This window comes from Coturnix japonica, chromosome 3, assembly GCF_054131305.1.
Source record: "Coturnix japonica strain WE chromosome 3, WE-NBRP24, whole genome shotgun sequence".
Classification (NCBI taxonomy): Eukaryota; Metazoa; Chordata; class Aves; order Galliformes; family Phasianidae; genus Coturnix; species Coturnix japonica.
This window is the reverse complement of record NC_140665.1, coordinates 63,182,775-63,413,349: the sequence shown is the minus strand read 5'-3', so window position 1 is coordinate 63,413,349 and position 230,575 is coordinate 63,182,775. Positions and strand designations below refer to the sequence as shown.

Sequence of the window (230,575 nt, the reverse complement as noted above, 5' to 3'; positions counted from 1 at the left end):
AGGACTCCTGGCTAATGAGCTCCAATGGTGTCCTCCTCTTTGCCTCCCCATTTCATATTATGCCAGAAATGGGTCTGCTACAAATGTTGGTCATGCATCTCTAACTTGGGGAAATGATGTGGCAGTGTCTTGCCACTTAATACCAATTACAGTTGCGGGGGTTTGTGGATAAGTGGACTATTGCCATCATTGCTGGAGTTCTGCCTTGGAAACCTGATTCTGGCCTCGTGCCACCTTCCTCATGGACTTCTTTCATATGTGAGAGGATGGAATGTCCCACGTGTCCTGGTGCAGCTTGCCAGTAGGTGGGAAGGCGGTCTCTCTCAAGGCAGATGGTTGCGGCATCTGTCTCACACAGAGCCTAAAGCCCCCAGGAAGACAGGGCTGCACATTCCTCGCCCTCATTGCAAGAAGCAAACATCTGAATTACTGCGCATCCAGAGGACTCCAAGATCGCCTTGGAAAAAAACAATTTTTAGCTAGAGGTAGATGTTCACCATTTAACAGCACGTCTTCAAAGGCTCGTTTAAACAGGAAAGCCTTGCAAACCTGACAGCACAGTTACACTGTGTACTCCCTGCAGAGTTGAAAGCTCTTACAAACAAGTTTAGATGATGCTCACCCAAGTGTGGACATGAGGTACCCTGGCACTCCAACCTCAGAGCCTCTTGTTACCTGGTTACGCCACAGAACATGTTGAAAACGTTCTAAATGTAGAAGCATTGGGCCTTTGTTAACTCACAGTGCTTTGCATCACTGGGGGCTGCTAAAATCAGGTGTTACTGCAGATGTATTGGGTTTGTCTCCTGGGCCTGGCTCAGTCCTTGGGCTAATCCGAGAGGCGTCAACACTGAGCTGAGTGCCCTCTGGTTTGCAAAGGAAGAAAACAACCCACAAATCCTCTGGGGAGCAATTTCAGCCCTATGAACCCTGCTGGGCTCCCCAACAGCCACACAGACACATCTCTGGGAGCTGCAGAGCTCCCCCCAGCACCACCACTCCATCACCCCACAACCACCATTGCTGTAATTCACCACCCCAACGCTTCCCCTGTGGTGTAAGTGAGGTTTGGTGGAGTTCAAACTCTTAGGAAGCAACACTAGGAGAAAAAAACAGAACAACCAACTTGCACTATAGGTGTGCTGTGAGCACAGAGCTTACCTTCAACTGCAGCAAAGTATGAGCATACAGTGGAAATCCAAGGCAAAGAGTAAGGATGTTCACAGTCTGAATATTCTTTGGTTGCTGCAGAGAGAGAAGTGTAGATGTGGGTCAGCTCTGACCTTCCACCACCACTGAAACGTGTTTCTACTGACTGCAATTAAATGTCACATTGTGTTAACAGGTGGCAAGAAATCAGAAGTGACTTCTTACCAAGTAACCCTGAGGGTGCCTTTAAGGGCAAGAGAGCAGCTAATGGAGCTCCCAGAGCCTGGGCTCTGAACGAACCAGATGGTCTCAGCTGTGAATTACTCACCAGAGAGAATGAGTGCATTTTCTTCAGGTGTGTGACCAGGTGATGTACACTGCCAGCTTCCACTGCCAGGGGCTCCTCTCTGGGGCCATTGCAGACCTCACTGTGTGACAACTGCAGTCAGACAGCCTTTGCCCCACAGCAGCGTAGCTCAGAAGCAACCACATTCCTTTTACATAAAGCCCAGTCATAAAGAAATAGATGGATTCATTAAGCTTTGCTCCTTTAGGTCAAAGAAGCCAATAAAAGCCAATGCATGGATGCACAAGAGCTCAGAAAGGACGACTGTGCTAACTCTGCTTTAAGAGGCGCTAAGTAGAAAGGCACAGAGCATAAAATGAGAGCTGTTCCCTTTCCCCATAATATCACATAACTGCCTTAGGAATAAGTGGTTTTTATCTATCCTGCATTTTCCATAAGGTTTCTTTAATTGCCACAGTTATTAAGTTTTGCTTTCAGAAGACGTATTTGCTAATGCCTAATACATTCCCTTGGATTGTTCTGTGTCACTGCAGAAAAAGGACCAAGCACACTGATGCCAGAAAACAAAGCAGTACCAGACATGTCCTGCTCTGGGTGTCCCTACTTGAGCAGGGCTTGGACCAGATGGACCAAGAGGCCCTGCCAACCTCAGCCATCCTGTGGCTCTATGTTCCTAGCCCTGGGAGCTTCCAACGCAAGGTGGCTGGGTTCAAGCTGTCCTTGACTTGGGCTGTCTCTGTGCCTAGGAATGGTCTGGGAAGGTCCCAGATGGACTGAGCCAATATGGTGCAAGAGAGCTCTTTAATGTGATCAGGCAGCCATGCCCAGAGCCTGTGCACGCCTGCACTGCTCCATGTAGCACACAGGCACAGCTGGGAGCACCAGCAGGCCCAGTCTGTCCCTGTTACTGAAGAGATTCAAACCCTCTCCAGTCCCACAAGTCCTGCACCATGCAGGCCCTCATCGTCATGGCAGGGGGCTTTGAAGCCTCTTCCAAAGAAGCCCAAGGTCTGCAGCCTCCATGGCCAACACAGATGCACAAGATCTGACTCATTCAGGCATTTCAAGCCCTGCAAAGAACAAGGAAGACATGAAAGTGGTGTGATCTTGTATTTCAATGCAAAGTTTAATGTCAAAATTATCCATAACAAAACAATAAACCACCTGCTACATACTTTTTAGCTCCCTCTCATTGCTTAGCTTCCCAGGAATGGCTGAGCTGGGTTATTGGGAGCACCCTTCACCCAGCTTGCATGCCAGCACTCAGAGCCCACATATAGGGCAGGACACGTTTCCACATCCCCAAGACCAGAGCCACCACCTCTGCAAGTGTTTGTGTGCCCCTCGCAGGGAGAGAAGCAGGGCCAGGGACCTCCATGAGAAGGAGCCAGCGGGCAGTGCTAGAAAAGGTGCTACAGAACCTCACCCGATCAGGTTCCACTTTCAGCTCTTTTGACAGTGTTTAAAAACAAAAGCCAGCCCGTTTCATCAGCAACCGCTATTTGGCAACTTCAGCCAGTGACTCTAGGGTTCTCATCAGTAATGCTACAGGACACATGGCTCACAGTCACACATTGTAGATTCCTTTCTGCTATTTCCATCTCGTATTCACCCAGCTCAGTGTGTAACAGCTACTGGCATTGAAGGCTTCCTTTTTCAGAAGCATCTGTGGTTTTGATAAGTCTTTGTAGGTATGGAAAAGCCTGAAGTCCTTCAGCTCCAGTTCTCGGAGCAGACTGTACCAGTACCTCACCACAGTGCTGTCATTGCCGCTGACCTCAAAACCAGGCCAGTGGATGTGCACCTCAAAGACCAGCTGCCCGATCTGCTCAACAACATCCTCCAGGATCAGGTTTTCCAAGATCTTCCACTCCGCGCTCTCCACGTCTGCCTTGAGGACATCAATCTGCAACAGAAACATCATTGCTGTGTGAAAATGACTGGCTTTGCCATTATAGAATCATTAAGGTTAGAAATACTAAGATCACCTAGTCCAACCAACCAGCCCATTCTCACCATGGCCACTAACCATGTCCTTCAGTGCCATCCACACAAGCCATGAACACCTCCAGGGGCAGTGACTCCCCCATCTCCCTGTGCAGCCTGTGCCAGTGCCTCACTGCTCTATCTGAGAACAATTTTATCAGCAAGATCCAGAGCCAGGCTTTCCTAGTTTACAATACACATCACTGCTTTCATGTATTTAAAGGCAATACTTTGTATTTAAAGCTGATCATCTCAGAACACATGGGCTAAGACAGACAGGGCTGTACATGAAGCTCCATGCTTGCCTGCTCGCCGCCCTTCTCTTCCTGCCTCTGACACCTGGTCTGAGAAGCTCTGTACTTGATGCTGATGCTACAGCCATTTCTGCAGTTACATTCAGAAAACCAACTTCTCACAGCTCAGCATAAGCACAGGTTGATTTTGTTTAGAGATGAGTTGGGGGAGGGGCTGTACCTTCAACTAATAAAAAGAGCTTTTCATCAAAATATCACACCTGGTTTGAAGGAACGTGCTGCAGAGGTGCACACAAACCGAAGGGCACTTCTCCCTAGGGCAGAGCAGGTGCAGCACCCTGGGGAGCGTGGTTTGCTTGCACCAGTTCCACCTGAGCTGCTCACACTCAGAGCATGTCTGAAATGAAAACTGCAGACTTTACTTAGAGTCAAAAAGAGCATAAAAAGAGGAAGAAAAAAAAAGAAAAATGGGCAGAAATGTTCCAAGTCAGCAGGCAGGCCCCATTACAGCTGATGAAGTGCCATTAGTGAGCTGAGGCAGACTCTGAAGAGCCTGGATTTAAGGGCACAATAACACAGCTGTACACAGAAACACCACTGTTATGAGAGGCTGCACTTACTGCGCTTCTTTGGGGGGCTACCAGGGGACAAGAAGACAGAACTCAGGCCAAACAACTGCTGCTGGTTCCTCCCTAAAGGCACATCAATATCCTTCAAGATCACCTAGTTCATCCATCAACCAATTCCCACCTTAAAACAACGGGCTGATTTTGTCACTAGTGGGGACAACAAAGCAAGGCAAATCTACTTTACAGTGAGTCCCAGTCTGCATCAGAACCAACCCAGTGAGCAACAGGCTGGCGTTAGGGCTGGACACAAAACCTAACTTAACCCTAATCTTACAAAGCAAAAGTTAATGACAGTAACTGTGTGGGCTTCATGCACAGCAGGTCATGCTTTATGATAGAAGTCCTGCAACCCACGTGGGCCTACAGTACATTCAGTGGCCACACCTGGATGCCCAGAACTCTGCAGTCTGTGCTCCCCAATGGCTCAAAGGACAGGCCAGGTCAGGCAGAGAAAACCAATGGAAGGAGAAGAGCTCGGTGCCTCCCAGCTGCAAGCTCACAATCCAGCAAAGGGAAACAAGAGGAGCCATGGCATCCCAAACCCAGACTGCTACATCTGGTTGCTTCAACCTTCCCTTGTTCTCCAGGTAGACAACTGGAGGCCCCAGCTCTGATCTACTGAAGCACAGAGTGCTCACAGCCATGCCTTAGCTCTGGTACTTCCTTGCCTAACTGCAACTAAGAGCCCATCAGCATGCCCACATGTGGGGCAGTGAAATGGCTTCCCGTAGTGCTCCTCTGGGTTCACCAGCAGGCTGAATGCAAATGATCCTGCTCGGGAAAGTCAGCTGAGACCTACTTCATGGTTGAGCTCACTTGTTTCCCTTTATACATTTAAATCAGTTACTTATTTTTCAGATAGCAACACACGGCTCTACCAGCAATGTAATTTTGAAGGTACTTTTGATCCTATGTGGGTGCAATTGCAACACTTCAGAAGCCGCACATTTCTATCTCTGATACTCTGGCAACTTCGACTAACAAAGTATTCAGAGCTCCTCTTGTGGGGCAGTAGCAGGGGGGGAGCTGTGAATAGATTTTTATAATCGTTTGCTGTTGTTTTCCCATGATCTGGCTTTATGGTATGACATCTTTTTTCTCACGGCAGTTTCCACTCATCATCCCCCAGGTTTGTTTGCTTTCTCTCTCAAGCTTCTGGGGCGGATCAGCAGGCACCCTGCGTGCACTGCGCTGCATTCACAAAACTGACCCGAAAAGCAGCTGCTAACCAATGTGTCTGTAGGACAGAGAGAGCTGCCTTGTTCTGAAGTGGTCAGAGATCAATATAGACTGTATACCACAACCTCCTGTGACTGCCTTCAGGACACAGTGCCCACCTCATTATCCCACAGTCTCCATTTTCTGCTGTGGACGGGGTAAAATGAGCCTTGAAATAGCTTGTGTCAGAGCATCTGAGCACCTAACAAACACATCCTGCTAACACCAAACATTAGTTCTATGAAGAGGTATTTATTTCCTCCCAGCAATAAGAAACGCACTCCTAGTAAGAGAAGCACTGCCACCTCCAAGGCATGTTGATGCACAGTGCTAGTGAGAGGATTACCACACAAATCCCTCAGTGCAGAGCTCCAGCTCACCCAGGAGCACAGTTAGATTCACCTCTGGGGAGAAACCCAGGGGTACATGCCAGAAAGAGAACTAAGACCTGTGGTGCCTTATGGTATGGGGATGCCTTCAGCAGCCTGCAGGCTTTGTGCACTACGGCTGGATCCTTTTATTTGCCACAGATGCTCTGTCAAAGACAAAGAGGTTTGCTTGTCATCTTCCAACTGAAATGGGTCCTGGGTCACTGTCAGAAAGAGACTGAGTTAGGCTAGCAGCCTTTGGGGTCATACTTCCCCCACCTACATTTCTTTCCTTTAAGAAAAGGCCAATATCAGATCTCACAGGAGTGAGCTGTGTACCTCTCTCCTGCTCAGAGAATGAAATAGCCGGCTCCACTTTTGGTGCAGGGGTCTCCTATAACTCACCACCATTAGGTTAGCTGGGGGACAGAAACAAATTGCAAGAGTGACTACAAGACATTTGTTCTCTTTCTCTGTTTCATATAAGCCAGTCTGCCAAAACATGAGCAATTAAGTAGCTTATCACTGAGAAGCAGAAAAACGTGTCTTTTTAATCATGTTTTCTCAATACTTAGCTCCCCTGTAAATATACCGCAGCGTTGCACCAGTCACACTTAGGGAAAATAAAGGCCTTTCCTCATGCACAGTCAAGCATATAAAACAGCTGAAAAAGAATGTGTTTTAATTAGTGGAAGTTACCACATACAGTATGAGCACTCATTTCTTCTTTTCAGGGTAATGATTTGTTACGACTGTGCATCATTTCCCAAAGTGGAAACCAGAGCTCTGTCGACCTACATCATTTCTGGAACACCAGGGTTAGCAGGATCTCAGCTCTGTGGTGCCCCACGGGCACATTTGAAGCTCCCTGTGGAGCAGAGTCAATCAAGAGCAGCAGTCAAGGAAGAAATTTAGCCACATTACTGCTAGCAGCAGCTCAGCAGAGAGCAGAGCAGGGGAGTGCAAAACTGCTCCATCCTTCTATATCACAGCTCTCAACTAAAGACCATACCAGCAAAGAAACAGGGTCCCCTTCCACTAAGCACAAGTGTGTATCTTCAGCAGGTAAAACACCAGAGGAACGCGATGCTATTCAGAGGGACCTAGACAGGCTTGAGCAGTGGGCCCAGGTGAACCTCATCAGGGTCAACAAATCCAAATGCAAGGTCTCGCATCTGTGTCAAGGCGACACTCAGTACCAATACAAGCTAGGGGATGAAGGGACCGAGCACAGCCCTGCTGGAAAAGACCTGGAAGTACCCACGGATGAGAAGCTGGATATGAGCCACTAATATGTCCTCACAGCTCAGAAAGCCAACTATATCCTGGGCTACACCAAAAGAAGTGTGACCAGCAGGCTGATGGAGGTGATAGGCTCTTCAGCAGGATCTGTGGTGACAGAACAAAGGGAAATGGCCTCAAGCTCAAAGAGGGCAGATTTAGGATGGATAAAAGGAAAAAATATTTTATGTTGAGGGTGGTGAGGCACTGGAAGAGACTGCCTAGAGATGTGGTTGATGCTATGTCCCTGGAGACTTTCAAGGCAAGGCTGGTTCAGGCTCTGACCTGACCTAGCTATGGTGTCTTTGTTCACTGCAGGGGAGTTGGACTAGATGACCTTCAAAGGTCCCTTCCAACTCTAAAGGTTCTGTTATTCTATGAACACCTGCAGGGAGTGAAGGTGAGCTTTGTGGCTCTGCCCTTGCTGCTCCTCTGCAGCCTTGGCAGTTCAAGAGAAACATTTTCTCCCCAGTTTCACTGATGTGCCTTCATGAAACTGCTGCAAAGCAGGGGCAGCACATTAACAGAGGCCTTATATTTACAGCATTAAACTGAAATCCACCTGGAAGATACATTTCAAAATTGTATCACAAAAAACTTAATTATATGTATCTGTTGGCCAGTTGTCAATACAGCAAAGCTTGCTCAAGCAGTGCTGGTCCCAGGCAAGCAGATGTACCCAGGGGGCCGAGCAAAAGCCATCACTCACAGCACTGAGTGCTCAGAGCCCCAGCAGCTCTTCAGGACACAGTCCCATGTCATGGTGACATGCTCCCACAGCCTGTGGATGACCCGGCACTTTTGTTTTCCACATCCTCCGACAGTTTCTAATGGCTGGACGTTTCCCACACACTCGCTCCACCTAGAAGCAATTTTTCTCTGGAGACTCACCACAGAAGATGAGACAACCCATCTGCCCAGCTCAGCCCAGCCAATCCATGTCACTGACTTCAGTGACCAGGCGGAGAAGGGGCCTTTTAGCTGACAGGAATTTTTCAATCATCACTTCACCAGAGGACAACCAACTGCCACATGATTTAGGGCATCAGGATGGCCTGAAATCTTCTCTCCCTGGCTGCATTTGGTCAAGAGGCTGCCACATTTCATTTGTGGCCTTTCAGTCATTGCAAACACCTTTTTTACCATGGAATTCATTCTCGGCAGACTCCCACCCTCACTCACACCAAGCACCATAACAGCCAGAGACGTCAGCTTACTTGGCAGCCACTTTCTGGACTTGACATATACACATCCCAAAACCTGAGCTGATTTTCAATCAAGTCTGCTGGATTTAGACAGCATTAAGCCATAACAACCTTAAAGCTAGAGCTACTGTGCTTATCTTGTCCAGCTTGCTACCTAGCAAGACCAAGGCTTCTAGGCAGTGACCCAAAGACCAGGATTACAAACCCCAGCACAGAGCAGGCCAGCACCACAAGTAGGCAATCCTGTCACAAACACCTGCAGCTCCTTGCTCCTCTATCTCTTTTTTGGAAGAGGCTCAGGGGAGATCTTATTGCTCTCCATAATTCCCTGAAAGGATGCTGTGTTGAGATGGGGGTCGGCCTCTTCTCCCAGGAACAGAAGTAGGATGAAAGGAAATGGATACAAGTTGTGCCAGGGAAGACTAAGGTTGGATATTAGGAAACACTTCTCAGAAGGAGTGGTGAGGCATTGGCATAGGCTGCCCATGAGGTGGTGGAGTCACTGTCCTTGGAGATGTTCAAAACCTGTAAATGTGGCACTGAAGGATATGGCTAGTGGACATATCAGGGGGGGGGTTGGTGGTTGGACTAGAAGAACTAGAGGCCTTTTCCATCTTTAACGATTCTGGGATTCTATGAAATGGACAACAGCTTTCAGATTAGGCAACAGGCAGCTCTCCACTTGCTCTAAGTGATGCTTCTCCAGAGCAAACGGGTCACTATGAAGACATGGATGCTTTGTAACACCCAACAGCAGGGAGCTCCTTGCCTGCACAGAGCAGCAGCAGTTACCAAGTGTAGATCCCTGTACTCCACTACATTCTCTGATTTGCATAACTCTTCCACCACCCTGAAAAGATCAAAACGCTATCTCATCAAGTCCCTCAATCCCACAGCTCAATTGCTGAAGTGGAGAATTCACACCAGGCAGCTCCAGAAGCCCAAATCTTAAATTATTTACCAGTCTGATCATCAGCAAGAGTTCTGCCCACCAAAGCTTACAGGCAAGCATTCTGAATATTGCAAGGATTCCCCCAGCAGCCAGAAGCCCAGGCTGGAGGCATGTCTGCTCCACACACAGCCACAGCTGAGTACACAGCTCCCTTTGCAAGGAGCACATCTGTCCATCCCACCCCACAGGGAGCATCCCCTGTTCATTCCCAAGCCTTTGAAGTGCTGTGCCAGACATTGTTGGAGGCCTGTGGGAACGGATGTGTGCTCAGGGGAATAAATACTGTAACGCCAGATCCTCCAATCTCACAATCCTCAACCTCAGCCATCTTGGAAAGTAACTGCCAGGAGGAGAAAGAGCTCCACAGTGCCAGTGTACCTCTCTTCTCCTACATTATCATAGAATGGTTTGGGTTGGAAGGGACCCTTAAGATCATGTAGTTCCAACCCCCTGCTATAGGCAGGGACACCTCCCTCTAGACCAGGTTGCTCACAGCCCCACCCAGCCTGGCCTTGAATGCTTCCAGGGAGGGTGCATCCCCAACCTCACCAACAACCTGTTCCAGTGTCTCACCACTCTCACAGTAAAAAATTTCTTCCTGATACCTAGTCAAAATCTACCCTCTTCCAGTTTAAAATCATTTCCTCTTGTCCTATCACTCACTACCTGCCTTTATAAAAAGTCCTCTGTCTTAAGGAGGACAGTTAAGTTTGCCTGGCTGTCCACTCCTGCTGTTTGCTTGCAACAGCAGCAAAAAGATAGCAGCACATTCCTAAAAACACAAGGGGCAGAAAAAGGAATGTGCTGAATGTCCTACTGTTACACCAAGGGCATCAGCCTTCATCCGGGTAGTGGGGAGGGATGAAAGTTGCTGAGGCTTTCAACTTTGCATTTCAGATGTTGAGAACTGGCAGAATGCCTTACACTGATGTTAGGTCAAAACTGAGACCAGAAAGGGTCCAGGCACTAAGGTGAAGAGATGTCCAGTCCCAAAGAAGCTGTAAGCAGTGACAGAGCAGGGAGAACAGGCCACTAGGAGGAATCTGGGACAAATGTGGGGGGAAAAATAATTACATATTTTAGAGGACGTTTATCTACTATGGATAGGATGCTTGTCTAAACAATCTGCTAATGTTAATCAGCAAATCATGAGAAAGATGGGTAGTGGAGAAAGACCTGGCTGCTTACGGTAAGGAGGCTGCTCTCAATTCTCATAAAGTCAGCATCATGTTGCAGACTGTCACTCTGAGCAGACGCTCTCCACTTTGCCTGTATTAAATCTGTGCCAGTTGATGTTACTGTACCTAAATGAACATAGCGAGTCTGCTGGGAGCACAAACATGGGGCTGAGCTCTGCCAGTGTCTCACAGCTGGCACCCCTTGTGATGCTGGGGCAGGGCAACCTGTCTGCTGAGCAAAGCAGTGGGAGAAAGGAGCTGGCAGTGCCAGGCTTTTACCGGAGCAACAATAATATGCTTTGAGAGTTGCAGGTTCTTGTTTGGTTTGTTGTTGTTCTTGCTGTTCTTAAAAGAAGACCTGAATAATTTGTTCAGCACTGAACTACTTTTCATTACAATTCAGACACTGCACTAGCCTTTTTCCTAGGGGAAGAAAAGGCTATGGGTTGCATCTCATCCAGGCAACGCTAGCATTTAAAAGATCATCTCTCCATGCCTGATAATTGCATACTAAACAGCACCTGCTCCCTAGAAACACCACTGCTCCTATCAGTATCTTGAGGTCTGGTGGAGAGAATTTAAAAGAGGTGAAAAGAAATGCAAGAGGTCTGTACAGGAATGCAGATGATGTATTTCTAGCACATGATGCAGATGGTGGGAGAGGTGGTGAGCAGTAAATCACCGAGCAAAGACTTTTGCTTGCAGAAATATGAGGTTGTCAGGGGCATTTCTACTTGCAGCCAAACTCTTCAATCTAGTTACAATGAAAATACCATGCGCAGCAGCAGACACATCTGACTAGGCAAACAGAGAGCAATTACTACCTTGATTTCATTATCACTGAAATTAAAAAATACATGCATCCAGGATACAGTGTGCCAGGAGCTCATAGATTGCTCAGGGACAAGCCTGATAAGATTGTGGAAGGCAGAATCTCCTCATGCAGCTGGAAACAGCTGTACCGATTCAATTGCCGCTTATTTTTCAGCAACAGGAGTATATCCCCTAATTCACTGATGTGTCTGCAGACAGAAAGTTCACGTGTACAGACAGGGCTCAAACTGCAGTTCTGGTGTAACTCCAAAGAAATCAGTCACGTTACACTGACAGTGAGCTGGGTCAAGCATATACAAACACAACCTCAGTGAGACCGAATGTGTGTGTTACGAACAATAAGTCTCACCTGAACTCGTGAATCAGATTACAGAGCTGTAGACAGATGCTTATTGTTGGATGACATGCTTACCAGCACGCTGAGCTTTTGCTTTAATGGCATGGCTTTAAAAAGGTGCTACTTTACATTTTCTAGCTAGCTTGCCTGATGTTATCGCCTCTGGGGCTCTTCCTTTCAGCACAGTGAGAACAGAGATCAGGGTGTAAGCCATCTGCAGAACTCTTAAGGCTGGATCTCAAGACTTCTCAGACAGATGCTGAGCACACAGCTGGGTTAGAAATCACCACCACAGCTTTTCACACTCTACAGCTTTTCCTGTTGCCATATGCCCAGCCTAAACTCTCTAGCATTCATTCATGTCTTTCAGGTCCCACAAAGAAATACCAGACTGGCACTGGAACAAACAAGAAACAATAGATTAAGATAGAGAATTCTCAAGGACACACTCACTCTCTGTGCCCTACTGAAGTCCCCTTTGCAGCCCCACCACATCTGCTTGCACTGCACTGCTTGCCCATCACACTGCTCCCACTTCACAGTAGCAAGCCTCCCCTCCTTTTCCCTTCTGCTTCTCCTGGATCACTTTACACATGCACACATTATCAGCATGGCTCAGGTCACATCTGCTAGTATTTTCTTACTGCCTTCTACAAACAAAACAAGCCCAGATACACACAGGCTGTGTATGTCACTACACCAGAACAATGCTGTTCACAGCCTTGGTAAACCAGCTTTCAGCAGTCACCATCCTATAGCAAATACAAAAGTGCAAATTGCTTTCTTAACTAAAAACAATTCCAGCTATCACAGCTGAGAGCTGCTGGAATAATTCTCTGCTAGACAGAAAAGTGGGAACTACGTTCTGTCCTCTGGGTGCTCCAGCAATTTAATCTGGCTCAGATGAGAGAGAAAGTGATTCTTGCAGGTCTGAAGAATTTCTTACAGTGTTTGACTCTAATGGAATTTTCTTACAGTTCAGCACTTACACTCTTTTTTTAAATGACATTCTGAAATGTTGTTATTTAAGAAAAAGAGAAGAATGGGAAAAGGGAACTGTCTGACTCAGGTGCACTGTGTCTCTGTGATACTGGGGCAAACCACTCGAGGTAGGATACACCTCACCCAGATTTAGATAAGCAAACCCAAAGCAGCTGTCTGAGCTGCATCTAGAGACCACAGAGAGAAGGCGGCCTTCTGATGGGCAATTCAGGATGTGCAGTTCACACCATTCAGCCTGTCCCATGCAGCTGCTCTTGCATGAGATGATCTGCACCCTAAGGATTTGTCTTGAGTTTCATGAGGAGCTCAACAGTTGTCCAGAGCAGCCATCTCCACTAATTTAGTGGAGATAAACTCCACACCTCTTCACCCCTCAGCAGGTCATTCACTTAGATTATAAGCTCTTACACATACGATATTTAGTCTGCTAGGTGCAAAAGGGTACTGCACTAATGTGTGCCTTTCCTCTTCTGCAAGGGAGGCAGCCATACACTAACAAAATGGCATGAAAAACACTGGCTCTTTCCTGTCAGAGGAGACTTAGAGGCCGGTGTGATAACCCTAACTAAACAAAGACTGTTCTTCAAATACATCCAGGGAGTAAAATGGAGCTGCAGAAAAAGGGCCACTTAAACCTAAATATCTGAAAATAGCACAGCTAAAAATCAGATTAAGGATGTTTTCCTTCATTCTAGAACTGAGATTCTGGAAAAACTGTACAGCAAAGAAAACAAATGAAGCCCTTTCAAAATAGAATTCCAAACATTTACTTAGGGATCTGCATGATGCAGTGATTCAAGAGATCCAATCCAATTTGGCCTCCTCTGACGCTACACTAAATGGAGCAGAGTTGATGTGAATTTGTGCCCCCAGCCCAGCAGGGCCATCTTCAACTGCAGTAGCAGAGGCCAAGAGAACTCAGCTCTGAGCTCCTGGCTCCTCATCCTGAGCCCAGGGCAGAATCAAAAACTCAGAAGACTGCTCTGGTCCCTGCAGTCCCAAGGAGCACAAAGTAATGAGCAGTTGCATGGATTGGGTTGCTCCAAAACTTGAAGGTGGGTTTTTCCCAATCTGGGGAGTTAATTTTCAATTAACTTGTTATAAATCTTTTTTTCCCAAGCTTTTATTTTGTATTTATTGATGTAGTACCAGAAGGGGTGACTTAAAATTAAAATGGTAAATCAATTTTCTTTAATCTTTGCTCTTCCATGCCAATTTTGAAAGAGCTGGAAGTGCAGCATGAAGTAGACTCTGCAGTACCTGCTTAAGGAGATGAAGCAAGGGATAAATCACTTGCCTAGGAAGAGATGAGGTCATTAATCAGTAAGGCTGCAATGTGTAAAATTTTCAGGTTGCGTTGAGTATTAAATAACAGGTAAAAGGGAGAAGGATTTTGAAACCTTTAAACTAAGCCCATTCTAAAACATGAAACATACACCTGTCAGCCAGGTTGTCACACAATCCTTCATGCAGAAGCCAGTTTAACTTAAAGCCTCCAAATCAAAACTGGGACTCAAAGGTCTCTCTGCATTTCTTTTAATAATCTGCAATGGCACAATACGGTCTTTTTTAGACAATTTGTTCAAGAGGACTTGAATGGAAGGAGTTAAACACAACCTTACTGGTAGCAGCACAAAATCTAACCAGCAGAGATCAAGAAAAAGGCACGGCAAACTACTACTGATTTAAGAGCTTGTACAAACGAACATGTACGACTGAAACAAAAGAGAATGAACTCCCTTTGCTTCTACAAGATAAATAAGAAACTGGTCGGATGGTTGGGCTCAGAGGATTTATCTGAAAGTCAGTTACAAGCACAGGGCCTATACTGAAATTTGTCTTGTTGACACTTTTATCAGTGATCTGGAGGAGTTGAACTTCATTCTTGCCAAGTCTGTGGCTAACACCAAATTGGCTGGATCAGTCAGTACACACAGCCAAGGGTAGAGCTGCTATCCAGAGGAACCCAGGCAGGCTGAAGGGATGGGTTGGAAACCTAATGAAATTCAGCAAGAACAAACCAAGTCCTACAGCCAGCGAGGAAAGAGGCCCTTTGATAATATGGGCTGGAAATCTGCCTGGCTGGCTAGTGAGCAGCTCTGCAGAAAGGCCCTGCAGAAGGCCAACAGCATGGGATGCATCTATACAGACACTGATAAACTGAGGTAAGCTCAACAGAGAGCCAAGCATGGTTGTATACTGGAGCAATTACCCTGAGAGGAGAGGCTGGGGGAATGGGGTTTGTTCAACCTTGGCAGGAGACGGCTTTGAGCAAGGGGAATGGTCACCAGCCTTGAGAGTCCACGAGGAAGTGCCCAAGTAGAAAGCAACAGGCTCTTCAGCAGTGCAGGGAAGGACAAGAGACAGCAGACAAATTGAAATTGGGGGATTTCAGACTGTATATAAAGAGAAACTTATTCCACAACTAGGATAACGAAGCAGGACAATAGTTTGTCCAGGGATCCTTCATGAAGGGAGCCCCCCCCATTCATCTATCAGCTATCCAAAGGGAACAGCAGTACCTTACCACCCCTACCCTAAGGGTCTGTGCGAGAATATGAAAGAGCCAGTTGTAGCTGTACTCTACATAAATAAGAAACAAAATTGTATGCATTCAGTGGCTTTTCTTCACTATTTATCAGCAGTGTACTATAGAGATTCCATACATCCATATGCAGCAAAAGAAAGATCAATTTTTTACTTTAATCTTTACCCTCACATCACTCCCAGAGCCAATAAAATACTGATCTCAAATCCTATACCATTAAATTTTCAGCCTAGATTTACATCCAGGAAACAGAACTCTCTACAGCCTTTAGAGATTATTCCAGCACTTAAAAGACTTCTCTCTTTCACATAGGTTCCCCAAACACTCTGACTGCATGTTTCCTTTTTCAATCTCATCTTATTATAGTATTAGATGATTCCTCCACCTCCAGGCTATTTACATTCCACTCAGGACTAAGACTGCTATGTCACACAGTGTTTTAGAAAGATCAAGTTCTTTTAATGCTTTCTCAAATCCACTCTAACAGCAAAAGACCTGCTTGTGTTTCTTGTCATGATAACAGTTTCCACTTCTGTTGAAGGGGTCCCAGCATCAACTAAACAACAGCAGTTGTGCTCTCATCCAAGCCACAGTGGGGAAATAACCCTGTGAAGCTCTTTGATGTCCTTGCAGACAAGCCCCTCAAACTGCCCAAAATGCACGGTTTCTTTTCAAGACTATAGTGTCAAGAACTACAGGAGGTCTTGTCTGCCCCCATTTCAACAGCTCAATCCAAAGTCCCTGATGTCAGTGGAAATGTTCTCATTCACTTGGAGGGTCTTGGATCAAATCCCAGATCTTAAAGAATAAAAGCAAGGAGAAAAGTAGGCATTAACTTCAAATGACGTTGCATGGAATTCCCGCCTTGATGTGGTAACAGAGCAGCTTTGAGGGTAGGCATAAGGATTTTTAAAATTACAAAGAATGGAATGAAGAACGTGTTTTAAATTTCTAACTAAGTAAAAAAAAAAAAAAAAGTACTTTGGAAAATATTCTAGAAACTGTTTTGAATTAGCTTACTTATTTAATCATGGGAACATTCCAGTTATATTCACTAGAAGAATGAAAATGTGAATGACACAGTTTTTACTTTGATGTCCTTGTCATAAATTGGAGCTTACTGGTGTCTTAATGCAAACAGCCTCTCAGGCTGCCCTCCAAGCAGAGACAAACCAAATGGGATGATGTAAGTAGAAAAGATTTCTTTGTGTATTTCCCAAATGTGAAGTAGGTACAGGTATCCTGGGAGGAGTATAGGGATGCTGCTAGGCTGTGTACGGACAGGGTTAGACAGCCACAGCCTAACACTAAATGGGCTTGGCAGGGGGCACAAAGAACAAGACTTCTACAGGTACATCAACCAGAAAAGGAAAACCCAAGAATGCCTACTCCCACTACAGTGAACAATAAAGGCAGACTGCTTAACAATGGACAAGGAGAAGGCTGAGGTACTCAACATTTTTGCCTCAGCCTTTACTGGCAATTGCTTTTCACACGCCCCTCAAGCAGATGGGTCAAAAGGTGAGAACTGGGGGAGCAATGACTCTCCCACTGTAAGCAAAGATCAGGATCACAACCACCTAAGGAATCTGAACATCTGTAAGTCTATGGGTCCCAATAAATGCATCCAAGACTCCTGAGAGAATTAGCTAATGTAGCTGCCAAGCCACTCTCAGTTTTATATGAAAATACACTGTGGTCAAGTCAACTCCCTGGTAACTGGCAAAAAGGCATCATCAGATTTTTTTTTGAGAAAAGCAGAAAGAATATCCCAGAGAACTCCTGACGTAGCTTCACCTCTATGCTGGGAAAGATCCTCCTGGAAGCTAGCTGAGGCACATGGAAGACAGGGAGGTGATGTAAAACAACCAGCATGGCTTCACCAAGAGCAGGTCCTGTCTGACCAACCTAGTGGCCTCCTATGATGGCATACCTGCACTACTGGACAAAGGAAGAGCTAGTGATAGAATCTATCTGGACTTCGGTAAGGTGCCTTAGTTCTCCACAATATCCCTCTCTCTAAATCGGAAAGATATGAGTTTGATGGGTAGACTCTTCAGTGAACGAGGAGCTGATTGCAAGATTGTACCCAGAGAATAGTGATCTATGGCTCGGTGTCTGGATGGAGATCAGTGATGAGTGGTGTCCCACAGGGGTCAGTGCTGAAATCGATGCTCTTTAGTACCTTCACCAGTGACATCAACAGTAGGATCAAATACACTCTCAGCAAGTTTGCAAATGATGCCAAGCTGTGTGGTGTGGCTGACATGCCTGAGGGACGGGATGCCATCCAGACAGATCTAGGAAAGCTCAAGCAGTGGATCTAGGAGAACCTCATGTGGTTCATCAAAGCAAACTGCAAATTCTTGCACCTGGGTCATGGCAACCCTCACTACCAATACAAGGTGAGGGATGAAAAGATTGAGCGCAGCCTTGCCAAAAAGAAATTTGGGAAACTGGAAGATGGTAAGTCGCATGTGAACCAGCAATGTGCCCTCACAGCCCAGAAAGCCAACTATATCCTTGGCTGAATCAAAAGAAGCGTGGCCAGCAGGTCAAGGAAGGTGACCCTGCCTCTCTACTCTGTGCTGGTGAGGCCTCACCTGGAGAACTGTGTGCACATGCAGAATCCTCAGAACAGGAGATATGTGGACCTGTTAGAGCACATCTAGAGGAGGGCCACAGAAATGATCCAAAGGACAGAACACCTCCACTATGAGGTCAGGCTGTTCAGCTTGAAGAAGAGAATGTTCTGGGGAGACTTTAAAGAGGCCTTTCAGTATCTAAAGTGGGACTATAAGAGAAAAAGAGGAAAGACTTTAGGAAGGTCTGTTGTGATAGGACAAGGGGAAATGGTTTCAAACTAAAGAAGGGGAGATTTAGGTTGGATACAAGATTATTTTTTTTTTCCATTAAGGGCAGTAAAGTACTGGAACAGGTTGCCCAGAGGGGTGGCTGAAGTCCTGTCCTCAATGGAGATATTCAAGGCCAGGTTGGACAGGGCTCTGAGCAACCTCATCTAGCTGTAGATGCCCCTGTTTATTACAGGAGAGTGGGACTACGTGGCCTTTAAGGGTCCCTTCCAACTCAAACAATCCTATGACTCTGTCAGAGGACTGTGAGGTATGTAATGGTTGTACACTTGCTGGGGAAAGTCAGTTCCTGACCTCACTAATGCCACAACTTTGCACAGGGGAGCAGCTTGAATGATCACAGACTAAGAGGCATGTATGGTACTCACAACATGCCAACACACTAAAATAAACGCTGCTGTGCAGAAAACCTCGATCGCACATGTTGTGTGCACTGGTTCTGGAATGCCCTCCAGCTGGGTGCTTTCATGTCAGGCAGTTTTCACTCTAAAAGCTATAGGCTCAGAATTCATAACTACACTCCTGTAATTCACAGTAGGTCTCACAAACACTCTGTACCAGTCCATGATAAACAATCAGCTGTTCCCAGCAAGGTCTGCTATATCACAACATTCACATGCTTTTTCTGGATCAGGTCATTAATCATTTCCTTTGTGACTGATTCTTCTACAATCAAAACAATCAATGTAAGGCATACGTCAAAGGAAAGCCATCTCTCTCTCCCCAGATGTTTCACTAATGCACAACCTAGTACAATTACAGAATGACTAAGAAGCAGAAAAAAAAAAGCTGCTTTTTCTGTTCTTCTCTTCAAAATGGTTCAATCAGAAGAGCTGAACCAAAAGAAAATGCTAAAGAAAAGCAAGAAATGAACTGAAAAGTACAGCTTGAATTTTATAGTAACAAACCAAACAAATGTTGCACTGCTTGCCTGCTTTGGAAATCCTACAGAAAAGCTCTCTCTAGCTTAGGCTGCCTATTTAGAAGCAAAAAAAGCAAAACAAAAAAACTCCACCAAAAAAAACCACAAAGACATGAAGAAGTAGCTGCAGGCAACGAAGTATATTAGCATTTCAATTCATACTAGTATATCCTCTGAGGGAAAATCTCTCTTGAAAGCAACCTAATCCTGCATGTCAGGAACTTCCTCAAATGTCTTTTGGCAATAGTTATTTGAGAACCCAACATTTCTGGTATATTTACAGTTCCTTTAAAAAATAAAAAATGTTAAAAAAACAGAGTGCTGCCAATTTCAAAACAGGATGTTTTTGTTGATGACTGTAATTAGGATCAGTGACCCTGCAAATGTAAACAGCCCATCCATTACTATTTCTAATTGTTGTTACACATATTTCTTCTCTTTGTAAACTACGCAGCAGGAGTAGTTTAGAAATCTTACTCAGGCAATAACCAGAACTTCCACAGGACTGGAAAAATGAACACTCAGTGTCACCAGCCCTCTTAAGTAAAAAGCAAGGGAGGAGAAGGAAAGTATTAAACATATGGCTTGCAATTTAAAAACAAAGTGGCTGTTACCAGAGTTAGGAAAAAAGCAAGACAGAAAATACACTCCAGAAAGGAATGCACTGCATGTATTTCTGAAGAAAACCTATTGTCAGGAGATCACCTGGGAAAGCACCTGAGCTCCTGAGAGAATAGGAATCACAGGAAGGTTGAAGTTGGAAGAGACCTCTGCAGGCCATCTGGCCTGACCCCCTGCTCTAGAATGAAGCTCTGCAACTTTCACAACAGTCAAAACCAAACCACCTGAGTCCTTACCTTCTGATGTCCAAATTCATTCAATATCGTGCCCAGCTTCTTTGTGTTGCTGTGAAGTTTGTGTGCAGCAATGGCTGGGTTGGGATCCCTCCAGTCAACGGACAGGCGATGATACCAGAGGTGCTGACCCTCCTGGATGTGTGCTGACTTAATGCTGGGGTCGAAGCGATGCACCTCACATCCACTGTTAGCCATGCTGATCTCAAACTGGTTGTCATCATTGCCCAGTCTACAAAACAAAAAAGATGCAATCATTAATGCTGCAAAAAGACCCACCAGTTAGTAGAACATCCTGAGGACTTGTGGGCATGCAAGAAGAAAAAAATCCAGCTTGTTCGTTTCTGAAGCAAAGTGGAGAAGCTGTTATGCTGCTTCTTTGGATTTATCCATGATCCTGTGCACAGTCTAACCCTAATTCTGATGAGATTATCAGAAAATAAAGCTGATGGACTGCAATGATGTGTGCTGAAGATTTGGAATAAGTACTTAGATAAAAGAAATTTAAAGGAACAGAAATGGAAGAGCAAATATAATTAAAATATATACAACACCATTTTGTAAAATATCAGATTTATTTTCTGCCATGCCTATACAGTTACGTGCCACAATGGCCAACAGCTGGGACAGGACACAAGAAACAAACTTCTCTCTTTCTTCATGTACAAGAAAATTAAAACATGAATTTAAAACTACTTCCTTCCCAACAGCAGAAGTGTTTTTACACTCAAAGAAAGATTAATGCTAATTTCACAAAGATCCCCAAAGAAGAAGAAAGACAAACAGCCCCACTGTATAGAAAAAACCTGTCACTGCATTCCTTTGTCTCTGCAAGGAAAATACAGGCTTTATGAGACTATTCCATATTCCCTCTTCCTACTGCAAAATGATTCACATGGGATTCAAGAAATCACTGCTATCGTAATCAGATATCTGGCCTGCAGGCACTCCCCACTGTGTAAAATATGATGCCCTCTTCACTGCTACCCATACAAGCTTGTACCAAGCATGGTGGAAATAATGTGCTAAACCTTAAACTTAATCAAAATCATGCTGCTGGAAACACACACAGGTAGTGAGGGAGAGGTAATCAAGTTTTTTAATCAGTGCTTCAACCAGTCGTACTAATTGAGAATTTCCAATCCATACTAATAGCATGGCCTTCTCCACTGAACCATTTCCCCTCGAGGAGTTCTGGGCAAGCAGAAGGATATGAAGACTGCAAGAACAGCATAACATGCTTTTAAGAACAATCATATTTCACATGATTCCAGCCTATACAGATGTGTAGGAGGGAGAAGAACAGATTTTTTTCCTAATACATTCAAAATACATTAGGAAAAATGTTCCAAAGTTAACTGAGTGAATTGGCACATTTGTTTGCATACAACATTCTACAGAAGGGACACAGATGAATGAAGACCAGTGTAATCCCTTTGGAATGAAAAGCTGGCTGAAAAATGAACAAAATACAAATTGTTTGGGTCAAATACAGCATTAGAGCAATGAGCCTATTACCAACCCATGGACACATGCATCTGTGACACACTTCTAACAGTTGCAGCTTGTGCAATCCAGAGGGCCAGATGCTTCTGATGCAGGCAGACCTCAGGCTGCCTTTGAGCAGATTGTTATTCACATGTGGACTGCAAAGTGGTGTAAAACAGAACAAATAATACTTTAGGGTAAAGAAAGTGCTGGTATATCATCTGACACGGTGACAACAGATCAAGCTTATGCCTGAAGAGATATCTAATCAATCACAAACGTTTATAAGACAAAATAAGGTCATCTCCAGAAGATCTGAAAAATGCAAGGCTCATATGTGATCTCAGCAAGTGAGAACACAGCACGAGAGAAGTAAAGAAATGAGGCTTCCTAAGGAAGACTTTGTGTTACTTTAAAAAGATAAGTAAAAGACGACGACCTTAAGAAACATGACAGAAGAACAGAGGCCATCAGGAGGGACCAGCTGCTCTCTCCAGTAACATAAATCAAAAATGGTAGGGACACGAACCTGGTTTTCCTGAAGAACAGAAGACAAAACTCATCTCCAGAGACAAGGGTTGATGACTGACCTTGCAGCAGGGGCGAAGGTGAGCCTTAAAAGCAGCAGAAAATGCATCCCACGCAGGAGGAGCAGGAAAGCTTGTGTCCCCACAGGCAGTTCCCATGGGGTGCTCCAGGTCCCAAAGGGACCACAGGACAGAGCATGTATATTAGGGTCCGGCTTTCCCTTTCTGATCTTATTGTTTTCTCTCTTTTTTAATTTTATTCAAAGCCAGACAGATAACTAAGTTCTCATAACAAAAAGAAGCATCCCCAGCCTGGATCCTAGAGCCCCTACACATTAAGAGCCTCTTAAAATAGGTTTCAAGTGGCACCGCAGTAAGACTCTCTAAACCTCAACGGTTACGTTTCTGATATCCTATTCATTTATATCACCCCAGCTCGAGTGCCTGCCTGTTGTGTTTGTAACAGTCTTAGCTTAATCTAAGCAGATTTAGCACTAATAACTACAGCTCACTAATGCACGCTGCAATTACATATCACACCAGGAAATTGTGCCCCCAAGCACAAACACCGCTGCCTTCCAGTACTGGAAGCCACTAATGCTCATCTGAAAAAACCTCTAGAAATTACAGATGCTGCTCACTCCCATTCACAAGCAGCCTCCTCTACAGCATACATGAAGGCAATGTCTAAACAGCAAGTTTTCTTCAATTTCTAATGATTTATGGATTTAATTCAGGATTCCCAACCATACTCATGCTGAACTTTCACATTTGTCCTCCATCCCTTCTGCTAAGGAAGTTCTTTGTTGAGAGCAGCTGCTCCCCATTTGCTCTTTATGAAGTGTATGAGATAACAAAAACATTTAAAGGGGATTTTTGTCTTGCTCAGAACAGAATTATTTTTCTGCCTGTCATAAAGCTAAAGGAAGCGAATCTGACAGAAGACTTATGCAGTAACAAGCTCTAAAGACTGCGGAAAGAATTTGAAGGCTGAAAAACTGCTCCTCCTTAAGCCCAAATATTTCTTCTTTACTTTTGAGCTGCTTCACAAGAGATATCACAGCTGGTTATTTACTGCACATGTGTACCTGATGATTTATGGGACAGACAGCATCGGTTTCAATCTCTGCTAAGCCTAATGAACTACTGCTACAGAAAGTCTGGCATCGGTACTGTATCAAGAGCAGCTCTACACAAAGTACTGGAATATACTCACTAGCTCAGGTTTGTTTACAACCATCAGCAAGTTATCTTAGTGCTGGTCAGTTTTCTGTCAAACCTGCATTTTCCAGAATAAATTAAATCAACTGTGCCTTCTATCTGGCTGACAACGAAAATGTCCTTCAAAATATCAGAAATATCAATAAAAGCACGTTAGCACCAGAGCTCAGGTCCAATATTAATGAGCATGTAATGTAGATGTTACCCTTCAAGTTAATTCCACTGAACAATGGGTACTTCGCCAAGACATCTAAAGTCAGCAGTCACATTAGACTTCCTCTATACTCAAAGGAAAGCTACAGCTGCCTCCAGAAGGTTGCTCAGCTTACCTGATTTTCCAACCAAATGCACCCACCCCTCCCTGCACAATACCAGAGGGAGCCTGTGGCAATGTGCCAGCACTGCAGCTGAGAAGGTAAAATATGATCCTATGTATGGGATAACACAGTATCTCTCTAAACTTTCACAGCAATGGGAAAAACTGAGAGAAAAAAAAACAAAAAAAACAAAAAAACACACCTGTATTTTGCATTAAAACCAAGGAAGCATCATTAGAAATGGATTATAAAAAACACTCAGAAAGTAATTCCTCAAGAGGAGTGCCCTCTCCTCAGACAGGATTCAAACTAAGGGGTGTGGCACTGTTATCTGCTCCAGCAATATTCAACAGGTATAGCTGAATAAGAGCTGAGAGCTCCTCACTCTCTAAGGAGTCTGACCCTCATAGCTCAGCATCAACTCAGCCTGTGCTGGCTCAAGGGAGATGAAGTCTTCCAGCATTCTCCAAACTAGAGCTGGCTCACAAGACAGCAAAGCTGTGTGGGGCAGCATAACTGTGGCCACAGGTCCTGCTGATGGCCCTACTGGTGCATGGAGGCACAGTGCAAAGCACCAGAGGCCTGACCCACTCCCTCATCCTTCCAGGAGGGAGAGGTATTAACGGCAGGGAAACAGGCTGCAGTTCTGTCAAGAGCAATGACTTCAATCTCAGGTGCTGTAAGCAACATCCACACTGTAAACATTTTAAAATCAAGCCAACGACTGCTTTCATTATTATCACTTCGGCACACATCACCCCTGAAGCTCTCAGCAAACACTCTCTCATATGGAAATGTACAGTTTCATCCCAGGGGTAGTTAATGAAGTTTTGTAAGTAATGCTGCTGAAGTACCTGGCAATTATGCAAGTCACTTCTGCTCAGGAAAGATGCTGTACGCTTCTCAGTTTATCTCACTAATTTCCATCTTCTTCTGCTGGAACTACCACTTGCTACTCGCCATTAGGCAATTTGGTTTCATACTGACAGAAAAGTGAAGGAAAATGAAGCCCCTCCTTGCAGAAAGGTTTCTCCCTAAAAAGAGTTTACAGAAGCACATCAGCACACAATAAACACACCCGAACAAAGCCAGTATTTTAACAGACAGCTTTGCTGCAACCTGTGCTGCATTTATTTTTGAGGCTTTTTGATGTTAGAATGCATCGCCGAAAGATCTGCTGTCTGTTAAATGGAGCACTTACCCCAGGGAATAGAGACGGCACTGCTTGTTTCTGAGCCGGTGGATGAGGCTAAACCTCTCATCAAGACAGACTGACCAGGGCCTCTTCATGGCTTCAGAGCTGCCCCTCAGGCTGCTCAGGTTCATGTGCTCACATGAAATCTGTTGAAATCAAAGAACGTTTCATCTTAAGGCTTACCTTTTAATTTCTAAATTTGCCTTCTGGGTAAAGAGTGGAGAGAAGTTTTGTTTAAATCTGCTTGTCAATCTGATGCACAGCTATGGAAACTCGAATGCTTTTTCCCTTGTTTGTCTGTTCCGCTTGGTGAAATTCAAGGATTACATAATCCCCCAAAGAGCAACGCAGTTTAAAAAGCAAATAATTAAACATTAACATTATGCCCTGAAATCAGTTTTCATGACAAGATGTTATTACAGCATTAAAATGTCTATTTTTTTCCCTTTTCAAACCATTCTGTAGGTTCTGTATTCTGAATCATGTTGAAATCCTGTCACAGCTCCACACTGTAATAACAGATTGCAGCATCACTGCAATGTATGCTGTACACCACACCTGCAGGGTCCTGGATCTCCCAATAAGATTTAACCATGACCTTGCAACAGCCCCTATCCAATAACAAAGGGATTTTAGCAAGTGCTTAACTTAACAGATGAATCGTAACATATGTTTCTGTACTCTGCTGGCTTATGCTAGAAGAGTCAGAATGAAAGTACTGCAGAAGGAGAAGCGATACAGATCCTGCAAGGAGCCCAGCCAGGCCATCACGACTCAGAAATTGTTCTCTGAACCCAGCACTAACTGTGCCTGCAGTGATGGGAGGTAGCACTGTCAGCCAGCCAAACAAAAACAACAAAAAGTGGAAATTATGACAGCAGAGACAAGAGCAGGGGTGAAAATGACAGCTGAAATCCAACCTTTGCTACGGTAGGCAGTCTCCACCATGTGCTTCATAATAAGTAAATAAAGGTCTGACTTTTTAAAGATGCTTAATTATGTGGAGCACTACATTCACAGAACTGCATGCTGCATCACCACCTCCCCACTCCAGCTTAGCTCCAAACTCTCATGGAAAATTCATAAAAGCTAATAAAGCATCTATTCATGCTGCTCTCAGGATTTACTAAGTTTTAAGTGATGATTTGCACTGCACCCCACTACTCCTTTCCCTTCAGTCACTTAACAACCAAGGAATAAACAGCACTGTGACAACAAGCACTAATTTCAAGACACGGAAGAAAAATGTGCTCTCTATGGAAAAATAAAACGATCCTTCAATGCTGCCACTTAATTGACTCATGTTATTATGAGCAATTTCAACAGTCAGAACTTGGAGCAATTTTAACAGCTCTTGATATTAAAATGAAACCCAAAATCAAAAGACCTGAACCCTATCTTTAGTACCATCACCCATCTGTTGAGTGACTTACAAATGCTGCAGCATGGAGCTGTGTCTTGTTCTGGGCTCCCACTCACAGCTATCACACAAATAACAGCATACATAAGGTGGTTTATCTGGTCACCAGATACTGGCAAGAAAAAGCTTTCTGTGGTCACACCTTGACTTGCTGACATGGCATCTCCTGATGTCATCTGCTCTGTGCTTCGGCAAGAACCTGAACTTCAGCAGAGTAATTAGCTGACACTTGATAAGCAAACAAAGATAACAAGTGCCTCCGCTCATCTATGCAAGTGGGATCCCATTTCCAGAAATGTTCCTATCAGCCCTTCAGCTGTTAATTCTTCAACATCTGCCAGGTCAGAAACAAGAGTTTCTCTTTTTTTTTATTTTTTGTTTTCACTTACACTTGTCCCCAGGGTCAGTTACTCTGGGAATGAAAGTTCTTGATTACTGTGTCAGAATCAATCAATTCTCTGCTAACTGAAGTCCTTGTAGGTTTTGCCCCAACTAGTGGAATTTAGCAGCATCTGCCACTGTTCATTAAGTCAATGAGATGAGGGCTGTTTTCAGCTTAATATGCCTCATCAGCCTGAACTTCTGTACTGTAAACCAAGCAGCTCTACACAGGTCTCTTGCTGTGTTTTCTTGTCCCTGCTCCACTCAGTGCAAGGAAGAGACGTTCTCTTTATGTTTCTGACCATTTTGCCAGGGGTATCAGAAGCTGGAGGGTAAGATATTGTCCTGCTGCCCTCGCAGGTACCAATTGTGGGTGGAGCAGAATATTTTCAGCCATGTTTCAGGTGAGTCTACTGTCTCGGCTTTGAAAGCATTGCTCTGACAAAGAAATTCTTTCATGAATGACATTTTGGTGACCTGAGGGTTTTGCTGCTCTTCAGCCTAACTGACGGTGTGATTACATCTGCATTCAAGGGCTAATTACTGAATATCTAAAGCAACCACTCTGTGAGAACTGTGGCCTTCCAGTACTTTTACTGCTTTTACTGTAGGAAATAAATTCATGTATCACATATGTTGCTATGCAGAAGTGATGTTTCTACAAAGAACTCACATGGACACTTTCTACCCTAAGTTTTGACCTTCACATTCATGTTGATCAAAGTTGAGCAACTTTAGAAATCAAGTTTTATATCCAAAAGCAATTGCAAAAAGAGTTTGGTGTAAGCTTCCTTAACTGTAAAGGAACAGACTGTATCAGACAGAACTGAAATAAAAACCTACTTGAGAAGTGCTAATGTACTTCAGGAACCTCAAGGCTTCATAGTTCAAGGAAGGAGTTGGACTTGCCCATGGCTGCAGTTCAATGTGCCACCTTACAGTCTGCAAAGCAAAAATAAATATAGAAATGAAATGAAACAAATACCTTAAAGGAACAGTATTAATTCCTCAGTACAAGCATAAAATGCAAGAGACAACAAATTAAGGAGATTTCATTTCAAATAAAAAGTTTCCTAGGGACTTGTCTGCGATTGAAAGTTATTCCAGAATAAAGTAGCGTTTGAACTACTGTGATAAAGCACCCCACACCTGACTGATGAGGTACACCAGAATTCTTTGTTTTCCCAGAAAAATGGCAGTGTGGCTCTCTTTAGCCCTTCAACTCCTCATTTTAATAACAAGGAACTAGCTGTAGTGGATGCTCTCTGTACACCCCGTGAGGCCCATCAGATCTGAACCTTAGGGATCTTGTCACTTTATGAAACAACAGTTCCTTCTCAAAGTGGAACAGAAAAGGTCTTCTAGGCATGCACTCTCATAGCAATAGGACTCTCACTCCCATCTGCAGTACCTTCTCCAAATTCTGCCTGCTTTTGTCCTGTTAGGAAGTATAGATGTGTTACCTTTTACCCTCATGTAGATAGAAATACAAACACAGTGTTAAGTTGTACTGCATTAAGACTGATTTCTCACAGTTCTTCATCCTTGAGTGTGATAGCTCACTGCTATGGCTAGGCAGGTAACGTCAAGCTTTCCTTTAATCAGTTGTGATTAACTGAGCTTCCTTAATGAACAGGAAGCTCTGGAAAAAGAAAGGAAGTAACAAATCACTAGCCTGAATGAAGTCAAATGGCAGAGATAAGAAGCTCAGCCCAAGACCTGGGCTGGTGGGTAGTGCTGGATGGAAGGCAGCAGTTGGCCCTACTGGGAACCGTGAGCCTGGGTGGTGACAAAAAGCACCTTCAGACACCAGGGTGGGACACAGAAAAGAAAAAGAGAAGGCAAAACCAGAAAACAGAAATGATAAAAGAGAACCTTGGACACGATGGGGTTTGCCTTGAGCTGATACTATGAACTAGTAATTTTTTAGCCTAAGTAAACAGGCTGGAATGAACGGCAGCCAGAAGGTCCGTATGAGGGTTATTGTTCCTTCAGGGTGAGCTCTTTATTTTTTGTATTGTTATGTTTTGCTGTAAAAAGATGTTGAAAAGGATATTTAATAATTATTTTTTTTTCCAGAAATAGACAGAAGTAGCATCTCCCACCCTGAAGCCTGCTGCCTGCAATAGCCAGGGGCTCCTACATCCTGCACAGCACCATGCCAAATGCCAGGCAGCTGAAAAGCTTTGCAGCAGCATGTACCCTGCCTGAGACACTGCTTTCAGACAGCAGCCTGCAAGCAACTAGCACAGCAGGAGGATAGGTGCACACTCGGGAGGCAGAAGTGTGTAATCTTTCAGAATGAGTCACAGTTCACACGGCTGAATAACGCTTGCAATGACAGGAATGCCGCTGTTTCAACAGGCTCAAAAGCTGAAAAGAAAATGAAGGCTGACAATCGTTTTCAAGCAAAAGAAACCCCCGACACCTAAACATCTGAGCCCCGTTATTCCACAATCTATTTGTATGAGAAGTACCTCATTAGGTAGCAGAATTACAGGGTAGCCAGTGTGAGAACAGAGAAGAAAAAGGAAAAAAAACAAAACAGAACCCTTTTAATTAATCATACAAGTATGGTTCTTTTACCAGAGAAGCACTATGGCTTATTCTCAGCTGCTTAAAATTTTCAAGATGACAAATTGCCTTCCCAATGGTAGGTCTCTAAAACTTACCAACAAACACACAAAAAAGAAGATAAAAAAGCCCAGTGGCTTACTAAGTCAGTTTCATACACACACACGCAAAATAAATAATAAAATAAATCAATCTCTTTACATTTATGAGCACCGCACAAATGCTACTTCTGTGACTGATTAGAACAGAGCTCCCAATTCATGCCAATGGTTTTGAATAGCTTCAAAACACCCCCCTTGATCCCTGGCTCCTTGCAATGAAGAAGCCCATTTCCATTCGTTAATGAATACATCTGAGAGATCTGCTCTGACACCTGCTGAACACCCACACCAAGCAGTTCGATCATTACACTACAATAAGATTTGGGATGGTGGATGGGGCTGAAAACAGAGCGCACCACTTGAAACAGGTCTCCTGCAGGGGGGTAACCTGCTGATATTGACAGTGCAGTACAGCCATGCTCAGGGCTGACCAAATGCCTTCCTGAAGCTGCTGTTCCCTGTTCCATCAGTAACCCTTGCTGATGGATTTTCAGCTGATTTTCAGCCTCTTCTACAGCATTTGTTCCCATGAGCTCCGCAAACAAAAGGTACGAGGCTCCTCTGAACCAGCTGCTTTGGGAAAAAAAGGCTTATTCCTGGAAAGTTACAATACCACTTAAAAATATCCTCCTAAATATCCTGAAGCATCTCTATATATATGTTGTTTCATTTACAAGCACACGACCTGAGGTTAGCACTGTAAGAAAAAACACCAGTCTTCAGAAAGACTTTATCACAAGCAATATCAGACACCATCTTCCTCATTCCCTTACGTATAGTGGAAACCAAAAAGATGTTACCCAGAGTGATGCTTACATTTTCATTGAGAAGAGATAACCACATTAAGTCGATGCCATTGCTTTACTAAGAAAGCTGAAGATCCACTTGAAGGTCTGATTTTTTTTTCTACTTATTTCACACGTACAGACTGACATTTCTTTTTGACCTACCTGCTCAAAATCAGTGGTTACTTTTCCCTGCAGAACACAGGTTAACCAGCACTCGAACACAGCGGTATAAATAATGAAATTCTTCCCTGATCAACTGTACAATTTCAGTCCAGTAACTCAAACAGTCCAGTCCTTTCCCTCCCTTCTGCTTGAACTGAGAACTGAAACGGAATTAGTCAGGAATTTTTCCCTGGTTTTATCATCAGTAGTAACTAATTTTTCCCTTCTTTAAGTCTCCTTCCTATTTAACAGAAAATACCAGCCATAAACAAAAAGTTTGTAATCCCAGTGCCCTGCCTAGAAGTCTGTTGCTTCCAGCGAAGAAAGAAAAGAGTTGGCAGTACATGCACCAGTTCTTAAATGAGGGAAAAATATAAAAACCTCTGACTAGACAGCAACAACTAAGACCGATCCAAATATGAATGAAAAGCACTCATGGCAATAAACTCTATCAATAACCGTAAGTATTTGCTAGCCATAGAAACAAATGACATACACTTCTCCATACATCTCTAGCTGTTCCGGCTTTACCTTGCAAGCCACTGTTTGCCCCTTTTGGAAGGGTACAGCTGAACAATTTTTGCTCTTGGGTGAAATTTTGCAGTATTTTTTCTGTTGTTGTTCTCAAGGATTCAAATTACAAAGTGTCAGATAATGACAAAGCAGACATGTATTTACAGGATCACATTCCTGAAAGCTAGAGATGACTGCCCCTAGACATGACTGACAGGATTGGGGCATCTTCTTTGGGCTACCTCTGAAGCCCCTGAGCATACAGTTTTGTGGGTTTTGGTGCTTTCAATTCAAGTGTTCCTTGAGCAATGTCAGCATTTGAAGGAGATATGTACCCAGCAAAGCAAAGGCTGCTGAGATGTGTGGGAGAGCAGCTGAAGGTGAGGGCAGCCAAACTGGGTACATTGCTTGCCATGCTAACGGCAGCATAGCTCTTGCAGCAGCAAATGTTCCCTGATGAACTCCCACATTCTTGGAGGCAATTAGCTGGTTGACTCCAAGGAAGAGCCAGGAGTGAAAGAACACTCACACTGCGAGGACAGCCTGGGACCACACTCCCACAGTCAGCTGGAAAGCTGTTATTTGACAGGACAGATGAGGCAGACAGGCTCTTTAGGGGTGTGATTCATCTCACTACAGAGTAGATGCCTAAAATAAGAAAGATGAATCACACACTGGAAACCTCCATTTCTTTCCATTAACTGCAAAGGCAGTGCAGAGGACTGGCTGAAATGAATCCACCCCATAGACATTTAACATCAGAGATGAGGAAACCCAGATCAGACCCTCAGACACAAAAAAAATATCCTACAGTGAAATTTTCAAGAACTGCAAGAGCCCCACAATGAACTGCAAAGAATTCATAAAGAAAATCTTTTGAATTCCCTATTTCTATCTTCATTTCTTTTACACTTTTTGGAGTTTGTCTAAAGCAGAAGCATCTGACAGCACTACAGGCAGGCACACAGCTGTCTCACTAGCCAGTCACAGAGGAATTGCTCTGTTCCCTGTAGGTACCGGCTGCATGCTGTGCAACAAGTTGACCACATACAGAGTCCATCCCACAGATGGGCCCCAGTGCCATCAAACTGATGTGCTCTATCCTGAGATTTGACCGTGGAACATCATGCTGAGCAATAGAAGCCTTGCGCCATGATGAGCAAGCAATTTAATTAATAGAGGCAGGTTCTCCCCTGCAGCAAGGCCACTTAGAAAATTAAATCCTGCTGATGGAAAATGGCAATGTGACAGAAGCACTTTCTGCATTAATAAGGAGATGTCTTAAATTTAAATGAGGTTTTGACACAACTTGCGCGTGAAGAATTTTAATACCCAGAGGTGTTTGTGTGTCAGGTTGGGTGTGTTTTATTATACCGAACAGGGATCCCCTAGGATGCACCTGGCTTTCCCTCACCTTCTGGGCACTATCCCCTCCTACGGGGTGCTGCTAACTCTGCTTGCTGGCGGCAGAGTCCACAGGCAGCTTGCTCTGAGTGTCACCCCATAGCTTGACTTGACAGCCCACCACCAGTGCTCACTTCCCAGGCCTGAAGCTTGCACCTAGAGCACAACTTCTGTGTCCTGTGAATGCCCCAGGCATGGCAAGGCCTACATCTCCTACAGTGCACCAAGGCCAGCACGTGCCCCAGAGTACAGCCCACTTCCACACTCTTTCACATTCTGCTTTTAACTTTGGGCCTTTCCCACCAAAACAAGTACCTCATATAAAAAGCACGTATCAGGAAAAGAAAGAAAACAAAGAAATAAAGATGCTTGGCACCGCCATTAAGTAACAGAATTTATACTGCTCAAAGAATTAAAACACGGCTTTGGGAAAGTTCAGAGGCCTTTCCAAAACTAACAAGGCAGGGCTGGATGCATTGAAGGCTGAGTGACTAACACTCTGCTGAATCCAACTTGAATCCCTGGCTTCAGCAGGACATAGGTGTTGGGAAACAGCTTGCCAGCCCTCTGTAAACCCAATGGCAGACCCAGGCTCCAGCAACACACGGGCAGCAGGCAGGGAGCAGGCCCATGGCTAACAGAAAGCATCCAGAGCACTAGATGAAATGTCATTCTATAGGCACTTATAAAAGTGCCTCTTCTAATGTATTCCTGCACTATCCAGTGGCTGACAGAGTGGTAACTCATCTGATGAAGATGAGAGCAGGAGCTAGGATGATCTGAAATTTATGGAGGCAAATTCTCAACACTGCTGAAGCAGTTCTAACAGTCTAATAGTTAATCAACTGAATTATCTGCAGTGCCTATGTGCCAGCACTTAAGGATAAGGACAGCCAGGAACAGACACAGCAATCACTGGCCACTGTTTGTCACATTCAGACTTATACTAAGCAGAGTCAGAACTGGGGGTTTCAATCAACATGCTTAACAGCTTTAAAGGAAGTTCTTTGGTTTAGAAAATGAGAGGTGCCATAAACCATACTACAGAGGTAGGGAAAAAATAGCTATTTTCCCCTAGGCTGCCTTCATCTCAATATTCAAAACACCGCCCACAACAAAGAGACTTTATCAGTAAACATTCAGCTAGCCAGATAAGCTGAGTTTATTCTGTGCAAATTCCAGCACTCTAATCATGATGTAAAGATTGGGACGTCTTGAGCAGCCTATGCACTGGCTTCAGCAGGCTTTGCCTGAGGCTAAGGACTGGCCAAAAAAGAAAAGTGATTTTAAGGAAAAACACTTCCACAGGAATAAGGGCATTTCATACTTGCACAGTTTCCTCCCTCTTCCAAGTAATGTACCTATGTCTTTAAGGAACCGATCCACTCACTTCCCAGCCTAAAGAGCAATTCGGAGCATCAGAAAATTCCTTCACCATCAGCCTGTGGTGGTAATGCATCCACACCAGTGGAAGATCAGTAGATCTATACAGCCCTGAATTTCAGTCAAAAAATACATTAATTCTTACAAGCAGGTAAACTGAAAGGCTGTGGGACTTCTGCAGGCATTTAGATTTCACAGCATAAAACCTTAAAAGAGACAGACAAAGAGATATGACAGGGTCCTAAAGGCTTCTGTCCCTCAACAGACAACCCATCCACTTGATCATACTGGGTTTTGCTGGGCAGCCAGGGAAGACTAACAGCCTAACCTCACTTATGCCTTCAACAGCTTCCTATTTTATGCATGTGTTAGTTAATAAAACAAGATGATAGAGCATCCTAGAATGAAATACACACTAGCTTAAAATGTCTACATATTCTTTTGCTTGTTTTTAATATGATTCTAGCTCTAGACTATGGAGAGTAGTCTAAGTAAAAGTCTTTCAAAGGAAGCACAGCCACACATTGGGCAATCAATTCCCTCTACCAAGAAAAGGAATGAGAACTGGCTTACAGGTTGCTAGGGGTTTAAATGTAAGATTTCACATTTATTTCTCAATTTATAAGAAGGAAATCAAGCTTCTTTCAAAGCAGATGATTTTCATGTATTTTTTGTTCAAGATAAGTAGGTTTAGACCCACACATCATAAGCTCACAGAAGACACATGGGCAAATTTACACCATTCTATTCAGCAAAGGACATTTGCCAATGTCTTATCACCAATTCTAAACGCTACACAGAACATAGCACTAATCAGCTACACAGTTTGAGCATGAACTCCCGATGTACCCAGAATTCCCACAGATTTCATAATGAATAACAATTACAAGATCAAACCATTAATCAAGACATCTAACTAAAGAGAAACGTATCAACTCAGCAGCAGCCAATTGACACATAATTGCTTCTTGTTTAATTTTCTCAAAAAAAGTGAGGGAAAATGAACAAGAGACGACTACTTTGCCCTATTCAAGATGAAACAAAGTTCACAGTCTTTGGAATTTCCAGTGCTGCAGAACAGAAATGAGCGAAGTCCAAACTGAGACACATCAGAACTAACAAAGTTAAAGACCTCTACCCACCACAAGTGCTGCTAACTCTACAGGAATGCTCTCAACCAGTTTGTATCATTTTAGGCCTTTAAGTGGCAAATAATAGTTAAAATTATATGCTGTATCGGTCGGTAGACATTGCCACCTCTTCCCCCTGGAATTTCAAATACTGTCTTTGTAAAACATGAAAGAGGATGGTAAATAAAGGTCATCAGCTTTCAAGCTCCCAGTTAATTATTTGGCTTAGCAAGCCACAACAAGAATGAGGAAGAGGGCTGGGAATGGACAGGAAGAGGTTAAAGCAGAAAGGGATCTGATGCTAGGACATCTGTGCTCACCGGCTCTAACATTGTTTCAACTGCACCCATTCCCCAGCCACTTCTATGCCCACTACATCACCAGCACATTCTTCTTTGCTTTCATTTCTGTCTAGGCTAATTTTTCCCAGTCTGTCACAAAGCAAACAAACAAACAGCACATGACCTCTTATTTCATCAAAATAAACCCTAAAAACACTAAGCATCCCTTATTTGAGGGATATCCCTAAGAGATATGTTGCCTAACTGGCTCATCAAAGGCCCTTTAAGAAGCTTTGCAGGCTTTGTTATTCACACCCCAAGATGAGCAAAGCGTCCCATTCCTCTAGTCAGCAAGAACCACAAGATCAGTACTGGAAACCATTCAGGATTTTGTCATTTCCAGAAAGATAAACAGTAATGCATCTAAAGTCGCACCTCATATCCAGGGCCTGTGAGAACCTAATGACGAGAGATTTTGCACCTAAATCTAAGGCAGATGGATTCTCCTAAGGGTCTCTCAGATTCAGGTTTCATAAAAACAATACAGCTCTCAGCTACCGAATTTCAAAGAGCACTGCAAAGCCACTTTCTTCCCATCTGCAGAGCATATGGGGAAGACATCAGTAATAAAAGAGACTTCTGTACACACGGTAACAGTTGCTGGAACTACTACGTTTATCTTTACACAAAGACGAGAAAATTTACAAATGTGTCATGGAGGACATAAACTATAGGAAAAGAAAATCATCAAGATGTTCCTGCAGAGCCAGATTGCTTTAAGGTCCAGGACTTGTCACCTGCACTCTGTGAGGTCAGTAGTCACCAAAGCCACCCCATCATTTAGCATCTGCTAACAGGGTCTGAGCAAGGATCAGCTGGAGCCTGAGCCAGCAGCAGGTCTGGTAGAAAAGGTGACAGAGACAGGACAGAAAAAGATCAGGTGAGGGGGACACACATGGCTATTTCATAGGAGCCAATATCTTTCATTCACGGCTGCATAAGCAGCTGGAAATGTTGCAGCCATCTCCTGCTGTGGTATTAGCACAAGAGTGAACTCAAAATTGCAGCATCTGTTTGTGTCACCCAGGGCTTCTGTTGATTTGCACACAGTTTCCATTACACTCCAAAGTCTGTTTACTCAAAACAGGACAGCCTGTCACTTCTGGATAGAGGAACATAAACACCAACAACATCAGAGGGAGTAAAGCAACGTAACAGGTTCCAGCATATATATATATACTTTACAATAGTAAAAAACAGAAGAAAAAAATATACAAATCTTTATTATGGTCATCCTGGTCAGCTAATACGGACTGAGTTGACAACACACTAGGATGAAACCCTCACAAGCTCCAGACTGAAGGCTCTTCACATAAAAAGGAAAAAACAAGAAAACACAAGCTAAAGGTCAGCAATGCATAGGAACAATCTTGAGGCTTCTACTTATCCCGGCTACCACGTTCCTGCCTCCTAGACAGCAACCCCATATCAATAGATTGAGCTAAGAACTGCAAGTGGGATTGAGGCAGTATGGTTTCCTTCCTACACTCACTACCACAGTTGTGACGGTCTCACTTTCTACATCAGGCCTATACGTTATGCTTGGCTGAAGGAAAAGCTGGAGCAACTGTTAAAACAGCCAGTTCTGTAACAACAAAAAAAAACATCAGCAGGAGAAATTTCTGCCTCTATCTCTGGGTTATGTTCTTAAACAGTGAAATTAATTTCATTATAAAAAGAAGAAAAACAACACCAAAAAACCCACACCTTTTCTGTGAAATAGCTCTCTAGGAAACATTGTTCTCTTTACAGTAGAGAGAAAATATTGAGTAAGTATTTGAAAGAAATCTGTATCACTGGATATAATTAAATCTCATCAAGCTCTAATGACTTTCTGAAAGATAACATTCCCCAGCTGCTTCTTAAAAATCCACGGAGGGCAAATCTTCTAGGCAATGAAAAGCATGTAGGAATCAAGGTTATTCTTGTGATCCTTTACGTCACAAGTGACATCACTGTGATAAATAAGATGACCATCTCCTTGTTATGATCTACTATAAACACACTTCATTTGCAGCTGAAAAAGCCACAAGCATTGCTTTTTTTTGATGACTTCAGGAAGGATCTCCATGCTTAGGTACCTTCGGGGCCCTCAGCTGCCCCCATGCAGCAGCAGCTGGCTCCCAACATGCGATTGTCTGATGTTGAAAACTGCTATCAAGGAAAGTTCGCTGTTTTCTTCCAAACGCGATAACCTGTCTTAGTCCATGCCATTAGCTTGAACAGCTGAACCAAAACCAAGGCTCTTGTAGCTGTTCCCCGGGTACTAATAGCCCGAAGCCATAAACTGCTACTTCGTGCTAATCACTCAATCTAAGCAACTTCAGGTCAGTTTATCTTTGGCAAGAGACCTCCAAGCACTGGAGGAAAGAAGTTGTTGAGTAATGTTCCTTCCTCTGGGGCTACTCAATCAGTACAGGATAATTATGGTGGAGTCTGGTCTCTCTAGTGAGGGATTAAGCCAAAGCAATGACCACTTACGGTCTTAAAAGACCCCATTACCTCTTTTTATTATATTGACATTAGATGGTCGTTCAGGCTAAATTCCAGTTTGGATAATCACATTCTGCCTGCCAGACTGCTTCTCTAACTGCAGAGCAGGTAAAGGACCACAGGAGACAGACTCAGCTCTACTTCTGTGCCTTGCAGCATAAATAAGACCTTTGCTGTTACTCACCAAACTTCATGCTTTATCTGCGAGCCTTTCCTTTGCTTACCCAGCTGGAAAGTTAAAATATTATCCTAACATCTTGCCTGAAAATTAAACCAGCTATTTCTTGTCCCACTTGCAGTGGACCTATAGAATAATTGGTCATTATGCACTTCCAAAATACTAAATTCTTTTTCAGTTGGACAAGTTTAAGCACACGCCTCTTATAACCTACTTTTTTTCCTGCTTAAAGCAACTTCTGGCTCTCTCAGGCTTTCCTTAGAGGTTCTTCCTGTACCTCTTCACATTCTATCCTTCCCTTTGAGGTCATCAGCTCGGAAGAGTCCAGAACTAACAATGATGCAAAGAATAAATAATATCCAGCTCTTCAGCATTGCACCACTGTTCTGCAACCAAATCACAGCTGTGATTCAAATTGTAAAAGCTAAGACATTAGCCACTCTGTGACAGACATTATTTGACTTTGGAATGAGTTTTCTCATTCTGAATCTTCTCAAGTTTTCCTTAAGAATTCTGGCTCTTGCTCATCAAGATGCAGTGTAATTCCCTATTCAAGCAGCTTCCAAAGTTGTATAGATCTTTAACAAAGTCAGCATGAAGACAATATACATACAAGTAGACCATGAAAACACCTAATACATTTGCTTTGTAGATGCGTAGAATTCAAAATGACTCTTTGCAGAAGCCCTACAAACCACCTAAAGTAGCATTACCACTTTCAAAGTAAAAATTAAATGTAGTTTTAAAGGAAAGTTTTAGCATGAACATAATGCTAAATCACATGAAGTCATTTCGAACCTGCCATATTAGTTACAGCATACAAACCACTTATTCCCCCACCACTCTGCAGATATTACTGCATTAAAGACAAGCCCATAGCAGTCATTACTGCAGAGAAGCAGTAGGCACTATTACTCTATCCCTATTTGGAGAGGGAAACAAAAGCAAAACAACAAACAAAAATGAATTAGCCTACATTTAAGAAGAACAAAACCACAAATGCACACAAGTAATACCTATAGAACTATAAGCTCATGCAACTGTTCTGTTCTAGGCAATGATGCTTCATGTTTCAAAACACATTATGATCCCAAATAAAACATGATCCAAGGCAGCAAAACCTAACTCTCAGGTTTCAGTCACTTAAAGCAAATATTCTTATATCCATAGATGTGAAAGAGCATCCAAAACAACATCAGGTTCACTTGGGTATATAGGTAGACATGCAGTGCACTCCCCCACCTTTCAATAGCTTTAAGAGGCAAAGATTTACTGCTGATACTACAGCTTTAAAACTAAATTTAGTACTTTGCTTCTATTCTCACAGCAGGCACCCTTTCAGAAAATACACCTACGGCTACAGCCCAGGGTTAGTAGCATTAAACCAAGAGCACATTCAAGGAACTCTGGAATACAAAATCTAGCTAAAGCTGGTCAGAGTGCAAGAAATCAGACCTCAGTTTTTATCAGAGAGACAGCATCTGAGACTGCAAGTAGAGACTTCAGCAAGTAGAGCTACAGGAACCTAAAACATCTGCCCAGACTAATAGCTGATGGTTTTTGTTGTTTGCTTTTTGTGCATAACTGCACTGCACCATGTAAAAGCATTTTTTTTCCTCCTCCTACACAGAAATAAATCTGTCCAAAAGTAAATCCAACTGCTCCAAACCAGACTCATTGAAAAGTTCTCCTCCCCTCCCATTTAAAAACACAAGAGCCTACCATAACTTCTCACCACAACCACTGTGATAAGAATTTGCTGTTATTTCAAATTCCAAATATAACATTTTATTATTTTTTAATCATAAGAATAATAAACTGAGGCAGGGGAGGTTTATGTTAGATATTAGGAGGAAGTTTTCCACACAGAGTGTGGTGATGCACTGGAACAGGTTGCCCAAGGAGGTTGTGGATGCCCCATCCCTGGAGGCATTCAAGGCCAGGCTGGATGGTTGGTGACCCGGCACATACCCTGGGTATGGCTTTCCTCCCTTTTGGTGCTGTTTGCTTAGCTACAGCTCTGCTTCGGAAAGCTTTAACACGATTCCAAGTAGTCAACAATCATTTCCCCACACGTCACTGCAATTTCTTTTATATGGCAAGAAAATAACATATTCAACTAGACCTATGGAAATATTCCATTCATCGGTCTTTTGTTTTATACCAGTGATGTAAGTGGAAGCAGAGCTGTAATGAAATGGCACTGAGGAAACAGAGCAAAGCTGGCCCTTGCTGACTTTTTATTACTGCCATCCTGCTGGCTTACACATCACAATATATTCCAGCAACAGCAACAAAACCACCAGTGGGGGAAAACACTTCTGGAAGCCTCTGTAGACTTCAGAAATGAACTGACGGTGCTTTGCAAACAGACAGAAAAACATCTAAAAACTGTGGTGAAATGCAATGTCACCCTGGCACAGCTGAGTTGGCTGGCCCTTGCTCTTGGGGTTCCGCCCCTCTTCCCCAGCCCAAATCTCTGTGTCCTAGCCAGGTGTCTTTCTGCATGGCTGGAAGGATGCTGATGCAAACAGCCACATGGTGAGCACTCTCATATTGCTGGTTCCCAACTTAGGATTTCCTCAAGAAAACAGTAATGTTGGTTTAGTGTATGCTTTACTTAGGTCTCCTGTGTTCAATGCTATGCTTAGTGCATGCTTTCAAAAAACGACCTGAATTCACATGGTCACAATTGGTTTTCATACAAATGCTGAAATTATTCCATCATTAGAATCACAGAACGGCTCAGGTTAGAAGGGACCTCAAAGCCCACCCAGTCCCAGCCTCAGCTGCCCAGGGCCCATCTAACTTGGCCTTAAGTGCATCCAGGGAGGGGGCACCACAGCTTCCCTGGAGTTACAATCACTCAAAATCTGGATGTTGGGGAAACACCAAGTAACTCAGCCTCAAAAATCAGAAGAATTGATACTGCAAGACCCAGGTGCCAACATCAAAGCACACTGCAAGGCCAGTAGTCCTTATAGAAGCAACAACATTTAAGGGTGGAAAAGACCACAAAGACCATCTAACCCAAGGGATAAGCAGTGCGATTCCCACAGGGCAGTACCAGCTTCCCACAAAGCACCAGCCCTGAAGCAGCAAGGCTGCCAAGAACACCCCACAAAGATCCCAACCCTCTCGTTCCTGCCAGAAACCAAGCGGGGCACCTGCGAGCTGGGGCTGCCCGTGGTCCCCCCGCCCGTTCCAGCCCTACCCTACCTTCCTGCCCGGAGGACAGCAGCCGGGCCGGCCGCCCCGCCGCCCGCTCCTCACGTAGGTCACCCGCCGCCGCCCCGGCACCACCGCCGCGTCGCGGGGCTGAGGGACCGCCCGGCCCGACGCCGGCACGGCGGGCAGCCGGGGCCTCTCCTCCGGGCACCAGGAGCGCCGCACGGCCAGCTGCAGGCACAGCAGCAGCGCGGCCGACAGCACGCAAAGACGGAAGGCCGCCCCCCGCCACAGCGGCCGCTCCTTGGGCATCGCTGCCCCGCCGCAGGGCTCATACCGCCGGCGGGTCGGGCCCGCGGCCGGCCTGAAAAGTAGGGAAACCCCGCCCCGAGCGGGGCTGGCCGGGGAGGGGCCGCGCTGCCCCCCGCGCACCGAAGCTCGTCGGGGGAAGGGGCGGCGGTGGGGCCGGGAGAGGGGGTGGAGGGCGGAAAGGCTGTGGGGCAGGTCTTAAGGGCAGAAGCGTGAAGAGCAAGGCTCGAAGAGTGGGAAGAGCCCGGACTCACTTTAAAACTCTGTCAAAGTTTAAACCTTGAGAAACTGGGGAAAGCTTGAAGAGGGTGTGTTCTAATAAATAAATCTGAGCAGAAGACAAGAGGCTTTTCTGTATCTAGCAACAAAGGTTTGGATGCTGTTCTGCTGTGGGCAGAAAGCTCCATCCCTACATCTAGCCCCTCGTCACCACCGAGCTCGGACTGCAGTGCTGGCCTTGCACAAGTCTCAAGGGAGTTTCAGGTTGGATATCAGGAGAAAAAGAGTGGTCAGGCACTGGAATGGGCTGCCCTGGGGGTGTTCAACACACCTGTAGATGTACTAACAGGCCATGATTTAGTGGAGAAATATTGGTGGGATGTGGATGGTTGGACTAAATGGTCCTGGAGTTCTTTTCCAACCTTGGTGATTCTACAGTTCTATGATCCCCCTCCCACAATGCTGGTTTATGTGCTCTGGGAGGATGCTGCTGAAAGCCACCCTGATAAAGAACATTCTGTGAACGTTACTTGATGTTTTATTCTTGTTTTTATATTTTAACCAGCCATTGAATTTCTTCTTGCTCTCCCCCATCTCTTTTAAATGCAAGTCAGTCAAGAACAAAATGGGGATTCTGGAGACAGTGTAAAAGGGAGCAATGATAGAGAAGGATCTGAGGAAATATTGGGAACAACAAGAAGCCTTATCTGGGCTAGCACAAGTATCAGTGGGAATTAAGGTGGTACCTTCATCACTTGCACCTCTCTGCATCCTCTCAGTTTTGACAAGTGAGTTATGAACTAATTTCTTCCCCCAGGAATCAGCTGCAAAGGCACCTGACTGTGAGCAATTCCTGTTAAGAAGAGAAGGAAATTAAAATTCCAGCATAATGTTCTCAGCTCCAGTCTGACTGGGGGAATGATCTCAACCCTTCTGTGATGGTTGTCGGGAAACAGAGCCAAGCAAAGTTCCAGTGCTTCTGCAAAATGCACACTTCTGGGGACAGGCAGCAAAAGGCCTCTCCTCCCTGTTGTCCCCCAACAAGATGGATAGTCTTAAGGGAAAATACATTGTGCTGGATCCAACAGAGAATATATTGCAAGGAGTAAGAGAAATGTTAGCTTTGAGCGTGAAATACCTACTGAAAGCAGGGAGCGTTATGCCTTTATTTACATGAATAGTGATAGGACAAGGGGAAATGGTTTTAAAGAGGGGAGATTTTGATTGGATGTTAGGAGGTAAATTTTCATTGAGAGAGTGGCAGAAGTCTGCCCAGAGAGGTTGTTCAAGGCCAGGTTGGAGGGCACTGGGCGATCTAATCTAGTCCCTAATTTAGTAGTTAGTGACCCTGCCCATAAGTTAAAACTAGATGATCTTTGAGGTCCCTTCCAACCTAAAGTATTCTATGATTCTATGATCTATAACTGGAATCTAACACAAGCCCTGCTCTGTTTACTTTCTGTCTACGTAGTACAAATTTCTACAGCTCAATTCGTTTAATCAGAAGTCTTTAAATATATAACATTCCTCTGGAACTTACAAATTGTCCTAGCAACAGAGCAGTAAACTTCTGGAAGGGAGAAGTTTAGCAGTAGTGGGAGTTAATTGCTGCAATCCTGTCTTTTGCTCAGAACTTAGATCTTGTCTGGGATATTGTTGTGTAGCAGAACCTCTGCTGACGCTGGTGAGTTCTCCATTACATACACAACAAACAGATCACATAATAGTCCAAAGAGTCTTAAAGGTCCTTGTGAAGCAAGTACTCGTTGGGCTGACTACCACTGTCAGCATCAGCATCTTTTTGATTGGGCTCATCCAAACGAGTCCAGGTGAGGCTCTTCTGGTTCCAAAGGGTTTATTTTGTGCTGGGGATGAGAAAACCTGAAAAGCAAAGAGGCCCCAGGGCTGTGGACTTGTGAACAACACCAGAAAGGCAAGATGAAAACAAATTCCTTCAGCTTTCCCTTGCCAGCTCCCCTGCAGCAGTCCTTAAATGCTGATCTCCCTTATGGCCGTTCTCAGCTTAAACCTTGTGCTTTCTGCCATCCACCTTCTGCCCCCACCCAGCCTCATAGCCTGCATCTCCGCTTTCTGGCTTGGCATGATGTCTGTGTTCCCAAATCTCCAGGCAGAGCTAAACTTCAGGCAGGAAAAACACCACTGGGAATTCACTGGGTTCTCCAAGGGCTGCTAATGGAAATAAAACGTTCCTCCTATCAAGTGAGTGAATGTATAAAAATGCTGTTTTCTGCTTGGCTTAACAACATCATTTGGTATGAGCCATTGCCAAAATCTGCAGGACGGAATGAAGGATGCCCTTTTTTCTTCTTCTCCCTCCTACGCTCCTGGATTGTGCTGGAAATGCTGGTTGTAGTCATCCATGCACAAGATGACAGACCTTTGCAGGAGCTCTACTTAGAGCCCTGTGCTCTGAATCCCACTTACAGCTCAGCAAAAGCATTTCTGTGCCAGGGACACAGGCAGAAGCACTTCCTCCTCCTTCACAACAGAGAGCCAAACAACATGGCCATGAATTTCAAACATGATGAAAGGGATATTTGATAACTAATGGTTCAAAAAGGGGATTTGAGATCAAGGCTTACCTCTGAGTAACGCTCTGGGGCATCCCTGCCTGCAGGTATCAGTACCTGTGTGTGTGCCCATGTTCATGCTGAAGGCAACCGAGAGGCTCTTCAGAGATCTCCTGCAGCTCTGCTGTCCCCAGCCTTTACCTTTGTTTACTCAAGTCTCCACCTTGTACTATCCATAATGAGGCCATTGCCTCCAGCAATCGGTATTTCACTCCCAGAAAGGAACAACAGGGATTTTACCTTCTGCCCGTTACTAAATCATGTAATCATTCGGAGAGAGCAAAACTGCTTTGCAGCAGCAGCAGCAAAGTCTGACAGTCTCATCAAACAGACGCCAGTCTACACACTGAAAGCAGGTATTGCTGTTTTCTTTTAAAGACATTTCAGCTCAGCGGAATCACATTGGCATATCTCATATGCAGTTCACATGCTATTGCAGAAATATTTCTGTGGTATTAGCTTGTCTGCATTCCCCCTGTATCCATACTGCAATGCCAATCAGATGTCCGGCTTTGCTTAAAAATTACCCCAAATTCCTATTACAAACATTATATTACAGTATGCTGTAAGGATTACTGTGGTGATACTCTGGGTGCAGCTTTCTCTCTCCTTTTATTTGTTCACTTATTTATTTCAATACAATCCATTTTACAGGCGTTTTTGCACTTCTGAGCTTGAGGATGAATATCTCTCATTAAAAAAAAAATGTAATTTGGAATACGGATTAATCCATAATGGTCAGAATTCTGCAACACAACAGAGCCAGAGTAGAAATTATGGCTTTGAGAAGCTATATAAGAATTTATGGCATGTTTTTAATGGGCTTACACTATGTGCAAATGCCAGAGTGTTTATACTGGGTGACAGTATATGTTATACACTGGTGACAGTGCTGGACATCACAGCCTGATGGTGAAGGGACTCCCATATGCACACCCAGGGAAAGTAGGACTGCAGCCCTGGGGCTGCTCAGCAGCAGAGAGCCAGGCAGCAGTTCCACAAACAAATTAAGAGCCATGACTGATGCGCTGTGTGCTTTTTCTGTCTGGCGATGTTGTTTGATACGCTGGCATGTGTTGCTACCATTCATGCCTCATTAAAGGCAATAGGATAAAATAGAAGCTGGGAGAGGCTGGCAGCATCTCTGATGGATATGTTGGGTAAAAAGCAGTGAGGTTCTGCAGAGAGGAGGCATGCAAAAATGTCCATGAGCAGCAGCAGGCCAGCTTAAAAATATGCATCCATGGACATGGAAAGCAGAGGTCAGCCAGGTGCTTTGAAGGGATGCCGGGAAGGATGAGGTAAGTTTATGAAGATTTAGTACCTCTGAAGGGTGATCCAGCTGGCACTGCACAGGGAGAAACATTTAACAGGGCACCTACCTGCCCCACAAGGCTGAGGAAGACTAGCTACCCCAAGCCACACTGGGTTAATAGGTAGAAACCTCCTGGCTGCAGCCCAGGGCATCGCAGCAAGCAGGAACAAAACCAGCACTGAAACCTGCAGTACAGCAGCTGGAGAGACAAATTTTCCTACAGCATCAGAGTACGGCTGAGGTGGAAAGAAACCTCTGGGTCCATCAGATCCCATATCTGCCTAAGCAGGGACACTCACTGCAAGGTGCCCAGGCCCACATCCAGGCAGCTCCTGAAGATCCCCAAGGAGAAGACCCCACAGCCTCTGGGCAGCCTGTACCAGTGCTGTCACCTGCACAGCACAGCAGTGCTGCCTGGTGCTCATAGAGAGCTTCCCGTGTTTCACTTTTTGCCTGTTGCCTCCCGTGAAACCAAGGGCTTCTTGCTCAGTCCTTGCACTGGACTGCCCAGCCTTATAGCACTATGACGAACTGCAGTAAGATTGCTCTCAGGAAGCCAGACAAGAACATTTTAGTGCATAATTATGTATGAGTTGCAAGGGAACGAAAAAAAGAGGGAAAACATCTGTTCACATAGAGTTTATTGCCATTCACTTAAGAGGCCCATTAAATGCCAGAAAAAAATGGTATTTATCCTTCTGTTTGAGGCAATTACCCCACTGCAAATCTCAATAGCAGGGTTTTTTTCTGTGATTATTGCTGGAATTCTGATGTTTTGCAGGCACACTCACAGCCAAGAGATATAAAGGGCCTTAGGGGGATTCTCAGAAACAATCATCAGTGCATCTCCCCAGCACCTCACCTCTGTGAAGAAATGGATTGCTCCTGGGAGCCTGAGGCTTCCAGCATGTTCCCAAAGCTTGGCCCATTGCAGCACTGATGAGAAAGAGGAGGTAGAGTGACTGAGAGCTCTGTGCTGCAAGGTATCCCAGCTCTCTGTCACTTCCTAGACCTCAGATGCTTAAGACCCTTTCCTTCAAAAGTCAAGAGGGGCTTTTTCATTCACATCACACCTCAAAGTCGGAATTACTTTTTTTTTTTTCTTATCCAGATTATTCATTTCAGAGGTACAGCTCTTTTTCTTGTGCACAAGAAACCCAAACACCACTCTTTGCATGCTCAAGGAGACTAGTTGTCCCACTGCTCCACTCGTCAGGCTGCAGGCCACACAGGGAGGAGAGGCCCAGTCCCCTTGGAGCCAGTCCTGCACTGCGTGGTGAGGAAAGCATTTTAAGCTCTTCTGTAAGATACAGAATTGATTATTATGCTCCACAGTAAACAGGTTCTTCAGGCCATCACTACTTCCACTATCTGAGTTCAACACTATTCAGTCATTGTGAAGCAAGTGGTTTCGTCTCACGAACTGCTCGATCCAACATCACCCTCTGGTGGAAAAGAGGGAATAGAGCAGGACGGAATAAACCACTGTGCAGCATTCGCTATTTACAACGGCTGTGAAAACAATATGAATCTCGCTCAAGGCCAGGATTTTCCTTTTAATTACTACATTTAGTCCAAATAATATTGAATGTGTCACATCGAAGTGTATTTCCAGCTGTATTCGACTTAAGAAAGAATTAGAATGAATGATGCACACCAATGGCAAATTTGTTTCCAATGTAGGCAGAAGCCTTTATCAAGACACCACGTCTTTATGGCTTTGTTTTTGCAAAGAAAACCAACAGAACTCCCTCTTGCAGAAAACTATTATTTCATGCTCAGTTTCTGAAATCCATCACACAGCCCATCTGCTGTCTGCCATCATAAGGATTGATTTAAAAAAATGTCTCAAAATAGAATTATTCCTTCCCTATGCCATAATTACATCTTTGAAGTTCATCATGAGCATGGCAGATTGGTTGCCATCTGCCAGAAGTGATACTCAATGTCAATTAGAAAGTGTGGGTAGGAAGGCAATACTCAAGTATGGTCCATTTAGCTTATGTGTGGACAACTGGGGGCTTGGGAGCAGCACAAGGATGGCTCCTGGAGCCAGGCTGAAACCTAATTATCACTCCCAGGAATTTCAGGTAGATGAAGAAAGAATCTTTCCCTCGGAGGGGAAGATGTTATGAGGAAAAGGCCGGAGACATTATACCACACATTGAGTGAGCCCTGGGGCTGATGTGAGTAAGGAAAGATATTCATGCTTTTCCACAGGTGACAGCTAAGTTTCACATCTCTTCATCACCATGGAAAGTCCAGGAGGCTTAATGACCTTCTTCTATTACCACATATTCTCAGGTGTGGGTGTTTCTTTAACATGGCATTTCCAGATGAATATGATAGAGCTGATTCAACAGCACAGACTTAGCATCAAAATGGAGTTTTGCAAATCACTGGGATGACAGCTCATCCTCAGCTGGAGCTGAAGGGTTCACACAGGCCACATCTTTGCTTCTGCTTCTGGCAAGGACCTTGGCTGAGGAGCAGATGCTCAGGGGTGACTGATGAGATGTCACCAGAGACTGACCCCAAGGACTAAACAAGCAGAGAAGAACTCATCCCAATGAACTTCAGATGGTCAGCCTTGTATGTGGTAAGACCTTAGCAGGGAAGAAAGCCTCTGTGAGAAAGAGTAAGACAAAAAGGGTTTCAAACTACAGAGTGGAAGAAAGTGAGTGAACAGACAGGAGCAGAGGTTGATGGCACCTTGCAGGTGCCATTTTAACATCTTTATAACCACAATTAAGCAGGAAATGGCAAGGTACAACCCAACCCAAATAAAGCTTCTTTTAAAAAGGCACAGAAATTGAAGCAATTGGGCTGGATGCATGTGTGATTCTGTTTGCCTCAAGACTAAAAAATAAGATATGAGACTAAAATGCTTGGTTTTTATATGAATATTGACCCAACAGAAACACTGGAAACTTTCCAGAAGAAATACAACTAACTACTGGCTTATTGTAATACCCTGTTAAAAATTAAGTGGGAAAAACCAAAATAAAAACTGTTTAGATGAGGAAATGGAAAAGAACATGAAATCTGTCAGGTTAAAAACAGAAACAGACAGGGAGACTAAAAAGTGTTTTGAAGAAATAGTTTGCTAATGGACCAAAAGCTTTCTCTCACTTATTAGTGGCAGGGGCTGCACCAGAGGGGCTGCTGGTGACCAGGTATGCAGCTAGCATGTGGTCAGAGTATTAAAGGGGTCTGGGGAAACGCAAACCCTAAGAGAACAGCTAAATAGATTACTGTATCTGCACTCAGCACAAAAAAGCTTAGTGAAACCGCAGAACCATTTGTTAAGGGGATAATGCAGAGCATCTGCCTTAGATTGAAGAGACATTAGATGAGGTCTTAGACTAAACAGCTGAAACAGATAGTAACAAATTCATGGGAAGCAGATGTTATTTGCTGAGGGTAGGGGGGGAGGGAACACTAATGAGAGATCACTGTGCTGTTAAGGGATGGTGTATAACCTTTTACTTAAAACAGCCAAAGAAAAGACAATGGCATGTGACACTGGTTGCCTTTAAGTGCTGTGAGGGACTTGGAGAAATGCAGTAAGTTTGATACTCATAGAAAGCAAGTGATAAAAACCACAGTAATAGAACAGTTCTGAGGCCTGTGTGGATGAAAGGAAGAATCAGAAGAACATTGCAGTGAGGAGCAACAAAGCTTCACCATCACTTTACAGCCTTGAACAGATCAGTGAGGCTGCAGACAAGGACATTCCTAGTCAAGACAATCTGCTTGTGTTCTGGGAAATCTTCATAAACTGCCACCAAGGACTTGCTAGAGGCTGATCTAGCATGAGCTAGGAGGGAAGATCCTCTTGTGAGTTAGCTCCTGGACACAGGACAGAGAGCCATTTTCACACAGGGGGAAAGTCACCAATAGCATCCTACAGGGAAAGCAGGGCCTGTAGTAATCGGCATACTGATAAGTGATGGAGTGGCTCAGATTGCTGACAAGACCGTCTTATACAAGGTAGTAAAGTGCAAGGAGCTGCAAAACCACCTAATGAGCCAGGCAGTGCAATGGCACGTGAACTGGGTGAAATAACTCCCTTTACAAAACCCATGTCATCACATGACGCTAGGAATTACAGAAGTTCAAAATGTGGTGCTATGTATTCATGGTATGAGTATTATTAGTTTTTGTAGCTCAAGCTTAAGCCGAACTTTGTTATTTTTTTAAGATTAAAATCAAGAATAGGAAAAAATAACCCATTCTCACGGGTTTCAGCCCTGCATTTCTTTGTTCTGTGTTATCTGAGGACAAAGCTGTGCTTTGACAAGCACAGTATCAACACTGCTGCCAAAAGCAGCAGCTCTGCCCTTTCAAAAAGACAAATTATTGGGGGAGGAAGCATAAAATTGGCAGCCAGAGCTGAGAAGAAGGCAGCAAAATGGCTGAAGGCAGGGCTGCCTTAGGTTGGTCCCAAGCACTAACTGACCTGCAGTTTAATTTAGATGATTCCCTTTTCGACAGCTGTCCCTTGCGAAGGATAACTGTCCTCATTCTCTGTGCCAGTAGCAGAAGTTGGCAGGCGCTTATGAATGTGGTGGTTACACAAGGGCCCTTCTTGGCTCCACCAGGCCTCTTTGAATGAGAGAAAACCCCTTGTCTATGAAAGAAAACACCACATAGATGACCTTTGCTCTATTATTAGAACTTTATTTATCAAATTTAAACATGTTATTTCTTGAAGAATTTTGGTTAGGTTTGTAATCTCGAGGACAAAGAACAAGTCAAAAGTGGATGCTAACACTTAAATAAGCCATTTCCAGTCTAATGAGCAGTTTAATCACTAACAGTCAGATATTAATCTTGTACTTTGACAGCAAGCTCAAATGTCTCTTTCCAGTGTTTATCTAGACTTACATGGCTTGTTTCTCCCTTACGCAACTACAGTTGGTGCTAAGATATTTCTTGGTTTGTGGCTGGTTTGTTTACATCACTTGTTGCAAGAAAAGCTGTGAGTGCTGAAGTTACAAACTTTGTGCTTTGAAGAACAAACTGTAAAGTTTGTTAGCAAGGTGGCAGAGTAAGGACAGTACTAGAGTAGATCTAATACAACAGCAGAGAATTAGTTTTTACTGAATCTAGTACATCAAATATGCTTTAGATGTAGATGAATAAATGCTTAATTTATATTATTTGTATTATAATGAAGCAGTGATTTTTGCTATGTGAAGGATAGTTATGTATCTTGTATCCTCCCAGGCACAAAGCTAGAAGAAATCACCAGGGCAGAAATGATACCAGATGGAAGAGAAGGAGAGCTGAGCTAATGATGGGATGGACCCACTGTACCTTTCCAAGGTGGCTGCGGGAAGCCAGGTGAGATACCACCAAGTGCCTGCAATGGCACAAATTGTTTTAACTTCCTTCTCTCCAGCAATGAAATAAAAGTCCAAAGGTTCTACAAGGAAATGTTGTATTAGTCTGTCATAAAAATTAAAAAGGAGGATCAGGGATTCAAAGCTTGGCCCTGGATGAGGAACCCTGCAGAGCAGCAATGCATTCTCCCACCAGGTGAGCGGCCGCCTCGGCTGTGCCTCTGTGCACTGAAAAGCCGCCTGCCCCATGCCCATAATTGTGGACCACCAGCAGCTTTGCTCCTCCTTGGCTCAGAACCTCTTTCTGCAGTCTCACAGCTGATCTGGATGGCCTCAGGCCCACCTTCACCCTGATATCCTGAGCTCGTTGCAGCGAGGGCTCAAGGGAGCAACATCTGTCAAAGATGTCTTTGGTAGTGCCAGGGTCAGAGGAGAGACACCAGTTCTCCTTTTCCCTGGTTCCCCCAAGAGTTACACTGTCTATCCCCGGGTAGATGTAAGTTAAGCCATCCCCATCCCGGATGAAGTTTTTCACCCAAGGAGCATGAACCTTGAGCACTTGTCCCCTGACGGGGAACAGCTGCTCATCCCCCACAAGCTGGCGGGCTCCGATGCCCGTGCAGTTGACAACAATGTCATACTTGTTGTGCAGCTCCCATAAGTCTGTGACTTTTCTGGTGTGTATCTGGACACCATTTGCTTTCAACCTGTAAACAAGCAAACAAACAAAAAAACTCAGAATTGAGACAGAAAGGAACCCACTTAGACCCACATGTAATTATTAGGCACTTTAAGTATATGAGATTGTCTTTAACATACAGATCAAAACCAAAGTGGGACAGCAGAAGGGACAAAAAGTAAAGAAAGCACCATGGGGCATCTGTTTGTGATCTGGCTGATTCAGCTTGATCAAAGATACTTTTTAACTTGGCTGGGCTGGAAAAGGTACAGTGTTACATGGAATGGTCTGGCATATGACCATAGGTAGACAGATCCTCGTGGCCTCAGAAACTCACACCTGTAGGAATCCCAAGCTTTAACACCTCAGTCAAGCTGAAAACATCAGGTTTATCACCAACCACTTATGCTAGTGTCATCATTATTACATTTTCAATATTCCACGTCTATTCCCTGACACTAGGGGGCATGGGTGCAAGGGGGATGCTGTGGGATCTGAGGAGGTCTGGTGCAGCTGCCCTGTCTCAGCAAAGTGCTAGGAAAACTCATAAGAATCATAGAATTGCTCAGGTTGGAAAAGATCTTAAAGATCATCAAGTCCAACTGCAACCTAACCATACTACCCTAACTTCAGCTTTGTCACTGGGATGCTGCCATCGCACTATAAGAAATATACCAATAAAAAGCTGCTGAAACTCCTGAATTAGGGAAAATGGGCAGGGATAAAATCATGAAGTCCAATGCTGGACCAGCAAGGTAAGCGCAAATCCTTCCTTGTAGCTTGCCAAGAAAAGAGTCTATAAACACTGTTCACATCACCAGGGTTTTGAGAATTAGTTACATGTTTATTATGTCCTTGTTTCTCATCACCAGGGAGAAGAGAAAGAAAAAAAGCTTAATCATCTCATTAGACTACATTCTTTGTTGAATCTGTGCTAGGGATTAAGGTAAGACCAGATACCATGTGGCAGATACTAAATGAGTTTAACAACTTGCTTGCACTTCAGCAGCAACCTCCAACTTGGTTAGCAATGGAACATGACAGTGTATGCACAGAGCAGGCAGCACAGAGCTCCCACAGCTCTGCAGCACTCCCTCCCAGGCTGGCTGATGGAATGTGAAGTATTGTCCCATGTTGCAGTGAGATGAAAGGCATGCAAGACATCAGCTCAGCTGGCAATTTGTACCACAGCATGGGTACATGTCTCTTCACTTAACCTGAGATCAGCCTGCAGCCTATCACTTTCTCTCAAGAGGATACTATCATTTGCTCATTTTAGGAGTACTTACATGGGCTAAATGTACACACCAGCTTGCTGCATTTTCCCTTCTCCAATTTCATCCATGCATACTGAGCTCCCGCCAGCCTCCCCACCTGGGTTTTTTTTCTGCACACCCATCCTACCCCAAACCAACCTTTTCTCCAGCCACAGCAGGTAGCAGGGGCAGTCACACTTCAGTGTTGTAAAGGCCTGGCCATGGCTGTGCTGTGGGAACTTCTGCATTTCTGCTGTGGACATTGGTCGGAACCCCAGGACAACGTCAGACCAGAAGGGCACCTCAGCTTCAGAAGGGTTTTTAAAGATCTGCCAGCTGAAAGAACACAAGCAAAATAAGCTGCAAAACATAGCTGCTAGTGCTATGCCCCATTGCTGCAAACTTAGCACAAACCCAAGGATTCAGTAGCCTGTTCCTATTTGAACTACACAGCTCTGCAAAGGGCAGTCACTTCTGCTTGCTACTACAGCACATGCCCTGGCACACAGGTAGATGATCTGAGTGTTATACCCTGGGGCAGATCAACCAGAGAGAGGCTCAGTGTCCAGATTAAAAATTGTCAGATGCCAAGAACTGAAGAAAATACTATGATTACACCCATTGCACTCCTACACCAACTTGCTGAAGCCAGAGCATCCTGCAGTCCCACCCCTCCTGTGATCACCTCTGCTGCAAGCAACCAGCTAGTGATAGCACATAAAATATCCATTATAAAAAATAGTTTGTGGCAGGCTAGTATCACATGGTTTCTCTATGCATACCAATGCATGAACTCTGCTTGAAAATATATCCTATTGGAGCAGCTGCAGTGAAGCTTCTTGGGAATATGGTCATGACAGCTACCCTATGAGAGGCATGAACCTGAGCTTCAGAAAGAAAAACCTCTACCTGCTGCAGCACACAGTAGATGTCTGCCAAATGCTGCCCTTTGGCTGCTCTTACCCAGAGACCAGGTGAATGCCAGCTTCTGACGCCTCGGCTGAGTTGCAGATAGCAAAAAGGTAGGTGAAGGTCTCTTTGAACCACTGCTTCTGCACGTGGATTGGTGTGTCTGCACTCAAATACAATCAAACACACGAGGGTGAAAACACAAATAGGAGAAGTATAAAGGCGGCAGCAAGAAGACAGGACAGGTGGGAGTGAAAGAAAAGGTACTTTTCTCAAAATGCTGGCACACCAGCTCACACGCACCTGGGTAGGTGTGAGGGATGAGCATGCCAGCTGCCACGTCGCTCGTCGTGTTGGGGCTGAATTGCTCTGAAAGGAGGGTGATGGAGCAGCAGTTCGGGTTCACCTCAGCAATACGTAACGCTGTGGACAGTCCAATGAGCCCTGCGCCCACCACTGCCACCCTGGGAGCTGCCATCTGTGGGGTGGGGACTGGTGGAGACAGGCACCTATGGGCATTTGAGATGGTATATAGGTAACGTCCCAGCTGCAGCGTGCACAGCATCCTGCCGGACAGCATCCTCACCTCTTAAACACCTGCACAGGACACAACATAACCTCTGGCAGCTAAATGAAGACTTGCCACTGCACAAAGGTGAGGGTGAGCATCACAATACCCCAGCACGACAACCCATGTTTGAGAAATGTCCCAACTCAGACAGTTCCTGCCTCATCCACAGCACAGAGCAAGAGAGAAGTTGGTGCATAGGGCACTGGTGTAATAATCTGTGGTAAGGCTTTTTCAGTGACTCCCAGGGAGTGAGGTATCCATCAATCTTCCTGTGGGGTCAGGAGTACATTAGTGCCCCTTGGAGTTCTGGGAAAACTGGCCCCTCAGCCACCAAAAAGGAACAGTATTGTTTGGACATCGGCATCTGCAAACTCCCTAAAGCCAGGGAATAAATAAGCCCAGAGCATACTGGACAGAGGTAGACATGATAAATCCTTCAGATTTATCTTTAATGAATGCAGTACATTATTACTAAGCTTTTATTCCTTGGCCTTTGACATATTTGATAATAGTCTGGATAAGACCAACTGTGTGAGTTTACATATATTTACAAGGTCCTTTCTCACAACACTTCATAGCTGCTCACTTTCCCAGCAGAACTACATGAAGTTTGATGTCATAGAATTGTAGAATCATGAAGGTTGGAAAAGACCACTAAAATCATCTAGTCCAACTGCCAACTTATCACCATTCACCATCATGCCCATTAAGCCACGTCCCTGCTGTGTGATAAGGGAGGGGGGGATAAGCACTGCTGCTTATCATTGCATTCTTTCTGCACCACAGCCCAGGGTTGTTGCAACCTCCCCTCCTGTTCTGGGATGATGCTTAACTCTTTTCCTGTCAATTATTACAACTTCTTTCACAAGGCAACCACAAAAATGCCCACACAGCAAGGAAAGAGAACACAGCTCAGGAGTAAAGGTGAACCCTGAACCTGCACTAACAACCCACTTTGTTGTCACCATAAACCCAGTCTGAAGAAATTCTGCTCTAAACACAAGCCACACCCCTCAGCCCTTCCAGCACCCTAAGGCCAGGACTAAGATGGGGATTGAATTTCCCAACTGACCTCTCTGCAGCTGGGGAAGAAAAGGGAACTGCAGCTCAGTAGCGGTTTGGATTTCACTGCAAACCTCCCTGGTTCAGATGGGATTTCCTCAGGCGAGCTGGTTTGATGTCGGCTGATCCCAGCACTGCAAAATCTGTCAGGAGTGTGAGCAGGAAGGAGCTGCCGGTGCTGCTGGAGCCCACAGGAGCCCAGCCACGATGGACAGTTGTCACGCTGTTGTTCCAGCACTGACTGCTGTGAGACAGGAGCACATCAGGCCTTAATGTGCTAATGTGCCAAAAAACAACTGAGTGCAAAGCAGAGGCTAAAGGCCACTCTAGTCCCAGCAGCAAGCACAGCCTGGCCCCAGCAAAGCTGCTGATGCAATGAGCAGACGGATTACTCGCACTCCTGCCTTCATGCACCTGGGAGGGCTCATGAGGACAGGCTATTTTTACCCAGCATGGCCAGCCAGCAGACACAGTGCCCCTGCCACCCTCCTACTCCTCTGTGGCCAGAACAAATGGCCAGACCAGAGGAAAGCCGTCGGTTTTGTTTCCCTGCAGCACAGGCAGATTCTGTTTCACCCATCTCCTGACATACCCAAGTGCAGTCCCACCTCTGAGAGCCCCTGAGGCCTGCAGTGCAGCCCTGTGGCCCTGCTGCTGCCTGAGCAGGCTGCTGCCTCCCTCCCCTCCCCACTGAGCACCATTTCAGCTAACAAAAAACAAACCAAAACAGCAAGAGAGGGAGAGGGAGAGGAAGTACCTGGAGAAGAGAGGCTGAGTGGGCCCTGAGAGCTGCCCCAGCCCCACTGCTGCCGCAGGCTGTGTGTCCGGCCCAGCACTGGCTCTGAGCCCAGGCACAGCTGAGCCCCACTCTCCGGCTGCCAGAACTTGGCTTGCTGCACAGATAGGAGGCTCCCAGGCTCCTCGATGCCACTTTACCTCCCTTACTAGCAATTAGCTGCACACTGGATGTTTCTGAAGTTGCCCCGAGCTCACTGTAAGATTCCAGCAGGCAGTCAGAGTGGTGATAACACACATGGCACCTCAGTCAGCATGGTCAATAAGAACAAGCCAGCCAGCCAAGCCTGCAAGCATTTGCACTGTCATCAGGAAAACACAACTTAGCCAGAAGCACACCTGCCTGCAGGATCCCCAGGGTCCTGATAACATTGTACAGCAGGGTGTCGTACTGCAGGGCACATGGTGTTGCTGTGGCATTTCAGCTGACAACTATCAGCCTGAACTCAGAGGGTCAGCAGTGCAGTTCCCCTCCATCCTCCTAGAGCAGCATTTGCCATGAATCCTCCTGGCAGCAGCCTTTTCCCTACAGCTTCAGCACAGAGCAGGAAGCCCCCAAGGGGCCTGGGAGCACAGCAGGAGAGCAAACATAGCACAGACTATGCACAGCACCTGCCTCACCTCCCTGTGGAGCTGCTCTGAAACCATGCAAGTAAAGACATGATCTAGTGCACACACACGATCACTGACCTTTTTCCTTCAGTGATAAAAAGAACAAGGAATAATTTTGCCAGAACGATAGCACAGCTTGATTTTCTCTCAAAGTTCTGAGAAGAACAGAGAATTGTATAAGACAGGGAAGAAATCTCTTAATATCAGAAAGGTACTGGCAATACTGATTTCCGTATCTAAAAGCCTTGTTGAAAATACTCATCAGAGAATGTTTATTTATCTTCAGTTCTTTTGCTACATTCACAACTACCTCAGTGAAAACTGCTTTTCTTTCTCATCACTGGCAATGAAACCACGGAGAGAACCTTTGTAAGAACTGCCCTGTGGTGCTCTTTTTTTCCATCCAGAGCAAGTCATCTTTCTCCCAAGTGAAACATTAGAAGGCAATATGAGTAACTAGAGGGCCATCATCCAGGCTCATGGCTGGGTCCTTTCTTCCCCGCAACAAGCACTTGAGAGCTATCCAAGCCTATGTCAGACAGGAATGCAGGAGGAGAGGAGTTTATCTGTCACTAAATGGGGAAGCAATTCGCCATTACTTCTGATTGTTCATAAACCTAGGCTAGTCATTTCTTTGGAAGAGCTGTTTTTGTGTCCAGATCTCTTTGCAGTCATATTAATTTGTCAGACAGCTTAAGAAAGCAATACTTTCCCATTCGAGGTGTCAGCTTTCTAGGTTTGATTTTTCTCAGCTTCACTGAACTTGGTGCTCTCAATAACAGTATCAGAGATGATTCAGATTTCTTGCCATTAGCAAAAATATAGCATTTTAACAGGCTTTCATTGAATTCTTTGTTTTTCATCATCTCCTGCCTAACATTTCTCTTAACAAAACTACTCTCTCCAGTTACCTTCAGGGAAGAACCTAAACTACCTATCAAGGACATATAAAGCCATTAAAGACATGAATGATGAAGCCAAGCATAGGGTGTAACTTGATCAGAATAAACAAGATTAACAAAGTATGCATGGCACAGCTTGCACTAATTTGAGAGTTAAGAGAAGTGGAAAATAAGTAGGTTCCTGAGAAGGACTAAAGGATAAATAAAAAAGAATAGGGCTATAGACAGCTGCAATTCTCATTTTCCTTATGCTGTCTGTGCACTTCAATTCCTGCAAGAATTTACACTTAGTTCTCACGTTCACACAACACCAAATGGATATGAGTTGTATTTTGTCATCCCCATACTCATCTACTCTCCTTTTTGATCAATTCCTACCCAATTTTCAATATCCACAGCTATTTTTGTCACTACTAAGTTTGTCCTAGAGACTAATGCTCCAGGCAACTTATACAAATATTGGCAGAAAAGAATCATATCCTTCCTGCAACCGAAATGCAAAACAGGTAACCACATAATGAGTTGTTATACAAATACCAGTTTACATCTGCATATGAAAACAGGAAAGAGATATCATGCATTTTGCTGCAGGAGGGATCTACAGGAAATGCCAGAGCAGCAGCCCAGCTCCTGCAAGAAGTGTGCACCAAACGCAGCTGCTGAGTGTTAGAAGTTCATTACATTACATGAAGGTGTAGGGATTAAATAATGTGATTAGCTTTATTCTTGTATTTATTATCTGCAGCTACATGCATGTTAAAAAATCATTATTCACATATATTTATTACAGCCAAATATTCTGGCTAAATAAACTCTTTCCCAAGAACACGTACTTCCTCCATGTTTCCAAAATGCACCTGGCTCATAATCACATACAAAATGGTTAGGTTGCCAATACACAGCTGTGCTCTAACTTTTCTTCCTGAGAGATGAGAGCAGTGCAGAAATGGTTTGACTGAAGTCACTGAGTCAGTGGGGTTTGTTTTGTTGTGGTTTTTATTTTGACTGGATAAACTTGTTCTTTTGTCTTTACTCACCATTTTAATCTTGGAGTTTCATTTGTTCCCTGAAATTCTGTTGTGGGATTCAGACGAGCATCTTTCAGATACCTAGACAAGGGTACAAGATGGATCCACACTCTCCTTTTAGCAGTCACAAATGCCTTTCTGGCACCATGCCCCCACAGTTCAAATGACCTTTGCATTTTGCGAGCTCTTGTGAAAGGCACACACAAAGAACTTGCATGTTCCTGAGCTCCATGCTACAGAGGCTTCCTAAGTGACTGCACGTAAGGAGCTGGTAAAAATAAACTGTGAAAGACACAGGAGAATGCCAGTGAGCCCACCACCCCCCTTTTCACCCAGAGCTGAGGTGTCACAACATCTTCTGTTTCCACAAAGCTGCCCATACGGAACTCCTCTGCCGGAATCCTGAAGGTGGGATTCTCTCCCTCACTCACTCAGGGCACAACCCAAAGCATTTGACACAGAGATATTTTTGTCTACAATGTCTTCCAAGTGACAGAAACTTTCATAAACTGAAGTGAGCTATGAAAGTAGAAAATGCATCTCTTCACATCTGTTTGAAAATACAGATTGAAAATATCAAACACATTTACTTACTGATCTTCTTTAGTTATCTTTGAACTACTGAAAATTTCTTCAGTGAACCAAGAAGGCACGTCCCTAACCAACTGTGTGACTGTTCAATAAAATACTGCATCAATTGTAGGACAGAAGAAATTATCATTGTGAAAAGCACACAATTAAGACATAAGAATTCTAATCCAATACCTCACAAAGCCATCACGTATCTCCAGAGCCATTGCTCAGCACGAGAAATTTACATTAAGATGGATATGACAAATATAAACTTAAAAGAACTGAAGGGCTCAGTTAAGAACTATGAAAAGGAATTGTCTTTATTAGCAATGAGAGGAAAATGTGCCCCAGAGGAACTTAGAAGCTCTTGTTCTCGAACTCAGTCCTCTCTTTCAAGAAGATTTAGATAATCTATGAATATTGAAGAGAAAGAAATCGACTCATCCCATCTGCGCTACATTTATAATGTAGAATTATTGCTAAACGTATTTTTCTCCACATGAGAAAGCAAACAAACAGAAATTCTACAAACAGAAATTCAGAAATGCTATTTCCTTTTCTTTTACAGTAATTTACTTCCTCAGCTAAAAGGAAGTGTGTTACTATACAAAAGGAAACCCCAGAGCATCCTCAGAGCTACTTATGCACAAAATCCCCAAAGGTGTGCCTGCTGATCAATTAACATTGTGTTTCAGAATACAGGTTAAAACTGTAGCCTGCAAGGGTTGCTCACTATCATCGTGCATTTAAGTCTTTTCTTTCTTTCTTATTTCCCCTACCTTACATATATCAATTAGATGACCTGGTCCTGAATCCCTCAAGTCTATGGAAAACATAACATGCATTTACTGTTTAAAGTGGAGTAATGTCCACGTCAGTTATTCTGCAGATAAGAAAGCAAAAAATTTAATTTAAAATTGTTCTTCAGTACCTCGCTAAAACATACTGTACTGTCCCATGTAAAGAAAGCGTAAGTATTTAAGACAGGAATATATATGAAAAAAGAGAGAGTATCATGTGAAAGAACCCCAAAAAAACCCAATTATTCAGACCTCTGTGAAGGGGAGAGTGGCTGTAAAGTCAGACTGAATCAGTTTAACTGCCCAATAGAACTGTTGCGTGCTGTTTTCTTCCTTAGTATGGTTAAGGTGGGGCACTCGGCATTTGGCAACAGATCCTGCAGATAAGGGCAGCTGTTCTGCTCTGGAAACTGGGACAGGGGGATCTGAAAGCAGTGGAAGAATACTGGGTCTGTTCCTGAGCAAAACAGAAAGCCACAGCATATGAGTAATCCTATCTTTAGTCATCAAAATATGTATTCAAGTGCTCCTCTGAATGATGATGGGATTACTCACATGGGTAAGGTTGAAAGCACATACTTTTGCTGAACAAATTATATCTTGATAGAAGCTATAGTAAGCCATGCAGTTTTCTTCAGAAATTTTCTCTGCAAATACTGGGACACCCACATAACTGAAGGGAGAACAAAGACCTCTTTAATTACTGCACAGAAGCACCCTAAACTTAAACTTACTGATTTTTGCTTGCCTTCAAAGCACATTAGTTGTCACATAAGACATGACTAAATCCTATGTCTAGAACCAAAGTGCTACTTGGCACTCTAGGATAGTGCAGTGAGGAAGAAAGAATATTTCATAGAGGGATATAAACAATTACTCTGTTTTCAGAATTCACTAAAACATGCAGATATAACAGAAAAAAATATGACAAATAAACTATACAGTGTATTGAATATTTATCTACAATAATTTAGATGTCTGGTTTTGGGATACATATCAAAGAAGTGAACATGGAAAGACTTGTTTTGATGAGGTTGTGTCAGCCTGCGAGTAGGTGCCTCAGGTGAAAAGAACTGTGATTTCACACTATGGGTGGCAGGGTTCACACAACCCAGGCAAAAGATGTGCAGAAGCTTCCCATGCCAGCCTACTCAAAAAAGGGTGGCTAAAAGGATACAGACTCACAGGCAAGGAAGAAACCTCTGGGACTGGAGGTAGAATGCAACAAAAGAGAGCTGGGACAGAAGGCCACAAACGAGCAGCTAGAATTATGTTTTCCTATCTATGAGTTTTCTATGGTCTACAGTCATAAGGCACACTCACTGCACCAATAAATGAGTATTGATGGTGCTCACGCAAGATCTAAAAGACACTGATAAAGACTTTGACTAAAAATACCAGAATAGCTGGTAACTCACTGTCCTCTAGATATCACATGTAAGGAAAAAATGGAGCTACAGAGCCCACATGAGTCTATGGAGTCTGATACAATTGGTGTGTAGATACCATGCCTACAAATCTTTCTTTAATAACTAAGACCACCGCTGCAGAGAGCCTGAATAAGGCCCATGTACCACTTGTTTTGTTCCTCTGAGGACAAGAAAGGGCTCAGCCTCCATGGAAGTGTTTGGCAAAGCTGCTGGTGTTGCTCTGAAGCATTAGGCAAATCTGAGACTTAATCTGAGCTGAACCAAGTGAGAAGGGGTGCACTGAAATAATGGTCTGGAATGAAAAAGACTTTCAAAGACATAAGGCAGTTTTCTCTAAAAAAGTGCTTACTAAGACAGCAGCAGATCCAGTGAGCTTTTTTTTTTTTTCCCCTAAGCTACTAATAAAAATACATTTACTGTTCAACAGAATGAATAGTACACAAACTATTTGCACATTTTGCAAAATTAATATTATTTGTTCAGTCAGAAGCCATTCCACACAATCCTTTTGTTAGAAATGACAGCTTTTCTGGAAGCAGTTTTGAAAAAAAAAAAATAAAAAAATAGTAGTTTAAGTAATTATTAGTATGACCTGATGAAACGTTAAGGCTTCTCTCTTGAATTATAATGGTGAGTTTGACTTTAATACATATTGAATTCTCATGTCTGTAACTGACAGCTGCAAAAGACAAGGCACATTGTGGTGGGTTTACAAGTCTAACCACAGAAAACCCTCAGTAAGAATTGGCACTTTTTTATACATATGTAATCAGGTAGGTTACAAAATTAAAGTAATCACTCCAACTCGTCACAGCGAGTCAGACAGGTTTTCTAAAGGCAAAATAAGCTTGAGAAGGGATCTAGAAATCTCATCCAATTTTCTGCAGTACCCCAGTCAAGTTGAAAAGGTTACATACAATTGCTCTGTCAAAAAGGCAAGTTGTGTTACAAATTAAAAGGCACAGATATTATAGAACAGTCTTCTCGTGAATAAAATGACCTATAAATTATATAATTGCTAAAACTGGGAGCAGCCATTTTGCTCTTGCTTTATTTCTCAGTGCGGACTGCTTCTTGACCAAACATCTCTATCTTTTCTAATGCTGCACCACTGTTTGCCGGAGGAGTCTTTCCTGAGCAGTTTTCCTTCTTTCTTCCCATTTCCGTAGCTTCCTCCAAAGTATTAGTCAAAGGTTTTCCAAGTGTCTCCGGAAGCATTAATGTTAATATTCCACTCAGAAGAGCCATGATTCCAACAAGCAACTAGAAGAAATAAAAAGCAGCTGTAAGGGTAAAAATGATTTTCAAGGTATGCAAAGAGAGTATGCTGCCTTCATAGTACACTTGAAATAAAATTCAAGGATCAAGATCATGCTGGATAGATGCAGAGGACCACACAAGCTCCATGAGCATCTCTTCTTTCCCTTTATTTCTGTGCTTTGCTCAGTGTGAACAGTTTCCACTTTCCTCCTTTGAAGTACAGAACAGGCATTAAAACCTTGACATTCTTCCAATGTTAGGTTATAAATAATCCAAATCTCTCTTGATTTAAATGCTTCTGCACAGTACATCATGCCTGGCCTCAGTGTTTTTCCATTTCACGACTGTGTTCTTTGATACTGTATTATCTTTATCTGGCCCTGTGCTGATTCTCAGGTTTGTCCTGTTTGTTTAATACTTGCCCTACAAGAGTGAGAAGGGACGCTTAGAACTACAACACCTTTGTTCCTCACACAGAGCTGGAGACAAGAATTGGCCCACTACCATCTGCATCTAAGTGAGACTTTCTCCTCAAGTCAGAAAGAAGCTTTAAAACTGGAGTTCTCCACTGTGACCTTGAACAGAGCTGTTTTCATGCAAATGCACTCTGCTGCTTTTCCTTCCCCTAGTCTCAAGCAGCTACTTGAGAAGCAAAGTTCATATGGTTGCACACACTCTTCTTTCTTCAAAATACTGTTTAATAGGACAAGCAACAGTGAAAATGAAATACTCAATCCCTCACCATGAGAAATTACACAAAAATAAATAAATAAATCCTAGCAGTAGTAGGACCAGAGGAAATGGTACTGCATGACAAGAATACAAAGCATCTGAAAAGTCAACTGAAGCAGAGAACACACTCACTTCTGAGCACAAAACTCTGCTATTAGAAGTTATTTTCTGTCACGGCAAGACAGGATGAATTGCAAAATGGCAGCTATTCCATACTGACCTTTCTTCTGTGTTTTCTTAGGCTATCATACATATATAATAGAGGATACTGAGGACACTGAAGCTTAAAGACTACTAGTTTCTTTGGATATCCATACATTCAGAGTTCATGAGAACAGGGTCACTAATGATGTCTGACAGCAAGGTTAAAGAGACACTGTGCTTTGAAGATGTATGGCTTCTCTGTTTCATATGGTCTTTCAGACACTTCCAGTTTTTCCCTTCCTTGTGAACCTACCTCTTATGCCCTGTGAGCTCCCACTATCCTGAATAACTGCACAACACCACCTTTCCTGCCTTTAATCTCAGCTTTCTACTCTATTCCATCACTGTATCTCTTTTTTTTCAGTGTGAAAGCAGCTGCACCCCAGGCTAAGTCCCCGTGTTTCCCTTCTACCTCACTCTACAAGGCACTTTCCAGTGCTTCCTATGAAAGACAGAATATGAAACAATTAAATCACAGCATATTTATGAAGTGACTTTTCAAACATCTTCTTCTCCTCCCCCAGGGACAGTATCCAAACTTATCAGTGAAGTTGCATTCATTCAAAACAAGTCTTTAACAAACTTGACATCCTTCCTCATGTGGATGTGGATCTGACAGGATCAAACCCTTTGTGCGATCCAAACACTCACAGTATGTGTATATTATGCCTGTGTGTAACACTGTCCATATGTAATTCAGCATCAGAAAATGTTTTCCTGACACAGCCAATGAGTTCAGTGTTTATGTATTGAAGTGTACTGCTGTACAAAATATTTAAGTATGTTTAAGCTCCACCAAAATTAATATGGCAGCTGTGTATGTTTAAGTCACGGCTCCTCATTTGATATCTGACTTCCAGCTTAGTCAAACTCTCAAACTATTCCCAGCACTTCATTGCATCCAGCAGTGTCTAACTGCTACCATGAATAGCTTCAAAAAAGATGTGCCACCATTTGATTTGTTTTTAAGTTTTCCTCACTACTTGAAGCAACAAATTTAATTTCACACTGGTATAAGGCTGGGAGATAGTAGACTTGTACTAGAAAAAGTATTTGCATTAAGTATCCCTACAAAATAACACCTTTACTTTTGAGAATCATTCTTCTAGTCTGCCGATCAAATATGTTTATATCTGATTGCTTGGAACCAGTCTAAAAATGTAATCTTAGTTGCAAAATCCCTAACTCAACTACAATGAAAAACGTTTAAAACACAGGATTTTCATTCATTTCACTTCACTGACCTCAGTGGAGTTATTTGTGTTTGTACTCTGTGATACATTTGACAGAAAAATCAAGGTCCTGTTAAAGGGCTAATGGAACGTAAATCTGAACCACTGAGAAACACAAATAGGATATACATGGAGCAGCACCTTTATTATTACTCTTATTGAAAGCTGTCACATACAAACCACATTTAGCAAGTTACTCAGAATTTATAGGCGTTCAAATGAGCTGTTTGCATTGCTCACAGGTGGTATAACTGTACGTGAGGCAGACTGTCAAACAAATAGCAGTATTAACTGCTTGACAGTGTGTGGTGTATTGTATACAATAGGTCAACGTGATATACATCAGTTTACTCAGAAATGTAATCCATTTAATTTCACTTTCATTCCAAAACACTTACTTTACCTAAGTCTTGGCAAGCTATGCTCCGCACTAAGACAAGCCTATTTAATAAACTGACAGTTGCTTTATAGCAGGAGCTAATAATGAAAACACATTCACAGTTAAATACTACACAGCTCCACAAATACTACAGGGAATTCTGCACACTGAGAGTTGCTCAAAGCTTAAATAATTCCTCTGTTTACATTGCTATTTGCAGTTCTCCAGAGTACCTGAGTTGTACTATCATCTGTGGTTTGACTGCAGCACTTCTGCACTGATAAAGCTTATCTCAGCTAGTAAAAGCAAAACACTGACCAGAGAAAGAGAATGTTCCCTCGTGGCCGCTCTGTTGCGCAAATGTTGTTTTCAGTGTCTTTTCTGAGATGATCTATTGGTTAATATGGGGTCATTATTAAGAAAGAAAACAGCTTTTAGGAGCATGGGGGAATAATTTATTTTGAGGTCTGCTTCCTCCATTTGCTTTCATCCAAAACAATTGAATGTAAATAATTTAGATCATGAAAAAATTCCCAAGAACTCTCTCAGACCCATCTCTAGTGTCTAGAATTTAAGGGTTTTTTGTTGTTGTTGCAGAATCAAAAGGACACAACGGCATTTTTGCAAGGAATTCCAGTGTCGTAGAGAAAATTAGAGTAAGAATCTAGCTCAAAGGCACATCCCATTATATTTTTACCTTCTGACATATATAGTTAACATATAACATTGCTGTGCTAGAAACAAGAAATTCTAAGGGGTTTTGAAACTCTTTTTAAATTGCTAATAAACAGTTGTCCACTTATATGCTTAATTTCTAAGCAGCAAATACTTAAGAGGAACATAATCAAGAAATACACTTGATCATGTGTATCATGTAGAAATGTGAGCAATTCTATGATTCAATAATCATTAAAAAAATAGAAGAATAGTATAAATAATAGAAAAATAAAATAATATTATAAATATTATTCTAGTCTTAAAATTTAGAACAAGAATGGTTCATTCAATTCTTTTCAAAAGGAAAGTTCAACTTGCAGTTCCTGAAAAGACAAGTGAAACGCACACACACATCTTTTCAGAACCTGAAACATTTACCATTGAAGTAAATACTTACAAGTGGCAAGAAAATCCAAACACTTCTCAGATACACACAGAAAGGAGCGACCACACTGCCTACACGGCACATCATGCTCCCACTTCCAACAGCAAGAGATCTACAAATAAAACAAATATTCTGATAAGAATTCTAGCAAATAAAGCAATTAGAAATTGTAACAGCCATAGGATGAGTTGAAATTACACTAGAAAGCTACTGCCTCAGCAATGTAAATTTATGTTTTAGTGTAATTCAACTACTTCTAAAATGAAAACTAAAAATAAGATCGGTGTTCAGCATGTACTACAGTGTGAAGGACTGGGGCTTTTGAGAAAGGCATATGTAACATGCAGGAAAGTACTGGATATTCTTTTAGTTCCTCAGTGAAACCAATCAATGGCCAAAGAAATGAGCAGCCAAACACTAGACAACTCTGAGCAGCAGGGCTACTCTTCCTATCCTGTCTTTTAGACCAATGTTGCTAATGTGAAGAACTGCTGGCTCTGGCCCAACAGCATAAAAAAGAAAAGGAAATCACAACAAAACAATGAAAAATACCCTCCGGCAAAAATTCTTACCTTACAATTGTTGGGTACAGTTCTGCTGTGTAGAGGTATATAAGGCCAAATGCCACACCTATGGAAAATTTTCCAGCCATATTTGCCAATATAATTAACACATTAAAATCCTATGGAAAAAGATCACAAATAAATAAATTAACAGAAAGCATCACTGTTCCAAACTTAAATTAAATCCATGACTCTTCTTTAAACACAAAGCAGTATTTATTACTTGTTTTTTCTTTAAAGCAAGTAAAGTGTCCACACAACTTTTTACCAGTCCTGGTTCTCTGAAGCCCTGGGAACATTTTAAATCTGACTCCAGCAACAGTACTGTGAAGTCTGTACTCAAAATACAGAAATCTGTCCTTGATTGGCAGCTGCATTTTAAAAGCATATGACTTGGGAAGATCAGCTGCATCTACAGACTTCAGGATCGATAAAATCAATGTCTACTGTAGGAACACTTTCAACAATATATGACTAACCTGAGGTATGAACATAATTAAAACACAGATCAGTGCACTTAAAATAAGGAACGGAATGAGTGTGTTTCTCCTTCCCAGTTTGTCCATCCCAATGCAAGCAATGATATAGCAAGGCAACTCCACAGCACCTGTCAGTATGAAATTATTTTGTTTTAAATCATGATTACACATATCCATCTTATAACTCTAGCTTCCTCTTTATGGGGATTCATTTAATCTAGGAAGTTAGCTTGATTGTACATGTCACGAATATTTGAAATCTAGAGACAACTGTTGTGTTAGGCTCATTCATTTGGTCACCCAAATGGCAACAGATGATGGAAAACATAGCCTAAATGGGGGATGGAGGAGTACAAGCAGAACAGGTTTTACAGCACAGAGCACAGCCTCTTCGGGGTGGAAAATTACAGAAAACAGCAAGGCTTGCTTTAAAGAGAGGGTAGCTGCTTACAATAACCCACTTGGGTAGATGTTATCTTCCTAACATCTCTTTCCAGAGAAAAACTTAATGTAGCCATATAGGTCCAGTATTTGGCAAGAACTGTTCACAAACCCTGTTTAAGCATGGTTTGCCCCCGGATAAATCATACTGATCCTAAGCCATTCTGGACATGAGTTAAGCCAACTTGCTCATGAAGAATCTTGCTACATCCACTATAATGTCAGGGAGGAACATAAGAACAAATATGCTGCATTTCTCTACTGAGTACATGTACTACATTGATGCACCTATAATACTAGAAAAAAAATGTTGGAGTTTGTATTGGTAAAAGCAGGTTGCAGCCAGTCACTCTGCATCAGTCTGCTTGAATATTTTTGGAAGAGGTGGCCACAGTGAGTTACTTGCTGCTCTCCATCAATAGCACCCACTCTTCACCATGACAACCTACTCGTATCAAATCAAATCAACCTTCATGAGTTACAGTCCATCTGTGTGCTTATGTACATGGACAGGCACACACTTCACTGAGAGCACCAGTCGCATAAAACAAAGCAGATAATTTATTCCCCTGCTGTCTCAGAGCTGTGTGCCCAACATGGAGTCTTCCGAAGTCAATGGAATATTTCCACTGATTTTTACAAACAAACTTCAGGCCAGGCCTTGAATGCGCTTCATAAACAACTGCCATACCAAAGGAATATTACAGACCAACTCAGCATATTATGACTGCATGCGACTATAGCCTTAACTAATTCTATGTTCTCCTAGTTTGTGCTTTTAATAGAAAGATAGATGCATGTTTTGTTGCTGGTCTGCTGTCATTAAGTTTTGTGTGGATCTGCCAGATGCTTGCAGGACAAAGAGGAGAAAATTAGAATATGGCTTTTTTTATGGTTTACAGTCACAGACAAAGAGAGAAGAATTTTGTACAACAACAAATTTTCAGTTCTTTTCTTGTGAGAAATAGTGAGATTTCTTCCTGTATTAATCAGCTTTATGACCAGTTAACAAGAAAATCTTGGAACAAGGTTCATAGTTGGATGAATAAAGTTAAAAACCAGGCTGTCTAATCTCCAGACATTTCATGTTCTAGTTCTGCCAGAAAAAGAATAAAGTACAAAAACTATTTACCTATGAGAAACAGATTTAAATATTCATTGCCTCCTAGATTGACAGAACTCAGGGAGAAGACGTAGTACCCCAGGCTCCCAGTGAACCAGACCAGCCAGATTGTGATGGTCCTTCTTGCAATGTACCAGTTACAAAACAGATCTAAGATGTTGTGCTTCTTGGTTGAGGATGCGCCACTGCCGCTTGTTTTGTCAGTGCCTGGGTCATCTTGTTGGACTGAGCACAGTTCAGACACTTTGCATGGAGTGCTTACTTTGTTCCACCTCGCCATTATATTGATTACTTTTTGTGCATCTTCATATCTTTTCTCTGACAGGAGCCACAAAGGTGTTTCTGGGAGCATCCAGCAGCACAAGACAAAGGGAAGAGTTGCTATGGAGAGAAATATCTGATACACCCACCAGGTCCGAACCAAAAATCCCACGAGTGCTACAACCATAATTCCCAAAGCAAAAAAAGCATGGACATGCATAGAAGCCCAGGTTCGTGCTTTAATGCCAACAAATTCAGTCACATAAACAAAAGCCACAACCAGATAGCCACTTGAAACCTGGGGAATGGAGAAAGAGAAACAGAAAAAAAAACAGCGTGAGGCTTGTATCCTTTTTTATCTTGTGCAACAGGTAACAGCATTCCTCAATTGGGTACATTTAACTGGCACTGCCCTGATCTGTTACTCAGCGATAGAAAAAAGGCAAACCTGAAAACAAATCAGTAGGACAAAAAGCTCACTCAAACTTTCAGGATACCTGAGAACTGTGTTTAAAGACACAAAGTGCTTTTGGATGCTTCCCCTTAGTGTGCAGAGCCAGCAAGAGACACCCAAATAAGAGCCTAACTAGCCATTGTCACTGTACGTCCAAAAACCAAGTCCTGAATGACATCACGAATTGGACATGGAATTGGTCCCCACAAAATAACAGCCACTTTTGAAAATCTCAGCCTTGGCTTTTAAGTAGGTTGTTATTAATCTGCATGTCACAGAACAACAGATTCTCTGAGAATTAACTTTTGTACTGCTATAAAGAGTAATCAAATTAGATTTTTACAATGTTGGAAGAGAAACACATCTACAGAGTTACAGGTGTTACAGGTTCTTATACAGATCTAGCCATACTAACAGGATGGAATTACTGGCATACTCTTCACTTAAGGATTTTCGCTTTGAGTATATATCTGTATATATATTTTACATATATTTCAATTTCACTAGTAACACTCGAAACCCTTATTAACTCAAAACATTTCAGAATGCAGCCAGAAGTTCTAGGCTAGAAAATATTCCAGTATATTTTTTTGAGTAATCAAATAAAAATTTAAAAAAAAAAATAAAAAAATCAATTTTCTGGTTACATATCTTCCAGTTAATAAACCCTGTCTATGAATCCACTGATGCTGACAGGAAAGCTGATCTCTGTGGTGAAGGATTACAGTTTCACATATCTTTATCTCAAATCAGTTCCCAATAGGCAGTTAAAGCCTTCGGCACCTGTTCAGTCAGAGCTCTTTGCTTTTGGAAACTACCATAGCCCCCAGCATCAACAGGCTGGGAGCCAGTGAAGGGAATCCCGGCGATCTCACTGTTCAGTGCTGAAATCCCCATGGAGTTTTCTTGCTGGGCAATCCTTCTGAGCTCTAATCAGGCAAAGGCAGGTCCAGCTACAATGTTCTCTCTTGACTGCCCACAGGAATGCATTAAATTTTGTGATTAATCTCATATTTCCAACCTCCTTTAAGTAACTTACATCATTTTTCTCATAACAGCTTTCTAATGTCTTGATGCATTATATAGTGAAAGACTATACACATACTTTTGGATGTAATATTAGTTTACCATATATATCTCATATGAATACTAGATATATAGACATCTACGTATGTATAGATATACTTAGACACATATACTGGAACACTTTTAAGTATAGTATAAACACCTAAGTGCTAAACATGTCTGTCTATTTATTTAGTACTTCCGATGTAGTTTAAAAGACCTAAGAGATGCATAGAAGAGAAAAAGTGCATCTCTCCTCCATCAATGCAAATGGCAGAGATAAAAATTATACTTATTATAGATTTGTTATTTTGAGAAATATATACTCCATTTGTGATGACAAGGAGAAATGCAATGCCAGTTGCAATGTAAAAACCAGAGTTCACTGCTCACACTTGGTATTTAATTACCAGTCCAGCAGAGGTTGGGATGGAGGAGGTACCAAACACTGCTTCATACAGATGCTTTCTATTAATTCAAAGAGGAAAAGTGCTGTGGTCCAAGAACATTCAGACTCCCCCTGCTCTGCTGAAATAAGTGCAACAGACGGGGCTTTAGAATAATGAAGTAGAAGAGGAAATAAGAAAGAAAGGGGATTTCCTGAGATGGGGAAGGAAAAGACACATAAAAGAGCCAGCGAGCCCCTTTCTTACCATAGCAAGGAGAAAACGGACAATCACAAAGCTGTAGTAGTCAAATGTGAATGCCACTGTGACGCCAAATACAAACTGACCGGCACTTGTGAACCACATAACGCGCTGTCTTCCCAGTCTGTAAAGCACAGCAGCAATAAAATGATGAGCAACCATAAACATTCTGTCAAAATAAAACTGCTACTTCAGAGAGTCTGTCTGGAAATGAGGCTGAAAATACTGTACCCAAGGTTTTCACCCACCAAAGAAACTCTGCACTACTTTCCTCTATTTTCCTTGCCATGTGAGAAAGAAAAATTCTATGTATTTTTTCCCATAATTCCAACTAAACTTAAAGAAAATGGAAACTCCTACGGAAGGAGGCTCTTTTCTGCAATTTTCCCAGAATTCTTCCTAGAAGTAAACTTTACAAGTGACATTATATTGCCTGCATAACAGCGTCAAGATTAACTTCCCCATAACTAAACTGCAGATTTACTCTGTCTTATTTATGAAGTTGGTACGTAAGATTTGCTTTTCTCAGAGATTCATTTACAAACAACACCACCTCACAGCTCTTTCCAGCACCCTCCCATCTTTCACCAGCCCTGACCTGGAAGATGTGCAAGGAAGGAGTCATTACACACATCTGGTTTTTGACCCCGGCCAGAAGAGAACCCAGTGAGTCCCAGCTGGCTCTTCTGTTGGGAAATCTGTTAATTGGGAATAGGAGGAACCCACAAACTTATTTCTCACCAGCCAGATTGTGTCAGAAAATAATAACTTTCAGTTGTAAAATTCATGGTTGTAAATCTGCAACTCAGGATGTGTGTATTATCTCAAATGACTGTTCATGCTTTAAATTAATTGAAATGAGAACAAGATGAACCTAACTTCATAAATCACGTCTGGGTATTAAAATTAGTAAACTAATCAATTATTTAAAGGACACAGAACAAACGTTGGCATTATATTCTGGTTTTGTATTAAATAAGGTTTTACAAAGCGTTGAATTGGGAAGAAGGATTGATTCCATGTGTTCCAGAAGACAAATTAAAGGCAGATCATCTTTTCTTTTGCATTCCCATGTTGTCAAACCATAATGAAGGAAAACCAAAGAACAACGTGCTTGTCTTCCTTCACCTTCAATGTGCTTATCTTCATCCTCCACCTAACAGAGCTGCTAACGAACAAGCTCATCTAGAGAAAGGGATGCATAACACTAAAGGACTCTTCAAATCAAAATACAAGCAATAAACTGCCTGGGAAAGTACGGTGTAGCTTAGGAAACTGAATGTCATATGGACAGACAGGCTCAGCTAGGCATCCTGGATCTCACTGCCACTTCTAAGCCTGCCTGTGAAGCTGGCTCTCGGTGCATGAACTCAGAAAACAGAAGGGGAGGCAGAGCCATAAGGGCAAACTGAAGAACAGTTTTGGCACGGTGATCACTGGAAGGCTCTGGTGGGGGCCCTGAGCTGGCTGATGCTCCTTTGGCTCAGACAGAACTCTGATAGTGCTGGTAAATAGATGGATCCCCAGCAAAGCCCAGTGATGACCCTGAATTTGTACACAGTGAATGAAAACAACAAAACAGATACATAAGCATGGAGTTACTGCAATCTTAATGTACAACACCCAGAGGATGGCACTTTACCTGTCAGCAATGTCACCAAAAATCACCGCTCCAATCAAGACTCCAAGCATGAATGTAGGCTGGATTAATTTTGCCAACCATTCTCGTTCACAGACCAGATCCCACTGCGTAACAACAGTGCTCTTCCATTTTGTATCATCATAGAGAAATCCATCAGAACATGAAAATATGGACTTGTTGCCTTTATATTCATACGCTAGATCAAAACTGACTTCTCGTTTGGACTTGCTGCATTGATTAAGTTCCCAGACGTCTCCATTTTCCAGCTGGGCTACAATGTAATTTTCTGTTGATGTCCACATTGTCCAGATGTCCTCTAGATTTGCTTTAGAGGAGTTGTAGAAGAGAATGCTACTCACATTTCCAGGGATCCCACATACAAAGTTAGGAGTAACAGCCATGAACACAGATGCTAAGTAATGGATGCCACATGACATAGCTTGAAAGACAGATGCAAAATACACACATGCTTGAAATCTGCAAAGGGAAATAGAAAAGGTTTACTGAAGAAGAGCCTTTTATAAATACAAAACCATCAGCACAATTATTTTGCTAGGATCAGCCCAGTGATTGTGGTAAAGCACTATTTATTGTCTAGTGGTTTGTTATGTAGCATGGCTTCAAAATAAGATAAGCCTTGCAAGAAACCAATGATAACAAAAGATGCACAGCAGAAACAATCTCCTCAGGAAATATCAGATCTCTCTTTTGTTAAAAAGATCAATACTGCTCTTAACTATGTGTATGGCTGCACAGAGAAGAACATTTAAAAAGAATCACTTTTGAGCTTAAGTGTGAAATTGGAAGTAAACCCCCACCTCCAACACCACCCCATCAAAATCTCTCAAAAGAAGACCTGGGGTTACAAGAATAGTCAGAGAAACCAGGATGTTGCAACCTTGGCTTCTCAGGGATAGAGATATGCACACCAAATAAAACAAAACAAACACATTATGCCCTTCATTTCACCGCATCGTATCCAAGTGCCTCTACTCCATCTATCTTCCACCTCACTCTGTTGCCTCAGAAAGACAAAGAGATAATACATGTAGACATGTGTAGAGGAAGATAGAATCTGAAGGGTGAAATGCTTTGTAACAAAACACAGCTGTAAATCTGGGAGGGTTTTGGCTTAAGCAGAGTATGCAGTTATGTATTAGAGATAGTATCATAAAACAAACATGGTAAAAGAATGTTTTATGCATAGCCTGAAGTTTGGCATTTTAACAGCTTCTAAAATATGCTTGAGATGCAAGCAAGTCTTTGTGTATAAAATGCACACATATTCTGAATGTCAAAAGACTTGCAGTAAACTCTAGTATCACTCACTGCAAATTCTGGGCAATTCTCACAGTCTAAACATAAGGAATCTCTTCCTCAATTAACTATTAAAATTATGCACAGAATAAGTAAAACATTTGCTCAGGGAAAAAACAAAACAAAACACACTATAGATTTGGTTTCTCCTTTCATTTTTTATTTAGTGGAAATCAGCCAGTTGCACAAACTTGAAGAAGCATTGGCTCAGTTTCTAGATACATCCTTAATGCAGTGTACGCTGGGCCTGGATATCAGGAAACAATAAAGAGTGTTTTAAAACATGATCAGAGGCCATCTCTGCTGAAGTAATGCATAAAAAACAACTGCCTTGAAATGTCGTGTGCCTGTAACAAACACGAATTCCAGATCACCCCCTCCTAACATGAATGCAATCTAGCCTTGAATTCTTCTGATAAAGTTTACAACACAACATAGCCTAGGACTTTTAATCATCTATCATCACTATTTCTAATGAATTACTAAACAATTCAGAGCCAAAGTATTTAAATACATTTTCCTGGGTACAGTGTCCAATTAATCTTTTCAATGGAAAAGTTCTGCTGTGCAGTCTAACTCCTCTCACCATCCCCATCTCACACAATCACAAGATCGACAGGGACCTCTGGGTCCACTCAACACAACCCCTGCTCTACCAGGGACACCCAGAGCAAGTTTTTCAAAAGCAGATGCCCTCTAGCAGATCAGCAAATTAAAACCCTAGAAACAGTGTGACTACAACTTCTACAAGCTAATAAAGAGTGGCATACCTGGAACCAGGATGCCCAGTATTTGCAGTATCTGTCATTATGCATCAAGAAATTGTAGTGCCAGACAATCCAGTGGTTATTTCTCAGACATGGGTAAAACAAAATAAATTCAGACTCCCATACGTTCGTCTTGAGCTTCCTACTTAGCTCTTATGGCACAAAAAACATCAAGTTCATCACCTCTCTTCTAGAGCCCAGTAAAAATAAGCAAGAAAAATACATTTATGCTCTTTCTTATTGGAGAGGATTGAAGGAAGATAACAACCTGTAAGGGTATAGACTGAGGAGGTGGCAGGAATGAATGCACTGTATTATTTTTGTAAAACCTAAATCCTAAGACTATAACCAGAGCCGTAATATTGACCAGTTCTAGCTAATCTCTGCACTAACTTCTCCCTTGAGAGTTTCGCTGCATATCTTCTTATACACCTCTTATGACTGTGCTTCAATAACCATCTTGACAGACTGTTCCACGGTCAAAGCATTTTGTTGGAAAATTTCTCATTAAATCTAATCTTCATGTCGCCTTTTTGTGTGTGAGACTACTAGCTGCTTATAAAACATCCTCGCGCAACCTTGAATAAATCAACCTTGTCTTTTATCATTTCTTCGTAGAGAATTATCAGATATCCCTTCTAACTGCTTTGTAAAACTACGTAAGTTACAATCCCTTACCCCTTCCTCATTTTTCCTTTGTGTCCTATTGAACAGTGTCCACCTTTGCAAACAGCAATAAAGGATTTATTTTACAGAAATACTTGTGTCATGCTGCATTTCTCCCATCTTCCAAGGGCTTAACTTCTAACTAGATGTAACTGGCACTTGTAAAAACGCTCTTCAGTTTTCAGTGTTACAAAAAATCTTATTCAGCTCCAACAAAGAAATCTGCTCTACAATGTAATTATTTTTCTCACCTCATTTGTAGCACCTATGCTGAGCAAACACTGAAATAGAAATAGAATTCCAGAGAGGTGGTAACAGACATAATTTATGCTATTTCTAACCAGTGTGTGAAAACGTGTGTTTTTACAATAGAATAGTCATGCTGTTGCTGAATCCCAAAGGATGGAGTGCACTGCAGTCTTTAACCTCTCACAGCTGAATAAAAAAGCCAAGGAGCAGGCAGAGGAAGCAGGAATAGGAGAGAATACAGCTGGATGTGAAGCTACAGACGTGTCTGGCAGCACCAGTGGCTGAAGGCAACCCACTGCCCTGCCTCCGCACTGAGTGGCTGCTTTTCTGTCTGTAAAAGCTCCCCACTGTTCTCTCCAGTAAAATTCCACAATGGGCTGGATAGGGCTCACTATGAAAATATATACAACCCCAAACCTAAAGCTCACCTTTGCTGTGAAGGCAAAATTCACTGCTGACTACAGAAGTGTTTTGATGGCATCTTTGCCAATACCAGATTGAAACGCTCAGCCCTGTGAACTGCTGGGTTTCTCCTGTGGATACCGATAGCTGTGTTTCTAGCGAGCCTGAATATACAGGAAATTGGACAACTTGCATAGTTACCAAAAAGGAGTTAATTAGGCCATCAGTGACAATGTATAGAAAGCATGAAAAGTATGTAAGGAGGATGATACGTGGGATGGAAAAGTACTATAGACACGCTGAATTTCTCTTGCCAGGGCAGCTGCAGATTGACAAAAGACAGCGAAAGCCCAGCCACATGGTAGAGACAGGTTTGCTAGAACAGCAGACAGTGCTGAGCAAGGGGGCACACAGAGATGCTCTCTGCTACACTGCTAGCCAGGCTCCCTCCCTCTGGACAACTGGGTGTCCCAGGACACATCAGTGCTCTTTTCAGCCTTAAAATACTGGGTCCATATCCTGGCCCACACTCAGGCAGCATCTCCTCTTTGTGGGAGGACAGCCTGCAACCTGGGGGCCCTAGGGCACTCCTTGCAGCAGACTGTGCTGGGGCAGGAGGTGACAGCAGAACCCCTGCACTTTGCTGACCCTGGTTAAAGTCTATGCGGTCTTTGCTATCTGCTGTAAATGATTAACTCTTTCCCTAATTCTTGAGTTAAGAACACTAGACAGATAAGAAACTCCTCTATTACTAAGCTTAAATCTCACAACTGCAGGCAACCATGCAATGTAATCCTTTCAGCAGCCTCACCAAACTCCATTTTGAAAGTTAAATTTCCCTGACACAAGAAATACTGCTGTCCACGCACCGAAATGTTAAGAAAATTGCACTGCAGCAGCAATAAATGCAACCAGCATTCACCAAAAGAAGGCAAGGTTTCTCTCACCAAGGTCTGCATCTGTTTTCCTCTGCTGAACTCAAAAAAGGTAGTCACTGGGAAAGGATATTTTATATGCCAGTTACCTTCATATACATGCATTGGATTAGGTATAGTATATTGTTGCAAGGAATAGTTTTTAGTAACATCTGACATGTGGTCTTTTACTTTATTTTTAAAAAGTACTTATTATTTTTAAGGTCTGTGAACATGAAGACTGTCCTAAAAACAATAATAATCTCCAGCTCTTCACAGTATTTTTCCATCTCTTCAGTGACTTGCCACAGGAGATAATTATTTGGCAAGTACATTTTGTCACTCTTGCCAGGAGTGTCAAATATAGAAGTCAAGAAGACTTTGTAGGTTACTGCTCCAGTGCAGAGGCACTTAATGAATGCCAGAAGTCAAATGAGCATAAAACTGTCTTCATAAAAGCTTGAGCAAGACACAGCATGAAAATGTGCCAGTCCTTCCTGAAGTATTTTGTGAAATTTCTCCCCAGTTATTCTTTTTTTCAGCTTACAGTAAAAATAGAACACCTTCATATTTTCTGATCCTTCTGTGTAAGTCTTATGACTTAAAAAAAAAGCTAATTTTAATATCATAATTCCCATACCTGAATTGAAGAAACACTGTAAGGATAATGAAATAGATCCCAGACCACTGTCACTGTGGCTGTTGTCTCACAACACAATGTACCCTGTGGCACTGTCCTTATAAGCTATTTCTTCCCTTCTCCTTTCCCACAGTTTATTTATTCCCTCAGACATAGCGATCCCCTGAGAATCTCCTCAGTTGTGGTGGTACTTTTTATGTGGACCAGCTGTGAATTTTATCTGGGAAACTGATCTCACTTGGAAAAAAGAAAAGATGTAGAAACAGATGATTTTAAAAAACAAACAAGCCGGATCAGTTGTTTGATCTAATCTCCATTGCATCCGTGCAAGCAGTCAGTAGCAGTCTAATTGCAAGGCCATTCATCTGGGAGGCAACATCTGAAGTAGACACTGCCACGTGTACATTAGAGGACAAATCCTTAGCTCAGAGAACTTATACTATTGCCAGTTATTGCAGTGCACACCTGGGACAAAATGTGTTGTTAGGCAATAATTCAAAATGTCTTTTTAGACAACAATTCTATGTAGAACAAAACATTTTCCAGATAATCTTTGTTTTCTTGTCCATCCATCAAAGAGAGGAGAGGTGGAATTGATGGCAAATCTACTCAATACTCCTCAACAGCTGGTATAATACTTTAAAAAACCTTCCAGTGCAGGATAGTCACATGGCTGATCTATGACTAGCAAAAGACTTGCACTATTCCACAGGTTTTACAAAAACTATTTTTACTGTTTTCCTTTTCAACCACCCTGTCAGCAAACCACTTAGTCAGAAATACACTGGTACACTCAGCAGCATGGCTTCAGTGAAATGAAACTTCCAGGTATTTGCTGTTTCTAAAAGAGTTTGTGTTTAGTGACTATTTACAGTTCCGTATTCCACTCCTTGGTTTTTTGTTAGTGTCTTTTTTTAATGTGAGAAAAGCCATTCAGCATTCTTTTCACTCTAAACCAACAAGCTGTGATTACTTACATTTTACACACATACTTTTTGATAGGAGCTCAATGAGACACAGGAGAAGTATTTTCGCTATGGTACAGAGATGCAGACTTAGAATCAGTCTTAAACATACAACAGACATGGCTTTGTTTTGGAAAAGACTTAAAGATCATCCAGTCCAACCATTCACCTATTACTAATAGCTCCCACTAAACCATGCCCCTCAACACAACATCCAGTTGTTCCTTGAACACGCCCAGAGTCAGTAAATCACCACCTCCCTAGGCAGTCCGTTCCACTGCCTGACCATCCTTTCTGAGAAGTAATACCTCACAGTACTATACCTCAAATACAGTTCATGTATCGTCTCTTATTTAACTACTCTCTTGGCTCTTCCAGGGCCAGATGGTCTGTCCCACTGATATTCTGTCTCCTTAGCCAGTTTAGTATCCCCAGTTGACTGTCTCCAGCAAGACATGGCAAGTATTCTCTACACCAATATTTAAGAAGATTACTGAGCACAAGACATGTCTCCAAGTTAGAGATACGGATGAAGGCATGTGTCCATGCAAAAGGCCTTGCACAAGTCCAGGTAGATGACATCAGTTGCCTTTCCTTTGTCCACCAATGCCATCATTACATCATAGAAGGCCACCAAAAAATATATATTACACATTGTTGAGTAGATACATTAGATGGAAATATCGAGAATCAATTTAATTGATCTTGGATATTTAAAATACTGCTTTTCATTTTAATAGGACAAAGAGCTTATTTACAACTTAGTCATTTATATGTTCCATCACCAAACAAACAAGAGTCATTTTATATTGTTCTTGATTTCCTAGTGAAAAGCAGACACTTTTCAATGTCTTCTCATTCAAGGAAAATGATTGCACAACAGTTAACATCAAAAGTAATTTAAATTAAAACCAAAGAAATACAGACCATATATTTCACTGTTTCCAAGGTCACCAATGCACTTTAACACCTTACTAACATGTTCTGTAATGTTCTTTTACCTTGTTATTCTTCCACAGCAGTGTCAGGTACGTTCCTCGAGTCTTTCTCTTATGATACAAAGGAATGAACTGGAACATTGCTGTTTTCTAACCTTACGCGTTTGCAAGAAATACAGAGTGTTCCGTTCTCCACAAGAATCCAAGAAAGAAACTGGATTCTGCTCAGATCTGCCAGGTTTCTTCTTCGTAGATCTATTTTTGTACTGTCTGCACCCATTCTCAATGGATAAGAGACAGAATAAAAATCAGCCACCATGAACTGCTAAGGACTACAGCTTTGCAAAGAGCCAAAAAAGCAAGAGTCAGTGATGGGAGGTTCCAAATGCTCTAACCCTGGACCAAACAAGAACTCCCTCTCATAAGGGTGGAGTCGAAAGAAGTTTCTTTCCATTTTCTAGCTCTCCTGATATAAACCAGATCCAAAGATCCAAACACCAGAAAATATCCAAAAAGCAATTTGTTTTGGAGTCTGAGACATGAATAGGAGCTATTTAGGTGAAATGTGGTCTCATCAGTAAAATTTCACTGTAAATTCAGAAACTTTATGGAAGAATATGCTTTTGAATATTGTTTATTTGTTACTGCTTATTTTTCACCTCTCATATTTGACTTTCTCTCTAGTACTAGACAGACATTCAGATGAAGTTATTATGTTACAGATATGGTGATATTTATAGAGCAGAGGCTATCTGAACAACAGATGAATAGTACAATTTTCTGATTTTTCACCAAGAACAAAAAGATCTACTCTTGCAATTTAGAGGCTAAAAAACCCACACACTTTTGCCTACTTTGTAAGTGCTAAATGACTACATAATCTTCCTGTCTTCCTTCTCAGAATGTCAGTTGCTGTTTTGTTTACTCACTATCCATACCTTTGGGATTTCTGTATTTCCAGAACAGCTTTGATTCCTTCTCTCTGACCTTAATTCTCTCATTTCAATAGCTGGCCAAAATTCATCTTTACTAGAATTGCCTGTATGGAAGAAACTGACAACAAGTATTGCTGATGAAAAGCCACCAAGGCATCAAGCATTGCAACAGTAGTGTTGTTGCATACTTGACAATTTTTCTTATGTCTCACACAGAGCAGAGCAGTGCAAACACTGGGTTACCTGCTTTGCCTTGTCTTGAGAGAAAGATGTTGGCTAATGCCTGTGACACAGAAACTATGCTGCCAAAAGTATCTCCCACATCCCGACCTCCTAGCTAAGCCTTATCTAGTTAAGTAAGTTAAAAGTAAAGACTCTGGATGTATACTGTAAATTTGGAGGCAATATACTGTACACAGTATTCATCCATATACATTCACTTAGTGCAGAAGAACAGACAAATATAGGTGCCTCATTCATCCCGTCCTGAAGTACTCTTTGAAAATAAGGCAGATGAATTGTGCCTTTAAAGAGTCTCATTATCCTCTCTGACAAGGTGCCTAAGGAAGATGTCTGAAGTTTGTATTATACGTCTTTAATGTTGGTGAGCTCATCCCTATTTCTTTATTTTATTTACTCAATTGAGCCTTGATTTGGACAGCTAACTCGCCCACAGAGCTAACACAGACTTACATGGATGGATCAAATTGGTAAACAGAGCCTTCCAAACCTTTTTTCACAGCCTAGACAAGAGAAGAGGTTGCTACGTGGGTGGAAAAGACCAGGCCATGATAAATACAACACTCTGAGGTGGTACTGTGCTCCATCCAAGTGTGGTGCTGACTACTTTTCAGAAAGCTATATAGACAAGTATTTTTACAGACCAGTTTTCTGAACCATCTTTCCGGTATTTGTATTCTTCTTCTTCCTGCCTTATCAGCTCTTTCCATCTACTCTCCAGGCTGTGGCCTTTATTCCCATCTCAGCAGCACTGCTGAGGCTGCACGTCTGATGCTGCTAGACAACAGAAATATCTCCAGATAATGGGAAGAGGAATCCCAGCTTCAACTCTTACTGAAAACATTTTCTTGAGGAAAGAGCTCAGTCTCTGATCCAACTGATAGTTCATCTAGATTCCTCAAATCACCTTTTCACTGCACGTGAACGTCAGAGAACATCTGGTCTGAGTGAGCTGAGCATTACAGCTTGGCTATCAGTGTATGATACTAAAGCATATATTAGCTGTGTACATATTTCAGTTCCACTCCTGTTGTATAAGGCAACATATTAGCACAGAAATCTTTATAGCATGTGCTGAGGGTTTCTGGGCCCTTCAAATAATCCCTTAAATTTAATACTACATTGTATTTGAATCATTTCACTTCCTGCAATATACTGGTCAAGCTTCTCATGAACAAGTCTATTTTACGAAACATTCCCTTTCAACTTGGAAGAACTTTTGTACTGTAGAAAATCATGACTATTATTAGAAAACTATTGACAGAGCTTTCATGGAAGTGATAGAGTTTTCACAAGAGTGATACACCAGGCACCAAATTACAGGGAACACACTTTGTAACCTACTGTTACAATCTATTTATTCCTTCCAGAAGCAGGTGGGGAGAAGTCGCCAGCACATTCTGATGCAGTGCAATTTTGTCTGTGCAGATCCGGTGTTAGGTTGCCTCCAGCAACTACATTGAGTACCTCTTGCAGCCAGCAGTGCTAGTGCAACAACCCCATTATCCAGGAGCACTTCCCAGTGTCCATCTTTGGTTCTGAGCCCTGAAAATATTTCTACTTTTACCTAGTCAGGTACAGATAATAAGAGCTTTGTTGAAGCTGCTGGAGTCTGCTCTGTGAAAACACATAGCTTGTCTCACTCCTCCAAGGTTATTATGATGCTGTTCCACCAGTGGGATCAAGTGCAGCTAGGTCCACTTATTTTAGCCCACAGGCACCTGAGATAAGCATCGGCTGATTTAAACATTATAATATAGTACAATTATAAAGCTGAGGAATATTTCTCAAGCATTTCTGCCAAACACCACCCCTGACTAGGAGCCAAAGAAGGACTTAGATTTGAGATTCTTCTCTCTGGCACATTCCAGTAAATGCAAACAGCTGTCCACTAACACAGTTTCAAATATGAATGGCAGATACGTTGCTATAAACTTATCCATTGTATAAAGTAGCCAGCATGCAGGAGAAAAACAAAGCTTTTCTAAAAACAATCTCAAAACCACAGCATTTTGTATGTGCAAAGGCTGAACATGATTACCTGCTTTTCTATGCTAGCATGGAAAAGAAGAACACAACTTTTTCCATGTCCAGCAAGTATGCTTGCTTGAAAAGTCCATTCCTGTTGGGGAAGAATCACTCAGGACACTGGTAAAGCATTGCTTGTAAGTATTCCTATTATCTCTTTAATGAGAAGAAATGGATGAGCACATACTTTGAGATACTTGAGACTCTTTGTTATTTGAGACATATCTAGAAATTCCAGGAAAATTCCTGGAAGTATCATGTATGCAGCACAATTTGCAAAAGATGTAATCAGATCTCAAGAGGAGCTGGAAGCTATGAAACAAGAGAGGTAATAAAGGCATCAGAGTGAAAACAGGAGCCTAGAAAAGTTCTGAGACATGAAAAGAAGACAGATGGTTTGGTGCAGGCCTTAGAAATGAAACGAGAGCCATAGAACGTAGGGAGAAGAGAAATGGTCTTAGCACTGAGTGTTCAAATACTGTTTTTATGGCGCTGAAAGGCAGGGATTGCATTGCAAACATCCACTGAAAGAACCTCTCCTAAAGCAAAGTCTGTTTTTTACAAGCTAAGTATAGTCTCTGATCTATTTATGACTGATCTATTTATTTAGAAACAGAAAGCACTGAAACTGCTGAAAAACATGGTAATCTCTCATAGAGCCCAACACTGGGTGCAAGAGGTGAGTATCCTGTCCCAGCGGGCACCCTGTCCTGCCTCTCTCTTCTTCCCATAGGCCACTGCTAATCCTGGTCAGGACTGTTTCTGAAGTCCCAACTGTAGCAGCCAGGCGACAAGATTGTGTAAGGCAATAACGTGAAGATGTTCAAAGCCAAACAAATATGCAAACATTTCAATAAAGATAAAAAACAGTCATTGCCAATTTGTTAAACAGTCCAACAGTTAGTGCAATACTTCACTTATAAAACTAACATTTGAAAATCTGGCTATCTTCATTTGGTTAAAGAACAAAAGCAAATGCAAACCAAACCCAGGATAGTTTAAAAGAACAAACTCTTACAAGAAGCCAGAAATATTTCATTACAAAACCTGGAAATAGTTTTAGTGACACCCTGCTGTCCTGTCTCCTGACAATTTCCACCACCCACATTTAGATAAAGTATAAGCCAAGATCTGGAAACTGTAGATCGTGGAGAAAGCTCTATATACCATACAGACTGTACCTCATAGCACCTGGATGTGCCAGCTGGGCAATCAAATCCTCACTCTCACCCACACTAACAGAAAGAGGCACTCCATTGTTCTCAAGACATTCAATCACCACAATTAGAAAAGATGTCCAAGATCATCTAGTCCAAACACCCAGCTATCACTAATATTTCCCCACTAAACCATGTACCTTAGTATAACATCTAAACTGGAGGTTGCCTAACCTCCAATCAGAGTGTCGTAGAGAGTTGTAAGTTCTCCCCTGGGATTCCTCCAGACTAAACAATCCCAGTTCCCTCAGCTGCTCCTCATAGGACTTATGTTCCAGACCCCTCACCAGCCTTGCTGTCCTTCTCTGGACACACTCCAGGGCCCCTATTTCTTATTATACTTGTCCCCATTCAGCACTTAGTGATGGTGTAGATCAGATCTGCAAAACACACAGCCTGCTGGTCACACACAACAGGTCTGTGTGCTGCTGGTAGACTAAAGTCACCAGTCTTTCCTAAAGACCTGCCAGGGCACAGGGAGCTGTGTCACCAGCCTTGGGCCTGTCATTCACCTCTCCCCTTTCCCTGCACTTGGGTTACTGCACTCAGACTGGTTGGTCAGAAAGGGAGAGCCCACAGAGACTGTCAGGAACTGCTGCATTACAGAAGGATGAAGTTCAGTGTAGGTAAATTGGGAGCTTTAATGCCTGGCAGCTTATTAGAGATAAGGCCTTCTGAGGCATACTGGTAGATTTTTTTTTCATTCACCTTTACAATAGCAAGCAGTGATCTTATACATCAGACTTAAAAACAATGTTAAGAACAGCCTTCTTGAACTGATGGGCCACAGATGCTACTCACACCCAAATTCAAAGAAAGGGGTTGCCTCTGTGAGCAGAGCCCACAGCTGCCCCACATCAGACCAGAGCCAGCTCCATCTGCTCCAAAAGCAACTTGCTGCTGCCAGAGCTGGACAGTGAGTGATGCTGGGGAAAGTGATGCTCTGGGAAAACACTGAGAAAAGGGAAAAACTGCTGTACAACAGCAGCTGGGAGAGATGAGTGAGATGTCTCATGAGAGAAGCAGCCCTGAAGGTACCAAGGTAAGTGCAGAAGAAGGGCAGGAGGTGTTCTAGGTGTGGAGCAGAAGCTCCAGTAGCCCAGGAAAGTCCTGTGGAGAAGCAGGCCACACTGCTGCAGCCCATGGACACCACACAAAGTATATCTCCACATGTAGCCACAAAGAGAGCAGAGAGCAACCATAAAGGAGCAGCAGGGACAAAGCATTACAGACCAGTCACTGCCCCCTGTTCCTCTGTGTCCATCAGAGGGAGAAGGCAGAAGATTTGGGCATGCAGTTGAGTCTGAGAAGAAGGGGATGCGTTGGAGGAAGGTGTTTTTAACTTTGTTTCTCACTATGCTACACTGTTTTTAATTGCAACAAATTAAATTAATCTTCCCCAAGCGGCATCTGTTTCACCTGTGCAGCCCAATGAGTGATCTCCCTGCCTTTACCTCAGCCCAGCAGCTTTCCACCTCATCTTCTCCCTGCGCCTTGCTGTGCAGAGGGAACAAGAAAGCAATCTGGGGGGCACCTGACAGCCAGCCGAGGTCAACCCACCACAAAGGCACAAAGTCTGTCTTTAAGTGCAAAGGAAAGAACAGCTGATGCATTTTTATGGCTGTTCACACACGTCTCAAGAGCCCACTGAGAACTATGGCATCATCAGTGAGACTTCCAAAGGAGAGTCCAATGAAAAACAAAACATTGGCAGCATGCATGTGAATGTCAATTCTGCAGAGCTATCTTAAAGTGAAAGTTCTATACATTCTGTGTGAATCATTGTATATGTATTATATTTTATAGTATAGCATATTATACATAGCATATATATCATGCATGTATACTCTCTCCATAAATACGTTTACATGCATACAAACAGCCAGCCATTCTTTACTGCATCTGTCAGAGTGTAAGATAATCAGAACAGTCCTCAAGTAGTAACAGCTGTACTTGCACTGCTAAGTCTGCTTGTGGCCAACCCATGCACAATGTTTTATATGGGCCTTGTAAGAGCTGCATGAACCAAAGAAATTACTATCTGCCAGTATCACAATGATGCACAAATACATACGAATCAGAACTCATTTCAGATTTATAATTAAGCGTCTACGTAGCAAACAACTTCATACACATCCCACACGCTACCTGCCGAAGTGACCCAGGGAGTCGAAGAGCTGCTCGGAGCCGGGAGCCATAGCGGGACCGCAGCCTCAGTGCCGCCGTCCCGGCGCTGCGGGGAAGATCCACCGGGCGGCCCGGCCCCCCGCCCCCCGCTGCTCGCCCCGCCCCGCCCCATCCCGCGGCCCGGGGCTCCCCGCGGGGCCTGTCCCGGCGCACCCAGAGTTACTTTTAGTTGCCTTATGATCTGCTCTGTTGTTGGGATATGTTATGTTGTAATGAGTAACATGATTGTTTCTTTTTCCCCTATATTCTGGCACACTGTGTAAAACAGTATTGTCGTTCACTGAGTCTGTAGTAAAATATGTAACGTCCCATCAGCATCACTTGTTAGTACACTAACTCATAACTGAGCCTTAATTATATTTGGACCTAACATTCTGCCTTGTCCAGAGCAGGCCAAGATCACAGAATTATAGAATCATAGAATCACAGATTGTTTTGGGTTAGAAGGGACCTGAAATCCCACCCAGCCCCACCTCCTCCTGTAGGCAGAGCTGCCACCCCCCAGCTCAGCTGCCCAGGGCCCATCCAACCTGGCCTTGAGCACCTTCAGGGATGCGGCACCCTCAGCTTCTATGGGCAGCCTGTGCCTGTGCCTCACCACCATGGAGTAAAGGATTCCCTCCTGCTAACTAATCTTCTGCAGGACGGCTCTGAGGGATTTCTTCTCCCAGTCTTTATAGACACGCTCCAGCCATCCAGTCACACCTGTGTGATGATTAGGAAAGGTATGGAGAAGAGCTGTGGTGGGTACAACCCTCAGGTCTAAGGTTTCCTTCCTCCTCCTCCAAGTCCAAAGCTGTCCTTGCACAGTGTGGGGAGACCATAGAACCATAGAATCACTTGAATTGGAAGGGACTCTTTAAAGGTCACCTAGTCTAGCTCCCCTGAAATGAACAGGGACACCTACAGCTACATCAGGGTGTTCAGAGCCCCATCCAACCTGACCTTGAATGATCCAAAGATGAGGCATCCACCACCTCTCTGGGTAGTCTGTTCCAGTGCCTCATCACCTGTAGTGTAAAAAAACTTCTTCCTTATATCCAATCTTTATCTCCCTTCTTTTAGTTAGAAACCATTTTCCCCTTGTCCTACCACAACAGGCTTTGCTAGAGAGTCTGATCCCTTATTTCTTATAGCCCCCCTTTAGATATTGAAAAGCTACTATCAGCTTTCCCCGGAGATGGGAGATGGACCAGATCCGCTCTAAAGCCTCCTTCAACTCTGAACCATACTGCAGTGCTGTGATGCACGGCACATTTCCAGCAGGCTGCATGAAATAACCCTTGGACATTTCCTATTAATCCACTGAAATCAACCTTCCTTTTCCAAAATGTGACCCAAATGCTTCTATCACCACTTTCCCTGCCAGCCTGCCTGCTTCTGTAGGGAGATGTGTCTTTAAGAGTCTCTGGCACCAACCAAACACACAACTGCACTTTCGTGCAGAGCAGATGTCCGTGCAGTGCAGTGACAATCTGTTCCAGCACAAACCTGGAGAAAGCAGATGTTTGTCAGACTTCTTGGTCACGAGCAACCAGCACATTGCACCATGAGGAATCTGAGGATCGGGTCCAGCCAAGTACTCCTCACAGCTACTGCAGTGCTAGACTCCTCATCTCATACTCCTTTGGAAGGCTTTGCTGTTTGAGAAAGCCCAACAGCTATTTTTCCACATCTGCATAGGAATTTTTTAAGACAAAGTCTGAGGTTTGTTTTTGTTACTTTCTCAGGGTATGTGAACTAGTAAGTCTAAGGGACTTGTTTGTTTTCTTTTTTCTTCCCCTTTTTATGTATACCACATGGTTCTTCCCTTAAAATATCAGCATCCGTTTGAATCATAGAATCATAGAATCACAAGGCTGGAAAGGACCTATAAGATCATCTAGTCCAACCATCCTCCCTTTACCATACCTACAGAAAAACCCTAAACCATATCTCCTAGCTCCCTGTCCAGATGAACACTGCCAGGGATGGCAACTCCACCACCTCCCTGAGCAGCCATTCCAGTGCCTGAGCACTCTCTGACAGAAAAAGTTATGACCAGTCTAAACCTCATCTGATACAACTTGTGACCATTTCCTCGGGTCCTGTTTGTTGCCTGGCAGAAGAGGCCAAGCCCCTCCTCATCACAGCCTCCCTTCAGGAATTTGAATCAACCTTAAGTTTTTGTTTTTTTCTGGAGCGTATTTTTCAAGTTGAAGTGGTGCTTGAAGATAGCACTGGAACAGTCACAAAGCATCTCTTTTTCCCAAGAGCAGCTCTGGTTTAAATAGTTGTTTACAAAAGCAAACAGCAATGAATAGTAAATACTCTGGCTAAATAATGCCTTCCTGCTTCTTTGCCTGTTTTTAGTGTCTTGTTCCTACACCAAGTAAATTCATTAGATTTCTACATCATAATGGTATCAGGAAGATCTATTTTTGGTGTAAACATCAAGCAGGAAATAGCTAAGTCCCTTTCAGCACCATTTTTTAAACCTGAAATGATCCACAGTTGTCACTTTGTGGAATCTCTCATAGACATTCTTGCACACATTTCTCTCTATGTCCGCATCTTTGATAATATGCTTTTATGGAGGGAGACTGACTTTTTACATGATCTAATAGCGACAGGACAAGGGGAATGGTTTTACGTTAAAGAAGGAGTGATTTAGGTGAGATGTTAGGGGAAATTTTTCACTCAGAGGGTGGTGAGGCACAGCTGCCCATAGAAGCTGTGGGTGCCCCATCCCTGGAGGTGCTCAAGGCCAGGATGGGGCCCTGGGCAGCTGAGCTGAGGGGTGACAGCCCTGCCCAAAGCAGGGGGTGAAACTGGGTGGGCTCTCAGGTCCCTTCTAACCCAAGCCATTCTGTGATTCTATGATTCCACAAGTCTATAATTACATTATCTATTGCTCATATCAGAATAAAAATAGAAAACTTGCACCCCTTTCTACTGAAGTTAATACCAAACTCTCATGCCTATGTTTCCAAAAGTTATTAATGTAGTGTCTGCAATGTCAGCTCTCTTAAACATGCAGCAATCACAGATTCGCCTTCTTTCTTTCAAGCCTTGGAAGATGCACAACATGCTTTAAGCCTGCCTTCCTCCTATCCCATTACAGCAATTCTACATTAGGCAGTAACTATGCTTTTAGTCACAGTTACTCTTCACAGAGCTGTTTCTCACCAGGGTGACCTAAAAATATAGAGGTCCTTCTCTGATCACAGACAGTACACAGCTCTCTTTAGCTTCTTGCAACATGATGAACTTGTGCTACAGAAAATACATGCAGCATCTGAGAAAGAAGTGGAAGATATCTCTAATTACAAAGTGTCAAAATGAGACAATCCACATTCATGCTCTACACGGTTTAGAATACTAGGCTTTTTTGTAGCAGAAGTAACTGAAGGGACATTTTAATTCCTTTCTTACCAAAGCTTTAGAAAACACCGAGGTGAGAAGATTGAGGGTGTGCAATATGCTTTCCAGGATATACCATAGGTTTCAAGTGTTGGTCTTCTAATCCCACAAGGGATTAAAGGAAATATTCAGAGCCACATCTCAGAAAAGCTTTAGTTACAGATTTAACGTCATTTCTGGCGTTCACAGATAAGTTGGTGCTCAACAGAGGCATTCAGCATTGCACAGTCCTTGAGGAAGAAGTGATCTTAACAACTTGTAATGGGAGAAGAGATGGCTTACAGAATAATCTCCTTTGGTTTGACATTCCCACTAGGAAAAATTCGGTGTCAACTGGTGCAGACTGTTCCGTCCTCCGCTTCTGCAAGTTAAATTAATGTCATCAACATATGAGACATGTACAAGGAACATGCTTTTGATGTGAATTTCTGTACATCTTTTAATGCACCCATACACGCAGGTTGAGCTTTGAATTACAGCTGAACCCTAAATACAAAACTAGATCGCTGATAGCATCAGCAACCCTTTTTCATGGCTCCATTTAAGAACTGATTACCTAATTTCTGACCCATCTGTTTCCCACTCCTTGTACATGGCTTGTAACTCACAGCTGCAGTTATTGCAGGGAGTGCTGGAGCTGCAGCTGTGTCAAGCAGCAAACACAGGTGAAATGACTATACAGCCACCAGCACTCAAGTGTATGAGAGGAGTCCAACCCTGAGTGGTCTCCAATACCTGTTTTTGTTGTACTAATGAAGAAACAAACAAACAAACAAACCAAAAACCCACTAAAATAATTTGTAAGATTTGAACATAACTTGCTCACCTCTTGTTTGGAAGATACCTGCCTCTGTTCCCTTCCAAGGAAAGCCAAGCAAGAGACTCCTCGTTGTATTGTGGATGTCTGCAAGGATCCATTTAACTGTGACACCATTCAATGTGTGCTGCTTCAGCTTCGTATTTCCAAGGATTCTTCCTCCACTGCACCTTTTTGTCTGGAGTCTGTTTGTTCTCACAGTTTTCTGTATTGCAGAAGAACAGAAACAAATGATACTGAGAGGGTAATGCATCAAAGAGGGGAAGGGGACTAGCAGTTTAATTCTGTAATCTTGTTAGAGGTTCAGCTAAGAAGTGAGCAGAATTTACACTGCTTTAATCCTGAGTAAGGAAAACATACATATATATGCAGATATTAAGTGATGTCAAAGACAGAGATAATATGAGCCAAATGTTGAAACTTAAAGCCAGATTATTGAAACAGGAAAAAAGGCCCGTGTCCATGATAGGAAGTGTAAGTAATTATTGGAACCATGAACCAAGGGAATGTTTGGATTCTCCACCCTTCAAATTTTCTATCAAACGTCATCAAATGAGGTATTTTGGTAGATAGAGACAGTCATTCTCATGTTCATACATCTTCTCTTACATATGGATATCCCCTTACACAGAGATTTGTGAAATGAGTTAGTACTAAAACAAGTTGAAAGCCTATATCTTTCACAGGTGTGCAAATGGAGCCTCCTAGCTTAGAAACGTTTGCAGTGAGAAAACTGATGAGAGAAAGCCTTTGTTGTAGCTAATTAGTTAAACCTCTCTGGCAATGATGGAATTCCTGCTCCTGCTGCTGCAGTGGCAATATATGGAGCTTTCTCTGAAACATGGAGTTTCTCTGGGACCTCACAAGCAAGCACTGTGGTTTCTTGACGGTGCAGAACAAACATGGCAGCATATCATGTTAGCTGCAACTATTTAGTATGAACAACCAAGGACTCAGTCAGGAGCAATCTGACAGATTTAGATGAAGTGACTGAAGATGACACCAATGCCAGCTGTCTGCTTCACAGCCCCCTGCTTGATGCCTCAGTGAATATATGGCCTGTGAAACAGGCTGGCTGAGGTACAGAGCTCCTATTAGCTGGCCTGTCCATGCTGGCAGAAAGGTGGGTTGGACCTGAGTGTCAGTAATTTCTTAAATGACTGCATTTTGGACTCTCAGATCCTGTGTGTTGATGGTCTGCAGCACTGAGGATGTGGCAGAATGCATTTCAGAGCAGGAAGGCTGCCAAGCACAAACACCTCAAGGATCTGGCATACATACTGTGTGTACTGTACGCTGAGAAACAGCACCCAGTCTAATACAAGCAGAAATTACAAGCAGTATATCAGTAAAAGCCATTTGTATCCTAATGTAAGATTATCCAAACATAGTCATGAAGAGCAGTGAAGTGTAATAATTTGAGAAAAATCCTTCCTTCCTAGAAGAAATGTACAAGAAATGAGAAGCATATTTTGTTTGTGTTTGACAAAATTAAGATATGCATCCAGGTAACATTAGGTGCTCTCATCAAGACTTCTTATGCAGAGGCAGAAATGTTAGGTAACTTCAGCAGCAGGCTCAAAAGATGTAGTTTCTAGCAATTATACAATCATTCCCACACTGCACACTAATTCAAGGTACAAAATACCACTGGTAAGTTTGTATTCACTGCACTGACTGCATTTAGATTGCTATGAAGAGCCAAAGGAAAAAGAGGCTCGTTCAGGTGGATGTCAAAAGACACATCCAGGCATCCTTCATGCCTGAAAACCCAACCTTAGGCTGGCATTGGCCATGTAAACACTTTAAATCTTTAAAGACTTCTGCAAAACTGAGCCAGGTAAAATTCACACACAGACAGAAAACAAAATCAAATTCTAAATTTTACAGCCCTGTAGAAAACCTCTTACAAAGTCCTGCAAAGTCATACAGAGTCCAGCTACTCTCATCAAGCAATACTCTGGAGGGGTTTCCCACACAGAAGTGGTGCAAGGGAAGCAGAAGCAAGTGAAGGCAATTCCAAACCCATGCAGCACCACAACGAGCACTTTCAGGGGAAGCAGATGCAGGAAAAATGACACATTCTGGCACAGATCACCAGTAATTGGGGGTACTGTGCACTCAACTGTAACACTTCAGTTTCCTGTACAAGGTAATCTCTGTCTGCACATAGAATCTCATAACAGAGAGCTTTTTGCATTCTGGAGCACACACCCTGCACCGAAAAAAGTACATGTTTGCAGTGTCTGCTTTCACTTGGGCAAGCTATCAATAACCAGCACTGGTTTAACACAGCAGCAGCTGAAGCTGTCCCTCCTTTTGCTTTTGAGATGAGCATGTGTGATTCTTCAGTGTCTGTGGAGTCCTGTTGGTCTTTGCACAAATGCTGTTAAAATACTACATGAACTTCGGCAACATGCTAGCAAAGCCAGTATCCTTCCAGCATTTCTGCTGCCTCTATGAGAGCTTTTCACTCTCCGTTTGATATGCCTGCCTCTTAAATCTCACAGTGGGAATGACCTGGCTTAGGCTGATTTCTTTTGCAGTTGCTTTTCTCCCAGTTGACCCAGTTTGTCTTTCATTGGCTGTGCTGATGCCTGTAATAAGCTGCAAGACCACAGTGTGGCAGGTAGGCTCAGAGAGCTCTTGCCAAGCCTTTAGGATTAACAGTTTATTTAGTATTCCTCCTACAGCCCGTCATGCTGGCCTATGTGATATTTCAAGCAGAAAGCAGGAATCACTTAGCATGCTGCCACTGTTACTTCTGAATTTGTTTGGCTGATTGAGAGGGACTGAAGTAGGTCTGCCTGTGCTCAGGGAATTCCAGTCTTCCCAAGACAATTATTTGAAGGTGCTAAATGTTGTTTCTATTGAGAACAAATTATGGAAGGTACACTACTGAATTTTCCAAAGTGCACCATCAAAACACACAAGTCTTAACAGAAGCATTTGATTGCAAAACTAAACCAAACCACCTGGTATTTTGACATCCATAACACAAGCAAGACAGGAAACAAGAACAAGTGATTTTGTGCACTTAATGCACATCTCAGGCTTCTCTGAGATTCCCAGTGCAAACACAAATCACAATGGGGCACTTACTGCTGACATAAATTTGAGTAAAATGAAGATCAGCTCCCCCACCCCATATTGCTGTTTCAATTCAGATAGAGAAAATAGGCAGCACGGTTGTGAAATAAGTAAAATAATGAGGTTCTGAATTTGCTTTCTCCCTTCTTTTGTTGTTGTTGTTTTTAGAAGTATCAAATTAACTATCAATTTCAATTGCACGTAAAAAAAGGGAATAAACCTAACTCATTTTGGCTCTGGTGCATTACCAATGTGCTTGTTCCAGCCTACTACCCCTTCCCTGGCAAAGCACCCTCTTCTTCTCTTTCCTTTTATGTGTCCATATAATTTCCTGATTATGCAAGAGCACAGCAAAAACAATTCATACGAAAATGAAAATCAAGACAAAGTGCAGGACTGCACTTGGAGAGGTGAGGTCCTGGAACAGGCTGCTCAGGGAGGTTGTGGATGCCCTGTCTCTGGAAGTGTTCAAGGCCAGGTTGGATGGGAGCCCTGGGCAACCTGATCTAGTAAATGTGGAAGTTTGGTGGCCCTGCCAGACAGGGGGGTTGGAGCTTCATGATCCTTGAGGTCCCTTCCAACCCAGGTCATTCTGTCATTCTGTGTGATTCTGTGACTGAGCTAGCATGGGAGGATGTGTATCATTTGGCTGTAATTGCATCAGGACAGTCTGAATTGAAGGCCAGTAACTGGGCATGAAGGTGAGCAAAATCTTGAAGCAGGTGTAGTTCCAACTTTCTCCTACACACTTTAACAGCACAGCACACTCTTGCTGGACTCCTATTGCTTCTGTGAGATTCCCCAAAGGTTGACCAGGTTTTCTTACTCTAAAATACCAGGTTAGGCTACAAACTACTTCATGATTTTTAAAAGAATTAGGCTACCCATTAATCATTAGGAGAGATGGCTAAGAAGAAGCATCCAGAGACTCTTCTCCTTCCCAATATGCCTTTATAGCGCTTGTTTCATAGACAACTAAGTAACAGAATTCCCATACACTGCTTGAAACAACATCCTCATCAGACTTTACTAACACGTATGAAAGATCTCTCAAAACAACAGAAGCAACGTTTGCTTTTGCTGACAAAATTTACCGCACGCAAAGACAGGGTTAATGTGCTTATCCACAGTTCTTGGCTATCTTTTCAAATGCAGTTGTTTTATAGGGAATGCTGGGCGCATCTGATAGGAAACACAGCTGGTGGCTGAGCTAACCTGTTTTCCCAGATGCAGCGAAGATGATAAAAAGAGTCAGTGAGTGCTGAAGAATTTCAGTAATCCATTTACTTGCTAAAATTGTATAACACAGGTTATTTTTCTGTATGTAAGAAAGTTAACGGCCCTTTCCAGCTGTCTCCAAGCTCTTGAGCAAATCCATGCAAGTCATTTAAAGGGAAGTTCGAGCGTCTGAAACTCTGCAAGGAAGCAATAGGTAAGATAACTCAGATCCGCTTATTCTTCCTAATTATGCTGTATGGAATTAGTTGTCACTTCAGAAATAAAGTCCATAATTATAGCCTAAACTGTAGGAGGCACATTGTTAATCCTAGTTACTTGATATAATAACATCAGTGCTACTTATATAGATGTTACTAGGGCGTTAACAGGGAATAATTACTCTGACAGGGAAATTGTTTGGAGCACTACTCCTACAAAGAAAGGCTGAGGGAGCTGAGCTTGTTCAGCTTGGAGAAGATATATATTACATATTATATTAGAGCAGGAACAAAGCCTGAAGACATCTGAATTCTCTCCAGACAGGTGATCCCAGCAGATGTTTTGCAGAGTTAAAAGAGACATCAAGGAATGTGCATCCTGCTCCCAGGTAATTGTAAAAGAGCATCTTAACTCACATTGATAAGACAAGCATTCCTTGCCAAGTAAATCTCAAGCTTTCCAACCTGTGTCAGAGAAGACTCAGACCCAATAGGGGAAAGAGACAAAAACACAACAACAGGGGAGACCCAGGGAAGTTCATACCTGGTTTCAGCAGGCAAATATTGGAAAATAATATGGAAAAGAAGTAGAGTTGCCTGCATAGAAGAGCCAACACCCTACCTGAATACCTGTACTTTCAGGGTACGTGACTTGGGGCAAAGGGTATTTTTTTATACATGTCTCTCTCTGTACTTGTGGTCTTGCATTTTGCTTCTGCAAAGGAGTGGAAGAAAGTTTTATTAATAAGGTGTTTTGAATGTTGACCTGCTTGGCACACGCAAATGGGCAATTGAATCCAAAATAGCCACTGCAAAATGTATTTTGGAACATATTTCCTCTCTGATCCAACATCAGCTGTTGCCAAGAAAACAGCGAAAAATGGCTGAGGTACAAACTTTAATGTTAAAAACACTTTTTTCTTCTTTTTTCCAGTTGTTGGGTATTTTCACAACGCCCTTCTTAGAAGTTTACGTTGTAGAACTCTTTAGAGAAGAGTTGGATAACCCAAATGCATAAAATGATGCCTGATTTTCTGATACCCCCATGAAGAGTATCTTCTTTTTCTTTAAAGCAGTGAAAGTAAAGCACAGACCGTACTGGTACTGGAAATAACTATAAGAAGAACCAGAAGTAAAACAGTTCCTGCATCACTGCTCCACTTCCTTTATACATTTGTGCTGGAAAATGGATGTGCAGCAGAGGCTCATACAGTTCAATGCCGTATCAGAACGCACAGGCTGTGTGATTCACCTTTTGCAGTTAAAAATGGATTTTTCTTTGCAATTTTAACATCCTCTTCTCTCTGTGCCATGTGCTACCGACAAAAGAAGGGTGGGGGTAAAAATGGGCTGGAATATTTTCTTTGTTAGAATTTGCCAATCTGGTGATGTTGAAATATTTGGTGGGAAGGTTGTGGCTTTGACAAGGCTCCAGCAGAGCCCACATATCCTACACAGCCACCCAGCACAGCTCCATGGTCACTCCAAAGGGAAATATGCACCTCACAGCACTCACTGCCAGGTCTGCAGTTTCAGACTGGGGACTCACTGCCATTCCCAGGGATGTGAGGATGTTTCTTTCACACAAAAGTTGATACAGTGAATCATTGAAACCCCAAACATTAAAGCGTAATGTGAGAGCATCAGAGGAGCCCCCAGCATAAGCTGCTTCCTCCTGGCTCAACTGTTGTTCCTCTAACTGCTGAGAGTTGGCAGAGGGCAGTGGTCATAACATCCCCAGTAAGAAAAACAATGTAAGGATGGGTGGCTTTGTCCCTCTTCCCTCTGTGTTTGCAGCCTCTTCACAGAGTCTTGGAAGAATATCAAGAGGTAGTTTAGAACAAACCCTTTCAAGTGGAAATCAAAAGCAAAGCCTAGGTGGGGTCTATCCTATGAGATAACATGACCCATCTGTTCGGCACTGATGTTCCTATCAATTCCTCCTAGAAGTGTTCAGCACAGCAGGTCCAGGACCTTGGGAAGGAGAAATACTTCTCCTGTGCACCTGACAGCAACAGCCGTGCAGTGTGCCTGCCCATGTTGAGCACTGCTGGCAACAGCCTTGCAGCAGCAATATAAAGATTGGCATAAGCTTCAGAACACATGCAGCAAGAAGGGGTGACTCCTCCATAAGCTCTGCACATAAACCAAAGGCAAAGTTCTACTTCAGGGCCAAATGCCACAAGCATCATGGGGGAACAGGGCAAGAGCTGCTGTTGGAAGTGAGTTCCCTCCCTCATTGAGGTTTGTGCATGGGCTTTGGACCTCCACACTTCTCCCTGAGGAGCTTCTGGAAAGAGCAGGAAAAGCCATGGTCATGCTCAGCTCCACTTTTCAAGTAAGGACAGCAGCAAAGTTGTGGACTTTGGAGCATCCCTTTAATAACAGGAGAGGATTCCCATCTCCTTCATGTCACTATGACTTGTCATATCCCCACTGGACTGCAGCAAGCCAGCAACACATGCGAATGGGGGGCAACAAATTGAAGCATACAATGGTGTGGCTTGGAAGGGACCTCAAAGCCCACCCAGTCCCAACCATGCACTGATCCAGAGTGGATGAGGAGGCTTCAGGAGAGAGGAACCGCATGGTGAGGTGGTGCAAAAGCAGAGCTCTGAGCATCTTTCATCCCCACCCCCGCCCCCCTCCCTGCAGTAGCTCAAGACAGTATCTAGCAAAAGCACAGACCATTCCTTTATTTCATTACCTGCCGCATTTTTCTGCTGTTATCCTTTCAGCCGCCAGTAGATGGTGATGCTTCATCTGCATCCGAGAGGCAGCACGACAGCCTGCTTGAGACGAGACCGAAAAATATCAAGAATATGAAATCAGAGACTCAGGCAGTCAGTCTCCAGACAGCCACCTGCTCCTGCACACATGGATTTCAGAGAGCCCCACTGATACCCCTGATTTCACACGAGGGATCCAGCTGCCTTCCTAGAGGTGCAAAACCTGCAGCTTTTACAGCATCTCTTCTTCCTTTGTGTGTGTTGGAATGAGAGTGTGAGCAAGGGCCTGAAGGCATTGCTTATCACAGACACTGTTCAGTCTGGACACCAGAGAGATCAGGAGAATGTGTTATTGCTGAGAATACAAATAATATCCAGCTCCATCTTCAAGATAACAAGATGCTGAAAGTATCTTTGGTGACTGCATTCCCTTCAGCACATCTCTTTATCTTACAAACTCGTCATCCTGTAGCAAGCGATAAGCTAAGCCTCTGGGATGCAAAGGAGCTCCTGCAGGTGCACTGGCACCCACCAACACATCTGAGCACTTTGTGGTTCAGCCTGCAGAGAACAGTAGAAGATGGTAGCTGTGCAGCCCTGCAGGCCTCCCTGGGGCAAAGGGGGCAATGAGCCCCCCTTCTCTCACACCACATCCTGAGGCCATCTGCTCCATCAGCCTTCTCTCCTGCTGGGACCCTCGGAGTTGTCTTCCAGGAAAGTGCTGCTGAGACCACAGAGGTTGTGCTCTGGGCACTAAGCACCAGCGTGAGCCTGCACCACAGTTACGGAGACAGGGATCCGTAATCAGGGCTGTAAGTGTTTCAACTGAACAAATTGAATGGGCATCAGCCAACAATTTTAGAACCCCATATAAGAGGCAGAAAGCCAACCAGGCAGCCCTCAGAGAAAGGCCTCCAAAAGACAGATGCACAAACAGGACATAAAGTACCACCAGGCCCAGAGCAGTGGGGTGGGGTTGAGCTGGTTGTGGTTGGGGATGGGAGGAAAACCCCACAGTGTTGCAGGACACTGGGTTCTGCTTCCAGCTGGACTGCAGCATGGAGCAGAGTGAGCTGCAGCAGCTGGCAAATGGCTCTTGTGAGAAAGGTAAAAGCCAGTGTTAAAATTAAAATAATAATAATATATTTCAGAAAAGCAGCAGACACTTCTAAATCAAATGGGAGGTGTACGTTAGTAGGAAATGTGTGTGGAGATACTGCAGCTTCAGGCTGACAAAGCACCCCCTGTGCCCACTGCTAATTAATTACCATGGCCCCCATCTCTTTCCCCAGCCCCAGGCTCTGACCCTGGCTCCTCTGCCCACCCCATCCCACCAAGCCTCTTACAGCTGAGAGCCCTGGCACTGGGCAATCACCTCACCACCTCAGTATCAGATATATTATTAATTATCATTGTCGTTATTACACAGCACCTACAAGTCCTGGCTGCCCCATGCAGAATATTACATGGCTAATTTCCTTCCAAGATGAGGCTGTGCTGCTGCTGCTCTGCTCATTTGCTTGCAGATGCTGTTTTGCTGTCAGGGCTGTGCTCTCAGCAGGCGCAGCACTAAAACACCCACACAAACAACCTCTGTTCAAGGAGCTGTGTAACTCGTGTTATGGCCACCCTGAAACCACTGCTCTGCAGGGCTAAGGTGAAGGAAAGCAAAAGAAGAGCAAAGGTTGCAGCTCCATAAATGTGCAGTATCCACACTGAGCAGAGCTGCAGCCCCTTTTCCTGACACTGAGCTTCCCCAAAGAGCTGCAATGCCATGTGCCCACATCTGGTGCACAGTCTGAGTATCCTCTTAACCTCTTGCTGGTATATGGGCTCACTGAGCTGCTGATATGGGGCTGGAGGAGTTCAGTGTCAGGGCTGATGGGTTCCCTGGCAGGCCCTGCACCCACAGTCCCACCAGAACAGCACCAAGCAGCAACACCACCACAGCTTTCCTCTCTCAGTTCCCAACCCAGGCTCCATCCACCCCCTGGGATTTGCCAGCAGATGGCAGGGGACCCCCGGCAGAGGTCCTCACCGCTGTGCTTGGCTCCCGAGCTTCCCTGTTCCATCCCAACAGCACAAACATCTCCCAGCTCTCCTGCCTCTTCATCTGCCACCATGCAGTGCCCAAGCAGCCCCTGGATGTGTGGCAAGTGTAGTGAGGTTTGATGGGAGCCTGCAGCAAGGAAGTGGCTGATGAGCCCATCAGCTGTTCATGAGGGCTGACAGTGTTTGGCTTGAATACCAGCAGGCTGGAGGAGAGCCATGCTCAGTGACTTGATGGCCATTCAGCCCACAGAAGCGCTTTGAGATTTAAAAAGAAGAAAAAGCAGCCAGGTCCAGCCTGCATCACCTCCGACACCACAAGGGCTATCTGCTCTGATAGCATCAACATTCAATTCTCTTTTAGCCTGTGTAGAAAAAGTGGCCTAGCATCAAAGACACGGTGCCAGCACCAGGGGACAGGCAGACACTGCACCACATATTTCAGACTCAGCGACTCTGCACTGATTCACCCACGTGTGGGTATTTGCTCTCTGGCCAGGACACAGGCAAACAAAAACCTCATTTACAAAACCTATTGCAGTCTCCTGGAAGCTCGTCAAGCAGAAAACGGTGATTGCTATGTGCAAATATTTTGTCTTCAAGCCTCAAGAAGAGATGTGTAAAAGCAAATGCAACTGCAGCAGCATTACTCTGAAACATCTCCATGCAGTCAGCACAGACTGCTCCAAAACGCTCTGGTAAAGCGACTGGCTCTGACTCATGCTAAAACTGCTTGTGGTTTATTTGACAGAGAGCTTATAGCCAAACTCCTGTCAAGAAGTGTGAATTTCAACATCTCCACGGAGTTCTCTATCAAGGAGGAAAAGCCCACAAAACAAATCCCTAACTGATAAACAGCACTGGCTTCCTAAAGAGCCACCCCATGCTGACAGGGCTGCAAAGCTTTGTGGGAGGGATGGGTCTCACTCTGCGGCCATGTCAGTGTGCTGGTGGGCAGCACTGCTTCACTGCTCTTCCTTGTGCTTCAGCTTGCACGTGCTCCTGCCAGCTGCTGGAAGGTGACAGAAGCAGCCCATAGGTTTATATTAGGCAGGTCAGAACCGACTGATAGATTCACAGAAACAGAATCATAGCATATCCTGTGTGGAAGGGATCTACGGGGACTAACCAAACCCTGCTCCTGGCTCCTCACAGGTCCAGAATTCAAGCCCTGTGTCTGAGAGTGTTGTCCCAGTGCTCCTTGAACTCCAGCAGCTTGGCATCATGCTCACTGTCCTGGGCAGCCTGTTCCATGCCCACCACCCTCTGGTGAAGAACATCTTCCTAACCCCCTCTTGATCCTCCCCTGACATCCCCATGCTGCTCCCTCGGGCCCTGCTGCTGTTGCCAGAGAACTAAGGAAAAGCTGTCCCAGCCTGCTCCCACCAGGCCCGCTGGGTCTTGCATGCACGTGGCTGCTAAAATGTGGTCTAGTGACAGTGTGGAGTGATTCAGAAGAAAATCATGGAACCGCTCCCACCTGCCCACGTGAGCGTGAATCACGTGTGTGTGCTCAGACCCCAGCCAGGTGCAAATCAACAGGTAGAAAATGAAGTGTGAAGAAGAATGTCCTGAGGCGGCAGGTATGTTTGCAGGGAGAGGGGACAAGAAGGTGAAGCTCCAGCTGGTGTGGCTCTGAGGGTCCATCCACACTGAGCACAGAAGGTGGCCAGGCACCATCCCGCAGCTCTGGGGGCTCCCTTCTTGTTCACTCCTTCAGACACCTCCTCACCATTGGCAGGAGGATCAGGTCACCATCCTGTCAGGTGTTTATGGAGGCTGCTGTGAAATTAGGAGGTAGCCTGTGGGAGCTGCAAACCTTTGCAGGCTGTCTTCTGCCTGTTGTGATCAAAGAACCTGGGTTTCCGTCAGTCCTTTCTACTTGACTTGCAGGTGGGTAAGGTGCAATTCCTCTGTTAGCCTCATGTCCTGTGAGCAGTAGGTCCGGCTTCATGGCAGACAATGTCTGCAGTGCACAGTGCTTCCATCCACCTGTGTATAATCACCTTGTGAGGGCTTGGGGCATATACTAAAATGGGCCATGCTTTTAGATGTCTTCACCAATAAGCAGTAATGTTGTCAGACAGCTCCTCAGGATCACCAGGCCTCAGACAGCACTGGAGCAGTGCAGAAGCAAGACCCAGCTTCTCCCAGCTCACATCAGGTACTTCTGGCACCTTTCTTCAGACTCCCAATTAACGCACCTTGAGCTGACATCTTGCAGAAGATGGGCCCATTGTTGCCAGGGGTTGGATGATCTCCCTTTCCATCCCTGCATGTAGGCTTCTCAATAGAGCTGTGCCCCATAGCAGTGTGCTGCACTCACACCTGAAGCAACATCCTCAGAGGACCTCCATGCCAACCCCACCACCCTCCAGCCCTTCCCAGAGGACCAACCAACTCAGTAGTTTGCAAATACTGCGGCCATTGCCTACTTCAGGCAGATGCAACAGCCTGTGCAGGAGAAGACAAGTTGCATGTGACATGCCAAAAAGGCAGGTTTTCTGCTGGTTTTTACTTGACCTTATCTAGGTCAGGTAACCAAGTGACCCACCAGTAGCTCCAGGGCTGGGAGCTGGTCTGGCACTGGTTGAAGGAAGTGATCATGTTACATACTGGGGACGTCTGGCCTTGAGCATCCTAGGTTGTACTGCAGCATGTAAACTTGAAACCCTCTGTATGAATGCTCAGCACTGTTATATTTAGTATGCAGAGTTATTCTGGCTACACAGAGTATCCTGATTTCTTTCTTCATCTTTGAGAAACTGGCTGTTCCTTACCTCCACATTTGGTTATGTGCACGAGAGGAATGATGCAGAAAATGTGGCCCTTCTTTTACAAAACCTGACAGATGACCATCAACATCGATGTGGTTTTAGTAGCCATGCCAGCCTAAATAAATGTCAGACATTTCCTAACAATTTAAATAAGCACACTGCTGAAGCTCACCTGTGTGGCAAGAGCCTAAAATCCAAAAGCATGGATGTCTTTTGCTTTGACATTCACATGTAGCATACCCAGAGTCCATCCCTGATGCCACATAGGAAGGGAGCCTTCCTACTCCACTCTCTTGCCCTGTCCTCTCCACGAGTGTGTCCCATCTGGAATATCAGTCCATACAAGGGCAAGACTGAATACTGCTACTTTGGATTGGATTCTGAAGGTAGTATATCCACTACACGGAGCCGCAGACCAGTGAATTGCTGTCCTCCTCATAGTACTGTGTAAAACACGGAGGAGTTGGGTGGAATACAAATGGAATACCTCAGCTCTGACATATGAGAAGCTGCGATGATAACAGTCTTGGAATAGCACAGCCACTGTGTATTATTAATAAAAGTATGACACGCAGTGACTGATATATGAATTTGGCACATCAGGGGGAGGACAACATGCCTGCTTATGATTTAGCTGGCAGGTCGTTTCTTATATCTCCCAGCACACACATTCCACTGTCCTTATTTTATGAGTTTTCCATGAACAAGCCACAGTTGAGTGTTACTCCACAGACCAAATATATGTAAATGTTATCACACAAGATTTGAGTTCTTAGAGATGAAAAGCGTACAGCCGGCGTGCAAACACAACAGACGTCACCATCTCAGATGATTCAAACACACACAACTCCCGTATCGCTCTGGATGATAACAGAAGTGACACCGTTTCTGCTGCCCAGGACTTTGTCACTGGGAACTTCCAGCTTTCACCCAGCAACAGCACTGCATAGAAGCAGCTTTTGTCCATCTGCACTGGGCTGTATCCTCCAGGGCGTGTTAGTAGATGTCCTCGTTGTTTAATAAATGGGTAGGGATTTATTTTCTGTGCTAGCGGGATACTGTAAGCTACAAAAAACCACCCAACAATAACTAGAAAAACTTTTAAACACTTAAACAAAAGCTCTGTTATTACCAAAGGGAGTATTTTGAAACCATGAACTATGCAAGTATTCATGCATTTATGGGTTGGTAAGACAAAAGCCCATTAACTTTTTGACACAATTGAGTCAGCTTACTTGTGTGTGGAGGATTGCGCAAAGGTGACTCGCTTCCGTCAACGCAGTATAACTTCCACAGTTGCGATGGTATCACTGAGCTACATCTTCCTCTTTGAAACTCAAATGTTTCTCCTCTGCTAACATTCTGAGTTTCACTGTCTAAATCAAAACACTAGAAACCATCCTTCCTTCTTCTGTGCCACTGCAGGAACAATTTGTACAATTAAAGGAGGTTGAAAACAGAAAATTATAATTACAATTTCACTGACGACTCATTCTACATCATACTAGACAATGGCAAGACCAAAACCAGATGTTTTTGTGCTGTACAGCCCAGCAATAACAATATGATCTGATGACCTCCAGTCACCTCATAGCACCATCTATCAAACACGAAAACTTACAGGTTAAAGTTCAGCGTCCACTTGTGTAAATGATCCATGAAGCTCCAGACAGAGCTCCCCTGAGCAGGTCAAGCACTCAGGGTGAGAGGTCATCAGTCCAGAGCCGCACTGCACAGATAACAGGGAAAGCATTTTTAACAAAGTAAATGTTTTAAAAAACACAACGCATTTTAAAATGTATTCATTTAAAAGTTCATTGTGTTCTGAAGAACTTCTGCCACCACTTGATAGCATTATCACTTCATTAGAAGACCAAAAGGCCACAATTCTGCTGCTCCTTCGCTCTCTAACGTACCAATACATTCCTTCTGCTGGATGTAGGTACTGTGACCAATGCAATGCCTTTGAAAGGATTTCCAATCCTTGCATCATCCAGCAGGACCCAGACTGAGATTAAAACTTCACCTGCTGAGAATAGCTATGAAGAATTCATCCCTTCAGTGCTTCACGTGTTGAGGTTTTCATTACATATGACACACTGTAGCCCTGTGAGATGAAGAGCGCATCGAATGGATTACTGCTGGTTACCACACCACGTCCAGGAGTCAGCAACAAACAGCAAAAAACTTGTGCTGCTGGAATAAGCAGAACAAAGTTCCATTCTGAAACTGAACTGAGACAAAGCTGGAGTTTTCATGTAACTTCCCCTCGCTCTCACTGTAAGCATCTTTCAGATATTGGAAGAGAGCGATAAGGCCTCCCCTCAGCCTCCTCTTCCCCAGACTAAACAGCCTAATGGTTCCTTCAGTTGCTCCTTCCTTTAGCTGTACGTTCACTGTACACAACGTCATCATACGTAGATGACACACTCCCAAAATTCTCTATCTCCTTCAATGAAGAACACTGCAAATTAACCACAGAAATGGCCACTTAGAGACCAGAAATACATTTAGCAGTACATCTGCGTATGAATCTGGAGGAACTTATCTACAGTAGCACAAATCAAGCATATCAAATAGAAATTATCAGGTAGGTTGGTATCACTTTCAGACTTCAAATAATAATGATTATATGTTAAAAAAAAATCTACTCTGGTAGATACTCCCAAGTATCAGTTACATAAACGCTGTGGGACCTGCACAGTAATTTCAGCAGCTCAGCCATAACCACATACATACCTTTCAGAACTTTGTTGCTGGTTTCAATCCAGCTGGAGGAACCATTGTCCTAATAAGTATTTATTTTGCAAATGAAAAAATAATTGCAGTCACCACACAGTCATATTTTTTCTTTGTTCCTATAACAATAGCAAAATAAACCAATCTTAAGGGTGTGAAGCTCTCTGAAACGTAAAAGAACAGTACCTACCTGCTAAAAACCATTGCAGGCGATTATCATTGTAATTTGTTGGCTATTGGAATGGTGTTTGCTGGAGTTCCAACTCTAGCCAGATCAAATTGATAACACTTGGCACCAATGTGATGTCTTCTGTGTTCAAACAGCACATGAAATCACCTCTCATGTTACTACTGCATGTCACCCAGAAGTAAAAAAAAACATGGTATTTGAGTGATTTATTTGCAACAGAATGCCTGAAAGCATTAGTCATGAAACGACCGTATTAGGACCAATGGACTCTTCCTGTCTCATGGATCGCTTTAATTATTAAACTTCCATAGGTATGAAATTAAAAGCAGTTCAACAAGAGAAGCAGAAGATGCCTAGGAGGGAATTCTGCAGAAATTTATGCAACAGGAACAAGAGGCAACCAGAAGCAGCATAAAAACGCTTATTTGGAAATCTAGAATGAGGGTCATAGAGGTTGATTTGATGGGATGATCAGACCAGGAGACAACTTCACTTGGGTAAGAGGGTTGGGCTCACATCAGGCTTTGGCAGCAATGTGAAAGTAAAGAGAACAGTTTTACATCCAATAGAACAAAGATCTGAAAAACAGACAGGGAAGCAGAATTAGGAAGCAAATAATGAGTGGTATAAAACTGGTGATGCCCAGTTGTGTTGAAGTAACATCTATTCATCCACAAAGTGTCTGAGGTGGATGCATTTTGCTCTGGGCATGAAACAGACTTGAGAGCAGTACTGCACCCAAGTTGCAGATAAAATTACAGTTAATGACATTTGCTGTTCAGCTGATCATTTAGCATCATGTAGGAAGCTATCCCAGAATCCCCCACCCTATAAGTATGGCCATGATTGGTGATGATCCTGTAAAATGCATTTAGATCTTTCTAGAAGAAAGGCATTACAGGCACAAAAACAACCCATGAAAACATTAAGTACAAATCACTCAGAATTTCTCTGCAAGTATTTTCCTTGTGTGAAAGGCTAATCCTAATCTTACTCTTGTCCATAAGACACATATGGAACTGAAGTCTCTTTCTCAGTGTCATCTGTAGAGCAAGGAGACCCCAACCGTTCTTTTCCACATGACTGTTAAAGGGAAAATAGGGGGGATCTTTGGAATAAGTTAACTGTCTGTGAAACAACAACTGGATGGAATGCAAACACACTGATCAGCAAAGCACACAGAGCCACTTCGAAAAATGCCAGCTTGCTCTCTTCACGCTGTCAACTGAAATACTTGAAATCCCCAAGGTCCAGTGGGAGGAAGAAATAAGAAGACATGAAGCTTTGGAACGTAGTAAAATAACTTTTCTCTTCATTCTCTCTTACTTTTAGTTTAATTCCCAGAAAACAGATCTGTAGGATTGTCTCACTAACAACAATGAATCTCAGCAAGTGCCACCAGTGCGGCATAACAGAACAGTTTTCAACAGAGGACAAAACCTAAGAGAACCATCCCATCTATTCTGTTTCCCATAAGGTTTTATTCTGTTTTGATAGACACACTGCCATGAATATCCTCGTGGACATTTTAAAAGCTATAATTTCAACTCTGAGGTTTTGCAAGCTTTGTTTTTTGTGGCGCACGCTATCATAAACATCCTGAATGTAATTACAACTGCAATTTTGTGGGCTGTGTTTTCCCTGTTTGTAGTCCGAAGCCAATGTTTACAAAAAGTTTTCAGCACGCTCACTCGATTTCAACTTTTTATTATTATTACAAATGTATATTATTTTATTTAAAAAAATTCACACTGAAGCAAAGTCAATTTCATTTCATTACAACCAGGAATATAAAATAAATGCAAGGGAATCGTAGTTTAGTTTTAACAGTCATTTCAAGAGTGACATTAGGACAACTTAAAAGCAGTAAACTCTTAACTCTAGAATGAGAAAAGTATTTCGCTGTGTGGTTTCACCAGCCCATCGGCATGGGCACTGCTGAATGTGGCCGCCACAGACCGAAAGCGGCAAAGCTTTGTGGCAGCATGGGGAGCATATGCAATAATCCCTAATGAAAGCTACAGAAACGAAAGATGCGTGCGTGAAACTATTAGGAAAATAAAGTAACTGAGTAGAGACAGGCACACCTCCACAAATAGTAAACATGGGAAAATACAACTAGAGCAATTTGAAAAGTATACTACCTTACGTATATAAAAAGTTCTTTAAATTGCTGTTAAAAAGGACATGTCCTGTCCACATTTTGTGTAATACTTTTTAGTGTCTACACAAGACAAATTTTTAAAAAAATTAAATAGTATTAATTTACTACTAAATATTTAGGAGATAACAGTGCATTAAGGACTTTCATATAGTAACACACATCGCTCCTGTCTGGCGACATTTTTAGAAGATTACGTATGGCCTTATGTACAATACATTTATTTAACCCTAAAACAATTCTTTGCTTAATGGTGTTAAAGTACCATTCCTGAAGATTATGAAGAGGAACTAAGCTTATTATGTTTATATAAAATATTATACAATTTGAACACTTCTAGCTTCCCGCCATCCCTCCCGCTAAGGATGCTCTTCCCTCCCCCTTCCCCGATACAGTGTCACAGATACAGTGCAGGACTCGCAGCTCTCCCTACATCTCTCCTTCATTGTGCAGTCTGTGCTACGTGAACTTCGCCCCTGTGTACCAGGCTGCTATCCCACTCCCAACACGGCCGTTGCCTCTGAGCCCCAGTGGGAAAAGCTGCGTTCAGCAGCCCACTCTGCTGCCACGCACACAGGAAGGAGCCAACAACTCTGCTGGCGTCCCTCGCCTCCCTGGGTACCAACATGCGACACTTGGGTGAGGGAACAAAGCTTATGGGCAAAGACAAAGCTGGGAAGTACTAACCAAACTGCACGGGCAAAAACTAGTAGAAAAATAACATGGCCTTGGCTTCCCATGATACACTACATAGTTCACTTCTTCAAACCTCATGAAATTACCCCTGAAAAGCAAGGCTTCTTTCACTATGACTGCCAGCCACCCAAAAAATGCACTGCAAGCTCACAAGGAAAGTCAAATTAGTTCTCAAACAGAAGACAAAGAAACCAGCAGAGCATGCACAGTGCACAATGTCCAGCAGACACCTGTGCTCGTATTCACTCTCCATTCACTTGTTACTTTGAAGGCGATGGAAGAGTTCAGCTCAGCTCTTTGCTTCTGCACAAAAAAACGGAGGGGACTGGGACAGGGCCCATCTGCCTGAGCCAACAAACACAGATACCAGTTCAGTTTGGGCAAAGGGCATGGCAGCTGCTCTAGAAGCTGGAAGCACACTCAACTGAAGGACCTAACACTGCTGTGAAGTTTCACACTCTACACAGTTTAATCTACACCACAATTTTGCCTTGCTGGCACAAGAGCCCAGCGTAACCCTACAGAAACAAAACACACCTCCCCGCTACTATTGTGATCAGCTACAGGTCACAGCAGGGGAAAGAAACATTGCATGATTGTAATGGAAGAGAGAAAAGGATATGGGCAGAACTGAAGGCTGGAAGTGGGAGGAGACAACGATTACTCTTCCATGGGTTAATTTCCAGGAATATGTGATTCAAGTCACAGATATATATTAATAAATGATACCTTACAGCATTGGCCAAATATCAATTAGCTTAAGGTCCTTCATGCTAACATCAGTAAGAGGTGGGATGTTTCTCTTATGGAAAGAACAGAACTCTAGGTTCACTGAAATAAAATAATTAACATCGGTCCTCTCAAACAGGCTATTGGAGTAGGTACATACACGTAGCAGCACTTCAAGGGCTACGCATTAGAAGTACCCCTTGGGAGATGATTTTTCCCAGAAAACAACTGAATTTTTTCCTTCCAAACTGACTCATTTAATTTCCACCACCTTACCCATCTGATGACCAAAGCAGGCTTTAGTCTCTTTTCCAGAGAAGCTGGGTGTTGTCAAAGCCACGTGACGATGGACATGGCCGAGCAAGCCAACTGCTCACTAAAGACGTGAAAACAACACATTTTTGAGGGGGAAGGGAACAATAAAGTTGACTAGGTCAACTTTAATAACCCAATAAAATCAAGTTCCTGTCTAGCTGTGCTAAAAAGCATTCTCCTCAGAGCAAACAGTTCCACGTGTCTTCCTAGGTATGAGCACAACTTCAATGTGAACACGAGCGTGTATGTACTGCAGTATTTACAGAAGAGAACACAGTATAAGTGATTGTAATATTGACAATTTTGCATATAGACTCTTCTGACTATACCTTTTCTCTGGACACCGACTTCAGAAGCTTGCTGATGTTACATTGCTGGCAGCTTTTTAATGGCATTAATGTTTTTTTCCACGTTTTTTTGCAACAAGACTGCCTTATTTCTGATGGCTGAAGGAAAAACGAAGCTGTCCCAAATTACTTGTTGCTTCTCTACGAATAACTGTGGTTTGCTGAAGCTGGACAATGATTCTCTGATCATGCTTCTGAAAACTGCTTATTTACTGGGGATTTTCTGCCAGCTACTCATCCACTTACAGTCCTTAGGCACAATCAAAACATGTTTGCTCTAGGGAAAAAGAAACATTTCAGTGCAATCAAGCGCATCTGGTGTAACTAATCTGGGTTAATCACAGCAATGTGAGGGACATAGAATATGCATCACAAACATGAAAAAGGAAGAATTTTCAACATGCTTTTCAAACTGCACAATAATTTCTCTTAATTATCGACCTAACATTAATTGACTAAACGTACTTGTTTTTATAAGTCTTAGTATTTCTGTCATACTCAGGAATGTGAAAGAGAAGCTACATTTATAGAACTCTCATGTACATTAACCAGCTGCTTAAGAGAAAAACAAGCCATCATTCACATTCCTCCTGAAACTTGAGGGCAGTAAATACGTTTTCTTGACTATTTTGGTGTCCAGCCTGGGAAGACATTCCATTTTTCTATTCCAACAAATCCTGAAAGCATCTCCTTTTTATGTGACGGTCATGGTTTCACTTAAAACAACACTTAATTTAAACTAGTCAGAGCACGATCACTGTGATTTCAAGAATTCAATGTGAATGAGTTACATAATATCAGCAATCTTCTGTCTGGAGTTCAGTCCAGTAGCATGAAGCGCATTTGCTGCTGCAGAGACCTGGGTCATTTTTTTCTTTTTTCCTTTTTCTCTTTTTTCTTTTTCTTTTCTTTTTCTTTTTAAGACCTCGCCTGAAAACTAGACTAATAAAAACAGAATAGTAAAATACTCTGGAACAGTAAAATTTTGCTGTTCTTGACATCCATGAGCAAAACAGTAATATCCTGTGAAAATAACATAGTGCTTTAAAAAGGTGCAATATACCTGTATAGCTAAACTGGTTTGCCTAGTATAAAACTAACTATATACAAGCTTGAAAGCCTGGGAATTCAAGATTTTAAAACTTTAAAATCCCATCAAAGAGATTGAAAAGACAGATTTATGGCAATCACTACAGCATAAAGGAAGGTGCACCAGGAATCCTTCAAAATTCCAAAGGTTAAAGAAGTTAAGTGCTGGGTTCAGATCAGAAGGGTTCATTAGAGTAACCACAATGGAGCACATGCAAGGGCAGGGAGGAAGGAAAACTTCACGAGAATCTCCTTTATGGCAATAAAGGGGCAGGGGGAAAAAAAGTCTTCAGTAAGTAAAGTTTTCCTTTTGCAATTGTGAATTTTAGTTCTGCATCATAGTTTGTATTTTTGGTTCTTCTCATCATCACAAACTTCATATTGCTGGAGTCTTCTGGCTTTTAGTCCGTTCCTTTTTTGAGTGCAGTCTGTTAAGCCTCTCAGTACCTGTGAGACTGGTGAGATTGATGATACTGAGAGCTCTGCTGAGATGATGTGGAATAGCCCATTGTACTCTGGGACTGAGAAGATCCCTGAATGTTGCTTTGGTAACTCAGGCGTGAGCTGGAGTGCTGGAGAAAAAAGAGAATGGAATCGGGGAAATAAAAAACAGCCTGTTAGGACTATGCAGCACAGGAAACTTTCAACCTCACTGAAGCTCATTAAAATCTGGCTGCTGGAGAAACTAACTGAAAGGTGTTACTGTCTTAAGTCCTATAAACATGTTATCAATCTCATCTGTAATCAGACTTAACACTGCCCAGAAAATACATCATGCCACTGGCAGACATTTAAAAGTACAGCAAATACACATCAGTTATTTGAAGTACAAACACACAAAGAACATGTCCAGTAAGACGAGACATTTGTCCAGGAAAATGATAATATAAAATATTATAATTTTAGGTGAGTCTTTCAACCTGTTGCCTTAACTACTGGAAGAGAAAACAGCTGCTTAGTGATGGGCATGTGTGTGTTCAGATCTATATGTAGGTGCTAAATCCTTTTTTTCTCCACTGTTTGAGATGTTAGCTGAGAGGACCTTAACTTCAGCAACCCAAATTCATGGATTATTTGTGAACTCCAGAATGTTTAATCTGCATGTTTATTATCATACTATTCCCTGTCAAGAATAAATAATGAGCTGCAAAATCACTTCGTGTGAAAGGTACTGCTTAATGGATGGGAGACTCTCTAGCAAGGTAAACCCTTGGTAAATCCAATCCACAAGAAATGACAGTCTATGAAACAACACATCTATTCACAGATAGCAAGCCTTTTGTTTTCAGCCAAGTTAAGTGCAGACTCAGGCATCTTTCAGTAAAGATTTCTGTTCAGTGTCTAGGGCTTGATTCTACCTGCCTATGCCTTGGAGTCATCAAAAAGACTGTCAAACAATGATGATCTAGAAAGAGTATTAAAATCCTACCTACTCACTAAATATCAAGAGTTATGGAAAACATCCAGAATATTTGAATTCTGAAAAGAAAGCCCACAGATACAATGGGTCTGTAAGAATATAACATTCTCCACAGAGAACACAAGTCAGTCATCTCATCTAACCATCAGATCCCAACTAGGAGTGCTGTGTCTTGACAGTTTTCAGCCAGATGAAGAAGAGCAAGAACCTAAAGTTCAGGCACTGTCAAAACATTTCTGCCCTTCCTTTTCCTGTATATTAACTTTATATCTTTAATTTCACATAAAATTGAAAACATACTAAAACCTAAAACTATTGCATTATTTTTTCCATGTTCTGTTTAAAGACAGGAAATTGAAGGTTGATTTTGAGGTGAAGGACAGTGATATTAGGGAGAGTTAACTATCCAATCTTCCAGACCACTGTATCTCAGTATAATATCAATATAATCAATATCAACTTCACTTGTTTGCAAGGGTCACCTGGGGTGAGCACAGTGCAGCACACTAGCTTTGAAAGAGGTATCTCCCTGTGGCACATACACTATCGATAACCAGGCTGTGCTCAGCCTGTGTAATTAGTGTGTTTATGAAGTATCTGAAACATATAATTTGCCACAAAATTTTGCAAATTTCAACAGGAAAGAAAAAGAATTATGCTAAATACAGTGATCTTATGAAAACCAGTTCTGGATGAAAAACATCACCTTATCACATTAAGTGAAAAACCTGAGGTCATTTAAGCAACTCTCAGTAAAATTCAAGACAGAATTCCCATTGGCATTTGTACAAGTAACACATATTGATGCTGATGAATCATTAAAGAAATTCAACAGAGACATCAGATAACCAGCTAAATGAAACTCAAAGCAAAGCAATTCCTCCTACTACTTTCGAGTTAGAATATAATGGAGTAAAATTGATGCACAGGACTACAGGAACAAATTAACTTGCTCACGCTTATTTTTATTCTGCAGAGATAATTTTTTTTAATTATTATTATTTTATAGATCTAAGTCAGACTTGGACAAATTGCAAACATTCCTTCCTGGAACAGAAGACTGTCAGCTACAATTTAAGGGCAGAGAGCCAGATACAAATTTAAAACTGGATAATCAGATCAGACAGTTTAGCAAGTGATGTAAAGGGAGCACACAGATCATTATTTCACTGCCTGTGCTGTTAAATCCTAGAAGGAAATGGTCATGGGAGGTAAAAAAGAATTTAACCATCTCAAAGAAAGGAGAAAAATTAGATTTAGACTGCTAAAAAACTTGCAAGGTGGAAACTTGCCAACAGTTTGGAGAGTTATGCAAGGATTCTGTAACGAACATCATCTAATGCAGCACATCAGCTCTCAAAATGCAGATCAAAACAGACCAGCCATAAATACTATGTAGTCAGACAGCTGTAGTGATCTGTCCAGACTTCAAGCTCGCCTGGAACTTTTCAGAAAGGAAACCTTGTTGCCTTTAACCTTACACTGCCCTCAGTACCTGCGTGATAATTTGCAATTAAAAGAGTAAAAGAGAAATAGGAGAAAAATGTCTGGCACTGAGAAAGCAGTTGTGTGTGGAGGAGGTATGGGTGGAGAAGCCAAAGCAATTGCAGAGTTGCTTTGTTTTGTTTTAAATCTGTTTAAAATAGCCTGAAAACGTTTCTTGAACATGGTGCACTCTTGAGGGTTGGTAGCAAGCAGAATCCCTAACATGCTTTAAAACATACCTTTACTAAGCTACCTTCCTGTTATCTGATTTGAAGAACCTGGTTGAATCAACTCTTTGGACACTTAGTGTCACTTTTTCAGAGAAAAGAATCATAATTCTATTAAGCAGAGACAAAAGTTCAAGTCCAAAAACAATTCAGTGATACTTCTTTTATGTATGAATGCTACTGAAACAAAAAGCATGAAAGCTATTCAACTCCTGCCACAACAGAGATTACACACGCTCATGCCCTGCTTCAGCATGATTCATACTGATGAACCAAACCTGTGCTATCATGTAGTCTAACTTTAGAAGTAAATTTAGTAAGATACTGGAACAAACTACAGAATTGTTCCATATGTGTGATGATACGAGGTAAAACAAAGCAGAAACCAAAGGAGAAAGCCTGGCTCTAATTTTGACTTGCTTCCCAGAATCTGCCTCTCACACAGGACTTAACCTTGCCAAGAGCCAAGTATTTTGAATGTGATATGATGCAGCATTTACATTCATGAAATAGTTGCAGTGGCTTCGCTAAGATTATTCTCAAATAAAGCTACACACATATTTACATGCTTTCCTGGGGTGGTTGAGTCCTCAACACTTTAGAGGGTGAAGCAGACGTTTTTACTTCCCTAATAGGCTTTTAAAGTTGCATTTTTATCTAATGTATCAGAGCACGGAGCTAAGGTTATGAGGAAAATTCATTAAAACATTATATTTATATTTATTGCAGTGGGGAACAGAGAAAACAACATTTTGCCTCCAATCAATCAGAAGCAGCAAAAATTCAAGAGGTACCTGATAATCTGAAGGCATGACAGGCCCGCCTGAGTTAGCGCCTGAAGGCCCTATGCGTGGTTTCTTGTTTGGAGGCACCTGGTTGAGGCTGGAGTCCTGGCTGTGCTGGAGTCCCGCACCCGCGCCCCCTCCGCCCGCACCCGTGCCCCCAGCCGTCCCGTTGGTTTGGGTGCTGTTCTGCTGCTGCTGCTGCGGTTGCTGCGGTGCGGCCTGCGGCTGCTGCTGAGGTGCTGTTTGCTGCTGATGTTGGTTCTGCTGCTGCTGATTCTAAGGGAAGAAAGAAGTGACAGCACACCATCATTCGCTCTGTACTTGTTTGTGATCCTGAGAGAGTCACTAAGCTGGGTGCCACTGTGCTGCTGGAAAGGGAGCAGGCCCACGTGCTCGCCAGGAAAGCAAGGCCAGGTAATGCATAACATGAGCTCCTTGCGTGCTCCTGCCTGCCTCAAATTGGGGTATCTCATTTGTGGCTCACTTCTTTCCATTGTGGTTTTGTGTTGTTTTTTCTTTGTTTGTTTTTTAACAAAGCAGGATAGACTAGAGTTGGCATGACAGCTTAGTGATTGCTGCAGCTAGGCAAGCACTTAGGCCAGAGTAACAGTGAGCAGGATGGAAGGAGCTATTTATAAACACTTAATAAGCAGAATCAAAGCGCCCCAAATTTCACTGGTTCTCAGTGGCAGATGTGGCGAACCACAGTACATTTTCCTAAGTGCTTTAACAGCCCCATTCACTTAGAACTAAAACCACTTTTCCAACTTCCACAGATGATGCACTGCAATCATCCAAAGGAGGCTGGCAGTGTTGCCATCAGAAAGGTAAGCAAAACAAGACCAGAAACATTACATCATTTCTTCCAGTTACAAGGAAATTCTGTGGCAGAACCAAAAGCAGGTTCCATTACCCTTTTTCTCTCTTTCTTTTAAAAGCACCTTGGAAAGAGTGGTACACTGGGAACATAGTCCAGCATGGTACCTAGCTATAGGGTCTGAAAATCTTACTGAGACAGCAGGAAGTGACAAATGACCAGAGAGAAACAGCTGAAAATAGAAGAGAAGGACAAAGGTGAGATAAGAATCTGGCATGAGAAAGAAAAGAATAGCAAAGGAAGAGAAGTGAGGCAATTAATACAATACCATGGCCTAACAGGGAGAAAGAGCAAAGTGCCACAGAAGGGAGGGAAAAAGTTAAGGAGAACACAGAAGCAGAAGAGTAAAAGATGCAGCTCTTCTGGTTTCAGAAGCTATGGACTGGAAAAAGCATTAAGGTCTAGAGAGGTTAGAAAAGTAGCAAAATTGCAACTCTTCTCCCTATGGTTAGACACTCACAAGGAAAGACCACCTGTGTTTGTCTGCTTTTGAGCACTACAGAAGACTCCTCCAAGAGAAGAAGCAAGTAAGAGAACTGCAAAGAAAAGCAACTGTGCTCCTAATGTCAGGTATGTAACCTGTTCATCATAGAAAGCTCTGCAATTTTCATGTCTTGAATTAAAAATCCCTACATTTAAGTCACACCCCCCAATCATAGTGTACTGCATGGGAGTGTGGAACATTTCAGGATAGTCTTTTTTCCCTGTGATATCTGCTTATGTAGTTCTTCAAGGTTTGGTATGGCAGCCTTTATTACATCCTCATGTTATCAGTTAATCAGAAATCCTGACAACCAACTGCCACTAGCACTAAATTGCTGATGCTCTCAGTCACAGCAAGCCATTTCAGTTATCTCAGAAAAATGACACAAAAATCAATATCTATGCCACTCATCACAACAGTTTCCCAAGATATATTCAGATCAAATTTGCAACGCTGTATTCATTTAAAATCTTTAAGATCTTAAATTTGCCTCTTCAAGGGCTGCTGGATGATACGTATTTCCATTTCACACTGAGCAAAATCAGTAATATATCCTACCACTAGTAATCCTCAAATGTCATCTCAGCCAGACTCTGTTTCTACGGGGATTTAAACTGTAAGAAGTTAAACAAAAGTCTGAAACAGGCTTGTCATAGAATGCGTTAAGAAGTAATTTATCTTATAATAGCGGTTTGAGCTTCACATACCAACAAATGCCAATGACTAAGGCAATATCTGTGCTAGATTCTGAGACTTGTATTTTCATAAGGATGCTGGGATGTGAATGAGGTGGTTGCTACTTTCACAGTGGAAAAACTGCAATGTTTTTTTTTTTTTAATTTTTTTTTAAATTATAAGGAGATATGGCAGGAACTCTTACAATTAAGGACCACCACTTGCAATAGTTGTAATGTCTGGAACTTTGGACACCTGCACAAAATTTTCTTGACTAGTCTGAGCTGGCCCTTCCATGCAGCTACTACTTCTAGCGCCCTGGTAGAGACTGAAGTCTACTCTGACAGATTCTGCCTGGGGTCTAATTGCACCACCCTAGAACATGGGAACAGCTCACGGCAGCAGAAATACCTGCAGATCAGCCTAGTTCACAGTGGTTCCTAAACAAAAGACTTCTCCAAAGTAAGTAACATATGACCACAATGCATTACTGAGACACAAATTACCAAAATTAAATCCTGGTCCTGCCTGGAAACAAACAAAAGAGAACCTGCCAAACAGAATGATTTCATTTTGTTTTACAAACACTTGTTTCAGCTTTGCTGACTAACAATTAATAGCTCTGAAAAAGGAAGTTTGTGTTAAGGGTTACTCAAGTAAGATTCAAGTTCCAAATAAATAAACACAGAGAACTCCAAGTCTCCAAAGTACACAAATATTTGGGGCTTTAAAAACAAATCAAATCATACACCATAAAAAAAAATAAATAAACAAAACCACTTTTCACTTGCATCATTATCATAAACAAAGCACGGTACAGACTCAGTCTGTAGAGTATTCTTTACTTCCACATTTTCTGCACTCTGAGAACAGATTCAATGAGTATTTGACTCGTGTAACTTACATTACCTACGTGGTCTGGAAAAGGTTTTAGTTGGTCTGTATGTAAATACGTGACCGTCCCCAGCACTCTCAAAGATCACTTACACAATGGCTGTTTTGAATATAAACATTCCATTGTTTTTTTCCTCCCAGTACTCCCATGAAAATGATATTTACTTTTAAATACACCGACTTCACAAAAGCCAGAATCACTTCACAAGGCTTGTCCTTATTTTTAAAGTTGTGAGTTAGAGTAACGCCAGTAACTACAATGCAATCAAATCAGAATCATGACTTTCATTGTATTTTTGCTTAGGTCTGTTTCCTCTCTTTGAAGAACTATCTGGACAAAAAATAAAAATAAAAATAAAATAAAAATAAAAAAATCAGGATGTGGCCATTTGTTCTCAGTACAGAAGTACCTACAATACCTGCACTGAAAACAACATCTTCTGTCTAAAATGTATTATTGCAACCACACTTAGACCCAGCTAGTTTCTCCCATTACAAGGAAAATGTGAAAACAGAAGATAAATGTAGTCAAAAGACTTCTCAAAAACAGCAATAATACTTCTCATGCAGCTTTCAGACAGTTACATTTGATGGCTGTTTTCTTCACATTTCTTCACATGCTACCTTTATGTTACAACTGGTGCCTCAGCGAGCACTTACGGTCAAAATAACAAGCTGGTTTATACACTACAGCAGTACTGTCCTGCCTTCGCACCAAGATGGAATAATCACTTTTGTCACATAGCACAGCCAAACCACACACACAAAGCAAGTTAGATATGTTGCCAACACACCAAAATTTACTACGCACGCAAACGTGTTCTCACTCATGTCTAAGGAGCTATGGGAAAAAGGGTATTCAGAGTAAATTGTCACTAAAGAATAACTCATGCTCTTTATTACTCTTTTGTCTGAGGGCCCTTAAAACATGATCAGAAAACTGTGTGCAGATGGATTAAATGTTCTGATGCAATGCCATAAGGCTGCTATTATTTACTTGAGACCCAGACAACCACCTACTTTCAAATGGCTGGATGCATGCCAGTTATACAATGAAAATTCCATTATTTTCTAGAGATCACAACACATTTTCATTGTGTGACGCAGGATGAGGTAGGCAAGGCTATCCCAGAATGACAGTGACTGAAAGCAGGCAGCTGCTGACAGAGCTCAACTAGCTCAGTGGCCACAGGTCACAGGGAACCTGGTGGTGATAGCACCCAAGACACCCCAAAGTGATCTGCTACTTTTAATCTTTTAATTTACTAGTTTTAATGTGGAAGAAACATAACTCTTCCTTATTTCGTAGTTAAAAAAGAGAAATAAGAAGAAAGGGAAAATAAATCATACCTTATCCCCTTTCTCTTCAGGTTCATCTTCATTGAGGAATTCTCGCTTAGGATATGGAATCTGACAGCCAGCAAATACACTGGAACACAGCAGAGACATAAAAAATACATACAACATACTTTTATTTAATGCTATATTAAAGACATGAATATAACACAATTTAATTTCTATAACTATGGCTTCTATTTCCATGAGCAAGCAGCACTGGCTGCACTCAAGACTGCAGCAGATGCTGATCGTAATAGCAAATCTCTTTGCTGTTGGCATGAGGCCCTCATTTAGAAATCATGGTATGGCTGAACAAGCTGGAATGTGAGAACGACCACTTGTTGCTTCAGATTGCTGTAGCAGCCAGATGTTACACAACACCTGGTTGGAGCATGCATGGCTCATTGAATAAAAGGGCCTGATCCAAAGAGAAATAAAGTCTTGCAAGTCCCTACCTGACTTGCAGTGGTCTGAAATAAACTTGCCAATCATGACTACACAGTTATGTTCAATTAGCTTCTCAGATCTTGTTTAGAGAAAAAAGCTTCTAAATTCACGTGGCTAATAGGGCTTAGAACATCCCCTCACGTTTATGGAAGATAATTTATCACAATGTCTTACTGTCATTCGTGAGGTGCTATAATTCCACATAGGGTAGTCTAAGCTAAACACTGCACAGAAGATTATCGTTAGATGCTGACCACTATCAATTTCCTAGATCTCAGTGCTAATTGCTGAAGGCACTTAAAATAAAACAAAATCAACATGGTGTTACTATGTAAGGTTTCTCAACAGTGCTTTATCTAGCAGTATTCTGGTTCATCCAAACAGAAAAAATAAGAGAAAGAACCGTTAGTCTCAGCTAGATTTCATCTGCACTCCAGTGACTGTTCCCTTCTTTCCATGTTTGATGCCTGCTAGCAATGAAAGTATAAGTAGAAGCTTCCCTGCATTCAGATTCCACAGATCATAATGCTTCTGAAAACTGGGAATAGAAATTGGAAGGCATAGTTCCGTCACTAGCAACTGCATATATCATTTGAATATTTCCTTACAGTAAAATATACAGATATATAAAATCTGTACTCTCAAACCTTCCAAGCAAGCAACCTGTGGGATTTATGGTAGTCACTGATGTCTCTTCTCTCCTCATATTGTTATAACCCTGCACAAAAGGGCATGGGAACAGACTGTAGATCAGAGAACAGCCCTAGGCCTAGCGGGAGCACAATGAAACCAGGTAATAGAGAGCAGAGCACTGTAAGGCTGTGAAAGGCAGAACAGATTAGGGAGCCAATTAATTCTCTAAGTACTGCAATAATACTGGCTTTGATAGCACATTCAGAATTACAACACTCATGTAATAGGGGGTTAATGCTCACAGCCAGTCCAGGCAACAGTAAATACAGAATCTTTGGGGATGTGTCAGCAGTGTCTGCTGAGCATACCAGAGCTACTACTTCTTGTGGACACGTGCAGACATCTGTGAACTTTCAAGCTGCCATCACATACAAGGAATTAGCATTTAGCAGAAGGTCAACCTCCCTGAAGAGCAGAGAAGTGGGAATACATACTCTGATGTAGGCAGAGGATCCTCTTGAAAGTAAGGGTCCTGCAAAGCCTGCTCTGAGGTAATTCTCTTTGTAGGGTCCATAGTAAGAAGTTTCTGAAGCTGTAAACAGTAAAAATAGCAAAAAGTTTATCAGACTATCACTTTCCAAACTTGCAACTTATGTAACTGTTAAATTATCTATGGCTTGTCCAGACAAGCCTAAACTATAACTTCTTGCTAAGCTAAGTTCCTAAGAACTAGATCACACATTCCCAAGAGCTACAGAACACTATGTCTGCAAATGTCTCACATAAGAAACACTTAAGGGCAGCTTGCAGTATTAATTGCTAAGGCTGATACGCTGTCCTAAAGCAACATTAAATTTGTCTATTACATGTTCATAAAGCATAAGTTATAAATAATGGTCAGTGTTTTTTCATGTGCATAACTTTTATACCGTTCTACATCATGGCACAACAGGAAAACTGCGTCAGGAAAGACTGAATATGATCAGGACTCTATGTTTCACTTTGAGTCAGAAATAAAAATTCCACTCATTCTGTCACAGATTCCAGCTCCACTCTAATTGGTATTGAGAAAGAGGAGGAGCACACTCTTCCCTCTTCATTGAGCTCAAATTATATTGTGTGTATCCTGTTCTCACATAACGCCCTCCTATTTCAAGTTAATAACAAAGATAAAATTCCTTCTCAAAAGGGTATCTTAGTTTAAAGTCAATCTTCCATGCCTCCAACAAAAATACTCTGGATATCCAGCAAAAAAAAAGCACTATCTGTCACCCTCATCATAAAACTGCCTCCAAACACTGTTTGTTTCAGTTCTCATCCTCCTGACTATATGGAGCAATACACAAGTTACCAACTAATTTTTCTGTCATCTTGTAATAACCCCGCCTAACTAATTCTCCATGATGATAATAATATCAGAAATACATTTCACTCCTACCATCATAGTGATTTTCATTTTGTGCTTACCAAAAGAAAGACTTTGCTGTCAGGCTTGACTTTGTGTTTCTCCATGTATTTTATGAGGCTACTATTGGCATATCTGAAAAATATTGTTCAAAGGCATTTCTGAAATAACAGAGCATTAAGAATATGGAACTGTTCCACTAATCACAAAACATCAGCCTTTAATAAGTAAACCGTAAAAAGAACTGCTATCAGAACACACGTCATAGTTATCAAGCAGTTGACACTGCTTTCCACTAACAGAAGTAGTAACAACAGTGTGCAGATTATTTCCATAGAACACGCAACTTTTTATAGTGTATGGATAAGCTGTTGACATTGGCATATGACAGAGAAACTCAACCTCAAGTTCACACTCTAGTTTTCCAAAGCAACTCTGACACAGAAAGTGCCCAGCAGTTCGTAACAGTTATGCTATTGTTTCCAGCTGTAACTGAGAAGTTAACCATCCTTTCCCCCTCAAAAGAAAGAGAATCCTGAACTCCCTAATCTTTGTCCCCTGCATTATAGCAGAGACTGTGTTACTCCTGACACCCCTTGATCTACCACCACCACTGATTTGATTAACTTAGCCAAAGCACCTGGCAACACTAGAAGTAGGAAATTTTCAGATCCCTGACAAGCTTTACATCACAACCTATTGACTGCATTGCCTTCTGACCACTACTGTACTGCCTCCAGATCTCTGCTGGTCAGAAGAGCTAAGGAGGTGCTTACCTATTCCTTCTCACACAAAATGAATTAAGTTATCTTGACAACCTGAGTTAAAGCAACCTTATATATGTATGTGCTTGCCATAGACTAAATGGCACTTACAATGGCCACTTCCAGAGAAAAGATGAGGTCAGTCATTTAATGCTTATAACAAGCATTTGAGGAAGAGAACATTATTCAAGCAAAACAACTCATTTAAAACAGGATGGCTGATAGGACTTTGGGATCCAAACACTCCAAAATCCCCTCCCCACAAAAAAGTTTCAGAACAACAGGAGCCAATTTCTGCCTATCTGCCTCATTCACTGAAGTGCTGTGTTATCATTACTCACGTTGTTCTCCTGAAATCTTTTTGAAGAGTTGGATATTCTGGCATCTTTCTTATGTCTTCCCAATCTTTATCTTTGGTGGGGGCAAAAAAAAAAAAGAAAAAAAAAAAAGGAGAAGCATTTATAATTCTGGAAGTAAATGTTAAGTAATGCACACAAAGAAATGACTATAGTAGTTGTTTGATATTTGATATTGGCCAGTACTATTGTTCCAAAATAGCCGACATTTCCAAATCCATCAAACTGACTTTTTTTTTTTTTCACACTTATGCAAACAACTCAAACCTTTAATGCAAATCAGTTACCTGCAGGGAATCCCATTACACTGAAAATGCGATCTAGCTGATCGTGATGAAAAGGATTACTTGTTTTGATGTCCTCCTGACGACAGTGAAATATAGGTTCTGAAGTCAGTAACTCAGCAAATATGCAGCCAATTGCCCAAATATCTAAGAAAGAAGAACATTCATGTAAATTTACTGCTCTTCATCACTCTGATTTTTGCTTCCCGTACAATTTCTCAATAATCTGTGTAATAGCAGTAACGTAAAATGCCTCATTGTATAATTACATACAGTATTTTTAAAAATAATGCATTAACATAATCATAAAAAAAAGAATAAAATCTGGGGAAACTTTTTAATGTTTTATTTTCTCCACACAGAAAGTTTTCAAATTCTGTTTCAAGCTGTACAGCAGCAGTCCAGCACTTCAAACTGGAAAAGGATGTAGAGATTGGTGGAATAATGAACACAGATTGCTGATTATGAGAGTGTAGAGTTTTACCAATAGTTGCGGTTAAACTAGATGATCATAGTAACCAAAAATCATAAAACCATGACAAAAACCTTTTGGATTTTACTAAATCAAAGAGCATAAATATAGAAAACAGTTTATCCCTAGTTTAAAAACCTAGTGGGTTGCTGAACTGGAGATTGATGTAGTAGATTCATTTAAAAGATTCAAAATGAAGAGAACACCAAAAGCCTCTTGGTTTTGTTACCTGCATGTAACTATTATGAAACCCAAAAATCCCACCTCCTGTGAGTCGTGTTTGAACTATGTCGCCTAAGAGACGTTGTTTCCTAACAGAAGAAAAGCACTGATCTCTTAATGGAATCATAAGGTATGAATGAAAGAGCCGTTATGCTCTCTATGCCAAAGCACATTTGTTCCACAATATTACAAGCACAGAGGCTGGACTTTTAGAGGTGTCCCAATTTATAAGCTTTTCCACTTTATCGTAAAATCTGATAACATCTCATTATTGGGCTTTACAATTTCAGCAGGGTATAACTCATTCTACGTATTACATCAACTCCTTGGGCTTTTATCTTTCTTTGATTTGTTGAAAGCCTTACCTGCATGAAAACAAGATCTACAGCTCTTGAGATTTCATCTGTTCAAGCAGGTAATGCAGTAAATTAATCATGGAATCCCTTGAGTTGGAAAAGACCATTAGAGACCATTTAGTTCAAGTCCCCTGCAACAGACAGGGGCATCTACAGCTACATCAGGGTGCTCAGAGCCCCATTCAGTCTGACTTGGAGCGTCTCCAGGAAAGGGCTTCCACCACATCTCTGGGCAGCCTGTTCCAGTGCCTCAATAACCTAATTGTAAAAAACTTCTTCCTTACATCCAATCTAGATCTCCCCTCTTTTAGTTTGAAACCATTTCCCCTCATCCTGTCACAACATACTGTACTAAAGAGTCTGTTCCCTCTTCATAGACTCCCTTTGGATACTGAAAAGCCACTACCAGGTCTTCCCAGAGCCTTTTGTTCCCCAGGCTGAACAGCCCCAGTTCTCTCAGCCTATCCTCATACACGGAGGTAATCCAGCCTGTGGATCATTTTTGTGGCTCTGCTCTGCACACACTCCAACAGGTCCATGGGTACAATTCTGCAACCAATTTCGCTTCCATCAAACATTCCATCCATCAGGTCCATATCTTTCCAATTTAGAGAGAAGGTTATTAACAGAGATTGTCAAAGACCTTAAATCACAATTCGTACTTGGGTAGTAGGCATACATTATGTATTCCAGTATGGAAATTAATTATTATTTGAAAAGTTGTACTTATGTTTAATAGTGCCTCCCCACTCATTTTCATACTAGATAGCAAGCCCTTTTGGAGATAGTTTATTTAGAGGTCAAAGGGGTTGTACTTGTAACGCCCTTAGGTAACGTGGCTTTTTCAGGACTCACCATTCATCACATACTGAGAAAGAGGATGCGCCACCGCTCATTATACTACTCATAACTGCTGTGTCCAGATTGATATTTTCCATTTGAAGAAAAAAAAATCACCAGTATTTTTGTTGAGAGTAAGTTAAGAAGAAAATCTCCTTAATGCTTCTAATATGGCAAATGTCAGAACTTCGTCCCTTCATATATAAGATGAACCGTGCGAAAGAAGAATCCCCATGACAATGAATTCTCACTCCTAACTCTGTGATTAATATAGAGAGCACATCTTAATCAAAAATTCAAAAAGAATTCAAACAACTGAGGCATTGTAACAACTGAAAGCTGCATTGGAATAAACCCTGATAGCTCCCAAGTTGTTATTTTACTTAGCATAGGACAAATATTACTAGACGAGCCAAGCATGAAAATATTTTAACTGTGACAAGTCATCTCGTAGGTCACAGTGCTGGAGTTCAACCTTTTACATCTCTTGCTATGTACCCTGCAGCTTCAAAGAATTAATATAAAGTACTTAGTATAGAAAAGTTGAAGGTTTAATTTCCGTAAGTGAAGATTAAACAGCTGGAAAAGGCCTTGCAGCCTTGAAGCTCTAGTGGGTCAGGGTCTTCCCTTTGTGCATCCAGCTTCTTTGTAACCCGATCTTGAACACATCCTTGGCACATATTGAAATAATTCTTAGAGTTAATGATTTTCTGCCAAATTTGTCTAGTCTCAACCCCCTCCTTTTATTTTCAACATATGGATTTATTATTTTCTTTTCCTAGCAGGAATACCTTGTTCAATTACAGCAAGTTTAAGAACTTCATCAATATGAGCATCTTTTACAGGTATTAAACTGCCACATTGTTCATGTTAGTGAACTAAACAAGAACTTCAGATCCAACTATGGAAAAATGTGTCAACAATTAGAAACCTCCCCATCTGGTTCCATTTCAAATGTTTTCTGCCTGTGCTCCTTAATCAGACTAATGATTATAAGCATCAAAATAGAATCAAATAATCTAATCCAAATAAGAAGTACTCTCCCTCAGAACTTAGCCTTCACTGGGACAAAGCTCAAAACGTAAGTACTAACTTTCATCCACGATGCATTTTTAGTGGAGAGCAAATTAATCTTTAGCACAGCAGGAACTAATTATAATGCTCTGTTGACAATGAAATTGTTGTACAATTTTTAATATACAAAAAGCAAAGCTTTCTTCTCTCATTCCAACTTCATTCAAGAGGGAAGTTGTTTCATTGCTCCTGAACCCAAGCTGAACTACATACTTGTATTCATTTTCACTTTAAAATGTTACTTTACTATAGTAAAAGTATTTTAAAAGTACTTTACTCTAGTAAAAATTTACTCTAGTAAAGGCCTCCATACTCCTTTCCCTAAAATCATAGAATAACCAAGGTTGGAAAAGACCTAAAAGATCATCCAGTCCAACCATTAAATCCTCACTGAACAGCTTCCTTACGTCCTGTTCAGGACTTTCAACCAGTGAAATACCCTTCCACTACAAAAGTATATTTCAATTATTACAGAGTGATTTTATAAAAGGAAAAGATATTCAAAAAAGATGGTCAGTTGTGACTGATATGCAGACCTGCCATACATATACAAAGATTATGAGAATATTTTTATGTCTGTCCACATCCCAGTTTTAAAACCTGTAACACTAATAGCTTTATAGGTCAGCTGGTAAATCTGAGAAAATCCTGCATGACCCACTCTACTTGTGTGCTGTGGCCAAGGAGCAAGTACAAAAGGATGGCAATATAGGGTGGATTAAGTACACAAGTACTCACATATTCCTTCATTTCTATGGCAGAACTATCTAATTTCTGTATTTACTCTGGTATTTTGGAAACATCCTTTAAGAAATTTAAGACAATAAGTTTATTGAGCAATAGCCTTGATTCTCATAATGAAATTTCTTTTCCCATGCATATTAACTGTTTCATTTGAAGACAGGACAGATACCAAGACAAAAGAAACACTTTATATTTATTAACTGTATCCAGGAAAAGAAATGCATTAATAAATCTTGGTTATTCTTTAATAAAACTCCATTGAAGAAAATGAATTAAGAATTAGAAAAACAGCTGCTTGGCAGCAACCAGTTGGTGCAATTCATTATTAGGAAGGTTTCATTAAATAGCAACACTACCTCAATCAGCTTGGATTTCTTTTCATTCGAACACAAATTCTAGACCATAGAATACGTCTGAATGCTGGTAAGGGAAGGGAGTACCACATGGATGCCAAAATACAGCTTCTCATCAAGAGTTGATGCAACAAGCAGGCTAACCATTATCTAGTTTATCACATTCTCACAGCCCAAATAAAGTAACCCAGGACACATGTAAGAGCTACCATGAAAAAGATTCACCAAAATTTCAAATCAAGGCAAGGAAAACAAATATCCCAAGAGATTAGAAACCTGAGAGGAGGCTGTGCTGGCCAACAAACATATCTTTTTTCAAGCGAATATTGATTTGTCCAGTCACAAAATCATCTGGGTTGGAAAAGACCTTCAATATCATGAAAACCAAATTTCAACCCAGCCTACCAAGTCACATCAATAAACCATGTCCCTTATTGCCACATCCACATATCTCTTAGACATGTCCAAGAATCGGGACTCCACTCTTCTATGGAGACATTCCTCCTGATATCCGATTTAAACTTCCCCTGATCCAACTTAAGATGTACGCAGGTACAACAGACTTAGTATGGGGAGTGGCAGTAGGATAGAAGGCCCTAATACATACTCTTGTGCAGCAAAAATACAAATGTAAGCAAAAATTCTACCTAGAGGAATTCAAATCTTCAATTTGCAGACCTTCACATTTCAAGAATTTGTAAATTGCACATTCATTGTTCTGTATACAACTTCCAACTTTCTTCATGCATTCTCAAACAGGCATTCTCAAGACAATCCTATCAGCAACTGGACCATAAAGCACAATAACTGAACTTTCACCAGCACTAGCAACTTTTTTTCTAAGTTCCTAATACTTGATTTTAAAAGAAATAAACAGAACAAAGTAAACCTGTAAGAATTTTTAGCACTTGTCTTCCCAAATCACATCTCCACCCAAATCCTATATGTTTTTACCATCAAATCACACATACACACACCTCTTCAGTTGTGATTCCAAGATTGCTACTATATAAATTACAGGTTAACTACATCAGCCAGCAGTAGAGCAGGCTAGCATCCTTGAAAGAAAGAACAGAACCAATGGCTGTATGAAAGCATCTTCTGTCCCCTCCTCTTCCTGAAAACGTGGTGAATCCCAGTGTCAGGTGATGTCACTTCAGGACAAGGAAATGAGGTCACTGGGACAAGTGCTGAGTTGTGGTGAGGAAGTGTGACACTTACAGAAGTGCTTTTTCCCTAATCCTAAGCCTTTGGATGCACCAGAGAAGGCAGAGGGTTATTTCTGTTATGACAGCTCCGGTACCTCCAAGACGCAGTAATGCATGTGCTGCTGTTTTCATTCCAGCAACTGCACTGCTTATACCTCATAGGGGCCAAGTGTTACTCTGGCAGGCTGTCAAAGCTTTCAGGGAAACAAAAGCAGAAGAAAAATGTTCTTTCAGTGACAACTCATCAAAGCACACAGGGCTCTGCAGCTCAAGGACTACATCCCCTTCCAAATATCAAACAAACACAGCAAAGTAAAGGAAGTATGAAAGCGTCCATCACACAGGTCACAAGAGCCTTTTAAGCTGCAAAGTGTTAGACATAATACAGAAGTTGTTACTGTTTCTTCCTACAGCATGGAAGGAATTCAGAACTGGCAAATTTTGCAGCTGTTTGGTAAAACAGAACTTACCAAGTTTTTCAGGGAACATCCACACCTTCAAGTATTCACCTCGATTACATGCAAAAACTGATCAACAGTATCAACTACCCATACAACAGGAAGGCCAGGAACTCCTGATTCCTTATGCTGTTTTGCTGTTAATTTCCACTCCCTTCTCCATTTATTTATTTTTTTTTTCCATTTTAGCTCTTCACTGCAGATAACACATGTCCAGTATTGTACAATCTATATACCACAAATAGCTCAGCACATCAGAAAATCGGTGCTATTTCCTGCACTATTCTGAACTGTAGTAAATGAGAAGACTTCAGTGCAAAAGAAATACACTTTTTTTCTCATGCCTAACTAAACATAGAATTCTGTAACAGAATATCTTAGCTGTTTTGTACACACTGGAGCTCTTTGGATGTTAACTCTATGCTAAACACAGAAGGACAATGAGTCTATATTCTGCTGATTACTCTCACTTGGCTTGTGTCAGGAACCATTACAACTACTTTTACTAGGTCTGGCCTGTCAACAACTAGAGCTAAAATGAACAAAAGACCTGCCAATCTAGTAGTCTGAGTTTGTACAAAGAACATGTACAAAGGGTACCATCATGGCCTCTTCCATTTCACAAGCCTAGTCAGTCTTTTCTAGGAGTTATTAAAGTTTTTTACGCCTACACCTTATTTCAGACAGCAGAGAATACACACAAAGAAATTGTGCCTCTTAGTTGCACAGAGAGGCTTCTTTTTCCTACTCAACAGATGACAGTATCTAAACACTTGTTACTAAGGAGTTCAACCTCAAAAGCTATTTCTAATCAGGCACAGAGAGTAACTCCTACATAATTATATGCAACTATATTGAATAGGCAATGAAATAAATGGCTGTGAAATGTAATTCTGCTGTCATTTATAGTCACTACCAAGAAGTCTACTTATGAAGCAATCCCAGCTGTCCCAGTAATAAGTCATTCTACTGAATCAGTATGGCAGTGTTGAAAGTTTCAGTTGATATCACGGAAATAATTGTGCCTCAAGATCAAACTGATGAATTAGCTAAAATATTCAACTGCACCTTGTTGTGATGGCAGACACTTGGGTTTCAAACACGTTCTACACCCAATTTACGTGAGTTTTTTAGATACAGTAGTAAACACAGCACTTTAAAAGCCTTCATTACTACACTATTTGGCTAGCATAAAGTATTTACAGAACTAGGTTTTGTAACAGTCTTTTGGATTTTTAAAGGGCAACCTCACATTTCATTTAAGAAAATAAAATCAGTCTTGTGAAAGAAGAAGAAAAAACAAAGTAACAAGCACCTTACCACTTAGTGGAGCTCCCTATTAACTGATTTTATCTTCAGGACAGTAGCATTAAGTAGTATTCTCACTTTACAGATAACGAAGCAACACATGGGATGGGTTAAATGACATGCCGTAAGCTATATTCAACATGTGGGACTGAATCCGCATTTAAATCTAAGTCTCCTGAGACCCAGCTTACTGCAGTACAAGATAACATTTCACTGTCTGCCCCACATTAGAGTACTTCCCCTGGATTTACATCAGAGACGGGTCTGACCCACTACACTGTAAGTCCCAGTTCTTACTCTCCTAACTCTTAAGCTAGTATACACTTCAACACATACACTAGACTCTCCAGAGCTGAAAACAGCTATGGGCTTTACCACCTTACTTTCAAACATCAATATGTTTAGGAAGAGAGGGCAATAGAGCAATTAGAAAAATGGAATGCTGAATCTTGAAGCCATTCAAATGTGTCAAACAGTCTAACAGTCCTGTGGATTATATCCTGTAAGCCACTGTCAGCATCCCAACTTTCACAAAATACTAACTAATGTTGCATTAAAATGTTCTATTTAAAGGACCTGCTCATAAATACTTTGCATTTTCTGGTGACTGCTACAATAAGATTGTGGAGTATAGTAAATTATGACCTTAAAAGAAGAAACATTTATAATATTTTAGAGAGCACGGTGAAGCAAAACAAAAAAGCAGCAGTAGGCCATACAGCACCTGCAATAACTAGATAAAAGAGCAACAATTAATCTTCAGTATTTAAAGGTTTTGCTCCTCAGAAAAAGAACAGCCATGATTATCAAAATGAAATCAATTTACCATATGCCCAAATAAGTTCATGATAAAATACTATCTGAATCCAATCCTATGTCATACAACAACACCCAGGGCAGGAACAAGGCTCCCTTCCTAGTGTATCCTGAGTTTCCTTTTCAGAGTGCATAAATCAGTATTTACTCAACTTCTTTACTACTTCTTTTCTAGTTTTCCAACAACCCTTTAACATCCTGAAATAAAATAAAAAAATAAAGTAACACAGATCACTATGTAGCAATCAGAAGTTACCTTCCATTCTGGTTACCGATTTACTCTTCTTAATCATCTCAGGTACATACAAAGCACTCCCCCTCCCCCCACGTTCCTATGGGCTCACAGACCACAGGTGTGGAACTTTCTCTGTCTGCAATTTTTTTTCTTCCCCAAGTCTTCTGGTTGGCTCCATTTGTAATTTCAGGTTTATCAGATCCTTCAGATAGGTCTTAACTCTTCCTACCAACCCTCTCCCAGATCCAGAAGAAGCTGAGGCACTCGTTCAAGATGTTGATAGGCCTCACAGCCCGGCCAGTATGCCAACAATCTCTGCACACATAGTGAGTACATACAGCTGATGCATTCAGAATGCATGGGACTTGACGTACAGGCAATGTGGAGCACACATGTATATATATCCATCCTAAATCCTACATAATACACCCCAGATATTTCTCTCTTTCTTCTTTCCTGCATAATGTTGAACTAAGTTGCTGGAGCTCAAATGGACCTCAGCATTCATTATAGACTAATTCCCTTTGATACACTTAACATTTTCCTGGGACATTTACATTCAAAGGCATTTGATAACACACTATACCTTTTACACATTTCCAGCTTCCATATCCATATCTTCATCTGGAAACAGAATGAGGTGACAGTGCACTGCCCAAGCTTTAAATTACAAGTTTTCCACACGTACACCTTGTTTAGGCTCAAAAATGATGTTCCCACATGGCTACTGCTGACAATGCTATTGACTTGCAAGCTAGGTAAGTGAATTAAACAAATTAACTAACTCAGGCTAATTAACTTACAGAGACATTTTTTGGTTCAGATCTATTTTTTCTAAATAAGCAATCCTTTCCTTTTCTGAAGCAGAACAGGTTTGTTTCTTTTTTTCTTACTAAATGGACTGCTGAAGGATCACTGAAGAACCCTTCTGCCAACAAAATCCTAACAAGATAAAATTGTAGAAGCCACATGATAATGTTTATCACATACTCTGTTTCTTTAGTTAAGGCAAGTGGAAAGGAGAAGTAAGATAATGTCATTTGATAGCACTGCTAACTACATGAACTACAGCTTGATAAAAAAACAAGCCTTAACTATGTGATTTCCTTGATATACTGCTCTAAGATGTCCAACAACAAACCGGAGTAGAGAGTGTCACGTTCTCTTAATAGCCTATGATTAGAAGTTCTTAGTAGTCCTACTTAAAATTGGAGTACAGGCATCTTTGCCACACTTCACCCTTATTTCTTTAGTATTTTGAATAGAAAAGCACTTTTCTACAGTGCTGGAAACTTTCTGAAAGTTCAGTAATTTTATTAATGTCAGCATAATCACAAGCATTTCATACTTTCCCAGTTACATGGTTTCACCTGAAGTTTGTTCAAAGTAACTTTCTTTGCATGTTTTACTTCTCTGTTAGAGTATTAAGATCAGCTGAACACATGGAAACTGATTCTGGTTTTGAATTATGGTGCTGGAAATGCAGACCAAAGTTTCCACGTTATACAATAAATTTAGTATAGATTTATATTGTGGTAACAACAGAAAGTGACCTTTAGCTTCCTTAATACCATTCTTCCCTATTTGTATTCATCTTCTAAGTCAGTTGAAACTGTGGCAGCAGATTATGTAGGAAACTTCATTAACAAGTAGGGCTTAGATTACAAATGTTCACAGTTCAGGAAGCTAAAAATTATTCCATGTGAATGACTCTAACATGGGCTTTTTACCACCTTTTCAACATGCAGTAAGCCAAAGCTATTTCCCTGTTTCCAGCAACACTATTTTCCTGACACCTGAGTCTCCTCAAAATATGATATTTGTGATGAACCACCCCTTGTTCAGCCAGCAAATAAATGAAAAGTACAATCTTTCATAAGGATGAAGGAACACGTTCAATATAGGGAAAAAATGTCAGTAAAAATGAAATATGTTTATATGTAGTTTTATGTTATACCTAATTCCTTCTAAGCAGACAGTGCTGAGCCCAATTCTTCACCAATGTCAAGTCTACAAAATGTAACTAACACCAGGCTCAGAAAACAAGACACACACACACACAAAATCACATCTGAGACAAAAATCAAATTCTATTTTCATTCTCTGGTCATACACAAGGATCACGTGCCAGAAAGTATATCTGAAGGTTTTATTACAAGAAAATAAATATACCAGACTACAGTAGGCAGTGGCCAGGGTATTGTGAGTATACTGCTAATAATTCCAGAAGCACACTTTCTGTTAAGAATATTATATGTGAAGCTACAATAAGGAAGGAAGTATGAGATACAGAGTATAGAAAATAAACCAAAAACATTAAGAATAAAGTCCATAAAAACTTAAGCAAATATCTGAATTACGAACGTTGCTACGTTCGTGTGTTGCATTAGAGAACTGATTACAATGCATTTCTAGTAAATTCAAACAAAAGCATTTCTCAAAGTTCAAAACTTGAACAGACCAAAGCTGATATGACAGTGTTTTTAGACTGATTTCACTGATATTTATGGAACACACAAAATTATATTATATACAATGCACAAGAAAATAGCTCCGTAAAATTAGAAGCTACACCAAAACATACTTTTTCACAAGTTAGTGTATCAAATTGTCCTTATTCTAAATGCATATATTCAAGTGAATAGCAGTTAAATGAGAATCTTACATAATTTATGAGTGATTATTAAAGTGATGCACTGGGGCTCCTGAGGATTATGTAATTTTAAAATAATTTTATTTATTGCACAGAGATTTAATAGGGCTTTAAGAGTCGTACCTCTGCCAAAAACATTCACATATTAACCTGCAACTCTCAGTAGCATGATGAGCTCACTAAGGCAGCTTTGTTACAGTTGCATACAAGGCTAGAAGCAAAACATAAGACTGGACTCATTAAATGCACAAACATCACTGCTGTCATTCTGCTACCAACTTTTTCCCCTTACCTCAAAGGGAAGATCACCTCCACACATCTTTCTTTCCTCTTCATTTAACTTGCTCCTCTAATCTTTCATTCACCTCACCCTGCATCTCTCCTTGTTTCCATTTCCACATTTATTTTGTTAGCCAAATCATTCTGAATGCCCTCATTACTCACACTGCATGCCACGTATGCTACCCATTCACAACCCTCTTGGAGATTTATGGGTGTGGATCTGATACAAGAAATAAAATTCTTAGAAATAGGTCAACCCAGATCTCTCTGCAGTAGCATCACCCTCTACAGTTCCACAGTGACTCCTCTTCCCTGTCCTAGTATAAGATGCAGAACCCTCAGGACAAGAACCAAGTAACTTAGGACCTCAGCAAAAGGAGTTGGTTGGACTAGATGATCTTCTAGGTCTTTTCCTACCCTGATAATTCTGTGATTCTGAGTTGTGGGAGGAGTTACACAGACTATAGCATCAGGGAGAATAAACAGGATGTGAACACACTCATCTCAAGGACCTTGCAAAGGTTTCTGGAAGATGTTGAGGTAAATTTCTTCACACAGATACTACACGTCATCTCCTAAATCATCTAATAAGGAAGAAGGAAGGACTGTTTGGGTACGTGTAATCAGTGGCAGCCTTAGCTGTGATAACCATAGAACGATAGAGTAATGAAGCATCAGTCTCATCTATTGGCTGTATCAACAGGAACACAGCCAGTAGATTCACCATAGATATCCCCATTTTTTAATGCTTGTGGATCAAAGTCAGGCCACTTTAGTATTTAGCATTACTGAACTGCGCTCCTTGACTGTAGTTATGCAGAAGCCCTCATAACCTTTTCCATGGTTCCCACACATTTGGAAAGGCAAGTTGAACAAACAAGCATTTTGTTCAGTTCAGATAATCTCGCACTGGATTCTAAATGGCAGACAAGAGCAGTACAGAAATCTGATGTGAAAGTCCACGTCAAAGAAGTCAGATGACAGTTCATTCAATGTTTAAACTTTTTCAGTATTCTCAGTGCATGAGGGTGCAGTTTGATAAACAGGAGTTATTTCAGACTGTCAGACCTTACTTAAAAACACAGGTCTACACAAGTGAACATTCAACTAAGATACTAATTGATCATGGCAAACATTGTAGCTTTCTGACCAGAAGCCCACATAGTATTTCTGAACATTTCTATGAGAGGAAAATGCCTGCAACTGCAAAGAAAGCCACCTCCACATACACAAGGGAAATTTAATCCCTTTCAACAGAAAAAGAACTGCAGAGGAAGCAATATCTCTGATACATTAACCTAGATATCTCTTGTGCACTTCAGAGTGCAGAATCTGCAGAGTGTATACAGTCCATAAGACTCTCCTTATCAAACCATACTCTTCACAGAAGCATGTAGACATAGTGTACCCCAGATGAAAACCACTTATCAGTTGTAGGTCTTTCCTTTTTAAAGATGCTAGAAGATTAAACTCACATCAGAAAACTTTGTAGACTGATGTAAACAGTATTTTTATTAGAAAAAAGTAACAAGAAAGAACTCGTGCATTTTAAATGTGTAATGCTAACCTGAATTTATAATGAAAATAACAAATTAAAAAAAATAGAAGTGCCAATTCTTCAATGAGTTTCACCCTGAGTACTGACCTGGATCAGCTGACCTACAGCTACTTCATGGAGAAAAAAAAGAGAAAAAACTGGCTAGTCAGCTGACTGTCATATCTACTCTAAGGCCACCCTCCCTTAGAAAACTTAAACACAAGAACTTACCAATAGCCTTTGTGTAATGTCTGGCTCCAAGTAGCAGCTCTGGAGCTCTGTACCAGAATGTCACCACAACTGGATCCAAGTCTGCCAATGGCTTCAAAGGCGAATTGAACAATCTGGCAAAGCCCATATCAGCTGGGAAAGACAGAACAAAAACAATCTTACTCCAAATAGCAAGTCAGATTTCAACAACATTCCAAGAATACAATCAGGACCAAAGTTCAAAATTGTTGAAATTCACAAATTCGAGTTTCTAAGTAATCAACAAATTACTCATAACAATACTAGGCCAAATTTATCTTAGGCTACATTTATTTCCTTTATAAGACTACAAAAGATGACACGCAAGTGTTTCCACCATGGTACCATTTAACTATAAGTGATACAGATACTGATTTATTTAAATAAATCCATAACAGAAGCACTAGGTAAGAAACCGGCAATGCTTATAGAATCAGATAATATCCCAAGTTGGAAGAGACCCACAAGGACAATGTCTAAGTCTTGCCCAAGTGCTCCTTGAACTCCATGAGCTTGAAGCTGTGCCCACTGCCCTGGGCAGCCTGTTCCAAGCCACTGCCCTCTGTTACACATCCTTTCCCTAACCCCCAAGCTGACCTCCCCCTGACACAGCTCCATGCTGTTCCCTGAGGCCCTGTTGCTGTCAACAGAGAGGTGACTTAGATCAGTGCAGAACCCTCCACTCCTCTCCCTTTCGCTCTTTCAGTTAAGTAATGAAGCTGAAGATAAAGTAGGATAATCACATCCAAAGTGGGCAATGTAGATGAAATAATAGCTATTGTAAAAATTGGGTCAGAAAAGAGTTTTGAGATGCAAATCCAAAAGAAGTAAGCCTCTAAGTCTAGTGTGCTCTTTCTCTTCCATTTTTACACACAAAATTGTGCAAAGTACTGAAATGACAGCTCATGTGACTGCTAAACATTTATCTAAAATGCAAAAACAAAATGACTACAGTATAGATTGCTTTCCATTCTACTCCTTCAGAGAAGGTCAGAAAATACGAATTTATGAAATTTGCTAGTGTACACTGTTCCAGAGGCGTATTTTAATTGTATGCACTGATTTCACGTACATAAATTCTCTTTAGAGCAAGTTTGTAACATTAAAAAATGCCAGACAAACAAAGCATGAAATCTGGAGGTGTATTAAAAAAAAAAATCACACCTTATCCAAATGTGTGATTTATCTTCTACCCAAGCTTTGTCTGAATCTTTCTGCTTCCAAAGTTGCGAAATGATGGATTTTTCTTGCAGTCACCCACACCAGTACAAATATATGAATAGAAGATGGTTAACCCATCATTTCCAAATGCAACAACAATAAACAAACAGAAACGAGGCTCCTTCTTTGTGTTTACCACATGCTTTATTTTTTAAAAAAAGGCATAGAACCACATGATTAAAGCTTAAGAGCTGCAAAGGTAATGAAATTTGTGATAAAAAAAACATCATTGTTGTTCCCTACTTTGATAGCCAAGGAGCTTTTGCATAGCGAAGCTGCAGACCTCTGCAAACATGCTGCTGATGATAACATAAAAATACTTAGTATACTGTATTTGTTCTTACACAACAATGCTATAGAGACTAATCTTAGCTGTGCAATGAAATCTTTTTCAAAATATTTACCTATTTTGACTCTTCCTCTTTCAGGACCTTCTCCCATTACCAGGATGTTTGCTGGTTTCTGGGAAATGAAAAGCAGAACATTTAGTTGACTGACCTCTGATGATTACTTTTAGGCACAAAAAAAAACCAAACAACTACACTTATTCTGTTAAAAAAAAGCCATTTTCAAAGTTAAAGTATTCTTACATATCTACAATTACCAGACATTTGTTTTGCCAACATTTGGTATTAATGCCCAGTTGCCAATTTCACAATTAAAAAGAAAACACTGTGAAATAGTTTGACATTTCACAATAAGAATTGTAATCTTTTATTGTGTTTGCATTCCCATGTTTTACCAGAACAGTCATGTTCATTAGTGGGATTTTCTTCCATGGGAAAACATTACAATAGGTGATGTTTACAGTATACATCAAAAATCTGGCAAGATCTATCTTTTGCCAGTAGAGCTTATATAAAATTACATCAAATATTAGTATGCAAATGTATAGCCAAGAATTGCTTCTGTAACATATAGTGAGACTTTTAGAACTATGACTGTTTTGGTGTATAAATGCTAAAAACTATGTCTGCAAAAACTTTCTTTTTTTCACAAAGTTGATTTTATGCTATAATAACATGTAAAACAGGAATATATACAGAGAGTTACATCCCAAGCTTTTTGCACTGTAGATGAAATCTCTACCGGTAGATTTTTCCTTATAGGCATTTTATGCAGTTTTAGAGTTGTTCCCAACAAGCTGTTTGTGAACATCATATAAAATCTGCACATGACATCACAGCAATTGTTTGGCAATTAGGATCTAGATTCCCTCACACATCAATAGGCATTCCTTGGAAGCTTTTGCCCCATTGTTTTAACAGCTGCAAAATAAAACTGAACAAGATTGAAAACATTAAGTGATTTCTATGAAGAAATGCATAAACTTCCAAACAGAACTTTTGGAAGGCTTTCATCCAAACATCAATTATATTTTAATACACTATTCACAACCCCCAGAGTCTGAAGAGGTCTGCCTAAACAGGATTTGTTCAAGAATCAGAGACATCAGAATCTCCCTTCACTTCTTGATTTCTATACACTTGCTATTATCAAACTGAAAAAATACATTCAAACTACAGTTACAAGTTTGGCTAAAAGTTACAGTTAATTATTACATTTATCAAGCCCTCATTTCTTTACATTTTTCCTTTCTTCCCCCTTTCTCATTCCTTCCCCCCAGATAAAACAAACACACCAAACACTGCTACTTCAGCTATTTATCCTCCATACTATCTGGCCCAATTAAGTCGTTCCCCCTTCCTACCTCTGCTGAGTTCTAGATATTGCTTCTTTCCTGACTCCAGCCACAGTTTCCTCTTTCCCATCTCTTTCTAACTGTCCCATATGCCACTGCCTCTCTTTCAGTCCTGTGCACTTAAGAAACGAGCACCATCTCCTGCATTACTTTTTTCTTTTAAATCGCAGAATATTTCCCTTTTCTTTCATTCCTCACCATACTTTCAGAAACCACAGAGAAGGGAAAATATTCTCCCTTCTTAAGGAAGGCAACAGCTAGTTTGATTAAATTGCAAGTTAAAACTCTTCAAGTCTACCACTAAAAAACCCTACTCATTAGGCACTCGTTCCCTTAAGTTAATTAATGCTAATAGATCACCAATTGCTCGATGTTGGTAAATTAATAATGATGCCAATTTTAAAATGCAAGAAAGGGCTTCTGCCAATTGATCTTAGTCAACTGTCATCTGCAAATCCAGGATAAAGGTTCTACCTGCTCTAAAGGAATATTTAAAGATAACAAAATCCTGCACTTCAAGGCAAAGGTACTAGACAACGCAGAGTATCCTGGAGAGCAGAACAATCACCTGCTTATTCAGAAACTGGGCAGCAAGGGAAGTGTGTGAAGCACTATGACATTTTATCTTCATCATAAATCATACAGATAAACCGTCCCAATCAGAACAGCAACAGTTTAGTTTCCTCATCAGAATTCTTCCCTCTGCTCAGCAACCTTGATTGTGCCTTGAGTACAAATTGAAACTACTTCTATAGAACATCAGATTCAGGATTGGGTTTTAGGCACTACAAAATGCATTTAGTTGTCAAGTGAACAGAACTGATAAAAAAGTAATTACCACACTGATTTCCCTGCTAGTTCTTTTCTCCACAGAAATAGCATGTTGTGAGAAATAAACAGTGCGATATCAGAAACTGTGCTAAGATGGAAGCTAAAATCTAAGCAGATAAAGCAGGGTTCACAAGACAACTCACAAGACTTGTATTTTATCTTTAATATTACAAGATTCTTCAAGCAGCACTTGGTACGTATAACTAACTTCTGTTTCATCTGCTGACATAAAACTCGATAATCACAGAATAGCTGAGTTCAGAAAGGACCTCCAGACACTGCCAAGTCCAACCTTCTCAGCTGAAAGCAAGGTCAGCTACAGCAGGTTGCTCTGGCCTGCAGCCAGTTAGGTTTGGAGCTTCTCCTATGAAGGAGCCTCCACACTCTCCAGGTAACCTATGTGAGTCTTCAGCTACCCTTACAGTAACGTAGTTTACAATCATTGCCTCCTGTAGTGTCACTGGACAGCTCAATTTTCTTTAATTCTTCTTACCAAGTATTTATACACACTGGTAAGATCCCACCTGAGCCTCTTATTCTTGAGGCTGAACAGACTTGGCTCTTTCAGTCTCAGGAGGATACCCCAGCCCTAAAGGCATTCATTGACACTTGCTGAATGTTGACAGGGACCAAATAGTGGATGTGAGCACAGGGAGGTAGAGCATTTTCAGCAGTTGCAGTAGTGATGGTTGGTAACCTCTGCTAATACAGACTTTGACAACAGCACCATGAAGGCTCTTGTTCATTGCTAGTGAAAACACACACCTAATGGTGGTGACAGTGTTGAAAAATAGGGTTCTGTAGCTGATGATTTGCTCTATCAAATAGTGTTAATGTACTCTTTGTTTCTGCTGTAGTTTCCAGAAATAAACAGGACATATTGATTCCAGAGTGACCTACATAAGATTTTATGGCCAGCATTCAGATGCTCACAGGGTCCCCACTGGTCTGCAGATCATTGTCTCAAAAAGCAGTTTGCATTGTGGCAGCTTTCCAAGAGGTGAAAAATTCTGGTTCAAGCATAATCCCTCAAGTCAGGAGAAAGCATCCAAACCTACTTATTTCCCACACAAGCAAATTCACTGCCTGTTTATCAATTACAAATAGATAAGAACTCTCCAGAGTTCCTTCTACTAATGAGAGCCGTTCTCTGGTTAGTAAAGCATTTTAACTACATGTACGCTGAGCTGCGCAGAGTACCACTATTCTGATAGTTAACACACACCTTTCTAAGACGATACAAGATAGCCAGTTCCTGTGCCCATTGATTTTTATTGACTCAAAATAAACAGCTTCAAAGAGCTTAAATCATATAGAAAGCCCACCAAATGACAACTGCTTAAACACCGATAATTAAACCATCACATGTCCCCAGGAAATAAGCATGGAACACTGCTGTCAAGATGTAAGGGAAAGGTCTGCTAGTGGGAATGCAAACAACTTCTGCTTTTTGGAGAAGGAAGAACGCATTAGTCTCATCTCTGAGACCAGGAGTTTTAAATAGGAGTTTTAAGTGTCGAAACATTTTACTCTGAGATAGTCACCCAGACTACTTTAGAATTACAGTCATCTGCAACACACTTACTGGACAATTCCAAACAGAGAAGTTACAAAGCTCTATAGCCCAGGTATGTTCAGAACCTTTGAAGGTTATAAACTCTGCACAAGTTACTGAAACAATTTTTAGAGCTGTGAGATGATGGAAAACTTCATTTTAGGTGGGAAAAGGTCCAAGCAGTTAAAAGAAAAATCAGGCACTTTGAGTAAATCACATCTCATTACTGTGAGAACAGAACTTTATTCAAAGAAGACTGGGAAGGCCTACTCAAAATCATTAACCAGTTCCTCCAAAAAGGGTGAGGTGCTTCAGCAATGGCTCTATCTCTGAATAAGTTACAACCCAGTTTATACAATGCCTATTTTCCCAAAACTCCTCCCTTGCTGTGAGCTCAAAACACCAGCTGCAAAGCAAAGCGATACTGCTGCCTTTCCACATAATTTGTTGCTATAGGAACAACAGAAACAGTATGAGTTTGAAGTCTCACATTTAAGATCAGCCATAAAATTGAATAGACAAATCCCTGCTGAGCAATACAGTTGAGGTTCGACTGTCTAAAGAGCATTTGCAAAATGAGCAAGGTCAACAGCAACAAGAAACTGGAGCAAATACCTGGAATATCTGGGGGAAAAAAAAGGGAAGTTGATGACTGCCTTAATAGATTACTTACAAGCAATAAGCACAGCTAATAGTATTTACTATTCTGCATCAATGAGACTGTAGAAACAAAGCAATTAGCAGATCTTGGTGGGAGATGAATGAAAATGTTGGGCTAACAAGTATGTTATAATAAATAATACAAATACAAATGGGACTCACATGGACATCCATTACATCTCAACCAATGGGCTCCTATTCAAATATTTAAATAGGAGATTAGAGAAAAGGCTGAAGGAAAAGAAACCATCTACAGCCTTCAAAGAGCAAAACAGGGCAAAACAGGAACAAGAGCTTAACAATAGATGGCAATACTTCAGTTTTAATGGTTATTGTTATCTCCTTAAATATAGCGGTGACACTGTTCTTAAGAGACTTGGTGCAGAATTACATTCCTATGAGAAAACCTCCACAGGGACACAGCACTTTCCATACACCATTCTTTATTGTTTATGTCCAAAAAAAATGTTTCCCTTTTGGAATGCATCACTGGACAAAGAATAATCTGAAATTAGGAGGTTTCTATTGTGAGCAATATTGCAAGTCTTACTAATAAAAGCTCTGCCCAAAACTGAAGAGATTGGCTTGTGATTAGGTCTTTCCCAGTCTTAATGTAAAAAATCTGCAAGTAACAGTGTAGACACATAGATGCACTTTCAAGTCATGAGACAAAAAAGAAAAAGCAGTAGTGGTTTCAGCTCACTTTTTAGTACACTACTCCACAAATGAAAAGCTCCTAAATGGGATAACACTGTATGGGCACTGCTCACAAGACCAGAGAGCCATAAATGAAGAGGGAGCTGCTGATCTGCACATCACATTTGCACAAACATGCAAATAAAATTCTTACTCTTATCTTTCCGCTCTTAAGCCAATGCTATTCAAACCCAGTTACACTATTCTGACAAATCCTGCATACAGCTACTACTGCTTTTGATAACAAAAGAAATAATTAATGTAGGATCTGGGGGGAGGAAACAAGGAAAAAGAACAATTTATTTAAAGATTTCAGTGCATACTGCAAACCTCCACATTATTACCATTTCCATTTCAATTGCTTCCACAAACTAAAATACATAAAGAAAATGTTTTATCATCATTTTCCTTTCTTTTTTAGGACACCATTTGGTCAACATTCTTATGATCCTGAAGCAAAGACAAACACGTAGCATAAAGAGCAAAATATGTTTTCACATCTGCTTCCCATTACAAGCCCTACATAGTGTGAACTCTTATTAGACTTACTGCTCTGTTTACACAGCACCACTTTCAACTCATTTTTTCAGCTAAGTCAATTTTCTGGTGATGCTAAAGCTTGTATTATCCACCCATCCACAGTTGTCTTTCACTATTTCCCTGTGCACCGAAACATTAACAAATCCCAGTAAGATATTTATCGTTTTATTAAAATCATCAAGGATTCTATTATCAAACTGAGCAAGGCCAAATATAAAGTTGATCATCTCAAATATAAAATTGATCACCTAAAATGCAGTAAGATTACAAAAGTTGCTAAATATTTTAAAATAATAACCATTCAAATGAAATCAAAACTTGTGTACATCTGAAGAGGTAGAAAACCACACAAAATAAGTATTTGAAAGCACAGGAACCCAAAGAAAACCACAAAAAGCTTTTAAAACTAAACTAAACTAACTTTAATAATCCAGAAGTCATTATGCATTAAAAGTGAAAATGCAAACAAATGTGGACATGTAAAACTTCACAGCTGTTTTGCCAGATTGTTATCTTTGAAATGTTTCAAAGACATACTTGATAACCATCAGAAGAACACCAGGGACAACAAAAATATTTTCAAATGTACTCGCAGTATGGAAGAAACACATTTAATGCATCTACATGTATGTATTTACTAATATGGTAATAATAAATGTATTAGCACAGTTCTTTTTATCTATAGTCACTCTCCTTATAAGAATTATTTTTAAGTGTAATGTATACAAAAAAGAAAAGAGTGGAGGGGTATGCCACTATCCAACAACAGCAAGAAAAAAATTTAAGAGATGGAAATTATATTCCATCATTAACAACGGCATCAGAAGAATGTCAGGGACTTATATATTTCATAGCTGATGAAAGGACACGACCAAAATAATCATTAACTTCAGATACCAGAAATTCTAGTAGCAACAAGAAGCATAGAATTTATCTTGAGCTCTGGGACCTGCACATAAATGAAACACTGCTAGGAACAAACTGTGCAGAAGATATCCAAAATATTTCCTTGGAATGTCTTAGATAAGGATTTTGGTTAAGCACATTCCTTGCCTGTACCCATTTTGTGTTGAAGGGGGAAAATTACTGCTCTGTATATCAAACCCAGCTATCAAAGAAGTATTTTTGTGTTTATATATTCTTACAAAAATTCCCTCTGCCAAGAAAAGCAGAAATGCTAAACCTATGTCCAGATCTGCACATACTAAAAAGAATAAATAATTATCTAGCCCATAAGCAACAGCAAAGAGGCAACTACACAGGCTTCAATACCAAATGATTCAAACCATCATAGAACTTTGGGAATTTCCCTGGAGCATCATTCAAAAATCATACAATACTTCGAGCTGCAGGGAACCTCTGGGGGCCATCTGGTTTCAACACTGCCCAAAGAAGGACCAGCTTCAATGTTAGAGCTGGCTTTGAAATTGAGTTAGGTTATAGAGAATCACAAAAAAGAGAGCTGCAGTTTCCTATAGATGGAGACTCTTCAGACTTTCTGAGAAACCTGTGCCAATGTATGATGACCCTCATGACAAAACAAAACCCTACAACATTTCTTATCATTCAACCAAAATGTCTTATTGTAAATTGAGTCTGCCCCTTCCTCCTCCTTCTACATACCTCTTCCAATCGCTTCATCTTCTCTATGACCTCCTGACAGACAGCTAAGTCTACACTGACAGCACTACATGCTGATAAGCACAGTGGCCATGAAGGTGGACACAGTTTTCTGCAGTACTGTTACACACCCAGTGTTCCCACCCTGGCTGCGCAATTGTGCAGCTACACGCATAGTACTGGAAATATGTGCATGAGATGACAGAGTCAGTCTGGAACTGTTCAGTTGAGGAACACACTTGCCACAAATGTATTCTACCATGGGAAAGAGTTCTTATTCTTCTTAACCAAATCGTAACATAAATATACACAATCCAGTCCTTTCTATTCAAGTTGCTATACCTTCAGTTACTCCTTAAAATACCCATCCCTAGAATGAAATCGGCATTCAGGTGAAGTAATCATTTCTCAGTTTTACTTCATTCTTCCTAGCGTGGACATTCTTGGGAGAGCTATTTTAACATATACTTTAACTGACAATAATTCTTTAAACTCACTCCTGTCAGGACTCTCTAAAAATGGTAAAAACATTTCTGCTCCTTTATATGCAATCACTGCTTCAAAATTTATTAGAAATAGTGGTTTCTAAGGCAATGGCTAGAAAGAATATTTAGTTTGTAAACTCAATGCATTTGGTCGCTGTTGACATAAGATTATTTACTGAATTCTATTATGTGGTTAGTCAACGGGTAACGTCATTGCAGTTACATCACTGGGAAATGTATTGCAAACACTAGGGATTAATAGTAGTTAAAAGAGGAGAATATAATTTTGGGCTAGGTAGAGGCTCAGAAATGAAACAATCTTTCCTTTACATACCATTTCTCTCAGGTTTCTTATGGCTAACGGTGCATGAAATTACTACAAGACAAAACTGAAAACTCCAGACAACTTTGGACACTGGGCATCACTTCTATTATAATAATCTGCACAATGTACTACTAATGGTTTCACCTCATTTCACAACAATGTTGTTCAAGTGAAAAAGAAAAGAATGAACAAAAATGATAATAAAGAGGATGATAAAACATTTGACAGAAATTAAACTTTATGTTGCTATGCAACATTATGCTTGAACTCAATAATAAGTTACTTGTAATCATCAGGACAAAGAGGGAAGATCAATGGAAACAAAGTAAAATACCAACATAAATGACCAATGAAAAATAAAATGTCATAAAGCAAATATTCAAATAATATACTGAATTCACATTGCCGCTGGGATTTTCAACACACTACAATACACACCATAGCAAAATACCTATACAGCTACTCAAGAATCACTTGGGGCTTTGCCCTGGGATCTTGCCTGGTCTCTATGGGAGCAAGTTCAGCATGAGACAAGACTGGTTACACAGTCTCTGCTACCCTATTCTTGCAGATGCGCAGGCCCATCATGCTAATCAACAGAAGAGAGACTCACCTCAAAAGTCATTTAGCAAAATGTTCTGCTTCCTCTCTTGCAGAGAGGAAATTGATAGAACAAATTCCACTCCAACAAAGTACACAAACTATTCTGTGTCTTCAGGAGATGTATCAAATGCCCCAAAGTTCTATAGCCAAGCCAAGTTAGTGCATCTCCACATTATTAGACATCCTTCACACAATCTTCACTAGGAGCTGAGAAAGTATTTGCACGTGAGAAACACTACAAATACTATTCCTTTACATTTTAAAAAGCCTAAGATAGATAAGCATGACAGAATACTAACAAGAAAACCTATGACTGATATAAGCATGGGATGAGAATTTGAGAGAAGAAAATAAGAATGTGATTTATACCTTTCTCCTCACTGCTGGAACTCTTTGTTTATTTGCATTACTTTGTTCCTGTTACAATACCCTGAAAATTAGATGTCATAATTGCTATGCCTGATAATTTTTCCAGTTACTAAATTCCCCTACTGTAAAATTGTTTTGTTTCTCTTTTTTTTACTTGTTTGTATACAACATTCTGACTACTTCTCAATAAAACTCCAATACCTCCATTCCCCTGGGAGCCTAGTACAGTCAAAGCTTTTCTGACTGCAATAAATATAATATCAAATTATATCAAAATAGATATAAATGTAAACCATTTTCATTACGAACCTGATTCTGCTTGGATAGCTTACATTGATCTAATTAGGTTGAAATATTAAAAGTTCTTTAATGGAAATTTCAGAGTGAAAAAAGAAGTAGCAGTGAGGTTACTCAGAGAGTTTTCTTCCAGACTGAGTGTGGGGACACAAAAGCATCCCTTTTTGTCTGCAAATGGACATAGGAATATAGCTTAAACAGCTTAAGGGACAGAACTACAGACCTACTTAGTTTTATTTTAGCATAGAAAATTTCACCAAAATTTTGAAAAGCAGAAATAAAATATTAATATTTTAGCAATTACATCTTAGTAGGATTTCATAGTGTTTAATTAACTCTGACAACTTTTACATATTCTGCCAGTTTATTACATATTACAAATCTGCTGCATTACTTTGGATTATTTAACCCCTTCTCAGATATGCTGTCTTTCTTTGCTCACAATCTCAAGGAAAAAAAAATGAGGACCCATCTTCCCACCCTTCTTTCATGCTGAGTCTGAATTGCAGAAGAATCTAATCCTTACTTAGGTGATCAGTTTCCGTGTTTATTATACTACAGAACCAACTCTGCCATTAGAAAATAACTAAATCAGTGACCTACAACTAACCTCCATCTTTCCATAATCCTTCTCCAAGGACCTTTTTGAAGGAATCACTTGGCTTCCATTATCTGCAGGAATAAGATACAGCCTTATTGTTAAGAAGATGAGCACCAAAGGCCATGTTCTTTAGCAACAGCAATACTTCAAACCCAGACTTGCATCATCAGAGCTGGAGAACATGGCTTCTCCTAGTTTCCCTTGGAGGCCATCCTGGGGTGTCTTCAACTGAACAAGCAGCTACAAACTTTTAAAAGTAACCAGGAAATTTGGAATGCTTGGGGCCATGCTCCAATTCAGAAGAGTAACTGTTTTACGACATCAGAGTTTATAGGAGGCTGGACTACCTTCATCTTCTTAGGAGATGACCACAGAGACACAAGCTGCATATCTGCAACCATTAAAACCAAGTTTCAGAGGAGCCAGCACACTCTGCAAACACCCTGCACTCATGCTCAAAATGCTCGAGCCTGGGGCTGCACTGTACTATTTGAAACAAAAAGGCAGTGATGAGATTTGAAGAGGCTGTAAACCTAACAGGAGACAGAACACAGCATTCTTTTATTCACTGACATTCCAGTATCCAGCACCAGACTTCAATATTACAAACCTTGTCAAAGATCAACATGAGACAATGATCCTCTTGAAGCTACATGTGCTCAGTGCTGCCCCTCCGCTTGCTGTGAGGAGATGCAGCTACCACGAGGGCTGACACAGACTGCCCTCTAAGCCCTTAACCGTAACTTTTGCCCTTCTTTGCATGCTCTTGAATACTTTTAAGGCCCTCTTTAATTGGTGATGCTCAAACCTACACCCAGTGCTTGAGGTGAGGCTACACCAGTGCAGTTCTTACTTTGTAGAACGGCATCTCTAATTTGTGTTGTGGTTTCAACAGTCGCAGCCTAAGGCAAAATGGAAGCAAAGGCCATATTGCCAGTACATACGCTGCAATTAGGCCCGAGAACTACTTCTCACCATCCCTAATTCCTTCTGTTGTGGTTCCTAGGTTTTTACTCAGAAAAACACCATCCTGACTTTTCTGCAATATAAAGAGTTTGGTCCTCTTGTACTTGAATGCATAAATGCAGACTATAAAGTGCTCATAAGACATGTTATTCCTACTGGAAAATGCAAGCTTTCCCCACACATTTGATTGAACAACCAAATGCAGTAGTGTTCATACATTTCAACAGCATAAATGAGATGCAGCCTCTTTAGAAATAGTTTACATATACATCCATTAAGTAGTCACAACTACATTCTTAGTTTTTCCTACTGGCATTTTTGTGTGTAGGATAACACATATGGAAATGCCTTAGAAACTCATACAGCTAGACAAATTATTTGGGTTAAGTGAAGTGTGAGCTGTCAGCATATCAACTAACATATAGGGAATCACCATGGGCACACTCTGATCATACAGTAGCTTGTTTCTTTTCACAAGGAGATAAAGGTACCTCTTACTGCAGGATGTCACTAGTAAAAGCACACCCACATGCAGGTAATTAACAGGTTTCTTGTTTGTATTCTCACTTGTACTCAAAATAAAATTGCCTCCATCCATCAAGACAACATGCTTGTGTATGACCTACAAGCCTCAAAGGAAGAGGCTCTCCAGTTTAGATACACCATGTGCCTGATGATCAAGTTGCAGCAAAGAGGTGGAAAAATTTCTTCAGAGTAATAATGAGTTTATCTGTTTGCTCCAATCTCTTACCATGTTGACAGTGTCAACATTAGATGGACACAATCACACTTTATCACATTCATGAATATTCCATTAAGGCTTCCATAATATTTTTGGCACCTCTCAGCCCACAAAGTTACAATGACCCAGGTAAGATGAAGAGTGTACTAAGAATACCTGATAAAGTTGATTTGAAATGTTTACAAAAACAACAATAGTTCACTAAAATCTACACATCAGCTAGTAAAACATTCATCTCTCTATCCTAAAATTGCATCTTGATTTGTGAAAGAAGAAAGAAAAAAATGTTAGAATAAGCAATGTCAATCAAGCAGAAATAATATATGGAAGAAGCAAAGCATTTCTTAATGTCTGTTCTGCAGAAGCACACAAGAGATTTAGGGAGAAAAGAGACACGAAATATTTATTTCACAATAATTACCATGTCAGATGACAGAAGAATACTTCTCCAATATATTTATAGTAACTTAATTTTTCATTTTATTATCAAATAAAAACTCAAAAGTCAATTAAGTTAATAGATGCTTTCATGAACAAATATATTAGGTATATTATTACAAAGCAGAATCATCACCACTGTTGAGTCCACTACCAATGCAAGTCCTAGAGAACACTGATTTTTAATGAATCAATAAGGTTCTCAACTAAGTATAGTAACTTAACTAGATTCTACAATAAAAGAAGATGACTGTATCTAGGATGACTGCGCTTTTCCCTCCGCATTGGTCAAAGTAAGTATGCAGAATTCTACCTATGAAAGCCACTGTAATCTCATAGTTGTGAAGGCCAAAGGGAGGAGCAATAATTACTGTCGTGAAGATGAAGAAAGAGGAGTATTTCAGGAAAGTCAAAGCAGAGTCAAGGTTGTATGAGTAATGTTGAAGAGGTGGCAAAAGGCAGATCAACAGATAGAGGAACGTGGGCAGATGAGCAGGAACTTGGATGCAAATGAAAGATTTGTGTCAAGAAAGAAAACAGAAAAGAAGAGTTGTGAAGAGGGCTATGCATGCCAAAACCAAAATGTTAAATAGTTCAGAGGTAATTATAATATTTTTCCATTCAACAATTATGCCCTTTTCAAAAATGAAAAACAACTTGCATAGGCCTGCAGTGGCCATGAGATACCGCCAATTCCTGAGCAATGTTCTGTGATTCATGCAAAAAACATGAACACGTTAAAGTATGGCAGGTCAAGCTGTCCTAATTACTATTACTGTTTTAGTTAAGGAGCTCCAAACATACCGTATTCTTTCAAAGACAGACATGATTGTCCTACCTGCTACAAAGTTGCCCCAACTTACCAGGAAAAGAAATTGTGTGTTGTTAGTGATTAAGGTCCATGCTTCACTTTGCTGTTGATGTTGCCAGAATAAGTCTTCACTCATTTTCACAAAACACTGAATGGTTTAAAATGCAAATAAGTTTCCTTGGGATTTTTTTAATTTTTTTTTTAATCATGATTACTGTTTTTCAAACTGCATAAATAGACAGCTCCTATTCCTCAAAGCCAGACCGCTATTCTCAAAAGCCTACTACACGACTAGTTATCTCTGAAAAAGCTTTCAGAAAATACCGTCAGAGCAGAGCAGTGCTTACAGCAAGTCAAGGTCCCTTCAACACAAGAGCTCAGAGGGACACAAGAACCTGGGAAGGACAGAACCAGAAGAAATTACACAAACTGACTTGAGTCTTCTGTTTGTTTCCAATTCTCTCTCCCATTCTACTGAGGGGGTAGTAAGGGAACAATTGTGCGATGCTGAGCTGCCTGCCAGGTTAAACCACAAAATACTCTCTCCTATATTTTATATGTGTTATGCTTACAAGCTAAAAATCTTCACTCTATTTGCAACAACCATTCTGAAAACAGTGAATTTACAAACTTGAACAGAGTTAAAGTCTAGGATAGCTTACTGGGGTCAATAATAGACTTAATATCAATCTAATGACTGGTTGCACTATTAAAAATCTGGAAGTTATTTAATGATTTGATGACTTGAAATCTGATATTAATACAATGGAAAAGGATACTTGACCCCCATTCCTGAGCACCATTTTTTCTAACACTGAAGAGGTTCTCACATATTAACACTAAAGTAGACATGAATTATAGTGAGACTGAGCCTAAAAGGTTGAATCCTTTTGCTATCTCAATATACTAGAACCAGTTTAAAAACAAACAAATGAAGTAACTGAATGACATTTTAGCTACCAACTGTTATTTTAATAAAATAACCCTTAAAAATAGCAGAAAAAAGACATCTGAAAATTAACACATCATCTGTCCAATTGTAACAATGGCAAACACTGGTCAATTTTATCTTACTTCTATGGAACAGCAGGATATCAAAAGTCTGTGCATTTTTTACCAGATAAAAACATGTGGGTAAGCATACTATTCAGTATGCTTACATACTACACAGTGTAAGCCTACACCCTAGGCTGCCTTGCTATAACTTGTCTAACACAGCCATACCCTCAGCTTTATTTCAATAGAAAAACTAAATTCAAATTACTCAAATGCTGCAGTAGGGTTCCAAGTTCCATGCACCAAGAAAAACAGCTGGAACAACTAAAACCGATACTGCCTCTAGCAGACTGCACCATCTCTTTGCTGGAGATAATCACCCAGACAGCAGAAGATGAATCTGGAGACACTCCTGTACCTGAGCCCCACCTTCACCCACAATGAGGGCTGTAGCATGCACTGTACTGAGGATATCACCAACAGAGCGAGAATGATGTTGTACTGTACCTTCCAATGCCGCAGCAAAATGGAGCCCCACTTTGGTCCTCGGGTTGCTCAGATTACCTCCAAAAAGCAGTAATGTGATTAAGGCAATTAATTTCAAACACCGATTAAGACTTTTCAAGAGTGGTCTCATGCACACAACCCAGAGATGAGCGAGATGAGGATCATTCAACACTCATGTATTTCTGCAATGCAGAATAAAGACAACTTTCAGCTCCCCTGATTCACTGCTACCACAAACCTCCTGCTTAGCTGTAGCTGTTCATGCCCAGGAAGAATAGCTATGCCTCAGGTTCCCAGGAGACACAGGGACAGACACAGCTTCCAAGGACATCCTACAGGCTGCAAGCCACAACAATACAGCTATCACAGTAAAATCAGTAAGAAGCTCCAACAAAACTATTATACTACTCAGATAACCAGAATTTGGAGCCCACACAATCTAAACACTACATTTTAAAGGCCAGACTGGATGGGTGCCCTGAGGAGCCCTATCTGGTGGGAGACACCCATGTTCACAGCTGAGTATTAGAACTGAGTGAGCTTTAAGGTCCCTTCCAACTGAAGCCATTTGATAATTCTAGGATTCTAAATGAGTTTCTTAGTTTTAACCATCAAAAATTCAAATTTATATTTACTTGGTAGGCAACCAGTTCTAAGTCACATTTTGGACTTAGAGAAGCAAAAAAAAAAAAACAATTTAGAGAACTCATTTACAGCTGGCAAACAGCTAATCATACCCACAGGTCAATGGCCATAAAAATCACTTTCAGAGCAACAGAACTTGATATCAGCTCAGTAAAATACAACCTACTGGATTTTGCATGCATTTTAAGAATCATCATCCACAACTGCTACATCAAAGTTAATTAAGTAGAGGAAAATTGTAAAAGCAAATCAAAGTAAAAATGTACAAACATGCTTCATAAAGAAACTTCTAAAACAGAAGACATTTATGAAAAACCCACTCCAGAACAATTATGGCTTAAGACAATGTGGTTTGGGCATCTGAACACCAAGGGGAATTTAGGAATGCAAGATATTGTCTACAGAACTCTTTTCATATACATGAATGGTATAGAATGTTACCACACTGCCTTTCTAATATTATTATTTTGGCTCAATATTTAAGTAAGCATAAACTCTTAATACCACTGTTCTTACTACTCTTTGGAGTATTTTGGTTTTTTGTTTTGTTTTTGTTTTTTTTTTTTAAGTAAAATTCTTAAATAACCAAATAGAAGTAGTTGAATAGAAATAAATTAATGAAAATACTCTCTTCCAGTATCTGAAATGTGCTTACACTGAGAGCAGGGCACGTCTCTTCTCACTGGTGATAGGTGACAGGACGAGGGGAAATGGCCTCAAGTTGTGCCAAGGTAAGTTTAGGTTGGACATTAGGAAACACTTTCTTGTAGAAAGGGTAGTTAAACACTGGAATAGGCTCCCAGGGAGGTGGTTGAGTCACCTTCCATGGATGTGTTTAAAAGTCATTTGGATGTGGTGCTTGGAGACATGATTTAGCAGAGGGTTGTTAGAGTTAGGGTACTATGGTTAGGCTGTGGTTGGACTTCATGATCTTTGAGGTCTTTTCCAACCTGAGTTTAAAACAACCAAAATTTGCATTCAAAACTTATTATACCACTATGAATCAAAGCATCACAGTAAGAAATTAAACTGGGGGAGGGAGAAGGTATTTATTTGAAACTGCAAATCATGATAGAATAAAACATTTTAAAAATGTTATTAGCTTTATTTAAAAGAATAACAATTTCTATACTGCTCTTGCATGTGTGTTTGTTTTAGCGTAACAAAGTAGCAAATGAAGGCTAGAGAACTGCCAGGTACTTGTTTTTCCAAGACACTAAAAGGCAATGAGTTGTGGTCTGGTATCACTAAAGTACTAAGCAAAGGGCAGTTGGGAGGGGGGGGGGGGGTGTTCTGTCTGTCTGAACTCCTGTCACAAGTCCAGATGGGCTTTGATTTCCAGAGAGCAAAACAATAGAAGAACAAAGAATTGTTAAAGTCTCCTGATACTACACAGGCTTCACACAGTGAGAGATGTATGTGTTCAAGACTAGTTACTTGCTCCATGCCATGCCTTCATTGGTTGGACCCTTGCTACTTCACCATTGACAGGAGAAAGAATTTCATAAACACTTGTATCAGTGGTCCAGATTTTCTGAAAGTTTGTTCCTGTATTTATTAAAATTACTTCAAAATCTAATTTGCAAATGTTTGAACATGAAATATATATATATAAGAATGCCATCACCCTCTCTCAAGAATTTAATGACCCGATGTCTTGTTTTCAGGAAGACCACTCCACTTAAGCAGGGACCCTTCACTACTTGTACAAAAGGTTTCCCTCACCCTCCAGCTGATACAGCTGTGTTGTTTGCTACTGCAGCTACAGCAAGGTCAGTGGTTTCTGAAACAGGATGAATAAGGAAGGAGACAGAGGCCTCTAGGTAGGTTGTTGGTGGAATACCAGCTGATCATCATCTATTGCGCAGATGACATGGATCACAGGGAATGAAACTGAGGAATAGACTACCATCCTTTGTTAGTCACAGCAGTTTACTGGATCGCTGATCAGAGATACTTAATTTAAACGCAAGACCATTTGCAACATTATTCTAAAAGCCACAGCTGAACTTCATGTTTTTCATTTAGAATACAAAATTCTGTTTGCTCACTCCAAGGGCTGGCTGCACCAGTAAGATTAAGTACATCATGGACTTACTAGAAAGCTTCCCAGAGCTAAAGAAATCTGAATGGAGGCTATTGGAAAAGATGGCATTTCCTTCTGTTTTTCCTCTATCAGCAGAATAAATACATGCATTCTGGAACGACTTCAGTATTTTTGTTCCCTTCTCACCCTTTTCCCACCTCAGGAAAAGAGATATGAAGCTCACAGGAACCATATGTCATCTGTTGACTCTAGCTGTAAGACGGCAGCCAAAAAACATTAAATCAGTACCTTTGTTTCTTCTGACTCATCTGAATTTATATCCAGCCAGGGTTTTATGGGCATAAGCTTGTTTCAGAACCTGAGGCAAAACATTTTTCTTTAACTGTAATTATTTTTATTACTAAAAATTAATCTACAAACATTTTCTTAATACTCTTGCCAGCAGCCAAAGGTATGCATTAGTCAATCTCAGAAAAATTGTTATTTCCACGTACTCGATAAATTAGATACTCTGTGTGTTTGTCTTCAAAAGCCTTTTTAAAACACTTAAGTTATTTTTACAACCAAAGGAGAAAAATCAAAGTTCTTGGTAATGAAAAATGCAACATTTTGAACAGAGATCTCTCAAGGAACAGTGCAGTACAGTATAGCAGGAAGGGGCCTTCAAAGAACATCCAGTTCAACCTGGCAACCCCAGGGCTGACCAGAAGTTCCAGTATGACTCTAAGGGCACTGTCCAAACGCCTCTTGAGCGCAGACAGGCACAGGGCATCAATCATCCCTCTAGGCAGCCCGTTCCAGGGTCTGATCACACTCACAGCCAAAAAATATTTCCCAATGCCCACTTTGAGCCTCTCCTGGCACAGTTTTGTGCCATTCCCATCTTGCCATCAGTACCAGGGTGCAGAACCCAGCTGATATTTTAAGGAACAAAGAATGGCCCGGGTTGAAAAGCACCTCAAAGTTCATCTAGTTTCAACCCCACTGCCATAGGCAGGGTGGCCAACCACTAGACCAGGCTGTCCAGAGAAAAGGAGGAAAGCATATACTAATAAAACTTCATTTTCTTTTCAGCATGTAAAGTTTCTGGTTTGTTTGTCTATGCACACTGACACACACAGACTACAATTGTTTCTCAGCAATGAATAAAATGATATACTCTCTCCAAACAGACCTAAAAGAAGAGAATTGTGTTAACCCTACAGGTAACAAATGCAGATTGCTTTCTTAAACCAACTTTTTCAAATGTGTAGAGTTAGCTTTCACCTTCTTTATTCTCGAAAATAAGCAAGATGTGTATAACCACTAATTAGGTTTTTGGACATGACAGACCCCTTCACAATAAATGGATCATGTACATGCAGGACTGAGAGGCCCTAACCCTTTTTGCAGAATATCAGCCAATAGCACACGTGGACACACCTCCATATGTCCTTCTCCAACACACCATTACACATGCCCTAGACATAAAACGGTAAGGATTACAACTAAAACTAGTGGTTTTAAAAGTTTAAGGATAGTGGCAGACAGAACGACTTGCTTCTTATTTATAGGAGCTGAGCGTGTGCCCAAGCAGGCGTGCAGAGGCAACAAGCCTTTCAAGCTGGTGCACAATCCCTGGCAGAGGACAGGACCCAGCCGCTCCACATTCCTGCACAGCAGCTGGCTGGCAGGAGAGGGTGCAGGAATCTGCAGCTAAATTTACTCTGGATATCAGCACGTTAAAGGCCTTTTTTAGAAGAGCTGGTGAAAGAGAAGTTCCCTGCACTTGTCATTTTGCATTTTGTCTTTCAAAGCACAGTTTGCCTACTTGGTGAAGTGCGAGCTGCACATTCAAAACCCGTTTCTGTCTTCCTGCATTTTAGGTTTCTTTTCTGGATTACCTACTGGCCTGGAAAAACTTTGTGGGAGAGCACAGGGGTATAAGAAGAGAGAGTTTAACTACTATACTGTACATACTACTATACTATAAACTCATAACAATAAGCACTGAGAGATTTTTCAAATTTCAAAGGCTTTAACGTGAAAGCAAAGGTAAAATATCAGTACCCATTTAAAATTCTTAAGTTCTTTTGATGTCTTAATACAAAATGCAATTTATTTTAATCCTCAGTCTTTGTTAGTACTTCCATCTCATTAGGATATGAGTATCAGAGAGAAAAAAAAGCTAATCGAATAAACCACAGCTACGCTGTTTTCACTTAAAGGTTTCATTGCATATAAAGCAGTAAACTACAATTTAAAACCATAAAGAGCTACCAGATTGGGAAACAGGCAAAGATGGGTTAAATGAGGTGTGTAACCTGAGAGCAAAGATCAAAGTCCATGCACGGTCCATGATAAGAGACTGTGGATTTACATAATGGTTACAGGGCAGGCTGAAATGATGACAGCATTAAAAGCCAGCTGGTCAACTGAAAATGTGAGAACTCTAGGAGTTTTAGTGACTTTAGTGAAACTGAAATGATGACAATTTACTAAAGTGCTGGTATTGACATAAATAGCATGAAGAATCATTCAAAACAGGCATTCTACATTTTTTCAAATTTAGTAATAAAATGTAATAATAGATTTTTTTAAAAATTAAAGTTTTCAGAGTGAAAAGATAAAACACTGATCAGCTGAGGGACTTCTGAAAAGGCTGGACCTCCAAGGGAGCTAAAGCTGCTGATTCACACAGAAAACACTCCAAGCCCCCAGTTTCCAAAAGCCCAGGCAGGCTCTAGGTGGCTACAGCTCCAGACAGCCCTATGAGAGAATAATCACCACTGTCCTTTCTATCATGTGTAGCTTCTCAAGAGGTGCTGGGCTGCAAGACAGAGGAAAGAAGCTTGCTCTGTGTGCTGGCCTCAGCTAGGACTGCCCACTTTACCAGCTTCTGGTGGCTCTGCTACCATTGGAAAGGCACCACGTTTGTTTCTGCAGTGGTTGTCCACTCAGGGGACTTGTTAAGAAGGCTGAATCTAGGAGCTTATGTCTGATCATCCCGAAGACTATGTATAGTCATTGTCTGCATGAGCAGACATGCTGGCTCAAAATTATATCAGACCTCAGGAGCCAGTTATGTCCTTCCACCAAAATTACCAGATTAGCACTCTATAAATTCTGCAGGTGACAGAAACACATGAGCACTTTGTAATCCACTCCAGGAAGAAACACCGACTGATTACCTTAAGCACCCAATGAAAATAGCTTAATACTGATGACATAATGCACAGAACATATATACAGTCCTCCCCTGACTTTAACTGGCAAGAAGATGGTAATGAAAAAGCTGGAGATGGAACACCAGCAGCAAGTTTTCAAATCCCCATCATTGGATTCATCCAAAAAAAGAGATAAGTGACTGCTTGCTGGCTCAAATTAAAACCCTTCTCTCTGATTGTCAGCTGCAGGGTGGGAGAGGAGCCCCGGGAAACTCTGGAATGAGGTGATCAAAGTACAGATGTGCAGCTTAAGGCAGCACTCTGGTCTCAGACCCTTCCCTAGGATGCTGTGCTCACTAGGAAAAGGGACCAATCTTCTCAGTAACTATTCTTTACAATCTGAAGCTTTGCACTTGCCAAGTGTGTGACAGGAAAGTGTAGAATTAAAATAAAAAATAAGGGAAAACAATAAACAGGGAAACTGGAAAGAAAAAAAAATCTTCAAAAGCAAATGTACTGAAATAAAAGGGAGAAGGGTTGCTTTGGAAAAAGAGGGCTACTCTGAGAAAACCACAGGAGAACATGGAGATCTCATCAGCTCAGCCTCACTCTGCAGGTGAAGTAGCAAAGGAGAGATTTTGGTGTGACTGGGATGAAGACATGGAACATTGCAAAAATCATGAGAAGAGCGAGTCTTCACTACCAGCAAGGGAAGTGATGCACAATGGAATAGCTTATAGTGTAAGTACAGAGAGTACTGAAAGAGAACTGCAGAAACAGGAAGATCTCTGTTGGCTCTTCTCCTTGCTCCCTCTCTTTTAGCTTCTGAAAATATCCTTTTTGGTTTAGTTTCTCAGTGAGATTGCTTTTTCCTGTTTTTCTTCCCTGTTTTCTACTTCAATGCAGTATATCTCAGTCATAAGCTTAACACACAGACCCATTTACTACTTCTGCTGTGCTTAATGGCTTCATATCTCTAAAACATTTGCTCCCTAAGTGACAAAAGCAATCATAAACTTTCACTACAACTGCCTTGCTTCACTGAACAATGCCACGGTAAGAGCTGTTCTGCAGTACAAAGTACCCAGCACCCAGAATTTTCTTCAGCATTAAGACAGTTGGCTGCAGAAGTCTGACATGTCACCACCACCATCTGCTTCCATAACTGAAGTAGAATCACAGAACTGTAGGGGTTGGAAGGGACCTATAGAGATCATCGAGTCCAACCCCCCTGCCAAAGCAGGCTCCCTACACCACGTCACACAGGTAGGCGTCCAGGCGGGTCTTGAATATCTCCAGAGAAGGAGACTCCACCACCTCCCTGGGCAGCCTGTTCCAGTGCTCCGTCACCCTCACTGTAAAGAAGTAAAGTAGGGAAAGTCCCCTTCCTTGCAACTACAGCTCCTAGTCAGGATATTTGCTTCAAATGCCAAAGAAGGTATACTTACACTGGCAGAGTAGTACCTCAGGTCCTCCAGACAAGCTCCCTCAGCTTTCTGTCACATTGGCAAAAATATTATTTCAAAGAACTACAACTAGATTCCTCACAAAATGCAGTTCAAGTCCCCCAAATCTCACACTTTTGATACATAACATCAAAATGATAATAAATTTCTGGTGCTCATTTTTCTCAGGCACCAACAGATTTCCAGATATCCAAATGGTTATGGAAGAAGAACGTTACTGATGACATATGTAACACCACCAGCAGGCTATGGCAGCATCACTGAAGATAAAAGTCTCCACGATCTCTTATTTTCTATCCTCATCCACGTGGCTCCCACACATAAAATCACCTCGCCCACATATCTACTCTACACCACAATTTTTGCAACTGTCAACTGAACTTTTTAACTTGCATTAGTGCTGTACACCCCAGGTTGGAGGAAAATAAGTACAGGTGAGCAGAAAGGACTAGAGGCAACATGGCTTCATGCAAACAAGAAAAAAACAGGAAGTTATTGATCAATGAGTATTTAATAGTAAAAGCACTTCAGAAGGTTGGCTTATCTTGACAAGTGAATTTACTTGGGGGGAAGGAGAAGGGAGTGAGATGCCCATATTTCTCTGTGAGTTTAACTTCCAACATTTGTTTTAAATCAGTAGTTTTAATAACATTAGGTAGAATTCTAAAGAAAGATGCAGACACAAGTAGAATCTTACGCATCTACTCAGTGAGGTTTCTGTGCGCTCAAAACATCTCTTGTAGATAACATCCCCCGCTCCAGGAGAATGCAACCAATTTACAAATATAAATTGCATTTCTCAGGTTCTAAAGGAAATGCATAAGCAACTAACATCAACTACCAAAGGCTTAATAGCACAAGAAAAACTGCTAAAATACTCTCTTTTGGTAATATGAACACACACTGTGAACACTAAACGAAGACCTCCGTTTTAAGATGCCTCACAAAGTAAAGCCCTTGCTGAATAGTTCTCTAGAAACTCAGTAATTCACATGCAGGGGAGAAGTGAACAAACAAATAACAGTACTCTGAATTACCGCTCTTTATATGTTGCATCTTCTGACTTGATGCTAACTCAAGGTACAGAGCACAACTTCAGGATTTCCTTCAAGTAGATGGCTCGCGATTTCTACAGAACCCTTTAAAATCCAGAGATTAGCATCAAAAGGATACTTCAGAAGAATGGGGCCCTGGCAACCTGGACTAGTACCAGATCTGGAGGTTGGTGGCCCTACTTGTGGACATGGGATTGGAACTTGGTGGTCCTTTCCAACCCAAGCCATTCTATGATTCTCCAGTATCTACATTAACAATGCCTTGTTCTTAATGAAAGGCTTCAGCAGCTACCAGAGCCTGCCAAGTCTCCTTCCCTTCCTCTCTCCTCTCACATGAGGCTTTCAAGAATGCTGCTATGTTGAAAATACAAAATTACCTTTGCCCAATAACATGTAATCCAACAACAACAAAATACCATCTCAAATGACTTGATAGGAGAAAAGTATTAAGTGTGTTTTATAGTCTTATGTCAATTCCAAGGTGAGCAAACTGACACTGTGATATTCAAATAAATAAAACTCTAATACTCCTGTCCCATATTCTACACTGGTTTCAATCTTACCCTACAGAAAGTTGTTGCTAACTATTCTTAAATGATGAAGTTTAACAGCCTAGCAAAAAAAGGTTATACCCAAAAGCCATCTAGCACCTTACAGCTATTTTCAGAATAAGGGAACTAGAAACAAAATACACAGACACTGAGAAATTAAACTGCACAGTACATTAAATTATTTTCTTATTTCTAGAATGTATGAATACAAGCATACCTGGAATTGTAATTTAAACAAAGGTAAACACTAATTTAGAATTGCGATGTAACTAAATCTTTCAAAAATCTTGCACTTTCTTGCAAGTTTAAAGAAGTATTTTAGCAATAGATTAATCTGATCTAGTGGAAGGTGATGCCAGATGGACCTGTTCTGCTTTCTGCCACCATCTCCAATCTCAGGTCTCTTTTGCACCTCCTGTGACACACATACCACTTCACAGTGAGACTGTTCATGGATCACAGATAACTCATTGTGAAAGAGAAAAGAGAATGCTTTCTGCTGACCTTGCTCCCTGACAGAGCTTTCCATGAGTTAGATAAGTCTCACCTGTCAGCTAATTAAAATGGGTGAGAATACCATGGTGATACTGAAGAGAAGAATGAGACTGTCTCCTTGTGGCAGAAACTATCCCTTGGCTCATGCCCAAGGACATGATACATACTGCAGGTCTGTAAGTTCATTATGCTCACTCACCAGCTTTGTAACCCGTTACTGTTTTTGCTTGCTACTGCTGATCCTAAATACAACTTCATAGTAACAATTTTACCTATTTAGCAATACGAATCCATTGAGAAAAAAAGACCATATTAAAAAAGTACATTTGTTATTCTAACTTAAGACTTTCTTTTTTTTGTAATTTATGACAACACCAAATTAAATGGTGTTACTAATGCTCCTCAAGTGCCTCCAAGCAAGTACTCTACAAAATACCTAACTTGTCACTTTTCTCCTTTTTATTGCAACATTTGTTGAATAAACTCTAAAGGTCATTTCCGTAGTTGAGGAAAATTTGAGTAATATCATCATAAATATTCTTAAGAGAATCTAATTTTCAAAATAAAACAAAAGAAGAAAGTATCATAGCTTGACTTTTATGGATGTCACCATCTTTGGACTACACCCAAATGCATGCTAAAAATAGTAGGAACAGAGTTATATTAAACCAGGAAAGCACAAGGTGCCTTGATGCAAAATATTGGTTCACATGAAATAGAAAAATATTTTTCCCATGGAAGTAAAGTAAAACAGCCAAGGAAATAAAACACCAGACCAGTTGCTCCTCATCTTAAGGAGACACTGCAAGATCATATAGTTCCAATCCCCCTGCTATAGGCAGAGACATCTTCCACTAGATCAGGAAATCATGCACAAAAATTCTTGTTAACTGAGAATTTAAGTTGTTCACTAAATGCACACAATACCTCCTTATTTCAAAAGCAGACATAACACATACAAAATACCATCACTTACTGGTAATTAAGATACAAACCAACAATTTGAAATATCTGAATTCTTCAGATTGACAATGATTTTTTTAAAAGCTAACAATTATGAATATACTTACACATCACCACTGTACCAAGGCAATTTCTAACATTTTCCTTTCTCTTATGGAGGAAGAATTAGTTTAAATGGGAACACATCAGACTCCCCAATTTCTATTTTCCCTTCCCAATTATGACTACATCAGCCACGCATTATTATACCAGTGATAAGAATAATAGTCTTTCATGAAAAGCAACCCTTACTTCCCAAAGCGCCAAAAGGAAAAACAATGACATTAGGCACCAGCTCTGCTGCAACAACTGATAAGACTTGCAAAGGAGCAGCACAGGTCATCCACAACACCTGGTGCTACAGGATAGAAATAGTTTCATGAATACATATTCTTCCATTAAACATAGCTGAATATGGACTTTTCAGGTGTTCCTTTTTAAACCGTGCCTAATTACATCTCAGCTTTCTGGCAAAACAACAGCTGTCTCCTTAGGAAAGTAGTAATTGTAGCACAGAAGTCAAAGATGTATTTGCACTTGCTTCCTGCTTTTGCTCATGGCTACCAATCCAAAAAAACAACAGAAGCCCACAACTATGCAAACATCTGGAATTTGTCAGAAAGGACAACAATAAATACCAAAGAATTAGATTTAAAAAAAAAAGGGATCCATACCAAAACTTGAACCCCAATTCTAGCCACTTGTCAAAATTACATAAAATTTATTTCAGAAGGTATCTGTGACTTCCTTTCCTGGGCTGTCTTAATTCATTCATACCTTTTAAGAAAACATTCAATCCACATCCAAAAATTAATCTGAGCACTTAACTACTATTAAATACTTGAGAATAATCTATGTCTTGCTTACAAAACTAAATAAGTGATTAGATGCTTCTGGACACGCATACTCACTTTGACTGGTTGGGGCAACAATGAGAAATATCCAAATAACAACAGTCACTTCATACACAGGCCTCACTACACTTCTTACCATAACTCCTGTTGATCTTACTCTATCAGTGCAGCACAACTACTAGAAAGGATCTGGAATATTACCCACCATGTAATTGGTTTGCTTTGCGCTCAAAAGTTCAGTTATAATACACGTAGCAGCGGACACTATGCCCATATTCATATACTTCTTTTTGTAACGTAAGTGAGAGACTCACTTAAGTATTAGGAGCGGTGGGAAACTTTAAGGGAAACAGGGTAACTAAGACAAGGCAACTGGCTGCCCTCATAAACTGCAATCAACTTGAAGAGCCACTTCAGGTCATGGGAAATTTCTAAGATGACAACCCTTTCAAAGTTCTCTTCCCACGGTCAGAAAAAAATACCACATGGAAAAGAAACACGCCGTGAAAAAACTACTCTTTCACTATCTCTTACAGTAACTTGTATGTAAGCCAAACAACGTACAAAGTTATCTATCACCTTTTTAGCTACGTGTCCTTTCAAAGTAGAGCACAAACCTCTAAGAATGTTCAATCAACGCATTATCAGCTGGCTCACGTACTGTTTGCGGATACTGACATTTGCAATCCTTTTACTGGGATCTATTGTCATTGTTTAAGCTCAGATGACTCAGACAAAAACAACGCTATTTTCATGTTTAAAATCACCATTGGTCTCCCACAACAATAACAGGAAGAACTGCACGGATCGATATGCAAGATTACTAACAGGGACTTTTCTCCTCCTACCCAATGACACACACGTAAAACTTTCTTAACCAGGTAAAGCGTGCTGCACTTACCAGATCTCTATGAAGCACCCAGTTCGCATGGAGGTAATGGATTCCATCAAGGATCTGGTAGAGTAGTGATTTAACCATAGATCTCGGCAATTGCATGGGCTTTTTATTTGCTTTTGAGGCACGATGAAACTTGATAATATGCTAGAAATAAAACAAGCAGAAACATAAGCTTCTTAAACGACATCATCAACAACAAAAACCTTTCTACTTAAAAAAAAAAAAAACTATTAACGATAATTAATGGTATGAAACTCAAAGGCTGTTGAACTTTGCAATTAAAAAGTAACAGTGAGGTGCTCCCAATATCTGTAAACTGTTTTGATTCTCTGACTTGCTTGAAAAATAGCTGTCAAGCTTTTGATAATTTCTGAAGACTAACTACTTACCTCCAGTGAAATTTCTTGGTCGTTCTCCTCCCTTCCCCCTTCCCACCATCCCACCTGGGATCCTCCTATCCTCACTGCTGCTAGATCAGAAGCTTCTAAACCAGCAGCATCTACTGGATGCTGTATTCTACATTTCCACATCTTCCCTAAAAACACCCAGAAGCGATTAAACCACCACTGCACTTCAGTGTTCCCCCTAAATCAGAACTCAACAGAGAAAAATGAAACAAACAAAAAATCATGTGCAAACACCTAAAAATCTTCAAAGTTTTGGCCATATACTTCATTGATGAAGATATGCTAGTGGTTATTGGATTACATTAGTCAATCAGTCCACAAGAGAACAAATACTGCCTGAAACCAACCAGGGAATGCAAAACAGATCCCAGCATTAGTCAGTTGAAAGATTAAAAAAAGAATGACAAGATTGCTGAGATATCATGAAATATTCATAAAGTAATTAATATTTATTGTAAGATCTATGTGAAGATCATGTGTTAGGTTTGGTTTTGCTGCACTGTATAACAAGGAATAAAATAGGATGAGGCCTTCTACCTTTTCAATCCTCAGACAAGATGAAGCAACACAAGGGACAAAACTAATTTTAACAAACTGCCACCAATTATAGAATAAATTCATTCATTATGATGAAAAAACAGCATCGTTTTTTAAAGTAGATTCAATAAAGCATTTCAAGCAACAGAACAGTTTTCAATTATGCACTTTTTGTGAGAAAGAAGCTGTAAAGGCAGTTTGCATTTGTAATGAAAGCTATTCAAAATGTTAATCTTTAGTGTGACAAGACTACTAATTACCCAGTTTTTAAAGAGGATTTGTCCAGTTCCTGATCATCTCCCTCCAAATTCAGGAGGTAGCCAATGGCTACACTGCCACCATTGTCCCCCATTACGACTATCATTACTAATACAAATGGAAATAGTTAATTAAGAGTTAATAATTCTCTGGCTCTCACCAGAACCTCAGCAACTTCTAACACTTCAGCTGCTGTTAAACTGTGGTTAGCAACGATACAGATAGTACCTTTTAAAGAGAAATAAGGAAGTAAAATCAAATGCTTATTTCTGAGCAACACTAACATTTCCATTGATACTTTTATTACTATACATAAAACAGAAGTGCAAAACAAAATTGCAAAAAAAAAACAAAAAAAGGATTAATAGATTTATATATATTATTCCATATATATATATATGGAAACTAGAAAACCAGTACCTAATGCTTTAATCATGCAATCATTCTGAAATCAGTACAGGAAAGTTTTAAGTAATAATTTCCCTAGACAAGTTTTCATGCTGTCAAGTCACAAAAAGATTTTGTCAGAACTTCAACTGAGAACCCCTACCTTCCAGCACTGCATAATGTTCACTGGATAACGACTGTCATGTATTAGTACAACTTGATTTAAAAAGCAGTAACCATTCAGTAAAACTCAAAATTAATATCTATCTATCTATATATATATATATATAAAGTAAAATAATACAAGAGCTCCACAAGTCAAGGGTTTCAACAGACAGACCCACAAACCAATCTCAGCTCTTTTTCAACACACAGAAAACCACTAAACAGGATTTCTCTATCCATTTGAAAATTTATTAGGATCCACATAAAATATTGATATTTTAACAAAGGCATACATGAGAAGAATCTGCAGAATGGTCTCATAGGCCACAACATGACTAAATTAGCATCTAGTGCACTCAGGAGGAACTTTATACCTCTGGCTCCAGTAGAGACGCTTGAGTTGCATCTCCCAAATGCAACAGCAGTAGGCCAGGCCCTCTGGTTTCTGTCCTGCCCACCCTCATTCCTGCCTACTTTCTTTAGATGAACCGAGAAACCTGCCAAAAGCTTTGTCCCTTGAGAAATTAAAGCATTGAGCACACAATTAAAGCAATGGGAGAGAGCCCACCTAGGAGCAGGATTCTATTTATTAATGAGGAACTTTTGAGGTGGGCACCTAGTGGATTTCTGTAGGGCTCCTGTTTAGGGCCAGAGAACTGGCCCTAAAAATTGACGCCTCCTCCCCAGAACCAAGATCAAGGACAAATTTACAATCAGAAAGATTAACATGGTAGAAAGGTGATAGAGGAGGGTAACAGCAAAAAGGACTAGTGCAGATGGAATGGTGTTACAAAGGGAAAGGAAAGGTGCTCACATGTGCCTCTGAATAGCCAGGCTAGCAGGAAAGACTTCACAAGAGAAGGATCTCCAACCAGAGATCCTCCCACAGTGACGCTCAGCCCTTACAGGAGGTCTAAGAGAAGTACAGTGAGGCCTTCACTTTGCCTTCACCTGTGCTCCCAGGGCTGACCAGGTCCTTTCTCCAAGTGTTCAATCAGTGGTTCAGGCTGTGACTCTGTTACCATACAGACATTGCCAAAACAAAAGAAAATACACTTGTGACTCATGGAACAGTATTCAGTCTAGTAGTTCATGCATCTTGTATGTTACCAAAAGTATTGAAATAGGCTTGAAAAATGACTTATAAGGAACTATGTACGTTTTCTAAACCTTCCACCATAAGCAAAATAAACCGAACACAAGATAGCTTGTTCCAAGTAAATCCCTAGTATATACACCCAGTTTTCAAATTAGCACTCAAAAAGACCTGAATTTTAGCCTGCTTGTAACAAAGCCAAGCTGATGCACACTATGGTTGTGTCATCCCACTCCTGATTCCAAGAACTGCTGTTCACTACAACAGTGGTAAACAAATAAATTACATTTGGAGGTTCTTATGGAACTAAGTTCCTAAAGGTGGCATTTCACATGTGTCTGACTAAAAACATTGCAACATGAAACATCCAGTGTTCATGTCACTGCTAAATACAAATTATCCTTAAATTCCCACAACCTTGGCAAAAAATAAAGTGAAATAAGTGTGTAGTAATGTTACAAGTATGTTATCAGACAAGACTACTATCAACAAGGAACAGCGTTGCCATCCGTAAGTTCAGCCAGCACTTCTGTGTCAAAAATAACCCCATCTATTTGGAAAGGATAAATCATGCCATAAAGATGACTTCCCGTAATAATGTCTGTTGATAAAAATTATATCTTCAAAACAAACAAAAGCTATGCCAGCCCACTCCCTTTTACCCCCATAAATCTTACATTCTTCTATCATCTAGCAGAATCCTTCACTGGTAAAGAAAAGCAACAGAAGACTGCACAGAGAATTACTCAGTGAACTGGAACTGAATTAAAACAAAAATGACTACAGAAAATTAGTAGAAAAAAATAAAGCTACTACACTGAGAAAGGTATTCTAATGTAAATAAAAATATTTAAAATCAACCAGTATTATTTTCATGACTGAAAGCTAAACTGAAACCCTATAGGAAGAAAGAGTTATAACTGATTATAGCAAATTTGGAGAAGACTAACACAGATGTATTATAAAAAACTCATGTGATTAAATACATTTGCAAAGTTATTGCACAAATTGGTATGTAAAATCCTCACAACTTCTTTTAGCATACAAGAATATTATTCAAAACACTGTTAAATCAGAAACCCGTGCATTCAAGATATTTTTTTTCTCTTTAATTCATTAAAGAACATAGAAGAAAAACAGATATATTAATTAAAGGAATTACACTTTTTCACCTACACATACTTTTGACTATGAACTCCTAACTGCATAAGTGAGAAGGTTAATTAAAAATAGTACCAATTATATTCATGAACTGGAGATTAACTCAGGTATGTGTTACCTATTAAATACTTTTGTTTGTTTGTCTGTTTTAATCTAAACATGAATTGAGAGAGAAAAATCTGGATACAATTTGAATGAAAGGCATCCAAGACGTTATGAGTAAACACTGAAGAAGTGAATACCCTCAATAAAAAACAAACAAGAGATAGTTGGTTTTCTAGCTGTGAACATCTGAAATTGAAGCTTTCAAATAAAAAAAAAAACAAAAAACCAGACAAAGTTGTGAGACTGAAGCAAATTGCCAGGAGTTAAAGGAAGAGCGTAGGCTATAATACATGAAACACTCAATAACAGCTGCTGACGTGCACCTTTATAACCTTGTGTCGGATGTCTCTTTTACACATGGTGAGGTAAAAGCTAAGGTATCTCATATTTATTTCATAGCATAAGCATATGTGAGCAACGATGACACTGTAACACAACACTATAAATGAGTACACGTGGCACATCCGATACGTTAAAAATGTTATCAGTTGTCAGAGACTAGTAGTCCAGAAAAATCACAAGGAAATCATTTCTGGGTTACACTAAATGTTGGAAATTGTTTTAAATAAACATGAATTATAGATTAGTTGGTCAAAAAATCTGCTATATTCTTAGACATTCTTTACTGTAATCCCATTAATACTTTTGCATAGTATTGTACGTTACTTGAGAGATGATGAAGGAAAATCTTTGATAGATTTAGTAATCAGACAGTGAACATGTTTGCTAGCAATGACAACATCATAAGTCTTCATCAATACCTATCAGAAGTTGTTCTAAACAAGCATAGCTTTCTTTATCCCTTGAAAATGGCATCAACAGAAGTTACTGCAAGTTATATGGTATGCTTCTATTTTAACTCAGATTTCAGATTTGAGTACTCTAATCCTTGGGAATTAAATGCAAAGTTAAAAAAAAAAGAACGTTGCTCACCATAAAAGAACTTTTTAATAAGCTTAATTGGCACCATCACATTTCCTCATTAGAATGGGACAGTTTTCTTCAGCATTACAAAATGAACAGAAAAAGATAGCATCTAATACAGTTCATTCATCTTTTGCCAAATATTTACAGTACTGAAGCTGAAAATGTAATGATTTTAATTAATCTGTTTATAAGTAATGAGCATTTGTTCCTCTCATTGAAGCCAGTAAGAGTCACTAGAGTTTGGGCAACTTTGAACAGAATGAAGATTCCCATCCTTTAAGTTTTGCTGTGTAACACTAAGATACATACATTCAAAACTGCATTGGTCTCTGGGAGTCTATGATTCTCCAGTGATGGCACATCAGATCAATACTAAATCTTACTGAACTTGATACCCACAATGAAGAGACTTACTTTGTTTTTATGTGGTGCTGAGAAAGCACACGGTGCAAACCAGTAACAAAAATGTGCCAATCCACTATTACAATTTCTACCTCCAATTGCTGAAAGGGCACAAGTTGTAAAGCACAGAAAATGCAAAACACAACACAACACAGACAGAAATGACAAGTGGTTGTTATTACTGAAATGTGTTACAAAATAAGTGGATTTTCAGGAGGTTTTTGAAGAGGATAGTGAAGGATCTTTACGTACGTTAATTGGGAGACTGTTCCATGTGTAGGAGGCAGCGTGGAAAAAGACACAAAGTTGGGAGTGAGCAAAAGAGACAAAAGGGGAATCAAGAATGATGCTTGGGAAGTGCTGACGGTATAGGAAATGAGGACCAAGGTTAAGCCAGAACCAAGATTGCTTTGAGTATGGCTAACTTTATGCAAGGGAGGAAAAAGAATTCCTGCAAAGGCTTAAGAAGCAAGGAAATATGGGCAATTATATAGGGAAGGAGAAATGATTTGTGTAGCATGTCCCATAGGGTGAAAAAAAAAAAAAAAAACAAAAAAAAAAACCAAAGAGCAGTGGGAAGTGGGAGACCAGTTTACATCAAATAACTAATATAACAAGCATTCAATTTCAAATAATGAAAAAGAATTAAATTCACGGAGATTATGACCAATACTCAGCCAGATGTAAGGAGTGGTAGGAACATCAGACTGCAGCAATTCTTTAGATAAAGCTGTTAAGTTATATGAAAAATCACCACGTTGTGTAAAAAGCAGATGCCCCAAATAAATTTGAAAAGTTCAGCAAAAGTATGTTTTGAACGTCTCTCAATGTAGCAGTAAAACATGTTTGTTGAGATTGTTTTTTTTAAATGAGTAAACTCAGCTGATGCACTTATAAATTATGTCCATACAGGGTTTTATCTGCTGCACTCCTATTCATCATCACTGTCACCAGCTGGCAGACATATACAAATTCACTGTACACACAAACATAATGAGGAAAACTTAAAATACAAAGCTGCTACCCTACAAAAGAAATTCAAATAACATTTTTAACATAAAAAGGGACTGAAATCTCATGATCTCAACTGTCCTGAGCCAAAAATACACTTTTTACAGTCTGTCTACTTTTGTTCCACGTTACACTTGATTTTTTTTTTTGTCATTTACAAGTACTTATGCATTAGCTCTGTACAAAAAAAAAAAAAAAAGGACCAAGCACTCTGTCACTATCATAGTATCATTACTAATAGCAATTTCCATATTACTGAAGCCTTAAGAAATAATATTGGAACTCATTTTTCCACTTTCCTTTGAAAATACTATAAGAAAGAGAATTATAAACATACTGATTACTAGTCATTTTTTGTATCTTTTGTGTTTAAGTCTTAATCTAAATCCAGGCAACTCACTTCTAATTGAAATCTTACCACATTTCACTGGAAATCTACCGACCTGCAAGTCTCTATTCCTGTTCCTTATAGTCAATGAGCATCAGCAGACCCAGTGCTGATAAATAAATAAGTGCTTACTTATTTATTTTTTCTTATTTTCATTCTACTCATTCTGCCGCAAATTCACTGTTCAGAATTTAATGACAGAACGTTAATGCTGCTGTATCTCAGTAAAAGGACTCAGTAAACAGTCCCACTCATTCTTCTTCCTTTTTCTTTGTTTTGGTAAAACTGCAGGGAAAATAAAATACTAACTACATTTCCAATCCTTATTTTAGAAGATCTCAATTTAGGAATACCATCTTTAACCCTAATTAAATCTTAAAGGGAAGTTGTTTTAAGCTTCAAAATGAAGTCTGGCATTTTAAGAATTCTACAGAGACTTTGCAGGTTTTAAGAGAAAGATCAAAGTGTAATAAGAACAGGAAGTCAGTTAGACCCTGAATTACAGAGGAAGAAAAGTATGCATCTCTGTGTTATGTGAAGGCACATCACATACACTTCAGCTTGTTCACGCTCCTATTACACTATATCAAACATTCAGGGAAATCTGTACTTACCCACAAGTCATGCTCAGCATAATCAAACAGCAGCCAAACCTTTCTGTCACTGTGAGAAAGGAAAACCTTCTGTAATGCAATCACATTAGGGTGCTTCAACTCTCGTAAAAGCTGCAATGAGATAGACAAGTTGTTGTTATTTCCATGTTTGTTAAAAAAAAACAACATAACAAAAAAAAAATTATGCTAGTGTCTTACCACAGCTAAACAAACAAACAATCCTAAAATAGGCCCCAGGAGATAAATACTGTATAACATCTTTATCAAAGGTAAACATCAGAATTTTAAAATGTCAGATTGGAGCTGGTGCAGCCCGTCAGATTCCTCATGTGGACAATATGGTTATTGATTACCACACAGTTATTCTATTTTCTATAATTTTCTGCATTTCATTTCTGACTCCATTGCCTGGAAGCATATGGGGTCCTTGTTTTCAGAACATAAGGGTGTTTTGAAAGAAAAGTTTACCAAATAACTTATTAATAGATGTTTCAAATACTCTTCTGTAATCCAGACAGAAACCTGGATTTGCTGTTTGCCAGAAACAAAAAACAACTCAGTCTCACCACTACTACACCCATAATTAAACAGCACACAAAAGCATGCACTGCTGCTGAAGTCACCGTTCTGACAGATCAAATCAGTTCTCAGAGGGAGCCGGGAAGCAGCAATTCCAAAACTACCATTCCCATGGAATCACTTTTGTTTGTTTGTGACACTGCCTTCATAAAAATGATTGATCACCTCTGTTTTATCTGAAAATCGTTTGCATCTGCGGTTCTATTATATAAATTGCCAAGCACCAGTTTCTAATGGCTAAAACAGTAATTCTCGTAGACACCAAGGTACATCTGAGAGAAACAAATCATTCTCTCTTTCCCCCTTCAGAAAAAAAGACATTAGATGTTAATTTTAGGGTGAAAAAGGGATGAAAATGATTAATTGTAAATCATACTGTCCCTTGGCTATACAGATATTTTCCAAGTGTTTTCTTCTGTTTTCTAGCGTTTTCTTTTGTTTCTTCCTTTCCCTAACACAAAGGCTTAGCAACTCTGAAAGATGTGCCTACCTAATGAACTCATAAGCAGTCATTCTCAGGTATCTCTTAGGTGATGCAGTGTAGAAATCAATTTATCACTTAAACAGTAACATTAACTCTTAAATTATAAACTGTCAGAAACCCAAAGACTATAACTGTGTCTCCTTGACATACATTAAGAAAAATACTGCTATGTACCTTTGTTTTTAGCAATGCTAAAACTATTTTCCAGAACCAATTTGATGCATTGCTTCAGACTTCACACTGCTCTAAAATAAAGTAATAAAATCTTGTAGCAAGAACTTTATTATTACTTTTTTTATTTAAAGACACTGTTAGCAACAACACTGAAATCATTTCAGATTTTGGAACAGTTGATGAGATTAAGCATTCTCTCAAGAACTCACAGAAGAAATAGCCAAAGAGCACCAAGCTCCATAATGAAAACCAGCATATAATAGAAATGTTAACAGAAATTCTATGTAAAGCATAAGAACAAAAACAATACCTGAAACATTCTACATAAACTTAAAGGTGCTACACATAATAGATACAGGCATGCATATATTATTCAGTTCTAAGCAACAACTCACTCAAGCCAGGCTGAGTAGAGGACTTGTGTAGTGGTGGTCATGTACCAGAGCAGCCCAACTAATAAGCAAAGCCTGAAACCTTTTCTTTTCATGGATGCCACATGAAAGCACTGTCCCTTTTCAAAAAGAAGTGGTACATTTCTTACCTACAACAACGACATGCACTCATTTATAACAAGTAGGCTATTCTTAATGTATTTTATCTTTTGATGCACCTTGGATGAAATAACAAGTAACTTTAAATAAAATTTCTCACAAGAAAGAATCAAACATGTGCAGGTTTGATCTTAAAACTCTGATTTATGCAAAAACAACAAGGAAGAAATCACTCTGTTATTGTGATGTTGGATATGTTGACCTTCCACCAGAATTTCTGTATCTTATAGTACTCTATTCAGGTCAAACAACATCAGTAAGAGATGGAAAGAGGTCTCAAATTAACAGACTCTGCTTATCCATGTTATAGGCACTCTCTATCTGCCTGCTTTTCAAGTCTACTCTGCTCTGAAAGCAAATTAACATTATTACAGAATTTTTAGAGAGGCTATCTAGCAATTTTCCCTAATTATAATGGAAGCTGGAGAGGTCCCAGTTGACTGGAAGCTGGCAAGTGTTATCCCACATTTCAAAAAGGACAAGAAAGAAGACCCCAGTAATCATAAGGCTGTCAGTCTCACCCCAGTGTCTTGCAAAATTACAGAGATTATTCTGAGAGTTATTGAAAAACATCTGAAAGACAAAGCAGCCATTGGGCACAGCCAACTTGGGTTCATGAGGGGAAAGGCTTGTTTAATGAATTTAATTTCCTTTTATGATAAGGTTACTCACCCTAGTTGACCAAAGGATTTTTGGATTGCAACAAAACTTTCAATACAACTTCTCACAGTACCCTTCTGGACAAAACACCCAGCACACAGCTGGATGAACACACAATGCAATGGGAGATGGGTAAAGCTCAAGTTATAGTAAACAGGGCTAAATCAAGCTGGCTATTTCTTCTAGGGTTCATCAGGATTCCATTGTAGGGACAGTTCTCAGTGTGTCAGTGACTTGGGTACAGGACTTAACAGTGTACTAATTGAATTTGCAAACAACTCTACACCAACCACTTAACTACACTTTATATTTTACTGAATAGTTCCATAAGTATGTACTGCTTTCAAGGAAGCCAGGGTAGCATCTAGTTCTTCAGTTAACCTTAAACTAGAATATAAAGGCCCTACGTCAGACTTTCCACTTGTGTTTTTTGACAATTTCTTCCCAATGATGGGAAGTGGCTGTCTTCATCATTATACAAGTTGAAAATGAAACAAAATTCAATGAAGGAAAAGAATTCTTCCTTAAAAACATTATCAAACAGGAAAGTACAAGGCAAAAAGGACAAAAAGGAAGTTTAAGACTACATTTAGGTAAGACTGTAGCCTAGTCTAATGGTTCACCTCACTGTTTCACCCTTCCACTATTCACTTGACGGGCTGTCACATGACAAATATACAACAGTGTTGAAATGGTTGCACATCAATTCTTCACCATAAACACATTTCACGAACGTGTTATTTTAGTGGCACCTAGAATCCCAAGGACAACTTCAGAGCCATGGTAAATCATTCTCTGCAGCTTTTCTGAACCACAGATTACTGCATAAACTTTAAGCATATAAAACAGATGAATGAAATACAATACCATGTTTGGTGGGTCTTGTTGATCACACCTCCAGGAGAGGAAAGTATTGATAGACAGCTCCTACAGTAATTCACTTTAAGCTCTTTGAACTTAGGCTACAAACTGACTATCAATATACCATACAAGTAACTTTTGCATGACTAGCAGTTAGGAAGTCCCTTCCTCTTTTGCATTAAGGAAGTTCTGCTTTCTATAAAAAACTACTTCTGTAAAAAGGACAGAAGAGTTTCATTGTTACTATCATAAACAAAACGATCAATTCTGAAGGCGTTTACTGCTACTGAAAATAGTCAGACAGTGCATTTCTAATGGAAACAACTTCCACACAAATAGTTTTTCCACCATCAGGTAAATAATGTTTTCTTTCTACCACCTACAAGATCAGGGTGAACAGACCCTTCCAGCTTACTGTGAAACTAAGAAAAATTACAGGAAAAAAAGGAAGACAAACACTGATGTCAGTATTCATACCAGACAATCTTGCAGCAAACATGTATTTCTACGTCAGTGAAGGCAAAACTCCATCGCCTTCAGAAGCAAATTCTGAGGTCATATCAACTCATCCAAGTGGTGTTCCAATCTTCCAGTTTAATCTGGTCTTCTGATCCTAGTTAATCCACTCTGGAACACCCCCGGTAATTTCTTTGGTGGAAATACAGTCAGTGATGCACCTAAATGCTTTCAAAGTTAGAGCCAAACCCTTCAACTGACATAGATGTGGATCAGAAGCTGTCATAGGAAAGTCCAAAATGTAAACCTGATGGCTCACAATGGCAGTTGTACCCTGAAGAATTAGAACTGCTGTCTTGTGTGATGAATATATTTAAAGCCTCTAGGCTCAATGAAGTTACTTTAAAATTGAAGCTGGGATTTTCAGAGGAACTAAAAGATCATTAGCTTACTCCTACAGAAGCTCTTTATGAATTCCAATCTATTTAGATGTTATTAATCAAGACTAGATCCTCTCCTCCATGTTATTACTATTATTCTTTTCACACAGACCCTCTAATGCCTATTATAATACCAAGTTCACGCTGCAGATTTTCCCTCAGGGAGGCAAATGGGCCTCTCTGAAAATATAAACAGGCAGCTATTAAATTTGCAAGAACAATTCTTTGTTAACTTTAACTTATGCTAAGGGTCCTAGAGATATCAGGAAGAAGAAAAAAAGACAGGGACAGAAACAGTGTGCCACACTAAAAAAATTACATGGAATTCAGGTCTGTTTAGTGCCCCAGTTGATTCTTTACTTAGAGGTTTTCCTATTTGGACTCCGTTTTCTAGCTGGGCAAATTCCACTTACAAAGGTATTGCACAGTTGAAGTCAAAAGAGTGCCTTTACTCAGTTGCAGCTTCAAACTGAACAGGTATGGAGGTACCAGACCACAAGCTGTTGGAAGCAGGCATATGTATAAGAAGTCTCACAGAAAGATGTAGGCAGCATATACAGACGGACACACGCACAGGAAAGTTAAATAGCAGACTATACACTGCTTCAGAGAGGAGATTTTTTTGCAAACTGCTTTGTTTGAATCCTACCCTTGGACAGACATCAGAATGGAAAACCACGCTGGGGAGACAGACTAAAATGCCAAAAATACAGCTGACATTCCTATATTAACTGCTCTGAGCACACTCAGACTTAACTGCAGGGCACACTCTACATGAAAACAGGCAAGCTAAAGTATTTTAAACTTTATTTTATTTTAACCAGAGTCCCTTGTTCTACCCAGTTGTCCTACTTTACTCCAAGCAGTCTTCACACTTCACCTCTCTAATGTTGCTTTATGCTTCCTCCACCCAGCTCAACCAAGCAGCTCCTAAACTGCAAGAACTGCAATCTTACACAAGAGAAAGACAAAGTATTTATTTTTTTTGGAACTAACAAGAATACGTTGAACAGAATCTAGCCAGTAACTTGCCAAATGTCAGGACAGGAAGAGGACAGAAAAAGCTGTCACACCCTCCTCCTGTGACAATGATTAAGAAAGTATTTATAAAATAAATATTTTCATTTCAAGAGCTGAAGAAAATAATGGTATTCTGGGGGAAAAAAATAGAAAAAAAAAAAAAAAAAAAGCACAGCAAAAGATTCCCAAAATACCTAATAAAAATTAATAGAAACTACGGTGACTGCATTTTAAATTCCTGAGGTTCCCAGAAAAAACAAGTTAGCCTTACCATGTTTCTTTAAGAACATACAAAGAAACACAAGTATAACAGCTCTTTCCATTTCCCAGTGACCAATATGTTGTACTTCAGCATGGACTTTCAAAGACAAAGGCTACTGTAAAATGATTCCTCAAACAAGGAAAAAGTTAATTTTTAATACACCTATATAAGGAAACACTGATGTCAAGATTACAAGATGGCAACTTGGCTCCAGTGTGCTCACCCTCACTCATGCACTGTCACACAACTTTACAAACCTAAACATTTGATCAGGCTCTTTGAACTACAGCTGATCTACCCATCCTATGCTTATCCTAATGTTTTTGCAATTTCCTGATTTCCTGGCCATCCCTGCTCTTGCACTGTATCTCACAAAAATGAACAGTGCCAGCAACTGATGTTTTCCAAAACACCTGCAGAAGGATAACAAACATGATCAGACATGACTCCTAAGCGATCCTCAATTTTTCCAAGGCTTTCCTCTCAAAAGTATTTACACAAGGAACATTGCATGAATCAGAGTAAGGAGAACAGCACTTCTGCTTTCGTAATTTTATATTAGAGAAAGAACACATGTCCAAATCTATGAGTGACAAATTATTTGTCACGTTTTCATACCCTTCTAATTTTATACTTCTCAAGGGATGCATGCAGAATCAGTAAAAGAATTACTAAAACATCTAGCATCTATTAATGAAATAAATTAGAGACATATTCATCCACTGAACAGGTCAAGATCTTTCAAAAACCTTTTTTATGAAGGAAAGCTTATCATTTATAGAAGAGGGAGCATTTTAGTCCCTAGGACAAGGAAGGCAAGCATTCAGCTTGAAAAGCTTGTAAGTAACAAGTTGATTGTCTACAAAATACTTAACTATCACATGACATGAAAATTCCCTGGCTTTGTTTCTGTCCAGGCCCTGAGCTTATCAAGCATGACACTGCTGAGGGCTCAACACCCCTCTCACCTTTATAACCAAATTCTTTGCCCAAAACACCTGTAAAATTATATCTGCAAGAGGTTCTCAGACTAGATAAAACAGATTATGCTCAGTAACAAAATGGCTGGGAGGCTACCAGCATCTCCTCTTAATCTGAGGACTCCGACCAAGGGGAAATCTCTACTTCATTGCACTACTGAATGAAAGGAACACAGTAGCTGAAAGGACAGAGCTCAAGTGCATAAGACCTCATGACAATATCCCCAGTTGACTATCACAGAAATATTAGATACTTTAGGAAGGAATGTTATAATCTTGTACATAACAGCGTTCAAGAACAGTGCCACAGAACAAAAATGTTATGCTTTTTTGCATATCAAGGTTTAAAAAAATCTTACATTATTATGGACAGAGAGCAGAAAAAAAAGGAAAATGGAAAATACGGAGAGAAAAGTTGATAGCTATTCTTCATATATACTCATTCTACCTATTCCAGACTGGCAGGAAGCAGTTTTGATGTATCATTTATATTTCAAGCCATCTTTAAATCAGAGTCAAGAATTCAAAACATTAAGCACAATAAACCCGTGCTCCTTATGCGAATTAAATGAATCCGAATAATAGCATCCATTAAAGTTTGATGTACTTCATTCATCTGATCTATGTAAATGCTTTACCTCTCATTAAACAAGCTAATAGACAAGCCTACAGTTGCAAGTATCAATTCAGATTAATACCACACTGAAAGAAAGAAACTTGCCTGCGGACTTGAGATAAAGTGAATATTCTTTGGTTCTTGACTTCATTAATTTGGGTCTGTTAAAATCACGGAAAAAATCTGCACCATTTTACAGTCAGGTTTCTCACATGCTCTTTCAAGATAACATTTAAGAATGTCGCTCTGTCGAAGCTTTAATTTAAGAATTATAGAAGTAATTGGTCTGTTGACAATTATTTACAACAAACTCAGCATTCTGCTCTGGAAGCACAAGACTACAACATTCTTAGTGTTGATTAACACCATTACATTTGTTATGTCTTTGCTCAAAGCTTTTCACATTTTACCCAAATCTTCAGCAAGCTTTTAGACACACATTAGGCAAATCTAACGCGTGAAGCAAGCTAAAACAAGATGTTCACTGGCTGTCTCTCAAGTCATTAAACGCCTACCACAAGATTCCTCTCATACTCTCACGATCAGCCTGCAACTGTGGAAAAAAAAAACTCCATTTGTAATCTAATGTCTATTTCCTCGTTCTTCAATTAAATATGAAAAGTTATTCGATGAGGCGATGAATATAGCAGAACCAGAATTCCCCCCAGTAAGGACTGATAAATTCGAGGAGGCTCAAAAGACTGCTAAATATGTTTCACAGAATTGGATGAGCAGAGACAAAACAATAAACAACACTTAAATATGTTCATATGCCAAACCCTTAAGAACAACAGCAGTTTTCTGAGAGATTTTGAAAGAACATTAGGTAATGAAATGGTGAAGCTAGTAACTGGCTAATATTTACCACCACGAGAGCTTGTAGTGTTCTGCATTTAATCTTCCACTGAACATAACCTCTCACTCAACTAAATCCTACTGCAAATGGGTATGGAACTTTTTGCCCAAGGCAGTAAAAGCAGTGTGGCCCCGAAAACAACATCCCACGAACAGACGTTAGACTTTCTTCCTGAGAACTGAGAGCAAATACTTTCCCAGATAATAAGCAGAAATGAGTAATTGGAAGTCATTCTCAAGACCTACAACAAAACTACTCCAGACCTGATATATCTCATTAAGCTTGCAATTAGAAGTAACAAATAGCACGTTTATAATCCCAACCAGAATTACAGAGTTCATTTACACACACCTTCTTTCTGGAATAACAACTTCACAAAGGGGAGTGCACCTTTCAGAACTTAGGAAAGTTTCTTACACAATTATGCCATAACCTACTTCTAAATCCTTGAGAACACAGCAAGCCTCTTGCCCCTTTATCACTCCTAGCACTGCAGAACATTGAATTGTATGGATCAAAATTTCCCAGGTTAGGCAGTAGTGAACATCTCATTGTAAATGACTACAGTTACAGGAATGCCACCGAGGACAAAATATGTACACATGCTTACTCAGAGAGAAGAGCAGCAGTACTTGACTCAGTTTCAAGGCTAATTTTGAGCCTATTTACTGTAGTGGCCATGATGCAGCTGAAGCAAACGCCAAGGAAAAGAGCATGTATAGAAGCACAGAGACAGCACAAGTCTTTCGTGCTATGCACAGTCAGCTTCCAGCATTCCATCACTTCAGGGGCATGGAAACCACACCTTAAATCAAGGTCCTTCACTGTTTCTGTGTTTGCTTCATTAATACTCAAATGAATTCCCCAGTAATAAAGTTCTTTAACTTAGACATATTCTTTGCTCTCTACAATATTTGGAGCTGTGTTTCAAAACTAAAGTTGCATTGCAGAGAGATTTACTACTTTCATTCAGTTGCTCGTGTTTCTCTGTCCCAATAAGCACTGAGTAACCATTCTCTAACTTTCTCGCATAGTTTCATGATTTCATACCTCCTTCAGTTTTCCCTGCCTCAGAAGCTGCGATTTCCCAGTCTATTTTTTCTCTGATTACATGGAGGCACTTTTGCATCACTAACTTTGTTGACTCCTATTTCCCTTTATCCTGCCTGAGGTGGAGAACGATCGAAATGACACAAACACTCAACATCTGAATGCATCAGGGATTTATGAGGTAGATCACATCTGCTTTGTTCTCCACTCTTGACTTGAGCAATTCACTTTAAAGCCATTCCAACAACTCTGAATTTGCCTTTTTGACTGCTCCTGAATTTGGAACATTTGCAGAGGTATAGTGAGAATGTTTTTCCTCCTGTCCTCAACCTGCACCAGTAATGATCATTCAGATCCATCACTCCTATATATAGATAGTATGTTCTTCCCCGTTTCCACTACTTCAAAATTCAACACTGATAAATGCAAACAATTTTAATCACACAACCTACTCAGTACCAAGATTGTTTTGCACTTCTGTATTGGTTACTAAAGAAACAAAACCTAGCTAAGTAATTTTGTACCATCAGCAAACTGTCATCTGACTCTTCACTTTCTCTTGGGGAATTTTATCTGTACAGATTCAGTAAAGAAAGGCTCACAAAACCTTTAGAGCTGTTAAACGATGCACTTGAGACAACTCTGGCACTGAAACAATGGAAAACATTTCACCCATTTTCCTCCTGCTTTAGATTAGTCCTTGCAGAGCAGGCTGCCTCCTTCTGCAACAAGGGAGAGGCAGGAAGATAGCAGAGGAGGACTAAGCGGGGCAAACAACTCCAAGCAGGAGCACAGCCCATACACTGCAGCCAGCAGCAACACCGTGAGTGGGAGGGATGGTGGAGTCAGATTCAACTGTGAAGAAAAGCACAACCCTGGAGAAAGAGCTGGTCAGAAAGGGAGTGAGCTACACAGAATAGTAAGACCAAAAGAAAAAGACTGGTTGAGGGGAAAACAAAAAGCAAAGACAGAAAGCATCAAGGGTTTAAGAGGTGCACAGAAAAGCATCCAAGAGGGCAAACCACTCCCCTAACCTTGGCACAAAGTCCAGAGCCCCACTCAACCCACTGCCAAGCGTGCCTTCCTCCTTTCCTCTTTTAAGCCTTAGTTACTGTGACAGGAGGGCCTTGTATGACAGCATGCTAACGTCTGTGGTGTGAGCAGGAGGTCAGAAAGAAGACAAAAATAAGGGAAGGAAGGCATCACAGATTAAAAAAAGGAGGAAAATAAAAAGAGCTTCTTCCCTATACTATAGCTGTTTCCACGGTAGAGAGTGGAATATCATGTAGTAACTGTCATTCTTTTTTCTTTACAGCATGACCTTCAGGAATAAAATTAGTCAGGTTTGTATAGAAAGGGAAGAGAGAAAAAAGCAAAAGGCTCAAAGAAAACATCAAGGGCAGCATAAAGAATGTGGGATTGAGTATGTGTGATACAATTAATCTGTAGAAATGGAGAAAACACTTGTGAAAACAGGTGCCAAATCTACAGAAACTAATTGCAAAATTTCATTATAAGCATTACTAGCACACAAACAGAGCAGCAAAAAGAGTAAATATTGCTGCTGACAGACCCTATGATAGAGTAGGGAAACAAAGAGAATTAAGAAGTACATCAACAGAGGAAAAACCAGAACAGGAGGATAGGAGCAGTCATGAATTCTTATACACCAGAAATCATAAGGAAGTCTAAGCAACCAAACACAAAGGGTATGTGATGCTCCAAGGAATGATTTTATAATAGAAATTTAATTATTCTAATTATTTTAGAATAGGAATTTAAGAGACAAGAACATTTGACGCAAACAACAGAAGAACAGCCCTGCTAGTGAACACGAACGTTAGCATCTCCCCTGACTTCAGAGGCAAATACAAGCTAATGCTTACAGCTAAGAGACCAGATACATCATCTGCATTAAATCACATAGGATGAACACATGGGAGTTCACAAAAGAACCAAGAACCAGAGTCAAAGGAAGGATTACAAGCAAAAGAGTTCAAGTTACATGCGAGCAGACTGGTAAAAAGGATTTTTTAAAAATCCTGCAAATAATATTTCTCCTTACTCAGACCGCAAATGTTTTACAATGGTTATTGAAATAACTGAATGTCATAAGACATTTTGTCCCAATCAACATGTCACTACTATACAATAGGATAACCCAGCCAAATACTCTAAGAAGTGCAACATGTATTTTGTTTCCACTCATTATGGTATTTTCCACAGTAAGATAAAAATCAAAACAGCATGCCCTTTATCAAGCCTTACAAAAAGAGCACAGGTCAAGGATTCTTCCTTTATCCCATTTTTGCCAAGAAAGAAAAAAAGTTTCTGCAACGCTCTTCCGAAAAACATAGAATAGACCTTTTATATTTGGCAAGAAGCATGGAAACGTTCAGGCGAGAGGCCAGATGTTTTGTTAAAAATGTGTAATGGTACAGTTTAGCTTTGTTGAGGACTCACAAATTGTGCCCTGAGAACCTGGTCCCAATGCCCTCTGTTCTTATTTAATACCCAGCAACACATCTTATTCCAAAGGTATAAATACTGTATAAAAACAGCCCCAAAAAACTCTTTTAAAAGACACGAGCAACATTTACTAACCTATGTTGTAAATGTTGTAGTAATCTCTGCTACTATCCGAAGGCATATTATATACTGCAACTCATACATGAAGTTACCCTAGAACAGCTTCTGCCAGAAGCGAGGCATCCTACTGATGGGAGCTGCAGTGAGAGTGCTCTGGCCCACACCACCCCTTCCCATCACATCCCTACTCCTCTTTGTCCTTCTTGACACACTAGCATCATCTGCTTTTCCCATCAAACACATGCTATGTCCCCACTTAATCAACACCTAGAAAGGTACAGCATCTATGCCTCTGTTGGGCTCCTATTTTGCCACAGCTTTATATGGCACGGTCCTCATCAGAGTTTTGCCATGCAACTTTGAATCTCAGAGCAGACTTAAATGCCCTCCATCTCTTATTCCACTCTGAATGTCCTTTTACCCCACCACCCCCAGATTATTAGGTACTTTAAAAGAATAAAGTAAATTATCATGACTTCACACTGACTCAAAAATAATTAAAGAGGCATTACAAAGACTAAATAGGAAGACTGCATGACACTGAAGCAAATACAATGATAAATGGAAATGCAAAAAGGAGCGCTAATGAATACTATGTCATAAACAACATTTTTCAAAAACCTCACTTAGAAAAAGGCAGGCGAGGAAGATTTCTTGCTTTACATTTTCTTTACTATTTATAGCCTACAAATTGGACTGTATGCAACAACAGAGCAATTAGCTTAAACTCTACCGATATTCTCACTGGTGATAATTGGTTGCTTCTTTTAAGAACATCTGTTCCATCTTCCTTAAGAAATGAGGAGCAGACCCTGTTACCTAGACAACAGAATCCTTCTGAGCATCACACACCAAAAGGGTAGCATCAACTTAAGTCACACTTATTCCTCCTCCCTGTGGCTCCATTATCACTGGTAGCATAACCAAATGTCTTCACTTCTTAAGATGAAATCCCTGTCTTTCAGACCACAAACTCAGGCCCCCTTTCACATGCACATTTTACTGTCCTTCAGCTGAGCAGCAAACAGCTTGAGGTCTTTTACACAGGCAGTTTCCACCACCTTGACCACCACAGAGTATTTTGGGGCAAGTCCTTTCAAATATAGAAATTTCAGCTCAGTTTCCTTGAATGCGGCCCAGAAACAGTCAGCTTTGCCATTATACCTCTGGATTAATGGAGATATTCAAGTGCTGCAGGAACCCATCCCATAATGCTGCTCACTAGTGCCTTCCAGTCAACACTACTGAGAGTAGCAAAGGTTAATCTACCTTCAGAGGATACCTTCTGTTGCCTTAGCAAACTCACCCCAATTTCATACTCACTAAACATTAGCAACAATTGAGTGGAGCAGACGACATAATCCTTCATATGCTTCAGTTACATGGATGATTATTTTCCCTTTCTCCCCCCATGTGCATGTGACGGACGACCAATGAACACTGAAACTCAAATAATGAAACAAATGAACTAAGCACTCAAAAGAAAAAAGACAGCTCACCAGGCAGAAAAAGCTGCAAAACAAATACCACCAACCCACCACCTCCTTTAAATTCATTCAAAGAACTTGATTGTCCAATGGCAATGCCTTGAACTTCTTTCCCTCCATCTTCTTCCTTTCTTGACTGGATGATGAGGGACTCATATCCTCAAATGCATATGTAGCTGTCTCTGATCAGGATGGAAACTTCTGTAGAAGAACTCCAAAGCCCTCAGGTTTGTTTTTTCAGTGGTAACCAGTTTCTGGGTATGTGCTTCTGGCTCAAAATGAATCAGTCAACACAACAGAGTCAATAGCACTAGAAACTTCCAAGTAACAACTATTAAACCAAAATACAGACAATCGGTTCACCACAGACCACACATTAGAACTGAACACTTCAGGACCTTACTAATTCAAATAAGACTGTTACTTTTTAGGAAAGCTCTACCATTGTATAGGAGAAAGATAATACTGCAGATAATTCAAGTGGGATAGGAACACAGATCTGTTCTTCAGTCCCATATATTCTGAAGAAAAAGAATAATAATTCTGGAAGTACTGAAGGAAGCAAATAAGAATTTGAAAATGGTCTGGATTTGAGACACCCTGAGATGAAGTGAAATAAACCATCTGGCCCCAGACTGAAAATCTGAACAATGGAGATAGCTGAAAACCATTAAAACTGAAAGTCACAGAAGAATTCCTTATTGGACTACAGGGCTTTGAGCAAGCTCAGTGTATTTCAGATGGGGAATACTACAGAAGAAAATATGTTAGTGGTAAATATTTAAGTCATGTGCATAATATATGGTTATAGCAAGAATGTAAAAGGTTCAATGACCACTCACCTCCAAAAAACATACATAACATATACATTACATATATACTTTATATATACTTATATATACTTTTATAGTATATATATATACTTTATATACTTACATATATATATACATATATATATATATAAAACAGACAAGATCTAGCCCATGTAAGAACAAAAACACTAATACATAACAAAAATAACATGCCAAAAAGGAAGGGACAATTATTAGCCTGAACAAGAAAGATATTAAGGCGGACAAGAATACTGAACAAATCTTGGAGTTTGGTTGGAGAAACATAATTAATCACAGTAATAAGAAGAGTTTTGCAATAGTAGAAGCTCAGAGAAGTAGCCACTGTACTGCTTGCAAATATTACAGGCATTTGGAGAAAAAGGGAAAAGAAATCAGGGAAAACAGTACAAAAGGCAATTGACATAAAAAGAAAAAAGAGTAATCTAATACGCAAGTTAAAATATGGAAAGACAAAGAGAATTAAGAAAAACTCCACAGAGGCCATGAGATGGAATAAGTTTGTTAGTGTAGAAAGAAAAGGCTTCCTCAAATGACTCCAAGTACTGGCAACTATTCTCATATTTCACGATTAGTTTCAATCAAAATTAATTTACTGATAGCTTCCTTTATATGATGTTCTCATATTCAAAAAACAACATTTTTCCAACAGTAGAGTCTACCAAGCCTACCCTCACTTCAGTATCCTCGGATGACTGAATAGAACAATGCTGAAGGTCAAAAGCATAATGAGCATACATACATACCCACAAATTTAGTGCATGCACTACATACAGGCAAAGACCAGTCAGATGCTAAAATGAAGCAGACAAAAAAATCCATGATGCTTGCACCTTTTTCCTTTCAAAACCAAAATGCAAACTCAGTAAATTCTATGTAGTGGAAACAGAATTCAAGACATCCAACCAATTCATTTGGTGATTATTGTACTGTTAACTACAGCTCACAGTCTTCAGAAAGAATCCATGTCTCAAGATCCCCATACAGTAATGTATCAAAGCCTCAAAAAGATAAGAAAAGTCTCCGAAAAAGACAACGGAAGCTGGATTCAAACAAAGCTATTTTTCAACTTACCACAAATAACGTACATGCAAAGGTTCGCACACAAAAAAATGAAGAACCCTACTGAAACTTACAATAGAATTAGCAAGGTTTATAAAGGGCTTCGGGAAAATGAACTTCAGCTTTTTCAGGGGACTGGCCACGGAAGGCAAGCTCTGAAAAGCAAATGAGCTCTGGAAAGCTGGCAGGGGTACTTAAAAATACAAACATCTATGACCTGGCTTAACTATGGTAATTGTCAGAGCTTCCATGCAAAATGGGCAGTACACAGAGGTGAAATCAGGGATGAGCTACATGGGAATAATTTCAATATATAATCCAAGCACATAAGGATTGAGTAAAGGAAGCAAGTTAACTTAGAATTGAATACTTGCAACACTGAGGGCAACATGAAGAGCATCTGTTACTATGTTAGTTGGGAAAGGCTGAGCAAGAAAATGTGAGACTGTTGCTAAATGAAGCAAGTGCTTTAGTAACAGTAACTTAAAACAGAACGGTCCCACCTTATGTCAAGAAACCACTGTTTGAAACTCAGTGTCATCAGCTCTCAGTCTGAGGCATCAAAAACGGTCACGTGTAATATTAAATGAACAAAAAGCATGCTGGAATGTTACATGAGTCAAGATGCTATTTGAACAATTCTACATGTCTGCTACATAATAAACTGAAAACAAACTTCAGCTAATTTTGCTCGACTGCAGAGATGGCACAAATGAACAAACAAGAACACAAAATGTAATGACAAAAAGAGAAAATAAACATCAGATAGAAATTTAGGAAACAAGGTTTTTAAAACATACTAGTTGAAGCATTAAAACATATACAGACATGGTTTTGGACACAGAGACACAATCTTGATAGTATTTAAGTTATACAGGTTTTTTTTAAACTGTCTTTCCTGCACTACCTGCAAGACTATTCTTTATCCAAGCAATAATGCAGCATTTGCTTTTAGTGCACTGCTGCCTCCAGCTTAAACTAAAGAGGGTTGGATTGGCTTTATTCATTTCTGTTGAAGTCACCATCAGTAAGTACTGCATTTGTGTGCATCTGAAAGTATTCCGGATTTGAAGTCAATAGCAAATTGAAAGCAAAAACAACTGAGCCAGAAGAACACTGAACACCCATTTTCCCCACTCAACTTCACTGGGAATTTGGATTATATCCTAAATGATGTTGAGTAACAGAGTCATAGAGAGACCTCTTTGGCTCAGATTGCACTGGAATGAGGGGAAAGCTTTCCTTTTCTTCTTTTTAAGAAACTTGCCACAGATCTGTCAATGCTTTTTTCCTGCTGTGAGCACAAAAATATAACTTCAAGAAAATTAAAATAACCTCAGTACGAAAACCAGCATTTGAAATAAAGTAGTTAGAAAGCAAGCGTGTTAAAAGCAGTATAGTCTTTCTTTCCCTGCAGCCTGCCCTATTGTTATTGTTAAACTGCTGAAGGAAAGTAGCTGTAGTTGGACAATAGAACTGACTGGCTTCCTCAGATGATGCTCTACTTTTGTCACAATTGCATGGCAAAATACTACATCTCAAGCAGTAAAACCTATTTTTATAAACTGTCCAGCACATTTAGTTGTCGATACAGTCAACGATAAAAATCTTTCTATTTAGCAGTTTTATTACATGCTTCTTGTTCATTTTTCATGAAGTTAAATTGTTCTTTCAGTTAAAATAAATGTGGACAAAAAGCATCCATGGAACAAAGAAGGAATTTAGGTAACGCCTCACACACAAAAAAGGTACTTAAATTACACAGATTAGTCAAGATTAGATGTGCAACTCAGAAAGCTCTTATTTCTTCACATGGCAAGCAAAACATGAGTTCTCACATAGCTGAGCCAAATCTTCCCTCCAGCTGATTCATACTTATAAAATCATGATACACAGACACTTCGAGCCAACACACACCCTAATTCCCTAATAAAAATCCCTTCAATTTTTATTTTTAAACTTACACACATTTCATCACCTCCAGCTATTAAAAAGTAGGGAGTGGAGTTTCAAAGTTTCCACAAACAAATGCAACAATCTTTTCTAATTAGGTAGCAGAGAATTTATGGTGAGATTCCTACATTGCCAATTATTTTACATAATCATATTATTTTGGCAAGGGGAAAAGAAGTTCTGACATTCAAAAGGAATCTCCTACAGTACATGTACCCACGGATATACTTTGTTGTTTTTTTAAAGCACGGTGTTTTACCTACAGTCGCCTTGAAGTCAGGGACTGAAGTTACAAACATTATTCTACATGGCAATAAACACTGCAAGCTGCTGTGACATTGTAAGACAAGGAAAGGGTCAGTACAGTCAAAGTAAAGGACTTGTGTGGATTATGAAATTCCATGCAACTGTACTTGAAAAGTGTCAATGGCACTACAGGTTTTCAAAGTGATTTATTTATATCAGGAAGTTATTGTTCATCCCATACAGCTGATGCTATCCACATTCTTAACAGAAAGAAAGATGGGTCAAACGAGTTATTAGGCCAGTCTGAGCTATGGTCTCAAATTAAGTTCACATTTCACATTTAGCTCATTTGCCTAAGTGGCTTCCAGTTCAAGAGATGAGAGCAGTTTACAAGCGATGTGCAGTGCCTGACAGTGGCAGGAGCAAAGCAGCTTTCCTGGCTCAATCAGTAAGGAATGAACTGGACCTTCAAGCAGCCATAGACCATGGGATTAGTAGCACTGCTGAGAAACATGATAAATATGGAAAGAGCAAAAAGACAGAGAAAGCAAGTTTAGCTTGGCTCAGGTTCAGTGCTATGACACCAAAGACTCCAAAAGTTGGGAGGAGGATAAGCAGCACCAGACGAGCTGCTTATTGCAGAATGGCTTCAGTTGGAGGGGACCTTAAAGATCATCTATTTCCAGCCCACTGCAATTGGCAGGGCTGCCAGCCCCCAGCTCAGCTGCCCAGGGCCCCATCTAACCCAGCCTTGAGCACCGCCATAGATGGGGCACCCATAGCTTCTCTGGGCAGCTTCTGCCAGTGCCTCACCAACCTCTGAGTAAAAAATTTCTTCTAAACATCTAAACCAAATCTCCCCTCTTTCAGCCTAAAGCCATTGCTCCTTGTCCTATCACTTCCAAACTGGGCAAATGGCAGTCCCCCTCCTGCTTGTAAGCTCCTTTCAAAAACTGGAAAGGTTGCAATGAGGTTTCTCCTGAGCTTTCTCTTCTCCAAGATGAACAAGCCCAGCCCCCTTAACATTCTTCATAGGAGAGGTGCTCCAACCCTTTGACTTTGTGGCCCTTCTCAGGACCCACTGTAACAGCTCTGTATCCTTCCCGTACTGGGAGCCCCTGGCCTAGACACAGTACTCCAGATGAGGCCTTACACAGGTGGAAAAGAGAGAGAGAATCACCTCCCTCACCCTGTTGCATGTTGTGATGCAGCCCAGAATACTGCTGCCCTTCCAGGATGTAAGTGCACACTGCTGGTTCATGTCCAGTTTTTCATCCATCAGGACACCCCAAGTCAGGGAGCTGTTTTCCCAGTCTACACTCATATGTGGGATTGCCTTGACCTGAGTGCAACACCTTGCACCTGACCTTGTTAAACCTCATTAAGTTCTTATGTGCTTACTTTTTGAGTCTGTCCATATCCCTCAGAACGGTGTCCCTTCCTTCTTATTATGTCAGTAGCATCACTCAGCTTGGTGTCATGAATAAACTTGCATAAGGTACACTCAATCCCACTATACTTGTGAAGGTCACAGACAGCAGGGAGGCAATAGGAAAAAAATGTAAAAGCAAAGGGACAGAGCCCTTACTCAAGGGATCTGACAATGAGAAAAAGGTTAGAAAACTACCATTTAACCAATAAGGCTTTTAAAACCCTGCCCACCCACAGGAACTGAGAAGCCCAAAATATTTGTACCCTCTAGCACTTTGTAATATACATTGCATCAATAGGCAAAACGCCTGAAAAAAAATTGTGCATGCTGAATTGTTTGAATGAGCTTTCAGTACCTCATTTAACATTAGTCTGAATTATTTTAGCCTGTCCCCATAAATGCCAGTAGGAACACAAAGGCCAGCGAGTGCTCCCACCAGCATCCCACAGTGCGCTGGCACCACGTCAAGGTCTCCCAGAAGGAGCAGCCTCTGGCAGCTTCACCAGCAGCCAGCACACACAAGCACAGGATGTGGCAGCTGAAGTGATTATGCATCCCAGATCCCAAAATACACAGAGGGCAGAACTACAACCATTCAGACCACTCATAAGCAAGGCTAGGTATAAAGCGCTGCTGTTCTGTGACTCTGCTTTTCCCTATTAAACCATCTGTAACAGTCTAATTCTTTCCTGCACATTAAAAAAGAAAAAGGTACTGAGGTATGAAAAAGAAAGTGCTGATACAGAAAAGTCCAATGAAGCTTAGAATGAAGAAAAGATGGCTAGAGATGACAATTTATCCTTGGAAGAAATGAAATTCACAGTGTTGGCAGTGGAGAGAAAAGCCAGACAGACCCAGGAGCTGACAGGCAGCCTCCTTAAGTCAATGGTTTGAAGGAAAAGAAACCTTTACTAGTAGCCATCTCCCTACAAGCTACGCATTAGGAATAAATGTGATCTTACAGAAAGACACTCTTCAACTTTTCATTTTTGGGGTTAAGAACAATTTCAGAGCAAGACCATATAAACTGTGGTAAAAGTGACTTACAAATATTCATTGGTTTCCGGGACCTTTTACTGCTATACTTTATACACAGTGCTGTCTCAGAAAAACAACAAATAGAACACACTAAAAACACTGACTGTTTTTCAGAGAAAAATCAAACTTACTTTTGATTTCTCATTGAACTTTTTTGGAAACACATTCAGCCAGGGAACTGCTATAAATACTGGATGAAATACATACCTTGGTGGCAAACGGATAAGAAAAAAATATGGGGATAAGAGTTCAGACCTTACAGAAAATTCTCAAGAGATTTAAGACAGCTAATTTCAGTGACCACTCAGGAATAGTAGCTGTATCCAATAAATGGAGACTTCAGAACCTCTCTGTGAAACCTGTGCCAGTACTCAGTTAAAAAAAAAAAAAAGAAAAAGCTGTGGGTGGTTTTTTGTGTTCAGATGGAATTCCATGGATTTTAATTAGTGCCCATTGCCTTCTGTCTTGTCCAAAGGCACCACTAAGTCTGACTCTCATTTCTTTGAACTGTTCCTTCAGGGATTTATGCATACATAAGATTCCCCCTTCAACCCTTCTCTTCTCCAGACTCAACAGTACCAGCTTTCCCAGTCTTTCCTTATACAAAACATGTTCCAGCCCTTTAATCATCTTTATTGTCCATGTTGCTCCTGGTCTCTCTTGTACTGGAGAGCCTAGGACCAGAACCAGTCCTTCAAGTGCTGAATACAGAGGAAGGATCACCTTCCCCAGATTGTTGGCAATACTCTGCCTAGCACAGCCTAGGATGCTGTTAACCATCTTTGTCCTGAAGGTGCCTTGCTGGCTCATGGTCAGCTTGCTGTCCAGCAAAGCTTTCTTTGCATAGTTATTTTCCAGGCAGCCACCTCCCAGCATGTACTGGTGCCCAGAGTTATTTCACCTCTCTGTGGAACTCCGTATTTCTCTTTGTTAAGCTCCACAGGATTCCTCTCAAATCATTTTTCCACAACCTGCTGAGGATCCTCTGAACAGCAGCACAACTCTCTGACGTATCCACAACTCTTAACCTACAAACTTCTTGAGGGTACGCTCTGTCCCAGCCATCATTCAATAATGAAGATTTTCATGCAGCTTTATACTGTGCTCACACCCCTCAGAATGCAAAACTCCATCATCTCCTCCACATAAGCCAATATAATGGAATAAGCCAATAAAACAGAAGCCTCTCAAATTGTTCACCATCAGAATTTTTCTAATGATTTTCTGATTAGCCCATACTACCATTCAGCCTTTAGTTTCTGCAGTTCCTCATGTGAAATTCAACATAAATCTGAGTGAGTTAATCACTAACTCATTCATATTTTCCAACTTTACCTTTTTAAAATGTTCATGCTTGAAGCCCATCAACAACATGTGTCTCAAGAGCACACGAATAGTTGGCATTCAATTATCTTCAGAGTATACTATACTTACAGGGATGAAATTAGCACCTCTTTTGGATACAATTATTATCACACAAGAACCTCCTCTAGCATTGCAAGATTCCAATACAACAAAACTGGCTGCAATATGGATTCCTGCTTCAGGAGGGTCACAGAACGGTTTCAGTTGGAAGGGACCCCTAAGATCATGTAGTTCCAACCCCCCTGCTACAGGCAGGGATACCTCCCTCTACACCAGATTGCTCACAGCCCCACCCAGCCTGGCCTTGAATGCTTCCAGAGAGGGGGCATTCACAGCCACACTGTGCAACCTGTTCCAGCGTCTCAGTACCCTCACAGTAAAGAACTTATCCCTAATATCTAGTCTCAATCTACCCTCTTCCAGTTTAAAACCATTTCCCCCTGACCTGTCTCTACCTGACCTTATAAAAAAAAAACCCTCCCCTGCTTTTCTGTAGGCCCCATTCAGGCACTGGAAGGCCACTATAAGGTCCTCTCAGAGCCCTCTCTTCTCAAGGCTGAAGAGAAGATATCATCCTACAGATGAAAAAACAAAAACACATAACCATCACTCACCTCAGGAGACAGTAGTATCAAGTCTCTATCTCTATTCAGGAGCCATTCTGAGTATCTAGGCAATACTACATACAAACCAGTCTTGAATCACAACAACCAAATGCCTTTCAATTCAGCAATACATTCTTCAATCACACTGTCAGTGTCTTCAGGTTACAGAACTGCTAAACTATTCTCAGCAAAACACAGAATCAAGTATACCACTGTTTCTTCCATCTGCTGAGCTTACAAAAATATTATAGAGGAGAGAATGAGTGCTAAGTTGGGTTTTTTGTTCTTGATGTTTTGGGATTGTGTGTGTGTGTGTGTCTTTTGGGTTTGGTCTTTTTTGTTTGGTTGCTTTTTTTGTTGTTTTTTTTTTTTTTTTTTTAAGTTAAATGTCAAAAGAACTACCCATGACATTTTAAAACCACCTTTTTTCAGGCTACTATTCCTTTCTTAATCAGTAAACACTACACTTTTAAATACAGGATTAACTATTAATGCATTAGTTATAATTCTCCTCTTTGTAGAAAATACCTTTGATCCTCCCTGTTTGCTAGAAAAATAACCACTTCTTTTCCAACTATTTCACCTTTACCTTTTACGTATTTCTAATGTTTGACAACCCTGAAATTTCAATGAGGCAAGCAGTGATCCGCTACTTATCTCCAGTTGTAGAATTTTACGATGAAGTCTGGAGAAGAGTAATAAAAACATCCAATGAAGAACTAAAGGAGTAACTATTGAGAGGATCTAAGCAATTTATGCAACTCAAACCATTTAAAACAAATAATTAATGAAATGCTGATATATGGTCAGAGGACAAAGTAATTCGACACTGTTTCCTCACAATATTGTATCTGACAGAACCAGCTCCACACCACAATGCTACCATGACAAAAGTCTCATTTGGACTGTACTCCATATACTGATTCTTGTATTTTGTTTATTTTAAGTCATACTACTATGGAGACAACTGAAAAATACTTCACTGATGTCAAAGCATACTTAAGCAGGAATAGCAGCAAAAAGGCCATCACTGGGTAGATTTTATGTAAAGTAATCAACAGCAATGGAGCCACTCTCAAATCCCTAAGTGACCTTGACTTTACAGTGACAAGCTCTTCAAAAGGACAGTATTTTGTTCAGCTATGGCACTTGACACACAATTACTGCATGCACTGTACTAAACGCAATACTGCTCAGTTCATGAGTACCACATATTTCTAACGCTTCACAATGCAATGAACACCTGAATACTGTGTATCTGTGCAACACCACTAGCTTATACAAATCCACATTACAAATAAAAGAAAAGCCCTCAGCATACTGACAGCATTCAAAGAAGACAAGCATTTAATCAAGCAAATGCACTTATTTTGCAATGCAGGAAATTCCTGCACTGCAAAATTTCACTCATTATCCAGCACTTCTACAGTATTGCATATTTTCAGTCAGAACTTGCTCTTTAAATATCTTTGATCCTCACAGAAAAACACCTAATTCTCACCAACTTAGAAGGAGCTTATATAAATACATGTACATATGACCACTACTGTGCCTGTTGGTTTTTTTCCTTTTAAGATACACACAATAAAGCTACAAGTAAAGCTGTTCTTATTTTGCCATGAAATTTCTCTGTACTTAGCAAAGCAAATAAGGAATGAGGAAAACAAGCTGTTATCAGGTACCCAACCATTAGCCTGAAATAAAATACACTGTTAGCAAGCTGACTTGTAATGACAGTTGTAATCTTTTGAAACCATTTTCTTACAAGTCGTTTTAAAAACCACCCAGTTTTGAAACAAACCTTGATTAAAAGGGTCACATTTATTTCCTTCTCAACACAAAAACATGCAAGACAAAATACCAGAGAAGGCCATTACCATTAACCTAGCCAGAATGTCTCTTTCCGCACACCAGAAAAAAATGTGTTATTTACATTTTATGAGAAGTTCATGTTTGATTAACTTTCATGCTTGCATACTTCAAGGAAAACATTTACATAATTTTACTGTAGAGAAAAATAAAATATCTATTGAATAAGAATGTCAGGAAAAAGAGTTTTGCACTTACTGCAATCTCTCTACAGGCCGACATGGATATCCCTGTACCTTCAATTTGCTTCAGTGCATATTCCTTTTCATCTTTTCTGTACAAAACAAAAGAGAGAAAATCTTTTTAGCTCTGATTTATGTTATATCAATTAGTACAACGATTTATTTTGATTTGGTCTAGATCAAGGAGCCAAAAGTCTATTTTTTTAATGCACAAATTACAATTAGATATTCAAGGCTTAAAGGCTTCCCTTAAATACAGACTTCAAATATTACAAACAAAACCTCCTTTATAAATAAACATTGCTAACCCATCTCCATCTCTCTCTAAATGATAACAATAACTGCAAATAGATCTACAGACAGTTTTGGAGACCTTTCCTACAATTATCAGATAGTGGCTATCACATAGAAGCAACAGTCACATCCCACACCTGGAAAACTCCCCTGGATGTTTCTAGAAACTATAAGAATCCTACTTGATTTAATAAGTCACTGTCGATCAAGTTTTAAATTAAAACATAATAGCATGTCAAAAGTGAATTGTGGATTTCACCAGGCAAGTCTGTTTGCCAGACCCAAGTACAGGATTCCTGCTGAGTGCCTGCTACCACATACCCCTACACATGACATGAAACTGCGCTCTGAAGTGCAAAGTTGAAGAACATGAAATAACCAGTTTGTGACAAGTTGCAGGAAAGCAAACAGAACAAGCAAACGAGTAGTATCTAGGTCACTCTGAAAGTAATGCCTTCCATTTATTTCCACGGAAACTACAACAAAGAGAGCACAGTAACACTATATAATAGAGCAAATTCTCAGCTACAAAACACTACTTTTCAACACAGTCACCACCTTTAGTTATGCATTCCTGACAGCGATGAACAAAAGCCTGCATGCTGAGCTAGTAGCAGTCTATACCAGCAGAGGTGATCCACTGTCACTGTCACCACTGCCAAAACTCAGCACCCAGCACCTCACATCCACTGTTTGGACTCCATCAATGTTCAACAAGTGTTAACAAATGTCAGTGGAAGCAATTTGTTCCACTTGGAGGAACACAATAATACACCTCTTCTTCATATGCACTTCCATGTCAGACCGTCCCTCTGCTGCCATCAGTCACACAGCAACAACACATAATGGAATACTGGCAGGAAGGTTCAACCACTACTGCCATACCACCAACATCCACCTCTAACATCATGGGCCAACACAATGAAATAGGAGTCACTGCTTTCAGAGCAGCTCTCATGATACAGTGTTATCTCCTTAACGCTCATGGAAAGGTTTGGTAGGATTCAGCTGTAGTAAGTGGGTGTTGATAAGCACCATTACCCATGGTGCTCATGAACTTAACATTGGCTCACCACTTACAATTTCTGGACAATTCAGTAACTCACGATCTCCCAAATTCCCTACAGCAAGTTTCCCTTCTTTCCAGTCCCACATCATTTCATTTTACTACCCAGAAAAACTAAATAGCTCTCAGCCTAGGGGGTAAAAATTTAAACAAATGTTGTTGCTTGTTCCAGAAGCACTTCAATCTGTGCTATTTTAAGAAGAAACAACTTTTAACAAAAGAAAAGAAAAACCTAATGATGGGAGTTAGCCCTCAAAACTTCCTGACTGTACTCCAGGTTGCTGAGTGCAAGGCTCCTCGATGCCTACAGCCAACAATCCAGAACCTCTTGTTATGATAATCCATAGTGGTATCAGGCTGTAACCTTGTCCTTCAGCTCATGCTTTCTTCACTGGCCAATAAAGATAACATTCCTTACATTTTAGCTTGTACAGTGCAAAAGGAGAACACTGTCCTGTCCCCACAACATTTTACTCAGTTGACTTTGTTTCCTTTTACAGTATTCAATGCAGGAGATGAATTTATGATTATTTCATCCTCTGGTAACACTTTCAGTTTTCCTATTCCATAGGCTTTGAAAAAAACAACATCACCCAGTTCACTTTAGAAGCGTACAGTTCAGATGATTTAGAGTAATAAAAACATTTCAAGGGCATCACACTGCCTTATCTACTGCAATTATAGCTCAGAATAGTCCCATCAGATGAGAAACTTCTACATACAAAGGCAATGGAAGACTAGAAACAGCTTGATCAAGATCATGCAGAAAAAAAACAACATAAATAAGGACCTGAACATTGCACATGATTCAAGCTATTGTTTTATCCATATTAGATCAGATCCTTAAACTTTTAGCAATGGACCCTCTTGAATTCACATTTAATTTAACATACATACCAAATTCATTATTCATTACCCACATAAAAGAACTGGTTTGGAAGTCTATAGTCACACTGAAACTGCAGTTGTGACTACTACATCAGTTAATACAAATATTAACATACATACATACAATGATTTTTGTAAATAAGTGCAGGGCACTGTAAATAATAATTTAAAAAAATAATTATACAGCATCTTGACATTGATTAAAAAAAAAAAAAAAACTAACAGAAAATAATTCACTTCCATAAGCAACATTCACAGAATAATCATGATTTTGTAGGGCAAAGCCTGGGAAAACTACCCAGCTCAGTGTCCTTAGAGCAGAGCACTACAGTTACACTCTGATCACACTGTTTAATTGTTGCCACACAGCATAAAGTTCAGCAGTCAGCCAGGGATCAACCTCAGTTACAAACTTTTTCCCCTCCACCAAGCAAAGGTAAATCTGTGACACTGAAGTGCACCTAGAAATTAACTGAAAAACCCTCCATGGTATTTAGATCACTAAGTGTTGCAGGAACAAAGCCACTACACGGATCACATTTGGCACTGGCTAACAGGCACAAGCTGCTCGCAGCTAGAGTGCATGTGGCCACAGCCTCTTAAGAAGGTATTAGTAGCAGTAAAAGTTGAAAGGTCTAGAATTAACTGGAAAAGGTGTCCTAATCCTTCCAGAAAGGAAGAGTTCTTACACTTCAGTGTTTCCCATGCAGTGGAAGTACCCATCAGTCTAAAAACAGTATGAGACAAATAAATAAATAATCAGCACACATTGTCACTGTGGTACACATTCTCGGTAATGCCCGTGGGTTTGCTATGCAGTTGACCTGCCGGCTGATCCATCCCTGGGAGCATGGTAGAAGGCTTCACTGTGCTGCAAGTGGAGCAACACACATGTGTAGGGCACAGGAAACAACACAGTAGACACACACATCCCCTCATGTGCTCTAATTCATGGGACAGGGTGGAAAGCACTGGTGAGGCCGCATCTCAAGTACTATGTTCATTTCTGGGCTCCTCACTGCAAGAAAGACATCGAGGCCCTGGAATGTGTTCAAACGTGGGCAACAAAGCTGGTGAGGGGTCTGTGGCACAGGCCTTATGAGGGGAGGCTGAAGGAGCTGAGAATGTTCAGCCTGGAAAAGATGAGGCTCAGGGGAGACCTTATTGCTTTCTGAAGGGAGAGGTTGTAGTGAGCTGGGGGTCAGCCTCTTCTCTTGTGTCATTAGTGATAGGACCAGAGGGAATGGCTTCAAGCTGCAGCAGGGGAGATTCAGGCTGGACATTAGGAAATATTGCTTCTCAGAAAGGGTGGTCAGGCACTGGAATGGGCTGCCCAGGGAAGTGGTGGAGTCACCGACCATGGGAGTGTTCAAGGAACGTTTGGATGTTGTGTTGAGGGACATGGTTTAGTGGGAACTATTGGTAATAGGTGAATGGTTGGACTGGACGATCTTTTAGGTCTTTTCCAACCTTGGTGATTCTGTGATTCTTTAAGCCAGCCTCCTTAGCAGGCTGTGACTAGACAAGCCCAGTGTTATTTCAGTCCTGACACCCAGCTTGCAGACTCAGCTACCACACTCATTCCTCTCCTGGCATTACCCGCACTGCCTGGGAAGATAGCATGCTTCATCACCTACAGGATATACTCTCTGACACCACATGGTATCATTCTGAGCGTGGTGACAAACAAGTTTCTATCTTGAATAGAGGCTGTAGGAAGCTTCATACTTCAGAATGTTCCAGCAAGTTTAGCAGTCTTTCATGAAGCACTGTAATGCCAGAAATCACACAGAAGCGAGAGACAAACAAAAAAACAAACAAAAAGAAAACCCACAAGACATAGTGCATACATTTTCCCAGGCTCCTATAATGAAAATACAGCAGCAATTACAAACATGTGTTCAAAGGTGACAGACAAAATAGGATGAAGTGTTTTAGAAAAATGTATATTAACAGCAGGCATGAGTGAAGTGTAAAATGATACACAGAGTTAACTGAAGTAGAGGCCAAAGCCTGTTACAATTACACTCTTCTGCCCTCTAGAATTAAAGAAACAATTTCTACCTCTAGAATAAAGATGGTACCTTATATCAGGTTATATTCATGAGTATTTTTTAAACAAAACTCCATATTTCTAGCATGATGCTTTAGAACTACACTGATCAAATAGAGCCTCTTGGTTTTCACTAGCAGACCTGAACAAACCTTTTGCGTGCAGCTGCTGCAATACCAGATCAGAAGTCTCAAACTTGAGAAGTGAGAAACAAAGTTTGCATATCTTCTGCAGCCACATACCTACATAAAACTGGGAGCAGCAGAGGGAGGAGGCAACAAACCTACACCACACAACAGTTTTTACCATGCAATATAAAAACAATTAGAGTGAAAACAGAATCTCCAAACTTGATTCAAACTTAAGGAAAACACCCTTCAGAACAGAACACGTGCCACACATTGCACTACATCTCTGGATCTTCTGACTCACCACGACTTCATGACATCAATTTTCAACAAGGGGCCTGAATGCTACACAGTTTATCAGCACCACAACCTGATGATGATCACTGAAGTCTGTTAGGTCTCCCTCCAGACATCCCAGATGATTTCAGCAACCTCTGCATATGCATGCAGTCACACCAGAAGGCAGCACTTCTCTTCACTCTGCTACTTCCAAGGCCTGGAGTGCAAACACGAAGCCTTTCCATAATCTATGAACATACCAGAAGAGGCAGGGAAAGCAACGTAATTTTAGAGATTACCCTTCTCAAAACCTAGCAATACCAAGCTCCTTAACACTGGCATAGCTTCATTGTTTTTTATATGCACTTGTCAACATCAGGTACTCCCATAACTGCATGCCCAAAGGAAGGGTAACTCAGTACTCGTAACGTGTGATTTGTTTAATCAAGTATTTTTGTGTTGTTTTTGTTGTTGTTGTTTTTAATTAGAAAGCCTTCCACCACAAGATATAGAAGAACTTTATAATTTTGTCCATTGAAATCAGCATTCTAAAATCAAGTCCAATACAAATGCTGTAAAAGTTTGAGTTGCACAAGATGTTAGAACATAGAGCAACTGCTCACAACAGTCAGCCTTTAAAAAAAGTCTGCCTTTCATTACATAGGTTGCAAGAAACACACAGGAGAACAATTACACTAAGCTTAGCCTGCTGGAAAATCTGACACATCCCAGCCATGTAAAAGGGATCGTGTTAAAAGTACCACTGGCATCAGGCTATGAATAGACACCGGGTGTTATCACACTATCCTATTAGAAGCTGACCTATACCCTACTTTCATTCCATTATCCGTGGAATATCTCCAGGTATACCTTTAAAAAACACTTGATGCGGCTGCTCTTCTGCTTCTTACTCCTTTGGAAACTAGTCCATGAACTCAGAGGAGGTGTGTATGTTAAAGAAGAGGAGGGAACCTAAAGCACTGCTAGGACAATGGCCTTTAAACACCACTTCCTCATATTACTGTGTCCTTCCACAGAATCTCAAAGATGCTAAATATGTATGAAAAAATACACTATTGTCACACCACCTATGGCAGATGCATGGAATGAGGCAACAGTTGATCAATAAAGGACAAAACAGCAATGTGAGCACTAATCACACTTCATGTCATTAATAATAATAATAATAAAATCATTTTCCCCACTATAATTGGATCAAACAGAGCAGGGAGTAGATTTGTTAACAGCAACACGACAACTGAAACTATTCCGAAATCACTGGATCTGACCTAACCAAATTCTTTTCGTCTTTCCTGCAGTTCCTAAGTCATAAAACTAAAAGCACAGAAACTGACTAACTGCAAACAGAGATTATTTCGCAGTCACAGCCAGTGACAGATGTTTAAGATCTCTGTAACAACAGAAAACTGGAAATCACATCAGTCATAGCTTAAACTTTATGTTTTAATAACAGAACATCTTAAGAGGAAATGTTAAGAAAAGCACAACTTCATTTGTGCCCCACCACACCGTAGCCATTGCAGAAGATGCACAGGGCTGGTGTAACTGCTAAAATTAGGCTGCCTCCAAAATATCTTGAGCAAGTGATAACTGTGAATTTCCAACGAGTGGGTTCATTTTATAGCAGATTGGCATAAGCAGACCTGACAGCCTGTTTATAAATTTAAAAGCTGAAGTGTTCACGTTAATCTTTGAAAGCTGTAAAATTATTCTGCTGCTCTAGGTAATTTCTGCCAGTATTTGCTGTATTAAAGATGGGGATGGAGCTGTACCTGATCTTATTTCTTTCTAGACAGGCTTGATTACAGATAATGAACAGCTTTAGGAAATACCTCCCTTCTGGAAGGGCTGCTGCATCTGAGAAGCAGCAAGGAGAGAGAAAAAAAAAAAAGACCTTCAGAAAGAAAGAAGAAACAAGCTTTTACTTATCAGTGAATTATGTGCCAAGGCCACAGATCTACAGGCCTTTAAACTTTGCCAAAAGCGAGTCTGCCTTTTGTTTCATAAAATCACTTACAAGAAGAATGTTTGTGACTAACCGCAACCTTCGATTATATTAGCCATCTGTTTTTCAGTAATTTTAAAAGTCCTAAATCCATAGTGCAAAAACATACTGTAAATACACAGCCCAGCACACCAGGTTTCTTTCTTCAGTGCAAATCTAGCTAAATACTACAACTTCTACAGACAGGAAAACACTCTTAAAACACCAGACACTGAGAAGCCTGTAGTTATTTTGCAAGAACCTCAGCCTGATGCACTGCAGAACTTCTGTTCTTCAGACTTTCCAACTCACCAAAGAACATGTGAAATCTTCAACAATCTTTACCAAAACTACACAAAATCTTAGTAACAATGTTAACAATCAAGACCTTGTTAATAATGCAAAATATATTCAAAAGCTACAGTCCAAATCAGCAGAAAGAAGCACGATTCCATACAAATGGAGCATCGCTATTTTTTTCCCCTTATTTCAATGTCAGAGGATCAAGATTCCATACCCCTACAGATGTATGCCAGCTGCTAAGAGTGCCTCGCTACTTCCCAACAATTAAGACAATCTTTGGCCAGTAATCCCCATCTGTTCCCAGGGAGCTCACATCAGGCTTGATTTCCTTGGAGCTTGAAGTCCATGCATCACACAGTGAGAACAGGCTTCTCTTGCTCTTTCAGTAGGTTGCAAGCAAAGGCTGGACAAAACTTTACACCAACATTTTCTCCTCACCTCTGAATTCATGCTCAAGGTAGAATAAATGGCATTTCACTTGCAATGGTCTTTTGGCTGACATGAACTGAAGGTCAAATTAAATTTGGTAATTTGTCTACCTCTGTTTCTCATTTGAAGCATGACAGAACTGGGCAAAGAAACAACTGGTTATCCTCTGGTTTTAATAAAAGGAACAAACACAAAGCTGACTTTGAAGTCTACAGTGTCCTTGGGAACATGGTAACAGCTCATATAGGAACTCTGTTTCAGGAACAGAAGCATTCAAAAGACAGACTGAAACCCACTGCTACAGTAATTGCACTGAACTAAACCACAAGTACAGCACTTCTCACTGAGCAAGACACTAAAATCTTACCATCAATCCACAGGAATTCATGGAAATTTTAATGCTGGTGATAGCCTTCTTTAAACACCTTTATATTTGCAGAACTCATGAACCACACGTTAAGAAGCCCCTCTCCTAAAAGGATCTACCTGGGAGTCAAACAGCCCATCTCACACTGCTGGCATTTCATGCATGAGCAGCCTTTATGCCATCAGATCTCTTCAAGCACAAGTCTCCATGACATTGCAAAAGCCATGGGAGAGTTGATCAAGGGCACTCACAGTCAGAGCAGTCAGTCCCACGTTACCTGCTTGGATGCTGCAGGCACTCCAGTTCAGGCAGGGAAAGGAGGGACACAACAGGCAGGAAACCTTATCTGGCAACACAGATTTACCTTTTCTGCAATTAACGCATGAGGAGACCAGATATATTGCCTCACAGTAACAGCAGTGTCCTACTTCACCTCTGGATGTCGTTTCCCCCCCAGAAGATTTAGCTTCTGCCTCCCAATCAATTGCCTATTATGTTTATTGTCCCTTGACCATAAAAAAGAAATCAGTTGCATCTTCTACTTGTGGGGAATGGTAATCAACAAAATAACCTTATTGCACATAAGGTCCAGTTTCTGAGAACCTATGTTTAAGAGCATATTAAGGCTATCCACAATTCATATTTGCATCAGAGTCCTTACCCAGAAGTTTGCAAACCAGCACACAGAGGCAGCTGTAGCTGAGGCTCTGCCTATTGGAATGCCTGACTTCTTGTGTGGTTTCATCTACACAATGAACGACCCTAAAGCTGTCCAAAATCATAAATCTTGTGGAAAACAGATGACAACTGAGGGTGAAACGAGAAGTTACGCAGAAGCCTCAACCAAAAATTTACTAAAAACTGCTAATCCCAAAAAACACAGAAGCAAACATAATGTTCTTCATAACATCAACTGTTCCAGCAATCTCTGCTCCTTCAGTCTTTCTCACAGTAAGTAAAGCCAATTGTTTTTCAGTTGTAAAAAAAACACCCACTAAAATTGCAAAATTCACTTAACTTTCACAGCATTCCTTTAAGCCAATCTTATCAGATACACTCATATTTCATGTCGTATCTCAAAGTACGCAGCTTAAGCAAAGACGTGTGCTCTCACAGAAAAGACTAAAACCATGAATGAGAAATTCAGATACAGAAGTATCCACTGATTTACAGACTACCACAGGATTGTGTTAATAACAACCAATTTGGTTCTGAAATGTTTCTGTATTATTCCTTCCCAAATCTACTGAGATAACTGAACTCGCAAGAGTCATCATTTCTACTGTCATCCCAGTTAGCATTTCTACCTGTCAGTCATCTAGCTGACAGTCAAATGAGCCATATAAACAAAGTCCCCAGAGCAGGGAGGTGTTTTCTAAAGCTAAATTATTTAGATACATTCACTCATAAGTCAAGTCAAAACAGTAAAGGTTTGGCTTTGCTACACAGAAATTGTTCCTCATTTCCTAAGTGACACACACACTGAGCTAGACAATTTGATCCAAATGCAGCAGCCCTAGACAAGCTTCAGCACTCCTTCAGGCAAACATGCTGGTACTGAAAGGAATTAATCTTTTTAAGTTCTCATACTTTGCAAAAGAAACTGGAAAAGTTCAGCCTGTGTCAGTTCTTCAACACCAGCAAACAAGCTCAAAAAACAACACATCTTTGGCTTCCAAACATAAGAGCTGAAAATCACTTCCAAAGATCCTTTCTTACATTATATACACGGTCTGCATTAACTCCTCAACTATACTTTAAGCAGCAGCAAGTGTATGTAATTACAGTCCTACTGTGCAGTGTAGAATTCATCAGCTTAAGAATAAAAATGGACAAAGACTCGTCAGATGGACAAAGACTCGTCAGATGGCATCTGTAAAAGTTACCTGTTCGATTAAGGCCACTGAAAAAAAAAATCCTTTCCAGGGGTATTTTCAGAAGACAGGAAAATTTAATGACGCTGCTGATCATGTCACTAAGTGATATTTGCTTAACTAGTCCACAGAAATAGTGGTCACAGAGGTAACCAAGCCTGCAGCATTCTAAATCACGGTGATTTCTCAGTTCGTTTTCTTTTTTAAAACCATGCATAATGTGATACGCCTTAAAGTAACATCATAAAGAAACATTTCTATCACAATACAAGGGATTACACTGGATGACCCAGAAATACACTGACATGTTAGATTTCTGTCCAGTTCAGAAGAGAAACATTCAGCTTCTAACCCAGCTCCTCTCCTACTTTGCACTGTACCTTCTTACCAAGTGGGGGACAGAAAGGAACCCATTTCTTATTCTACTGTAGTTTCCTTTTCTTGCAGAGTTATTAGGAAACTCTTAACTCCTCATTCTATAACAGGAAGCTTCTTATCCTCTCTGTCTCTTTTTTCTTTAAAAAAAAAAAAAAAAAAGCCACTAAATCTTAAGAAGTTTTCTTTCATAGGTTATTATGGACTATCTTCTGCATGAGTATTCCTCTGCTATCTTAGCAATAGCTTTCATGTGTTTCTCAAACACAACCTCTCCTGCTTCTCATCACCCACACTCATCTCATTTTTAACTCAATCTCCTGCCACTGCCCCAAAGCCTCCTGCCCTCACCCCAGCACAAAATGAAACACCAGCAGATTGCTGCCTGCATTCTGACAGGCCCAGGCCGCACTGCTCATCTCTGCGCTCAGAGAGCAACAAGAGAAAGGACAAAATCACTACAGGAGAGACCATATGTGAGAGCCTGTGGGAAGCACTGAGAATTACTCATCACCACTCACACGGTCCTTTTGGGCAGGAAGCAGAGCCACGGTGTAGCTGCGCTATCAGCTCTCAGCACAATTATGAAATACTAATAAGCTCTTCCTAGCTCAGGGTTTTTCATGAGAAAGCACTGCAGACAACTAGTCAGACGGGTTCCTCTTAATTCTCCTGCTTCTTCTCACACATATTAACAACACTCACTGCTAGGAAATGTTCTCAGGATTTGCACATAACTCCGTGTTTAGGTTTACCTGGCTGTGCAGAGATCATATAGTGAGGCACCAACACCTCAGTTCCAGACAATGTCAAATAGTGAATATGAAGTCTGAATAATAACTTATCACAGACTCTCAAATACCTTACAAGCACATACTTGCATTGGTACACAACGTTGTAGGTACACATTCAAGACTGTATATTCCTCACCACATCAAGAAGCTGTCACTCAACAGCAAGGGCAGCTGCAGCATCCAAGCACAGATTGCCCTGTGACTGCAACCCCAGCACTGCTTGTTTGTAGCATTTAGTCAACTCTAGTGTGAGTTTCACTTCCTGACACGCTCATGCTCTATTAGTTCAGTATTTAAGTTCTGAAGAATAACAATACGGGAAAAGCTCACACAAATTACTGTAATTCCAATACTGATTTAGAAGATTACACAGACTGCTTCTGCCTGTTCTAAGCTGCAGGTTTTCCATTACCAAAGTGATGTTGGTCATACGTGTGACCAGATGCAATCTCTGAGCAACACGGCTCTGCCTGCAGAAATCCCAGATGCCTGAGCCACACCACAGGAACGCCTGGTTTGTTGTGTGCGGCTGCTTCCCACAGCATTCCTCTCCTGATCAAGATCTTTCACATCTTCTTTGAACAGATATGATTCATAATATTAAAAAAAATAATAATAATGTAAAACTAAAGGCTACTTGACAGGAAACAAAGCCAGCGTTCTTGGGTTAGATTCACACTTACTCTGACTGCAGACTTCCCCTTCCTTTCTCTTTCCATTCCCATGGCCTTTCCCTAACTTTCACTCAACCCCTGGGTGATGTGAGCACTTCGTACCAGCATTAAGAACTTGACACCCACACTTCTGCACAATGACACCACATGGAGCAGCACAGACTCCCCTTTAGCTCCAAGCCCTCGGTGCTCAAGAATAGGAGTAGATGGGTGGGCAGCTCCCAGCCCTTCTGCACACACCATACTGGACGCTGAATATTCCTATCTTTCCCTGCACACACCCGATTTTTAAAAGGTGTTCTGAAGCATAAGGATTAATAATACTCTATATTTAGGTTTTTGTTTTGTTAACTGTTGGGCTACTGCTGAACCAAGAACAGCCTGTTTCCAGTTGTCTCCTGAATCCCATCACTCCTGGTGCGTTCCTGACTAACTAACAGCAGTACTTTCCCAGCTTGCTGACATGTCCAGACACACTCCTACAGGTGAGTGCAAATGACGGAACAGAAATACCCTGCAGTGGCATGAACTGACAGACTGATCTTCTCAAAGAGTAGAGGGAAATAATGCAGACATCCTCAACACCACCACCAACAGAAAACAACAGAAATTCCAACCCACACTTTTTCCTATAAATTGTCTCCCCTGCAATAAGGAGGTACAGGAAGTCTAACTAAAAACACCATCGTGGCTGAAACTGTGAGCAAAGAAAGAGTAAGGAATGTTACGAGAGTGGTTAGGCCCTGGAACAGGCTGCCCAGGGAGGTTGTGGATGCCCCGTCCTTGGAGGTGTTCAAGACCAGGTTGGACGGGGCCCTGGGCAACCTGATCTAGTAAAGGTGTATGTTTGGTGGCCCTGCCAGGCAGGGGGGTTGGAACTACATGATCCTTGAGATCCCTTCCAACCCGGGTTATTCTGTGACTCTATGTAATGAGAAAAGGTACGACACGAAACAGATCACACTTCCCCAGGCACAAACTGGGGTAAGCATACTATTTGTTTTACTGGACAAATGCGATTTGGTGCCCAGAGAAGCATTAGCCAAGTCAGCATGCTATTCTGGAGGTGATATGCACACAAAAATAACAGGTTTTCCAGCTACATGAAGAGCTAAGTACTTAACACTGACAGCTGAACTGCAATCACAAGGTTTATCTCTATATTCTTACCTCCACCCCTCCAAGGCACCGGTCCAGCTTTAGTGCACACTGAAATAAGCCATTAGACAGCTTACACAGATCTATTTTCTAGCCCTTCTGGGCTACATAGATACTGAAATTCTACAAACCGTGTGCTTTACTTATCTAAGCGTATAATAAAGGTAACGCTTCTAGATCTCATCAGGCCACACTACTGGGAAGGATACTCAAGTGTTCAATACTCTCGTATGACCTGCAAATGTCAAACCAACATTGTTCAGACCTGACTACCTGTTAAAGAAACACTTTAATACCTCAGTTTCCCAGAAATCAATCAGCTCACCAGAAACGTGCCCAAGTGATATTCCACTCTAGGCTGAAAAGGCCAAACTCGGTTGTTACTCCGTCTAAAAACTTCTTTTATACCCAAGCCATTCACCAAGATCCAAGCAACCACTTTTACAAGCATTTGATCCACCAGCTTGCCAGGCTTCGTATAAACACATTTTACTATTTCATAAAGTTTGCGTGCCAAGTTTTTGAAACATGAAGTGACAGGCTCTCCGTGGAATTGCTTCAGAGCTGGGAGGCTCTCAGTGCTCCTAGCCTCCCGAGGCTGCAAACTGACTATGAGACACTGAGCAGCCACCATCATGCTCTGCAAATGTGAAATACTGAGGCAGACCGTGATCAGCCAAAGAAGAATTCCTTTACATGTGCCTCAAAATCCCCCAGTGATCGGCACACTATAAAAATGCATCACTGCTGAGTTTCTGGGTTTTTTTTCTGTTTTTTTCTGTCATTAAGAAACCCACAAACTTAAAGATTAATGGTAAATCTGCTCCACTGCATAAAGATATTTTAGCTATCTGCTTTTTCTCTTCCCATAAGGAAATCACCTCATCTTAATGAATCTTTTAACTCGTTTGCATCTTACTTTCACCAAAGGTCCTAGAGCTACACAAACTGATTAAGAATGAAGTTTCTGATGCCATAACCCAGTTTCCATGCTTCACAAAGCAAAACTTGACTTCTTACAGTGAAGTTGCATTTGTACCCTATTAAACTGCATTTCAATCTAATTGACCGCTCACTGAAACTTCTCACTTCCTCTCACCAGCTGGCCTGCTCACAGCTCCAGGTTTCCTTTAGCCAGTGTATCAAAGCTGGAGATAACCTATTTTTTTGCCATATTTACTTCTGAATTGCTGCCTATTTGCATTCCTAATACTATTACTTAAGGATTTTGAAGACACGTCCTTTATGGTGTTTTGTAGCATTAATGTCAATCTTATCACAACTTTCCATTACCACTGAAGGAAATGAGGCAGATAAGGTAGACAGACATCAAAAGCCTTTTTTTGGTCATAAAAACAGTAAACTCGAGCTTCTACCTCTTTTATGTTGTTCCTATGTGCAGCGATACCAAGGAAGGCTGTAAAGTTTCCTTTTAGAGTTAGTTATGCTCTATTTTTCAAGTTGCGGAGCCAGTTAGGCAGAGAAGAGCCCACCTCTCAGTGCTCAGTCCCTCACCTGAGCCAAACCGCTGACTCTTACTGATCCCTTTGATATTACAGCCACTTAACTCGCAGTTTAAATTGTTGAGCAACACATGAATGCAATTTACTCCTACATTAAAAGAAAAGCGCCTAGGTTACTTTCTGAATGGAAAGCAGCATTCCATCAATCACTTCCAGAGCTGCACAACGCAACCAAAAAGCCATTTTATCATACTCGGTCTTTTCAAAGTTCCAGCTGCCTGGGATGGAAGGCTCTTCAGTATTCAACTTCGAAGGATGCCACTTCAGGTTTATGAGTCTTTTGAGTGTGCTTAGAACACTTCTATACGTATGGCCCACGTGTGCACACCATTAGCAGGGCACAATAAATGGAAAAACAGCCCTTCCAGAAGGACGGGGTCGGGGTCAGAGCTCACCCCTACACCGCTGCCTTTCAGAGGCCTGTGGCGGCTGCGTGCAAGGCACGATTTTGGCAACCCCAAATGGCAGCGTGAGCTCTCCAACACACAGCGCGTCAAGCCAAACATTGGACACCTTTCAGCTGTCTCTGTGGCGAGAAGGAAGATTTGGAGACACGAGCGGGCTCAGCGACCCACCCAGACCAAGCCGGCAAAGAGACGCGGTGCTCAGCCGAGGGTTACGGGGCAGGTGGCGGATACAACCCGCAAAGGCAACGCCGCCCGCTGAGCCCCGGGGAGCAGCCGGACCCCATCCCGCAGCCGGGGCTAGAGCGGCCGCTGCGTTCCGCAGCCGCTCCCGGCCGGGCGGCGCGACCCCGCCATGCGGCCACGGCCACGCGTGGGCAGCGCGGGCCCGACGCCCCCGCGGCGCATCCCGCGCACCTGCCCGGCCGGGCCGCAAACTTTCCGTCCCTCGGTGTGCGCTGGGACAGCGCGGTGGGCGCCGCGGAGCTGCCGGGTGAGCGGCCCCGGCGCCGGTGTTGGTGTCGCGGCCCTTACCCGTCCTTGCGGCGGGCCTTGTAGACGTGCCCGTAGGTGCCTCTGCCCACTTTGCAGCCCTCGTACTCGAACAGATCCTCCACCCGCTCGCGCTCGGCCGCCAGCTTCGACTTGAACTCGTAGTCCATGTCTCGCCCATGGGCGGGGAGGAACGGGACGGGGACGCGTTGCCGGCTCAGCACCCCCGGCCGGCGGAGCCCCCTCCCGGCGCCGCCATTTCCGGGGCTCGCGGGGGGCGGGAGGGATTTGGGGCGGGGGGGCGGTTTGTTTTTGTTTTGGTTCGGGGCTTTAGGCGGGGGGAGGGGGCGCGCTCCGCCGCCACCCGCTTCAACTGGGCTCCTGGCGGCGAGGCGCGGGGCACGCCGGGATTGGTAGTGCGGCGGCGGGAGCCGGCCCCGGCGGCGTGGGCGGGACGAGGCCGAGGCAGAACTACGACTCCCGGCACGCACCGCGAGCCGCGGCCAGGCGGCGTCTGCGCACCGCGCTCCCCGGAGCCCGGCGGCGTTGGGCGGCCAGCGGGAACTTGGCGGCTCTGAACGGAGCCGGGCGGACGGGCCGCCACGTGGAGCGGCACCGACACCGGGACGGCGCATAGAACCGCGGGGAGCGGGGAAACCAGCGGGGCGATACAGAAACTTGTTTATCTCGGCGGCTGCCACTCAACGCTCGGCTCCACCCCCCCGCCATGATTGGACAGAGCGGCCAATGTTGTGAGATGTGCAGCCCGCAGCTACAGATGGGGATATTATGAACTACTCTGTCTGCCTAAATGCAGCAGTGACCATTTCAACGTCAGCATTGAAGATGTTGGCTAAAATTAGAGCTAACCATCCACCTTTTGCAAAGCACAGCTTTAGTCACCCAGCGATCACATCCAGCACTGAAAAGAGAGCACATCGTCTTGCATAGGCAAACATGTCACCGCCTCAGAGAGCTGTACTGTTGTAATAATAAGCTCTACGAGATCCTGTTGCTCACTGTGACCGCAATAATAATTGTTTTCCCCCAGTCTCATCACAGATGCTCTTGTTTTCTATGTGACAGGTCTGATTCTCCTACAATTTGCTGTGTATCTGTATCTGTTTGGAAAGGGTGACAGCACACCCGGTTACAGGGGCTCAGCCTGGCTGCCAGCTGTGAGCTGAGGCAGATCGGTTCTTCCCCATCCCGCAGCACACCCAGCTCCTCAGCGTTGCAAATGGCTGTTTTATCCTTCCTTAAACCAATCGTGCTCTGGCAGTAAACACTTCACCCCTCACTGCTGCTTGGAGGCTGCCCGACAGAAACCTCTCTCTCGGGAAAGCCTTTTTTTAACCTCCAAACCTGCGTTTCCTTGAGACTTGTCTACATCCATCTTCCCATGCGAGTACTGCCCTAACGTAGCCTTTCTTCCCCTCTTGTGTGTATCCCCTGCCAGAACTGTTTACAGACTGCAATCTCATTGCCTCACAGCTTTCATTTTGCTGGACTCAAACAGCCATGCTCTTCTCATTCCCATAATTAGCTCCCTACTCTCCCTTCTTTTGGTCATCCTATGATATAGGCTTGGAAGTTTGTGAAGGCTTGTGAAGGGCTTGGAGAATCAGCCCTACGAGGAGAGGCTGAGGAAGCTGGGGTTGCTTAAGTCTGGGGAAGAGGAGGCTGAGGGGAGACCTTATTGCCCTCTTCCAGTACCTGAAAGGTTCTTACATTGAGAGCGGGGCAGGTCTCTTCTCACTAGTGACAAGTGACAGGACAAGGGGAAATGGCCTCAAGTTGCACCAGGGCAAATTTAGGTTGGATATTAGGAAGAACTTCTTCACAGAAAGGGTAGTTAGGTACTGGAATAGGCTCCCCAGGGAGGTGGGTGAATCACCATCCCTGGTTGTGTTTAAGAGCCGTTTGGATGTGATACTCAGGGATATGATTTAGCAGAGGGTTGTTAGAGTTAGGGTACTGGTTAGGCTTAGGTTAGGTTAGGTTGGACTTGATGATCTTCAGGGTCTTTTCCAACCTGCGTAATTCTATGATTCTATATTTGCAAATCCTGCAAAGGAGGATCCAAGTTTAGGCCAGCTCAGAGTCCAGTAGGAACAAGATTACCTTCTCATTTGAAGACTGCAGAAGTTCAATCATCATGAGGATGAGCATATTTGTCTCATCTTGCAATTGGAGCACATGGCAGGATTCTGCTTCAAATTCTTATTGTAATTTTTTCTACTTGGGGAATCTCTGATTTCTGAACTGCCCTTTGGCAGCAACCCTGTTCTGAGAGATTGCATTCCTGTGCAAACTGCTGCTTCTTCAGATGGGTTTCCTACCATTCTTGAATTGTTTATCATTGTGTTATTCGTGTCTGTTCAGTGCAGTAAATGTTTAGATATGTAATGCCTTATCCTTTGTTAACTGTGCTGATAAAGATATTCAGAAAAATACCACCGAAGAAAATAGAAACTGACAGACTTGCAAGTTGCTAGTGTGATGTTTCTCAGGCTGACAGCCTAAGTGGAGATGAGGGGTTGTTGCTGCTTGTTAACATCACCATTTCTCCATGAGCTTTGATGGTCACGTAGTGCCTAGACTGTAGGAAAGGGAAAGTGTTTCAAACAAGACTGAAAGTTGAGGCACTGAATATTCTCAGTAATTCTCTATTCAGATTCTCCTAGAGAGATAAAGCATGAATTTCTAGTGAAAATAAGAATTTGCTCTTTTAACATTTTCACATCATGAAATGGCACAGACCAATTTTTTCTTTCCTTTGCACACAAAATACAGTGTTTCATTTTCTTTCCAGTTTGTTCTCACTTCTTGTCTTGGTAAGTTGTATTTTCTGTCTTAGCCAATCTCTTAATCTTTTCTACTTGAGTATTGGTGAGATCAAAAGTGTTTTCTGTTAAGTTTTTAGGCCACATCTGGAAGATGTTGCACACTCTCCTTGAAAGCTTCTACTTGTTAATACAGTGAGAAATTTTGGATTCTTAGGGATCAGAGACAGCATATTTCCAGTAGATCTTGAGTGGGGCATTAATAAACCTATACAATGTTTACTTACGTCTGTCACATTTGAGTTGATGGCTGATGGTTGAATTTCTGTCAGTTAACTTCGAAACACTTATAATAAACATATTAACTTTATTAACTTGGAAAATGAAGTACATAACTAAGGTGCACTATCAAGATTTTACAGTAAGTGTAGAGAACATGCTAGGAATGGAAGATGGGAGCCCTGAATTCTGTTACATTATATAATTAATTGGCCAGCTCTATGTTTTTAGAATTCATTTTTTTACAGTACCACAATCCAAATACTACTAAAATAGAAACCTTGTGTGCTTTTCTTGAATATAATCCAAGAAACTGGTCTCAAAATAGGCAGTGCTGCTTTTAACCATCGTTGAATTTTTCCTGAGAAAAAGAAAACTCTCACAAAAATCACAAAATCTATCCCCTACCTTCTCTTTACAGGCCAAAAACAGCAAAGTAAAAGCAAAATAGTTCCACATGGTATGATGTACCACAGCTCACTGTACAGTTACAACCCAGCCTTACCACTGATCGACCAGAATCATCACAAGTGTGTCTTCTTAGCAGACCCAGTCCACATGAATTGTGAAACAAGACATGTCAGCTTATTTCTTTTGGAGTACAACATGTAGTACAGCGTATTTTATTAAGTTTCTCAGAAAAGGCTGAAAGTTGGGATACTGTTAACTACAGACATCGTGTTCTCATCTGATAAACAGCATGACAGCTGGTTTGGAGGGCCAGTCATTACCACCAGCATAAAGAAGGAGTTTAGAGAAAGCTTTGAACTCTAGAAATGTAGAATCTGCACCTCATTATGGAGAAAGCATAAACTCTCATTCTTAGCATAGCAGCCAAAAATGTGGTACTTGGGAGCCTCGCAGTTGGTGTCACTGAGATTCCTTGGGTTTTTCAATCTACTTGCACCATCATTGTTCCAGCACCTCCATATTCCATCTACTACTGCTTCCCTGGCACTGGTTACAGTTTTCAGCAGCTAAAACAATTCTCAGCTTCCTTGTAGAATTCATTGGTCTTTTTTTTTCCCCATGGACTGAGAAAAACAGTTGTACATAGTGAAAAATGAAAGGTGTTTCTTTGATTCTTAGGGAAAATATACTTGAAGCATATAAAGAAGAGCACAGCAAAACACACAGTCTGTCAGCTTTCTGAAGTTAAACCTGCTCCTGCAGAAGAAACAGAACTGTGCTGAACAACCCAAACTTTATCAAACTCAACTACTGCAACACAGCAGGTCACAAGGAGCGTCATCTCATGGGCTGAGTTAAAAGACAAAAGTTAAAAGACAAAAGAGAGAACTGAACTATGAGTTTCTATGACAGAAGCATTATCCCATATGGATTGCTTAAAGCCGAGCTGTTCACAGCTCATAAATGAACTGGGAAGAGGAATGAGCGATGATGTGACAACATTTGAAGAACATATATATTAATTCAGATCTGAAGCTGATTGAAAAGTACTGCGAGAGGCTCCCATGACACTGTGTGAGTGGTGGTAACTGAAAAGCAGCTTTCCAATGTGCAGTGCCACGCACACGAGGGTAAAACATGTTATGATGGCCTCCAAAATAGCTAACATCACTCAGGAAAAAAGCCTGGAAGTCACTGGGAATCATTCTCTGAAGAAAAGTTCAGTGCTCAGAAGTGGTTAATAGGACAAAAATAAGTGAATATTGTTGGGAAAAGAATAAAGAAACAAAATGCAAAGCATATTTATAGCACTGCATACAATCATGGGGCACTATTTGCATATGATGTTCAGTTCTAGCTACCTCATCTTGGAATCCATACAAGTGGGATCACAATAAGGTCCAGGGCTGGATAAGCAAAGCACTTCAGAAATAAGAAATGGCAACATGATGGAATACAAGTTCATTAGCTGCTGTTAAGCACAAGGTGCTGCCTCTGCCTCAGCCAGCCTGCAGAATGCAGCTGGGGAAGCTGTGAAGGGCTTATTACTATATGCTTGCATCTTTTCTATTCTCTTTCACTGTGTTGGGTGGGCCACTGGTTTGAACTACCACAGCCGTTCATATGATCCCATGAGGAGAAACTGAATAAATTTGGATCTGTTAGCTGGGAAAAGAAATGAATAAGGGGTGATAAATGATAAGAAATAAATCGATTTGAAGGACAAATTTAGTTAATGCAGAGTCATTTGTGGCTATTACGTACAGGAATTCAGAGGAAACTACTAGCTCAAGAAGGCATTGCTGCTCAGCCTGCTAGGAGCTGAGAAGATGCTATGGCATGAGAAACCAGTAATGTGAGAGCTGGTTCCATCCTGCCTGTGAGTGATTTTGAGCTTTATGAAGCTGTGGTGGAACTATTCTAAGGAAAACCAGAGAACTCCTACATTGAGAGCCCCAATCTGTTACTGAAGTTCTGTTTTTCTTCCTTCCTCTCTAGTTTTATTATTACTAAATCCATTCGTGCCTCAGTGGCAAAATCCTAAATTATCTGTGTTCCAGAGCTGTATTTACAGCCAAATAGGAAATGACAGAATTGGCTGCTGGCTCACTGCACTGAAAAAGTTGAGCAACTCTAAAATTTAAAAGAAATCCAGATGGTCTCATGAGAGCAGGAGCCAGGAGTGCCATTGCTGTGCGTTCTTTCATTTCTTTGGGGATCGGATTGTCTACGGGCAGTACAAGGCAGTGTATTTCTCCGTCATTAGGAACAGTTTCAGGTTAAGTGTTACTCAAACTAACACTTCACTTTACTAGCTGTATCCACAAAAAACACAAACAACTGACCAAAATCTTTTTACAAAATGAAGATGTTCAAACACATTAAGCTCATGCACCAAGTCCAAGGCACTTTCAATGGCCCTAGTGATGTTTATTAAATGTATAAAGCACATCAGTTCCCTGTACCCCATGAGAGCATCTGGCTGGGGTGGAATCAGTTTTCTTCACTGCAGCCCACCCAGTGCTGTGCTTCATTCTTGTGACCAAAACAGCCTGATAACAAAGTTAGTTCTTGCTGAGCACTGCTACCACAGCATCAAGGCATTCTCTGTTTCCTACTCTGCCCCCACTGTGAGTGGGCTGACCCAAACTATCCAAAGAGATACTCCATACTGAGTAGTATTGTGCCCAGTACTGTAAAACAGAGGGGGAAGTTTTTGCCAAGTAGGCATTGCTCAGACTCTCTAGGCATCAGTCTGCTTGTGGGAGGTGATGAGTGAGCGCCTTTGCATCACTTGGTTAAATTCTATACAACCACTCTGACACCGTGAGAGTCCTGCACCAACTTTGGGACTCCTGACTAACTGTAGGATTTAGGATTCTGTGGTTCTGTGAGCTTTCCAGGACTATCCAAAAGCAAAACCTTGGGAAGGGTTTTTGTTGTTTCGTTTGTTGTTGCTGTTTGTTTGGTTTTGCTGTTTTTTTAATTACGTTTGTTGTTCTTAGAGTGGAGGAACTTGAGTTTTAAAGAGTGAAATTCATACATCAAGTTTCTATTAATGAGCTTTGGTTAACAGATCCATGCTTACCACAAAATCTGTTCCAAACTTCATTGTTTCCACTGCAAAACTCATTATTCATATTTCAGCTCTTGTGTCTATAAAGCAGGAATAACATTCATCCTTAATAGGACTATCTCTAATTGATGACCTTGGAGAGAAAACTCAGAGCTCTACGTGTTAATCACTATTTTATTGTTATTTAATTATGGCGAAATGATCATTGCAAGTGCAAGCAGAACTTTCTTCATATAACCTACTAAGTCCTTCACTTACAATAGATTCTTTGCTATGAGGCAGAGCCATAGGAACCCTGAGTTAAATATGCTTGCTATAGAAGCAAGCATACTTGACACAGAAATTATTGTGATAGCTGTGGTAACATAAACTGTAACAGCAGACTAGTATCAAGCTACCAAACTACTCAGATGAGAAGTCATAAATATTGCATGTATCAAACTGGATACTTCTGGAAAAGAAAAATTAATATAAATAATTATTTTCAAGTGCTGACTGTTGTGCCAGCTACATCAAACATTCTTTCTGGTGCTGAGCCCATTCAGTCTGTTTAATTTTGTTGTGCTGCTTTTGGCTTAGGTTGTTCCCATTCAAGTTGTGCTGTTAGGAAGTGGCAGAAATGAAGGTCTGGCTCCTTTGGGTCCAGGTCCCATTCTTTGTCCCTTCCCTGTGCCACAGTTCAGGCTCTGTGCCCATCATCCATCTGCCCTTCCTTCAGTATCTCAGCTCCCTGCTCCCCCCACCAGCTGGGTGACACCAGCAGGAAGTGGTTGCTTTTGAGCTGGGCATGTACTAGCTGGCAGAAAACTAAGTATAATAAACAACCCCTGAGCTCAGGTAGCAGCCTTTCAGTCACAGTAAGAATCTGAAGGAAATGATCTTTCCTTTACTGAGCTGTTCAAGTTTCACAAAACCTGAAAAATTTCAGAGCCCATTGTTTTCTGTTTCTGCATCAAACACAACTGATATAAACTCATGGGTTCAGAAGTTACTAAAGAAGGTCTGGCAAGGCTGGTAAGCAAACAGTATAACCACCTAAACTCTGTTTCCTTAGGCTTACAGTCTCCAAGAAATACCATCTGATGATATGATGATATAACAAACACAATAAAATTCGGAAGCAGATCTTAAGGAAGATCGCCCAAACCATTTTGTGGTATCACAGCTGGAAAACTATCATTGTTTTGATTTATCAACATTAACACATGATTTAGTAGGGACCAGGATGACATATCTCGAGCCAGAACTTGAGTCTTACTTAAATGTTTCCACTCCAGCAGTCAGATAGCATTTCCCAAACACATAAAGTTGTATTTTCTTGTCAAAACTTGGGGCTTTTTATTTGGGGATAGAAAAAAATTATCCAAAGGTCTGTACTGTACAGCCCTAATGAATGATTTTCTTTGCCTTTAGAACTTCCTGCCTATGAAAGGTGTTCTACTTGAATATCCACAGATGAGAATCACGTGTTACATATGGGTGTATTTTCTGCCTTTATGAAGTGCATTCTTCTTCCACATTGCCAACATCCTAGACTTCATCTAACTTAAGTGCAGGTACAGAAAGAGCCAGTTCTGGCACAGAGCAGCTAACAGATGGTACCTATTCTAAAGTATGATAAAATTGAATGCTTTCTTTCCTCACATCTTTTCCGTGATATCGCTTAAAAATTGATACCACATGTCATCCTTAGCCCTCCCAGAACACATTAAAAATGAGGGTTAAAAAAGCCAAACATCAAATTCACCTTGATATGACTTTGATGGAATTAAGATAAAGAGATGAGCTGAACTCAGTGGCATTACAAATTAATTTATTTCTCTCTGTCGGTAACTCAGTTTTCATTGCAAGTACGCCAGGTCACTGACATGGCAGATAAAGCAATCTATTGTCAAACAGTTGTCTAAGAGGAAGTTAATGTCTGAAAGCAATGTGGTGGTTATATCAATCGTGGACAAACTGGAAACAGAGGAGTAAATTTGATGAAGTACTGATGAGCAAACAATATGCAGTGAGTATAGCTTGCATTGATCAGGTAACTGTACGCATAATACACTTCCACAGAGAAATGAGGTAATAGGCAAGTTCTGCACATCTACATGAGAACATAGATGAAAGATGGAAGAAAGCCCCAGAGCACGGGGAATTTGATTTCCCAGTTCAATCTGGTCATGCATAAAGTAGATATAAGTGCTGTGACTGCGGCACAGCTTTCAGTAGATCCTGTAAAATCCCCTCCAGAAATTCCCTCCTACATACAGAAGCTGTATGGAATAAATTCAAGTGACATTAACTAAACAAGTTCAAATTTTTTTTGTGTGTGTAGTTTCTTTCCTGTTGACTTTAAACTGTTTTTATCTCTTTATTTTATGACTACGCCTTTAGGCCATAGGCACAAATTAAGTTTGCAAACAGTTATTCCATTCAGAGATGTTAATGCTCCCTAGCTCATCACTGACCTTCTGCATTAGGCCACTTACCCTGCAGCTCTGCCAGCCTGTTCCAAAACAAGCCAGTTGGTGTCACCAAGGCCAGCAAGCAGCTTCCAATGAGACAGCCAAGGGGACAAGCCAAGGAGCTCTGACACCATTCCTGCCACAATCACCTGCTGCAAGAGAGTGGAAAGCTGCAGGATGTGTTATTACTTCATCAGCTCCAGCTGTGTTGGGAGCAGCAACCTACTGCCCTGCTGACAGCTAAACCAGTACAAACAGATCTAAACCACTCTAAAACCTTGTATACACACAGCTTTGTGTGTACACTGCTACACTGGTTTGGAAATCAGTACAACTGAGCAGGTAAACTCCTGCAGACTTACTTATGGCATTCTCAAGTTTTTCTACCAATGCGGTATTCCTACAGATGTAGCTCTAAGACAATGTTATTTTATCATATTCTATGGCAGGATGTTGTGTTGCATTCTAAGCCAATGTGGAAGCACGGAAGAAGAGGAATACCTTACCTTTATCTACATCTTTTGTTTATCTTATAAGACATTTTTAATTTAATCTCATTTTAAGTTATATGCAATGCAAACCAGTACCATCTGTAAGTAGTTCCAGGAGGCTTTTGTTACCCAAATGCAGCAAAAGGAAGATCAGGAAAGCTACAGAGAACCACAGCTGGGAATGGGATGCATGTCCCCTGCTGCCCTATGCCAGGTAGCACACACCACACTCAACTGAGGGGTGCTGAGTCCCCAGGGTGTCTGAGTCTCCTGAGTGCCCTGAGATGGAGCAGACACAGCTTGTAAACAAGTAAAACAGCAGAAAAAAATGGATTCATGTTGCATCTGTGCAATTCTGTACTGTAGTAAGGGTCAGCTCTTCCCTTTTGGTGCCTATGAATCACGGAGCCCTGGGAGCATCCTGCAGAAGGGAACAAGCTGCAGAGCCCTGTACACACAAAACAAACCTGGAGAAAAAATATTTAAAGCCAAGCGATGTATATATTCAAGCCCTTGGCAGAGCCTGTAGCCATGTGATAGGCAGGTAATAACATTCTGCAACTTAGGTTGATCAGAATATGAGAACTGTTCAACTGCTTTAGCAAGGTCTGTCAGAGACTTAGGGAATGGCTTGATACTTTGCTAAAGCTCCACCTAGGCGCTCCACATGCCTTAGGAATTCCAACAATTTGCAGCTCTCTGATCCTGGTAGGAGGTTCCTTCTTTGTAATCTTCTAACAAATCAAAGACAATCATTTTATTCTGCATGAAAATAGCAAACCCGGGTATGTTTCTGAGTCAGAGGATTTAAAGTTCAAGTCATTCTGAAAGCCTTACTCTAATTAAAAGAAGAAAGAAAGAGCCTGCTTGGCATTCAGCAAGTGCAAGCAAGAAGCATAATTTCTTGATTTAAATAATGTAGATGCAGCATTATTTCTTTTTAGTTAAGACATAAAAAAGATTAAATACAAAGATAGAAATCTATCTGCTTTTTCTAGCCAAGATTCAGGAAACATAAAAAATAAAAAGCATTTTGGCAACTGGGTACCAAAAGCATGAGCTGCTAACCTGATAATAATATATACTGGCAGAGTTCGTGAGGGTATCCCAGAGGAGAGGCAAAACCTGGGGCTGCACACTGATGGCCATCACAGTTATTTTAATTTAGAATTGCTTTGTCCATGCTGGAGTTAATGGGATTGCCACTGCCCTTTCCTGTTTTTCCTTTAGAACAACCTTGCATAACAAAGAAGTTTGATGGGAAACGTACATGTCTTCCCAGCTCAGAAATCAGAAACACAACAGGGGGGACTCTGAAGACAGAGAGCCCATAAGCAAAGCACTGATCAGTTTCAAGGCTAAACGAAGTGGGACATACCCTGTGCCTTGGAAAAGGTTTGACAGAACTTCTCTGTACTTTCCGTGCAGCAGCACAGCTGGAGCTGGGCGCGCTGGGTGGGCACGCTGCAGGAGATGGCAGTGCCCATAGAGTGCTGCGCAGAGAACAGCCTGCACCGCCCTGCATGTTGATAGAGAACCAGGGAGTGGTGCATCCTTTTGTTCCAAACAGATGACCTCAGCTCCGGGCAGGGGATGCTTGGCACATCTCTCACTGCCCTGACTTCCCACAGATAACGTGTGGTCTGCACTGTACCAGACCCTGCACCCTTTAGCTATCTGCAATTGCTGCTGTGTTTGTACAGAAATGCAGGAACTCTGTTGCCAGAGGAGTTTCCCTGAGAGATACAAATACTCTACATAGAGTTTGCAGAGAGTCTTACAGTATGTGTGCATTGAGATGGTACACATACACAAGGGCCCCAGAAGAGCTGAATAAATCCCGTGTTCAGAGAGACCAATTTAAACAAAAGCTTTGCTGTCCCTTAAAATAAGTGCTGCTGGAGACACGGTTTGGCAGGAAGATAATCTGCCATTCAGCTGGTAGATGTGAGGTGTATGAGAGTCAGCTGGGACTTCCAGAAATTTAGCATGAAATCGATGCTGGTGTTTTCCATTCTGTGTGCTTGTGTCAAAAAAATCAGTCAATCAATATATCTACAGATTGCCTCACGCATTGCGGCGCTGTAAGGAACTTGGTGTTGGAAACAAAACATTAAGCCACCCAAAGCTGCTGCAGTTAATCATATTTAACACCTGACTAAACGGGCTCACCCAGAGCTTTGGGGAGGGCTGGGAACAAACACTGCTGCCCAAGTAATTCTGCTGTATTACCTGAGAGCCTGTCAATACCTGCAGCTTCTGCTAAAGCTGTATGGAACTGTAAAAGCTAAAGGCCCTGTACAAATACAGGACATTTTGTGCTTCCCATTTCCCTGCTCCATCACACAAATGATACAGCACATCTTAGAAGGGCCTACTGTTACCTGTTTCTATGACCCTCAGACAGACTTACTATTGATTATGAATCTATTTACTTTCAATGAATAGATCATTACAAAAATCCTAGAGAAAACTGTAGAGAGTATGCTCTGCTGGTCAGCCTCCATAGCAATGCCATAGCACCGAGTTGCTTTGTGTTTATTCTCTTTACAACAAAAGTGCACATACAATTTGCCCCAAACTGATGAAGAAATCTTCAGCTTTTGTGTTGCCTGAATAACATAACCTGCCTGAACAACTCACACCTGAAGAGGTACAGTAAGAAGTCTGAAGAGCAGCGCTGAGGCAGGGCAGAGTGTGGGAGTGCTTTGAAACAGGGAGGGACTAGGGGAAGATTCCTGAAGAGACAAGATGAGGACAGCAAGCAAAGGAGACAGGAACTCAAGGATCTCCTGTCTCATCTTACTTTAATGCTTGGATTTGACTTTTTGTCTCTCAGGAGGACTGCCTTTATGTTTTCTGTGCATAACAGAAATAGACTGTTAATAATAATAATAGTTGGCTTTTCTTTGGCTTTCGGTCAAAGGAAAATATCTGATTATACCAGAAAAAAAAAAATGTCCTTTGTATCCTCTTGGATTTTTATTGATCCCTTCCCATACCCAAGTTCTCCAAATGTTCTGATTTTCACCTAGTGCAGGTATGCCCTTGGGTACCCGTGCCTTCTGTCACTGCACTAACACTGGCTCTGCTGTTCCAGTACTCAGCCTCTAAGACTTAATAGGCAGTCCCTGGCAACTGAACACCCATCCCTGCAGCAGTACCACTACCCAGAACAAGCTGTCTGGAAGGAAACAGACCCTCTGTCTGATATCTGGAGGGAAAATTGTTTCAAAATCTTCCTTCTTTTCTGTTACCAAGTAAAATGTAACAATCTCCTTTCTGACAGACGGTCCTAGGAAAACACTGTAATTGCTGAAAGACTGATACAGGCTAAGGGGAAAGATGGGTTAAATGGGATAATGTGCATCCAGAGCTGCTTTATTCCTCAGGGAATGCCGAGGAGCCTGCACAGCAGAGGGACAACGTCGTGGGGAGATCACAGACAGCATCATGTTGCTGGAAAACAACATGCTTCTAGAAAAACAGAAAGGCAAATAGGTGCATCTGTTATCAATCAGCCCTCGACAACTTTAGGAGTCCCGGAGCAGAAGAAGCAAGACTTCCCTCAGGCTCAAATTCCTCCTTGGAATTTCTCAAATGTTCTTGTCTGCAGAGCTGTGTTTCCTCCTCCACCCTGCAAAAAGCAGCCACCAGCCTGACTGCTCAGCCAGGGCAACCAGCAGCACTGTGACAGAGGGACACCCTTAGCTGTTTAAGCCCATTCAACGAAGTGCCAGCCTATTTCTGATCAAATATGTATTAGTTGTTTGCTGTTTGTTTTCAGTAAGCATATCCGCATTACAAAACTAGTTTCCTGAGAAGCTGTTGATTGTACCCATTCAGCTTTTCTCCCTAGGAATGTAAAACCACAAAGACCATTGCCTCTGCACTCAGTGCACATACACTCGTGTTAAAAGCAATCAAAACCCAGCAATTTCCATAGTGTAAAAATAGGTTTGCTTTTTAATTCCAGTGCTGACCAAATAGCCAAAGTTTCTGTAAAAAGCACATTGTTTTTTATATAGTGTGTACATAGTGTTTTTTATAGAGTGTGTACAAGACCTGTGTCTTTAGGTCACTGCATTCAGGCTCTCAGCTCCCTCCTTGCTTCCAGCTGTGCCAGGTACCCATATAACCCTGACTCCCACTTCAGGCAGCCAGGTTTGGGGAGCATATATTACAAACTGCAGTTTTTAGTGGATATTCAGTCTCAGGACCAGAATAGAAATGGTCCCTAAGTAAAAAACCCTGAAATTCACATAGTCTGGGTCATCAGAACCAGCCATTTTACTCTGCTCATCCATTCCCACAGGCGCACATTATGGTCATAACCACAAGTGGAGCACCTCCAGCAGTAGTACCCTGTGTCGGTGCTGTGTGTTGTTCTCTTTGTTTCCAAGTATGTTCTTGTGCTCCTGGATATTCCCAAGCCGACCTTCAATCTCCAGACTCTGACCTCAAACTGAAGAGAATTCAGTAGTGAGTGTAGTTAATTTGAAACTGCCTATTTTTTCTAAAGTCAATAATGGGAAAACCAACTGTCAGCAGAACCCTCCTGAGAACACAGTCCTACGGGGATCTAATGTTTCCCTCAACAAAACAATGCTATAGCAACGAGCCTGATGTGTGCCTGCTCGAGCTGCCAACCTACTGCCGTGCTTTGCCCAGCGCTTAAAGCAGCCTTCATACAAACTGAACTGCAAGTATGCAGCAGTTACAGCAGCATGCTTAAATCACTGAGAATAGGCTTAATGGGATGTGTTGCCTTCCAGTATTAAGCAAGCCATCTAAAGTCCCCTAGCATTTGCTGAAACAAGTGTTGAATCTCTCCGTTTTGGTTCCTGAATTTGAGAAAGGAAGCCTAAGTTCTACAGTCTGTACTTCAATAAAAAATAGGCAAAAAACATTTACTGTAAGTATTGCATGTCTTGCCTGATCAGTCAGGAGTTTGCATCATGGACAGATATGCCTATATGTACTCAGAGGATGCAAACTCAGGATGTGCCCCATCTATTTCCCTACCACAGTCTCAGCGTTGTCTGCTTCAGATTCATCCATTCCTCAGGCACCTCCCTGATTCATAATCTCAGGAAAGTAGGAGATAATAATGATCACTCAGACCTGCATGATGACTGTCTTTGCTGTGGATTTTCCAGCCCAATTGATTGCCCGCTCTCTGGTAAGCAGGCTAACATTGCAAACTTCTAGGGTATGATTGCTATTTGCTTATCTGTCGTCAGAGTGGCTCTCGCTGTGGCGTCTCTTTGATGAAGGGCCAGAGCCACTACTGCTTTAGTATACAATTTCATTTTTGTGGCTTCCTTCATTCTGAATTTCTTCACCCACTGCTAGTTATCCGAAATCTACAAGATGCACTTTCACCCTCTGGTGTGTATTTTTCCTGTCCATAAGCTTTCGTCATTCTTCTCACATCTCTAATCACCATTTTAGAAGGGGTTGCTTAAGTTCCATGTATATCAAAGATATGCAAAGCAGAAATGTAACGAGCACTACCTTATACTGATCTCATGCCAATGACAGAGAGGGAAAAAAAAAAATGTAAAATGTGGATTTAAAATAAAACTGTGTTTTAGAAAACACGTGGAGTGTAGAATTATGGGAGACCGATTCTGGTATCTTGATACTGGAATAATTCTGCATGGAGAAATGCAATGCGAGTTAATACAGGGATGCATCCTGACATTTTGCTGTGGCTCCACCCGATATAACCGCACAGAGTGAGGCTGGGTTGTGTCAGGCGAAGCAGCTACATATCAGTGTACTCTGATGTTGCGGTGTCAGCTGTTGTAGGCTGACAGCATACTTGCTCGTGTAGTCATATCTATAAGCCTTGGGGTTGTCAGTTACTCTGTACCGACTGGAGGTCTGGAGAAAGAGCTCAGATGCAGACATCAGTACTGCAGACATGAAGTCAGATAAGACAGATTCCAGCACTGGTGCTGTACAGATGGAACACAAATGCTCTCGGATTGACGTAGGAGTGTACCCCTGGAACAGGGGTGTTCGCTGTCATAGTTTATGTTTCTAAAACAGTTAATATGATTTTCTCTCTAGCAGTTACCAACATCTTAGTTACCAACATCTACGTTGTGTATGTAAAGCTAAACCAGGTTAATTTCTCTGGTTACAACCATAATTACTTCTGACATTTCCTAAAATGAATGAAATACGTCATACTTTCCAGAGAGCTCAAAAGCTTTTGGAAAGCAAGGATAAGACTTGGAAGTCCTTTGACCAAAGGGAAATACTGATCAGCAGCTGTGTGATTTTTATTTATTTATTTATTTGTCGTCACAGAGCAATTGAACATCTTAGTGTCCACAAAGCAAATGTGTGCAGACATTACACAGAGCAATATATTAATAGAGAAAGGTCCACAGATGCTGAACGGATAATCAAAAGCAGAGACAATAGGCAGAGCCTGGACAGAACTTGCTGAGGGTTTACATAAAGAGGGTCTTCTATTTTCCCGTGTAAAATTCAATATGCAAAACTCCTCAAACTGAAATATATTCTGTTCTGGGCTAGAAAATTGAACTGAGAAAGTGGTAAAACTTCACTCTAATAGTCGTGTAAAATGATATAAATGTTAGCATGCAGGATGACATTATTTTCCTGACATAAACAGCTCTGGATACAGAGGAAGATAAATAAATTCATAATTATCTGTTTAAATCTTGCCATTAAAACTACAGATTGAAGGGAATAGCTGAATTAATGCCTTGTCTTATGTCACAGAAAAATCAGAAGCAGTGTTTGTACACTGATGTTTTATAACTTGAAAAGCTATTCATGAGTTATTAACCTTTTGTACAAGAAGATGTATGCAGCTTCCTACCAGCAGCCATGTGTGTCGCTTACTACAAAGACTAAGTTTCTTTTTTCTGGGGAAACTCTGGATATGGAATATCCAGAACAGAGAATTCTTCAGATGAAAAGTCTCAAGCATCCCACTGAAATATGAATTAATTAAACCAAAGAGAAAGGAAGAGGGAAAAGAAAAGTGAATATTGTCTACTTTTTTTTTTTTTTTCATGCTCAAACATAGAATCATAGAATCATAGAATTACCCAGGTTGGAAAAGAACTTGCAGATCATCGAGTCCAACCGCAGCCTAACCAGTACCTTAACTCTAAAAACCCTACACTAAATCATATCCCTGAGCACCACATCCAAACAGCTCTTAAACACAAGCAGGGATGGCGATTCAACCACCTCCCTGGGGAGCCTATTCCAGTACCTACCTACCCTTTCTGTGAAGAAGTTCTTCCTAATATCCAACCTAAACTTGTCCTGGCACAACTTGAGGCCATTTCCCCTCGTCCTGTCACTTGTCACCAGTGAGAAGAGACCTGCCCCACTCTCACTGTAAGAACCTTTCAGGTACTGGAAGAGGGCGATAAGGTCTCCCCTCAGCCTCCTGTTGCTACAGAGTTTAAAAAACAACAAAACAATTTCTGATTAAACTGACTATTGCTTAAGATCTGCCTTTTTTCAAAACCAGACTTGTACTCTACCATCACGCATGAAAGAAAGTCGCCAGTTCAGAGATACTCTGTGGAACAAATGACAGAAAGATCCTCACGCTTGGTTATCTACCACAAGTAGCCTAACCAGTGCACAGTTTCAAAGATACTGCCAAGGAGAGTCATGCATTACAGATCTTAGCTGGTATTTTGAACATACAGAGGGATGGGTAGTATTAAACTACTAAAGAGACACATATGAAAAGTGAAGCTCAAAGTACAGTCTGATTGATGTCTACTGATCCATGGCAGAAAGGGAACACAGCCACAAAGAGCCCATTTTTATTTGACAGAATTGTGCTGGATGTTGTATATACAAATACACCAGAGGTAAAATCCCAACTTGTTAATATCTGAAATCTCCCTGTTTTTAAACAAATCTCATTAATTTAAGATCTAACTAGTGATTTTTATGTTTAAGCTTATTAGCATCGATAATAATATAACCCACGTAGATCCCTTCTTCATATGAATAAGCAATTAAAAACAATATAAGCAATTACAAGCAACATAAATACTTTTTCTCACTGCTTTTGTGGTAAATGTGTTGACATTTTCCCTGCAGGAGGTTGATTACAAATCAGCCACCACCAGACATCTCTGCAGAAGTGGCCAGCATGGAGAGAGCCTGGATTTCTTCCATCAGTTCAATGAAGAATGACCATACTTGCTCACCATCACAGACCATATGAAAACAAAAGGATTACTATTTTAAAACAAACTTTGGATTCACCTAGACGCCATTTGGGAGAAAAATGGCTTCCAAGTGTCTCAATGTTTGTTAATTCTGTGTAAATAAAAGTCTTCCGTGGTGTTGAAAGTCCATCCTTGCTCCTTCAGTTGAAGTATTTTATACAGACCAGATCAGGGGTTTGGATAGTTGGAGTTCTGTTTGCAGTTTTCTTGCTGAAACAAACAATCTATTTTCCCTTTTGACTGCTGCCCCTTTCTTGGGTTAGCTGCTTGTCAGAGTATAATGGAGAGGTCTAAGATATGAACTCATAACAATGTAAATGAAAGAAAGGGGACAAGCTAATAAAGATCTGTTATGTAATCATTTAGTATTTACATACATAACAATGCAAAAGTTTGAAATTATTTAAGTAAGACATCTAATTTTGTGGGTTGCTTCTCTTGTTTTCTCACTGTGGATGCGTACAGGAGAGAGTAGATGTAATCTGAATTCCCACTGTGAAAATAATCAGAAGAAAACACTGTTTTGACCAAATAAATAAAGAATTAAGTAAGAACAAAAGGCAATGTTCTTGTTCTTCCCCGGAAGCCCTCTTCAAAGGTCATCTCCGATTATCTTGTATCCTGGTGACAAAAGACAATAGGTACGACCATAAATTACTTTTTCTTCCTCTCAAATGAGCTAAGAGGAATCTGCCTTTCTTGTCATGCATGGTGACGCTTCTGTAAATGAATACCTTCGTAGATTTTTGTGCTTCTGTTGACTTGAAATTAGTTTAAAAACATCACAGTTTGAACAGTTCATCATGGAAAACCCAACTGAGTGTCCAGGTGTGATAGTCAGAGAATCACAGAATTGTAGGGGTTGGAAGGGACCTCTAGAGATCATCGAGTCCAACCCCCCTGCCAAAGCAGGCTCCCTACACCACGTCACACAAGTAGGCGTCCAGGCGGGTCGGTTGCTTAACAAATAGGAGTTTTGATTTGACAAATCAAGGGAACTTACTTGTGAAGTCAGAGGCTGAGGACACCAAACACTGGGGATAAGGTAATTGTTTGAAGTGAAAAGAATGTGTGTATGACCTCTTTGTTCAAGAAAGCAGGGAAAGTTCTACACAAGAGCTTTTAGTGCTAGTTCAGTAAACAACCATAAGCAAAACTGAAACATTTACAAAATGGCAGAGAGGACTAAACACAGAGGAAATGTTATCTGAGGGATCAAGAAAAGGAAGGACAAGATGAGAACTGCCAAAAGTCAAGCTGAGCTGAACTTTGAAACAGAAATGAAAAGCAAACAGCAAAAAAAATTCTTCATCCCCATAAACAAAAGACAATAAAGGACTGTCACTGTTATGTAGTAGGAATGGGAGAAAGATTGAAGATAATCTTGGCAAAAGATAAATTGCACTTCACAAATGAAAAAAAAACAGAACTTTGCCTCAGTTTTTAACAAGGGCAATGGCTGATGGTTGGAGCAAAGACAGTTTAGATAATAGCAGGAGTTGGAGAAGGAGAAATGCAGTACAAAGATAGAGCAAAACACCGGAAAATTCATGCAGTCTGTCCAAGAGGCGGCATCTTCTCCGCCTCTGTTCCATTTCTGAAGGGAACTAGCACAGCATGTAAACTCTGATGAATGGAGAGGAACAAATTTAGCCACCTTAAAGGTGGCTGGCTAACACCAGCAGTGGTGAGTTTATAGTCCATCACCTTGCAACCTGAGGCTCTAGAACACAAACTACTACCAACTACTTTTTAAGGGACAGGCTCTTTAGCAGGGTCTGTGGTGATAGAACAAGGGGAAATGGCTTAAAGGTCAAAGAGTGTAGATTTAGGTTAGATTTAAGGAAGTCTTTTACAGTGTGGGTAGTAAAGCACTGGAACAGGCTATCAAAGATAGAGTTGATGCCCTGTCCCTGGAGACTTCCAAGGCCAGGCTGGATCGGGCCCTAGGGAATCTGATCTAGATGTGCATGTCCCCATTCACTGCAGGGGAGTTGCACTAGATGTCCTTTAAAGACCCCTTCCAACTCTAAGGATTCTATGATTCAAAGCTCCCAAATTTCATTAGTCAGCAGATAAACTGTGTATCAGAAGTATATTTGGAAGTTCTATCAGTTAAATCTGAACTAACTGTAGGGGAAACCTCAATGGTATACTTATGATTATTTCACTAAAGGGCAATTCTTTGTATTTGTTTTTCTCAATTTGAAAGGATAGTTGTCAGTCGCAGGCAATAAATTAACTTATTCAATGGGAAATAAGCTTATGAGGTGCTTGCTAATTCTATTTTGAGCTAAAACACCTCAACTTATGGAAAGGTTGTTGCTATTTGTTCTGTTGTTTCAGAACTTCTATAATGAAAATGAGCAGAAAAGTTTACTACAAAACTCAGTTCCATGACTTTTGGCTCACTGAAATGTGAAGTTGGCCATGGTTGTGTCATCTCTGCAAGTAGAAATCTGAAAAGTACGGGAAATAAATCAAGATGGGAATGGAGAAATGGAGCTAGGTTGGCCATGCTAGAGGAGGATGTTTCTGGTTTTTAAAATGGGGGAAAGAATCGTAAAAGTCATCAATGTGTTCTAAAGGGACACACTTGATCTGTAGTAACTTGTTTTCTTGTCATCTTTGTATCAACCATTACAATATTTGAGGAAAGCAAAGTTCTCCTCACAGTACTCCAGTTTGGGCTCCTCGTGGTCACACAACGGGACTGCAGAGAAACAGCATAACATCAGGCTTTACATCATATCTACAATGAATGTTCTTCATGAAGAGTGACCACGAGTCTGCTCTGTGTGTTGGGTGGGAGGCAGGTAAATGCAGCTTTAGTCCACATTTGAATCTTCATTACTCTTGGCGACGCCTTTCATGTAAGTTGGCAGCTCCAAATTACTT

The 230,575-nt window shown here is 41.1% G+C and overlaps 4 protein-coding genes across 19 annotated transcripts; all 4 read right to left on the bottom strand.

Annotated features, from left to right (window-relative positions):
- Nucleotides 1-2,558: 2,558 nt before the first annotated feature.
- Nucleotides 2,559-41,077, bottom strand: METTL24 (methyltransferase like 24). 2 transcript variants are annotated; one of them, XR_014944859.1, is made up of 6 exons: nt 40,733-41,077; nt 27,290-27,388; nt 24,652-24,791; nt 24,305-24,484; nt 19,901-20,129; nt 2,559-3,362 (listed from the first exon to the last, which is right to left on the bottom strand). XR_014944859.1 is itself a non-coding variant. In XM_015858723.3 (5 exons), the coding sequence occupies exons 1-5, from the start codon at nt 40,991-40,993 to the stop codon at nt 3,048-3,050; spliced, it is 1,044 nt and encodes a 347-aa protein (XP_015714209.2). In that variant the 5' UTR covers nt 40,994-41,061; the 3' UTR covers nt 2,559-3,047. The 2 variants fall into 2 exon arrangements, 1 of the variants encoding a protein (XP_015714209.2); XM_015858723.3 differs by lacking the exon at nt 24,305-24,484 and having other exon boundaries at nt 40,733-41,061.
- Nucleotides 41,078-49,777: 8,700 nt separating this feature from the next.
- On the bottom strand, nt 49,778-56,426 carry DDO (D-aspartate oxidase). 7 transcript variants are annotated; one of them, XM_085541840.1, is made up of 6 exons: nt 55,698-56,422; nt 54,951-55,184; nt 53,611-53,904; nt 53,362-53,470; nt 52,558-52,734; nt 49,778-51,170 (listed from the first exon to the last, which is right to left on the bottom strand). In XM_085541840.1, exons 3-6 carry the CDS (start codon nt 53,885-53,887, stop codon nt 50,603-50,605), a joined length of 1,131 nt encoding a protein of 376 aa, XP_085397966.1. In that variant the 5' UTR covers nt 53,888-53,904; nt 54,951-55,184; nt 55,698-56,422; the 3' UTR covers nt 49,778-50,602. The 7 variants fall into 7 exon arrangements, with proteins under 7 accessions (XP_085397966.1, XP_085397965.1, XP_085397967.1 ...); XM_085541839.1 differs by having other exon boundaries at nt 54,951-55,181; nt 55,698-56,419; XM_085541841.1 differs by having other exon boundaries at nt 53,611-53,816; nt 55,698-56,418.
- A 1,516-nt stretch (nt 56,427-57,942) lies between these two features.
- On the bottom strand, nt 57,943-89,566 carry SLC22A16 (solute carrier family 22 member 16). 7 transcript variants are annotated; one of them, XM_085541834.1, is made up of 8 exons: nt 89,544-89,566; nt 72,665-73,141; nt 71,029-71,146; nt 68,605-69,154; nt 67,032-67,159; nt 66,562-66,671; nt 66,002-66,101; nt 57,943-62,343 (listed from the first exon to the last, which is right to left on the bottom strand). In XM_085541834.1, exons 2-8 carry the CDS (start codon nt 73,099-73,101, stop codon nt 62,131-62,133), a joined length of 1,656 nt encoding a protein of 551 aa, XP_085397960.1. In that variant the 5' UTR covers nt 73,102-73,141; nt 89,544-89,566; the 3' UTR covers nt 57,943-62,130. The 7 variants fall into 7 exon arrangements, 6 of the variants coding, with proteins under 6 accessions (XP_085397960.1, XP_015714247.2, XP_085397962.1 ...); XM_015858761.3 differs by lacking the exon at nt 89,544-89,566 and adding an exon at nt 86,091-86,214; XM_085541836.1 differs by lacking the exon at nt 89,544-89,566 and adding an exon at nt 86,091-86,152 and having other exon boundaries at nt 73,024-73,141.
- Nucleotides 89,567-107,049: 17,483 nt separating this feature from the next.
- Nucleotides 107,050-210,321, bottom strand: CDK19 (cyclin dependent kinase 19). 3 transcript variants are annotated; one of them, XM_015858727.3, is made up of 13 exons: nt 209,975-210,321; nt 194,843-194,918; nt 171,159-171,269; nt 163,704-163,844; nt 137,202-137,259; nt 135,559-135,690; nt 122,773-122,916; nt 122,471-122,540; nt 121,428-121,500; nt 120,455-120,552; nt 118,893-118,971; nt 114,622-114,888; nt 107,050-111,267 (listed from the first exon to the last, which is right to left on the bottom strand). In XM_015858727.3, the coding sequence occupies exons 1-13, from the start codon at nt 210,100-210,102 to the stop codon at nt 111,136-111,138; spliced, it is 1,509 nt and encodes a 502-aa protein (XP_015714213.1). In that variant the 5' UTR covers nt 210,103-210,321; the 3' UTR covers nt 107,050-111,135. The 3 variants fall into 3 exon arrangements, 2 of the variants coding, with proteins under 2 accessions (XP_015714213.1, XP_085397958.1); XR_014944126.1 differs by lacking the exon at nt 118,893-118,971; XM_085541832.1 differs by lacking the exons at nt 107,050-111,267; nt 114,622-114,888; nt 118,893-118,971; ... (2 more) ...; nt 122,471-122,540; nt 122,773-122,916 and adding an exon at nt 132,991-135,247.
- Nucleotides 210,322-230,575: the final 20,254 nt, after the last annotated feature.

Bases quoted from the DNA above. Each gene is read 5' to 3' on its own strand.
- METTL24 (XM_015858723.3), bottom strand. From the start codon at position 40,993: ATGCCCAAGGAGCGGCCGCTGTGGCGGGGGGCGGCCTTCCGTCTTTGC. The intron at 20,130-24,651 runs GTAAGTGCTCCA...TTTGTTTTGTAG, and splicing joins TGCCGTCTCTATTCCCTGGG to ACTGGGCAATGATGACAACC. The intron at 3,363-19,900 runs GTAAGGACTCAG...TTTCTGTTGCAG, and splicing joins ATGAATTTGGACATCAGAAG to ATTGATGTCCTCAAGGCAGA.
- DDO (XM_085541840.1), bottom strand. From the start codon at position 53,887: ATGCTGTCCGGCAGGATGCTGTGCACGCTGCAGCTGGGACGTTACCTA. The intron at 52,735-53,361 runs GTAAGAGCAGCC...GTGTTCTTTCAG, and splicing joins GGCATTCACCTGGTCTCTGG to CTGGCAGATCTTTAAAAACC. The intron at 51,171-52,557 runs GTTGGTTTGGGG...GCTTGTTTACAG, and splicing joins CTGCTGTGGCTGGAGAAAAG to GTTGAAAGCAAATGGTGTCC.
- SLC22A16 (XM_015858761.3), bottom strand. From the start codon at position 86,140: ATGGCTCCCGGCTCCGAGCAGCTCTTCGACTCCCTGGGTCACTTCGGC. The intron at 66,672-67,031 runs GTTAGTCATATA...CTTTTTCCATAG, and splicing joins TAATTATGTTCATACCTCAG to GATTTTAATGTGTTAATTAT. The intron at 66,102-66,561 runs GTAAGAATTTTT...TTTTATTTGTAG, and splicing joins CTGTACCCAACAATTGTAAG to ATCTCTTGCTGTTGGAAGTG.
- CDK19 (XM_015858727.3), bottom strand. From the start codon at position 210,102: ATGGACTACGAGTTCAAGTCGAAGCTGGCGGCCGAGCGCGAGCGGGTG. The intron at 171,270-194,842 runs GTAAGTGCAAAA...ATCTCATTGCAG, and splicing joins CGGCCTGTAGAGAGATTGCA to CTTTTACGAGAGTTGAAGCA. The intron at 163,845-171,158 runs GTAAGTACAGAT...TTTTATTTCTAG, and splicing joins ATGCTGAGCATGACTTGTGG to CATATTATCAAGTTTCATCG.